The sequence below is a fragment of the Haemorhous mexicanus genome, chromosome 10, assembly GCF_027477595.1.
Source record: "Haemorhous mexicanus isolate bHaeMex1 chromosome 10, bHaeMex1.pri, whole genome shotgun sequence".
In the NCBI taxonomy this organism is placed as follows: Eukaryota; Metazoa; Chordata; class Aves; order Passeriformes; family Fringillidae; genus Haemorhous; species Haemorhous mexicanus.
In genome coordinates, this window is record NC_082350.1 from 17746450 (window position 1) to 18015803 (window position 269354).

General features: G+C 45.3%; 12 protein-coding genes across 29 annotated transcripts; 6 read left to right on the forward strand and 6 right to left on the reverse strand.

The window, feature by feature from the left end:
• Positions 1 to 5635: 5635 nt before the first annotated feature.
• LOC132331802 (cytochrome P450 2J4-like) lies at positions 5636 to 18514 on the reverse strand. 2 transcript variants are annotated; one of them, XM_059855624.1, is made up of 9 exons: positions 18255 to 18514; positions 17090 to 17252; positions 15976 to 16125; positions 13976 to 14136; positions 11384 to 11560; positions 9220 to 9361; positions 7408 to 7451; positions 6950 to 7091; positions 5636 to 6295 (listed from the first exon to the last, which is right to left on the reverse strand). In XM_059855624.1, exons 1-9 carry the CDS (start codon positions 18423 to 18425, stop codon positions 6117 to 6119), a joined length of 1329 nt encoding a protein of 442 aa, XP_059711607.1. In that variant the 5' UTR covers positions 18426 to 18514; the 3' UTR covers positions 5636 to 6116. The 2 variants fall into 2 exon arrangements, with proteins under 2 accessions (XP_059711607.1, XP_059711606.1); XM_059855623.1 differs by having other exon boundaries at positions 7264 to 7451; positions 18255 to 18512.
• Positions 18515 to 21480: 2966 nt separating this feature from the next.
• LOC132331804 (cytochrome P450 2J6-like) lies at positions 21481 to 29956 on the reverse strand. The gene is made up of 9 exons (XM_059855625.1): positions 29611 to 29956; positions 27868 to 28030; positions 27361 to 27510; positions 26358 to 26518; positions 24724 to 24900; positions 24418 to 24559; positions 22897 to 23084; positions 22535 to 22676; positions 21481 to 22022 (listed from the first exon to the last, which is right to left on the reverse strand). The coding sequence occupies exons 1-9, from the start codon at positions 29779 to 29781 to the stop codon at positions 21844 to 21846; spliced, it is 1473 nt and encodes a 490-aa protein (XP_059711608.1). The 5' UTR covers positions 29782 to 29956; the 3' UTR covers positions 21481 to 21843.
• A 2613-nt stretch (positions 29957 to 32569) lies between these two features.
• LOC132331806 (cytochrome P450 2J2-like) lies at positions 32570 to 42327 on the reverse strand. Its single transcript, XM_059855628.1, has 9 exons — positions 42025 to 42327; positions 40478 to 40640; positions 38810 to 38959; positions 38079 to 38239; positions 37165 to 37341; positions 36255 to 36396; positions 34713 to 34900; positions 34163 to 34304; positions 32570 to 32983 (listed from the first exon to the last, which is right to left on the reverse strand). The coding sequence occupies exons 1-9, from the start codon at positions 42190 to 42192 to the stop codon at positions 32805 to 32807; spliced, it is 1470 nt and encodes a 489-aa protein (XP_059711611.1). The 5' UTR covers positions 42193 to 42327; the 3' UTR covers positions 32570 to 32804.
• A 5717-nt stretch (positions 42328 to 48044) lies between these two features.
• LOC132331810 (cytochrome P450 2J2-like) lies at positions 48045 to 57305 on the forward strand. Its single transcript, XM_059855645.1, has 9 exons — positions 48045 to 48383; positions 49398 to 49560; positions 50074 to 50223; positions 51667 to 51827; positions 52693 to 52866; positions 53101 to 53242; positions 53888 to 54075; positions 54190 to 54331; positions 56035 to 57305. The coding sequence occupies exons 1-9, from the start codon at positions 48213 to 48215 to the stop codon at positions 56211 to 56213; spliced, it is 1470 nt and encodes a 489-aa protein (XP_059711628.1). The 5' UTR covers positions 48045 to 48212; the 3' UTR covers positions 56214 to 57305.
• CAPN10 (calpain 10) lies at positions 57289 to 70001 on the reverse strand. 3 transcript variants are annotated; one of them, XM_059855641.1, is made up of 13 exons: positions 69891 to 70001; positions 69319 to 69526; positions 67842 to 67973; positions 67396 to 67592; positions 65921 to 66138; positions 65266 to 65407; positions 63583 to 63749; positions 62750 to 63033; positions 62080 to 62282; positions 61481 to 61736; positions 60238 to 60437; positions 59603 to 59648; positions 57289 to 58267 (listed from the first exon to the last, which is right to left on the reverse strand). In XM_059855641.1, the coding sequence occupies exons 2-13, from the start codon at positions 69460 to 69462 to the stop codon at positions 58238 to 58240; spliced, it is 2019 nt and encodes a 672-aa protein (XP_059711624.1). In that variant the 5' UTR covers positions 69463 to 69526; positions 69891 to 70001; the 3' UTR covers positions 57289 to 58237. The 3 variants fall into 3 exon arrangements, with proteins under 3 accessions (XP_059711624.1, XP_059711626.1, XP_059711627.1); XM_059855643.1 differs by having other exon boundaries at positions 69856 to 69962; XM_059855644.1 differs by lacking the exon at positions 69891 to 70001 and having other exon boundaries at positions 69319 to 69721.
• Positions 70002 to 74323: 4322 nt separating this feature from the next.
• On the reverse strand, positions 74324 to 141828 carry ABCC5 (ATP binding cassette subfamily C member 5). 12 transcript variants are annotated; one of them, XM_059855640.1, is made up of 40 exons: positions 141685 to 141827; positions 140325 to 140499; positions 127545 to 127705; positions 127141 to 127296; positions 126276 to 126423; positions 121377 to 121610; positions 121095 to 121268; positions 120271 to 120418; positions 119671 to 119819; positions 118982 to 119089; positions 116850 to 117200; positions 115328 to 115399; positions 115072 to 115196; positions 114387 to 114459; positions 113654 to 113857; positions 112851 to 112994; positions 111030 to 111135; positions 110185 to 110369; positions 109025 to 109171; positions 108578 to 108707; positions 107881 to 108034; positions 107642 to 107770; positions 107108 to 107294; positions 106086 to 106175; positions 103688 to 103877; positions 102810 to 102969; positions 102322 to 102400; positions 101617 to 101730; positions 100404 to 100568; positions 99628 to 99711; positions 86615 to 86755; positions 85813 to 85964; positions 85256 to 85372; positions 83824 to 84059; positions 81406 to 81519; positions 80258 to 80370; positions 79463 to 79571; positions 77837 to 78064; positions 77425 to 77567; positions 74324 to 76747 (listed from the first exon to the last, which is right to left on the reverse strand). In XM_059855640.1, exons 2-40 carry the CDS (start codon positions 140451 to 140453, stop codon positions 76475 to 76477), a joined length of 5922 nt encoding a protein of 1973 aa, XP_059711623.1. In that variant the 5' UTR covers positions 140454 to 140499; positions 141685 to 141827; the 3' UTR covers positions 74324 to 76474. The 12 variants fall into 12 exon arrangements, with proteins under 12 accessions (XP_059711623.1, XP_059711620.1, XP_059711614.1 ...); XM_059855631.1 differs by lacking the exons at positions 74324 to 76747; positions 77425 to 77567; positions 77837 to 78064; ... (5 more) ...; positions 85813 to 85964; positions 86615 to 86755 and adding an exon at positions 95159 to 97499 and having other exon boundaries at positions 127545 to 127702; positions 141685 to 141828; XM_059855629.1 differs by lacking the exons at positions 74324 to 76747; positions 77425 to 77567; positions 77837 to 78064; ... (5 more) ...; positions 85813 to 85964; positions 86615 to 86755 and adding an exon at positions 95159 to 97499 and having other exon boundaries at positions 141685 to 141828.
• Positions 141829 to 159193: 17365 nt separating this feature from the next.
• EIF2B5 (eukaryotic translation initiation factor 2B subunit epsilon) lies at positions 159194 to 177683 on the forward strand. Its single transcript, XM_059855646.1, has 16 exons — positions 159194 to 159358; positions 160426 to 160550; positions 160926 to 161111; positions 161208 to 161385; positions 162562 to 162642; positions 163717 to 163794; positions 163875 to 164187; positions 164656 to 164801; positions 165095 to 165230; positions 165722 to 165823; positions 166468 to 166575; positions 167469 to 167559; positions 168342 to 168465; positions 173183 to 173308; positions 174795 to 174905; positions 175979 to 177683. Exons 1-16 carry the CDS (start codon positions 159206 to 159208, stop codon positions 176042 to 176044), a joined length of 2124 nt encoding a protein of 707 aa, XP_059711629.1. The 5' UTR covers positions 159194 to 159205; the 3' UTR covers positions 176045 to 177683.
• A 3456-nt stretch (positions 177684 to 181139) lies between these two features.
• DVL3 (dishevelled segment polarity protein 3) lies at positions 181140 to 215020 on the forward strand. 2 transcript variants are annotated; one of them, XM_059855647.1, is made up of 16 exons: positions 181278 to 181496; positions 202841 to 202910; positions 206280 to 206401; positions 206795 to 206901; positions 207478 to 207613; positions 207877 to 207970; positions 208347 to 208416; positions 208711 to 208850; positions 209048 to 209124; positions 209603 to 209670; positions 210033 to 210083; positions 210205 to 210354; positions 211098 to 211229; positions 211457 to 211624; positions 212240 to 212452; positions 212741 to 215020. In XM_059855647.1, the coding sequence occupies exons 1-16, from the start codon at positions 181330 to 181332 to the stop codon at positions 213163 to 213165; spliced, it is 2190 nt and encodes a 729-aa protein (XP_059711630.1). In that variant the 5' UTR covers positions 181278 to 181329; the 3' UTR covers positions 213166 to 215020. The 2 variants fall into 2 exon arrangements, with proteins under 2 accessions (XP_059711631.1, XP_059711630.1); XM_059855648.1 differs by lacking the exon at positions 210033 to 210083 and having other exon boundaries at positions 181140 to 181496.
• A 581-nt stretch (positions 215021 to 215601) lies between these two features.
• Positions 215602 to 243323, forward strand: AP2M1 (adaptor related protein complex 2 subunit mu 1). The gene is made up of 11 exons (XM_059855650.1): positions 215602 to 215682; positions 226088 to 226200; positions 231582 to 231847; positions 233244 to 233326; positions 237415 to 237550; positions 237647 to 237788; positions 240072 to 240191; positions 240706 to 240841; positions 241549 to 241646; positions 241779 to 241890; positions 242200 to 243323. The coding sequence occupies exons 2-11, from the start codon at positions 226127 to 226129 to the stop codon at positions 242332 to 242334; spliced, it is 1302 nt and encodes a 433-aa protein (XP_059711633.1). The 5' UTR covers positions 215602 to 215682; positions 226088 to 226126; the 3' UTR covers positions 242335 to 243323.
• An 807-nt stretch (positions 243324 to 244130) lies between these two features.
• On the forward strand, positions 244131 to 254971 carry ABCF3 (ATP binding cassette subfamily F member 3). The gene is made up of 21 exons (XM_059855649.1): positions 244131 to 244279; positions 244459 to 244606; positions 244683 to 244762; positions 245098 to 245153; positions 246867 to 246964; positions 247080 to 247202; positions 247473 to 247739; positions 247944 to 248024; positions 248573 to 248632; positions 248963 to 249019; positions 249219 to 249241; positions 249807 to 249862; positions 249998 to 250198; positions 250344 to 250420; positions 250665 to 250709; positions 251028 to 251160; positions 251752 to 251840; positions 252042 to 252133; positions 252672 to 252804; positions 253161 to 253248; positions 254044 to 254971. The coding sequence occupies exons 1-21, from the start codon at positions 244207 to 244209 to the stop codon at positions 254200 to 254202; spliced, it is 2139 nt and encodes a 712-aa protein (XP_059711632.1). The 5' UTR covers positions 244131 to 244206; the 3' UTR covers positions 254203 to 254971.
• A 2244-nt stretch (positions 254972 to 257215) lies between these two features.
• On the forward strand, positions 257216 to 261371 carry LOC132331817 (PHD finger protein 13-like). The gene is made up of 5 exons (XM_059855654.1): positions 257216 to 257395; positions 258957 to 259049; positions 259352 to 259964; positions 260277 to 260315; positions 260430 to 261371. The coding sequence occupies exons 1-5, from the start codon at positions 257294 to 257296 to the stop codon at positions 260654 to 260656; spliced, it is 1074 nt and encodes a 357-aa protein (XP_059711637.1). The 5' UTR covers positions 257216 to 257293; the 3' UTR covers positions 260657 to 261371.
• Positions 261372 to 261542: 171 nt separating this feature from the next.
• Positions 261543 to 264410, reverse strand: LOC132331816 (uncharacterized). 3 transcript variants are annotated; one of them, XM_059855651.1, is made up of 2 exons: positions 264225 to 264410; positions 261543 to 263401 (listed from the first exon to the last, which is right to left on the reverse strand). In XM_059855651.1, the coding sequence occupies exon 2, from the start codon at positions 263375 to 263377 to the stop codon at positions 262262 to 262264; it is 1116 nt and encodes a 371-aa protein (XP_059711634.1). In that variant the 5' UTR covers positions 263378 to 263401; positions 264225 to 264410; the 3' UTR covers positions 261543 to 262261. The 3 variants fall into 3 exon arrangements, with proteins under 3 accessions (XP_059711634.1, XP_059711636.1, XP_059711635.1); XM_059855653.1 differs by lacking the exon at positions 264225 to 264410 and adding an exon at positions 263845 to 263866; XM_059855652.1 differs by lacking the exon at positions 264225 to 264410 and adding an exon at positions 263536 to 263799.
• Positions 264411 to 269354: the final 4944 nt, after the last annotated feature.

The following is a 269354-nucleotide window of genomic DNA, read 5'->3' on the forward strand; positions in this document are numbered from 1 at the left end:
AGGCTGCAGAACTTCTTGTACAATTGTCAAGAAAGACATTGAGGTGCTGGACAGTGTCCAGAGAAGGGAAATGGACCTGGTGACCTGTCTGTAGCACAAGACTCAGGAGGAGCAGCTGAGGGAGCTGGGATTATTCAGCCTGGAGAAAAGGAGGGACAGGAGAGACCTCATCCCTCTCTACAACTCCCTGAAAGGAGGGTGTACCTAGGTGGGGATTGGCCTCTTCTCCCAAGTAACAAGCAGCAGGACAGGAGCAAATGGCCTCAGGTTATGCTAGGGATGTTTTAAATTGGACATTAGGAAAAATTCCTGCACTCAAAATGTTGCCAAGTCCTGGCACAGGCTGCCCAGGGAAGTGGTGGAGTCATCATGCCTGGAGATATTTAAAAGATGTGTAGATTTGGCACTTGGCACATGGTTTACTGGTGGACTTGGCAGTGCTCTGGTTGGACTCAATAGTCTATGAGGTCTTTTCCAAGCTAAACAAATCCATAATTCTATAATTAGACAAAAGTTGGGAGACATTTTGTACTGCTCAGATTCATGGAGTACAGGGCTTTCTTTGATTAGAGGATGGCATTGTTCAAGGAGAATGACTTTGGTCAGCTCTGTGTAAAGCATCCTGTCAAACACATCATAAAGATAAAAGGCAATTTTAGTCCTAATTGACTCCCCTACTGCAGAAGCTCAACCTGGACAAAGACCAACAACAAGCTAAAATTGATGGAGAATAGCCATAATTATTTTGTTCAATATTTCCTGATTTGTTTTTGTTTTGTCTTCTTTTTTTTTTTTTTTGGGGGGGGGGGGGGGGAGGAGAGGAAGGGGGAATATTTGGTGTTGGTATGGGGTTAGTTATTTGTTTGTTTTAATTATCTCAAAGTTTTCTCTTGGCAGTACTTAACAGAAAGGAAAGGAGAGAAGCAGAGCAAATTAAATCAGTATTCTGCTTCTAAGCCTTATGAATGCAATTCCCACATTTCAAACTGTAAAATTACTTCGTTTTTCCAATGTCTGGGCCTGGTGAAATGCCACTATCTCACCTGCAGAAAATGAAAGTTAGTGCAAGGCACACAGTAATTTGGGAGCTTCCCTGGTGTACTGCATTCCCTTTCATTGGAGAGATTCTGAGTACAGAGAAAATTATGAACTTTTTGTCTTGATCAGAGAGCAGAAGAGCACGGTCATGATGAATAATATCCATGTAATCAAAAAACCACGCAGACACTGTGCTCTACCAAAAGGTCCAAGAAGACTTTTAAGGCCACTGTATTGTAGCATTTCAATCTCATACTCAACCAGTCCCACGCTGTCGGCAGATAAAGGCACGATGGGCTCCAGCATCCCCTGCTAACCCGGCGGTGGAAGGGCAGCTCCTGTCAGCAGCCGGCAGCCTCTGCTGCCCTCTGCCTGGTGCTGCTGAAATACCACAGGGATCACTTTGTGCTGTGCAATTCCTGCTTGTTCCAAGCTGAATTAGCCAGCATGCTTCCTAACAGCTCCTGGTGCTCTGCATGAGGACAGAGCTTCCCTGAGCTGCAGCAGGACACCCGACTCACAGGGTGTGAGATCCCCAAACCAGGGAGATCCAAAATTGGGGAGATCCCCAAACAGGAGAGATCCCTAACCAGGGAGCTCCCACAGAGCACTGCTCTGTTCTGCCAGGACGGGCCAATGCCACAATGGTGTCAGAGAGTGCAAGCCTGAAATCCCATGTCCCTCTGCCTGCAGGTCCCACAATGGCCTTCATTTCTCTAGGATTTTGATTGCTGTCTGTGAGTGCTGAAACTACTGATACTGTCAATATTAGAAGTGGGTGGTGGCATCTGTCCCTTCCCAAAACTACCCACAAGCAAGCTAAAGGAAGCTGCCTGTCTTACCTGAGAAACCAGAGTCACCCACAGTTTGTAGTTGTCAGTCCAACCTGAATTTACAAGGCAGAGCCAATCCTCATGTGACTGCACTACTGAAATAATAATATTTTTTAAAAGTGCTAAAACAAAGTTATTTTAAAATAATGTCATATAAAACACTCCAATTGTTTTTTTTTTTCATTTTCTCTGTAATGCTCCTTAAAATGCAGCCTTGTAGAATACCATCATATCACCAGCTGACCACAGAATATATTAATATTATTAGCTCATTTCTAGTCTCATTCTGCTGTATCTCATAAACTGCTTGGGAAAAGGGCTGCAGTTTTGTTATTGTTATTCCTTTAGCATTTGAATCTCACTCTGCAGGACAGCAAATAAACGGTTCCTGGGGTGTTTGGCTAAAAATAGTACAGGCTATGATTTCTTTGCAGATATTAGGAGGAGTTTGTAAGCTTTTCACTAAGCAAAATATATCCCAAAATCAGCTGAAATATTACTTCAAATAAATACAGTTCATTGGTATTTTTAGTCTAATTATTTAAATATATTAATACAGTTTAAAATAGCCTGTCTCAGAAATTCCTAATAACATCTTCCTAATTTTTCCACTGAGTCTTTTATTCAAGAATATCCAAAGAAAATATTTTGGTTCAGGACAGCAAACTTGAGTTTGAATTCTATAGCTTTTAGAGGCTTTTTGAGTCACTGCAAAACTAAAATGTATCCTTCTGCAGCACCTTACTGCTCTGTGGAAACCACAATGATCAAGGAAAAAAAAATCCCAGAGAAATTTCCCAGGGAAAATTGTAACTCCAGGAAGAGAGGAAAGAGGGAATGCTGGAGAGAGATGCTGGAGTAGGGTCACTCTCACCTCTTCAGCTATGTGACATTAAAACTACTAAGGAGAAGTATCCATGTAATGGCACCTTCACACTTTCACAAAGGTAATAAATCCAAATAAAACTGTCCTACATTTAAGTTTCTTTGAATTTAGACAAGTTTGGGAATACCTCTTTCTTACTTTGCTGTAGACATCAAGAAATTAGGCCTTACCCAGGTCTTGTGCTTTTACTGACTGCCAAGGTCCTTGATTAAATATTGCACAGTGTTAGATGCAGGACAAATTCCATTCAGTGCATCCTTCCAGTTTGATATGGTACTATTCATATGCATTTCCTGACTTTTCCATCAAGTTTTATCAAGCTTCAGATACCCCACATTTCCATAAAATTTGTGAGATAGTGTCAAAGCCACATTAAAGAGCAGTAAATTACATTAACAGCTTCTCTCTTGAAAACAGACCTCTAGCAATGTCATCAGACAGAACTAAGTAACTTTGACATTATTTGGTGAGTACCAACTCTGCTTTCCTTCCAGTGCTTACAATCTGATTATTTGTAGGATATTCTGAGAAGTGCAATCAGGCTGGCTGATTTATAGCACTGCAACTTCTCTTACCTTCTGAAGACAAGGAAATGTTTGACCTTTTCCCATCCTCCACAAGTTTTCATAGATAATTGCTAATAGCTCTGAGGTTGATACTGTTCCCCTAAGTGCCCTGGGATGAATCAGCTCAGCCAATTTGAAAATATCATGTTTATCTAGCTATTTTCTAACTTCTCCTCCCTAGCCTTGACAGAAATCTTCCCTGAACACCAGTGATGTTGAATGCATTGGCCATTTTCATTGACAATAAAAGCCAAAAAAAAGCCATCAAGTTTCCCGTCTGCCAGAGAGCCTTCCTGATATACTGCAGTTTTGAGAGACTACCAGTTTCTTTTTTCCTTATTATACTACTAGAAATACAAATTTTTTCTTTACCTCTTATATTTGCTTTGTGTATAAACTTAAAGTGAAAAGGGTGTCAGATGAGCATCACAGATTCACAAGTCTCTGAGACTCTCCAAGAGCTACATGAACCCAAAATCTTCAGCTTTGCCTCTGTACATTTTCTGTATTTTCCTTTTTAGCCAGATCTTCCCCTGTATGCTTGAGCAGGTGCAAGCACCACTACAAAAATGGAGCCTGAGGAAAACATGAGAAATAACAGAGAAGCAATGAATAATATAAGAGAGAGGAATGAAGGATATGTGTGTGAGGGGGTGTCTCCAAGACACCCCTTAAAGCTCAGCAGCCTGATTGGAGGTGACATCACACAGCCAAAGCTGAGAGGGTTGGCATTTCATATGTGGGAGCTGGGCTTCTGTCAAATCTGCTGTCAGCTTCATTGGCCTTCTGTGCCAGCATCAGCCAGGCTTTGAAAAGGCTTCCTAAAGCTCAAAAAGACCAGGCTTTATTAGAAGATGAGCTAAAGTGATTTACTTTTTAAAAAGATCAGGCAGGAACAGAAATGCAAAGGCTCTTAGAAGCCCAGCTCTCCCATCTTGGTGCTGTGAGCTTCCCTCTGACATCCTGCTGCTGCCATGGCTCATGTGCTGGGCTCTCATCCCTTGGACATTTCTGCACAATGGAATAGAAACCACTCACAAGCAGTCCCTGTCACAGGCAGGCACCAATAACCTGCCCAATATGAGGTGCAGGGTGCTCTGCTTGTCTCCTCTCACACATCTGCACGAGTGGTGTTCCTGCCCCTGGTTCCGGGTTGTGGCATTCCCTTGGGTTCAGGCAACTCAACCTGCTCCAGCTGCATAAGGCCATAATTCCATTCCAGACTCATTTATGAGCTTCCCTTTTGGAAGGATATCTGGAGAAGCACATGGCCATCAGGGGTGACAGCATCACAAAGCAGAGGTGTTAATGCTTGTAATGCTACTGATGTTTCCAACTTCATTTCTAAGCAGCAATGACAGCTCCAACATGCCCAAATCACAGTGGTTTCAGCTTTGCCTTATCTCCCCATGCACACATGCAAATCCACACAGACTTTGACATCAGTTTCTACCAGGGCACAGTTTTCAGTCACGTAAAATGTCAGGATGTGATCTTCCATATTTCACTAGTGCTATCCTGCCATTTAATTTAATAACAGCTAAATATCAAGTGGTTACTATTTTGATGCTGTGTTCCATCAGCCATTGAATTAGAAATAATGAGACAAATCTAAAACTGTGATTCATGGTGAACTGCCCGAACTAATCCCAATCACACAGTGGATGACATCGAGCGATAACTAATTTAACATGATCATCTGCTCAGCTGTCCTGTCCTCTCTCACAGAAACATTAATGAAGGACAAGTTCTCACTTATGCTGTACAAGACTTTTCCAAACAATATAAATACTTAACTAGGAACTAATTTTTTTCTTTCTACTAATTACAGACTTTTAAATTGCATTTGACTAGTATTTGTGTATATGGCAACCCTTTGTGGCTTCAGGAAGCTGAGCTGCTGAGGGGTTTAAAGAGTATTTTTGGCATTTTCCATGAACATTTTTCAATTTACCATCACCTCAAATCAAAGCAGGTTCCTCACCCAAAGTGTCCCTTGGGAAGTTCCTTGCACCTGGTTTAGCAGCTGCCCATTGCTGATCCTAAAAGGAGTCAGGCATGGGAGTAAACAGTTGCCTTGTTAGAAAAGACTTTCCAAAGATTGACTTGTCAGACATTTAAAATGCTGAAAGTAAGTGCCCCAAAAGAAATCTTCTCACTGTATCTTCACTCTTCACCAGGTTTCAGCTGCGCCTTTTCACTCCTGGACTCAAGTATTCTCTGCCAGGTTTAAAGATGCCTTACACATTCTGCTGCATCAAATCTAGACACTGTCAGTAAGCTGTAAGTCATCTATAAATAAATAAAATCAGTTGTTAATTTTTCCTTCATATCTTTTATTAGTGACCATCAACAAAAAGTTGACTGAAATGTTGCTATTGATGATAGTGACATCAAGAGGTGGAATTTTCCAAGTGAGTTTTCCCAATTTGCTTTTGGAAACAGGATAATGAATTAATTCATTACCAGATAAAATGAATGCATTTTTGAAGTCTGGCAGTCAATTTTGTGCCCCAGATTTATACCTGCCAGGCCAGACAGCAACTGCAAGACACCTTTTTGGCTGAGAATGATGGGGGTTTTACAGATCAAAAGAATTTTTACCACAAAAAAATATCACCTTCATGAGCAGGTAACAGGGTGTAAATAAAATTGCCTACTGTAGACAAAAAGTGGCTTTTGAACTAGAAATTCAAATCCAATATGAAAAGCATTATATGGTCTCAAGAGATACGTTCAGAACAATCAGGAAGATGTTTCATAGCTGGTTCTGTGACACTGCACATGCCCAGCCTAGCGTGGGATGGCACAGAGCCGGTAGGGGTGGGGCTGCAGAGTGCCCCCCATGACGGGCTCCGTGCTGACCTGGGTCACTCCCTCGGGGAGGCGGAAGGTGAACGCCCGCAGCAGGCTGGCAAAGAAAATGAACAGCTCGGTCCTGGCCAAGTGCTCCCCCAAACACACCCGGTGCCCTGCAGAGGAAGGAGAGTGAGTAAATAAACCTGACCTCCAACAACAACAGCTTTCATCCTCACACAGTGCAAAGGTATTTTTACCAAGCCCAGAATTTCTGTTGGACTTAGTGCAATCAATGACACAAAGATTCATGGATGTATTTCTTCCTTCAAAGAATTTTATCTGCAGCTTCAAAGAATTTTATTCATGTAACCCTTCTGCCCCCCTCAATTACCTCAAAAGCCTCATCTTCATTTGAATGACAACTTTAAAGGAATTCATTCCGCCATGTAAATGAAGAATAAGGACCTGCTTTTCCTGGGAGATGTCTTGTTCTAGTGTTGAATGCATAAAGAATCAAGAGGACTGCTTGAAAGTCCTTTCCATACATACATCTGGTATGAAATGAGTGCCCGATATCAATGGCCACCATCATTAGCAGAGAATGTTCTTCCAAAAATAGGGCAAGTTAGATATATATGTCAGGACACCTCTGATTTTCCATGTTATTATTTGTTCAGTAGAACATACGTTACTGAAAATAATCTTGTTGATTTAAGCAGTGTTTTCCACAGAAAGGTTTAGAATAGACAAGCAGTAGGTTTTTAATAGACATCTTCATTCTACAGCCCCACTCCAAACTGTTGATGTTTGTGCTGTAGCCCACTTACCTATTGAGAACGGTAAAAAGGCTTCTTGGGCCACAAAGTTTCCATCCTTATCCAAGAAGTGACCAGGGTTGAACTGTCGAGGTGTTTCCCATTGCTCTGGGTCATACAAAGATGAAGCAATGTTTGGAAGAACTATGGTGCCCTGAAAGGAGAAAAACATTCATTCTGTTCCTTGTTGACATTCAGACCATGACCCAAAGGCATCCAGTCCCCCTTCTATTGAGGAGAATGTCCTGACACAAACAGATTTTAATCCACACCATGCTCTGCTGATGCAGGAAAAGTCTGTAGCAACTGAGAAACTGTGTCTGTACCTTTTTGAGGGGAAAGCCAAGCAAGGTTGTGTTCCTCACACACACCCTGGGCATGCCCACTGAAATAATGTTGCTGAAGCGCTGGATCTCATGAATCACAGCGTTTGTGTAGGGCAGCTCTCTCCGATCCTCATAGCAGATTACCTTGGACGGACCCAGAACAGCATCCAGCTCCTTCTGCACTTTCTCTGTGGAAAATATTCAGTTTTAGGCAGAACAAATAGTAAGTATTTTCAGTCATTTCATTTTCAAAGACATTTTCATCTTAGAACTATGAGAACAACACCACAATTAATTTAGAAAAGTAAGTAACTTCTTCTGAAGAAAAATAAAGTAGCAGGATGTTCCAACAGCATAAATATATGAGAACTCTGCTTCTGGGTCTGAAGTTATTTGATCATAGATTAGGAAAAGACATTTGTTGCTCAAAAATTTAAAACAAAATGCTGCCTTACTACCACAAATCCAAGAAATAACAAATTTATCTTTGGGTTTTCTTTTGTCTAGATGCCTAAAACACCTGCAGCCACTTAGAACATTAAGCTCACAGCTCTCTGAAATTTCTGCCAGGTGAGTCTGAGCCTTAAAAGGTTCATTCCTGTTAAAAGGACATGGTTCTTACACAGGGTGCCTGTTAAGTGAAGCAATGCCAACTAGAACAAGGTCCAAATACTATTTAAAAAAACTGTTCTATTGCTTGGAATCTGCCTTTTAATCAAGAACAGCATGTTTTAAATTTTAATTATTGCATGGGAGTCTTGGGGGCATTAACAAAAATAAAACCTTTGATTTATAAACTTCAAGAGAGGCAGTACACACCTAATAAAAATACCTTAGATTTTTAATAAATGATCCTGTCTTTTTCCAGGCTTTTTGAAGCAACAGTAAGACACAGGGAAGTCCATTCTGCATTGATCAGTCTGTGCCCATTCACATCAAGTGTGCCCTGTGACTGCCAGCAGTCCTTCATTAAACTGACAACAAAGATTTAAGCACCTTACAGAATTTAAAATGTATATTCAAAAATATTTTTAAGTTAACTTCCTTCTAATGAAGAACTATCTTGCAGAAGCACTTGAGAATCCAGGTAGTTTGAAGTAATCAGTCACTGCATCATATAAATGCACTTTTCTATTCCTGATTCAGGGAAGAAGCAAAAGGCCAAACTTCTCCTTATGGTACAGAGTGGAATACTGTCACTGGATGTCAACACCGGAAAAGTATGAATGGGTTCAAAAAGAAGCCACCAATTAATTAAATGAGGACAGACATACTGGTGTTAGTTCATTCTGAGAGTCCTGATGCAATGTATTTCTCAAGAAGCTCAGGAAGAATTGCTCTGCACATGCTCTGCTTTCCCAAATATGTGCAATATTTAGCTAAATAAAATTATACAGGTGAGTCAGTGCTTTCATAACCTTAATTAGAGTAAGTGATAACAAAACGTGATAACATGAGATTAAGCAGAATTTCTTGTCTGACAGCTACAAGTTGAACAAATTTTTCTTGCCTTCATCTCTTTCATCCATTTAAAATCCTATTCTCCTCTGGGTAGTTGCACATATTCTGCAACCCAACAGTGAGATTTCTGTTATCCAGCATAAGACATGTTTCATCCTTTGGTTTTCATTCAGTACTCTATGAAAGGGATTGGTGGTTATTTAAAAACTAGAGTTAAAACCAAATTTCATAAATACACGTAGAGGTAACAGAGGAGCCATCTGTTTCCACTCCTGACTAGAATAATTTCTGTTACAAGAAACTCAAATACATCACAGAGTTAATTTAATCCCTGGATCTACTGATGCTGCCTAGGGCAGACCTACAAGTACAGAAAGGTACATGTGCCACGAGACACATATCAGTATCTAGGAATAATCTCTGACCCAGGAGAATGTTATGGAAATTGTTTTTTCTGTTGCATGGGAGATATCTGTGATGGGCTTATCTATTCACCTTGGATGTCTGGGTTTGCCACCATATAGAGAAGGCCCCAGTTCAAAGTAGTGCTTGATGTCTCTGATCCACCCAAGAAAAGGTCGTTTATAGAATAAACCATGTTGTCTTCATTGTATGTTGACCTGGGTTCATCTTTGGACTGCAAATGATAAGAAAAGTTAGAGGCTTATACATGAAAGTTAGAAAAAACGGAATTGGATTAAATGTGATTCTATAACTGGTTCCAAGCTGCAGTGTCTTTTCCTTATAGGACAATAGAGAAAGACTGCTAAGGAACGTTAGACACCACACAAAAATTAACCTTTCACAGAAAGGCAAGCCATGTTTGTTCCACTCTCCACTCTTAATCATGAAGCTAAATCATGTTCTTTGCAAAAAAAAAAAAAAAAAAAAAAAAAAAAAAAAAAAAAATTTGCTTCTATTGGCTTCATGTAGAGTGTTTCAAGGATAAATCCTGCTTTAAAGATGTGTTCCAGTGTGTCATTCTTCATATCTCAAGTTACAGTCCACCACTCAGTTGTTCTACCAAGCAATACAGTGACCAGGCAGTGAACACTGGGCTGAGTAAAGTTCTTAACCTGTGGCATTCAGGTTTCTTCTACACAAGGGCACAATGACTCATGTACAGCTGAGCTGCTCTGGGGTTTTAGAGTTTTCAATTAGTAGTGTGAGGATGTGTATGTATACACTGAAATTATAAATAAACACGGCTATGGTTTGGGGGGATTCATTGTCTATATTTAGGGATGTTTTACTCAGGGGTGTTGAATATTTCTCTTGCCAGTGGAGCAATTGAAAAGAAGGAGAGATGCTTCTCCCTGCTGTAATATCATCTAATCTTTTTTTATTGCCCCTGTTCACCTATTACAGACAGTTCAATTTTTTTAATAAACAAACTTAGATGATTTCCACCTAGCAGAGTCCCAGAAGAGCTCACTGAAACAATTTCTGGTACACTGATGTTCAAGTCTCATAAATTCCTAGAACAGCAATAAAAAGCTTTAGAAACAGTCAAATGTTTTGGAAGGCCAGGTGTGTTACTGTGCTGATATAAAAAAAAAACTTAAAACAAGAGGATTCAAGGGGCTAGAAGCCATTTAGGCTGATGTCCACACAGTACATAAGAATATAGCAGCTGATGTGGGAATTGATCAATAAATATTTATCAGGGAGAGGTGGGTGAGTGCTGCAGCCCAACAGGCTGTGGCTGCCTCTGTTGCTTCTACCAGCACATGAGAGTGGTGAAAGGGACACTGGCTGTCCCTGCAGGACAGCACTGCCACCAGGAACAACAGTCACTGCCCACTTCCCAGGGCCTTTGGCTCTGTGGGCCACTCTTGCCTTGCCACACCCAAGACCACTCTCATCTTGCCACTTCCTCCTCTTTCTTCCAGTCACCAAGCAGAACAGGAAGAGGAAAATATCCTGCCACAGTGGAGGAGAGGAGAAAGGAAAAGTGATTTAAGTGGAGGTAGGAGTCACAGAAGGGAAGGGCAACTGAGAGTCCAGGGATCAGGGCTGGGAACCAGTACCCAAGAGATTCATACAAAGTGATCCTGGTATGGTCTAGAAAAAGGAGAGATCTTGTGACCTCCTACAGCCCAACGGAATCCCACCGACCTCTACTACGCCTGACAAATATGCCCTTATTTCTCCCAGTTCCTTTGTCTGGTTGACACTTCATTGACTCTGGCACTATCCTCTTCTCCAGTCTTGTCTGAAACACTGCTGACTCCTAGGTTATTTCTCCATAAAATGTTTTCGATATCCAGCTGTCCTCTTGCAAATTCTTTTGGCAAACCTTTACTGGTGAAATATTGTAACCAGAGCATCCCACACACTCTGTCTTCCAAAGGCCTTCCCTGCTCTCTGGTTGCTCCCTTAGTAATTCACGACTCTTTCCTGGAGACCTTCAATCATTTTACAACTTGTGCCAATGAAAAAAAATTGCAGTGTATTAATCTGTCCTTTAATGAAAGGATTGCAAGGTGCTGTGGCATATAAATTATCAGAAAGGATCTAGGAAGATCCTGGTTATTGGACTCACATTACCATATCTAGAAAGGCAAGACATTGTGATGATTCAGACTGGTTGTGAGGATTCAATGGTCCGTGTTGACCTACTCCCCCATGACTGTATCATTGGGCAGAAAAAACTTACTTTTTCAATGTGATCCAGGTAGAAGTCAATGAAATCCTGCGGCTCCTCTGGTGCCCCACGCTCTGTGTGCATTCGGATCTCTCTCCGTGTAAAGTTGCTCAGGACATCGTAACAAGCCAAGGCCTTCTTGTGAGGCCCAGGGAGGCGGCTCATCAGCCAGGGGAAGATTTCATAGAGCTGTGGGAGTGACACACAAGAGGTCCTGCAAAGCTCTATCATGAGAAAATGCACTAGGGAGGCCTGCTACAAAGAGAGGTGATGCTCAACTTAGTTTGGGATTAGGGTCTCATTAGTAAAGTATCCTGACAAAGACTGCTTGGGCTTTCAAGCTGTGAAAAGTAAACTGTATAATTTCTAGTTTTGATGGTAAGATCAGAGTTCCACAGGCTCTCAGCTCAAAAGCCAAATTAGAATTACTGTAACTAGAATGAATGGTATTAATCTATGCAATTATTCATATCTTCAATTGCTATGAACTGCGTTCAGGCATTTTAAAAGTGAGCTCCTGCCCTCCAGTGGAGAATAGGAGGAAGGGAGAAGCAAAAGTTAGAAACTCCTCACCAGGATGCTTGCCAAAGCAAGGACTGGCTCCCTGTGGCTGCTTTACAGTCTGGGTAGCCCCCAAAGTACTCTATACCGATCGACTTCTCAAGGCTCCTCCATGAAATTCCAAACATCTGAAACCCAGAAAAGCTAAGGAACAGCGAAACAATGGAACATGACAATTTTGAGAACTCTCCTCTAGAAAGAAAGACAGGGTTAGCTGGCACAACTAGATTATTTTTTCCTTCTGTTTTACCATTTGGAAAAATCTGGCCTAAGAAATAGCTGATTTCAATCTATTCTGATAGTTAGAAAGTTAATTCTGGTTTCCAGCCTACATTTATGCCTGGGTATTCTGTCTATTCTTGTATCTCCAAGATACAATGTTCTCTTAATAGTTCTTTTTCTGCTCAAAATCTAATTCCATTGTTTATTTAACAGCAGATTTTTTATCCTTTCTCAGCCTTCATTTTTCTGAGCTCTTCTTATACTCTTTTAATCACACTACAGAAAGCACATTATTAGGTGTTCACTGGAATGTGGTTGAATTAGATAGACTGTACTTGTATCTTCTTGGGAAATCAGTTCTTATTGTCAGACATCCAATTATCCATTGCCTCATCACAAAAAAACTTACTTGTCCAGTCCTTGGTAAATTCACTTAGAACTTCATATCCTTTTTTGTTAGCTCCATCTCTGGTATTTTTTTATTTACAAAAATGTGTTCAGAAGCCTTAGACACAACTGACTAATCACATAAAGTTGCCAAGATTACAGGCATTCCTACTCTCAAATGTCTGCCCTCTCTCCCACTATGGCACTCTAACTGTAAATGGAATTTAGCTGTCTGTTCAGGACAGGAACTGTGTCCATCTACTTTCCTGGATTCCTGCCAAAAATCCTCCTCCATTTATGGAGGGGCCCAATCCACAGTGTTCCCTTGTTCAGTGCCTGACAGCATGAAATCCACATAAGAAATGGGGATGTGGATGCAGCAATATCCACTTTTTTGCATAATTCTGTGTAGTCGTCATGTCTGGGAGGTTTAGATAGAGATGGTGGCCATCCCTCTGGAATGGTTTGAACCCCTGTTCTTATTTCCCCAACAGTATCTTATTCACTGCACTAAATCAAATCAAAGCCAGGATAGGAAGCAGAGAAGAAAAGGAGATATGTTCTCTGTCCTAAAAGCAGGTGTCACCTGCCACCACTACACTCAGCTTACAGGACCAAAGCTAAACTGAGCAAAAGGGAACCTGAGCATAACTCAGTGGGAAGAATGTTCCATGGGATATTGGGAGACATCTGCAGTCCAGGAATTGTTAATGTATTCTATATTAAAAAGTTACTCATAAAATGTATGGGACGACTTCAGCAGGGGAATCAGAACTCCCAGGAAATTTTAATTACTTTTGTGCAAAGTAGGCTTCCAGTGTCAGATGGATCATTGACTCCTACACTGTTTGATTGCCAAGCCTGCAGCTATATTTGCTGTCTTAGCATTTCCTGCCTTCTGCAGCCTGTGCCTGGAGCTGCTCCTCACTCAGGGTGAAGGTGTAGAATTTCTCTGGGAAGTCTTCAAGTCTGTGTGTTCCAGAAGAAATGGAGATAAGTAGCCACAGGCAAAACACTTTGGCATTTGACTCATTCCTCTCTCTGTTGACTTTATAAAAAACACTGTCTCAGCGCAGCATGTGAGTCAGACTTTCAGACCTGACATTTAATATTTAGAAATCATGATGTCCAGCACAGGAACCTGCGGCGTGCAGGGGTTCAGAAACCAAGTAACAAACATGACCCAGTCCATGAACCTGGGCCTTATTGCGAAGATTTAGGGGCAAATTACTGCAGTACCAAACACAGGAGAATGAACACAAATGCTCGAGGCTGGCACGTGGAGCTTTACCATCCCACTTTGAGAGAGTTCACTGCCCAGTAAAACTGCGTGGGGCCTCACTCACCCATTCTAGAACTTTGCCTGATAGCTCTCGAATCTGCATTTCTCACTCTCTGTCTTACTCAGAAAAATACAACAGATCATTCACTTACATGATGAATAAAGCTTCCTCCAAACTTGAAGAGATGTTCTGTAGCTTTGATCAGCTCATGAAAGGCTTCATCCTCTCTGGAGAAACGATGTCCAAACACGACAGCACAAATTACATTTGAGACAGAATGGACAAGAGGGAAAGAAGGATTCACAGGTTTCCCTGCAACCATAATAATAAATGAAAAATAATAAATATCACTGATAATGTCTCCTGCTTTAGTGAAATGTGAGAATCCTCTAAGTTACCCACGGAACTTTCAAGAAGGCATCGCATTTCACAGAGAAGCAGCAATATTTTTTCAAAATCGAAGTATCAAACTGATTCCTCACAACCATATTCCAATCCCATAAGCCCAGGAATGTGTGGCACTCTAAAAAAAATGCCAGGTGTGTAAAATATTGCATCATATGATAGAGCAAATTTACAGGTAAAGGAAAAAAAAAAATCTATGCAAATTTGCTTTCTGGCAAAATCAAAATGTGTCTCAAGCGTGAGAATGACTGAGAACACTATGGACAAAGGGAACCTGAGGGTAGAAGGGCAAGAAGAGAGGCAGCTTTTTTCAGCAGGGACACAAAGGCATGCAGGCTACTGTGCTTTGTCTGACCTTGCTAGAGACACACAACCTCCAGTAAGATAAAATGGTATAAAATGTTGTAAACTCCTTTCAACCAATTGTGTCAACAGTATAATAACTAATTTAAAAACAGTTATTTGAAACATAATCCCAAGAAAACTATTTTGTGAATATGGAATATATGGCCATAAAAACCTCTATTTGTATATCTATCGATGCAACTGCCCAACAGCCAAAGCACAATTCTGATTAGTAACTTACTCTTCTGGGTTTTTTTCCTTGCACATGTGGTTACATCTCAATCTCTCCCAGCTGTTAAACCATGGGATTGGGCTCAATCTAACTATTTTTAATTTATACAACACTAGCCATAGCATGTCCTGATTTATTGTGCTTTTGCATAATGCTCAGTATTGGGAAATTCCACTCACATGATCCTAACTGGGTTGATCAGGGTAGAATCTTGTAATGAAGGCAAGATTCTAGTCAGTGCTTTACAGAGTGTGTGCAAATGGCACTACAGGACTTAATTCATCAGCATGGACTTTGCGTCTTTATGCACCAGCACCATAAAAGAGCCAAAAATGTGCCCTTGAGGCAAAGGCCAAGGTCATCCTGGGCTGCATTAGGAAATGAATTGGTGGCAGGCCAAGGGAGGTGATCCTTCTCCTCTGATTAGCACTGGCAAGACCCAGCTGAAGTTCTGGGTCCAGCTGTCGACTCAGTATGAGGGACATCAGTGTATTAGAACAAGTTGAGCAAAGGGCCACAAGGAAAATTAAGGAATTGAAGCATCTGGCATGAGAGAGACTGAGAGAGATGGACTACTTAGTCTGGAGAAGGGAAGACATGGGGAGATATCTAAATATGTACAAATACAGGGTGGAGTGATATAAAGAACATAGAACCAAACTTTTCTCAGTGTTATCAAGTGGGGCAACAGGAAAAAATGTAAATTCATTAAATTCTGCATAAACACAAGAAATGTTTTTACTATAGTGCTCATTGAACAGTGGAACTGGTTACCCAGAGAGGTGCTGAAGTCTCCATTGCTGCAGATATTTCCAACTCAGCCCTAAGAAACCTGCTCAGCTTGACCCTTCTTTGAGTAGGGGTTAGGCTAAACCATCTTCAGAGATCCCTTTCCCTTAGGGTGCTCTATAATGTAAATAATCAATAAGCTCTGGTTTTTCATCTCAATTTTAGTAGTTTTTAAAATAATTTTGAGCAAGAATAGTCTCCTTGAAAACACAAGATGGACTGGTGGCTTTGTATTTTCAGTCCATCCCACAAAGACAGTGTAAGACCCTGGACAATCCCTTGTGGAACAAAAGCTGCCCTCAGTGACAGGACAGAGAAGTTCATACACTAAAGGCATCAGAATAATGGCAAAAATGTATTGATGTTTATTGCAGAAATACCTTTCATACTTGCAAAGAAGTCTACCAGGTAGTGAGCTTCTTCTTGCACTCGGTACTCCAGACCTCTCTTCCCCAGACCAAGGTTGCGTAAAGTCCTCAGAGCAAACCTCCTCTGCTGCTTCCAGGTGTGACCAGTTGCCAACATAATTCCTGCACCCATTAAAGGAAGAGCTCCTTATCATGCTAATATTATTCACAGACAAAGACTACATCAAAGGATTTACTAAGCCACAGAAATAATTAAACTGTTGTCTTGCCTGTGAACACAAAGGCACCAAAGGAACAGCTGTGACCTGTACTCATGTTGGTAGGGCTGAAATGGACAAACTCAGCTGGGTGTAAGATGACTTGCAGGATTAAGTTTGATCCAAGACAATCAGGTACCTCAGGATATCTCAGCTGCTTCTCTAGGTGCTCTTTGCAGTGTTTGTCCCACACTTCCTGCTATGCCTGAAGCGCACCTGAATCAGGGTAATGATTCTCATAAAGGGAAAATGGGAAAGAGTTGTGACTGTCCACTGGGAGAAAAGTTCCTGTCTGCAGGGCAGGAAAGTTCAGTATTTAGGCTTTGTAACAGGCTTTAGGAATTTCTAGTGTGGTTGCTGGTATGAAACATACAGCAAGGTTGAAACAGAAGCACATTGAACTTCTAGGTGCAAATGTGCTAGCAGGAAAATATTCCCAAAAGGAAGGGAATGGGAAGAAGATCCCACTGTCAAACTCACTCTTCATGGAAAATGTCACAGTCGGAGGCAACTTGTCCAGGACAAGGAATTGGGTTGTTTCCTTCTTTTCCTCCATTTCTCTGTGATACAACTTACCATTGCCTCATCTCATCACCTCTGAATCAGCCCCAGTGAGTATTCCATAGAAGATATTATGAATCCTTTTCCTCTTGCTAGTATTTTCCTCCTGCTACTTTCCAAAAGCTGTTTCACCTCTCTGTACCTTGCAGTTCACCTGGCAGTCATTCCTCACAGACAAACCCTGCCTCTGTGCTACCTCTGAAGGTGGTCACAAGCTACAAAAGATAATGCAATTTGTCAAAATGCTCTTTTTATGCACTATTTATGTGCACTATTTATGTGCACTATTTATGCCTGTAAATTCTCACCTTTTCCTTTGGCCATTGCTCTGAAGAAAGGTGACACCAGCCTGCCAGAAACATCTTCAGGGTGTGTGGTCATACCATCCTTCACTGCTTGAAACCCATTCAATATAACCACTGGAGCCCATCCAAACCATAAGGTGAAGATGTTGCCATGAATTTTTGCCAGCTAGAGATGGGAGAGAAGCCAGGAAAGATGAAAGAGATGAAATCCCACACACTGCAAACAGAGGATGAACCTGTTTTTGCACTGATTACAGCACCAACTCTAAGGTGGAGTGATGTTCTCCATCTTTCCTACCAGACTACAATTATCACTGAGAAAGCATGAATCTCTTTTCCAACATTCACTGTAGGAAACACCTGTGTATTCCCACTTCTCAGAGCCACATGCTTATGTCAAGAAACATTAAGTACCTTTTATTACTGTATATAAGCCAAGGCTCATTTCACACTCATTAATGGGCTTAAGGATATTTTCTATTTATTACTTTATTTCAAGAGAGTTTCTATCGTCTGTACAAGTAAAGTAGCACAAAAGAACACAGAACTGTCAGAGGAGTAATTAGCTTAGAGACTGGACTTTCTTTTTTCCTCCCATCAGTTTTTGATCCTGTCAAAACAGACAAGCTGATACACACAGAGTGCAGGGAAGTATCTATTTACTGCTCGAGCTAGAGAGTGCCAGTGCTCAGAAAGCTACAAATCCATGCTGTGAAAGTAATTTTTTTAAAGTATGTTTTTCCCTTAAGCCAATCTGATCTATAATCCCTAAAGATATTTAATCCTAAATTATATCAATTTTCACATGAATTCATAAAATTTAGTGGCAAGGGGTGATAGAAAGATATCAAGTTTCACATGAATGTCAGTGAAAATCAGTCTTAAAAGGGGATAAGTTTAAACACCAGAATGACCTTCACATATTCAGAAATTCCAATACCAGGTTTCTTAGCTTGGCAAACTGCTTTGCACTGCAATATCTTTTTCTTATTTTGCAAACCAAAGCAGCAGTTCTGAACCAAACAAAGCACAATATCACAGTGGCCAGTTAACAGTTACAGTGCTACCAATGTAGTTTTGGGAGAGGATGTTTTCACATAGCAAGCAACATGAGAAAGAAGAAATCGCAAAGACTTCTAGACAATTAGGAGTATCTGAAAATAAGTACCTGCATGAGAAGATCACGATTAAACTGAAAGTTCAGCTGTATCAGTGTCCCAAGGACTGGGAGAGGGACTGGTCCAGGAGGAAACCGTCTCCGCACTTGCTGCAACTTTAAAAACTGTGTGATTAGAAGAAATACAGCCACTGCCACAAGAGCTTCACTTATGCTCAACATTTTAGAGTCTGCCTTTACCAGCTTGCCTTTATTCAAAATTGTCTATTGAAGCTATTAAGACTGGTTGCTAAACCAGTTTTTTCATAAGAGCTTGAATTTCCTTAATAAATATTCCCCGCCTCTAACCCTACCTCTTTATTATCAACCACTCCCTTTTTGTTCCACTCATAACATTCTCATGCTTCAGCATATTAATAGATGCACACCCTTCTTCTTCTTCTTCTCATCCAGATTATACTTACTCAATATGGATCACAGGATTTGTAGGAATGGTATCTTAAAATGCGAGGGACAAGATTTTTCCAGGCAATGGAGATGCACGTAAATTCTCCATCTAGTTTTTCTGAGCCAATTTTGAATGGTACGTGTTCCTACAAATACTCCAGGAATGCTTTTAGAAAAGCAATAGCCATACATACAAATTAAGCAGGCAAATAAGTGGATATTAAATCTTGGAGTTTTTAAATTGGCTTATGTATATTCCATGTGCATGTTATATCTAATAATGGCAAGACTGATAGAAGTTAAAAGACCACATTTATCTTAAGATACCTATACAACTATCTAATGCTTAATACAAAAAGCAAAATTTGTTACACTCTTGAATGTAATTGAAAACATAACTGGATTAATGTATGATCTCACTTTTTTCCTTGTTAGCACTAGGAAAACTCACAGAGGGTTTTGTCTGCTTCTGCATTTCCCTGTTCAGTTTGACATAAGGTTGGTACCTTTATGATTTAAGAAATTACCAGAAAGTATGTGAGAAAAATAATGCATATTCATGGAGAAAGTACATCTAGTGTTAAATATACAGATTTAAAAGAAAAAAAAATTAAAACATGGGAAAAACCTAGTAGGGATCTTGAGCTACCACCAGATCGAAGGGCCTCAGCAAGAACTAGTCATGACATGAGTGTGGATCCTTGGTAACTTGAAAACAGAGTCTGTAGCCAAGGCTCTTTGCCAAGCCTCAACACCAGCAGGAACCACAAACACAACACCAGGGGAGTTCACAGGCTGCAGTCAGACCATGGAAACCTCACAAGAGGGGTTCTGGGCACCACGGGATCATTGCAGTCCTGTATTACAGATCCAGACTGAAATGCTTCCCTCTCAAAATTGCCCATCCCATGAGAGCAAAGCACTTGTAAAAGAAACATGTTTTCTAATCTTCTGAGAAAACTGCCAAGATTTGTGCACCAGCTCACTTCTTGCAAGCTGACTTCGGGACAGAAACTATTTCCAGATTTTGTGGCTCTGGAACACAGAAGACCCTTATCCAGAAAGAACAGCCTGGAATCTGCCAGCACACAGTTTACAAACCTCCAGATCAATTTGCCTTCATTACCACTAATGGATAACTGATTAATGTGTATTAACCAAGGGATGTTTATAGGTTTCCACAAAGGCTTTGTTTGTGAACACTAAAAAGGTGATTTTTCAAGACAATAATTTCTAATTTATCTCTCTCCTTCAACAGGAAAAGTAAAATTCTCTTCAAAAAGGAATTGGTTAAATTTTGCCTTTTCTGGCTCCAGTGTAATCTCACAAAATCTGCTTCAAATTCCTCAATTTATCAGAACTTTCAATTTTGAATCAATATAATACATTCCCTTTTCTTTTAGATATTAGAAAATTTCCCATCTAAATGATTTTTCATCAGAAAATGTAATTTTTGTCCACTGGAATTTAAGCCCCAGTACCTTCACCCCACAAAGGCTGCAGTCTCACACCTTTAACCAATGTTCAGCTGGAGCCAGCCTGGAATACAGCTGTCTGGAATACACTGGAAAAGGAAGATGACTATGGGTCGGTTCAGATCTGAGGCATGGAATTTATCTTACTTTATTTGATGGAAAATGTATTTATGAGATAGCCAAGGCTCCATTTTCTTAATAATTACTAAATGCAGCCAGCAGCAGCCTTTCTTCAGCACTATCTACCAGCTATTCTTTAGGATCAATGATTTTTAACTTGTCAAAGGCAAGCAACTGCCGCCTCCCCTCTCAGATCCAGATGGATACAAATGAGTTGTTCTCTTACCAGTGTGGAGCTATTGTCAGAGGGATGTTTTCAGGTCCAGCTTGAGGAGACCTCATACCAACCACTTACATGCCAGGACATGAGTAGAACAATCCCATAAAGGTAATCCTGTGGGGAAAGAAACTGCCAACCCAGGTTTCATCCTGTATGCATGCACACCCCTGCCTGTTAGACTGGGGTGCTTTAAAACACAAGGTGGGCAGAGGCACCTGAAACAAATACAGCTGTGCTGATGATGTCAGTCCTGGAGATGGCACTGTCAGCTAATCAGGGTATAAAAATAATCCTTCCTGTGTTGGCATCCAGTATCCAATTTGTACCTCATACAAGAAGAATGTATCCCAATGCCATAAAAGAATCTCCCTTGTTAACTGCCAGTAAGCAAACCAGCAAAAAACCTCCACTTCTGCCAAGTCCTTAGGTACCTGGCTCATAAAGGCTTCCAGAATTCTTCAGTAGTGCCAAATCTGCTCCTGGTCATGGCGTGCTAAGTGAAGTCATCTAACTGTTATAAAGAATCCATTTTAAAAAATGAAAGAATAAATTCAGCTGAATAAATTTTTTGGAGGATCTGGAGCAAACATCACAAGTAGACTACCTGGCATGAAGTTCCCATGTCGCTGGCAACCAGTGGGCCCATAAAAAAGGATAAATTATCAGCACTCTGTGACTGCTCACTGTTGTCATTTGTCTTCCAGTCCTTGCTCTTTGCTTGTGATGTGAAAAGCTCTCCACAACTGCCTGATGAAGCCACTCTTCTATTTTCAGCAGAAGGGTTGAAATGCTACCTGGTTTAGTGGCTGAAACCCTGAACTGTCTTCCCAAGTGACAATGATAGAGTTGTATACAACAGGCTTACTCAACAGCAAACCATATCAGTCTAAGGGAATGTGTTATCACAGATCATCTGCCTCTAGAAAGCTTCCTCCAAGAGCTTCTTTAAATTCCTGCACTCACTAATACCCCGAGATAGTCTTAGAGGTCTATCAGTCTATCTCCACAAATGCAATTGTGGCTTATGAGAATCTTTATTCATGAGACTTCCAATTCATAGATCACACTTCAAGATCATTCTCTGGAAAACCTCTTTCCAGTTGGTAATATATAAGTCCCAATTCTAATTCCTCCCTTAATGCCTTTATTTGTTACACATCACAAGAAATTTACCAATATTTTCCAAACAGAAAATTAAAGAAGAACAAAATATCAACCCTGTATAATTATAATGCTCAGGATGCAACTGTCTGTCAAGAATCTTTCAGGGTAGTGATCAACCAAATGAAGAGGAAAGCAAAAATCTTAGGACATGCAAGAAGGAATTCACATACAGAAGCAGTTTTATAGAGTGACTCTTCCCTGAATCTGCCATTTCCTATCGAGGAATGGCACAGAGCTGGTAGGGAGGTGGCTTCATTGTGCTCCCAAAAACAAACTTGGTGTTGACTTCCTTCACTCCTTCTGGCAGGGTGAATGTGAATGCTTGTAGCAAGGTGGAAAAGATAATAAAGAGCTCCATCCTTGCCAACAGCTCCCCCATGCACACACGGTGCCCTGTGAAGAAACAGAAAAGGCACTTCAGCCAAAGGATTTCTATCACACCTCCCTTTCTAAACTGCCTGGGATTTTCTTTGCTTGTTTTCTGCAGATTTTATCCTTTTCTCTTAACTTTGTCATTTAATGATTCATAGCTGAAAGGCTGCTTCTATTTCTCCAAAAAGTTTCGATCTACATTTACAGCAGATAATAAGACATTATAGAAACTGTGACCAGGGTTGCATAGTTCACATTTACAGTCTTCCCAGCACCATGCATTTTTCTGCTACTGCTTTGATAGTTGAATCTCTTCTCAGAGAGAAACTGGATCTGTCTTCCAAGAAAAACTTTGTGTGTCATTCCTTCTTTTCTGATCTTTTCCACAAACAACTGGGCTTCTCTCTTCTTGGAGATATTTAAAACAGTTTGTGTGTGCCCATTTGTAGGTGCCTTTCCAGTTACTTTGAGGAATGAATGGATCTGAAGTTGTTACCACAAGGAGTAAATAAATCCCTGCTCAGTGCACTTACCTATAGCAAATGGTAAGAATGCTTCTCTCTTTACAAAGTTTCCATCTTTATCCAGAAAGTGGCCTGGGTTGAACTGATCAGGTGTCTCCCATTTTCCAGGATCAGCCAGAACAGAGTCAATATTTGCTAAAACTACTGTGTTCTGAAAAAAAAGGAGCAGTGGCTTCAACAAAAACTGTGACTGTGGAGTCTACTGATATCTAGGACAAAGCCTTGTGAAAGGCCATCCAGAGAGATAGTCAAACCTTAGAGGCACTAGAATAAGAGGTCATGTCCCCAGTCAGGAGAAAACTCAGAACCCGTTCTAAAATCATCTAATGGACCAAAGATCAAATTGATTCAAACAGGCAGCACATTTGTACCTTTGGAATGTGATATCCCAGCAGCTCCGTGTCCTTCACACTCAGTCTGGGCAGTGCAATTAAGAGTATGTTACTGTATCGCTGGATCTCGTGGATTACAGCATTTGTGTAGGGCAACCTTTTCCTGTCCTCATAGCAAAACGCATGGGAACAACCCACAACAGCATCCAGCTCCTTCTGGACTTTCTCTAAGGAGGAATACTCAGCTTTAAATCAAACAATCAGCAAACAATCTATAAACTCTATAGTCATAATTTTTCCTGTTGCCTTTGCAGACAGAATGGCATCCAACCAGATGAAAAAGATACTTTATAAAAAATAATGCCTTCAAATTCCCATACAGATGCCCTGAAAAAAATTGGCGTTGAGGTTGTTTATAGGTTGCATATATACTTTTAAAATAGGATAGTGGATGAGGTCATTCTGTAATAATATGTGGGTTCCTGTCACACTTACTGCTCAAAGGTAATTTATAAAAAGACTTTTATTAATATTTATTTCTACAGGCAGGGAGTCAGCTGGAAAAAATATTAATCGTGTTTTAGGGGAACAGTTTAGTAATTGCTCAAGGATTGCTCTTCATTAAGAAGCACATAGATTTTGCTTGTCATCTACAGATTCCTAACTGCTATTCTGTAATTACTTTCCTTGGGAAGCACTTATACAAATTAATTTTTCCCAAGGACTTCTTTTTTTACTTACAATCTGAACTGAAACGGTATTTTCTGATTTTTTTTTTTTTTTTTTTAATACTAGAGACTTTATCATTGCAATTAGAATTACCCCCACAAAACTTAAAAATGTGTTACTATATCCTGAGAAGATAAAAAAATCTTGTGAAAATTCAGTTCGTGAAACCAAGCGTCAAGTCTTTTGAAGTTAACAAAAATGGGACGTTCTTTCTCCTTAACACTTCCACATTTTCTATTTGCCAGGCTTCTGCTGTGACTGCTACTCAGCTTAAACTGTCAGATATGAGGCCTTTAAAGTGAATTTTGTACCTTCTAATCCTTCCTATCCCATACACTCCAGCTCTTTTCTCAGTCATTTTACTCTGCCAACGTGTAACTTTCTTCTGTGAATATCATTATTAAAAGCACACTCACCCCAATATTAGCAACCCCACACTGTATTTAAGTTATTTCTGCTGCAAGAGGCCAAGAGCAAATCAAAGAGTAGGAGTCAGGGATTTAAAAGGATGACCCAAAGACTCCTTAGTGGAAATCTAATCATTACTGTCTGTGGAGGGGTAATGGTGCAATTTATCTCATCTGAGACTAAATTCCTGCAGCTGATTAAATTAATCACACCCTGCATTCTGTTTAGATCTGTTAAAAAAAAAAAAAAACAACCTGGAATGATTAGCGAGTATGTTTAAAAGGATGAAGTAAGAAACAAATTAATGCAGTTCACCTGATTCATACTTCAGTAATTAGTTCACCTACTTTTCTTTGAACAGGCACAACCACTATTTGAACTTGTATCATTGCTAGAGTTGCAGACCTCTTTGGATGTGCTTACCTTGAATGTCAGGATAAATCACCATATAGAGCAATGCCCACAGTAAAGTGGTGGCTGTAGTTTCTGTGCCTGCTATAAAGAGGTCACCAATAGTTTGGATCAAGTTTTCTTCATCATAAGTTGCATCAGCATCTCCTTTAGTCTGCAGATACAAATTGAAAAGAAAGTTATGGCACACAAAAGAAGAAGTAAACCACCTGGAAAAATCATACACTTCTAAATTTATATTAGACTTCATTATAATCAATGAAACACTTAAAATTCCTTGTTGTTAGTGAAGTGTGAGAGAAGTTCAGAAGTACTCACTTTATCTATCTCATCCAAATAGTAATCAATAAAATTTCGATTTTCATCAAGCTTTCTTTTTCCTTTGTGACTCTCAAGTTCCTTTGCTAACAGAGCATTCACAAAATCTATGCAGGACTTCATCTTTTTAACTGATGGCAGAAAGTGACCAGCAAGCCAGGGAGACAACTCATACATCTGTAAAAGAGATATTTTAGATATGTGATATTACATATAACTGTGTGGCATTTATCTGAACCCTAATACAGGCTTCTGGGTAGTGGAAAAAGCAAGTGAAAGGCTGATGATTGAATTAGCATTAGATTGAAGGGATAGTGCCTATTCCATGATTCATTAAAGATTAAAGCCTTTATTAATTCTATTTTTCCCTGGAGCAAAATTTAAATTCTCTCAGTTTGATAGTATAAAGTTATTTATTTTTATATATATATATATATATATAGAGAGAGAGAGAGTTGTTTTAAAAACAACTTATATAAATATCTACCGAGAGAAGTTTGGAAATAGCTGAACCTGTGTCTACCCTGATTAGAAGGGTACCTTAGTAATCATTTCACTGGCATCTTCTGGGATAGTTACTAATAAGGAATTTTATTTTAGCTTATCTAGCCAAAGGATCAAAATAGTCCTTAAATCCTCTAGGACCTTACTTACAGCAGTTTCCAGTTAGTCAGAGATGGTGGAAATCATACAAGACACAGAACTGGATGAGTTCCAACAAGTTCTGCAGAAGCAGCTGCCTCGTGCATGAGTAAATTCACTTTTTGATTATACACAGTACAGTGGTTCCCCCTCATAAATGATTCATAACAAAACTGCCCCAATCTGAGGCCACCTGTTCTGCTGCTTTGGCAGCTGCACTCACAGATGCACAAACAGAAGCAAGAGAGAATTTTTTCTGTCCAATGGACCAGATGTGAAGTTAGGAGTTTGTGCCCTGAACAGAGACAGATACCATCCAGCAGCTAAAGGAGGGGGACTTGCAGTGTCACTGCACTCTTGTAAGGATGTGCAGATGTGGTACAGGGGTTGCTGCCAAAAACTGTAGGGAAAAGCTGCCATTAAGCAATTTCATGCCATGTTACCTTTGCACAAAACTGTTGCTCTACTCCAGTTTCTATGAGGTTGGCTGGCAGTGGAGAAGGAAGCAGTAAAAACCCATTTATTCTTGACATTTTTTGACAGCCATGTCATATAATAGAGTGAAGAAAGCCAGCTTGCCAGACAGAAATTAAGCTTATTTCTGAGCTTTTCAGATAATTTAACCCATATTTTACTACTGATTTCAGATATAGTTTCAAAATCTGGAGTTGTGAAGGTAGCATTTTTAAAAAGAAAGTCCTTTGTACATGTCTCAGCCACATAACAAATCTTTGCATTGTCATCCCTGTCCCCCATACACAGGAAATTTCTGTGCTATGATGAAGCATAAACAATTGAAATAAGTTTTGAACTAGGCCTCTTGAAGAACTGTTCTGAAGTGCTCCCCAGAAATTCCACGTGCTTTGGTTTTTGGTGGGGTTTTTTTGGTTTGGTTTTTTTTTTTAATTACAAGAGTAATAAGCAAGTTGCATTTTTGCACTGTCTACCTATAGAGACCAAGCAAGCAAACAAACAAAATTGATTTTCCTCACAAAAAAGGAGATGCTGTTCAAAAATGCTGCCAGGATGTCAAAGGACTCAATCAGGCGGTGAAAATTCTCATCATCTCTGGAGAAACGATGTCCAAACATGATTGAACTAATGACATTTGAGACCGTATGAATAACAGGCATAGTGGGGTCCAGAGGTTTTCCTGTAAACACAAGGGACTGCATTCACCATTAACACTTACTGCTCCTGCTTTTCCCACTGACAGGAGAGCTGATAAAATTTCATCAACATTTCTGACATTAATTAGATCACTGAATGGCAAATTGTAATTTATCGGTAAAAGGCCTGAGTAAAAAAGTAACTCCAGACATCTGAAAAACATTGTTGGTTAAAAAAAAGGAAAAAATGCTGATAGGAATGGAATTAGTAGTATTAATTATAAAAATACCCAGATTTCATCAAACCTTGGCATTAGCAAATCTCACATTTGGCAGTAACCGGGGTACAAAACCAGCTGAGACATTAAATATACAGATGAGTTGAGAAGAAAACCACCTTCTATTCTTTGTTCATATTATTTTGCATTAGAATATTTCAACCTACTCTGTGCATCCTTGGTCAAAACTTTGCATAGTTTATGCTTTTTCTTTTCTACACAGGAATAGGAGGCACTGTGACACTGATTTTTTTACTATTTGCTGTTACCCTCATGCTGTTGCCATAAGTAACATAGAACTGACTCAGAAGTAGTAACACTGATAGGGACAAGTGTATATATATATATATATATATATATATATATATATATACTGGTATATTATAAAGATATAACTAGACATAACAAGGCAGGAATCTCTAATTCTATGATCTTGCTGTGGGGTTTCACAATTACACAAGTAAGTATCTCATGCAGGTAGCATATACAGACTTTTGAGACTCAGCTCTGCACATACACTTTGAATTAATTTTTGTAATCAAATAGTTTCAAAAGTTCCCAGTGCCCCATTCTCCCACTGCACAGACTGCTCTGCCCACCTCACATACCGTTTGTTTTCTTTAAGTATTCCACCAAGTGAGCAGCCTCCTCCTGCAGTAGATAATCCTGCTCTTTTTTCCCTACTCCCATCTTCCTCATTGTTGCCATTCCAAAACGCCTCTGCTGCTTCCAGAGATGACCATTAGAGAACAAAACACCTAGAATCATAATGAACTAATGCTGTCAGTGCTTTATAAATTGATGGATTGGTAAGGTTGATACATCCAAGAAGCTTCTATTTTCTTCTAATTTTTTCAAATTTTTTTCAGCAGTCTGGTAACATTCCTCTTTTCTTTTTTTTTTGTATTTTAGCCATTTATCTTCTGTATAGAAGCTCTTACATTAACTCTATGCTGCCATTATTGTTCTGACAGAATATAGAATACAATTGTTTTAAAAAACTTGTGAAAATAGAAACTTTTTTCCTGATGTAAATTAACGACTTTGAGGCACTAAATCAGTGTTCAAAACTAGGGATAGAACACATTAAAAGAATTTATGAGAATAAAAATTACCATTTCCTCGTGTCAGAACATGAAAGATTCTGTTTTCAGGCCTTCCAGCAACATCTTCAGCACGGGCAGTCAGACCTTCCTTCACTGCCTGAAACCCTTGCAGGACAACCACAGGAGTGTTTGAAAGCCATAAGGTGAAAATATTGCCATGAATTTTGGCCATCTGTAGAACAAGGCAGAATTAGAGTAACAGGAGTGAGTACTGGTACTTTTAAATCAAACGAAATGAACCAGATCCTCTACCTGGGCAGATGCCCTAAGAGCGACTGACTTTGAGAACAGAGCATCAGGTATGTTCTTACATACAATATAGTTTGAAGTCAGGTTTCTATCTAAAGTCTCATTTATTAAAGATCATGATGTTTCTAAAATGTCAGTCAATATTGCCAAAGTCTGTGGTGTCATTTATTATGTCTTACAATTCAAATTCATTGTAGATGAACTCTTCCATCCTCACCACTTGCTACAAGACCACAATCACTCACGAATTTGATGTGAACCATCCACAGATTCCCCTTTATGTGTCAAGAGTAGCAAAAGCAGTTGAGGAGCTGAGTAATGCAGGAATCACTCTTTCCCTTCCAGCTCAGCAGTGACAGCCTTGTCTTCAGCTGCTGTGCACACAGGCATCCCTGGCAGTGGGCAGGACAACCCTTCTCCTGCTGCTGAATCAGGAACTAGAAAAGTAGCAGAATAGGCTGGAAAGAGTGGTGTGTTGCCAAGACATCCCAAGAAATGCAGGACCAGAGGATTACACAATTTTGCTGCCTGGGAGCAAACAAGAGGGAATACTTATGCACGGTGGGCAAAAATGTATGTGCTTGCACTTGCACATTTGTGTTTAATTTCATTTTTGTAAGGACCAGTTCATGGCTTTTGAAACCTTGGGATGACCAGTACTATTCTTCGTGTCTGGGATGTCAGAAATAGAAGAAAACACAGCAGACAGGCACTAGCTACTATTTTATATTATGGAATAATAACACTTTGCCTTGAAATATACAGCTCAAGAGGACGGAGCTGGCAGGACATGGAAAAGCCAGGGAAAGGGAAGGCTGAGAATGAAGAGGAAGAGTGAGGTGCTATTACTGACATATTTAAATGTTAAATATTTAGTATAGATGTATAAGAACTATAAAACAACAGGATACAAACTTTAGAAGTGCTGCATATTACAATTGGACAAAGAAAAGGGTTTGAGCATACTATGAATTATTTTAGCCATTTAAAATCTCAGTCTTGCCAAGCAAACTGAAATCTGTGAAAATCTGACCAAATGGTATGTCAGAAAATAACAGATTCTAAGATTTTTCAAAAAAGTCCATTGAATAAATATATACTCAAAAAATCATCCTTTCTATACTGGAAACACACATAACCTTGGCAGCTATTTCATGGGATACTTAGAAAATGCCAGTGCAACAACAGTCAAAACACAGAAATCCAAAAGACTGCACAGAATTAGTGAGTCTACTTTAAAATACAGCTTCTTCCTATGTGTAGGACAGGACTATTATCATCATTATGGTTTTGTTCATATGCACATAAGGTTATATATATATATTTCATAGTAAGTGCAAATTTTCACACAAAGAAACAGTTATTTTAATTGTCTCCAACTATTTCCACATTTATGCAATTTAGAAAAAATTCCTCCCTATCATTCAAAATAAAACTATGTTCAACACAGTTACTTTTCAATCAGTTTATGAGTCCATTAATACATTGCCAGAAAATACATACTTTTTTAAGATGCTCATGATGAATTCTGAACTTCATCTGCAGCAGATTTCCAAAGAAGGGATATGGAGTTGGCCCAGGAGGAAATTGTCTTCGCATCCATTGCAATTTCAGAAACTCTATTAACAGCAGAGACAGCACAAAAAATACCAGCACCTCACTCACTGTTAACATTTTACTTCTGATTTATACAGCTCTGTTGTCTTTCTACAACTGCTGTGTAGACAGAGGAGAGATCAGTTTATCTTGCTTTTGGGGTACCTCCCTGAAAAGAGAAAAAACACTTGATGCTCCTGTGACTCATCTCTTTCCCTCTTTATCACTTTTACTTCCCCACCCCAGTGAATTAAGTGTTCTTATTTTTAAGCATATATAACATCATTGTGTTGCAGCTACACATCTGTCAATCATTGCCTCTTCAAGGGACACAAAATGTAGGTTAATTATACACCTCCTTGTGCCATGACTCCTGCTGTGACAAAAATCTCTGCCCACGGTCCTGGTTTCATAAAAAACCTCTTGCAAGAATGAGAAATAAAAAAAATTCCTGAGGGCTGGCTGCACACCTAAGGTCAGTGGGGCTACTGAAAAGTTCAGGCTCATCAATAGCCATCATAAGCACCACCTATGTGCTCTGCCACTTAACTCACACCATACTGTTGATTCTGATGTTCTCTGCTATTCCTTTAATATTTTTCCTCACAGTTTATATTGAAAGGTGGCTGTACCTTTTAATTTTGTGCCTAGGACACACACAGACCACAAAAGACTCCAACTGATCATTAGGTAACAGGAGTTTGTAGTTAATGCCATAACACCCAAGTGTCCTCCCACTCCCTGCCCTGCTGCACAGGGAAGTGGGCCTGCAGTCTCCTTGACCAAGCACAAAGCAAAATTTCTTCATCCCTCCACCTGCCTGTGGCTAATCTCCCCTGGATTGCCTGCAGCAGGAACAAAGATAACACACAGCTGACTCTGAGAACTTCTTTCACAAGTGTTTTCATGCAACTGAGCAACTCCAGCTCTGCAAAGGGTGGCATTTGAATATGATCAACGCAGATTTGGCACTTGCACAAGAACAGCATTAGCTTAGACTTGGCTCTGACTTAGACAGCAGCATCTGGCACTCTGGAAAGTCACCTAGATGTCCTTGCTGCTCACGTACCAAACTTATAGAACTGGCACAGCTAGAAATAAAAGTTGTGAGGCGTGAAGGACATTGGTTTACCCCATAAACAGGGCAGAAAAATAACATTTACCCATCTTGCTGGCCACTGATTGAACAGAGAGCTAGGATCAACATGAAAAACTGGATTATCCATTTTGAGATCACTTTTGGGACTTTTAGTTCCCTCACTGGTGTTACATTTTCTGTATCTCAAACTGCTCCCAACTCTGAGTTTAGTATTTTCCAAACTGTTCCTGGGAGGAGACTTGCAGCCCCAAGGCTCGCCTGCCCTGCTCACTTGCAGCTCCATCTGGCCCCTGCACAGTCCTGGCTGGCTGCTCTGCATCTCCTTTGGCTCTCCAGGCTCACTCTGACTTTTCCACACACATTAGCCACATTCTGGTGATTGCACCTCTCAGCCTAGACATGAACTACCTGCATGTAGGAAGGCAGCTGCCAAACAGCTTTGCCAAGTCTTTGGGAGAGATGTCAAGGGAATACAAATTGCTCTGCTCCTCATACAAGATGGTGCTAGAAGTCTGGGAAGAGAGAAGCCTGATAAGGCTTTGTAAGCTGTATTTGCCACAGCTTCCATGAAGAGAATTGAATGCCCGGGGAAGCAGGAGTTAGAGCTGCCTGACAGCTCAGAAGAACAGAAGGGTATCCCTCTAACAAGAGAATCATCCTCCTCTCACTCTTGCCAGGATAGCTGCTGGCCCCTTCTCTTCTCCCCCTTCCTTTCAGCCCATGACACAATGGATAAACAGGGCAATGCCAACTAGTGATTGAAGCATGCTTGTGATAACAATTGTAAAGTCTTTTATTCAAGAAAGGAAGCTGGTAGAGCAACAGTAACCCTCAGTCTGACCTTGGGTTTTAAATATTATTGGGTGGCTAACAAGGCCAGTCTCACAGTGAGAGTGGCAACTGACACTTGCCATCCACTAGCCCTGCTTGGGCACTGCTCCTGTCAGCTGCACCTTGCACAGCTCTTTCCTCAGTGTGCCTTTGGACTCAGCAGGCTCAGCTCAGCAGTCAGAAGGCTGCTTGTGTGCAGCTGCCCCTCTGCTCGTAGAAAACTCTCAAGAGCTTTGATTCTCTCATAGCTTTTGGGGAACACCACATCAAAGTCTCCTGCCCTGCCCCTCCTTTGCAGGCAACAAGCTTTGCTACACAAGACTGCAAAGACTGCAAGCTGCCCCCTGAACTGTGCTTTGGGCATCTATGAAGAGACATGGCCAACCTAATCTGCTGTACATCACTGTCATTACAAACCCTGGCATGTGAGAGGACTCCCACCTTCACAGAAATGCCTCTCAAATGCACAAGAGTATATGTACAAAAAAAAAAAAATTTCAGGCCAGCCCACTGGTCCTTATCTGTTTCTATCCACTGCATCTCACCAGCAGTGGGGCTTCCCTCTGCAATTTCCAGCAGGCAATAGGAGGGGTTTGTCTTTGCTCTTAGCCTGAGTCACAAGCCTCAAGGCCAAACGAAGAGTTGCACTCCTGTCTCCCTTTTACTTCCAGTCTCAAGTACTCATCTACCCGTGGCTCTTGGCTAAATAGACAAAGCTGCTCCCAGCAAGTTGAGATGCCTCTCCACAGCTTTGAGTTCCCATGCAACGACACCTGGGAGCTCTGGCAATGTCCAGAGCCACCACCTCTGGGAACAGCATACCCACACACCATTCTGGATTTGAGAATGTAGGGGAAGTCTGCTCAGAGCCTGGCTCTGATGTTCCTCCTCCCTCCAGTAAGATTCTGCCGAGTTTCTAGTAAGACTAGACAGAGCAATAATTGTCTACATTTATTTCATTTGTAACACAGCAGGAAAAAAATGAAGTACAGACACTTTCCAGACACAGGAAAACCAGAGTATTTTTTAGGCCTGGCTTTTAACACATATAACACAATAAGGAGAGATTTGCGCTGAATTAGAGGTAAAAATGACAACCATAAAGCTGCATAAATACCAGCACACCACCAAACCTGTGTCTGTGCCTCTTAAATCTCTAATGCTGAACAACCTAGCGCAGAACTGCACAGAGCTTGTATGGATGGGGTTTCATGGTACTCCCAAAGATAAGGTCTGTGTTGATTTCCTTAACTCCTTCTGGTACAGTGAACTTGAATTTCTGCAACAGGCTGCAGAACATGATGAAAAGCTCCATCTTGGCCATTGCCTCTCCCAGACAAACACGGTGACCTGCAAGGGGTGAATGGAAAGAGAAGTCAGTGCCCAGCAAGATCTCTAAGCAGCACCTGTTTCCCAGCTTTTCTCAGGAGCACTGCTCATTAAGGAACAAAGAGCTTTGCTGAATTTTATAATTTCCTCTCAGATTGAACTGGACATACAACTGAGATGTCTGCAATTCATCTTTGCAGGATCTGCCCAGATTAGATAGAAAAGGTACCAGAGATGCTTCTCAGAAGTTTCATTCTTGCTTCCTAATCTACAGGACTCCCTAGTTTTATGAAATGGATTTCAGTCTTTTGATTCCAAATAAAAACAAGAAAGCACCTTAGGTTACCTCACAGCTTCTGCTTTGTACAGGCTGACTTATCTTCCCTAATAACAGTGAAAAATCAGAAGACAGAGGACATACTACACCTGATGAAACATTTTCCTACGCAGTGGTTTCAGTGAAAACAACTTGCTAAAGAAAAATCTCTTCCCAGTTGATCAATTAACTCTGTCCAGGATACAATTCCCAGAGACAGTGACAAACTCCGAAATGCTGTGGTCAGGTCATTCAATTTGGATGTGAGAAAACAATTCCTCTTCTGCCCAATTTAGACCAGAAACCTGAGCCTGACATTTTCCTATCTCAGCTGATAGCTCTGACAACCAGGCTATTTCCTCCTGGCATGATCCCCAAGAGCTTTTGTTTGTTTAACTTCTATAAACACACACTGGTGAAAGAGTGATTTCAGAAGCTCCATAGAAAAGACACAGACTTCTGGATCTATTTGATCCAGCTTCTGGATCTCCCATTCATCTCTCTGCACTGATGAATACTGAATTATTTATACAAAATAAATCAGCTCCAGCACTGCTGCCTGCCATAGAATATCCACTGTAATGGCATAATCCACCATATACAGAGGAGGACCAAGGGCAACAGTGTAAGGACTCAAGTTCTTAAGTGACTGGGAATTCTGGGACCTTACTCCTTTTGTCTTCTCTGCATTTTCACAAAAATCTAGGATCAAGTGTTTATACAATTGCCTAACAACTTATTTTTGCAGTCAAACATTTTTCTGGGCTGGGAAAACAATGTGCTCCTGCAGTTTGGGATTACACTCCCCTCTGGTCTTCTCCACAATGAAAATAACCCAGCTTCATCTAACCCACACACGTGGGATCAGTTCTCTGTGCACTCACCTGCTGAGAAGGCCAAGAAGGCCTCTCGGGTCACAAAATTTCCATCCTCATCCAAGAAATGGCCAGGGTTGAACTGGTGAGGTGTCTCCCAATAGTCAGGGTCAAAAAGAGCTGAGTCTACACTTGCCATGATTAGAGTGCCCTGAAAGGAAGAGGCAGTTCGCACAGTTCTGTCTCTCACACATCAAGAATAAAAGGACACAAACACATTCCAGCTATAATTCTGCACACGGAGAGGCAGCAGAAATGAAAGATTACATAATTAGGGGAAAAACAATAATCTCAAGGGTTCTGAGGGGTTTTTGTAAAAAAAATAAATAAGCAAAGAAACTTCAGTATTTTGGGTTCAGATATTTCCCCTCTGTATTCCTTCATGGTTTTTTTCCAGTCTGTTAGCAAATGCCAAATAATGTGTGGTCTGCAGTTCTTTAGTACCATATCCTAAATCTAGTGAAATGATCATCCTGTCCTGAGCTGGAAGGGAAAGGGTATAACGGTAAACCTTTACTGATGGCCAAAGATCACATTGGAATAGAAGGAATACCTGTACCTTTGGAACATGATACCCCAGAACAGTGGTATCCTTCACAGCTTCTCTGGGAAGTGTGATTAAAACGATGCTGCTGAAGCGGAGGATCTCATGAACCACAGCATTTGTGTACGGCAGCTTCTTGCGATCCTCGTAGCAGATGAGATGGGAGGGACTAAGAACAGTATCCAGCTCTTTCTGGACTTTGTCTAAAAAAATATTTAAATATCCATTATAGATGTACGAACACTGTTTTGGATGAAACAGCTTTCCTTTCCTTTTTGGAGTATAGTAGTGATAGAAAAAAATACAATATATAAATAATTTATACTTACCATATCCCAAAGTGTAAATGCATTTGTATAAATGTATATATGTAATGCATTTATATTAATAGAAATGTATTTATTAGTGTAATCATACATTTATACAAACGCATTTGTATATTTGTATAAATCATAACCAGCTAGTTATGATTTTACTACACTCTGTTTTCTAGTTGATAGGTTTTATGTTTAGACCCTCTTTCCACAAGCCCAGCAGATTTATGAAGCATTATATTTAAAGGAGGGGGAGAAAACTTAAGTATAACAAGACCTTCTTATTAAGAGATCAATTCTATTAAGCTGTTGACTTTATTCCAGGTAAATACAGACTCACAGTACACTAATGAGGGTGTTGCAAGCAAGCCATCACATCAAGCTGACACATGTGCAATGCTGAGAACTGAAATATGATCATATTACTAAACTATTACCAAGTGTTAATCTCTTTGGGCTGCTATCTAAGCTTTACTAACTAACACACCTTATACAGTCTCAGATGGTTTGGGGTCAGATTTCATACTTAGGCTAGTAAGTTAAGAGGAATTTTTTTCTTTATAATTTATCAGAATTTGAAGTGCATGTGTATGCACAGGGCTCTGTTCTTTGAGCATTCTAGCACCACAAGCATGAAAAGAATTTCTAGCCCTCAGCCTGAGTCTAGAACATGTACTTGGCTTAGTAATTCATCACCTCTGAAAACCCTCTACCAAATCACCCAAAAATTTTCAAACTAGTATGCCACTGTGCTCTTGTCCAGAATTTCTGGATTATCTTTTTGTCTTCCTTCTCTGTTTAACATTCCCATGCATTAGAATAAATATATCTATTTTACAGAAACTTGACTGATGTCTCAGTTAATGAACTCAAATAATATAACCTTATTACACATGCTGGATGCCAGAAAAGCATCACTTTGCCCTAACCCAAACTCTTATTCCACCTTGTGTGTTTTCAGCCTGTATCTTCCATTATATGCTTACAGTGCTGAAACAGTCTGACAAAAATCAACAGGACCCAATACAGTGTCAGAAGCTGAATATCCCTGAAATTATTTTGAAATCTCCGTCTGAAAAATTTTTACTACATTGGCTTATTAAATGCAAAGCTCAAAAATTATCTTTTAAAAAAGTAGGCTTGATCTTAAAAAACCCTTGATTTTAGCAAAAAAAAAATATTATATATAAAACAGAAAATTGCTCTACTTTAATCATATTCATGCTTGTTGTGTGCTACTCACCTTGGATGTCAGGGTAAACCAACATATAGAGCAGAGCCCAGCGCAGAGTGGTGGCTGTGGTCTCTGAGCCACCCAGGAAAAGGTCAAAAACAGACTGCACCATGTTGTCTTCATCAAATGTAGAATTGGGGACATTTTTAGTCTACAAGTGTCAGTGAGAAAGGTAAAAACGAGTATAGCTGTGTAATAGCACTGAGACAGACAGTGATCACTGTATCTAAAGGAACAAGATTTCGAGAGGACAAAGAAAACACAGATACTTGAGCAGAACACAGATATAGGTAATGACTTTACTCAAATGAATGCAGTGATACTGTTAAATTAGAGGTGCTGTCAAATGTGTCAGGTGTGTAAGTCCTGTTATGCTACCTTGTAAAGTGGCATGTTGATTTCTGTTAATTTCCACAGCAGAAAAACACATTTCTAGGTAGTTTTATCCCACCCATGCCACTTTCAGCACAGCACATTTGCTGATTTCAGCAATCTGTCTGATATATAATGTTATCCTTTTAAAGATTTATGCTTTTTTTTTTTCAGAGCAGAGACTGACAACATTTTAAGATTGTCATGATACTCATACAGCACTAATGAGCACAAAAATAATACAAGGCAAAAAATAATCAGAATTCAGCAGCCATCTAAATACCTGCACCTTCTCAAGGTCCTCCCTATTGCCCAGCCCTCACTAAGGATTCCAAAATATGCTAACAAGCCAATGTAAATAACTTGTACTTCTAGAACAAGTTCTTGAACTAACTATTCAAAGTTCATATTTTGAGTTTGACATCAGAGTTTTCAAGCTGTGCTTGCAGAGCCCTGCAGTAATGCTGTTGAGGGCAGACAACAGCAGGGAAAGGGCAGGGAACCCATTACGGTTGGATCTGTGTCACGTACAGCATTAATCACTCACTTTCTCTATCTGTTTCAGGTAAAAGTCAATGAAATCTTCTGGTTCATCTATTCTGCCTTTTTCCCTGTGGCTTTTGATCTCCTGCCTTACAAAGGAACGAACAAAATCCCGGGAAAATCTCGCTTTATGTAGAGGTCCTGGGAGGTGCTCTGCAAACCACGGGAGCATTTCACACATCTGGGGAGCAAGAATTCAGCACAGAAGCAGTTAGTGACACTGTAGAGATGCCTTGTGATAGAGATATAGCATGGACATTTTTGGTGCTAAACTGCTGAATTAATTTCTCTGAGAAAAATCCTGTGGCATGAAAAGAAATGTTTAGTACATAAACACACATTAAAATCACAAATTAGGGACAGCACAGTTTCCACCCTAGATTTTTTCCATCCTTATTATATAACTCCACTGTATTTACCCTGTTAATTCACCAACAAAATAATCTACTTTTGCAGATAGATGTATCAATATTAATAAATATTTATGTCCATCACCTTAGCACTGAAAAAAAACCCAAAAAACCCACAGAAAAAACAAAAAACAAAAAAAAAAAAAAATTTAAAAATTAACCAACATTCACTTTCATTCTCACACAGAGTATCATCTTTTCACCTTAACAATACTGGTATTTCCATTACAGAAAAGGTCATTATCCCAGGCATATTACCTTTGCTAAGACATTCTAATAAAGATTATTAATACAGTATTCATACTTGAATCATGTCAAACCCAAACCATTGCAGGTCCAGTTCATATTCACAGTCAGAATATTTATCAGTATTTAATAATGCAATACTTTAATAATATACATACTGATATAATTATATTGCAATAAATAATGAGCCTAATGATCAAATAAGTTGCATGTTAGTAATATTCTAATAAGTAATATATAATCTCATAAATAATATTCTCACATAATAAAAGTGGCTGTTCCCAAAAGCCACTATATAATTGAAGGCTTCAATCAGCTGCTGGAAGGTTTTATCCTCCAGAGAGAAACGATGTCCAAAAACCACAGCACAAATCACATTGGAGACAGCATGGACAATGGGAAAGGAAGGGTCCACAGCTTCTCCTGCAGAGAGAGAAAAACATTCATCTCAAAAGCACTTCCTCTTCCTTTGCTATTTGGGAGAACAAGATTATAGTGACATTTTGGAATAGATGTCCTCTATGATATTTATACTGTTACTCAAAAACACCCAAAATTCACTAGGAAGTGTAACAAAAGATAAACCTCACTTCAAAATGAGGACAGGAAAGCCCCAAATCTTCAGCTCCTGGTCTTGTTTTTTTAATTTGTTTTCCTTTTTGCTTTTTTTTTTAATCTCAATCTTGGTGTTGATCCCAAAATACTGAGGTCAAATAATCTCAAAGGTTCAGAGGAGTTTTTTGTCAAAAAATAAATAAGCAAAGAAATTTTGGGTTCAGAGATGCCCGTGCTGTATTCCTTCATGTTTCTTTTTCCATTCTGTTAGCAAATGCCACTGAATGTGTGGTCTGCAGTTCTTTAGCACCTTATCCTAAATCTGCAAATCTAAGGTGTGCTCCAAATCCATTCTATTCAGTAACAAAAGTAGTGTTAACCCTTAGAGTCAAGCCATCTGTACTGTGTGTTGCCCCAAGCACTGTGTCAATGCCATACCCTCCTTGTCTCTGAAGAACTCCACCAGGTAACGGGCCTCGGTTTGGATCCCACGCTCCATTCCTTTATTCCCCATTCCCAGTTTTCGGAGAGTTCCAATTCCAAAATGCCTCTGTTGTTTCCAGGTGAGACCATTTGAGACCAAGATACCTTTAGCCATCAAGAATGAATTTTATGTCACAATAACGTTCATACAATTGTAGATGATAAACACAGTAAGAGTTGTCTTCTCATCATGTGGCTGCTCAAAGAGGAGGGACACATCAGGGCAGTGTTCTTTGAATTGAATGTTGTTAGAGGCAGAGAAAACACCTTGGGTTAAAACATTACCATCCCTGCAAAAAAAACCCACTTTGACCTCTGGACTCACACACCTACCTTCCAAACCTAGTCCTATTCTTTCTGAAGCATCTCTCTCAGGTCTCTGAGGGATCCTGTTCTACCAGGATCTTTATACCAAATATCAAGTTCTCATCCTGGAAAGGTCCCTTTTGGAAAGACAACGAAGCCAGGGCAAGAACCACCCAGCCAAAATGAGAAGGAAAAATAGGTTTTAGCCAATCTGCAAACAGCTTCTTAAGATCAAGAGTTCCTGTGGGACGGAAAGGAATCCCAGGCTGCTCTGCTGTGAGTCTGTGCTCTAGCAGAGACCACCCAGCATGAACCATTTAATCTGCTTGGTGGGGAAATTCCCTCCCCAAGTGTAGCCTGCACTTCCCCCTGGGAAAGCCAGCTCACTCCCTGAGAGTGAGCTGCTTCACTAGAGACTGGGATAGCTCTCCCCTATTCCTTCTGCTGTCCTGGGAACCAGGGACAGGCAGATGGTATTTGTGCTGCAGCCACAAACTTGCAGCTGAGCTGCAGCTGTTGGTTAAAGCCATCCCTGCTACAAATTACAAGTTTTAGGGCATGTGTCACAACCCAGCTACTTTTCTCCACAGCACCCCGATAAAAAGTGGCAATACAGATCCTTCCAAATGGACTGAAATGGCCTCAGACTTAATCATCTCTATACCTTAAAGTAGTTTTTCTCTACTTATGTTAGCTAGTATTACAAATTAAAGCTTTCCAGACTGTAGTTCACATTAACCAAATCCTGACTGAGGGTAAAGGCATCTGCCATACATTCTCTGGATAAGAGGCTGATGGAAACAAGTTCAATTATTTCTGTTTTAAACATATCAGTATCTTTATTCTCTCTCCACTGTGATTCACCAGTGTTTGTGATAACACAATACAATGCTTTGAACCCCCTGGCTAATAAATTTAAAGCTCCACTGACCTTCCTGTGACTTTGTACTTTGGAGCAAGACTAGATCAAAGTTCTGTATATGCTTTCCTTACAGCAGTCTTTGCTGTAAACAAACAGCCGGGAGGACAAAGATTTATTTTAGTCTCAGCTTGCAAAGGAGGCTGCAGGATCAGGATTATTTCAAATCAGGACATGCAGACAGTGCTAAGAATGTTGCCCATGCTGCTCTGATAAGATGCTGAAATACAAGTGTGACAGTGGGATTTGGATACCACTTAGGATGATGCTTCAGAATGATATGATTCACCTTGAGCAGACAGAAAAAGTCAGTTGGGAACTAAGGGTTTTCCAGTAAGAAAAACATGAGGAAACAAAAAGTCAAGGGTAAAGTCCCTCCAAAGACATGAACATATTACCCTTTCCATCTGCCATTTGGTTGAAAATGTAGGTCTGCAGTCGCCCTGAAACATCCTCCGAGTTGTTGGTGAGACCATTCTTCACAGCTTGGAACCCATAGAGCACCACCATAGGTCTGTGACCCATCCACAGGGTGCAGATGTTGCCATAGGTTTTTGCCAGCTGCAGGTAAAACCAGCACACAAAAAAAACCCATGGGAGAAACATCAACAAACGGGCATACAGGATGGGCTGCTGTCTTCAGCACAACGTTGCTCAGGGGTTCAGCAGGTGAAAAGGGACAGTGGCTGTGTTTTGTGGCAGGGGTGCTTTCCAAAGGAAGGGTATGGGCTCTCTCTGGGAACACACCACCCACAGAAATGTGAGCAATGAAAGAATAAATGGTTCTTTTCTAGAACTTGGCCTGGGTTACCTTTGCAATACCAACCATAGGGTAAATGCCGTTGAGTGTTCATGGATCTCTACAAGGTTTCCTGTGAAATTTCAGCTGCCCATTCTTGGTTACATTTTTCAACTCCATATTTCATTCACTCAGACAACAACCAGAATTTCTTGAAATTATGAATACCGAGTGTAACTCTCCTTCTAGTAATGCAGATTTAATGTTTCAATGGCAAGAACTCTTCCCAGCTTATACTGAAATACTGTCAATTGTGGTATCTAAGCATAGATCCCATCTCTGGGTACTGATGGGACTGCTCTCAGGCAATGCCATGGGCATTCTGCAAGGACAAAGTCCCTGATGCTAGACCAAGAACCAGTACAGATCTGTCATCTCACAGTCATTAACATGTACCCATCAGAAAATTTTAGCATCATGCTCTTTTAAGCTCCCTTCAGCAGCAGCCAGGTACCCTCTGACCTGCAAGTTGCACTTAGCACATAAGGAAAGGCAACAATTTGAAAAATATATTAACACATTGGGTTCTCTTGTGATATTTTGGCTCAGTGGAGGATGTTGAAAACTGAAAGAATCTGTATTAACAGGCTTAGCATGGACCTAATTCTTCCTATCACTTCTTTCCTTTCACCATTATTTACATCTTTAGTTTGTCTGCAAAGAGCACATCCCATATTGGACTTCAGAGAAACAATGGATGAAAGGATTTGGCTACATATGGGATACAATCTTCTTTCCATCCCATGAGAACAGAAGATATTCTGGTGTGCTTTTCACATCCTCTGAATTCAAGACACCCAGTTTAAAATTATTTTCAATATATGCTTATGATGGGAAATCTGAGAATCACTGTTTTCTTTCAAGGCCAAAGTTTCCCTTAAAAATATAAGTCTCTTCTGAGGCAAAATTACTATGTTCAGTTCTGTTTAAGTTGCACACATATAAGAATGAGACTTTCATATGAAATTATTAGGCTTTCAAATGAATTAGATTGTCTGCAGGATTTTTACCTTAACTTGTTTAGGCACCTCATTTCCACAAATCACCTTCTCTCTCCCTGTTTCCACATCAGCCTACCAACAACCATCACCATTTTTTCCAGATTTTGCCTCAATAGCTCTTTAGTTCACATCTGCAAATACATACCTTTTTCAGGCTCCCATGATCAGCTCTAAAGTTTATCCACCAGATACTTCCAATGATGGGAAATGGGGTTGGACCAGGAGGAAATCCACGACTCTTCCATTGCAAATTCAGGAACTGTGCACTCAGAAGAAACAAAACCAGGGATATGAGAATTATACTTATCATCATTTCACACTTCCAAACTCGTATTATAAAATTGCTACAAATCTGTCTGTTGAAATTGTTCTGAACTCTTCCCTGTCACATTGAAGATTTCTGGATTTTCATCTCCCTTCTTTCCTACCACTCTTCCTGATCCAAGAAAATGAGGATTATTTCCATTCTTGAGTGTTATTTAATACATCACTATGCTGCAATATGCTAATTGATACCATTATTTTAAGATCCAGGAGAGGCTGGGTCAGAGAAGGTGGGAACCTCAGCCAGAAACATCCCTTTGAGCAATCAGTTTGAGGAACGTGTCACTCAAAATACTGACTACATGCATGCCAAGAACTCAGGTACAAAGCTGCAGCTGTCAGATGAGGGCAGGAATACTCATCAAGTAGCATTCTTGGGGCAAAAGGAAGCAACCAGTAGCCTTGTATAACAGTGGGTGGAGATGCAGACTTGGGAACCAAGAGCAATGAAGTAATATAACTTGAGTTTTCACAGTAAGCAATACAGATGAACTGTAAATAGCACAGTGAAGAATCAAATATAACTAGTGCTATTGGCAAAAAGTGTAACAGACCTCACAATAAACTCCATTTTGGGGCTGAGTTCTTGTACCCCATGAGGCTTTATGAATTAGTTTCTGCCTTATCTCAGTAGCAGGAGCCCTGTTCAGCAGAATTAATTCCAGAGCCTGTAATTCTTTGCTTTATTTTTAATTCACAGCAGCTGAAGCAGCACATGCAAAGACCTCCTCAACCCAAAAAAAATCCCTACAAAGAGGAGCAGTTCTTAGAAGACAGCTAGTGAAATAGGCTGTTTGGGATGTTGGTACCAAGCTGCCTTATGAAGAACAGCAGACCTCATAGGGATGGGGCAGTGCAGTGCTCCCCAAAGGAGTGCCTTTAATTCCATCAGACAGGGTGAATCTAAACACCTACAAAAGGCTGCAGAAGACAAAGAACTCCATGTGTGCTGACTTCTTGCTCAAAAATATACATAGCCCTGCAGAAAGAACACAAGAAGGCAATTACTGATCTTAATTGCTGTTTCCACTACACCCCCACTGTCCTGCCTGTGCTTTCTCTGAGGCTGTTGCTCCTCTCACAGCAGAAATGTCCCTGCAGGCTGTCCTCAAGATTTGCTGTCTGAAAAAACTCAACTCATCCTCACAACTCCACTTGCATAATCCACTGGTGTCACTTACCAGCGGCCAGAAAGGGCATCAGGCATGTTTTGAAAGCTCTTTTCATGTTTTATTCAACTCATCCAAGTTCTTCAGTAGCATTCAAGGCACCTATCCCAACCACTGCTGACAAGGGCAAGAACATTTCCCTGGAGAAAATAAATCCTTCCTTACACAGTAACTACTCTGGATTGGATTCCAGAAATTTCTTCCAATGCTCAGGAATCAGTTGCAATATATATCAAATATATTTGCAATAACCATGCTGTCCTCCAGGAAAGAGAGAGTTGGTCCTAGGCTGTCTCTAAACCTCTGTCCCTGGCAAATTCATCTGAACAAATCTTAGATCAAATTTTCTGTTCTGTCCACAGCTGGCATTCCAAGTGCATTAGCATCTGGCTAATAGATACTGCTCTGGAAAATTGACAAAAAGAATGCTGAGGCTGCAAATACTCAAACATTAGGAAATGCCAGAAGGAAAACTGTCTGTACAATATTAATTATTTCTTCCTGACACTTCAGTGAGAAAAGGATATATGCTATGGTTAATTTATGAAATTCTTGTCTCTGTTCAGCTCTTCTGCAGCTGACTGCAGAACACTGCCAAGATTACACAGCACTTCACAAACCAGGGAGACTGAAAGGCCACCAGGCCTTGGTAGCTGCCACACCATCAGGACATACAGAACCACAGCACTGGTGCAAGGTCTGCATTGCTTTCACCTAAACAGCACTGCATTACAACACCAAAACAGGCAAAACTGACCAACCAAACAGCCCAAACAGAACAAACAACAAGGAAAACAGTGGGAAAACAAAAAGAGGAATATTTACAGCAGTTGCTTTCCTTCCTAATAGCTAGAGCTCATGCTTTTTCTGGTTCTGCTCTCACTGCATGCCAGTGATGTCAAAAAGTTGGTAAATGTCTATAAGATTAGATATGCCAAGTGGTTTTATTTTGAGATGACTGGGATGACTATGTATTTCTAGCAGGAAGAGAAAGTGATGGATGCTACAATTTATTGTAATGCAGAGTGATAGAACTTAAATGAACTCCATCAGTGAGTGTGAATTGCAGGACTTAAGTGCACAAATTAAGGTTTAAAATACAAATAAAGTAATTGTGAGATCAAGCAGATAGAGACAGGTGTTTACAGAGAAGCTTTCTGCAAGATGTTTTTGGGAAAATCAGTTTTCCTGGTTCCAATATCTTCATTTTTTGTGAACAGCACCTCTCCCTGCAAGCCTTACGCATTATTATCTGACAAATACTGTCAAAAGAGCTCCTTGGCAGAGATGGAAGATGTTTAGACAGCTCAGAAACCCCCATTTTCTAATGAAGGTTTTAAAGCAGAGGAGTAGGAAGAAAATACAGGGAAAGAACAGAACAGAAATGGTCGTACCTGCCATCTACAACTTGACTTTCATTAGTCAACCTTTAAGCTCTTTCAAAAAGTGAACATCAGGGTTGACTAGGCCCAAAGAGATAAAGCAAGTTCATGAGAGTCACAGACAAACTATGAACAAATCTAGGAACAGAATCTGAAGTTCAAGTCCCATTCCAGTACTTTGTCTATGCAAACTAAAACCTCATCAATCTTCAAGTCCCAACAAAACAGATGACAGCAGGAGGCAAAACCCTATAAACTTTATTTATAATGCAAGTCAGCAAAGTTCTCTTTTCCTGAACTGATCACAGAATGGGGATTTCTTTGCTCACATTTCCCAGTCTTGAGTTCACTCCAGCTGTGCTGTAAGCCTCATTCTCCCTCTCTCAGTGTTTGCCTGGACACAGAGTGTCAGTGTAACTCTCCTCTCTCAGAGAAATTCTGATACCTCCAACCAATTAACAGCTCCTGTTATGAAGCTCTTGAAAGATCAGAGAGTGCAGGGGAGGAAGAGACAGCTAAGTTGAGAAATCCAAATTAGTGTCTCCACTGGAAGGTGGTGGAGAAAAAACAATAACAAAAAACAAACCCACAAACAAATCCCAAGACCAGCCTAGTAATACCTGTGCTGTTTAGCTAGAGGCCAGACAAAAGGAACACCAGGCTGTGTTGTCTAATACATCTGTCCCTGCAACAGACAAAAAACGAGCCCTGGTTTTCTGTCAGAGCACATGACACACGCTCTGGGCAGAGGTGTGCCAGGAGCCCTTTCCACCCCCAGTATGCACATTCATCCTTAGCTTCACACCATCCTATTGGAGCTCTTCTTTGCTTCCCACTCCTGCGGCCTGAAACCTTTATTACAAAAGCAGATTTCCTAATCTGCTCAAAACAATCAAACTTAATACCTGTCCTCTAAAGTGGAGATGCAGTTCTTGCAATAGTATTTGTGTCAGAGGAGATCAAACAAGATTTATGTGAACAGCTACTACTCACATGTACTGAAAATATAAAAACACACAGTATTGGAACAGCTTCCTTGCTTTTTCTCTCCTTGTGAACTTCAGCCCAAGCTTTTGTGAAATAACTTTGCCTCAGTGTATTTCAGTTTGCCCACAGCTCTCACCTAGCAGCAGGAAAAACACATTGCCCACAGTGTTCAAAGGGTCAGGCTCAGACTAACACTCTTGGTGGGCCCAGATTTATTCAGCTGCACCCAGATTTCTCTCACATGAAGCCCTTTTCTTTCTTTTTGTTTTCTTTTCTTAAGCTGCATCATAATCACTGCTATTAATAGGCAACTTCATGGCTAAACTCATCTTAATTCTGGTAATTTTAAGTGTATAAATCATACCCTCACTTGATGGGCATGAGATCATCAAGAGATTTCAGAGGTCTTTAACTGTTGCAAAACTTGCAAACCTGACAAGTTATTCTGTACACAAATAAGAAATAGAACACCACTCACTTCCTTTTAACCAAACAGGACCATCTGGATGAATTGGGAAGAAATAAAACAAATGAAGAATTGAAGTCCTGATGCACACAAGCAGCAAGCGAAGTCATTTAGATAGCTCCATCAAGTAACTCATTTTAAAGTCTAAAATAGCAGCAAAATCTGAAAAAAAATGGGTGGATAAATAACTTCTCAATAGCATTACTCAGCAACACTGCAATTTTTTATATACATACAGAACTGTCAGAATTGGCTGAAAAAACCATAAAAGTTATTGAATATCAAATTGCTTCCCTCAGTTTTTTGTCCATTTAACTCTTCAATTGTAAGATTCATAGGACCATGCTGCTAAAAATTTTTCTGTTTCCATTTCTCTGCCCAAAAAACCTAAACAAACAGATGACAGAGGTACACAGGCATGGTTCTTGGCCTCTGATGGCTGCTCCACTTCCACTCTTCTTGTAAAAGCATCTGCACGTGCAGCACACTAAAGCAGAAGTGTTGCATGGAACTGCACAGAGAAGTCAAGAGGCTCAGAAAGGTAAGGCAAAAAACTGCTGCAATGTCACTGCTGCCCTGTGAAACTGCCCCTGCGTTTCCTGTTGGAACCTGAAGTTATTACAATCCACCAAAAAAAAAACAACCCAAATGTCATCTACACATTTTTCAAGACTGAATCACACAAGATTGTATTTACCACATTTTCTTTTACTAACCCCCCCACACAAAAAATACAAGCTCATTAGAAAACTAAGTGAAATGAGTGTCCATGCCTGTAACTCTCAGTTTCTTGAAGCTTAATTCAGTTCTTAAGAAGCCCATGGATAGCACTAAACCTTTATATTTCAGGATCATAACATACATTGATTCCAAACAATAACCTTGATTTTGCAGAAACTTTTTGAGCTGAAAAGTGCAGACTGAAAAATTCAGCAAGCCTGTTCAGAGAAATTATGATAAAATTTTGAAACAGATAACTTGTACAGTTGTATGGCTTTCCTTAATCTCCTATTTAGTCTTGAAGATAACATTAGCTAGGTTCTTGAACAAAGTGTTGAAAAACACTGTGTAATATATCAGTAAGTATGAAAAGTAAGTCTCAAGTTGCTACACACTGGTACAAACCTCTCTGGTAAACTTATGGGATTTACAAATCAGTAAGGATTAAAAGTTTTGCCTGTTTCTTCCATTTATTTGTTCTTTTCCACAGATCTAATAGAACCTGTGCATGGTTTCATCTGCAAAATTTGAACCAGAAGATTTTAAAACTTAGCATAAAATCAAAGAATTTTAAAAAGAAAAGTTAGAAAACATCATATAATCTGATGGATGGAAAAATAATCTCTCACTAGTATTCACATAATATCATAACCTAGGATATGATAAAAGGGGAAAGAAGATACTCTTCAAATTATTAAATTACCTTTTGTTTTTCTTATTAAAGACAATAATTGAGCTCTATGCTGCATGAACTCATTCTTTTTCACCTCAAAGACCTGAGATATTGTGTAGATGTTTCTTCTTCTGTAAAGTAACCACACAATAATTGCAGTATTTCAGAATGACAATAACTAATGCATTTCAATGTTTAGCTACATGAAACTGCCTGAAGTGTTACCATTATGCAAAACTCTTGAAAACCTTAGATAACTATTCAATAATTGGCACTTTGACCCACTATCAAGACTAAGAAGGAAATAAAATTTTAAGTGAAAAAAGAGACAAGTCACAAGTCACAATTACAGATCACAAAAAAAAGAGTGGGTGTGGCTTGGCTAAGCACAAAGCATCACATAGTTTGGTTTTCTAGGGACTTCAGCCTGGGAAAACTGTAGATTGCCAGAGAGAGATGGCTACAGGAGGCATATCCTTAGAAAGAGTTTGAATTCAGTAGAAGAAATATCTCCACAAATCCAAATTTTCAGAAGAAATCATAGACAAAAAAAAAAAAAAAAAAAAAGACCAAAAAAGCCAAAACCCAGTGAGAAGCTAAAATTTTGATAAAATGTTGGGGATTACTGAGATTTTTATTGCTCTAGTAGTGTGTCTCCTGCTTTTGCAGTTCCTCAAGCTGCAGTGGATGCGTACCCAGCTTCCTCCAGGACCAGTTCCCCTCCCCATCATTGGAAATTTGTGGCTGCTGGACTTCAAACTACGCCGAGAAACTCTCAGTAAGGTATTTATTTATCTCTGTGCTTGCAGATCAGTCTGAATCTATTTTAACTTAAATTGTGCATTGCATAGGAACAGCCTAAAATGCTAGTTTTTTAAACCTCAAGCTTGATTACCAGCCAGTTTCAAAGACTCTGAGGAGCCTGCAGTACTAAAAATATTTCTGAGTAATAAACATCACCATTGCTTTAGTCCTTGCTATTTTTCTCTCTTTTGGTTACATTCTCACAAGCACTGTCATAGAATGGTACTTCATTGGCAGTTTCATTCTGTTTCTGTGTTGATATCCAGCCCTGTAAGCCACCTCTAGCAGAGCTCTCCTATCCTGACACCAATGCCACTGGAACATCTCCATTAGAAGACCAAACATGTACCCTAAACAGACACTTTTTTCCCCTATTTTTTCAGCAAAAAGATTTCTTATCTGCTGTAAACAGGTTACTGCTAAAACAAAGCAGGAAAATCTGATTGCTGTCTACAACACAACCAATCACACCAATCAAAGCTATTTCAAAAAGAAAGGAATTTGCTTCCCACTATTACAAGGAAAAATATAAGCATGATGTGAGGAACAACAGAGGAAAATAATAAAAATCCTGGAAGCTAGGAACAGCTATAGAAAAGAAAGCAAGAACATTTCTTTTCTTTCTTCGTAAGCTAGAGACAAGAAAATACCCTCAATTTGGTTCATCAATAAAATAAAGAGAAAAGCTCTGGGATTTTGCCTGTAATAATTTGTTCTTTGATTCAGAGCTAACAAAGTAAGCTACTGGTTTTCTCTCTGTGAAATTAGAGAGGTGTTCTTCTGAGAGATGTCCTTAGAAAGTAAAGAAAAATTATCTTCTGCTCCCAAAGCATGTTAATAACAGAAATAATTTTTTTTTCTAAAACTTGCAATTCAATTTGATGCCAACAAATGGGTTTAGTCACAACTACAGAAAACTCTTAAATAAATTGATATTTTAGTGGATGCTTTCCCTGGTTTATAGTTACAAATTTCCTGTTATCAACTCTTCAGTTAACCAACATCTACGGAAACATCTACACACTATGGATGGGACAGACACCTCTGGTTGTGCTGAATGGATACAAAGCAGTAAAAGATGGCATTGTCACCCACTCAGAAGAAGTTTCTGGAAGACCTCTCACCCCTTTCTACAGGGATATGATGGGCGAGAAAGGTACAAAGTGTTACACAAGAATGAGATAGAACAAGGTGTAAATAAGGAAGAAGTTTTATCGTGCACACATATCAGCTACTGCTGTACCAGGGCATAAGTGGGCTCTCACTGCAAAAATGTTTCATGCAGTGCTAAGCATGTTAAGAAAAAACGAAAAATTTATTGTCTTATAAAGCACATCACTCAGTGTTTTTCCTTCTCAATAGATCCAAAGGAATACTTGCCTGGAGAAGTTGCCCTTCAATTGTATCATTTCTAAACCAGGAGATTGCTCATGTAGAAGACATCTATAGACAAAGCTGTTCAGTCCTCACCAAAACCACTCAGTTTACAAGGGCACATTTAGGACCTGCTGGGTGTCATAAAATCCTCAGAGACCAAAACTCGGCTTCTAAAATCTAGAATCATTGTATCTTGTTAGTGAAATACAACCTCATCTAAATCAAAATTTGCCTCCTGCAGTGAAAGGATTTCCCCTCCCAGCAATGAACTAAATGTTTCTGTGTTTTTCAGGTATTTTCCTGACAAATGGCCACACCTGGAAGCAGCAGAGACGCTTTGGCATAACAGTTTTAAGAAGTCTGGCACTTGGTAAGAACAATTTGGAGCATCAAATTCAAAGAGAGGCCTGTCACCTTGTGGATATCTTCACAAATACAAAAGGTAAATTCACTAGAAGAACAACACTTACAGCTTTTCCTGAAATGTCAGGGCTGGTAAAAGTTTCACAGTAATTTTTACATGTACTATAGATATTGTCGATATCAGTAGAACTTTCACTGGCTTCTTAAGTGCATTCTTTGCAAAAACTGTTTTGTCTGCACAGTGGGCAATATAAAATTGTTTATTTTTAAATAAGGAGAGTTTTAAAAATGTTTATTATCAACACAGCTGGTAATGATTCTTACACTCAAGGAGTATAGAAAAACCCTCCTTAAAATACACAATGTATGACCTGCTGGAAGTCATTCTAGGACAGCAGGCTGTCTTGGTTTGGAATGCAATCTGGAACACAGGCTTTCAGGATTTGGCAGAGAAAGAACCCCAAAACATGGAATGTATCATTCAGTTATCCAAAAAAATCTTCTTTTCAAAATTTGGATGAAATAGAAACCAATAGAATTTTATCAAGCTGCCAAAATAAAGCAATTAAATATAAATATTCTGAGCAGCCAAATCCCTCATCTTGTTCCATGTGAAAACACATGAGAGGTTGCCTGAGGTCTCTCTCCAACTCCCCTTGGACCAGGCCCATCTCTTTTCCGAGAGCAACATTTACACATATTTAAAATGTAGAAGATGAAAAAAATCAACTACCTCAAGTCCCTGAACAGCCCAAAGCTTTACCTACCATGCAATCCCTTCTCAATTTTAAACTCAGTAAACGTATTTAGTCTTTCCAAGAACAACTAAGAGCATTGGACTAAAGTCAGGGATGCATTTTCCATAGAAGTATACTTCAAAGGTTGTCCTTGCCATTGAAATGTGTACTTAATTTTTTTTTTCTGGTTTTAATCCTTTTCATTGGGAGCTGTATTTTATATTTGCCTATTATATTTGCCTTTTCAGTCTGTGGGAAAAAAATACATCTGTGGTTGGATTGTTAAGCTGATACTTGAAAACCAAAAAGAGACAAGTCATTTCAACAGAACTAAGAAATGAAAACGCTAATTCTTTTCCCTGGGTTTTTTGTTTGGTTTGGGTTTTTTGTTTGGTTTGGGTTTTTTTTTTTTTTTTGTGGGGGGGAATGGGGAGAATTGTTTGTTTTGGTTTTTAACTGCAAACTTAGATATCTACCTCCGTATTTGAAGGTATATGCTCTAATTAATTGCTTGTGTTTCCACACACCCCAGACCACAAGTCAAAGAAAGGGAGATTTTATGTTTGTCTACTCAAAACTGATTATCACTGTATTTTACAAGAGTAAAGAGTAGATTGAAAACTACAATTCAGGCAGTTAATATATACTAAACTAGGCTTAACTTAAATGATTTTTTTCTTAAAATAGTCTGATCCCTTGTTGTTTTTACCATTAAAAAATAGCATTCCACATTTTTCTTGCTATAGTCTATTCAGAAGTTCTCACAGTACCTCCCCTATTCACAGGCAAACCTTTTGACCCCCACACTTCCATTGTCCATGCAATCGCAAATATCATTTGTGCTGTGGTTTTTGGTCATTGCTTTTCCAGTGAGGATGAATCTTTCAGCAAACTCATCAAAGCTATTTATTCTGTGATCTACTTTCAAGGCACTATCTGGGGCAGGGTAAGAACCTACTTTTCTTGTTCCTTAAGGTGCATTTGCACTTGACAAGTCAGAAGAAATTAAAAGTCAGAGACAATTATTCACAAACATTTTCGTTTCCAAATATACCATTGTTCTACAAGCCACAGTGAAGTAATAAATCAATATATACTTTGTATATGTAATTATTGACTCCTAATCCTTCTTTATATCTGTAAATCACATCCTAAAATTAAAATTCTAGATCATCACTGCTTTTTACAGATTTCCAATGAACAATCATTTGCAGAATACTGTGTATTAAAGATTCTTAGTTCTTAAAACAAAAGCAGCTTCTAAAATTTCATTTTCATTTAGTCTTGCAAATCTAGAAATGCAATAATAAGAACTAAGTCTTCAAATTCTGAAGCCCTTTTGAAAAGATATCGTGCTTCAATTCATAATTCATATTACCATCAAGATCTGAGTTATTCTGAGCTTCCAATAAAATTCAGGTTACATCTTCATCACACCAAGAATACTTTTTAAGTTCTCAGAACCCTAGCTATTGCTTAACTTGTGCAGATTTTGGCACACTGGTATTCTAAAAGACTATCAGGTTCTTCATAAAGGGATGACTAAAAAAAATTACAGTAAAAAATTTAAGGTTGAGAAAAGTCTCTTTGTGAGTCAGATTAAGCACTCATCCATTTTCAGAACCCCTGTTACATTATTAGGTATTGATCCAAAAAGTAAAATATATTCACGTTCCCAGTATTTAATCTCTCTTACTTGTGTCTGTTGCCTCTCATCCCAGTTTCGTTGCCCACATGTTGTGGTGACTTCACCATTCTCAGGAAATCAGAACTGGGATCTGACACTCTTTGCTTTCTGTTTAACACCACAGCTGTACGATGCTTTCCCATGGCTCATGCACCATCTCCCAGGGCCTCATCAGGAGGTGTTTGCATACAACGACTTCATGCACAGATTAGTCATGGAGGAAGTTCAGGGTCATGAGAGACAGGACACAGGTGATCCACAGGATCTCATTGACTTCTACCTGGCTCAAATAACAAAAGTAAGTATCTGTTTATCACATTCTCCCTTCCTTGGCTTCAATGCTTACTACAAACACTTGCTGTTCCAGCAACTGCCAAAGGATTTTTATATGCACACTCTATTTGTGCAGCACTGAAGGTGTTTGATTTGATGGGCTGCTCACTGTTATCATCAAACAATTACAGTTTCTATGTGACTGGTGAAATATCTGAAATTATCTATTTCATAGTCTTCTTGTGAATATACCCTACAGACCAAGGATGACCCTACTTCTACATTCAATAAAGAAAATATGGTTCAGACTGTGGTTGATCTTTTGCTGGGAGGCACAGAAACAACAAGCACCACCCTTCTCTGGGCACTGCTCTACATGGTACAATACCCAGAAATACAAGGTGAGCAAAAGTTCCATCAGAGAGAGCTGCATTCAACACCACAATGAACATCATTAGTGTAAGAATATAGATCAATCACTTGCAAGGCATCAAAAAACCCCTTAGCTATGCACATGAATGGTGGTACATCAGCAATTAGGATCCAGAAAATGGAAGGTCAATAAATGAAACAAACAGGTGCTTCCCCATCTGGTTCACCAGCAACACTAGCAGAAATTAGTAGTAGCCAGTTTTACCTCACTAGAAGAGGTTGGCAAGACAGAATAACAAGTTAAAGACATTTCATACGCAACCTAGTCTCCTCCCAACCTTTGAAGTAGAAAAGTTTTTAAAAGACATCTGATCTGATACATATTTATAAACAATGTAAGTTATACCTGTAATTTCAAATTTTAATCCATTTTTTGAAACACAAAATTGTACTATTCTCAACACCAAGTAGGTGTCTTAAATGAGACATCATCCTGTGATTCAGGGAGATGCACTTCCTTGATCAACAGAAACCTACACAGCAGTCAAACCACGTGCCAAAGCATTTCATAGCAACATAATTTCTTTTATTTACCTCTGACAGGACATTCTCATACAAAATGAGGGGGCTGGGGGTGCAGAGTGGGAAATGAAAGTATTTTCATTTGTCTGCAGAAAAGGTTCAAAGAGAGATAGAGGCTGTTCTGGAACCCTCGCATGTCATCAGCTATGAAGACCGTAAGCAGCTGCCCTACACAAACGCTGTGATCCACGAGGCTTTGCGCTACAGCAACGTCACCTCTGTGGGGGTCCCTCGACAGTGCCTGAGGAGCACAACTCTGCTGGGTTTTCACATTAAAAAGGTACAGAGGATACTCCCCTCTTTCTTACATCTTTGAGCTGTTTATATTTAGCATTTACATGACACAGAGAGAAGGAAAATCTACGGAAAATAAGATCTCTGCTGCTTCTTGCAGGGCACGCTTGTGCTGCCAAATCTGCACTCTGTGGTGTATGACACTGAGCACTGGGCAACCCCTTGGAAGTTCAACCCAGATCATTTCCTAGATTTGGATGGCAACTTTGTGAACAAAGAGGCATTCTTACCTTTCTCAGCAGGTAACACCCTGACCTTGAATATTCTTGCTTGCTCTGTTTTGCAGCAAGATTTAAAATACTAGGTTCTAAATACACATTTATAAAAATGTATTTGACTAGAATGACTATTTGACTGATTTGAAAGATTTAAAGTCAGGTCTTTTGCTGTAAGAGCCACAAATACTGTGCGTTTTGTATTTTTCATATATTCAAACAGAGGATAAGTATGGCTGGGAGACAAAATGCTCTTTCCTTGGCATACGCACAGTTCCTACCATAAGGATATCTGAGCTTATCTCCTAATGAGTTAAACTGAGGTAATTCCCTGTTAAATCAAGGTAATTACCCTAAGTCAGGAAATTTATTTATTTTCACCTTACAAAAAGGAAGACCAATGACAAAAGGAATATGATTTTTTCAAAACATACAGAGAAAATCTGTGAAGAAGGAGGAAACCAAACCTCAGTCTCCCAAATCCTACGTTAACAGTCTAGCACCCCATTTTCTTGTATCTGTAGAAAACTAGCAAAATCCAGTAGATTTTGTAGGTTTTCAATAGAATATTATTAGGCAATCAAAAAAAATTTTAACTTTTCAAAAGCATATTACAATGTACAACAAATAATTTACAGTGCAAAATGCAGGGATTCAATTATATGGAGGGGGAAAAAAAGAGTGAAAAGCAGTATGCAACAACTCTAGCGAGTTTCTCTAGTCAACCAGTTTCTCCAATAAACTGATTATGAAAAACAGCAGCACAAAAGAGGAAAGTGGTATCATTACTAAAAATTCACAATAAAACCACTGAGAAACAGCTGAGGGGTTTTTTTGTGTTACTGTTACATTATACTACTACACACCTCTTGCAGAGAAATAGAAAAGAGCATACTGAGTGACACATGGTCAGATTAAATATAATAAATCTAGATTTTTTAAAAAATTCTCTAAATTGTCAGTAAATCCTAAAATCATCTTTGCAAAACAGGTATTTATCACCTTACCTCCTTCACTCACCAAATGGCTATGAATCAAGACAACCAGTTTGGGCTCCCATTTCAACTGTGGCATAGGACTATTTCTTTAACTTGCTCTGGTTATTTTCAGTTTATGTAATCTGAGTATTTAGATATTCTGAATATCTATCTTTGGTTTTTTTAGCCTGGAATATGTAGATATCCTGAAATATCCTGTGTAAACAATATGCCAAAATGAGTCACTGAGTCTATATATCACTGCACATTTCACTCTCTTAGCACATCTGCCTCTGACAGTGTCAGGGCTACAAAGACCGAACATACCCTTCTGAATTTCTGTTAAAGAAATCCTGATTACGTTCTTCTCCTTGACTTCAGAACTGCATCCCACAATGCTCCAGCCCTCCCTTCTCAACAACCAAAATAAGACTCTGAAGTATATGAATCTTTTTTAAATCTGGCTTAGCTAAGAAGCAATTAATGGCTCTCACAAAAAGAATCAACAATGGAAAGGGAGAATTGCATACACGCTCCAGGGGTGAAAAAAGTCTAAACAAACCAAATCAAACAGAGGTACACAGTTTCTCAGTTAAATGTTTCCCCACCCTCTTCCTAAAGCATCTTCTGTCTTTACAGAACGAAATAATTATCTTACATTAACAGAATTCAAGGAACTCAGTAGAATTTTCTGCAAAGTTCTTTTACAGAATTTAACTTTACTCAACCAACTCTTTTGATTTTCCTCTGCAGGGCACCGTGTATGTCTGGGGGAACGGATGGCACGAGTTGAACTGTTTATCTTCTTTACCAATCTCCTTCGGGCATTTACATTCCAGCTCCCTGAGGGGGTGAAGGAAATCAGTCTGGAGTACATTTTGGGTGCAATACTGCAGCCACATCCATATAAACTCTGTGCTATTCCACGCTAGTCTGCAACACACTACAATGCTGAGAGACTTCAACCTGTTAGTAAGTGAAGATCCTTAAAAAACATGCTTCACTATCTCAATTCTCATCTACTGAACTTCCTGAAATGAAAGTAAGTCTACTTGCCAAACTCACATAATTGAGTCTTAAGCATACAGAAACACACAATATTTCCAAATAAATGTATTTTCACACTCACAGTAGCAGTGAATTAGTTGTAGGATATTAGAGAAGTGGCCTGTATCAAGTAGTTTCCTGCATGTGTGCTCTGTCAGGTATCACACTCTTAAAATGGGACAACTGTTCAGTAAGGATGCCTGAATAAAATTTTCTTCAGTAAACTGTTACTCTGAGTTCATAGATATTTTCTTAGATCTTCTTGCAGGAGGCAATAGAGTATACACACACTTAGTGGTGATTCCTTTGCCTTTCACTCTCCAACAAGGCATATAGTGTAGCATAAACTTCACACACACAAAAATGATTGTAGTATGGGGCCTCTCATAACCACAGCCCATTTAGAAATCCTTACACCTGCTTTTACTTATTTAGTATCCAATTTCTATTTCATCACAACTCAGGTCCATGGACTTTCACAAACTTTTCCTTCTGTTTAGAAATACTGCTGTATGATCCAATCATTTCCTATTTGAAGAGAAAGGAACAGCTTTTCAAGAAATTAAGAACATAAACAATGATTTCAACAGTTGTTTTAGTAGGTACAGTAGAGATTTATTACTCACAGTGTTATCTTTTGTTCTTTTTCCACACCAACAGATGTGGAAGGTTTTGACCATTTAAAATTCAGCCAAAAGCACCCTAAATCCTTTCCATTTTCGAAATTCAACAGAAGCTAGCAGAAATTATGGCAGAATGTAGTTAAAAGCAAAAGCAGAATACTACATATTTCTGGGATATAAAACTAATGGAAGACTTGATTCTCCTTGCAAGTGTTTCCAATTACTCCCTTCCACTAAGTGAAACCCCAGGGCTCTAACATATGGTAATGTTTGCTACCACAGAACCAACGCACACTTGACATCATTGAAATATTTAACTTTTTAAATAAAAGCCATTTTAAAACTTTCAATGTCACTTTATTTTTATTGAGGAAAATATAACATTTAAAAAATCCTGCTTGAATAAGAAACACTTTCAAACATAAATTAAGAAAAAACCCCTTAAACTGCACATTTCTTGCAGCAAGGGCAGCTCTTCCATAAAACCCATTCTTACAGATTTACAAAAGCAGTCTGACATGATAGTTCAAAAGTTTTCAAGTCTTGTCTTTTTTATTTCTAGCATTCATTAAAGAAAAACTCACCAAAAAAATCTTCCCTTGGAACCCACCATCTGCTTGGCTCCATAGAGGGCCCAAGGTAAAGTGCTCAGCAGCAGGACTGGCAGTGTCAGATACAAGCTTGGACTTTTTCTACTCCAGTATATTTTGATGGTTCTTGAGGTATATCCTACCTGAAAAAAATACTCCAGTTTTTACTCTATGTTCACCACCCCTTTGGTGACATGAAGTTGTTCTGTCAGGTTGAATTTTTTCCCCAATAAAATATTATTTCACAATCATAGAATGGTTATAGCTGGAAGGGACCCTAAAGATCATCGTGTTCCAATCCCCCTGCCATGGGCAGAGACACATTCCATGAGACCAGGGTCATAAGGGCTCCATCCAACCTGGCCTTACATGTAGGTTTTACGGTTTTCTTCCAAAACCGTAGCTTGGGTTAAAACATGCACATACTCTTTGCCTGTATTTTTGAAGAACTGAGGTACATGACCATTTGCTGTACAATGCTCCTTCTGAAAATGTGGGAAGACCAAATACTCAGTGTTCATGATTAAAAGAGGTATTTTTTACAAAGAAGTCGTTACAGGCCTGACAGTTGGTACCAGTGAAAAACAGCTGGGCTAAGAGCATCTTCTTGTTACTCCATTTAAAATTGAGAAGAGCAAGACGAGGCATTCCTCAGCTTCCCAATGTTTCTTCCAATGACAGTGTGAGAATTCCACACTACCTTTTCATCACAGTTGTAAAGGAAACCTGTAAGAAAATGTGCAATACAGAGAAAAAAGCTTTTTCATCAGGCTTTTCTGTCAAGAAGGAATGAAAGTGAATCAGAGAAAAGAAAGATTTAGAAACTGAGGTTAAAATGCAAGGCTTTCATCTGAAGCATCCTTTAAAAATACCAAAAATTTTAAAATTCATAAATTCCATCACTTCAGTAACTAGAGAACACAGTCAAACTTTCAGAAAAATACACTGACATCCAGCTCTGCTCTAGTTACACATCTTTTAGAAATCACTAGCCCAAAGTTAGGTAAACTTGCCAGAACCCTCAGGAGCTAAACTCCTGAAAGTTTAAAGTCCAGTCTTTAGAAATACCCATATTGCTGAAGATTAGATTCAGACATTAATTTCTCCCACTGATAAGAAAAATATAACTGCAATTTCCAGATTCTTGAAGCTGTCCTGAAGAATCTAAATGGTTTCTTTGATTCCGTTTCAATAAATAATACAAAGAAACATAAGTTTGAATAGATTCCTTTTGATATAAAGGCCTTGCAACATTTTGTTCTCAAAACAATGGTAACAAAGGACCTTCACTGCATAGTTCAGCTCCTAAATGTTAAAGTAACAGGAACCATACGGAAAGTACACACAGGTCTGTGCCCACTTTGTGTAGCAAACAAAATTGATACGGTTTATGTGGTTTTAAGAAAAAAATGTAATCACTGGTCAACATGACCCACATTCAGAAAACAAGTAAGTCAATTCTAAACTTGGGTGAAGAGTTTTTCCTACAATTTTTGTTTTGTTCAAACCTCAAAGGGAAAGACTCAAGCATCTAGACGGTCTTGTTCCACCTAATAAGCAGAGTGTTATCAAGGACACGTTTTGATCCACCAACCAAATCATGTACCTTCAAACCACTGTTAAAATAATACTTTATTTTTAAATTAAAAATATTTTAACCGAAGTTCTCCTCTGTACCCAATAAAAACACCATAAGTATTAGTTACTCAGTATTACATCCAATCCTTTTATATTACATGCCTATCTAATCAAGCAAAACAAAACCAAAATCTGAAATAGCTGTCATTAACTTGATGAAAACAACTTGCACTCCAGGAGGCATTATAATGGTGGGATGCTGTATGGGCTGACTGTAGGGAAACAAATAAAAACCTAATCTTCTCATTTTGCTGTGCTTTCTTAGGCCTTTACAACAATAGAACATCATTAGAATTTTAAAATGGCAATACAGAGAATACCAAATATCAAAACCAATCAGATGGAGGAAGGATACAACATATATTTAAAACAAGTAGATCTCTGGTGACACCAAGTACGAATACATCAAAATATATCACTTACCTCTTGTAGTACTTGTCCAAGTGTCTCCTGGCTGTGAATGCGCTTCCTGTTGAAAACCCAAACCACACTTATTTCTGCACAAAGCATTGGGAATCTTGCAAATATCAAGTATTTATCCCACATCAAAAAGAGAAGCTATATCAGGCTTCATTCCATATCCTTTCCCTAAACAAATCCTTCTCCAACTCTGTTGAGTCTTACTGCAGTCTTATGGAATTTACAATTCTGATTCAGAGCTGTTGTTATTCACATCATAGTTAGAACTACCTGGAAGAAGTCTGGATACTCATCACATTTTCTCAAAAACAACCCTGAATTTTAAAAGGCATTGGTAACTTTCAGCAAAAATCCTAACATTGATGATGCAGCTGGTAATTAATTGCTGAAGTGTCATCTCCTGCAGCAAGACACATCTGATATTCAACAAGTGATGCAAGAAGATTTAACAAATACTACCTTTTTTAGTCATTCCTCCAACATAATCAAAGTGGTAAGCAGTGCAGGCAAACTATAGAAATACAAGACTTCACAAAAGTTTCCATCAAGAGAACACATTACTACAGTCATTTCCATGCATCCTGTAATACATGCAGGAAAAAGACTAGAAAAGCAAATAAAAGGCAACATAATTTTACCTGTCTATTTTGGTTGCTATGACCACTGTAAAATTGCCTTCTGTATTGGGCAAGTATGTAGAAGGTATAATGACATAACTTCCTGCAGGAAGCCTGCAAAGTCGGCTGACTTCCTGGGAATAGCAGTGAGGAACACAGCTCACCAGTGGCTCCAAGTGCACAAAAGAAGTAGTTTGTGGTTTCCAGCTGCTGTTAGGTACCTGCAAAAAAGAATGCAAACATGCTTACTGTTTCAGTCTCACACTTCATTTCTAGGATGCCACAGTGTGATATGGTCCATCTTTATTTCAAATACTCATTCTGCTGTACAGAGCTAGAGAGAAGAGGAATGGAAAAGCTTCCAGAAAACCCAGATGGCAGCACTAAGAACAGATGAATCATTCCTAGCCTGTTTGTAGACAAATGTTTAGATCCCACTACTCACATAGCTGTAGAGCTTTCTCTGTTTTCTAACCTCTCTCTTCCTTGCCACAGCCTAAAGCACTTGTTTTCTGCCTCAGGGATCTGCTGAACAGACTATGTCCTTCCTATATCTAGTAGTCTTTCCTGTACTAAAAAGTCATATTAGACTTCATATCAGTCTCCTAAAGGAATATAAAAAAACCACCAATCTTTCTTCACATATTGTGTACTTGAAGTTTTATAATTACTTCTGGTGCCCAACTCCCGACTTTTCACTTAAGCAACACCTTTTTTTGAAGCATGTTTTCCAAAAATAAAGCTACTTTTCTCTGCAAATAGTTGCTTAAGCAGCAGCTTCTCAGGTTACATTTATGCAGTTGAACACTGGCACACACATGTTCAATCTGTATCTACCCATATCAAATAAAATCTTGTTTTGTTTCTGATCACCCGCTCAAGATATCACAGCCCTTTTGATCCAATATAATTTGCCTATAAACATTTAATTATTAGACACAAAGGAAGTAAGTTTTTATGAAGAATTACCAAAAGGTTTGGTCCTCAATCACTAGGGCACCAAGAATTATTTGCAGATCCTCAAAAGAGTTAGTCATTGCTAAAACTAATTTAGAACCTTGTAAGAATTCAATGGAACCAATTATCTGGTAACTATGCTATGTAACTACCTAAGTTATTCCATATCTTTCATGGGCATTACTTCCAGAGTCAGCCTGTGCTTCTCCCAGAAGCAACAGACCCTTGCAAACTGCAAGGAGCCCTGTGCTGCCAGGCTAACCTTCACCCTTGGCAAACAAGCAATCAAACTGACCAGAAGCCTTACCTGGAAAATATGGAAACCTATTGGACAACACTTGCTATCCAGGCAGTGCTGACGGAGGGTGACTTTCACACTGCTTTTCCCTGGTCCTGCAGGAACTGAGAGGGGAAAGCAGGGATTGGTATGGAAGGAGGGGAAGTTCCTGCTGCCTCCAGCATTCAGCCCATTCTTCCAGCATCCATGCAGCTGCACTGTCTCCCATTCACCAGCTGGGAGTTCTTCACAGAGGACAGCATCCATGGGTGGTGGCTTTAGTTCACTATCAAACATAAGAGAGCAAAGAAACAAAAATGTATAAAACACATACTACCAGAATTTAAACAAATCTGACCAGCTTTTAAACAGCTGCCAACACTACATTTTGCCTCTGCATATAGCACTAAGCTGCAGTTTAGAGTCAAGATGCTACTTCTTATTAGTATTTTAACAAGAGGTAGCAGCAGCTTCACAACAAAAACAAGGAGCTGGGAAACTTGCATGAATTCAAAGACAGTGTTAGCACTCTGCACAATTCTTCAAATATTTTAAACATTCCCACTTAGTGCTACACTTGTATTTATGTCAACAATTTTAAGAAACGTTCTGTTTTGTTTTAAAACTACCTGAGAGAGATCCTTCCCGTTGAAAATACACGAAGCAAGAAATTCCCTACTGCATCTTTCAGAAAAGTGCTGGGAACAACAAGATAAAAGCCAGGTGAAAGATCACAGCACACATGGACTTCTCTGTCGTAGGAATGGCAGACGGTACCTACAACTGGAGGAGCAGAGAGGGTCTTTGGAAGGTTAAATCGTTTCTTCTCCACCTAGAATAGATGCATAATGATGTGTGGTGGTTTAGGAAAAATGACTATCTTGTAATAAAATTTAAAATTATCAAATATTGTTTAAAACATTTTTCAACATGCATACATTTACAAATTAAACAAAGACAAGAGCATCAGCAGATGACCTGAACATCAAAGAGAAGTAGGAAGAGTTAATATTCAGGAGTAAATTTAGAAATGGCTTCAAGCAATCAGCCCAAAAGGTCATGCACTAATTTGGAACAATCCCAAGTGCTCAGTGATAAGAAGAAAGTATTAGTCCAGTAATAGTTTGTACAGACAGTAACTGTGAGATACACAGAACCATTCCAGCATAAACCAGAGATAGAAAATTTGTGACCAGTTGAATTGTATCACTGGCATGGGAAATGAATGATCTTACTCAAATGATTCAGCAGTGCTTTTAAACTTCTATTCCCAAGAGAAAAATATCACTTTTGTATTACCTTCCAGACATGCAATCCCACAGCCTGGTAATTCTTTCCCTGTATGCCTTCAGTCAAAGATGGATTTTCCTCTGCTAAGCGATTTGGATTTTGAATCCTTCCAGCCCAGTCAGTACTGTATTTCCTGTGTTTCTGCAGCAGAGCAATGCACACCTCACTCGACTCACAGACCCTCAGCCAGAACTTGGGGTTGGTGGGGAAGCTGCTGTTGTTGCGGCAGCCACCTGCAGACTGGCCTCTCACCCAGGATCCAAAGAGATTCTGAGAGTGATACAGCACTTTCTCTAACAAAATCAGAAAACCACTGTGAGGATTTCAGACAAGAGAAGCTGCTTAATTTTACACAAAAGGCATATGGCAGAGATTGCCCAGCCCAAGAGAACATGCTGTCATAGCCTGACACTTCCCCCAAGCAGAAATTCATTACCAAGATTTTGAGAGGCATGAGAATTAATGCCACAGTTAGTAATGAAAGACTAGTGACATAATTTTTACAAGAAACTATTACTAGAAATCTCAAGTGTATATACCATTAAAAACAAAATATCACAGGACTGTACAGAATAACAGCCTTCTAGACAGATGACACTAATCTTTCAACCAACTAGCAAGTAACTAGATTTCCTAGAAATATCAATGGTTTCTCTAAAGATCTTTAATTCCTCTTGTCCTTCTGTTTTTCAGTAGAGACAGAAAAGGCCAATGGATCTACAGGAGAGGGGGAAACTAAGAAAGAGAAATTATGGTCTAGGTGTACCCATTTGCCATTCAAATCAATTCTTCCCCGTGACATAATGTTATTTGCATGACAAAGATGTCTTCTCAGATCACACCTGTATAGAGGCTCTGAAGTTGTCCTTCCTCATTGACTGGAAAGCCCACAGTAATCTCATCAAATTCCCTGAAAAATTCCTCTTCATCAACCCAGAATTCTCCTTCTTGGATCTGTGAGAGGAGTTCTGAAGCAACTACTGGATCTAGTTGATTCCATCCTTGACCACTGCACATAATACAGAAATTAACATTCAGCTCTTTGCCCAGAAGAGTTCAAGAACAATGTTCTATCAAATATCTTATGGAGCAGGACAGCAAGAAGAGATTTCTTCATTTTATTGAAATGATTGCATTTAATGAAATAACTTCATTGAAAATCTCTCTGCACATTGCTGGTCAGTGAGAGGGATCACAGGAAACACAAGTCATAACTTATCACAGAAAACTTAGACACAGCCTAATACCAGACTGGATGCAGAAGAGACTTCTGGGTGAAATAGGTGCTTTGTTTACAACAGTCTCTACAGTAAGAAGTCTGAGAGCAAAATAAAGGCTTTTAACTGTTGTTTAAAAAAGAGGCAAAAAAGTAAAACAAGCTGTGTTGTCATTGTTCTGAAAAAATTTTAATGCTTTACAACAAAAACTGCTGTTTGTATTAAGCAACTGACTACCCCCATGAATCTGCTTGCCAAGTCTTGATAAACCAAGAATTTAAACGCTTCATTATTTAGGGCTCATTAAAAGCAAGTAGTTTCAACATTTTCCATTGTTTCACTAGCAAAAAAGAACAGTTCTGCACTTGAATAAAACAGGGCTCTAAGGCCATCCAATGAAACCCTATCCTCTTGCAACTATATGGCAACTTACTCTTTGACAAAGAAACTACAAGACACCAAGTGTATAACCAAAACACTACTCTCAAAATAAAAAAATATCAGCTGAAGTCACAATAAATGCAATTAAATTATCTTTATAACTCAGGGAAAAAAAATATTTCTACAAAAATGTTCCTGAACATCACCATATTGTTAACATATTTTAATGCTGAATGCTTGTTGCTTGGGTCAAGAACTGCATGTTCTTTTGTATAGTCAAAACATGCTAATATTTTTCAAAATAAGCAAGTATGGTCTGCCCTTTCATCGTTCTTGTTACTTTTCTATTTGAGCTGCTACACATATTTCTGCAAGTCCTTTAAAACAGTTCTCGTCTTTATTTCTACTTTATATGGACTCAGTTCCAGCTTCTCCTACTTATATCAATCTACAGAAATGAGATAACACAGGCAACAAGCATAAGCATCCTTCCTTCTGCTATAGTTTTATAATTACTCCTTTGCTTGTTTTCTGCAGCTGAGCCAGGAACAAATGAGAAGAGTCAATGAATGACTACAAGAAACAAACACAATCAAGATACTTAGATCAATGGCAGAACAAGAAAAAAGCACAAAAATCAGAAACAAAGTTAGCCAACACCTCAAGTTTGTGTCTATAAAAAAATATGGTTTGATAAATAAAAAAGTTATTAAAAAATTTAGATTGTGAGAACTAGGAGATCAAATTTACTAGACTCGGAACCAATGAGCTGTGTCAACTCCGAGCTCACTAAAGAATTGCAGACACACTGAAGCCACTCTCCTCTGCCAGAGATTATTAGCAGTGTTTGCCTATGTTATACATAGATAAGCTTTGTGCCTCAGAACTTAAACAAATGGTTTTCCAAATGAATATAAAACTGCTCACCCCTCACACCAAGGCCCTTTCCAGCACCGCCTCCCCCATGGATTTCGTATTCGTAGCAGGAAAATTTCCTTGCCTGACACTTCAGAGAGATTCAGTGTGTCTATCACAATAAAGGCATGAAATTCTCCTAGTTCACTTGCACCTGAATAGAAAAAAAAAAACATTTGAAAATAAACAAAAGAATCCGTTCCATATTTTACAATAACATTAGTGAAAGAAGGCAATTTTGCAATAAAATGAAATGGGTTTTACATCTATATTAGAACAGCACAAAGAAACCTCAAACAGTTCATTTTAGTGACTATAAGGAAATAAAGTAACATTGCAAAGCGTATTAACTTGCTCCTTAATCTCAAGTCCCTACAAATTCACTGTGCTAAAATTAATTGAGGTTTTCAAGGTTGTTTTTGAGATGCTTTTTCAAGGGAGTGCATTTTGGGGGGCATGCATTTGTTTTTGAGAATTGACTATATTAGCTTCTAATATAAAAAGCACTTCTCCAAAGCAGCCCCGATCCTGAACTCAGTAACATCCTTAAATCTTCATCTATCCAAACTTTTCAAATTGTACCATGAAACTGGCATGGTACTAGAATCAGCACTTGTATTCGCTGGCTGCCTTGTGCTTTGAAGCCTGTTAATAGAGACACTATCACCTTGTCTGGAGTTGAGGACTGAACAGCTTATTACACACTGTTCCTTCAGATTCATTAATCTTCTAAACACTGCTTTCTCCAAAACCATGCCAGTCTTCTCTTTCTCCACATGTTTTCCAGGGCCTTTCAGGGTCCATCTTTCAGCAATTCCTCCAGTCAGATCAACCAAAGCATCTGCCACCTGTCCTGCCCACAACTGTTCATAAGATCCATGCACTCTAAAAAATTGAAACAAAAAAAATAGAAAAAGTTTGCACACACAGCAGACAAAAGAAACACAGCTGCTACACACTTGCAACCCCACTCTATAACACAATCATGACTGCACCCTACCTCATAACCCAAAGTAGGCAAGAGAAAGCACATACTATCTTATTTATATGGAACACAACATCTAAAGAATATGTAATCCATTGGATATTCCACTGCTTGATGGGAAGTTTCTTACATTCTCTCTATTCTATTCAAAAAACTGCTGTTGTCTTGTACTAGTCATTTGTACCCTATTATCCATGCTCTGCCCTAGTATCCATTATCTTTTGTGATATACTAACTGCATTCTGTATAAATAAAAAAATTTCTTCCTCTTCAATTATTTTTTATTCATTCTGCACAAATAACTAGAGCAGCACTTCCCTCAACAACCTAAGCAAAGCAAGAGGCTGCCCCACCTGATGTAGCAGATGCAAAAATATAGCAAAAGAAGCCAAGACTAAAATCGAATTATAAGATTGAACAATAAGAGCTCTGCAGACAACAAATATTACATTTCAAACCTACAGAGAAGCTTTAACATTATATTGGTGCTTCAGAGCTTCTGCTCAATCTACAGCTGAGTAAGCTACTTTATAATTGAAGTCTGCCTCTGCCCTCTGCTGGCAACCACAAAATCTTCTGCTCAGATTCTTTGGGACATTAGATGTCCTACCAGTGCATTTTGTCTCCAAATTGCTTTGTCTATCTGGACAGCTTTTCTGTTGATGTGACATAAACCCCTAAATAGCTGCATTTTCTTTCTAAAACAGTAAACTAACAAAGTATGCAAAAGAGCAGTGAAACTCACACAACCAGAGCCTCAACTACCACAAACTCACTCAATGTTGTTGTTTTTCATGAAAATATCTGCATGCTTTCTGCTTTTCATTGAGATCTCATCTTCCCTAGTAAAACATCTTCCTTTAACAAATTAGATAACTAATGGACAGAGACTTAACAAACATCATTTGAATCCCGAAAATTCATTGCAGCTTACTTTTCACCAGAATTACCTCCCTAAGACTATCTTACTTCATATGCAACTGGAAGCACACCTTACAGACCTACAGTTTAAAGAGCAACTTCTGCACAAGCCAGGATGGGACCACCAGCAGCTACAATGCTCAGATCTATGCCCAAAGCAGGTGGGTAAAATAGGCAAGCAGAAGAAATATACAAGTATTATAGTTCTATTTCCACCAATAGCAGCGTTCACATACTTTGCATAAGCTTTTTCCAGTAGTGGAAGCCAAAACAAATCCTCTGTCTGACACTGGGAAAAGCAGAGTTTGCCCCCAAGGCAAGGCAGGCGATCATCAATGGTCACTTCCACCCAGTGGCCAAACTGCCAGACCCGGCAGGTGAAGCAGCCTTGGTAGGACTCATCCGTCCAGCTGGGCTGGCCTGGAGGGATTACCTGCAGGGCAAAGGCCAAAATCAAGGCAAACAATGAATTAATGAAGTTTATTTTTTGCAAACAAAACTAGCTTAAAATATACTGAATTTGTATGAGCCATTTGTAACAAACACAGTAAAAAATATGATAACACAACCAGTGAAACTGAACATAATGAAGGCAATACTTGTATGGCAGCTTGGGACTGCAGAACAATACACAAAGTCAAATAGGTGAAGAAAACTTCTCTAGCATGAAACTTCTCTATACCTTGTTCAGTAAGTATTTGCTCTTCTGCAAAGCTACACAGGCACACAGGAACCAACAGTCTCCCAAAATTCCTTGTTTTATTTGCACATCCTGCAGATTGTTTGAAAATAACCGAGGAGAGGAACAAATGTCCTAAAATTAAAGAAGAGGAGTTAAAGCCAAATCCTGCCTGACATTTTAAGGAAGTCTGCGTTTCAGGGACTGGGAGGGCTTCAGAGATCTCTCATAACATAAGAATTGTTACTTCTAGAAAATTTCCTTTCCACACACAGCCTAAGTAAGAAGTAACAAATAAATGGCCTGTGGCAGTATTTTGCAGGTACTTCATGGATGCAAACCTAGTTCACACATGACTTTTAGTACACAACTGTCACTATCAGGTGCAACCTTATCAAAAGCAGTAAGAAGTGAAAGACAACATAATTCATCAGCTCCTTGTTAGACCTATGATCAACTGTGACAGGGCTGATGCTATCCACATTAAACTGAATATCCCAAGTAACAAAATTCTCAAAATTAGAACAAGGGAAAACATTTCCTAGGCACAGAAACATAGATTAATTGGTAGCACAAGAGGAAATTTCAGATGCAAAGTCCTGAACACACTTAATCTGATCTGAAAGTGAGTCTGTGAAATGGTGCTCCTTATATATTAACACGGCAAGAGATGGAAATTAACTCATCAGCCATCAGCAGCAATTAAGGCGTAAAGAAAAAAAGCAGGAAGCTGCACAGTCTACTCCATGGAATCATTTGGTTGCCAATTACACCTGATAACCAACAGCTCTGTCACTATTCTACAGACAGCCCCAGACACAGGGGAAAAAAAATACAACTCAAGACAACATGCTTTTTTCCTCTATTACATTTTTATAGCCTTTTTTTCCCTTCTACACAAAGGCAGTATCATAAATACTTCACCTTAAATGGGCACACTGCAGAAATGCGTTCTAAAGCTTTTAGCTCTAATACAGCTTGCTCTGCAACCCAGCCATAAGTTTAAAAACAATACAAGTACTATGACAAGTTATAAACTTTAAAAGTTTTCTTTCCTGTTATCAAAGAAAGCAACCACAAAAAAAAAGCAAGAGTCTTCTAAAAAATTCTAAAATACAACTACTTACTTTCAAGACCGTTATGCAATATATCAAAAAATTTGGGAATGACATAATGCTGCATTCTAACTTGGTATGCACATAATTTGCATAATGAAACATATTTATAATAAAATATCTGAATTTCTCCTACTGCCATGAAATTTAAAAGCTCTACAAGAGGATTTAAATCAAGCCTACAAACAAGCACCTAGACTAAAAACTGTAACTCATGTATTGTTAACACTGACATACATTGGTTTTATCACTTCTGTATTTACAACCAAAAAAACCAGCCAGAGGCAGGTATTCAACGGTAACTTGCATTTACTACCTAGAAGCCCAATTCTGCTAAAATTAGCCTTTTATACTTTAAAACTCACCTTAGGTCTCAACCAAGATATCTCGCCTCTGAACTGGGCAAGCGGGGTACAATAATTAAAAAATATGGAGGTATCACTGGCCGGAAACGTGGGGTCTGTGTAAAGGTCTCTTGCCACCATTAAATGCTTTTTCTCTCCCAGCATTTTCAACACAGTCCTTAGCAGCTTTGCCGGCTATTCCTACGACTTTAAATCGCCAGGCACCAACCTGCAACAGAAGCGAGTGTTACCGGGGAATTGCAACAGGGAAACAAACAGGCATGGCGGATTTATTTAGGGATGGACAGCCTCTCGCTGTAACACCTGGAACCACCACAGTGGTTCTTTCAGCACCTGAAGCCACCCCACAGCGCTCAGCTGAAAGAGAAGGGGGCCTCTGAGGAGACCTACACCCTCTTAGATCCCATACCCCGCTCTGCGCACACCCTCCACACAAAGCTCCCCCCCCCCCCACCCCTCTCCTCACACCCCGCCCAAACATGGCCTCTCCGCACACGCCTCCTCGTGCCCCCAGCCCCCCATCCCCAGAAGAGGTACCGGCTCGGCCGTCCCCGCTCCCGTTCCCCCCTCACCGCGGGGCGGTCCCGCCGCCATTGCCCGGGGCGGCCGTTACCCGGCAACGCCGGCACGCGCGGCCCCGCCCAGCCCGCGCATGACGGACGGCGGCGTCGACCAATCAGCAGACGATACTTGCATGCGCACCACGCGTTGGCCCCGCCTCCCCGGCTGAGGGGAGCGGAGGGGTCCCCGCGGTGGGCGAGGTTCGCTGGCCGGGAAATGGGAACGTGCTCGTGTGGGGCACGGGCCGTGGGCACCTGACGTACGGGCTCCTAGGGCGGAGGAAAATGAATCCAAAGTGTTTTCATGAAGATTGTGACAGAGAAATTGCTGGCCCTTAGCGAGTCCTCTTCTGACATAATGGCACAGAACACATTTTCAGATAATTTATCACCATAAAGTCATCCACAGGCTGAACCATCAAAGGAGATATGTTAATTTCCATATTCTGATAGCTACCAGTGAAATAGAAAAAGTGCCTTAAAAATACTGCCTAGCTCAGGGACAAAGAACAGAAATGCAGAAATAAGGGCCCCACGAGGCCGTCCTTCAGCACACCAGGGTTTTGGGTTTCAGGGCACAGTGAAGCAGGCTGTTGTCTTTTTCATGTTTGGGCCTTTCACATCAGCGTTTCTCAAGGAGTTCAGGTGTGGCCAATAAAGAAGCTGCTGAGCCACAGTGGAAGGACAATGTGTTTACCAAAAAATCTGCCATCACACTTGTCTGTGATGAGGTGTTTGAGTCTAAGGTCACCTGGTCCTCTGGTAGAGAGGTCATCTGAACGAGAGAGCCACAGAAAACATGGGCCTGACTGGTTTTTATCAGACATTAATGCAGAAATCCTCCTCTCAAGCCAACCTTAGCAGATGGAAATGCTCTCAGGTAACTGCAGCAACTGTCTACCCCCCTGACATTCAGAAATAGGTTCTCTGCCCCTTGGTCATGCCCATTGTACAGACACAAGGCTTCTCTCCTGCCTACTGCAAATTTAATCAACAAACAAGACTTTTCACGTTGGAGTTTTGACCCTTTCAGGAGCAGAGGAAACATTGCTGGCAGTAAGAATAACCCTCTTGTCCACGGCTCATGCAAGGGAGCTGCAGCTGCGCGGCTGCGAGTGAGCAACACAGGAGAGCTCTGTTGGGGGAGGGAAAGGGGAAAAAAAGGCCTCTGTGTCAGGAACAGTGAGGCTCTGATCTGTGTGATTTCACCCCTGCATTCTTTAGGAAACAGCGATCACACAACTGCATAAATTCCATTAGAGGACCAATTCTAGAAAGCAGGATAAATGTTGAGCTCTGACTGTAAATACAGGAGGTCCAGCCTGCAACAATTAATTACTTAAATACCTAACTATTTATTTATGAAGTTATTAGAAGAAGAAAAGAAATAGATATTATCTTAGTCTCTCAGATACCTGACACGCTTTCTCTGCCCCACTGCAAGGTTGGAAAGGGGCGAATAAATACAGTATTCAATTGGTGATTTTTTTTCTGTTAACCTGAAACTCTTTACAACGAGAGCAGCAGAGAACTTTCCCTGTTGCCCCTTGGCAATCCTGCTGGATTAAACTGTTCCTGAAGATAAAACACAGGTCTATTTAGACAAATCTTGAAGATAACATTTTAAGACAAAATTATACTTGCCTTATTGTCTCAGTCCACTTTAGTCCACTTTAACATAGGTGCTACATTTCTCAAAGGAAGAAAGAAAACTGAGAGGGGTTGAGTCCCATTGCTATAGACATTTTAAAGGGATTTGTGTCCAGCTAAATAACCAGCTCATTTCCATGTGAATGAAGATGATCCTTTAGAATAGTGTTTGATAATTTCATGGTTGTTTGCCAGTTTTGGGGTTTCATAAGTCCCATGTTTGCTTTTGTCTCCAACTCCCACTGGTTCAAGGGCAGGGAGAGGAGTAAAAGTAATTGAGCAGCAGTGGCTGGGCCCAATGTGTGTGTTTGTTTCTGCAAATGCTGACACATGGAAGCTGTTTGCAAGGGAGCTCTTCCAATTCTCTGAATCCTGATCCCAGGATTAGGAAGGCACAGCAATACTCAGCTGACAGTGATCGGAGATGTTTCAAAGGAACAGCACAGAGTATCTTTTTGCTTAAGGGAGATTTTGGAGTGGGTATTTGGGGTTATAGACCTCTCTCATTGCTTCAGGCAAACACAGAGGTAAAGCACAGCTCCAAATTTTCAGCCTGGCTACCACAGCACACAAGATGCTGCATCTCAGTAAATATGATTTTGGAAAAGGGTCTAGTGCTCTGCAAACCCCCCTAATGCCATTCCATTTTTAGAGAAATACTTGTCTCTAGCATATTAGAACATCTTCCTTGTTGGACACAGAGCATATGATGTTCAACATAATCATCATTCTCTGGACAAGAAATCAGAGGTTTAAGACTTGAGTTTTCCAGTCCAGAAGGTACATGCAGGAAGAGGACTAAAGGGAAGTGTTCACACAGGCTTAATCATTTATTGCAACTAGCTAGTATCCCTCTGTATAGAGTGAAAAGTCACCTCCAAAATATGGAATAGCTTTTCTCTACCCTCCTTTATCTTTAAAAGGTTCTCATGTCCAGGTAAGACATATGCTAACAGATGCCCAAATTACTACTGTTATTAATGGAAAAAACAGGATGAACGGACAATATTAGTAAAAACTTCTTTTAAAGTTGATGTGGAATATACAGCAGCAATTGAGGTAATTTTTGAGAAACAATGTGCAATTTCCACTCTAAAAGGATATTGAAACATCATGCTCCACCCAAGCAAAATCAATACAAGAAGTTGTGGAAGACAGCTTGCAGTAACAGACTAATCAATCTGTTTTCTTTAAGAATTAAAAAGTACTTACATGAGAAAGAGGTAAGTAGTTTATATGTCAGTAAGTAGTTTAACTTTCACAAACAAAGCAGTAGTTTCCAGAGCTGGAAGATAAAAGTAGACAAATCCAAACTAGACATTAGGTATGCATTTTAGGAATGCATGTAATCAACAACTAAACGAATTTTCTTGGGGCTTCAACAAAATCAGTGTCAAACTGTGTCCTCACAACTGACAATAATTCTGTGTCTCAGAGGACAGTGGCTTGATAAATCTCACACAGTGATTTCTAGCATGGTTTCTCTTGTATACCAAGTCTGATACTGTGGTCAAAGTGGCTTTCAGTTTTTATCAATCTATAGTAAAAAGTGTGGAAAGAAGTGTGACGTGATTTTAGTGTGTTCACAGTACTGTGTCATTCTATCTTTGGACAAACAGGGAGAGCAGACTGAAGAAGTGTACTTGACCTAAGTGAATTGTGCAGCACATGAGCTTAGATGTACGGAAGGTCCTGTATTATCCAAAAAAGGTAATGGCCAAGGTCACGGCAGTGCAAGAACATTAAAGAGTTTTGGTTGAAGAGGAATGTTTGGGATACTTGATAGAATTGTTCTTGGTTGATAGAGTTTGCGGTGAAAATGTTGCAATGTAACATGACACCAAAATTACTGATACAAGTTTAACACAGTATATTGTAGCTAGCAAGAATATATTGAATGTATCAACCAACGTGGCTATGAAATACTAAAAAATTAAGTCAGAAATATTCCATTCTATTAAATGGTTTGGCTCTTCAGATCTTTCCCTCAAGTGGTATTTCTACATCCTCTGTTGTCCTGCTCAAAGCTGCAATGAAATAAAGTAATAGTTTTCGGTTTCAAAATAAAAAAAGATAACCCAATCTCTTGGCATCTGTTTGAATAAAACCAATTTGATGTCTAATCTGACTTAAATGGATCAGAAATGAATGTACCAAAGATAAGGCAAATAGTTTCTATTTAATCACAGTCTAATTTGCCTGTCAATGTGAAGTCTACTAGAAATCAAGACAGCAAGTAGCCTGAAGCACCAATTTATTTTCTGTCAACAAAAGGAAGGCTTATCTTCACAAACTTGCTGCCAGTTTTTTGTCTCTACAAAATAAAAAATGCACTCCTCACTCACAGGAGAAACAGAAGTACCTGGAGGTGGATGCATGGAATACGTTCAAAAAATCTTGCTCTGCTTCAGTGTCTCAGAAAACAAGTCCTAGGTCAAAAGGATCCCATTTGATGGGATCTCACAGAGATGAGAGCAGAAACACTAACATACATCTTGTGTTCTTTAACCAGGAAACAGTCTGTTCAGTTCAGCCAGCATTTCCTTGCTCTGATGGTTGTCTATGCAAACACAGAGCTGATCTGATGTATTTCAGTCAGTTCTAGTAAGAATAAATATTTATTTTTGATTGCTTGTTTTGCCACCTCTCCAGCACCTTCCTGTGTGGCTTTGAAAGAGCTTCCAAACTCCCTCTATGCTGCACCCCAGAAAAGAACAAAACAAAGACAATGTACCGAGTTAGCTCTTCCACAGAGCTAGAGCAGGGACACCAAAAAACTGTCCAAAAGGCTGAACTTGTCACAAAGCTTTGTTTAATTTGACAATCATCATAAGGCATCCATGTAAATGAAAAATTCCCACCAGGGTCACAAACATTCTCCCACTAAATAAAATATGTTAGAACAGAGGCCCTTGATTCCAAAAAATGCTAGTGGTTCCTGGTCTCGACCAGGCTGCCACTGCTGGCAGTGGGGTCCAGGAGACGCAGCACCAACAGCGGCAGCTCTGGAAGTGTAAAGTCAGCTTGTACAAATCTCTTTCATTAGAAAAACAAATGAAAATGAAAGAGATTTGTGTAGAAAACATCATTCTCCATCCTTTCTGGGAAAACAAAACAGAATTTAAAAGATAATCCCATTCAAGGAGCAGAGCTTGGAGTTCTGAAGCCCAAAAATGCTGATGGCCCATTTTTAAAACTAATGAAGCACTACAGAGGCCTGAGTTTATTATTGCTTTATCCCAGTTCAGCCCAGGCTAAGGCTATGGTGAAGTCCAAATTAATTTAAAGCCAGAAAATGCAGATCCAGTAACAGCACCTAAGTCCCCATCCACACATGGGTGTAAACAGATACTTTTGGTGAAGAAAACAAAGCCCTCCCGAATTTCCTCCTCTTCCTGTCTATGCAGATCCCCATAGCAGGGCTAAAATTTGCCCTGAAGTATCAAACAATTTCTCTCTCACATCTCTGTTAGCCGAGTCTTTTCCAAATGTTTTGCCTTTTGTTTATACTATCCTGGTGATGCATCAGCTCAGAGATACCTTGTGGGAGCTCACAGAGAGCACACAGGTACCCACATGTTAAAAAGCTTGTGGCACAGTCTAAGAACCATCGCCTGTACTCTGCATACCCCAGGACACTTTGCCCTTGGTTTCCTGAGACCAAACAGCACAGAGGGAAGACAGTGTCTTCCCATCCTGCATGGCTGGCCACTGATCCAGAGAAACAGCATGCCAGGGAAATGAAATGGCACCTTACTCCCACAATAAGTCAGAAAACAGACTTGGGTAAAGCGGGACTTGAAAAGTTTCACATCAAGAAAGATGGTGCTTCCCTCAGATTATTGTATGACAGGGCCACTGTTATTCAGGCAAACCTTATTCACGGCGGTAAAATCTTAGCATGGATATTTTCACAACTGACCTACAGGCCAAGATATGCTGGGGATCTTAAAAAAACTACAGGTATTGGTAATTCCCCAAAAGGACAGAATAGAAGACACACAGAGTGCATCTGATGCATATTCCACACATCCTGACACACTAGCAAAGGTTGCAGCTAGACTTGTCGAAACAGTTAAAAAGATTTAGGCATCCAGCTAGTACCAGAATTGATGGCATTTGGGAACCTAATTATAACTTTGAAAATTCAAGCCTACACATTTCTTTATTGCTTGTCCCATTGAGTGCAAAGGGGAAACTGAGGGTAGGGTTAGCAGAAGGATTTCAAATCCATCATAATGTTTCCCTGTTCTTTTTTATATATATTTTTAATATATATAAAGATCATCATTATTATTATTATTATTATTTAGCCACCTATGGGCAGGGGGGAACAAGAGCTATTTAAAATTAGTTTCTCATTTAAGCATTAGTCCCCTTCCTCCCAAATCACAATACCTCTGTCACAGGAAGGAGCATAACATGAAAGCATGTTTGCTGCCACTAACAATTCCTGAGTCTCTCCTTTGCAGAACTTTAGCCCAAATATTAGCACAATGACAGCCTGACACATACGCACTCCCCAGCAACATACACACAGCAAGTAGGACATACTCCACAGCCTCAGTGGCCCCAGACAAAAAAAAAAAAAAAAAAAAAGTAAGAAGAAAAAGAGCACCCTCCCACCAAACAACAAATCTGAAGAGACCATCCAGAAGAGCCTCAGGAAAGGGAACTATCCACTTTCCATGGAGAAGCAACAGCCCAGGAGTCCCTGCCCAGTAAAAACTGAATCAAAATATTCGTCACACAGCTGGTGGAGAACTCTGAAACCTGGCAGTATTACACACTGGATACTTGAAGGCACATTTGCTTTGTGTTTTGGGAGAGAAATCCAGTTACAACACACTGCAGCTGCAAGGCTGAGGGAAAGGAGGCAATGCTTGGTATCTTTCCTCTGTTCCTGTCCCCATTTTCAAGCTTCGTGGCTGGCATGAACTGGTGATCTAAGCAGACACGTTGACATCCCTGAGTGAAATGGCACCATTTGTGGCCTCTGAGACTTTGTCCTCAAGCACCATTGCTGGTGTGTCTGTAGTGACTGCTGTAGTGTCTATGGCAGGAAGTGGATTCAAGCCCTGGGATAAGATCTGTTGGATCGTTTTCCGCAAATTGGGGTGCAGCTGGTTTTGGGTCTGGTAAAAAATTTCTAAGGCAAAAGACTTGAGAGTGCCAGTGCAAAGGTCCTCGTAAAGTGGAATTGTGTACATCCGAGACATCTACAAAAAAAGGAAAACAAGATAAAAACATTTCAATAAAAGTCAAGAAGTTCAGCTCTTCTACAGCTACACTCCAACAGCCCTGAGTAACTTCAGACGGGAGACAAGCAACACATTTCTTCAAAAGACAGATGAGTCTATTCTAAGCCTGATGCAAGGATTTTTATGAATGGTAATAAAAAAAAAAATCTGCTCTCTGAGACTGAGCTACTTCCACAAATAACACAACTATTTTTAAAGGTCAAATAGAAGAGGCCACACTGAACACATGCATTAACCTTTTGCTCCAGCACTATAACAACTACTGAAAATAACTTGATGAGCCCTAGCCTTGCTTGAAGTGTAAATATTCAAATAATCACATGATTCAGTAGTGCAAAAACTTGTGCTCTGGAAAAGCCAGGACTGCTGCAAAGCAATACATAAAATGCATGGGGCAGAGCTGGGACAAGGGTATTGAGTCAGGCTAGAAAAGAAGAGATTATCTGTAGGCATTTGAAATTACATCTGCCCATTCCTCCCCACCACTAGCAGGTGAGCAATGCTCAGCCCCTTCACAACACACCTGGGCTACACTTGGCCAGGAAGTAGAAGTTCCAAGGTCTTTCACGTCGCATGTCTCATGCACATGTCTCATGCACTGAGAGGTGCAGTGAGTTTAATCCAGCAGTTAGTACCTGGTTTTCCAAGAAGCGACGGACTTTGTAAAGGTCTGGGTAATAGTCATTTCGGACTACAATCTGCAACCAGCGGATACGGATTTCTGCGTTCATGGAGTCCAGCTGAGAGGAGTAACATTCCGAGAGCTTTTTTATCACCTCTGAAGAGAGCACATACACAGAGAAAGAACTATGACCTATTTGGTCAATTTTGAGGGTCATCAGATAATAAAAACTCAAACACAGAATCATAGAATCTGTTGGGCTGGGAAAGACTTTTGAAGATCTCCTATTCCAATCCCTCTGTGACATCCCCTGGGACATCAACCTGACTTTACGTGAATTATAATGTCAACCAGAGGCAGAGATCTTTAGAATTCAATCAATTATTCCAGGGATAATTTTCTACTATCCTGGAGAGAGTACTCACCATGTGGCAGTGGTGATCCATCCAGCAATCTGTCCAGGAAAAGCACAGTTTGGAACGTTCTCCATTTCGTGAGGTCAACACTGCTGGCAGCAGCAACAGAGTCCAGAGGCTCTGTGGTCCAGAGTTTGAAGAGTGTCTCCACTGGTCTGGTCAGACTGGATCCCTGAGATAAGTCTGGCTCAGCTAACGGAGGTCCTGTAGCATTGAGCCAACGTTCAAACTCCAGTCCTAGAATGAGGAGCACCAAAAATGTGGAGCACAGATCTCTGCAGGTGGCTTGGCTGCCTCAAAGCTCAGGACTGCTTCTAATATAGTTAAGGGAGGTTGTAACAACAGCAACCAATAGTTCTAGTGACACAACAGTCTTAGCAGCCTCATTGGGATAGCCTATGGAACACCTGGAAGAGTGCCAGCCAAACTGCTCCAAACCTCACTTTGAGTTTTCTAGAGCTCAGCAGTACAGTAAGTAAAAGAAACACGCATGCTCTTAAAACAGCTCTTAAGGCTGACAAGTACCTATGTTCAAATTATGCTCTAATATTTGTGTGCCTGCATTTCTCTCTCAGAATTTTGAGGAAGACTGACAAATATGGAGAAAACCCATTTTAGAAAAACAAAAAAAGAGGTGAAAGGGATGACTAAACTCCTCTTACCCACCAGTAAACCCAAGCAATTTATATTTATTTATGCAACTATTTTTTTTAAAAAAAGTTTCTTCACAAGCAGCAGAGCCTGCTTTGAAGCAGAGCTGCTCCTCTTGACCTTTTACCACCTCTGTACTTTTCTAACCCATGGCAATACTTCCTGTTCCACACCATCTACACTAAAACCCCTACCTTCTGCATCCCCAGAATATTAGCCAGGCAAAAATTAGCAACTTCTGTGGTTAACTCACTAGCCTACTAGTGGGCCAAATAAAACACAGAACTGCTGAGCTCATGCTGCAGCTTTTCCCACAGTAAACTCTCTCACCTCCACAGGCACTTTCCTCTCCACAAAGCCTGCAGGCACCCAGGATCCTTAAGAGCTGTACTCTGCTGGTCTGCTTTAAACTGTCCAATGGGTTCAATAGCTATTCACAGGGATGGACACATGGCAGGATAACACGAGTCTCATTTCTTTAAGAAAGTGAGATAATAAGCACCTGGTAGGCCACAGACCTTCCAGAAATCCACCAACAGCTATAAATAGGGGATATAAGGGAAAGTGAAACATTCTAGAAGAGATTTTATATGTATGGGTAGGATCTTAGGAAAGTTACAGTTCTCAAAGCATGTTTTCTGTTATTAAAATAGACGAAATTTCAAAGTGTGTTCACCTTTTCCCTGCATTTAAGCGTGTGTAAATCTCACAAGCACTGATCATTCTGTCTGCAGAGTGAAAGGTGAGTTAATGAGAAAGTTAACCAAGGGACACTCAGCTGATTAATGCCAAAATCGTCAGCAATTTCAGAGGTTCTCATTCCCCAGTGTAGAAGCAGTAGCCACAAATTCTGTCAAGAACATCTGGCTCTTGCTGAACTATTTTGTTTGCCTTAGCATTTCCCTGTGCATCCTCCAAGCCAAGCTCAAAATTCATCATCCAGGTTTTCTACAGTGCTTACAGTTAACTTAGTAAATCTCCTACCTGCTTTGCTCTCAACACATTGCTCTTTCAGCTCTGGAAAAAAATTCAGGAAGGAATCCAGAAGATCTTGAGCCACAACGCTGGTAAATTTATATTTCTCAATGTAGGCCTAAAATAGTAAAATGTTCAAATTGTGATTAGGAGCAAGACAGTTTCCTTTTCATGTAGAATCACTGCATGCCACAACAATAACGACAACAACAAAAAAATACAAGCATAAGAGTAGGAACAATTAAAAAAATGAAGAAAAATATTCTCCCTCCTCACCCAGTTAAATAAAGAAAATAGAAAAAAAAGAGTAGTTGCAAATACATTGACAGCTCAGTATCATTTCATTTTCCTTTTCCAAAACAAAGCAGTAGCTGACAATTTTCTATAGGTTTTGCAAGTGTGCTTCCAGGCACAAACCTGCCCCAATACAGTAACCCATACCCTTTGTCACCCTGGGTAAAAAATCCAAGTTAACACTTCTTAGTAGTGAATCAAGTCACATCTTTCCAGTCACACACAATCTGTGCTGGAACAGCTTTCTAATTACTCGGAGCACAGAACAAGAGATAACAAATATATACTACTACTCTGTATCTAGCACCTCATGAGCTCAGAATCTCAGAAATCTTGTACAAAGACTCACATAAGTTGACAGGCCCACAACTTTCCTCCATCTCTGACATACTTGTATTCAACTTTACCCTTAACAATTAGCCACAGTTAAAGAATCTGGGAAAAAAAAACCCAAACTACAACAACAAAAAATCAGCTCTAAGTCTCAGGAAAACACATATTTACACTCACTCTTAGGAAGGAGTCAAAGTGTCTGGGGTCACCACAGAGCTGGGACAGGTAGTAAACAAAGCAGTAGCCTTTCTCATAGGTGAAGAGGTTCATTAAATTACTGGGATTTACACCTGAAAGAAGACATGATAAGAAACTAATGAGGAGAGTGATTTCCAGCCCTTCTGAGTTATACAGACTCCTTAGAGATCACCAAGCTGAGACATAGTGACTTAAAAAAAACTAAACTTGTTGTCAGTACATTTAAGTTACTGCAGTAAATAAATAGATGCAGTCCAAAGACACAGCCTGAATTTTTTTTTTTTTTTTAATCAGTCATTGTAAGGTAAGTAGTAACTCCCAATGGAATAAGTCACTTCAAACTAGAGGTCACTGAAAACAGATCTGGAAATTGAAGACAAATTCTTTTTCCTTTTTTCAGTGCCAGGTTCTGGGAATCACCATACCACAAATTTTCAAAGATTTCAATAAAAGGTAATCACCACTTGCTCCTTTCTTCAGGCTTTCACACATACTTTTCCATTCCATTTGACTCCAGTATCATCTCCACTTGCATTTTAGGTTGTTTTAAACATCATCTAGATAGAAGACAGCTTCACCCACCCAACTGTGACCACAGAACTAGAGAACTACCAGTGAAGGAGATAGGTAAATCTAGAGTGCAGTCATGCATCTGGCTCAGGGAATAACCAAACAGCCTCAGCACAGCTCAACTTAAAGCGAGTACCTGTTTATCTGCATGCTAAATACATAGTTCTTACATGAACACATAAAGAGAGGAAAATTGAATAGCAGAGGATTTTATATTATGTTTCCAAATATTTCCATTTAAAATACTTTATTTTACATATCCAGAATTGTAAACCCACACAGCTTTCAAGGCAGTTTTTCACATTCTTTCTACTCAGTAAGTCTGTTCTTATACAGAACAATAACTATAAAAATGAGTTATCCAACCTTGAAAAAGCTTAAAAGCAAAACTTCCTTACTTGTTTTTAGACCGGCTTACCAGCCAATATTTCTTTTTTTTTTTTTTTTTTTTTCCCAAAAGAGATATGTAAATATTAGTCATTTTTTTGTCAATATTCCACCATGGATATACAGAGGTGTATAATTTTGTGTAGAGCAGCCTCAGCCAAAAGCAATACCTGGCTCCAGTTTAACCTGAAGCTTGCTGACCGGGTTGTCTTCTCCAAGGAGCTTCATCTGTCTGTGGAGAGCATCAAGGCGGAATGCAGTCTCCAAACATGTGAAGGCAGCTCCTATCCCAGAAAGTAACTTGTTAGTTGTGGGAAAATGATCAGCAAAAGCTGATCTGTGCAGGACTGGCACAGGGACAAACTAAAAGCTGCTGCAAGTGCAAAGACAGAACAGTCAGACAGAATCACAGTAATGTAATGGCAGAGAAACTTGAGTGCAGAACATCCTTGTAATTAGTAATGGAAGTCAGAGCCTAACCCAATGTATTTGCTCACTCTGATTGTGCATCAGGCTTCACTGGACACCAAAACAGCATGAAAACTATGCTGAAGTTTACATCCTTGACATCATCTCATCAGTTCTTGCAAGATAAGGAGAGCAGCACTGAAAAAAGTACTGTACAGGTAACTTTCAGGGAGCAATCAAGTGCTACAAAAACATACTGTCACTGGTAGAATAGTAAACACAATTCCATACTCGGTGCCAAGGATATTACTAAGCAAATGTCACCTCTTGAGTAGAAAGAGAAAAGAATTGAATTTGGTTATTGTATTACAGATCCTGTGTATATTTTTTAAGCTTTAGCTATCATCCTACCTGGTTTTTGCCCTAAGTATTTCACCTTCCTCTCATTAGGACTTTTTACAGCTGTGATTGGGTAAGCTCTTCCTTCTCCCTAACTGCAATGTAGGGCATTCCATGCTTTCAAACCAAACTAGCTGTATTATACTGCCAAGTCAAGAGATCTTTCCTATGCCCTTGCAGACATTAGAAGCTGCAGAAAATGAATTTTCAGATTCAGAAGATACTTAACACCCATAACTATTAAAATTTTAGCCTTCTTTGCTGAGTTTTTAACCTGAAGTTAGGGTTTGTTACATAGGTACAACCTCAGTGTCTCAATGTAACACCTGAATCCTACATAGCCAAACGTGAATTGAAAACCAGGATGTATCTGGAAAACAGGAGAACCTGAATGAGCAGAGAAAGAAGTGGACGCGCTTCCCAGGGGAAAGCAAGAACTAGGGTAACTAGTGTTAAGGGCAATTACTTCAGGCTACAGAGAGAAGAATTAAGCAAGATCCAAGAGGAGTGGTAGTCAGTGAACTCAAATTTCCCTAAACAATATCATTGCAAAGATGCCTATTTACTATCAACAGAAGATACTCCAGAAATTATGTCAGTAATGGTAAGATTGAGATCAAAGGTTTGTCTTGGAAACAAAACAGAATGGAGAAAGAGCTTACTAAAGAATTGCACAGGGAAAGACATATTTTAGTTTCCCAGCAAATGTTTCTTGAAACAACCAGTTCTACAGAACAGACCAAAATCAGCAAGGATTTTGTTCTATGTTGGATGGAACAGACTAAGATGATGAACAGGTTGATATCTGCTGACCTACCCACCTTCCTGCCATGCATAATGTGACTTAGGACACTACTACTCACTGAGAATTACTCAACATAAAACAGCTTTCAAAGATATATAATATGCATTGTAACATCTCCATAGATGCTCAGAGCACTTCTTTGCCTAAACTTGTCATCATGTCCAAAAACAACATACATGAATAAAAACAAATGCTTTCTTCTAAACATTTTTGCTATCAAGATTTCTAGGAACTTTTCTAAGATTGTTTACATTGGATGAGAAAACACATGGAACTGGCTTTTAAGAATATAACAGGACAAACTAGAAAAGCATACATTCCCATTATTCACTTCAATAACAAGCCAATTAAACTTAAAAGAAAGAGAAATAATTTACTACTTATATATTCTAAAGACAGCACCATAAAACTGACCTGTGAAATTCACTGACACAAGCAAAGGCAGGGTTTACAATCCTGCAGGAAGCCTCCAGCACACAAACAGCTACATAAACCTGCACTTTTTTTTTAATGCTACTGCCATCATTCTTTTTAACAGTAGGTAGCTACTAACTGATCAGAATTAAAAGGACACTTGTTCAGAGGACAGCTATTTCACAATGTAACTTTTATAAGATTCTTACATATTTCTCTGAAGCATCCTCTGCTGACCTTGCTCTGACATATCAGCACCTGCCTGGTACCCAACAGTAGTTCCAAATCCCCACAGCATTGTGCTAACACACCTCACTCAAAGCCCCTGGTACCATATCTGGTATTGAGCCCACTAAAGCCAAGACATCAAAGTCTAAGTATGCAAGATGTTCAACACAAAGTTTGGGGCTGTGTGTGGGTGTGTGTTCCAGAAATAAAACAAAACCTAACTGAAAACCAGCTCCCTACAGACTTCTGAGCTTCCAAGGCAAATACTCCAAGCAGGCAGCTCTGAGTTGAAGAAGGTAAGAAGGAGCACAAGGAGAAGTTTCTGCAGCTGTACCGTAGGTCTCGGTGGTGATCCGGCGCTGTGCGTAGGTGGCCAGGCCCTCGCTCAGCCACATCTCCTCCCATGTGGCGTTGGTGACCGCGTTCCCAAACCAGCTGTGGGCAACTTCATGAATGACGTCAATGATCAAAAACTCATCGCTCTCCAGAATGGAAGAGATGATGAAGGTCAGGCATGGGTTTTCCATGGCAACAATAGGGAAGGAAGGAGGAAGAAAAACAATGTCATATCTAAAATTAGGGAGAGAAGAAAGAAGAAAGGAGATGAGTAAATTGCAGCTAGAAGACAACCAGTAACATTTTCTGTTTTCAGAAGACACGGTAACATTTTTCTTTCTTTAGGGAAGGCTCTTGTGAGACCTTCTTTGGACTTCAGAAACAAACTTTCTGTACCAGTGGTGCCTAATTCTGATCAAAGGATCACAATTTATTTTGTTGGCCAAGGACCTGCTTATGTTTGGATGTAAAGACCTGACAGTTTTTTGATGTCATCAAAAGAAGCATTGTGCTCCCTTCACACACACAAACTCATCACAAGTTGTATATCTGGGAGCCACAAAAACTGTTTACACTATAAACAGTGGTGTAACACAATGCTGAGTCCCCAGAGGCTCCCAGGAAAGAGAGAGGCTAGGAAGCTGTTAATGAAGGAATTTATTTCCTACACATGCAGTGTCAGCAAAATAACTTTAATCATCTGCTTCGGAACACAACAGTAATATTTGTCTTGTTTTCTAAACTTCTTTACCAGTGATCAGCACTGGCACACTGGGCCATGTTCTCGGATTATTTCAAGCAATACTTGTTAAGGCAACAACAAGCAATCTTCCTGCTTACCTTCAGCAAAGAAATATAGGAAACATTTGTAAACATTTTCTCCCATCCAAAGAGGCAAGTATTCTCTCAAAACCACTCTTTTTTAATACACAGTCAAGCTATTCAAGAGCTATTAATATTGGCTTGGGGGACTTGGACTCTTAATGAGTCTGTACTGAGATTTTCAGTATTCTCAGGCATGCCACAATAAATGCAGAAATAAATGAGATAAATAAAACAACCTAAATGAGATAAATAAAACGACCATACATTTTAAATGGTGTCTGGCCCAGTGCTGGACTTCCATCACAAAACACGGTAGTATGAAAACCCTCATTCCTCAGGAAAGATCCGCTGTTTAGAAACCTCCAGTTCAAACTGCAGGTTCCTAAACAGTGATCTTTCCACTGCAAACCAGCTAAAACACCTCCATGCCTCCACGGTCCTTCCTGCCACTTGTGGAAACAAAACTCCAGAGTCTGTTTTCATCTACTACAATGCTGCCAGTTGAAATGCTAGTCTGCCCTGCTATAGGGAGAAAGCATGATCATTTCTCAATACTGTTTTATTTTGTTCCCATTGCACATTCTCAGAAGACTGATAAAACTCACCTTCCCCATATATAGGGGCCATACAGACTCTCTGCAGCAGTCAACCAGCGTTCAACAATGCCAGAAAGCTTGCTGATGGCTGTTGGCAGCAGGCAAGGCTCTGCCCACACTCTGCTCCTGTCAGGAAACAGAAAACATCAGGTGATACTTCAGCAAACTGAATTATCTCTTAGGAAAAAAAAAAAAAATAGCCTGACTGCTTACCACACTTCCATGTATGGTAATAGAGCAAGGAGACCTCCCATCAGACCTGGCCATCCTAGACTAATGCTCCATGGAACATGGCAAGATGTAACCCAAAATCCCTTCAACAAGGCAATGAGAAAGCAGCTGTAATGACTTCAGGGAACAGTGGGCAACATTTATGAAAGAAATATATCTTTGCCAGTGCAGTGCCATGAATTTCTTTATACCCAACTACACTTCAGACTCTTTCTGTGCTGAGAACTCATGAACCCAACTGTTCCCTTATCAATGACTCAACATCCTTGCTACTTTACAGTATGAAGCACTGTACAGAGACATAAAATGCAGAATGAACTCACTGCAAATCTTACCTTGGACCTATGTCTGCATGTATGAGGTCTCCAGCCACCAGGGCCACTAGGTAAGCAGGAACTGGATATTCCATGTAAAATTGATATACACCTTCCTCTTCTAGGTAGGAACTTTGGGTGGCACTCATCAACACCTGTATGCCTGCTGGAGCCTGGAAGACCATCATCATACACATCAACTCACCAGATAATCACAGCTGAATTACTGAACCACAGATCTCTGGTTCATTTTCATCTATGCCTGATGATGTACATTAAAAAAAATCATTTACATAACACAAAATGTAATATTTCTGTGAGGTTTTATACTACAATCTGCCCAATACATGAAAACATATCAACCAAAGATATTACTCCTCCTATATGCCAGCTGCCCCAAAAGCATCCACATATTAAATTATTTCATCTATACAAAATGCAACATTATTTGATGCTGATTTCAAAAGACTTTAGTTTTTTTCTTTCAAAAATTGGTACAATCATCATCATCAAGAACCACTATTGGAAGGGGCCAGGCAAATTCTCTCTCATATTTTTATTTCACAATTACTTCTTCAGCAATGAGTATTGGAAGGCAAGACCCAAGCACAGTAGGCAACAGTTACCTTTGTGGCACTACCCTGATTCTGGCCCAAGAACCAGAATTAGACCAAAAAAAATCAGTATTCTTTATAACACTGAATCACAATATTTTTAGCAGATGTAAACTGCTAAAAATACACGATGTAACTATACTTTCACAAGTTATACAGAGCTCAACAGCAACTAAGAGCTCTGTGAACTATCCACAGGCATCCCTTACCTTGACAGTAGCTGAGTAGGTGCATTTCACTGCAGGGGTGTCGAAGCAGGGGAAGAAGGAACGGTTACACACTGAGTGTCCCTGTGTGAAGACAAAGGGCTTGGCATTGCCATATGTCAGCTCTGGATCCAGCCACCAGATCTGTTGAAACACGGCAGGAAGAAGAGATGAGGGAAACAGACAACGTGACAAGGATGAACTGCCAAAAACGAAATGTGAAATCAAGAGGATTGTGGGAGAGAAGCACCACCTCAGCTGTTCAGCTCCCCAGATGAACACCTGGCACAGTGCACATTTCCATCTCTAACAATACATATTTCCACTCCGGTTTATTTGCCGGGAATGCTCAGAAAAATTTCTTACTGTCTGAACACTGAATGGTGACATGTAACATAGTGACTTTCAGCTACTCACTATTTCTGTTATATCAATTTGCTTGGTTAATAACAAGTCCCTTACAAACATCCACACAACCTTCTTCTCAAAGGGAGTACTCTGGCTATCTCCACGTTTATAACTCAATATGAACAGGAATAGAAGGGGTCAGGTAACATAAGCTGAAAAGAAAAAAAAAACCACAACCCAAAACAAATCCAAATCCACAAACCAAAACTCCCTGAAGCTGAACAGTGTACACAATATTATCTGTGACCCTGACACTGCCCTCCTGGCTGAAGCATCAAACATTTTGACACTATGCAAAAAAGTCGGTATATGTAAGAAACATCTGGTCAAGGACAATGGAGACCTCTTTTTACAGAATGGATAAGGAGATTCTGGGTGGTCACAAAAGAAAAGCCAACAAAACACACCACCGAGCACATCAATTTTCAGTACCAAACAGCAAATAAATCACAAGTCAGATCCTCTGCAAATAATTAGAACAGATTAAGAATAATAAGAAAAAGTCCAATTATTTGCCTTTTGGTCTTTCTGTTTCAAATGTTTGTGCTTTCACGTGCTCCCTGCCTCCAACTTTGAAGTGTAGGAGCAATTTAAAATAAGGATTTCCTTGTAATCCTAGAACTCTGAAGCTGAACTCTGATGGAAAATATCAAATATTGTGAAATTTGCAATAAAATTTGAACCACTGGAAATCTTGGAAACAGTCAAGCACAAGGAATAAAACTTCTGAGTCTGCTGAATTCTTAGATCAAAGCAACCAATAAAGCTGAGATGAGGGAACAGCAGTTAGTGCAAATACTAGTTCAGTTTTAGTCCTCCAGGGAAAGCAACGAAACACAGAAGAGAAGCCTGGGTACTAAGTCTGCTCACGTTTTAACAACATATTACAACTCTGTCTCCTAGTTAACTTTTTTAAGTTAAAGTTTTCTCTGTCTCCCTCTGTCCTATAAGGTTACTTTTTGATATCCTCTTCCCTTGCCTTTAGACCTTTTTCCTCAGATGCCAGTGTGCTCCCAAATCATCCACTGCAGCAGCATCCCCGGGAATCAGTGAAAGGTGAGGACAGGAAACAGAGTCAGCAGCTTTCAGTTATTCCCTTGGAGTCTCATACTTCTGCTGGCAAATGTTTGGGGCTTTTTAGGAGGGAGGCATTACAAAATTAAAAACCTTTATCTAAAAGTAAAATTAATCTCTTGAAATTTGTTTTAAGATTACCCTCTTCTATTTCAAGCCTGTAGGGCTAGAAACAAGCCTAAAGCAGGACTTCTGAGGAGCCCTGTCTGTTCACATCCATGTGCTGCATTTCAGCATAGCACTGCCCACAACCCTGAGTCACAGCCCAGGGGCACCTACATAGCTACAGATTTCCACTACACTTGTCATGGATACCTGTTTTTCACAGCAATGAATATAATTTCTGCAAAGCCACATTATGGAACTAGAGACAGCTGTTCCAGAAGGCATTTGGGGACACATGTCTCATTACACACCAATAACTAGGAACTTCCACCCAGAACACACATTTACAAAAAGATGAAAGTGCTGTATTTAATACAGGGTAGTGGTTTTCTAATGATACAGGGAAGAGGCTCAGAAATTAAATTTCAATTTCTGCCCCAATGCCTTTTAAAAACACCCATCTGATCAGTGGCTTTGTGCTTGTATCACAAAGTCTGACTTCCAATCTTATTGCTGGCCCTGCTGAAGAGACTCATCTTCAAAACATTGTTCCCTTTGCTTTTTGAGAGACAGAAGAGGCTAACAAAGAAAACAGAGAGATAAGGCACCACCACACCTAAGTTGCAACACTTGAGTAGGAAGGAAAAAGGGCTGAGAGACAATGTCTTTACAGCAGAGAGACAAGGGGAAGTTCTCCCTCAGCAGTGCAGGAGGAAAACATAAGCAGGAAGGGAAGGGGAACCAAGAGTTGATTCTTGTTTACAAGAAACTCCATAAATTAAGGACAACTTCTTTTCAAGCAGTCCTGCTTTATTTGACATTTGGTTGAAGTTAAGTGAAACACCAGCCCCACAAGCCAAGAGGGAAAACATTTGCAGAGGATGAAGTATTTCTTTCCCCTGTTTTCTAATGTCTGCAGCTACATGGCAAGCCTCTGTCTCTCTTTCCAGACACACTTGGAACAATGATGAAAGTTATCCTGAAACAATATAAATAGATCTGTAATATAAATAGACGAGGCTATGCTGCTGGACAGAGGCAGGGCTGTGGGCTGGGGAAAATGAGTATAAGCAGCATCCCAGAAAGGAGTGCAAGACACAGGGTGCTGCTGGGGCAGGTGGTGGAGCATAGGGACAGAGCAGTATTTGGGGCTGTATCATCTACTCCACATGCAAATCCCTCCTGCACTTCCCCTTGGGAAATACACATGACATCATCATCATGCTCTTCATTTTTGTCTAGTTTTTCATGTATACAGGAAAGCTGTTTCACACATTAAAGCTGTTCTGTGGTGCATTTCAATTAAAAAGACCTGCTGCATGATTCCTCTGCTGAACAAAGGCTTTTGGCAGCCCAGGCTTTCCCCTGCCAACATACTGCAAAGAAGTCCACACTTTATAAGACACCTGCCAAGAGTATAATTTTTTTATTGACTTAGATCATAATCTTTTGCCCAAATCTGGCAAATGACAAAGGCAATTATCTAAGCCTCTTTTAATTTTAAACCTCTCCATGTTTCTACATGCATTATTGATGAAGGTGGCAGGAAGAGCTGCAAAGCCATAGCTTCTGTTCTAGGCAAACAAGCTGCTCTATCTGATGACAAAGTAAACAAAACACCTGAGATGCAGAGCACGTGACAGAAGCAAGGCACACCTGGGCAGCAAGTCATTGTGTGGAAACTGAGGAATCACGACAAATCCAAGGAATTACAGGGAAGTTTCAAGCACTACAAAGAGAGCTGTCCTTTCTGCTAAATCCTGAAGATGAGGAAATGTTATCATTTTTTGTACCAGAACCCAGAGGAGAATTTGCATTTAAGGAAAGAAAATAGCACTGTCGTTAAGATGTGCACTGCCAAATCAGAGAAATGACACAGTGGGCAAGAGATAAGTGCAGATTTATCTCTCTAGGGAAGGAAAAAAGAAAATATCACACAAGAGTATTACCACAAAGTAAGGGATGGGGGAGAAGGAGAGGAAGAACAGGACTATTGTCCCTGATATATTTGATCACTGTGGTCCCTGATATATCTGATCACTGTGTGCCTTCAGCCCACACCAGGAGAGATACACAATGATTGTGACAGTCTTGCCTCTGATGGAAACTGGTGATGTACTGAGCATATGGTTTCCTAACAGCACAGGGAGCTGGAATGCTCTGTGAAAGGCAGATTTAATCTCTCAGCTGTCTCTCAATGTCCATCAAACAACCAAAGATCTTGGCTTCTTCCTCCACACGAGAAATAATGGGACAGTCAAATAACATGTCCAGATGGCTCAAAGCAAGTCTATCAAGACAACAGGTTTCCAATTTTAAACACTACTATCTCTGCTGCTGATCTTACTGCCAACACATTCACACTGCACTGTAACATGTATTTACTGCTTTATAGGTCCCACAAGTATGATAAAGGTCCCACAGAAAATAAACCCTGACCTAAAGAGAATACATTCCTAGAATGGCCAAAGAAAATAGAACTTTTATAAGAGAGGGTTCTGACATTGTAAATCTGTGCCTCACTGACAGAGAAAAGGGACTGCCAGGATATTTACAAGACATGAGTATAAACCATTTGACCCTTATAAGCATATGGGTTACTCATCCCTGTTAAAGTGCGGGGCTGGGCCAAAAAACAGCAATGACAGAGAGCACTACAATAGCACCAAATCACTTTGGATCCAAACAAAACAGCTCAGCATGCTGAACATGAAGGGCTACAACAGGTGCTACTCGAGGACAAATATTTTACCAGCCAAAACCTACAACAGAGCGTGAACAAACATGGTAGGATTTATGTCAGTGAGCATGCCTGCTACTGCCTTCCAGTATCACTTGGGAAGGGCAGTGCACGTCTCCAATGCTGTGACCATCAATAATCTTGACATGAGCCTTGCAGCTTCATTTCAGCTGAAGCAGGACACGCTGTTAAAGGTACAATAAAGACTTCAAAAAACAGTGTAAAGAACAGGCAGTTCACCTCTGATCCATGGGGAGCAAGACAACAATAGAGGGAATAGAAGAAATGTCCTCCAGCATCCACACAGGACTGCATGTGGGGCCAAGGAGACAACACATAAATACAAGGTGAGACTAAATGAACATCACGTCAATCAGTGCCCCTGAACCTTCCAGTGGTTTTCACATTCCCAAAGCCGGATCACTATTCCAGTCATACTGAGATCACTTCTCCATAGACTCAGCAGGACAGGCTGCCCCTTTGGCAACAGGGCTGGCAAAACGCAGGGGAAAGCACAGGCTGGCCTAAAATAAAACAATTTGTTCAAGAGGAGGAAGGCACGTTATCATGTACTTTGGGAGGTGTGGCTCAGCGAGACTGAGAACGATTTCAGAGCACAAAGCAATGCCAAATTAGCTTTAAAGCCTTCTCACCATAAACAAGGCAGAGACTGGACAAAAGAAAAAGGTTTCTTCACAAACCCGGGAAAAAAATAATGAATGGAATCTTCTGAACACACTGTGAGCTACATGGCAGAGTATTGTACAAGGAAATACTAAAGCCAGGAATTCCAGAGGTGAAAAGGAACAATATCCAAGTGGATCTGGACTTTAAAAGTGACAGAACCTTCCTTCATTTTTGCACTTTTAGGGAAAGACTAGAACATTAAAAAGTTGCCATATGACTACAGGAAACTTCTGTCAATAAAAGTCTTCATGTGGAACTCACTATTCCGAGTGAGCCAATGTATTAAGACTACCCAGATCATTCCAAGGATGAAATTACTTTTGTGATCTTCCATGTAGTATTAAAATGACAGAGAAACACCCAGAAAACACATTCTAATCAGCAAGACTTTCCTATCAGGAGGAAAGGCCTACTATTTACTTCCTGTGGGTTGTGTTGCAAGAAGCTTTTATTATTCAATTTCTGCTCTTGTTAAATACATTGTAAAAGTCAAATAGATCCACACATTTACTGGTTTTGACCAGCGCAACAGGAACACCAAATCAAGAGTACTGAGAGACAATTCCTCTATGTTGCATCTAGGCAACATAGATGTAACAAAGTTGCAAGACTCTTATAAAAATCCATCTCTTTTGTAAACAGATTCAAGAACCACATGATGAAAATCACCGCAGTTTAATTTCCAACCTGAACAGATTGTACAGCAGTAAACAGAACTGATGTTCCAGTGAGAACTTCATATTTTCACTGTTATAACTTAAAAACACAAGATCTCATATGCAGCACCTAAAAGGCTGGGAATAAAATTGCTTCTAAATAGCAGGGGTTTAAAGGAAACGACAGAATTTACAAAGCATTTCACTGCTGAAGAAAGGTAATCCACAGACATGGAAGCACCTCCATGGCTACATCCAAAGACGTGTTCTGGGCCATTTCTCATCCTTTTTTCAGCAGATAACTTGTAGGAACCTGTGGAGTCACCCCAGTTCTTCTCAAAGCTCCTGACCATGGCTCATTGGAACACCAGCCTCGCTGTGCAAGGCCTGGTTTTGTAAGCAGTTGGCAAAACCCCCAGGGAAAATCCTACATTGTGCATGACATAATTTATCCTGAAGGACTGAGTCGAGGCAGGAGTTTGCAAATTTTTACTCTCCCGGCCAACAACTGCAATGTCCTTAACCAAAACTTTCAAATTACTAGAGTGAGGGGGAATGAATAGCCTTGGGGTCCACGCGATGAAGGAAGACAGGAGGGAGAGAGTCTGGGTCGGTGAGAGCACCGCTGCTGAGTGCGGCGGGGGACCGCGGGGCTGGCAGTGCTGAGAGCCCCTGCGGGCAGAGAACAGATGCTGCTGCCCGGCGGGCTGGCGCTGCCAGGCCAGGGACAGGACAGGAGAGGCTGGCAGTGAGACACCTCCCGCCGCCTTTGCTGAGGAGCCGGGGCGCTGCCCCGACGGTCACTTAGAACAGAAGCAAAGATGTGCGACAGGGGCGGGCGGCACGGGAGGGCTCTGCCAGCCGCCCCGGGACCCGGTTTCCTACGTTAACAACCCCCGCCCGGTACTCACGGCGGGGCCGTCGGCCGTGGTGTAGCGGACGATGATCTGGAAGGGCTGGTGCGGCTGGAGGGCGGCGGGCAAGGAGACGGTGAGGGACGAGCCGTAGTCGGTGAAGGGGTCCACCCTGAAGCCGAGCGGGCAGGCGGAGCAGGGCGGCTGGGCGAAGAGGGGCAGCGGCGGCGGCGGCTCGGCGGCGGCGGGCGGGGGGCCGGCGGGCGGGTCCCCCGGGGGGGCGGCGGGGGGCAGCGGTCCGGCGGCGATGCAGGGCGCCGAGAGGAAGGTGGCGGTGGCGGGCGGGCTGGCCGCGCAGGGCGGCGCGCAGGGCGGCGGCGGCGGCGGGCAGGGCGGCGGGGGCGGCGGGGCCGGAGCGGCGGCAGCCTCGGCGGGCGAGAAGGCGAAGGCGCAGGGCGCTTCCCCGGCCGCGGCACGGCGGAAAGCGGCCGAGAGGACGCGCAGCGCCGGGTGCACGTCCAGCACCAGGGCGCGGGGCTGCGGGCGCAGCGCGCAGAGCTCCAGCACCAGGCAGCCCGCCAGCGCTCGCGTCTCGGGCCGCAGCTCCAGCCCTAGGTGCAGGTGCCTCAGGCTGAAGAGCTGCGAGCTGGACGCCGACGCCACGTCCGGCGGCGGCTCGGGAGGCGGCGGCGGGGCCGGCGGCGCCTCCGGCCCGGCCGCGGAGCCCTTGCGGCAGCAGCACAGGCCGGGCGGCCGCGGAGCCGGAGCCGCCATGGAGCGGCAGCGGCGGAGGAGGAGGAGGAGGAGGAGGAGGCGGCGGCGGAGGCGGCGGCTGCTATGTGAAATCCATGGGCGGGCGGGGAGGAGGGAGGCCCCGGCGGCCGGAGCGGCCGGGGCGGGGAGGGGGAGGCGGAAAGGACCGGCCGAGGGAGCGCAGGGCCCGGGCCCGGACAGCAGCGGCGGGCGCGGCCGCCGGGGGGCGCCGCGGGGGCGCCGAGGGGCGCTCGAGGGCGGCCCCGCTGCGCGCGCACCCGCCCCGCCCCGGGGCGCCTTAGCCCGGCCCGGGCACGGCCGGACACAGCGGCGGGTACCGGGACAGCCCCGGACACGGGCACTGCACCCGGGAGAGCAGCGGTCACTCGTTCATTCCCTCATTTCCTCATAAGGCGTGGGTGTCCGCGCGTGCCGCCCACCCTGCGCGCCAGCGGCTCCGTCCAGCCGTGCCCCTTTCACAGGGCAGCTTTAAGCGGCCCACGCAGAGCTTCCCTCCTCTCCCATAGCCCAGCCCCGGGGCCTGGCCCGGACACACCGATCCCAGCGCTCCTGCTCTGGGCACGGCTATTGGCCACCACAACCCGCTCGGATCACTCCTGTGCCCTCACAGCCCGCTCTGTCCGCCTGAGTGCCTCACTTTCACCGTCCCCAGCTCCACCACAAACACCCCCAAAGCCTCCACCCCACGGCTCCCAGCAGGGCTGATTCTTACACCCTTATCCCACCGGTCACTAGTTTGGCTTCCTCACTCTTCCTGGTCACACCCCCACACCGAGCTCACAGCTAACCCTAAATAGCCTCCCTTCTCCCTGCATCCCCCCATACCCGTTTTCTTAATCCCTTCTCTCCCCGCTGCGCTGCCCGTAGTTTCCTGCCTCCAACTGCAAACTGGCCCCAGAGCCTAGCTCAAACATTATGTACTTTATCTTCCCCAGAACTCGAGGTAATCAATCACACACCCTCTACTGCTGCCTTCCTAAATGGGAAAGGGCAGAAATCACAAAGTTATCAGCTTTGTACAAGCACTTGTTTCTCTGCGTGGCAACAGCAGGAGTCAGCAAGCTGGAAGGAAGGAGGTGTGTGCAAGTAACTGTGATTTGCACTCCCACCAGCCCAAGAGAAGTGCAGTCTCTGCCCCATGTAATGACACTTCTGTAAGTTATTTTCACTCTAATTTTCACTGTTCTGCTTAGCCTACCTCACTGCCTCATGAGGCTTCAAGGCACATATTTTGGACAAGACAGGAACATTTCTCACATGGTTGTGGGTTTAATGAATCCACAGTGGTACATTCTGAAAGCCTCCCAAGCCTTACACTAACAACTGCAGCTTCTGCACCAAATTCCAGCTCAGTTTCCACTGTATCATCACACCAGAGGCACAAATTGTGGCCTCAGCACATTGTAGCTGCAGTTACTGGCTCAGCCAAGGGTTAAACAAATCACAGTATCACCCTCCACCAACCTGAAGCTAAAGAAAACCTTTGTGTAATCACATATATATAGTAAAGCATATGCTACAGTTGCAGTAAAAAATAACAAGATAGATAGCACTCAGGCTCTTTGGTTGCTGCGTACAGCACCCTGCACTTTCTTAGCGTTCTTTTTAAGCACCTTCAAAAAGAAATTTTGCCTTTACAATAAATCCCCTTGTAACTAAGAAAAACATTTTTTCCTGCCATTTTTGCTGTCTACATCCTCCTTTAATAAATCAAATGTCCTGCTTTTATCCTTCTGACACCTTCTCACACTCATACCAGTTGCCTTTTGAAAAAAATTGGCTCCCTCCAGTTTTGTTTCGAGTGATGCACTAAGCCTGTTTGACATGGCTTTCATCTACAGGTGGTGGGCAAAGCACAGCCCCAGCAGCCTCAGGGTCTGACCCTGCACAACCTTCACCACAGATAAGGGTGAAATGTCCTCAAGTGTTCAAGCCAGGACAACTTTAGGGCCTGATTACACCAATCTAACTGCACTTTAACTCCACAGTTCTTTTAGAAGAATCCTACCTGTGCTTTGGTTGAAGTCCCAAGCAAGTACAGTGTGTCCACTCATCAGACAGATAAGATGAGTAATCAGCGGCACTGACAGTGTTTGGACAGAATAAGCAAAACTGATGTAATGAATATTCCAGAGAACAATACAGTAACCAGTTATCCCAGGCAAATCTCTCTCCTTTTGCACACCTGCTGGTCTTGGGCCACAGCCTTTGCTGTAAGATGTGCTGGTTTTGGCTGGGCTAGAGTAAATTTTCTTCACAGAAAATTTAGCTGGTATCAGGCTGTGTTTGGGGTTGGTGCTGAAAACAGTGTTGATAATTCAGGGATGTTGTATAGCTGTTTCTGAGCAGGGCTTGCAAAGAGCCAAGGACAGTTCTGTTCCCCATCTGACCAGCAAGGAGGCTGAGGGTGCTCAAGGAGATGGGAGTGGACACAGCAGGGACAGCTGACCCAACTGACCACAGAGATATTCCAGACCATATGGCATTAAAAAAGCTGGAGAGAAAGGAGGGGGAATTTAAAATTATGGTGCTTGTTTTCCCAAGTCACCATTACACAAAATGGAGCCCTGCTTTCGTGGAGATAGTTGCTCATGGGAAGTGGGGAATTAATACCTTGTTTTGCTTTGCTTTTGTAGCTTCTGCTTCCTCTATTAAACTGTCTTGATCTCAACTCTCAAGTTTTCTCGCTTTCATCCTTTCAATTCTCTCCCACATCCCACAGGAATGTGTGGGGCTTAGTTGCCAGCTGATATTAAACCAGAACAGAAGCATCTGCTATCTCCATGCTATTTTGGGTAGGATCTCATTAAAGAAAGCCTCTGTCCCAATCCCTGTGTCTTATTCTATTCCTCATAGGATGAAGTCTTCTCTGGATATCATACTATAAATTCTAAAGCAGAATCCAACTCCTGAACATTCCAATCATCAACATCTTGCAGAATGCTTCAACAATACAGATATTTCAGTCAGATTTGTAAATATTAATGTTTCTTCCTTCCACTTCAATGACAGGGCCCTTGGCCAGGCCTCAGCTTGCTCCTGTGGTTCAGGATGAAAGTCAGTTCAAAAATTACAGCTCCCCCTGTGAGCAGCAACACTTGAGTACACCTGTGAGACAAGTGCCAAATGAAGAGCAGAAGTGATCACAACAGAAAGAACATTTCCTTCTGTCAATCTCTGTCTTTAATTCCAAAGTAACAGTGCTGCAGCCAAAGTTAAACAAAATGGTTGAGCTAATCCCTGCTATTCACAAGTGACTGTTCACCTGCTCCATCGCAGACCCTTGTCTGACACCTCGCTGAGCTGTTTCAGCTGGCCAAAGCTGCAGCAAAGATTCAGCTCTTTAGGAAAGTGTAACTGGGAAGCAGCAGTTTGGGGCAGTGAACACTGAGCAGTTCCCTCTCACACCTATGCTACTGTTACAGCCAGCACCTACTGAAAAGAGCAGCCTCACTTCACCTCCCTTCCTGTGGGTGGTGCCTTCCTGTCTCCTCCTTTGTACAGCATTCCTGCTTTCAGCAACTTAGCTTTCTGAACGGGACCACACAAGAGCCACTGCTGGCATCGGGAAGGGAAGAGGAAGTCCCAGCCTGGAAGAAGAAGGAGGATAAGATCAGGATGTCTCCCCTTTTGCCTAGACTGCCATTAGCTCAGCCTTAGCTGCAAAGTGAAGCCACACACTGACCCCAGCAGCACACATAACCAGGTACATTAGCCCATTTCCTTCAAGGGAAATATTGCAGTTCATGGGGTAAACTCCAGGCCTGTGAGCAGGGCAAGGTCTGTTCTAGTTAATTCTTGCTTTGGACAAGAGTTAAGAACAACCACAACAATGCTTTTTGTGCTACTTCAAGCTACAGTGCAAGCTCTGTTAATGCCACAATTTGCCTGTGGTACTGGTAGGTAGAAATGCTTCTGTGACTTTGCAAGTCATGTCACTCTATATACAGCAGTGCTTTCAGGTAAAGAAAATGGAAAATCTGAGCCTAAGAAGGTCTTCCACCTGACCTCAGCCCTTCTACTTGGTTTGAATACTTGCACTATAAATTATTACTCCCTGTACTACTCAACATATATGTATTGCAAGCTACCCCCATGCTGGAGGGCACAAAAATCACTCACTACACTTTTAAAGAAACACCTTTACTCTAAAGGAAGAAAGATCAGACCATGATGCATGACAAGAGGAAAAAAAAAAGCCTGCAAACATGCTCCCCGAGGCTCAAAAAGGTGCAAAGTTCTTTATGTGCCCAAAACAAACCACTTAAGCCAATAAAATTTACAAAACCCAAAATAGTTTTATTTACTTTTCAGATTTCTGCCTCAATGAGACATTTTGCAAACATGCTAAGGCTACAAAATGTCCAAGTTGACAAAGACATGCAACGCTGACCATTCAATAAGTCACGGCTATCACAGGAACGACTGTGTCCCCCGGGCCACAGGTCCCAAAAAACAGGGATGGCGTACAGTGATCATGGCAACGCACTACGCAGGACCCAGTAACCTGAGGTAGGTCATTTACAGTAAGAAAACCATGTCCTACACCAGTGTTACATCCTGATCAACAGGAACCTCTCTAAGGTTCCAGAAGACGTGGGGTCGAGGACTGCTTCCTTAACAAGTGTGCAAGAAAGAATCAGGAAATATCCATGTTGATTAATCTTAGTTTAAGTGAGCAGAACAAAGAGTTAGTGTTACCCATGCCAGTGAAAGCCAACCTAAACCTCTGAGGAGTGTTAGCAGCTTCAAGATTAAGAGTCAGTCAGCTGAAGCAACTCTGAAAAGGCTTTCCTGCCAGCATACAGGGTACAATTTGAACCTTATGATTAATTTGTTACAGATCATTCCACAAACAGTAAGATTTTGGTTGTGTTAGATCAGCGAAGCAGGAAGAGCTGGGGCTTGCTTGCATTAAAATAAACTCTGCTGATACAGTAAGAAATACTGTGTCAGGACACTGAGAAAATGCAAGGCCTTAATGTGACCCAGGAGTGGCTCTCCATTCAGATCACTAAAAACGCTGCTTTGGAAAAGCATCATGGGAAGCAGCAGCCGCTGCTGTGGTGAACGTTAGCTATGGCCCAACTAGCTCTGATAAATTACAATACAATAGTTACACCACAGAGCTCTTCTCTGCTGCGCTAGACAAAGATGTGACAATAAAGGACACTATTGCAAAGCTTCACTTCCACTCAGACACGCAGAAAATCCGGCACTAGGAAAAGACGAACTGTAAAAGACAAAACATTGTCTGATACAGTCCAATAAAGCCAGATCTCTGGTACCATAAACTGTACAAAAATGATAGAAAAGAATATGCACTGTTATTAATACAGTGCTTATTTTAATATAAAATAAACAGCTTACATTTCCACTGTAAATATAGGCTATATACAGAATTATGTATAGATATAGCTACATGTATAAAGCTTCATTATAGGCCTCTGATACATTTATAACTATGGCTCCCTGAGCCATTTGTAGAGTGCATTTAATAACAAAAAATTAGTAGTATGGAATAAATACAATAATAAAAACATGAGTTCTTCTGACATGGTTTTAAAAACTCTCTGGCTTGACACATTGTGCTAAAAATTAAAAGATGAAAAGACAATAATCTGCGAGGAGGAGGAAGAGCTGGCCTGCCACAGGCAGGGAGTGTAGCTCTCCAAAATTAAAGTGACTTTGCCCTGAATTTCAGCCCTTGACAGCAACCTTGTTCTCCGCAGCAGCAAACATAGCATAGAAGCGCGAGTTCTCGTTGGCCAGAAGGGCAGTCGGGGTGTCAAATTCCACTACCTGAAACCAAACAAGGCAGGTAAAGTATGTCAGTAAAATTCAACAGAGAATTGACTTCCACCCCTTGGACTTGATGTGATAGTAAAGAATGGAAAACACAACATTCATCTTTAGGTGAGACACCAGGCAGTGAAAGTATCTGCATTTAAGGATGCTGTAACCTGGAATGCTTCAAACTGGCTCAAAAACTGGAACTAGCCCAACAGGAAGCAACCTCTGGTGGCTCTGGCAGAGGCAGATGCTATAGGCTTCTGCCTTCTCTACCTTTAAGAGCCTTGCCCAATGTACTTGCATTTCACTGTTCATGGCTCCCAAATGGAAGCCTGAAAAACAGGTAAAGTATCTACCATAGGTCTGCTTGATGGCACAGGGCTTTATGAAAGTAATGTAATGGGAAGCTGCCACTGAGCCCCAGCAGAGATGTTTATGTTATTACCCATCTCAGAACTGATCTACAAAGGAAGCCTCAAAGAGATTATTAAAGACAGAACTTATTCTATAGTACTTTCTTGGTGTGAAAAACATTTTTGCCATCTTTGATCTTGTCACAGGCAGCAATTGATTCTATTGGACTATTATTACCAAGGATATGAATGAACAGAGGATTTTCTGCTCTGCAGTGCAGCTGTTCCCTCAGTTCAGTCTGCACACATGGCACCAGCAGACCAGGGCAGAGACACCTCCCTGCTCACCTGTCCCTGCGTTAGCACCATGATCCGGTCACAGCCCAGGACCGTGTGCAGGCGATGAGCGATTGTTAACATAGTGCAGTCTGCAAATGCCTCTCTGATGGTCTCCTGGATCAGTAAGTCTGTCTCTGTGTCCATAGCAGCTGTTGCTTCATCCAGGATCAGTATCTGAAAGCAGCACAGAATCCTGGCTGTTACCCATGGTCACACCTTCCCTCTCTGAATATAAAAATACATTAGGAGTGGGCAGAATGGCCACAGCAAAGCATTGTCACAACTGGCAATCCTTACAGAGTTGTGGGCAGAAATGCAGGTTTTACAAGTACCCTTTCAGTTTCCTCTATGTAATTGCCTTCAACAAAGCCTATGGATGACACATTTTATTGTCACATCCTAGAGCTACATTTGGATTATGACCCAGGTCTCTGGTCTCCACTACTTTCAATTTTATATTCCATAGATGAATCTCCAACAGAATTTTTACCAGTAAATTGATTTGGCACATCCCTGGTGGTAACATTCCTCCTGGAATGGGTCAATACTGACTAGGCTTAATAGCTTTCTTGCACTGGGTAAAAAGTTTCTTCCCTGTAGACATACTGATTTGGACTGATTTCTTGTCAAAGCTGAACTTGACATGCTTTGTGCAGGTACTGCAGAGACAGCAGTAACTTCTGCTGAGTAGTCTGACTTTAAAAACAGATGCAGAACTTTAAAATATTATGATATGTCACATTTCAGAGAAAAGGCTGTTAAAACCAGAATCCTGATCAATCTCAATCCAAAAGTCCTTATTCACTGTAATTGTTTGTTTTTCATTCCTGCAAAATCTTTCACTTGGTTGGCATAGCATGGTCCCAAACTCCACTTGGAGACCACATTTTAGTGGAGCACCATGTAGAAGAAAAACACTTGGCTCATATTCACAAAAAGGTGGAAGGGAAGAATCTGATGCTTCCCAGTAACAGGGCACTGAAGAAATGATTGTCTGACACACTACTCTTAGTACTTACAAGCAATGCCTTTTCAATGGCAGGACATTGCAGGAGCTGGCTGCAGATACCTTCCTGTTTGTTTTAACCTTGCACCTTTCTGGGTTGCAATAATCATTGGTATGATTCCTCTGACAGACAAAGATTCCAGCACAAAAAAAAGAAGTCTTGTTCCATCCTATAATTCTGGTATCTCTAGCTATTTCTCTCCCTGCTGCGCTCACCTTGCAACGCCGCAGCAGAGCTCTAGCTATACACAGTAACTGTCTCTCTCCAACAGAAAAGTTCTCCCCATTTTCCATCACTTCTGAATCAAGTTTCATAGGCAGCTGTGCAACCTGTGTGGGAAAGAAGAGGCAAATCTCAGAGCACTGCACAAAATCTTATAAACACAAACAGATCTCCAGACAATCTTTGTCACCAGCAGAAGAGTGAACCTAGTCCCTGCAGGAATTCCTGCAGCCATGCCTGCCACCTGGCTTACATGAAAAACAACTGGAAATGTCATGGCAGCAAGATTTACTGCAGAGGGCCTTGCAAAGGGCAGGTTTTAAGTTCAGTATAAATTTGCACATGTGACATGTACAGTCACAAATGGAAATGTAGAATGCACACCTCAGGCACATACAGAAAAATATAATTTGAAATGTTTTAACACCCTAAGAATCCCTTGATGAAGCAGCACTCTGCCATTCTATATACTAAAAAAACCCCACAGAATATGGCATGTCCCTAAAAAACCAAAAGTAGCAGTCTGATAAAATCATGGGAAAAAAGAAAAAAAAAATTGGTCAAATAAAGCACAGAGAACAAGGGGGGGAAATGTAGAGAGAAAGCTTAGAAAAAGACCTCTAAAGTAACTACTAACAGATTATGTTGCTTTGGAAGTCAAATGCAAGCCTCCATCTCCCAGGGCACGTAATACTTACACACTCCTTCATGTGAGTCCTTTCCAAAGCAGCCCAGATTTGTTCCTCACTGTACTGATTGAAAGGATCCAAGTTTGATCTGGAAGGGGAAGCAGAAAACAAGGAGAATTTTAACTCAGCAATGAATGGCAAAGCAACAGTGTGCTAATTTATCCAGACAGGTGATTCCCATCTGGCCTTCCACTAACAGTTTCCTTGCCAGGGAAATCAGATGTTCCCAGCACACTGAGGTTAGAAGAGCCAAAAAACAAGAGTAGAGATGGAAGACAAATATACTAAAACTTCAACCGCATATAAAGGGAAGCAAGACTTCCATACAGGATGATCACAGCCAGTGCTGCACTGGGCCAGCTAAAATCATTCAACTGTGGTTTTTTGTTTCAAAACTAGAATAGAAGCTAGGATGCCTGAGAGCCACCATCTCACCAGACACCTACTGCATTTCAGGTATAAGCAGTCCCTTCTTGCCTTCTTATGGCCTCACTAACCTCACAGTGCCACTGAACAGCACAGGTTCCTGAGGGATTATGGAGAGTTTGCTCCGAAGATCTGCCAAGCCAATGTCATTTATTTTCACTCCATCAATTTTAATGCAGCCTCCAGACAGTTCAACGAGACGAAAGAGTGCCATTCCAAGGGAAGACTTCCCTAAAAATGAGACAGGAAAAACATGACTAGTGTTTCTACAGAATCATAATGGTTTTCAGATGAGAAAGCATTTTAAAAGCTGTCCACATCTATGAAAAGTTTCAAAATACCAAAAAGTCCTGGCAAACAATGCTCTGGTAAGTTCTGAGGTTCAGCATTTAAACTTCTGATCAATTGTGGGGGCAGCTCCTAATCTCTCCTCAATAAAGCCATGCCTGGAGTACTGCCCCAACCCCACTGCCAAAACCCTGCCATGAAAACCGAATACAGCAATATAAATTACTTATTTAGAAACTCATTTTGAGGTTGATTTAAGTCATCTCACAAACAGGGGTTTGGATTCTTCACATTACAGAGTTCTGAGATGGCTCAGAGCCAAACCTGCTTGCAGCATCAGTACAGAATCTTTCAAGAGTCAGACAAGCTGCAATGAGCACACTGCAGGCACCGATCTATGCTGGTCAGTGGTTTGGGGAATTAAATACAATCAACATACTGGCTCAAGCATAGTAGGATATCCCTGTGCTTTAAATGGAAACTTGTTTTCACTATTCTTTACAGGGATCTTCCTTATGTACAGACATGAATGGAAACCTCCACTGACAGAGTGCTAAGCCCCTCCCGTACAACCAACTTGCTCCAACACAGGAGAACCAATGACTGCCCCAATCCATTCTGTACAAGTAATAATTTAACTCTGCTTAGTGTTTTTCCTTACCTGAGCCTGTCCTCCCCACAATGCCAATCTTTTCCTTCGGTTTGATGGTAAAGGACACTTTTTTAAGTACTAGAGGGAGGTTCTCTCGGTACCGCATCTCTGCATTTTCAAAAACAACTTCACCTTCCTGTGGCCAGTCCAGAGGAGGAGCTTTGTTCTTAATTCGAGCAGGAGCTTCCAGGGAAAGTGTCTTTTAAGAAAAACACAGAAGTTCAGTTTCCAGTAAACAAAGCACCAAAGGAAAATTATCAGCTGCAGCTTTCAGCAGTTCTTCCCTGCAGACTCAGCCCAGATCATTTATGGCAGTTTCATGATGAGCTGCTTGGCTGGATGTGGGCCCAGTGGTCCAGAAGTTTGCTGTATTACACTGACCACACTGTTAATTCCCTTCCTGTTGCCTCAGTAATGACATCAGTCCTTCTATACAACAGTGGTTTTCATCAATGGAATTCAAAACGTATTTTAGGCCTATTATTCATCAGCACAATCCTATTGAGTTTCATGGCACTCCAAAGACTGGATGCAAAATCTGGTGCATTTCTATGCCTCATTTTCTATGCCATACCAGGGTCACCACTGTTGATTTTGACACAGAAGAGAATGTCCAAGTAACACATTAAATGCCACCCTCTATCTTCTCCTCCTCATGTTCCCCTGTCCTACTGAATCACTGAGTCAGTCCCTTCCAGCCTGCTCACTTTAGCTATTTCACTCTGTCCCTTATGGAGAAGTTCACAGATTAAACAGAAAAGCAGAACCTCTGAAAGCGAAACACAAGGCTTTATAGCATGTTTACAGTGAAGTCAAGGTCACTTTCCCGTACTTGGCACAAGCACCCTCAAAGAATGGCAGCAATCCTATCATGGGATTCACCTCATGTAACTGAACCAGGCCATGACAACTTCTTTATAGTCTCTAGAAAGAGAGATCTCTACAAATGCTATAAAACAGCATTTCTGGAGTGTGATTTGTCTCATTCTAATATAAATACTTCAAACAGGTAATAAATTGCCCTCTAGAGACACCCATTTCCTACACTGACCATTGAGAGATCCCACAGGGATGGCAGCTGTGGACATCTGCAACATCTAGTTAGAGGCAGATTAATTGTACGCCAAGGGTTTGAGAGAAAAACAGCCATCTGCTATGACAGTGCTCCCATTCTTTGAGCTTGGTGCTCAAAACAGCAACCTTGAGCCCCCACTGAAAAAAGCCAAGCCTGGGCCTTGGTAAGACCTGGGACCTGAATGGTGTTTCACTGGCCACCCACCCTTCATTTCAGCATCAAACTACTTTTACAGTTCCATAAGTGGCTGTCTAGAGATCAAATTTTTTTTAAAAATCCCAGATAGTGTTGCTTGATAGTGATATAGAATGAGTGACATAACTTTTAAAAAACCCCAAACAACAGCCTACAACTGTAGGTTTTGCCACTAAGGGCCTGACTGTGATAAACCCATCTCAGCCCGGTGAGAGACACAATAGTTGTCAACTTGTGTGACCACCAAGTCTTCTATATGCAGAAATTTTCTACTTAGATGCCTGCAGAGGATTTATTTAACCGGGGGAGTGAGCAGGTTTGGGGCTTTTGTCTTCTGTTTTTTAACCTGTAGATTGAATCCACACACTTTAAAAAAACTACAAATATCAACTACTAAATAACCCAGATTTACCAAATAAATAAATCTATCTCCCTCTGAGTCAGGAAACATTAAATGGAAAAGCCTTTCACCTCACACACCAGACCCAGTAGGAGGCTTTCTCCTGGCTACACTTTCCCCACTGACCTATTCCCAGTTCTGCACACACAAACCCCAGTTACAAATAAAGGGTTACAGATAATCAGAGCAGCTTGTTAAGCATTTAGCCTGGCACATTTCTCATGTTTGCAGAAAGAGCATTCCCTTGACTTTTCAAGCATACAGAAATATGTTACATAAGACAGCTGTGATAAAGTAGGTTTATTAGGTTGAAGTGGAATTACTTGTAGATAAAGTAGCAAACAGTTATCTGTGTTTAAATGAAGGAATTCCACTAGGTTTGGAATGAAGGATGCCAGAACACCATCCTTTTGCTGTAAAATAATGTTTTGAATCCCTAGGTTACCCCTTTCACACACCCCACTCTTTACTGTGAGTGTCAGCAAACTTCCAAATAGCTTATGTAAACCTAGCAATGCCTCTAAGTTTAGTTATCTACCAGCTCTGGGGCCATTCAGCCCCCCAGTGCTGATACATGTGCTTCACAAAACAAACTCACTCTGCAGTGTTACAGCACAGGCTTTAGTGCCTTTCCAAGATCAGGAATGTACATTCTGTACTAGGGCAGCCTATGGCTGAGGCCAGCAACGTAACAAACAACACAAAATGTCACAACAGGCAGTTGAATGCAGTCCTACCTTGATATAGTGGTCAATCCTCTCCACTGAGGTGAAACGAGCTTCTGTCTCTGAAGCCAGTCTGACTGTAAACTGGAATAACCCTGTTAACTGAAGAGATGAAAGAAAAGATTTTTAGAGCTGTGACTTGTTATTGAATTAAGAGATGAATGTGGCCAGCAGGATCAGGGCAGTGACTGCACTTGGGACTGGTGAGGTCGCACTTCGAACCCTGTGGTCAGTTTTGGACTCCTCACTACAACACAGAGGGGCTGGAGCATGTCCAGAGAAGGGCAACAGAGCTGGGGAAGGGTCTGGAGTCCTGTGAGGAGCAGCTGAGGGAGGCAGAGGGGCTCAGCCTGGAGAAGAGGAGGCTCAGGGGGATCTTATCACTCTCTACAACTCCCTGAAATGAGCATGTAGCCAGGTGGGGTTTGCTCTCTTCTCCCACTTAACAAGCAATAGGATAAGAGGAAGCAACTTCAAGTCGTGCCAAGTTTAGATTGGATGTTAGGAACATTTCTTCACAAAAAGAGTTGCCAAGCACTGAGACTACCCAGGGGAGTGGTGGAGTCACCATCCCTGGAGGTATTTAAAAGTTGAGCAGATGTGGTACATGAGGACATGGTTTAGTGGTGAGTTTGGCATTGCTGAGGTAATAGTTGGATTCAATGACCTTATTGCTGTTTTCCAACCTAAAGAAGTCTATGATATTTGATATTCTTGACATCAGGCACCATATAACTAAAGTCTTCAAGGCAAGTTAATTAAATAGTTCATTTTAAAATCACCATAATTTATGAATCCCTTGAGAAACCAGCAGCTTAGAAACTTTTCCCAAGAGCAAGAGCTTTAAGTATGAGGTATCAAAGCTCTTTAATTTCCTCTCGGCGCCACAAGGAGGCAGAAGAGACCAAACAGCAGCTCCAACAAAGTGCTCAGAGCCCTGCAGCTCCTCTAAGCCAGCGCTGGACACTGTTCGCTCATTAGCAATATCTACATTAAAAGAGAAATGAAGTATTACAGTATGTGGTCACACTCACCTGCACAGCATAGGAGATGGCCAGCCCAGCATAGGCAGGAGGGATCTGGCCATGCATCAGGACAATCATAAGGCCAGTGGTTGTGATCAGAGCAATGCTGATGATGTCCAGGCGCACGGCCAGCCAGCGCATCGCGCAGCTGAACAGGTAAAACGGGGCCTGGTTGTCATCCAGCAGCTCCTGGTACCTGAAACAAACATGGCAACATAGTAGACTCCACAAGCCTGATGTTTTACAAATATCAGACCTACTTAAACTCCTGTTCCAGTATCAGGATTCAGGATGGGAATACTCATCACCGACCAAATTTCAAACCAAAACACAATGGCAGGGTTTGCAAACTTTCCCCACCACTGCTCTTCCCAGTTTTCCCTCACCCTTCCTTCTGTTCTCCCAATTTTTTTCCCCAAAAAAGTAATTTTCAGTCATAGAACCAGTGATCCATCAGACCCCAGTGATAAATCCTTCTGAATGCCAGAAGCTGTTGCATTCAGCTTTGTGCTCCACCATTCCCCAATGGATATCTAGACTGACCTGTGCAGAAATTCCTGTCCTTTGTGGTAGGCATGGATTGTGGAGAGACCCTGGATGCTAGATGTAATGTGAGACAAGAATGGAGACTGTGTGATGTTGTCCAGACGCTTGAGCTCTCGAATAAAGACTCTGGAAGGAAAGAAGCACTTTGTGTTTCATGCAGAACCACCATATGCCAACCACTATGTCGTACTTGAAGGTGAAAGTACCTTTTCAGCTAAAGCAGCTGGTGCACTTACCTAGACACAACATGCAGAACTGTGAACAGGACAATGAGGGGCCCCACTGCCACCAGGAACCAGGGGAAAACCCCAGAAATCACCCCCACACAGAAGAACACAAGGATGACGTTCTGGATGAACATTTCCGCTTGAAACGGCAACCGAACGTCAACTGGGGAAATGGAAGGAGAAGAGGAAGATCTTGAGTACAGAAAACTAAAACAACCCATAGAAATCAACTCAGTCCACCTGTATCTCAGTAGTAATCACAGGAATTTCTCTTAGGTTATTCAGATTAAAAATGTACATTTTCATTGGGATGTTTTTACCTTCTGAGTTACTGGCACTCTAATTATTCCCGTTTGCAGAAATAGCACTGATGGAACTGACCTAATTACCACCTCTGCTGCACATCAGCTTCACTCTAATGTTTTAAGTTGCTCCTGCATGAACTGCTGAGAGCCCATGTGCAGCCTGGAGGTACAAAAGCAGCAGCGCATTCCCTTCTTCATAAGTGGATGCTCTGACCTGAGCTATCAGCTGCCTTCTAGAATCATAACCCAGGTATATCCCAGTTGCTGCTTTGTTTATTCCAAGAGCACATTTGGCAACAGACACAGGGTACAATCACCACAACAGCAACAGACTGGAGAGTTTTCAGGCCTTAACTGGGAGGTCTGAGTGTGGGATATACAGGGCATAGAGTGAGAGATACCTTCATCCATGTCTTTGGAAAACCTGTTGAGGATCCTCCCAGTGGGTGTAGTGTCAAAGAACTTCATGGGGCTACGCAGAATCCGTCGGAAGAGCTCATCATGGAGCCTTGAGGATGCTCTGAGAGTACCCTGACAACACAGAAAACATTGCAGGGTTATAAAGCAGTGCTTGCCTTCCTGCCACCCAAATATTCTACTCTGTTTCTCTCTTCAGCCATAAGAGGTTTTCTACTGCATTCTGTGCTTCCAACCCGTGGAGGAAGCTATCAATTTGGGCAGAAGTTTAGCAGAAACATGGTGCAGCCTCAAGAGCTGGCTAAGGGAACATTTCAATCCATGACTGACTTTGGTTCCAAAGTCTCTTAGGAGATGACAAAAGAACCACAGTGACAGAAATTTGCAGAAGCAGGAGTAGGGGGGAGACAAATACCAGCACTGGCACCTACCTTTACAAAGACCACACCACGAACAGCTTTCAGGATCAACATAACTGCCATAGACAGTGCATAGATGCCAGCATAGTAATGCATGTGAGGGTTATCTTTCATACTGTTGCTTATGACAGTCTCATTTCCCACAGTCACCGAGGTGTTCTGCAGAAAATTCAAGGTTTCAGAGGTTGGTTAAGGCGAGGATGAAGTATGATGTATACATTACATGTGGTAGAATTTAACTGCCTTGTGTCTTCTCCCACTATATTTGATATTTCTTCTTTAAACTACTTCAGTGACCACTGAATACCTCAAACTTTTCCCTGGCAGAGATGCTTGACTTGTTGATCTGTAGCCCTTGATCTTTTTCCTACAATAGCTTCCAAAATACTACCACAATCCCCATTTCATTTGATTCTTGACCTCTCATTTCATGCTTATTTCTTGTGTTCTTCTGAACAATGTCAGATACTTGGATACCATCACACAGCCATATTCACCTTGGATAGATCTTTATCAAACACTTATTTCTGCCACTATGCAAAAAATTCTTTACTGTCACACTGTTATACATTCTCAATCTCTTTTATTTTTGCTCTTTAAGTATGTTTAAGGACTTCATTGCTGATTCTAATATTGATGTCCATCTGCACTTTATTATTTCATCTCTGAGATTAGTACCTTGCTCTCTGTGCCCATACAAAAACTCTTGCAGTTATATTTGGATTTTTAAATGCAACAAGACTTGCAAGCAAAGCCCTGAAAGTAGGAAAAAGCCCAAACCATCCCAAGTCATCAGAATCTCCAAAGCAATCTCCAAAAGTCATCTGACTCAATTTTTACATATTTTAACAAAAATTATCCTGTTAGATATAAGAACACATTTAAATCAAAACCAACCGCTTGTTGGCCCCTTTCATATTTTCACTTCCTTTTCTTAGACTAACCAAAAAAATGAAGAGGGCAGCATTAAACCACTTAAGTTATTATATCTCTCATTACTGGAGCTCTCTTATTCTTGGAGATGAATTCCCTAGTGAGACCACCTCCTGGGGAGCCTTACAACTTTTTTAAATTAGAAAGCACCATTTGGTCTCACAGGACTGCTTGGGATTAGTCTAGCAGAACACCCACCAGCCCATTAGACACAAGAGCAGAAAAGCTATTGAACTTACTCCACTGCCTTGCTTGATCCAGAAACTCAGCCACCAGTTGCTAAAGGCTGTGCTGCCCACATTCAGCACAAACAGTGCCATGATGATGAGGAATGCAAAGGGGCCTCCAGCTGCCTGAATGTAGACACCATAAACAGACCAGGGGACAGAGCCTTTGCCTTTCTCTTCCAACTGGACCAACTGGCCTGTGAAACAGCAGAAGATGATGGAATGAGGAAAGCTCATTCCTTCCATGAAACTCCTATAAATTTGTGAACACTCACAAAATTAGTCTTTCAAACTGTGCAGAGTACTTTCAGAAACACACACTTTACTTCACGCTTAGAACTCAGCAGTTCAAACAGTTTTTCAAGAAGTCACATTTCTGCAGAATCATTTAAGTCATGGTACAGCTGAAATGTTGTACCATGTCAGCACAGACTTAAATGTTAGGCTGGGATCAGCCTCACTACTGCTTTTTAAACCCTGGAGTTCAAAGCTAATATTAAACAGAGGTCAGTCCTTCCCTTCATCCATAAATGCCATGTCCTGCCCAGGACGGAGTGCCAAGCTGCACACATGGCCCTCTTAGGAGAGGAGGGAGAGGTGGTGTGGGAGACAAGGCAGTGCCAGCTCCTTTGTGCTAATGGCATCTGAGACTGAACTTAAACCCTGCACAGGCATCCATACTTAAGGAATTAATGAATGTTCTTTGCCCACTGCCTATGTCCTACAAACCACACTAAGTGATTAGGATTGAGACAGCTTCCAAACCTGAGAGGTACATTAACAATATACTTTGAAGCATGTTCTGAGCTAATTGGAGTACAAAATAGATACAGCCAGAAATTTGATTACATAGTTACCCTCTTCTTCCTTCTTTACAACTTTCTCCTTCTTCACAGACCCTGTTTTGGTACTTTTATCCTGGGGCCTTTTCAATGAATTGTTTGTGTTCTTCTTTATATTAATCTGCAGGGAAACAATGACACTAAACATAGGAGTTGGCTTTGACATTTTCATATCTAAACATAAACTTTTATTTATCCGCCACCTAAGGACAAAGGCTTTCAATAGCTCAATATCCTCCTTGATGTGAACGCTAGCTTCACAGTTATTACAGATGATTGCCAACTCTGACGGATTAAATTCTCCTCCTCTATTAATCTAAACTACTACCAACCTGTACAGGTTGTACAGTGCGAGGGTAATTTCCAGGATCAGTGAAATTATGAGTGTACATGGTAGAGGAATGATATTCCCACTACTGCAAGAAAGATATAATCTCCCTATCCCTTGTAAAAATAACTCACATTTTTTTAAAGAGGCTTTTTTCCCCAAGCACCCTAGCACTTAGAGACATTTCATGAGAGCTTTCTTAAGAAAAGTCAGATTAACTTGATCTTCCAGAAATCCAATATCCAAACACTAAAGTGACACACAAGCACTGCTCTAAACCCAGCCATCCTTCCATAACTGGGAGTTACTGCCTGTTCAGCCTACATGGACTGAAACCCCTTACACACCATGTTCAGGGTTGCCTCCCCACACTTTACACGAGATTAAACCACAGAGAACCCAACTGATCATCCATTTATTCTTATCCCATAGGGAATGCAATTTAATGGTCTTTCCATGAGCTAATGTTTACAGCGACATTGAGGGTCAGCCAAGCATGAAGACTGGAGAATCTCTTGTTCACTATCATTATATTAGTCTTAAAATGGCAGAACTATTATCTTCATGCCTCAAAGGATATGCAGAGCAATGCATTATATCCTTTTGCTTCTTTCACAAATATCTCCCAGGAGAATGTGTCACCAAACTCCTTCTATATCTGTAATTCTTATGATGCTTCCTTCTCAGAAATGTTTTGTTTTGAATGTCTCATGAGTAAGGAGCCTCTCATCTCTTAAAAAATAAACTGTTGATGTACTTTTAATCTTTTCTAAGAGAAAATGCACATAAAATTTAGACAAGTTATTACAAATCAAAATGCCAAGATCCTTACTCTAGAGATTAACTTCAGGAAACAAAGAGCAGAAGGGTGGGGAAAAATTAAATTGCTGAAAATTTACATGTTGTACTGAATGTTTCTAGTTACTTTCTAGATTCACAATTTTTGCACCAACTGAAATACTACAGCACATATTCAAATTTGCATTTACAGACTTTTTTCACAACAGAATTGGTGTCAAGGCAAAACATTTTATTCTCAAACTCCCCCAAAACACAGCATTTTCAGTTATGCCTCCAAAATACTGTCACATCTAACTTTTGACAAGTTGTGTCACACCTGCTGTGCCTCAGTCACACTCCATTGAAAACATTGTACCAAGCCAGTAAGAAATTTTTCACACAAAGGTTGTTGAAGATCTGTGCTAATTCAGAGGTAAATTAAGGGGTGTACAGTAAGAGAAGAACTTCCTGCTCTGAGCATCACCAGGGGAGACACTACAATATTTTCATTATTAACTCATGAGCTCATTGGCAGAGTCCTCTCTAGCACACATTCCCTAAAAACTAACCGTGACAAAGTGCTAATGAAGCAGAGATTATTCTATAGGAAATCTATTGGTCAGATCAACACAAGAAAATGTGTGAAGCCATTTCCCACATTTCCAACAACATCACCTGGTTGACCTCAGAACAGTCAAGATTCAGAGCACTTTCAAATAAGCAAGTACCTCAATATGTGGTGTTTCTCCCAGCTGTAGGCTATTAAATATAGTTGCATAATCCCCATTTAAATTCATCAGTTCCTCATGACTGCCTCGCTCGGTAATGCAGCCTTCTTTCATGAAGATCACTTCATCACAGTCAACAAGATACTGGAGAAAGTGGCAGCAAGAACAAGTCTCTATCACGATGTTCAATAACCAAACACTCCCACACAACCCATCTCAGGAGCTTGTAGGCACTGGCACACAGCACACCTATGCCCACACAACAGACAGCTGATTTTCAGAGGTCCTCCTCTGACTAGAGCACCATGATTACTCACACTACACAAATAAAGGGTTTTGTGTCCTATCAAAACCAATCTCTTCTGGAAGACATGACTCAGGATACTTAAACACTGCAAATACTGATAGACTAAGCACTAATATTTCTATGCACAGAAGACAGCAAAAAATCTCAGGTACATCAGTTATATTTGTCGTCAATAAATCAGAACTGTTTTCTGCTGTGATGAAATAGCTTTATAGCATGTTAGCAAAAGTATTTTTGAACAGGTATTTATTTCCCTGGTAAATTTTCTTTAGCCAAGTGTTAGACACCAATCAGACACCAAGCAGCACTGGTATCAATTAATTAAATTGTGCTCAGTGCACCTTTGTAAACCTAGTTTATAAATGTAAACCACACACTCTATAGACAGACAGGGCTGTCCTGTCACAGGTCAGGGCACAGAAATTTCCAGTATGAAGACACTGATTAACAAACCATTTCAATAAGTCCAAGAAAGAAAGCATGGGGGATTCAGTACCTGAAGCTGATGTGTGATGAAAAGGACAGTCTTTGACTTCAGGTGCTTCCTTATTGCACTGTTAAAAATGTGATTTCCAACGTGAGCATCTAAGGCACTAAGGGGGTCATCGAGGATGTAAATGTCCCTGTCACTGTACAGGGCTCGAGCCAGACTGATTCTCTGGCGCTGTCCCCCACTCAGGTTAGCCCCTCGTTCACCAATCTGCACAGAGACACACGCCCATCATTTTACTTCTTCAGCACCATGCAACGTAGATGACCAGAGTAAAGCAGACCATAATATTCCTTTTTATATATTTCCATAGATATATTCCCCCATAACGTTTTATATTAATACATATACGTATTCAAGTTTAATTGTCCATTTTGTGACATGTTATACATTCAAACTCAAGGTTAATACGCTGAAATGTGGCAGTACTTTGCTTATTTTACCTTTTATGAATTAACCTAGCCATTTTTTTTCTTAGCTCTTTTAAATCAAGTTCAATTAGGTCCTGTTAAGGAAGCTAAAGTTACAACACAAAAAAAAAAAAATCCCAAACATCTGAGTAAAAAATAGGGTACAATTCTTAACAGTCCAGGGCCCACCAAGGTCAGCTCAAGAGAATGTATTCAGCAGCTTGGCTCATATGCACCCCAGACTGAGGTACCCTCATTCCAGTTTATCCTGCTCTTATCCAAAACTCTTTCCTTCATCTATTAATTATTTTAGTATAAGCAAGACATACCTCTGTCAGGTCCCCATTTGGAAGGATGGCCAGGTCAGGCCTTAGACAGCAACCATTCAGCACAGTATTGTATCTGAAAAACAAGTAGATAAATAGTTAAGAACACTGATTTTCTCCACAATTATTTAACTAGTACAGCATTAGATCATTTTCTACACTATAGCAGATATTTCATCAGCCTAAAACAAGTCATATGTCTTGGAGTCTCAGGAGAAAACTGAGGGTAATAATTCATCATCTACTTCAAAAGCATTGTGAGGATAAAGACAATTTGTTTTCAGGGATAGTTGGCTAAGGGCCACAGGAAAGTCCTCAAGGGGAGGGGGGCCATGGAAAATGTCAGCACATCGCACACAGCAGTTGTTGTGTTTGAAGAGGGCAAGGCCGGGACAGCAAGAGCAAACACCGCTTTAGTGCTGCTCACAGCAGCTGCTGGTTTTAACCAGAGATCCAGGATGAGGCCCAGCCTCACTGCAAGGAGCAGGGCCAGGCACACTGACAGCCAGCAGCCACAGGGCCACATGCAAGAGGGGGAGGATCCTAAATGGGACTCAGAGGAGACTTAAAGACAAACTCCAGAAGGACACAGAGGCTTTATCAGCAGTGTACTCTGCCTTAAATTCCTCCCACACTTGAGCCAAGAATTAGTGAGCTTTCGTGAAAATCAGCAAGCAGTCTGACAGACCTTTCTTCATCATAGTCCTTGCCAAAGAGGATGTTGTCCCGCAGAGTGGCGTTGAGGATCCAGGCCTGCTGGGCCACGTACGCGAAGGTGCCGCTCACTGCGATGCTGCCCTCCAACAGCGTCATCTGCAGCGACACACCAGCTGTGAGACCATGCTACCCCATGCTCACAACACACTGCATTCTACAGAGTACAAATAAGTGAAACAGGAGATGGGAAAGAGCAGAGCAGAAATACTCAAAACAGGATTTCTCACCTGTCCTAAAATTGCTGAGATAAGTGAAGTTTTTCCGCTCCCCACACTGCCACAAATTCCAACAAGCTTTCCCTATACAGAAAGGAAAAAAATTATGGTACTTATTTCTTATATTCATCATCCATTTCAGAATTCAGACTACCTTTAGTTCCTCTGAGAGGACAGTTGAATATAAATGACAGCTCTGAAGTGACGCAACAGACAAAAAAAAAGCAAGAGTCAGCATCTTAATGCTCAAATTGTATACAGTGAACACAATCCCACAGTGAAATAAAACTGAAATCAACTCTACAGGTAAAAATAAAGGTGTTTGAAGATCAGCTTCCTTCTTACTAGGGTTACAGGCCCAGAGGATCAATAAACCAAAAGCACCAAGGCCTGGCTGAACAGAAAGCACCAAGATGCTTTTGAGAGTGATAAGGAAAGAGAAAAAGTCTGAAAGAAAAGAGAATTTGGCATATATGGATCCAGTCAAACTCCTTGCCAATTAGATCCAATTTTCTAGAGAACACATACCAAGAAAATATTAGAATTCAGTCACTTCAAAGAATTTATCTGCAATAGAATGAGTAGGTTAATATCCATATTAAACAATTTATTAAAACTATTTTTATTCATTTTTTTAAAATGTAAAGTGATCAAGAAAGGTATATAGACACCAGCTTTTCTTTGACTTCTGAGACAAAACCAGCCTTTACATTTTCAAGCAACTCTACTCCTATTTGAGGCAATTTTTTAAACTATAGGCATTCTCCCCCAGAGTTTAAAATATAGGTATTTTTACTGTTTAAAATAGCCTAAACTATCCCTCTATTTGTATAACTACATAAGACAATTTAACCATGAATATCTTCATAAATATATGGATCCCATTATTACAAGATCCAACTGCCAGACTGCAAAGCTTTTGTATGTGTAGATAATGTCATGCATTAAGTTCAATGCTTTTTCTTTGACGTCTTACATGCCTTTTACCACCTTGTAGCAATAGCTCCAAATGCTTCTACAATTCTTGAAAACCTGCATCCACCTGTACAAAAATTCTCAAGGAAGAAAATTGCACATTCTTCAATGAAAAGCACTATTATGCTCCATTGGAACACCTAATCACCTAAAATGCTCACCCAGAACACAGATGAAACTGCAAAATTATCAAACCACTGCAGGAACACATTGTTCACCAGCAGCCCACTGGTACCTGGTGCCCTGCAGATTCTCTGAGCTCAGTGGCTCACACGCTGTCCTAGGAGCTGCAAACCCCTCAGCTGGATGTGGAAGCGATACAGCCTGCCCTTGTTTCACAGGCTGTTTGCAAAGATGGAGTTGCTAAAATGGCACAGCTGTTTACAGCAAGATCAGACACTGCATCCTGGATACTGCAGTTGCCATGGATATCACAGGAGTGCACAAAAGCAATATGCTCCATTTCATGCAAAATGAAACAGCACACAGCTCTGTTCCAGAGGGCAGCTATAATGAGGCCTTTGAAAAGCTCAGATTTCCTCCATTCATTTCTTCTTACCTTTTCTATCTCCAAGTCAATGTTGTACAGAGTCCTCTGAAGCCGAAGGCTAACCAGGTGGATGATTTTGTGCTCCTCTTCGGGGCTGTGATGGTCATCACTGTCCACTAGAAGATGGCCCTTCTGCTCTGCCAGCACAGCTTGCTGTCCCTCATTCTGTAGCTTCATTTTCTCTTTCTTGCTCTTGGTGACTTTCTTGTCTTTTTTCACTTTGGGGGTCAACTTTGGTGAGCTCTGGACGCTGGCGTGGGAGAAGTCCCAAGCCAAGGTAGCATTTTTCACCTCTATCGCGGTGTGAGGATTGGCTGGTTTTTTCTTTATCATATGAACCTCTTCCATTAGAAATAAACTCTGATAGGAGTTGTGAGAGAGGTGTAAAGATGAGACACCTGATCAAGACTGGGAGACAAGCCTACGGCACACTCACGCAGCAAAACACATCAGGCTATAAAGTAGGAGGAAGCTGAAGAGCAAAAGGTGGCTCATTAGTGTAAACTAACTCCAGGTCTGCTAAGTGGCTGGGGCATTCCTGGATGTGGTGGAAGCACTTGGATACACTCGACTTTCACAGAACTGCAATACTCTGGATGTGATGTGACAGGCACTTCTTCCTCTGACACTGTTTGCAACTGCAGCTCTGTGTGTTCCAGATTAAAAACACGTGAGCAGAACACACAGGTTGGAGAGAAGAGGTCACTTGGGACAAAGTGACTGACTTGTCCTGCACACCAACTCATTATGGAAGGAGACAGAATAGCTTTTAACTTGAGCCTTTATCCATCAACTTTTCTGCTGGGAAAAAGTCATCTTGCACAAGTGTAGCTGATCTATCTCAGGCTGCTTGGCAAGACCTCAGTCAACTGTATCATGTTTTCCACCACATCCATCAGTATTTACAATCAACAGATTAGGAAGACATTTTTTCACACAGTTTAATTACAAGATAAAATGTTTGCCACTTACACAATTTGTTTTGAACCAAGTAGTTTTTTTGTGACTAAAACTTTTCAATTCCCAGCCTTATTTATTCTTGCAATTGCTATGTCTGAATCACACATTCATAAGAAAACTCATACTCATTTACAGAGCCAACAAGTCAATTAAATTTTTACTGTGATGTCAGAGTATCCTCACCTTATGTTACATTTCCTACACAATTTATAGGCAAACTGGGAGAAATTCAATTTCCATTTCCTTCTCATCCCTCCCACAAAACTCCCTTTAGTGCACTTAGATTTAAGCAAGGCTGATTTTAGGCTGACTCAGAAGATGAAGCAAAATTGTTCAAAAGCAATGAAATCTCAAAATCACTCTACAGATCCTGGTTTTCTTAAAAGGTTTGTTTCATGAATGCATTACATGGAATCCATGTATCTGTCAATGCTTGTTAAAGTTTCTATTTGGAAAGTGCTGTTTTCCATTCTGGAAATTTCCACAATGTGCAATGCATGTTCTCCTCAAGAGACAAGACAAAGTAAAGGTCTCCCCTCTGAGTTCATAAAGTAGACACAGTGTATTCATCCTCCAATCCCCATGATGGGAGATAAGATTGTTCATTATCAGGGCTCTACATTTTCTGCCATAGACCTGTTTTGCCAGATCACAACTCCATTTTACTTATATAGAGAAATTTCAGTCACTTAATCTGGTCTGGAAATATAAAACCTCAGGGCTCTATGACCACAGATAAAACCCCACTGTTTTTTATTGACCTGCTTACCTAACACCTGATATTTTCAAAAAGCTTTATTAGCAAAGCATAAAATTTCATTGTACACATGTTGCAGTCTTTTCATATAGATGTTCTTAAAATGGAGTTAAAAATCATTGTACAGCGAGCCACTGAGTCCTTCACTCTATCTCTTCCTGTGGCCAACTTCAAAATCATTCAATCTTCAAATCAGACTATTTTGCTTGTCACACTGGTATTATTTTATTCTTGAACTGCTAATATTCCTTCACTACATTTGTATCTCTTGCAAAATCAAATAATCTAGAATGCTAAGTGTAAAGAAATACAGCTTCTCTGCCATTAAAATCATATTACCTTCCAAGTGTTCCCTTTGCATCTACTGAACACATACAACACTCCACACTTACAGAGAAAACTATGAGGCCAAATGACTGCTTACCTTAAATCGGTCAACAGAAACAGACGCCTCAGACAGAGACTTCACTGAGAATGGAGTTACTTTGAGAGCAAAAGTCATTGAGTTAAAGACAGTGACCACTGTGAATGCCTAAAAATGAGACAAGGTAAATAATCACACTTGGATGCAACATTCTAACAGCTCCAGTCTTCTAAAAGCTGTAATGGCACAGCAGCAAGTCAAAATCATAGAAAAAGCCCAGTCCAAGAACAACCATTTAGATATTCAACATATTCTCAAACAGCAAATCTACCCAACTCCTCCTCTAGTGCTTTTAACAGACCATGACAACTTGTTCTGTTTGTAGGTCAAATTCCACATTAACCTACTAGTGAAGGCACAAATTCAAATCCTATTTTTAGACATTTGTGCTGTTTGCATCCAAGCACACTGCAAAACAAAAATATCCAGTAATCCCCAATGCCCCATCCAAACAGGAGGACTTCTTATTTATATTCAGCCCAAAACCTGTTCGGAGGAAGGTCAGGACAAAAGAGCACCAAGAGCTTTCTGTGCAAAATATAAGACTGATGGCTGTGACAGCAGCAGGTGGAGATATTCACTTCTGTGAGCCAGGATACAGCCTGGCCACATGGGCACAGCCACACAAGGAATGGCTCAGCAGAAAAGCTACAGGAGCAAAAGCATAAAGAATATTTCCAACAGCCTACCTGAGCTGCTGTAAGGTCATAGCCAAGGATCATATGGACAGAAAAGGTCACCACACTGGCAATGACAACAACAATGGGTGCCACTCCCACAGTGATGCTCTGGAAGTAGCCTGCACGCTCCAAGATTTTGCGTTCCTCCTCACGAATTTCTAGAAATACAAAGGGGGCACCATGTTTGAACTGTGATTCAGGGGGTACACACACAAAACAGCACCACAGCATTATAAACAGTGAGTAAGAGACCTAACTCTGCACCTTAGCATTTATCACATTATAAACATACTCATAAGGAAAGCAATTATAGAGGAGGAAACTATAATGGTCTGATCTCCACACAAATTTATTAATTGATAAAAGAGGAACAAAATTGAAAAACTTAAGATTAGTGTCATGCCATAAACATCATTACACTAGAGGGTGAAATTTTAGAAGCAGGTCTGTTTGTCCAACCCACTGTGCATAACACAGAGGAGCCTGAAGGATGACAGTTCTTCCACTGCTCATACAGCAGCAGCTGCAGCACAAAGTCAGGGTGCACCAGGCTACAAAGCAGTGGGGCATCTGCAGCAAAGGAGACATTTACAGACTGCGGGAACTCACTTTGAACATTCTGAGAAAATGGTTTGACCCAGGCATACATTTTAATGAATTTAATGTAATTAAGAACTTCATTCATCTTTTGCACACGTTCATCTGTTGTTGCTACGCATTTTCTTCTGAAATAAGCTGTGAGGCGCGACACAAACATCTGAAACAAAAAACACCATGAAACATTAATGGCAACTCAGGAAAAGCAAGTGCCTTCAATTCTTCATTACTAGAGAAAACTAATTTTTAATCTGAAAAGGGGATTCAGGGATAGGGCCAGGCAACTGCTGCTCTAACATAAAACTCAGGCTGGAAACATCATTTCCTCCTACACTAAGCACCAGACATATGAGAGCAAATTTCAACAAAAATTTGAGAGAATAACGGTGTGCACTTTAGCCAATATTGAATAGTACTAGTTCAGTTAAAGTTTTTGAAGCACAAAGTTAACCTAAAGACAAATGAAGCTGACCCCCACTTCAGCCAGTATTTTAACCTGATTCTATAAGGCAAATCAGGACTTTGGCCAGTCAGATCAATTTCTAGTCCATGCCAATGCTATGAAGGTAGTAAAACAGTTTTTAACTTTTTTTTTTTTTTGCTATGAATATTAATCTCAGCCAAATCTATCAGCTTTCCTATTCCCATTTTCTAATTTTATCACTTTGATCTTCCTGATTCCATATTTCTGCTTCATACGCTATCTTGTAAATGCCTTCAATAAAGCGCAATGCCATAAACTGGCTAAATCCAGGAAATTCAACACCTTTTATTCAGAACTATACATTTATCTGACCTAAGAAAAATGAAGCAAGTCTTAACTCTTTCCAACTCACCATTGCTGGGTAGAAGAGGATGAAGACAGCAGATCCCAAGAAGCCTGTTGGACCCAGAATAATCACATTATAAACCATTCCCAAGATGGCCACAATAGGGCCCCCAGCCAATAAACTGCCAACTGCTGCAGCTTCAAACATCCTCTGACCATCATTGGAACAAACATTAATGAGCTGAAAAAAAGAACAGATAATTTAGATTTAAGGCACAGCTCGTTCTCAAAGGAATATATTACACATCCCTTTTCACATTGCCATTTCCAAAACAAGGCTGCAGCTTACCTCTCCAAGAGACTTCTCCTTGATGTTCTTCAGCTTAAGGATTTTCTTAAAGGCCATAGTCAGGACAGCCCCACGCAGTCTGACCCCCGTGCGATAGTTCAGCGCCCAGGTTAGTGCCAGGGACCACGATCGCACCACTTCAGTCATAAAGATGCCAAAAACTAAAAACAAGCTGTACTGCAGGTTGGACTCACTCTGCTGGGTATACTCCAAGAGGTGTTTCACAACGAATGCCTACAGGAAGAAATGCAAGCTTGCATGAACACCCCATCACCCCAGAAGACCATACAACAACTTTATGTTAAGTTAGAAATAAGTAGGCTACTTTGCTTTTAAAAGAGCCGTTTGAAATAGAAAGCATCTTCTTTCCAGAAGTAAAAGGTGTCAATACAAGAAGTACTGTAACACAAGCCCTGCTGAGAGCCAAGCACTGAGTCAAATTTAGTAAGTAAAGAGAGTTTAATTTGGAACCATATTCCTCGCAGCACGCTCCTAATCCTCCGTGTCTTCTAACTTAACATAAATGTGTCAGTTAGCTGAAAGCAATGCATTATCATATAGAAGAGTTTTAAAATATAGTCACTACTTATACATCTGCACACATTAAGAAACATTCCTTTACGTGACATTAGGACCTTTTTTATTTTATCTTTGGTTTGCTTCAAACGTGCTTATTTGATAAAAAGGAACAATGTACCTACAGTTGTAGAGGGGAAGAGTGAGAAGGACATTTGCAAAACATTCCTGGAAATAAACATCAGCAGTTTAATAGTAAAGAAAAAAACAAGCAGAAAGCACAAGGTACGCAATACCACAAATCATTGGGGATGGGGAGGAAAAAAGAAAAAAAAAAAAAGACAAAAAAATTAACCATTCAATCCCTCCCCATACCCTCTTCCCCCAAGAACATAAACACTTTACCTCAGGAATCACATTTCAAACATCACCTGCAGAAAGAGGACAGCCCCCAGAACCACCAATTCCCAACTCCAGCTCTTTGTGGTCCAAAGGCACAATATAACATCATACAATTCACAACCACCAGCATTAAATATTATTAACTGCAAAACAATAGGCTTTTATTTGAAATGAAGAGTCATCTTAAATGGTAACATCTCAAAAACTATACAACAGGTAGACCATCAAATAAACATACAATCTGCACATACAGGATAATGGGCTAATATCTAACAGTCAGTCTTAGCTTCTAGCAAATTAGACTTAAATCTATACACAAATTTATAAAGATACAAAAACAGAATGGTATTTGTTCACGGAGTCCAAAAGAAGTCAAACTTGAAGGTACCAACAGAGGAGGCTTCAGAGGCTGCACAAATTCTGAAATCTGGTATCAAAAGTATTCTACAGTAAGGCTTCACAGACAGCAAGAGACTTCCTAGAGAGCTTTTCAACAAATGATGTTTAAAGATACTGGCGCTTTCAATATACTAGTACAGAATAGAGAATTACCTTTGCCCACAAGAAAAATCAAAAAATCTGAGACCAAAGAAAATATTTGAGAAGCCTTTCACATCATAGTCCGTTGAAGTCCTCTTGGCTAAATCATGTTTTGCAAGTAGGAGTTCTGTATAGTTTGAAGAGAGGAAAAAAACAAAACCCCACAGCTCCAAAGGTTTTGATAGCTACAGCCCAGCACCAAATAAAATAAAAAGTGGAGATCAAATTCATCTGTTCAGAGGAAAATAATTCTGCACATCAGAACCAAGGAAACATGCTGTAAATAATTTTGTTCTTTTTCACAGGTGTGAATTAAAGCCAGATGTCCATCAGATTCTAGAATGGCCACTGAGAAAATTTTCATACCGATCACTGAACAAATGTGAAGAGCTCACATTCACAGATCTAGTGCATTCCAACTTTCTCCTGATTGGATTTAATTTTACATCGACTGTTTGGATCACAACTGCATACAGTTGGTCTGCAGTTACTGTGGAGATTACTGACTTCTTTTTCCAGTATTCATTCCAACATATGCAACTGAGTCACTGAGCAATTGGGGTGAAAATACCCCTTTTTCCTCACGAGCTGTAACTCAGCATGGTCGCAGACTGCAAGCAGTTTCTCACACACCACAGCATTGCTGAAAGTCTCCAAGAGAGGATGTATAAAGATAGCAGATGTTTCCTGGGGTCTCATTCCTCCCAAAACTTTAGTGCAATTTTGCAGCACTATTTTATAGATTCAGCATCTCCCATGATGAAATAGAGACCAGCTTATATTATACCCCAATTTATTTTTGTTCCGGAAGAAAGAAAAGAGGAAACAGCAGATTAAAGAATTTTGAAAAGGGAGGGGGGAAAAAAAGTCACAGAAAATTAACATTTACATCTGAACAAGTACTATTCAAATTCGTATTAGTTTAATGAAAAGAATCCAGCATAAAGTTATTTACAAAACAAAAACATTACAGCACATAAACTAAGCTAAGGGGAGGAAAGAGCTCCTGTGGCTATTACCGTAGTGGTTGGTACAAGCTGCTGGGCTGTCTTAAGCATTCCCATGGAATAAACATTACCTTACCTTTGCTCTTGGCGGTGGCTCTGGCCAGCAGGAATGCCTCATCCTGACGCAGAAAACAGCCATCCTGAAAATGCTGAAGAACAGCTTCTGTCACTGGTCCCACTGCAGTGCCGGCGTCCCTGCTGCAGCCAGCGCGCCACAGCACGGGGCAGGCTGCAGCTGGAGCCAACGGGGAAACTGGAAAACTTACCTCCCAGAGCTTACCACTCCCCCCTCCAGTAACTGACCAAACTGTCAAGCTGTGCTCCACTAAAATAGCAAGTTTCCCCATCTCCCAAATGGGAAGAATAGCTCTGAACAGTAGCAAACAGGTACATTGTTCAGACCTGGAGTTAAACCAATTATGTTTAGTAATCAAGAAACCTCTTTGCTCCTCCACCAGAAGTTGGAAGTTTTGGTAGCTGATCAAATAGTAGCAAGTATTTATTGGAGATAAATAATATACCACCTATACTAGTACATTTCGATGGTAATTACAAGGCAGTCTGACACATGCAGCTGACTCACCAGGTTATAAGTTTAGATTCTGTGCCAGATGCAAAATGTATCAAAATAAAAAAAGGGGAAGACCCTTGAAGGATCTGATACCAAAAAAAAAAAAAACCCCAACCAAAGCAAGAGAGTCCACACAGGAAGTCTGGAACAACTCCTTTCCAGTTATAACAATCACAATGCTCATTAGCAAAGCCACAGCCATTTGCTGGCATTTCAAGATCATAGACATTCAATTAAAATTTTGAAGTTGAATATAGTGTTTAACTCCACTTTTATCATTTCCCTCCAATACATGAGATTAAGTCAAGTGCTTTTCCTGATCTCCCTTCTCATCTTCAGGTGACTGAAAGGGTGCAACAATACAAGAAAGCACTGATACTTCTGAGGAGACAGCATAGGCATATCCCTGAGGCATGCCATTTTTAAAAACAGGGAGGAGGGATGGTAAAGACTTATTTTCATGCCAAATGGTAGAGCTAAAAATGAATTTGGCCTTATTCAGAAAAATGAATAAGGTTGTCTGTAAATGGGCAACTGTCTATAGATAATTTTAAGTTACCCATATCAAGCATCAATTGCAGCAGCAGCCCCCAACATAATCAAGCTGGTTTGTTTTCTCCTTTCCCCTCTGGCTCTCTCTCATTCAGCAGTTTGGCTGAGAAATTGAGACCATTACACTACAGAAATTAGGGGTATCCCTGCTGCAAGTTTTTGCTAAAAATAAAAGCAGCTCCTCAAGCCCTGTAGTGAAACAATGACAGAAGCTCTTCTTGGGAAAAGCTAGTGCTGTTAAAACCTTAATCATAATTTATTGTTAATTACCAAAGTATGTTCATGTATTTTATAATAAAGACAACTATAAAATATTACAAAGAAAACAATACCACGGAAACATTCATTGTTATTCATATTACATGAAACAAGGCAAACTTTAAGAAGACTTAAAAAACAGAACATCGTTTTTTGATAAGACATTTAAAAGCAGGAAAACATTTTAAAAAGACATTTCACCTAACAGTGCACCCAAGCGTACTTACCCAAGAAATGAACCTCCAGCTTACCAGCACACTGAAACGTGTACTACTAGCAGTAATACTGCTCCTACTCCTCAAGGGAAATGTGTAGAGAATAAATTTAGTCAAAATTTCAACTTTAAATCTGCACAGAATGTGCAACAAACAGGTGACAAAAAATGGTGTGAATGTCAAGTCCCATGTTGTTATCTTCAATACGACCCTTAGCAACAAACAGCAGCCGTACCTAGAGGCAACAACGTTTTTTAACACTTCTACCTGAAACCTGTCTGGCCATTCTCTGTACGATCAGTAAAGACTATGCCCACAGGCTTCTTGAGACCTGCTCACATTAGTTTTTAAGCAGTGTTCTCAGAATTGTTTCGGTCCGCCTCTCGAAGACTGCTATTAATGCCAATAATTTAAGATAAGGGTTTTATCAAACTGAATTTTATTCCAAGATAAATTTACAGAATTTCAAAGAGAAAAACAATTAGAAGACCTGCACATAAGAATCTTACAAAAAAAGCAAGTTATGCAGTTAAGCTTATGCAGTTAGGGAAGAACTTTAAACTATACTCAAAGCCAAAGAGAAAAAACAAAAATTCCATTTCCTCCAGGACACCTAAACTCCCCCTCCCTTCCCCAAGAACTTGCCTGGGTATTCAGCAACTGATCCATCAGCTGTAGGAATCCTATCTTGGATTATTGAATTGGTCTTGAATTTTACCCCAAAATTTCTAGCTAGTCAAAACATTTAAGTGATTCTGCAATGAAACCTTAAGATTTTACAGTTGGCCATGAGATGGAGCCCTCTGGGGTTGTTAAAAAAAGGATGGATATTACTTACTGGTCCACTGAAACCCGCGAGCTGAGTGATCATCAGACACACTATGGAAAGGATGAGCCTGGTGCGGCAGAAAATCCACACAACCCTCCGGAGAGAAGCATCATCAGGCCCATTTTCTTTTAGTTCTTCCTGCCACAGTCTTTCCAGCCTAATACCAACAAAAGATTTATGACATTTATTCATGTCAGAAATTTTTCACTGTGAGAGAAGGTACAGTCTCATACATACTTTTTTGTTAAAACTGAGCGCTTCCTAGTGCAGAACAACAAAAAAATATTAAGAGAAATAAATATACTCTGTGAGGTAAAGAGAAATATCTATGTAGTGTTACTTCCATAGGACAGAGTGATGAAAAACACTGCTTTTTCTTTGCCTGGAGTCTCTTTGGCAATCTTAATATACTAACAGTCTTTCTCTGCTGAACTGACAGAAGACTGCAGAGTCAAAAACTGAAGAAATTCTCAGTAACCACAGACAGTAAGCCTGATCAGAAGATCTGATCCACGTTCAAATCACCTTGCTTCTAACAGTATTATTTCTCATTTTTGCTCAAGAATTTTTCACTGTAGCCTTGAGAAAAAAATTTGTTTTCATAAAAAGCCAGATTAAAGACATGCAAAATCAGAATAATCGTAAGACACTCCTAAAGATATAATCCCCTAATTTTACTGAAATCAACAAGGCTACAGAAACTGTGCTGAATGAGAAAGCTGTCTCTGAGAAATGAAAGTGAATTCCACCATTCTGAGAAAGGCAAAACAAAATGCCAGTGCTGTTCTTCTAGGGCAACACTATACCATTGCCTGCATGTAATAACATATAATAAATGGAAACAAGAAAATAATAATGAACTATATGTCTTTACCTTCTGCAGTTGACATCTGAAGACTCATGCCTTGATAAAGACCATACATCATCCATAAACAATTCCCCTTTCTTGTATGCTCTGTGGGCCAAAGGAGTGAGCCAGGAGAAGGTCATGGAGGAAAAGAGCCCAGCATTATCAACCGGGTGCTGGTGTCTAAAAGAATTAAAAAAAAAAAATCACAAACAAATGAAAAAGGAAACAGGAAATGTCAATCTTCAAGAAAAACAAAGCCTCCTCTCATTGAAAGCACTCAGAGTACCAAATGGTCCATGCCAGCCACACTTGCTAAACAAATTCTGATGTTTCCAGTACCAGTCAGCAGACCTACATCTGCAATTCTGCTTTGTCACTGGTTTGAAAAGCAAATGCTGTATGAGTTCTGTGGTAGCCTAAAGACGTACTTGGAAGTGGTCCGTATGGGTTTCAGTGCATTCAGACCATGGTGGTATTTGCCCTTGTGATGCTCTTCATCCAGCATTCTCAGCTGGGAATGCACAGAGATGTCCAGTGGCAGGCCCTCTGCCCGAGCTGCTGCTTCCAAGGCATCCTGGCATTCAATCTGCTTTTACAAGAAAGACAACAGATTCAGACTTCAAAACTACATTTGAAGTCCATGACTCCCATCTCCAGAAATTTTGCACCTCTTTCTTCTGCAAATTATTGTGCAACAATCACAGTCATTTCAATGTCTTAGACCACTGTCTTAGGCTTCATCCTGGCAGCAAAGCCATGGAAGGCACAGGTTCTATATCTGTGTTAGACTGCTGCATTTGTAAAACTAATTAGTACCAGTATTGCACCTGTGCATTCAAAGGATAAATGGATAGACCAGACTAATCCTGACACAGGAAATATGATAGAGAAAAATTACAACATCAAGTACCTATGACGTGAGTTCAGGAAGTCAATGACTGGCTTATGCAGTGAAATTAAGACATTTTCTTGATGAATTTACACCCTCTTAGTATAATTTAGATTTTCTTATCCACAGAAAATACAAAGTATTTTCAGAACTCTACTAAAGTCCCTTCCTTCAAAAACACTTTAGATTAACTTAAAAAATCCAAATATGCACTAAGCAGAATTGTACTTACTTTTATCATGTTTCCTGCTTTTTCTCTTTTTCCCTAATCTAAATGGAACAAAGATGTCAATTTTCTCTGCTCCCAGGCAGGCTTTCTCAATGGCTCAGCAACTTTGGTAACAGCCACTTACTTTCAAGGCAAACCTTATCTCTGAGAGGGTTTCCACAGCCCCAGTGGAAGGCAGATTTAAATGCAAATCCAAGGGGAGGAACAGCAATGATACAGGATAGTCACAATGTTGCAGAGTTCAAACAAATCTTTTGATGAGCAACCAGATACGGCAAAAGTACATGAGGAGATGAGCCTGCTATAGGGACTGGCAGAGGGCCCTTGACTGGTTCTGCTAACTTGATGTGCCATTTATTGCAGGACCACATTATCTGCTTGTATTCTAGTTTATTGCAACTGAGCTACTTGGTAGGAAAAAAAATTCTGAGGTAAAAATCTTCCTGAAGGTCTTACAAAGATACTATGATTCTACCTTTATTAGTTGACTTATCAGAGCCACGTTAGCTTGTTTCCTTGAAAAGAAACAACTGTAATGCATTGTAGCCTCCAACAAACACTAAAAGCGAGCACTTGGTTCCTGACTTCCCACTCATGTAATCATTTTTGGAAATGTCACCATTTATCATGGTCTTTGTACTCTGTTAGCATGTAATAGTATAGCACACTAAGCCACTGTTTCCACCCATGAGAAGGATGAGAACAGGAAACTGAAAATGTCATTAATCTGTCCCTTATTTACTTAACCAAAGTACTTAAATGGTGCCTAAGCATGTTGTCAATAATCCATGGTTCTAGCTCAAAAAAATTATTTGCTAAGCTATCACCTAAAGCTATGGTAACAAAAGATAGCCAAATAACACAAAAACAAAAGAACATTAAAACCTTATGACACATGGAGTGACTCAAAAATACACAGTACTTGAAATCTGAATTAAAAGACTTCTCACTCAATTTATATTAAATTACTGACTCACTAAGACAACACTGCCTTACTAAACCTATGCAAACCAGCATTAATAAGGGACCTGCCATAAACATCCCAAAGGAGTCAGTAGCAGGGAAGAGTTCTGCACCACGTCTTTTCTGCATACAGCAGAGGAATTTTTAACTGGTTTGTTGCATTACCCCCACAAGAGGCCCAGGGCAGATCTGCCCAAACATCTTGTTGCTGATAACACATTTGTTTCTAAGTGATGCCATAAACTAGTTGTATAAACATTGCATTTCAGAGCACACCAAAAAAGTGCCTATAAGCAAAAAAATCTTCCAAAACAGAAAACACTATGTTGATGAGCATAAAAATAGATTCACTCACTTAAAAACAAGAATAGCTTTTTAATAAGTAAGCACAATTACAAGGGGTTTAGGCAGTCCAAATATAATATCCATAAACAATCACTGTGAAAAATAAACTCTCCAGAGCTGCTCAAGAGTTCTTTCAGCAAATGTGGAAAAGCTGCATTGATAAAGATGAGGACACTGCCTTTGAAAGGCCTTTATAATGTGTTGCCTTAGAGACAAATACAAGCATACACCCCTCACTGAGAGCACTGCTCATCTCCATCTTGGTGAGATGGTCAAAATCCCACATGTAAGACTATCAAGAAACAAATGCATCACACCACTGAACAACTAAGATTTAAGAACAACTCTACAGCTCTGTGTAGTTCTCTGAAGATTAAAAAAATCTTCAAAGCAGAGTTTATCAGGAAGAAGTGAGGCTCCTAAGTTGTTCTACAATGTACTTCAGGAACAAAAGACTGAAGTAAAAAAAACAAAACAACCCCAACACTTAAGTTTCTGATAAGGTTTTCTGATTGCCTGCATGTGTGCACAGTTTTCTTGGAAACCAATGCCTTGAGTCGTTACTAATGTGCTACAACAGGCTCCAGCTCTGCTCTTGAATTAAATGTCAAATAAAAAATAAGTTAGAATACACTTTTTCTAATTCATCAATTTATTAATATGCCAAAACAAGCCATGAAATGAGTGATGCAACATGGCACTGATAACTCCAAAGAAATGCTCACAGAAACAAACAAAGTCTAAATCAGATATTGCTAACAGGAAGAAGATTCAATCAGACATTTATTGAGAAATAGCAGATGACTACTCAACACCAACAAAAGGTCAAAAAAAAGGAAGAATTGTTACAAAAGACACAAAGGATAAAGCAGAAAACATTACCACAACACTTAAAAAACCCTAGGGTTTGCATCCTTTTTGAACAGCCGACTATGCCCCTTGTCACCTCAGTTCAAAAAGGGTATTAGACTTAAACTTACTTTCCTTGAGCATTAATAACAATGGGGCTTGGTGTAGCATAAACTGAAGATTTTTCAGCTGGATAGATAAAAGAAGTAAAGGTACAGGTATTTGAGGGGTACAAGCCCAAAGAAAGAGAACTAGAGAGTGACCACCAACTGTTCTTACAACAAAAGAATGAGGCACACAAATTTAGAAGTCTATCATATGATACTGTAAGGTTCAAATGCATAAATGGACTAAACACTGGAGAAATAAACTCACACAGGATAAGCATATCATGGCTTACTAAACACATGACAGAGGGCAAGAAGAGTAATTGATCCAGCATCTTATTAATAGCTGGTGGATGCCAAACAAATTTTCTGCAGCCATAGCCATCTCCTAACAGAGCATAATAGTTCTGCACTCCACATGCCATGAAGCTCTGACACACCTGAGTACAGGTTGATACAATTCAATAGATCACCATAAGAATTAACAGATTAAGGAAACAGTTAAATTTTTGATCTTGGGGCAATTCCCATGAGTGGGGCAAGCACCAAGGAAGCATCACTGCACACATAATCTTCCTTCACAGGTGGGTCACAGAGGGGCAGAGAAAGAGAAGCAGAGTTGGTGCTGCCACCACAGAGCACACCTGCCCCATCTGACTTTTCTACAACTCAGGAAAACAACAAAACCATACAAGCACCTGTTAGCATGAATTCCTTGTTAAGAAATTGGTCACAGCAATGGAAAGCACACTGGTAATGAGAGTCAGTAAGATTACATGGTTGGCTCAAGACATATGACAGAAAGCCTGAGTGAGGTGAGGAAAATGAGTGGTTTAGGGGAAAGGGGAAACTATTTCCTCATTAAATTAGAGACAGACATCCCAAATCCACAATCCAAGGTCATGAAAATGCAGGAAATTTAGGAGCCAAGCTACAAAGCTGTCATATACACATGATGTCAGAAGTTCCATAGGAAGCAAGAATGCCTGCCTTACTGAGTAAGTTTCCTCAGGCCAAACTCAAATATGTGAACTTGCACGCTTCTGAAAATGTGCTAAGCAGGCAACATGGGCATCTGAGGATGGGAACAGGTAAAGAAAAAAAGAAGCAGCTGTCATGTAGGTGGGAAGGAAAAAGCCATCCAGGTAGATTCTAGCCTTTCACACAGTCCTATAACAATCTCCTATTTAAGAGAATGCAGCAATTACTGCTTTGACAACTGTAACATCACACAACTGCAAAGCCAGACAAGACTGGAGGCAAAGCAAAACAGATTTTTCCATCCCTTAGTCATCTTGCAGAGGAAGAATCTGATGTGTGCATACAACCCAAACCCCATCAAACAGCTTTGTCCCTTCTTCTCTAAGGCAGAACATCTTCCAGGGCTCAAATCACAGCAGGGAAGAAGCTGAATCTCTTCTGGTCCTACCAGCAGCTGACAGGAAACTAGAACAGACCTGTAACTACTTTTTTACTAATCCCTGCAGCTGACATAGCTACTAAAGCTACTGTAGTTGACTTATTATTACAAAGTTAAAATTGTTTGATTTAAGTTGTAAAGGTCTCTGAGCTGGCAACACTGCAGAACAGAACTCCTACCTCTTGCATTTAGCAGCCAGAGCTCAGCAGGCTTCCTCATGCCTTTAAAGATCCCCGCAAGGAAAGGCAAATGGGAAACCTAGAGACCAGAACAGCAGAGCTCAGAACTAGGTGGGCATGTGATGAGAAATAATTCTATCATCACCAGCTCTGCTCAGAGCTTAAAGCATTTGCCATATTACAACTCCAGGATGAAGAGCAATTTAAAAATATTTAAGACTTCATTAAAAGATTGGTGTCACAAAACAAGATTAGTGATTAGCTTGTACAGGCTGGGGAAGAACCACTGTTCCATCTAGCTTAAGCACAACTAAAAATGAGAGTCTAGGAAAAGATTCCCTGAAGTTGTAATTACATTATTCTTCCCAGAAATTCCTCTGAGTCTAAGAATACTCCCACTAGAAAGGAGTAAGGGGTATAGACACTGCTTCTGCAGGTAGCACAGGCAACCCCTAAAGCATTGTCCAGATTGCAAGTCATCAAACCCCAGAGCATCTGAAAATCAAATAGGTTTGCAGGTCCAAACATTGTCGAGTCTGCAGCTGCTTGGTGAAGCAGCAAGTGCACTATGAACTTTATGGTCTACTAAGATAATTCTCTTCTGCTTTTACTGGATTTGATGCCATACACAATCTATAAAAATATTAACAAGGGGATTTGCAGCATTAGGCTCCCAGCCTTCTCTGTAGCTAGGATACTTTATAATACCCTGCCTGATTAAAACATGAGCCTATTTAAGACTAGTTTGGTGTATCATCCACCCATACCAGCTGTCTCCCTGACGCTGGGGCAACAAGGAGCAGGCACTGGGCTAGATCAGAGACAGTGGGTGTCAGGAAGGAGGCACTGATCCTTTAGGCACCTGCACACATTGATTGCAAAGTACAGACAGCACAGCTGCATTCACACAGCACCAAGGTGAGACCATCAGACAGTGTCAGATGCTTAGAAATTATGGTTACAATTTCCATAAAAGAATCAGATCCAGAAGTCAAAGACTCCATTTTCTTCAGCCTCCTGAAAAGGGGAGTATAAACAAAACTTCATGTCTCTGCTGCCTTCCCAGCTTCTGCTACCTGGAAGAACAGCTCTTCACAGCACCAAACACATAGCCAAATGCTGGCGTAAGTGCAGCCCTGCCACATTTCTCTTAAAAGATACAAATTTACTGTCCAGAAACATGCTCTGATTTACTGCAACAGTTCAGAGATAGAAAAGCTTGGAGTCCACTTTAACAGTTACAAGTGACTTGATTACCCGAGATCCATTGTTACTTTTCTGGGCCAGGATTAGCAGAAATTGTATTAACATTGGAGTCACGGTTTCAAAGCTAGCCTGAGTTTATGCATCCTCAGATTAAAGCAGAAGTTTCCCAATAGTGCTTGGTACTGATATCAAGGCTCTGTAGCCAAACAAGGTCAGGGTATGTACATTTGGTAAGCCTGAGTATTTTAGTCACATATATTGAGCACTTTCACTTGAGGCACAGGAAGTCCTTGGTGAGGAGAGATATATTAGCCTTCTACAGGAATATTTCTTATTTTACCTTGCCCTTGAATTCTGGCCAGCATCAGCTTTGAGGTGAGATGTTCTCAACTGTTTCCTAGCAAATCCATTTATTCCTGCAATCCAAGAAATACAGAGTTTGGCATGAAGTGTTTGTTTTAGGATTTTGCAACTGTAGCTGCTATGAATGCACCTGACAAGCAGCTGTGCATGTGCTTAGGCTTGTGGTATCCATGAATTCCTGTCTTTTCTTTTGCATTAAAACCAGTATTCATGATCTTGTAAGCAAAGGTTCTAGGATTCATTCAAAGCTAAGGCTGTACATTGATCATCCAGCACTGGAGCTACACAGCTCATAGACAGTGACAGCAGACTCCAGTGGAATTGTTAATAAGCAGCTTTAGAATTGGCACCCCACATGTCTCTGCCTACAAAGATGGGAAACCAACTCCTCACTAAGCAGATCAACCTAGCACAGCACAGGCTGAGAATTTGGCTCCTGCCTTGCTCGGGTAAGCTCTGCTCTCCTGAACCACCCCAACACCCTGCCATATGCTGGGGGTGTTCTTCAGTAACAATCTTCATTCAGGCCATGCCTAAGCCAGGTCACAATAGAAGCTACACAGCTGAATTTTGTACAACACTTGGAGCACCCAGGGAGGCTTTGAACTTCAACTCCTATTGAGTGGAATCACCAACAAGTGACAGCAGAAGCCTTGACAGCCTGACCACAGCATTTATCAAGCCTTATACAACAATCTTGTATTGAACTCACCTTCTTGCACCCACACATGTTTCCAAAAGCAAACAGTAAACTAGGAGACTCAAGCTAAACATCTCAGGGCTCTAAGCATGTTGACTTTGAAATTCATTAACCTTCATCCTCAAAAACAACTGAAACACAGATTTTGTTTGTGGAACAGCTTGTTTGCCGTCTGTGGTTCAGAGCACAACTGACTGACTATCCCTTATCACTAGGATACAAATTTTCAAAAACTAATAACCATCTCAGTATCCCAAGACATGAGAACCCCCCACCATATATGTGAGTTATAAGTTGCTCCAAGCTGAGTTCACCAATAGCTTGGGACAGATGCAGTGAATATTTCTGGAAAAGCTTTATAGCTGTACACAGTTTCTGAAGCAGCCGTAGAGCAGAATGTCTGCAGCACTAATATAGAACACCACAATGGGAAAAATACTGCAAGATTTCCTTCACTAGCTAATCTACTTGATAGTTTATTAGATTAGATTAGCTTTCCTTGATAGCTAATCTACTCCTTACACACTTCTGGTCATGAGAGGCTGATTTAGAAATCTGCTCTGAACAAAGGAACAGCAACCCACAGTAGTCAAAGACAATACCAGCATGGGGTCAGAGCTGAGGTTTTATAATGTAGCTAAGACTTGGAAAGAAGATAGCTGTGCACTAAGGAAGACAGTCAAGTTCCAATGGAAGCTGTGAATTACCCAGAATATCAAAGCTCCTCTAGAAAATGTCTCTGCCCAGTCACAGACCTCACCTTTTTGATCCTCCTGTTAAGTGGAAGCCTTCTCTGATACCATAAGCCCCCCTCCAAGCGTCAGATAAACTTTTGATACATGACAGGAGCATATCCAAAGCCATTGTCACAAGGTCATACGAGCATCTAGGCATGGAGGACGAGGCAGAGATACCCCTTCTACAGTGTGGTTAGAGGGTCATCCTAAAGCACACTCCAAACAATTCTAGGATCTTCCATCAAGTGATCCTTGACAGAATCACTTGATTCTGTGATTACTGTGTCAGTGACTGCTTTACTTGCAGAAGTTCAATGGTAAAACAACAAAACATGATTGTAACCAATATGTTCAGGTCTTTGGGGATATCATGGAATTAATGCATCTTTAGAAATTACCACCAAAGTTGGCTTCTGCACCTAGTCTGATTGTGTTCAAAGTTCTCAAAGATAACAGAACTACTGCAAAAAAAAAAAAAAAAATCAGATTTTAAAACTTGGCTTTCATTTGACTTGGAAAAGTAAAAAAGTGTTTACTTGGTTATGAAAATATGCAATCATCTGGAAAAATGACACATCCAGCAGCTTCAGCTACAAGTAACAGTTTATAGTTAAGCTCTCTAGGACTGCTCTAAGCATGGAATGCACAGGCAGAAGTACCCAGGCTACACTCACACCCCTATTTTTAACCTGTTGTTCAGTGGACTCAGACACTCAGATGCTTCAGAGAGGTTGAGGCAGAATTGATCTATTTAAATACTCAGTGATAAATCACTTCAAAGCTATCAGTGCTTGAAGGATTTACATCAATTCCAGCAAGTTCTGATCACATTCCCTGCTGCCTTGGACAAAAGATATCAGAAACAAACCTGAAAAACAAGAGATCAAGGAAAGGACAGGAATATTAGTAGGGCTTTTGATAGCTAAAGTTAGCAACACGTTTCCTGCATGTTTGAAGTGATCTCTACAGTTCCCCTGGCTGGTGCCTTGAAATGCAGCAATTTGCACTTGAGATTCATCACAGATGCAGTCTTTATCCCTCAGCAGCAAGAACTTAATCCTGAACAGTACATTCCAACCAGAACCAACTACAGCTTGGAGTACAATTTGTAAATAAGTGCTGTAGCATCGTTAACGTGGGAAGTTGAATTCCAAGAACTGAGTTCTCATAAGCTCTGCATATTGCAGAAGCAGCTTGTTCTCATATCCTCCTCTATTGTAACTGTAATGGGGTAGGAAAGCTAAATTCATTGCCTGCTATTCCATCAAATAAACAAAATCTACATTTGAGACAAGCCTATTCCAAAAGCATTTCAAAAATAAATTACTTCTCTTTCTCATCTGTAATTTTATAGCATATTTCATGGACAGTGGGGTCTGTCCTCCCCAGAATACACTGCTTCCACGAGAAAAACTACATACAATTACTTCAGCTGCAAGTTGAAGGGCACAGGCACCTTCTGAGAACAGCAAGTCCTAAAGGTGTAAGTACAAATCAATATTTCAAAACATACCTTAATTATAACTCACTGGTCATGTAACAGCTTTTACAGATGAAGACCACTCACTGTAGTGCTAGGCAGCAAGTGCACCTACAAGTTCTCTGGCAGAGGCATGCCCCCACAAACAATAAACCCAATTAGTATGGTACTATGCAGGGAGAACACGTAGTTAACACTCTTTTGTAAGCTACATTAAGGTCTCCAAAGACTTAAAAATCAATTGTTATCAGAACATACTGCAGACACTTACTCATGAGGTGAATATATGTATTCACAAGCTGAATAAATTTTTTCTTGAATTTCAGTCCCCAAGTGCCTATTTCAAAGGTCCATATTTCTATAGCAACATTCCCATTAAGTACCAGGAACTGTTGGATTAGTCCTACTTATATTGCAGAATTATTTCAATTATGATTCCAGGAAGCCTATTTGAAAAGCTCCTGTCTTTCAGAGATGTGATCTTTCAAGCTGTGACCAAGCAGCATTTAAGCTTCCAAGGAAAGAATACAAGTTCTTTTTCACTATTGTCATGAACACACTTGTGGTAGTTTGAAACAGCATCCTTTCAGCTGGAAATAAACACAAGAATGGAGGTTTCAGCACAGAAAATGGAAAGCTGAATATAACCTTTATACAACGCAAAAAAGAGACATACAAAAAAGCTCTGGGACCTTGGCTCAATGGTAAAACAGGTCTTTCACCTATAAAGATCATGATCAGAAAATCAACTAGACTTGTCTGCTTCAAGTTAAGAAGAATGCAGAAAATGCAGCAATATAGGCAACCAAAAACCCCAATGAGTCATATTATTGATCAGCCAAATGTACTTGTAGCCCTGCCAGAAGCAGTCATCACCACTGGCCATGAACCTGTGGCCCTTGACTACTGTCCCCAGAGCACAGAGGACTCTACCTCACCTTATAAGGGTGCACCATGTTACCAAGAAGGCTACCTCATGCAGTGAAAGTCTGCTGCAAAACAGCCTTAAACTTGCATTCCACAAAGATCTGAAGTTAGTGGTGAAATAACAGCCTACATCTGCTTGCAGATTGTTCCTGGCAATACAGGTCATGCTTCAGCTTAGTCATTTTCTGGTCAACCTAATTCAAATCCTGAGCCAGATTTTCTACAAGAAATTTGAGATTTTCTACTGATGGTATACTGGACTCTGTTGTCCAAGTGAAGAGCTCCACTACAGCTTATCCCTCTATCTGAACTGCTGTGCTCCTACTCTTCCTCATCACATCAGCCCTCCCTTGTGTTCTGTCACCAGCTGTGCCAAGTCAGTTTAGGCATCTAACCCCATCCAGGTTCCATAAAAGATACAGTAGCAAAGGACAGAGTTCCTTCTCTTCCCTTGAAACATCATTTTCTTCGCAGCTTCTACCACTTCCTTACATGCAGAGGGAAAGTGCTTAACCAAACAGAAAGCTCAGCCTTTTGAAAGGGAAGTCTTTGCTCTTCCCTAAGCCAAGTATGCTGCTGAAAGCAGAGCTTGTTTCAACTAGAAAGGGAAAAACTTGGTACACAAACATGAATGCCTAAGTTAGATAAGGTGTTATGAATATTTCTCCTTTTACTTAACCTTAACATTCTGCAAGCAAGCAGGATTTAATCTCACTGACATGTAGCAACAAATTCAGAGCTGTTTGTGTCTGTGGACTATATATACCCCAGCTGCAAGGCTAGCAAAACAAAACTGGTACCAAAGTCTGAGCTAGAAATTAACACAACCTTGGCATACTGAACAAGATAACAACCAAGTAAAATGGGCATTCTATCAGAACCAGAAGATGCCATTAGCAAAACAAGCTAAGTTCATTCTTCTACTCAAAGAGAACAAACAAGATAAAGTTCTATGTAAGAGCTTGGGTAAGCCCTTCTCTTACATCAGTAATCACAAGTTTACAGAACCCCTGCTTTGCAATTATCTGCGTGCACTAACCTGTAGTCATAGGCAGCATATCAAATGGTAAGGGTAGAAGCATAAAAAAGACCAGCAACAGAGTTAAGCTGACCTGAAGCTGCCTCAGAGTTAGATTTTCATGACAGGCTGTACAGACATGCAGGATTTGGCTTACTTTCAGCCTCCACAAAAGAAAAAAAAAAGAATAAAAAATTAAAAGTACCCACAAATACGCTGGTTTCATGATTCAATTTAATTAAAAATTTACAGGTAAGATACGGATTGTTTCCTTTAAAAGTTAAATCCTGATTAGATGATGCAGACCAAAAGGGAGAGATAATATGCAATGATTACTGCTGAACTCCACTGCCACTGGTCAGGAAACAGAGCTGCCCACCAATGGCATCACTGTTGTCACCAGTAATTTGACAGAGCAGATTTGCTACTGGACAGGGTAAGGTCGGTGGCAAGCCCACGGCATCAACACGACAAAAGCCGCTCAAAACCTGCACGGTGCTCGAGGGCTGTGCATCAGTGCCTGCTGTAATGCAATCAGACACCACCTTGCTGAACACCGTCAGCAGCACTTGCTGACTCATAGAGCCTGTGGGGACACCAGAGCTGCAGGGCCTGCGAGCTGCACTCAGCTGCTGCAGAGCTGAGCTCTCCAATCCCAACTCAGCAGCGCAGCCCTGAGAAACCCTCAAACCCACTGAAACGAGGGAAGCTGAAATACAGAGTATCTCAGCAGCTACTGTAACACAGCAAAGATTAAGCCTCTTTAGAGATCTTTACCATTCCTCCATACAAATACAGCAAGTTCCCCTATTTCCAACCCTCTCACAGGCAATCTATGTGGAATGACCAGCAGCATATCTGCAAGGAACTCATCTTTGTAAAAATCAGACAGAAGCACTATTAACTTTATTTGTTTGTCTTCAGAAAAATCTACAGTGTGCATATGTACATATCAGTCCTTGGAGTATTTCAGAAAAGGTCAAGAATAGGATATGCAAGAAAATATTAGCTTCTCTGAATGCTAGCACTGGAATATCTTTAACCTTCTTCAGCTGGCAGAAGTTATTAGTTTCTGACCATATCTTTCATCAGTGTGGGTGTTTCCATTTCTCTGAGCCTTTCTTCCTTATAGCAGTTGGTAGTATATGCACCCTTCCCAGTGAAAACAAGTTCTAAAATTTAGAAGCTCTGAACAATGACAGGCTAGGTCTAAGCCAGTGGTTATTTTAAGACCCAGCTCTCAAAATAAACTAGAATTATGATGGTACCTCACCACGTTAAATACACAGATGTTCAAGAAAGTGTTCAATAATAATTACTTTCATCTGAGGGGAAAAGTAAAGTCATGCTACTAGAGCAAGCTAGACATCTGGTTTAGAAAATTAATCCTTAAAACAACCATGGCATGATTAAGAGTTTTTTCAGCTGCCAACACTGAATGGTGCATGATTTGTGCCGAGTGCTTCAGTGCTCTTGCTTGGTTGTAATGATTCTCTAAAACACAAAGGTTTAAAATATTTCCTTGATTAACATCAATAGCTGAATACTAGAAAAAAGTTTTGTTCAAATGTTACTAAAAAGTCATATTTAAAAGTGAAAAATGCTTAATAGGTGCTAAGACCTGTCATCAAAATAGCTACAGCACCCTTTGGAATGACCTCTTCCACACAATAGGCAATACTCATTATTGACCTTCAATGCAGCAAATCTATATACAGCTGGCACAGTAAAAAGGCTGCTGCATGCAATTTAATAAGCATAAAGACTGCAAAATAAACAATGAAAAAGAAACTGACCTTAAGTTTAGAATGCTGAAAATTGGACTCTTCCTGCTCTTCATGCTGCACCGAGTCAGCTCTCTCCCTCACACTTCTATACCCAGGACTGGGTATAATGTACTCTTTTCCTATGTCGATGTCTTTCATCTTCTGTAAACGCCAGGGTTTACAAGTGTTCTTTCACCTCAAGTATCTGAAAAATAATTAAATTCCTCTTCATTATGTGCTGTGCCCAATACACCAGTTACTTTTAATCACCTATTTTTAAAGTTAATTTTCAGAATCAAAATCAATAAGCAATAGTAAATGAGTTATATTACAACAGTGCTATAATAACATGGCTTTCAAAGTCCATGCAAAACTAACCTCTCATGAACTAGTTTAAACATACCCTGAGGTAATCAAATAGTACAATGATCCTCAAAGCACTGGAGTGCTGTCATAGTTCCTCCCTTAGATCTCTGAAATACAATTATGCAATCTGACAGATTAAAGCAATAGCTACAGCATTTAGCTGAAACCGTGAGAAACTTGCCTGGGAAGACCAAATCCCCAAAATCTTCTGTAAAAGTTTGAAACTGCATATATACATTAATTTATTGGTACCATGTTTTGCAAAACCAATCTCTCTGGAGAGATCACTTGATAATATTAGTCAGTAGAAGCACTCTGGAGAAAACTATGTCCCTTCTTTATAACACTGTTCACTTACTCCATAGGCTTGAGCTATAATTAAATGCAGAAATGCACAGGAATGAGTCTCACCTTCAGTGCTGCAGGTTTCCACCCAGTCTATCAAACTGCACTGAAAGGTCAGAAGGAGAACTAGAGTCTGGAAGACAAAAATCACTCCCCTCTGCGAGACTCTGTTTTATAACTCAGTTTTATCGCATTCTGCCACCCGCCTGCAAGGCGATGGGAGACGCCCGGCTGCGCTAGGCTGGTCAGACTGCACCAGCAGCTCTGCCGGGCTGCGCGGGGCTGCCAGGGCTCCGCCGCTGCAGCATCGCCGCCGAGAGCACCGCGGAGTGGGGATGCTGCACCCGCGGGCTCCGCGCCCCTCCCGGCGGGGATGCGGGACAGCCTCCCCGGCCGGACATCCCCCAGCAGCCCGGGGAGAGACCCCCTCCGCTCTTCCCCGGCCCTCCCGTGTCTCCGCCGCACTGCCGTAAACACGGGAGCCGCCCCGCCCAGGGACAGGTGTGCCCGGCTGCAGGTGAGGCGGGATAGAGCGCGGCGGGAGAGGGCACCGCACAGCCCCTTCACTGGGGGTGAGGTGAGGGGGCTGCTCGGCCGGGCTCCTGACAGGAGAGGGGACAGCAAAGTCGCCTCCTCACCACACCAAGGCTCGCCCGTGCCCCGTACCAGCCGCACTCACCTCCGCCCGCCGACGACCCCACCGCAGCTTCTCCGCTCCGCGGCCGCGAACCCAAACAACGCCGCTTATAGCGGTTCCGGCGTCCCCACTGCGCCTGCGGGCGGGCGCTGCGGCGGCCGCTCCTTCCTGGTGCCCCACGGGAGATGTAGTCCACTCCTCAGACCTGGGCACTCACTGATTGCCGACAGTGAACTACATTTCCCTCAAGGAACCGCGCGGGCCAGCTGCGTTTGGCCGCGCCCCCGTCCCGCCGCGCCCCGCCCAGCCCCGTCCCGCCGCCGCTGCCGCAGCGTGGGGGGTCTGGAACGTTCGCCGCCCGCCGGGGCGGCCCTGCGGCGGGGCGGGCGCACCGGGGCACAGCACCTCTCTGCTCCTCGCCGCTCGGGAGGGCGGCAGCGCAATGCAATGCAGTGCAGTGCAGTGCAAAGCAGCACAACGCAAAGCAGCACAACGCAGTACTGTGCTGAGCCGTGCTGTACCGTACCGGGCGGTACTGTGCAGTGCGGGAAGGACGGGTCCTTCCACCGAGCTAGTGCCGGTGGGAAGAATCGGGGTCCGCTCCGTTCGGACACCGCACGCAGAGCCGAAGGGCTGGCTCGTGCTGGCTCGGTGCTGGAGAGAGCGAGGGGTGTCTCGGTTTCCTCCCCGCAGCGGGGGTGCCGCAGGGCGCTGCCCGGTGTGGCGGACAGAGCAGCGGGGGCGGCCTCGGTGTCCGCCCCTCCCGAGCCTGTCACTCACTGCCGGTTATCTACAGCCCCTCGGCGGGGAAAGTGCGCCGTGCCTTCATCTGGGGCTTAACCTTGGCCGGGGCCGCGGTCAGTAGCGGCTCCTGTGCGCAGCGGCCGTGCCCCGGCAGCCGCTGCCGCAGGCCTGCAACGCACTTCCCAAGGAGCCGGGCACGATTCCCTTGCCAAGCCCCAGCTGTGCCCTTCCAGCTCCCTCAGACCACCTAAAGGGACGGGGAACTTGTCCCAGGGCTTTCGCGGCCAAGCTTTGGCGACTGAAAGGGATGGAAGCTGCGGCTGTGTGTCCCTGTGTTTTGGTGGCTGAGGACCAGCAAGCCTGCTTGCCCAAAAGAGTGACACAGGGTGTCCAGCCCCCTCCTCCGGGGAGTCACTGAAGGAGATGGACACAGCTGCGTTTCCTCTCACAAAGAGCTGTAAATATCCTTAACAAACCCTGAGCTGTAGCTTCTCCCCTGCTGCGTTTAAATACCCTGTCCTCAGCTGACATCCTCCTTCCACCAGCCAGATTTGGCTGATGTCTCATTTAAGTGGTTTATGTAACGAGTGCCTGTTTGCACCGCAGTCCTTGCTCTCCTGTCAGGAATGTTTGTGAGAGTCAATTTGATAGAAATGCTGAAATGAACTCAGGTAAACGAGGGAGATGGGAATCTGGAAGTAAAAGTGGACCAGAATATTCCCTCCAAGCCCACAAGCTAGAGGTAAAAGTAAAAGGTGTCACCGTGCAAGTAACAAGGGCACCCTTAAGGAGGTACCAGAGAATCCCTATAGAGCTCCCTGACATATATGGTCACACACCCTGCAGATCTCACTCTATTTCTAGAAAAAAATGAGAATCAGCGCTATTGCAAGTGCTCTTAACATTTTGGGACCAGGGAACTGACAGACAGACATACCTTGCCCAGATAGAGGAGCCAAGAACAAATGTAACTGCTGCATTTTTCTGCAATCTCTTCCCCAGATAGGGGAATCATGCACAATCACAATCATGCAGTTTCAGGTTGGACTGGCATTTTGTTGCGGAAGACACTCAAGGTGCACTTCATGCCTTATAAATGCTATGTCCCAGCAAAATTTGGATTTTAGGAAAGAAGCCAGGAGGCAATTTATAGTAAATCCCTGAACAGTCATTAAACTGACGTTTGTTTGCACCAAACACTCTGGAATGAGATGTCCAGATACTGAGCTGTGTAGTTAAACAGCATAAACAGAAAGGACAAAGAATGAATGATGGAGAAAATTAAGCTGTGTCAAATCCTTAAGGTGAATCATGAGTATTTTTGGATGTTGATCTGAAATTGTTCTGAGTGTGAGCATGTCTTGGGCCCTGGGCTGTGGAGGCAAACAGAGGTGCTTTTTGGAGGTGGCTGGCTGTTTTTTGAGCTGCTGACATGTTGAAGCCCAAAGACTCTGCATCACATGCCTGTAAAGGAAGAAGAATATAAACTTCCAAAGTCATTACAAAATCAGTTCAGAAAGACGAGCAGAGACTGTTGTTTAAGCCTAGGGAGCCAAAGTCCTGCCTACACTTGTTCTGTCCTCAATTTCTCCAGTTTTGGAGGAGGTCTGAGAGTAATAGGGAGGACAGGAGTGCTAGTAGAACACTGCTGGTAAGTAATGGTAGGTACACTCTACTCAGACTAGCTCTGGGCAATGGGCTGGCAGCAGCATCAGGAGTGTTTTCGCACCTGTGGTCCTACGAGTACATTCTCCCTGAGTATGGTGGTGGGATGAAATGCTTAAGTAGGCATAACCCACTTTTTAGTGTGTCACAAGTCTCCTCCAGCGTTTTTTCTAAAGCCTATAAATGCACTGGTGCTACCAGCCAGAGGAGTTACATCTTTAGCTCCAGTGGCAGCAGCTAATGCTTTTAGTGCTGCGAGTCCTGGATTCATCCCTGAGGGATGGGAGCTGTTATATAAACAAGGCCTGTACAGTATTAAAACTTGCCCTGATTCAAGATCTGGGATTTGCTGTAATCAGACCTGACTGTGAAAGAAAAGCAGAGCCAGACCAAAGAGCCAGCAGCAGCTTCAAAGCCAAGGCCTGCAGACCAGGGTGAGGAGGCAACACCTGACAATTCGGTTTCTTAAAGGTGTCCAGGAGCTGCTCCCCTCCACCCCAAAATAACCATCAGCAACAAACCTAAAGCAATGCTTGAAGAAAATTGATTTGAGCCATTGGAGCAGAAAATGGAGCATCTCCAGATTGATCAGGAAAACCAAGGTTCAGTTTGCGGGAGTGCTGGTCTTTGTTCATCTGTCTCTCCTATTACATCTTCCCTGTAGGACCTGAGGATCTGCTTCTGCCTTTTGGGGAACTGGAGCAGGTACTGCCCAGGTGAATAAACCGAGCTGAACCCTGGATGAAAACAGACTTCTCAGGACATCTGAGCTTGAGGAGCATGGCTGCACTCAGTGCTCAGTGTTTGGGTTCATAGCATTGCAATTAAGACTAGCCATGAAAAACCCTGCTACACACAGGACTAGGAAGCAGAGAATTTCTTATGTGCTGAAGGGATGCCAATCCCTGGTGAGCCAAGAAGACTCTGGCTGCAAAGGCTGGGTGAGTGACTAATGGGATGGGTGCAGTCAGTGTTTTACTACTGGTTAAATATTGCAATGAGGCACTGAGATAAAACAGCTTTTCTCTTTGCCCTGAAAGAAAAGCAGTTCCCCAAAGAAGCAGCATGATGTGATTGGACTGATGTCCATGGAATTATAGAGAGTATCCAGGAGGGTTAACAGAAGTGGAGAACTGTCATTCCAGACTTGCTTCCCACCCATTGCTTCCTTTTAGGTCTGTGGGCTCTGTGAGCTGTCTGGGGAACACAATATGCTTTGGTCAGTGTGGAGGGTCCTTGAGGAGGTGTCTTCCTTTGACACAAATCTGGACACTGGGAAAAGCAGTTCTTCCCCCTCTCCCAAATCCCCTTTCCCATGTACCTCATATGCAGAGGACATCATCTTCTTGCCCTTCCCCACTGGGATGCTTGGTGCAGGGTGCTGACACTTGCATTTTCAGCATGAGTTTCCTGAGTGTGTCCCTCCTGATGAGCATGCTGACAGTGGTTATGCTTGCTAGCGGTTTTCTACTCTCTTGCTGATCAGAGCTCTTAGCCATGAAGTGCAGAACTCACAGATTAATTGGACAGCTCAAGTAGAAGTCCCATTACCAAATTTAGCCTGTAGCACTGCAAACTGTAACAAGCTCAGAAGTAGGGAGGTCTGAAGAGACTGCATTATTAGCTTGTTCATGATTCTCTGTTCCTGTGCAGTGGCCAATCTTTTATTGTCCATCATGTCCAAGTCTCCCTCCCACACACAGACTGTTCAGGATTTTGAGCTCCCAGAACAGTCCGAAAATTTTCCCATCACACTGCAACTACTTCACATCACTCTTCTGGAAAGTAGTAACTTATCCTTAGCTGGGCCACATGAGCCACCAATCCATGTGGGCAGCTTGGCAGATTGAAACATATGTTGCCAACAACTGCAGGGCAAAGAGACATTGCTATTCATTTTCCTTTGTATCTTGTATCCATTTCCTTTGTGTCTTGTATCCACTTTCACAGTTCCAAAGGAAAGAAAATTTTTGTAGCAAAAGCATCAACAGGATCACTGAGGGTAGTCATTCTTAATCCATCATACTTAGGCTACAGAGTTAACATCCCATTGTGGAGACAGGGAGGGGGGCAGAAGTCAAGCAGGGCTGTCACAGACTGCTGTGGCTTGCTCAATCATTCCCCTCTTCAATCTCACTAGAAAATAAACAATTTGGGGACATCAGTGGGCTGGGTTTGTCACGTGAAAACCACAGTCCAGTTTCCTGCAAACAATGACGTTAATAATCATCAATAACATTGCACAACAGGTCATTATTGTCACAGCAAGAATTGGATACAATTGCTTTTAATTCAAGTAAAGTTATGATATCTAATGGATTTGATCATGGCTTGCAATTGAAGGACTAGAGGCACAAATACTTCCTGCACATATTTAGTGCTTCTAGCATCAGTCTTCCTAAATATCCTTCTGCACTTGTCTAAAGAGGGTCATGAGCACTGCTCTCCAAGCTGCCTGTAGCAACACCTGGATAGACACACACTGTCCATGCTGTGCCAGGCATCTCCCTGTCTGCTGTGGATACTTGTCCAGAAGACAATGCACACACCAACCATACACCATTCGCACCTACCTGGTTCCATCCAAACACACAGCATGGGGCCGATAACCTCCCTACATGGATGTGGTACCAAAACTTTCCCCCATCCCAGTCACAGCTGCCCAGAGGGGTTAGCACACTTGCAGCACTAAAGACCCAGTGCCACGATCCAAACATTTCCTGGAACTCAGCATTTTCCATGCAGCTGCTCTGATTGTCGGGGCAAATGAGGCACAGGAACTTGTGGGATGCTCAAGACCTAATCAACACCACAGGCATCCCTCACTTCATAGAATGGGCACTCTCTGAGCTCTCACTTTTTCATTACTGCAGTTTCATTGTGCTTACAGCTCTGCAAATGACTCATCCAGGCATTCAAGTTCATGTGCTTTCTGTTGGTTCAGTGCTGAACAATCTGTGTTGCTGATCAGAAACTGGTGAGAGTGAGGGCCAGCTCACACAGCACAGTGGAGAGCTATTATTTCCCCACCCTTTCCCCAGAAAAATTCTCAAGAGGGATATGATGTATTTGGAACTAGAGAAACAGGAATCTTTCTCTTCCCTCCTAACCTGTTTTAGCAGAAGGCGTTCATTAATATCTTAATATACCTGTGCATTTGGCTTTCCTGGAAACAAACTGTACTTGCTTGATATTTGTGCAAAGCTGTTGGTAGTGTGGGTGTTCACATTGTGATTATGTTTCAGAGGATGAGGCTCCTAAGCTGATCCAGGCAGAGATACCACTCCAGGCTACAGCAGTACCACCCATGGCCTTCCCATCAGTTCACGTGGGAGGATGAACCTTCCTAGCCAAGCTAACGCTGTTTTACTCTTGTTCTCAATAGCTTCTACAAATAGCCACTCTTTTGCAACAAATATCTCTTGGTGTTATTTTTCTTTTTTCAGGTTTTGATCATCCTGCCCTCTTTCTGCAGCATTTATGCTTGTGAAAGTGCAGAAGTAAAAGATGCAATGCTGTGCTGTATCACACGGATTAAATTAGTTTGTAATTCATCATTCAGGTCGGGAGGAGAAAGCACTGAAAAAGTATCTTATTTCATATGCTATTTTCTTTGGGTTTTGGAAGAGTGGGATACAAAAAACCCCTTCCAACACAATTAGCAGCTACTTATTCAGAATTGGGTTTTTTTTACAGGGAAAAGCAAGAAGGTTTCAAAGCTGTTGCAATGTCTGAAGTGTAATCCAGTGCAGAAAACCAGCTCAAGGCAGTACATACCTGGACTGATTGTACAGTTTTTCTTCTATAAACCTGATAATTCAAAGGACAAGATCAATTCAAGGGCAAAGCACTGCCCAGGGACCAGAAGCTGGTGCAGACCTACACGGGTAGCAAGTTTTGTGATTCCTCCGCCTCACACCACACCCACGGCTAATGAGTAACCGATAGAAGTCAGCAGCTTGGGTCAGGCTGGAGCCTGCCTGCTCTCACTGGCACAGCAGACTGTTGTATGGCTGGTTATTTGATGAAATTAGTGGAAAGGACAAACAGTGCTGTGATAAAAAAGCTGGAGATGTGTCTAGATGAGCATTAACGGGCTGGGATGCATTCTAACTATACCAGTCTGGCTCTGGGAGTTAGGTCCTTTCAGCTGGACCCCTGGTTCATTTCCCATAGTCTGCAGATGTGCAGCAGTGGCTTTGGTTAGCCTGAGGCATGCAAGGAAAAACTCCTCTAACCCCTTAACCCCTCTCCAAAAGCAGCCCAGGACTGTCCCCAAGCCAGGGCATGGAAAAGGGAAACAGCCACATCAGAATGCTATGTTCAGTTCAGTTTGCTTTTCTGAAACAGTTTTTGGGTTGGCCAAGCAGCCGTGGCTGGGGCCATACGTAGGCTGTGGCAGGGGGAACTGGTTTAAACAGCACAAAACCCAGAGATGGTGGCCAGAGCATGATGCAGCACGACCTTCCCTCTGGCTCCCAGGGACACGGTCACAGTCTGCTGCCAGGGCAAAACACCCTCTGTCCACTCCTCATCTGCCTCTGTGAAAACAAAGCTATGGGTCCATGGAGGTGGAAGTGTCACTGCTTCCAGCTGCGTGCAAAGAGCAGGGCCAGGCACAGCAGCAAGGTCACTTGGCTGGCTGGTGTTGGGATGTGGGTTTCTTTTGGTTGGCTGCTTACTTGGCTGTGCATAGCCCGCTGGATGGGCACCATCGGGATGTACCGTGGAAAAGTGATATGTGAATGCAGCAGTGACAGCCCTGTGTAAAAGTGCGAAGTGCTGCCTCCTGCTGCTCTCTTTGCCAGCACCCACAACACTGCAGGTCCTCTGAGCAGCTCCTGGTTCATGAGCTACAAATCAGACGTGGACAGACACCACCTCTTTCACCTTCCTACAGATGATGAGCTTGCCACTAGCCATATCTTCACTCCCATTACCCCAAATCCTTCCCATTTCCTATTTGTTGTCATGTGACCCTGCCAGCAAAGGGTCTTGGGGATGCTGCATAGCAGTGACATCCAACACCTTCCTCTGTTGCTCTCTCCTCTCCCAGGACACGGTTCACAGGTGCCATCAGCTCTCTCACCACCTGTTCTCATCCTCTGCTTGTAGATGACAGCTCAGCTGGTCATTGCATATGGGGGGGAAGGTACTGCAGGGACTGCCACTACTGATGGAGTCAAGGTCTCTGTTTCCTCATGTGTCCTAAAACCCCAGGGCTTTTCCATAGTGGAAATACAGCCAGCTTGTATTTGCCTCCATGCCATCAGGTGTCCCTCTGAGATGCATGGGAAGGATGAGCCAGCCTGAGCAAGCACACAGCAAACAGCCTGTAGGGAGAGGGCCACCCTGTCCCACTGGGAACAGCACAAAGAGCATGAACAAAAAAGGCTTCAAAAATAGGAGAAAAATAATTAAAACTGCTGGGAGCCCCTGGCAGTGCCTGGAATCCCACGTGGTGGAGAAAAGGCTGTCTGGGATGCCAATTTTGGAGCTCGCCAGTGTGATCAGCCAGTTTTAGAAGCAAATGAGGACAGCCAAGGTCAGAGAGCATTGGGCCTCTGGGACTGTCGCTGTGCGGCTGAAAACTGGGAAAAAAGGGGAAGCTGCAGGTCAAACACAGCTCTGTCCTTGCTGCTGCAGCTGGGGCTGGGCTCTCCCAGGGTAGCCAAGCCCCAGGGGCTGGCCTGGCTGCACACAGGGATAATGGGGGCAAGAAGCTGGGGTTTTTGGAGACTCCTGCTTGGGGTTGCAGGGGAAGTCAGGCAGTTCTGTGTTCATAAAGCAAGGTAATGGGAACTCTAGGGAGCAGTGAGTAATTGTTTGGGAGACTTGTTCTGTTCTGCTGCTGGGGGAGAAAGAAGAGACAGTTGTCTCTTGCTTTCCCCTCGCAGAAAGACTACAAGGTTTCTTGGGGGTTCCTCAGACAATCCCCCTGAGTACATCTTGTTTTGCTGAGCTAATTGCTTTTGCTTCCTCAGGAAATGCTGCCTGAGCCCCAGCAGCCACCCTGCACTGCCACCACAGCCCCCAGGCTCCTCAGGAGCCCCATGCTCCCCTCTGTGCATTGCTAACCCCAGCCCCTGCAGGAGTTGTGTGGGACTGGCACAGTAAGGGGTGGATGAGTGTATGTGTCCTGGCGGACTCTTGGCCCCTGAACTGTGAATTAGAGCCACAGTGCAAGGAGGCTGGGTCACAGTCTGGGTGGCCATGGCACTTGTTCAAACCTCCTCTCATTGCTTCACAGTGGGACCATGAGGATGGCCACTGTGGGACAAAGCCTAGGCAACAGCCTGGATTAGCCATGGTGGAGCCTGCAATGAAGATACCCCAAAAAGAAATACCGGTCAGTCTGAAACTTAGAGGCTGTTGATGCTGCAGAAATCCCTGAAAAGGAAGCCATATGTCTGGTGTAGGTTTGTTTTGCCACACAGAGCTGTGTCATGTGCCTGTCCCATGTGCTGCAGGCGGGGACAATCCCCCAGCTGTTCTGAGCTACAAATAGGAAAAGCCCCCTGTGTAATCATGGTTTAGGTCAACTGGAAACAAAGCACTCCAGCTGCTGTGTGCTGCTCTCCATCACGACTTGGGAGGACAGGAACCCACCCAGCTGTAGCTGCAGGGATGAGAACAGTGCTCGAGGAGTAGGAAGCAGCTCAAGGGTCTGAAGCCTGGTTAATTCAAAGCACAGCCCCACAACCCCACAACACTTAGAATAACAAACAGCCTAATACTGACAACCAGAAAATAGCCCAGCCTCCAGACTCCCCCTGCCCTCTCCCCAGGACTGGGACAGCAGCACATGGGAGCTGAGGGATGTAAAGCCCTTGAAGCATCAGGACTTCCTCCAGAATGCAATTACAGGGTGAGAGCAGGGAGACAGTCGTGAATCCTTGGGGTGGTCAGCAGCTTGTTGTGTGACCACAACTGTACCACATCTCCAAACTGTGGCTCAGTTCCTTCTCCTAAGAAATGTGTGACTGCTGAAAACCATGTGATGGAGGCAAAGGAAAATCACTGTGTGAAAAGCAGAGCAAGGTCTCAAACCACTGCTGGGCAGAAGATCCTCCCCATGAGGGAGCAGCCTCTGGCTTCTTAAATACAAAAGATTAAACAGTTTGAACTAAAGAAACATACACTATTCAGACCCAGCTCCTTGTTGAAGTGAGGCACACATACCATCAATCACCAGCTGCTCCTGACTTGAAAATACAGCAGCTCCTCATGTGGGTGGGAAAAATGAGCTCCAGAACTGTACAGCTTTTGTGAATCCTGCTGCTGCCTCCTCTGTCTTTGAAAGAGCCAGGGTCTGCACTCTGCAGTGCACTTACTGTGGCTACAGTCTGGTCTAAATTAAGTTCAACTCTCAGTGTTCATTTGTCACCTTTTTGTTTCCTCAATGTGTTTGCAGTGACGCACAGAGATAGTTTGAAACAGATTTTACTGCAGGCATTTATCAGATCAATCAGATAACATCCTGATGTCCTGGTTGCAGGCAGAGATGGGATTTAGATAAATTTCTGGCTGAACACCTGTGTCTCCTGTAGGTAAGAGCAAGCCTGGTAATGTCTCTGCAGGGAGAATCCCTGCACCATCCAGCTGTGGGGGGAAGAGCTGGCCCTGCCTGTTCACTTAGAGCTCTGGGCTCTTGTCTTACATCAGCACGGATAAGTTACTGCAGTCATTGTAACTTGGGCTTACCTTTGGGATTACCTTTGCCCTGTTTTGCACTTATGTCATTGCAAACACCCTTTCAAAGTCCAAGCCAGGTTTTTACAGATGCCCCTACCCAAGAGGTTGTGACTTCCTGAACTGCAGGGGTCAGAGCTGTTGTTATCTCTAAGGACCAGGGATCAAAGCTGAGTATTACCATCCTGCTAAGCGTGTTTATTCCCATATATAGTATTGGTGCTGCAGTCGTATCTGGAGTTCCTCCTTGGAAGCAGAGGCCCTCTGGTTGGGACAGACAGCCCCAGAGGCAATCCAGACTGGCTCTGACAGCATTCATCAAGTCTGGCTGGGTCAGGAGCCATCTGAATTTTGAGAAGGGGGTGTATTCCTACCTGGTGGAGATAATAATTTCATTTCATCTCAGGTTTGTGACAAGAAACAGTTTAGATAACTATAAGGCAGCAGGTGTCAAAGCTTGTGATTGGTGGTATCACCAGTGCTTCAGATTGTGGTTGATTGCAAAAGGGTGAAAAGAAATAGAAATAATACATCTGTTTAGGGCACCCAAGCCAGCACTGAAACGAGAGAGCTGCAGACAAGTGGAGACTGGGAAGCTGTTCCCAGAGAAAAAACATCCCAGCAGCCTGCGCCTAATACTCCCACTGATGTGACAGAAAAGTGATGGGAGCACTGAGATGAATTCTTCCGTGTATCTTAGGTACAGACTCCCGTCACATGGCTGAGCACATTGTGTTATAGCATTATTAATTGCTTTGACTTGGAAGAAACAGAAAAAAATAATCTTTAATCTAAGATACTTTATCTTTTCCAGTGTATTACCTTTTCCTTGGTATCTACTACAGCTGGAACAACCACATCTACACTACCAGGAAAAAGGTCATTAATCAGCAACTTCCTTCAACTTTTCTGCAACCATGTGCATGTTGCACTTTGAAATATATCCCTGACAAATTAAAAGAAGTGTTGGAATGAGTCCATGGGAAACATAAGTTCAGTAACCAGATCTGTAGTATACAACATCTGTCAAGATAATGTGATCTCTCAGCAGCTTTGATGTGGTGGAAGGGGGCCACTGAGGTCCCCTGAGAAAGTTTGCCTCCATTCTCTCTATTAATTAGATCCGTAGGCAGCCTCAGCACAAAGATTTTCTAAACCAAAACCCTGGGTGCATGAACAACTGAATGGATCCTTGAAAAGGCACAGTTACTGAACATCACTCAGTTCCCAGATTCCCTAGAAGTGTGAAGCCCTTTGGGCTGAAAGTTCTAATAAATGTGCCTTTCTTGTGGAGCTCCAGGCTCACAGGGAGAGAAGAGTTAAAGGAAATGTGCCCTCTCCTCTGAACAGGGCCTTGCAGGAAAGGCAGCGATCAGAGCACCGATAGTTGTGCCTTGATCAAAGCTCCCCCTCACTTCTGGCAGACCAGGCAGTGGGAAGCAGAGCTGTCTCCTTCCTGAAATGATGCATCTGGGGCCAGCAGCAGGGAGAAGGCAGAGGGCTGGACTCCTCCTCACTCAGCATCTTCTCTAGGCAAAGCTGGGGCAGCTTTGAAAAGAATGCTGCAAGAGCCCTTTTCGTCTTCTGGACAAGTTGAGGGATGAGGAATAACCCTGCCCTTGCACAGGGAAGGAGCAGCCCCATCTCAGAGCAAGGGAGCAGGAACAGAGCAACAATTCTGGCTGGACAAGTTGAGGGATGAGGAATAACCCTGCCCTTGTACAGGGAAGGAGCAGCCCCATCTCAGAGCAAGGGAGCAGGAACAGAGCAACAATTCTGGCTGGTGCCAGAATTCTTGTCTCTGTTGGTGACATAATGCCCCAGGTCGGAAGAAGTGGAGGGATGGGCTGGAGTCAGATAAATTGCTCTGGAAATGAGGGCCTGGGCCAGACAGTGGCCAGCCAAACTTCTCTTTGGTATTTGTCCTGGCTGTTTAGTAACAAGGAGTTGCCTCCTTGCCCCTGGCAGCCCTGACTTGACATCATGGGCTCCCTTCTCATGATGCAGGTGATACTAGGCCCTGTCCCTGTACTGCTGTGCAATATGGCATTTCTCTGCCCATCTCCACAGTCCCAAGGTTGTGGTTATCCAGCCCCACACCTTTTTTCCTCTGGCTCAGCCCACGGATCTCTTCCTAGGAGAGATTATTGAAGTGCGAGCCTGTCTGGGCTACCCTGCTATACCTCCTTGGGGAGGGCTCTTCCCAGTTTCCCTTGCTACACATATCCACACATATCAGAGCTGGAAATGGGTTAGCTGGGAAAACGGGGCAGCTCTGCTACCTACCACCTTATGCACCACTGAACTGGGAAAAAGAATCTGCTCAGAGGCTGCCACCCCATTTCACATGGCTCAGTGCAGAGACAAACAGGAGCACAAAGCAGGGGGTAAACCCTGGACTAAGGTAGGGTTTGAAGGCCAGAGACTCCAGGGAAGGAGGTGTTGCTGTTGCAGCAGCAGTACAAAACATTGTATGTGAATAAGGAATTTAGAAAGGGCAGGGGAGCTCTGCAGACTGAGGAGCCTTGCTTCAGGGTGTTCATGCTCAGGCAGTTCACATGTGACTGGGAGTGCCTGTCCCTGTGACTGCTCCAGTACTGTCCCCCACGGGAAATGTGCTTTGCTCTTCAGGCTTAAGCAGCTTCTGGGGTCATACAGGGTGGCTGCCTCCAGGGACTGCTGTCCCTGTGGCTGGAGCACATGCCATGCTCAGATGGCCGCTGACTCATTTTCCACCCCTGGACAGGGTGTCCTCATTGAGCTCACTGAGGAGCCTGTGCCTGCCATGGCCAAAGCCTCCCCAGTCTCTGAGAGTGACCAGAGGGATGAGTCAGTAGAGGATGGAGCCAGAGGATGAGCAGTGCTAGTAGAAGGGCAGCACACAGATGCTCCTGCATCTGCACCATGGTTACCCGGGCAAGACTATGTCTGTTAGTTGGACATGAGCATCATCATGTCTCATCACTCTGGGGCTGGTGTTTCTCCTCAGGAGAGCTGCTGGTGAGGAATAATGGAAGCAGCATCCTGAAGGATGAATCCCATCACACAGAATTCATCCATGAGCTACCTAAGAATTCTGGAAGGAGCTATTGCTTGCTGAGACCATGTGAAGGAAGAAAAACCATTGCAAGCAGAGAAGCTGGAGCAAGGCTTGGAATGGAAACTCAGCTAAAATATCCAAGGCAGTATATCCTACTGCTCAGCCTGTATCTATGAGGGCAGAACCTGGGACCAGGAAAAGTCCTAAGGAGAAGTAAATTAGAGAGAAGTTTAGCCTGGGACCTTGCTGTGCTTTGCCTCTCATTTCAGGTTCCTGAGCTCCAGGCAGGGACGGTAGTGGCAGACAGACTGTCACATTGATGTCCCTTCTCTTAAGTAAGCAGAGGGACACTTCTGCTGTCCCCTGTCCCTCCAAGGAGACCTGTGCCACCTGTGGGGAACCTGCTTATTTTAACATACCTGTGTGGTATCCAGAGACAGCAGATGAACATCCACCAGCAGCACCTCTGTGCTGTGAATGCTTTGCTCCTTGCAAATGGACCCCTCCCGCCCTGTCTCCATATTCTGGCAGCTGGGGAAGTGCTGATGCAGCTCCTGTCTCATTGCATGTCCCAGCTGGTACAGCAGCAGCTGAGTACAGGGAGCTGTGGTAGCCCAGAGCTGTGGCAGCAGGAATGCATTCTCCCTGTTAGCAGGTGAGGGATGCTGGGCACATGTGGTGGAAAGGAATACCAGGGAGTTCTGCAAGCACTACCCCAGAGGAACTGGAAACACACGGGGATGCCGAAAGGGTGGCCTCATGTCTGGTTCACCTTCTCAAGTCTGTCAACCCAGGAGCCAAGAGCGGACAAGGCCCATCAGTTCTTCTGGCAGAAATCCTCGTCTGAGAAGCACAGGAGAAGCCCAAATGAGCAAAGAGTAGATGAATAGCCTGTGAGTCAGTATCCCTGCTGTCCCATCTTGGCCAGCGCCCAGGGCGTGGGAGGGAGGGAGGCAGAAGGGTTAGGGTGTAGAATCTGTCTGGCTTTCATGCTTACTGACTTACTTGTGGTCTGCAGTTTTATTTTTCCTTGCAGGACTTGGTTCAGTGCTCAGGTAATTCTTGTGTCAGGCACAGAGTCATTCAGATGTATAAAAGGACTGGACAATGTCCATGTCCTGGCCATTGCCTACCCCTTCTCTCAGGGGCAGGAGCTCCTCCAAGGGTGCTTGGGGCAGGCAGACCCCTCTCTAGAACTGCCAAATGAGCGTCAGCTGTCCAGGGTAAGTCCAGGACACTGCCCTGAGTGCCCAGGGTTCTGTGTGCCAGGGTTCATGGCCTGCGCCTGTCACCTCTGCCACAGTGTGGGAATAGCCCCAAGCAAACCAGGCTCCCTGCCAGCATGCAGTAGGCCAAGAAGAGCTGAGTTTGGGCACTAATTGCATCCCTTACCTGGAGCTGAGATGACAGAAGTCTCAAGCTTTGCTGTAGGCACTGAAGGATGCTCTAAGGGCATCAGAGCTGCTGGCCACCAGTCAGGACATGTAGGGGGGAAATGAGCCTCGTGTTAGGCACATGGTTCTTCCATGCAGATTTCCTGTGATCCTTCTCATTGCAAGTCTCACCACTCTGGGGACCCCCTGATTCCACTCAGCCCCTGTGGGGCCCCAAAGCTATCTAAGACAGGACCAGACCCAGAGCTACCTGCCAAGGCTTGGAGATGGCTCATGGGCCATTGTGTCTGCAGAGGGAAAAGCCAGGAAAGAACCAAATGCTCAGAACCAAATGAAAAGGGAAAAGGGTTTAAAATGCAGGAACAGGGACCAGAAAGATGTCCCAGAAAACAGAGCAACCCCACCAGGCTCATCATTCCCAGAGTTGGTGTATGCTGCCCTGTCCAGGGCGTGTGCTCTGTCCTAGGATATCCAAGGATGAGGTAGCAAGGAAAAGTCCCACAGTCTCTGTGTCTTCCCACCACCCTAACCAGCCACTGTGGGACACTGGGATTGACAGACCTCCAGTCAAACCCAGTTCCATCTTATTTAAATTTTCATGAGGTAATTTCCGTTTTAAAAGCACCCCTGGAATTACATTTCTTTCAGAAAAATGTTTGGCCTTGGTGCTGCTGGCCTGCAAGTTCCTGGTGAGACCAAAGGAAAATGTGTCTGCAAAGCCTGAGGAATATTTATCAAGCTGATTTTGAGTTTAGTTCATTAGCAATTACCTTGATTTGTCTTCCCCGTTCTTGCCAATTTACCAGGGCAACATCTTGGAAACTCACCTCATTTGGAGAGAACAGGATGTAATTAGCCAGATAATCTGCTGATTCCCCTGTCAACCTCTCTGTGCCCGGTCCCAACACACGCAGTGGCTGTGCAGGCTGGATCAGACCTGATTTCTGGTGCTGTTTATGCACTTAGTGCCACACAGGCAGGAATTAAGATGCTGTCCTGCCCTCAGGCAATGGCAAATCCACCTCTTGGATCACTCCTCAGGCTGTAACCCCCGGACTGAAACCATCTGGGAGCTTTTATTCTGGGGTTAGTTCCTCTGCCAGGGCAACAGAATTCCCAAGGGTATGCAGATACCTATTTTTGAAAAGGATGAGGATGATTTACTTCCCATGGGCAGCTCATTTCTATTTTCTTGCTGTGTCCATCCTTGCTGCTTTTTTCCAGACCACTAGCTAAGGTCAAGCAACTCTGCCGCAAGTTGCGGCACAGCAAGGGCTCAGTCACAAGTCACCGGGCACAGATGGCACCACCTAAGTGATGCCTGAACATTTTAACTGCTCAGGGAAATTTCAGGGAATACCCAATGCTGCAGAGTCCTTCAGGAGACAGAGGAGACTGTTTTCTACATCAGTCCTGGATCTGCAATTCAATCGGTGGAGAGGAATACTGCATGTTGCCTGTTACAGCTTTCTTCCCTTTATTGAAGACCTCTCAGCAATGTCACAGGGGCTGTACAGCACTGCCCTTGATATTGGGGCAGTGCTCTAGGTCTGTGGTTAAGAGGTGCCTCCCTTAATTTCCCTCCCTCTGCATATACTGTGTGCCTTGGACAGATAAGCACCAAGTGCCACCTTCCGCCCTTGGGAGAGGCCCTGCCACAGAGGTGGGGGTGCAAATGCCCTGTGTTTCTCTCAGACCACAACTGAATTTGAGACTTTGAGTCTTCGGCTTGTCACCCAGTAGCAGATGACAGCAGCGAGGACTAGAGCAGGGTGTCACAGTGGGTCAATTTGTGGGACTGAGGGACAGCAAGAGAGGCTGGTGAGGTGGCAGAGCAGGCACTGTGAATGCCTGTCCCATGTGGAGAAGAGCAGCAGCGTGACAACGGGGCAAGGCAGTGAGCACCAGCTCCTGCAGCAGCCAGCACTGGAAAGGGCTGTCCTGCTGCCAGGCTCAGGGCTCTGCATAGCCCTTCTGCTGCCATCCAGTTAGGAGCTCCCTAGGGAGGTCTTTCAGCCTGTTTCCCTGGTTTTGAATGCAGGGTTATCACACAGCTTTTCCTCGGTGACAATTGAGCAGGTGACAGTGCTGTGTGAACTGTGCCAGGCAAGTCCTGCAGCCCTGGGACGGGCGGCAGGGAAAGGCAGCAGAGGAACCCAGCGGAGGGCAGGTTTTCTGTGCTGAGGGCTGTACCTGGCCTCTACCCTTCTGAGGACCAGGACAGTACTGAAACACAATCAAAGCTGAGCGAGGACGGAGCCTGGGCTGGGGCAGGAATGGCTGGAGGGGATCAGGACCCGTGGAAGTGACAGTGTCCGAGCAGGGGGACAGCCAGACACCAGCACTGCAGCATCCCAACTGCTCCACCAAGCTGAGGGGAAGAAAAATGCCACCCCCACCCTCAGAAACCACTTCTCCTTTCATCCCATCCACTGTGGAAGGGTCTCTGAGTGGGCTCCAAGGGGTCCCTCAGGGGCTGAGGGTTTTGGGGACAGCTTTTTGATGGCAGGTGTGAGCTGTGCTCTGACGGGCTGCTTCACATCTAGGCTGTCCTTTGCAGGAGGAGCGTCTGGACATTTGGGAACGCAGCACAAACACGTCGCTGCTAGGAAGTGTATCAGAAAACATCACTGCTCCCAAAACCAGACACCACCAGGGTGACACCAAAGCACTACACACACCACAAGGCCACCTGGGGCTGTCTGTGGGGACATTCAGGCCTCCCCCAGGCCCGGTCCCGGCCATGGCAGGGAACTGCGCTGCTCTACCTCCCCTCCTTCCTCGGGGGATAGCGATGAAACGCCTCTCCCCGCACCTCAGGCCGTCCAACGGCGGACCTTCGCCACGGAGGTGATGCCGGGAGGAAGGAGGTGATGGGGAGGCAAAGAGCAGCCCTCGCCCCGCTCCCGCCCCATTCCCGCCCCGCTCCCGCCGGGACGCGCCGCCCCGCGCTGTTGTGTCCCCGCCGGGCGCCCGTTGCCGCTCCCGTCGCGAGCGGAAGCGGAAGCGGCGGCGGCCGCGTGCGGCGATGGCGGCCCGCGGTACCGCGCGGCGCGGAGCGGGCGGGGGGTCCGCCCGCGGCCCCGACCCGCAGGAGGAGCCGCCGCCGCCGCTCCAGGCCGTGCTGGTCGCCGACAGCTTCAACCGCCGCTTTTTCCCGATCTCCAAGGACCGGCCGCGGGTGAGACATCCCCTCTGGGTGCTGCTGCTTGCGCCGCGCCGGTGCCTCCGGGGCCGCCTGTCCGGTGTGCACTGTCCCCGGGAGGCCGGGGTGCGCAGGGAGCTGGCGAGAGGCCGGGCTGGGTCGGGAGGGGACGAGGCTTCTCCCGCCCTCCTGCGCTCCGGCAGTTCTCGCCCGCAGGAGTTTGTATCCCCCGCTGGAGAGGCGGCGAGGATCGATCGCTGTGTCGGGGCTCTCCGCTTTTCCATGTGGCGTGGCGAGCTGCGCTATCGGCTCCTCGTCTGCGGCTGGTGCAGGACTGGCAGCGGGTTTGGACAGGCTTGTTTCTGATAAAGAAACGAAATCTTGGCCCTTGCCAGCTGTAATGCGTGAAAGAATATGGCCAGAAAATGGATGGGCATAGTACTTTAATTATCCATCTCAAAAGGCTGTGTGTTAAAAAAGCTTCTGGAGACTTTAGGTCTGAATAATTATTTCACCTCGTTTGCTGATTAAGTGTTGGTGGTGCTTGTAATTATATACGCGAGCTCAGGCCTGAAATGAAACAGCACCAAAAATGAATTAAGGGATGGTATGCCATCACTCAGGTGTGACTCAGTAACTCAGTTTAATAAGTGTGAGTTGAATCTCAAGTCAAGAGAGTACTTACTTCACTTTAGATTGGGGTTTTATTCCCCTTTTTTAATTCTGGACACTCATATCCCTGTGGCTTCATCATTCACGTCTGACAGGTTTTTCTTGAAGCAGTTAAAGCCTGAGTCAGGGAATCAGCACTTTTCCAGTCTCTGTCATTTATCTGAGTCTTCTTGAACAGTTTTCAGTGATAACTTCACTTGTTTGTGCCTTCTTGTCTGAACTGAGAATCTGTCCCTAGAAGATCATAAATTAGCTATTACTGTTTAGATCAAGTCTAAAAGAATTTTATAAAACCTGATGGAGCAGTTGCTTGTGTTGTGTTTCTGGTACTATTGATGTCATTATATCCCCAAGTTGGAAGGGGCTCTTGCTGATGTTGGGGTACTGAGTGTTTGTTCAGCTGTCTCTATGGTGTTTTGGGTTTTTTTCAGGCTCTTTTACCTATGGCAAATGTGGCTATGATTGATTATACCTTGGAGTTCTTAACAGCAACAGGAGTGGAAGAAACCTTTGTTTTCTGCTGTTGGAAGTCAGCTGAGATAAAAGAGCATTTGCAGTAAGAATCTCTTCTTCTCTTTAGTTTTATCTTGGAAAGTATTTGTCTGCCCTCCAACAAGCCTCAAAGGTCTCACTGATTTGTATGAAAACTGTAAGAGACACCCTTTCAGCAGTGGTCTCCCAGCATATTTCAGAAAGGACCGTCCGTGCTGTGTAGGAGGGTGGTTGTGCAGTGTTAGAAGGGTTGGGTGTTGTGGGATTGCTCCTTAGTTCCCCTTCTGAATGTACCTGAGCCTGGCAACAGCGGGCTCACTGTCACAGGATGCTCCTCATACCCCCTTACAGGTGTGGCACGCACTGGGACACTGTGTCCTAGTGTGTTTGTGGGAACAGCCTCTTTATGCCTTCCTGATGGTTTTTTTCCTTCTTCCAGGAAATCCAAGTGGTGCCGGCACACATCTCCCAACACAGTGCGCTTTGTCACCTCGGACCTGTACCGCTCCCTTGGGGATGTGCTGCGTGACGTGGATGCCAAGTCCCTTGTTCGTTCTGACTTCATCCTGGTCACTGGCGACGTGGTGTCCAACTTCAATATATCCAAAGCCCTGGAAGAGCACAAGTAGGTGCTGGAAGAGTGGATGCTTGCCTGGTGTGCTGAGTCTGTGGTCTGTAGCTCTCTGAGGAGTGTTCTCATAGTTCTGCTCTCCTTTTTCAGGTTGCGTCGTAAGATGGAAAAGAATGTGTCCGTGATGACAATGATATTCAAGGAGTCCTCGCCTGGCCACCATGCCAGGTGCAAGGAGGATGACATTGTTATTGCTATGGACAGTGCCACAAACCGTGTCCTTCACTACCAGAGAACGCAGGGGCTGAAACGATTCCGCTTTCCTATGGTGCGTCTGGAGCCTGGCAGGTGGAAAAGGGCTGTGGTTGTGAGGCAGCCCACACAAGGAGATCCTCCATGAATGAGGGCTGGGGAACTGTCCTAGCTGCTCCTCTTGGAAGAGCAGATGATAGGAAGTAACTTGGGGTAAATGGCTTTTTCCCCCCTTGATCTTTATTTGAGGCTTGGTGAAATCATGCTGGGACATGCATGTTTGTGCCTCATTCCAGTTTGAGCATGAGGCAGATGATTCCTCAGAGCTCAGGTTTTGACCTTTATTTCCTTTCCATGCTGTAAAATGAGGGAGGGAGATTATTTGTGATATCACAGGGGCTCCCAATTTGGGGTGCATATACCACTACCATACATAGACCATTTTTACCAAATCATTTAGGCTGGAAAAGAGCTCTGAGATCAGAGTCCAGCCTTTGATCACCACCTTATCAACTAGACCATGGCACGTCCAGTCATTTCTCAAACACCTCCAGGGGTGGGACACCAGCACTTCCTTGGGCAGTCCATTCCAGTGTTTAACAACCCTTTCCTTTTTGAAGTGTTGTTGAACCTGACATGGGGTGGAATTACAAGTCCTTTTACCTGTTTGTTCACCTAATAACGTAGTAAATGCTAAATGTCTGTGAAGGCACTTTCTCCATGAGGTAGATGGACCAGTTTCTTTCTTCAACTCATAACTAAGGCTGTGATTGTTTATTTTCATCCCCAAATCAGTAATCAGGAGGTTATTTCATGTATTCAAATGGAAGTACAAACCACCATAGGAAACAAAAAGGGAAAAACCAAAAGAAACAAAATGCAGCAATACAAAACTGACCCCCAGCTGTAAAAATTATATTTGGATTTATCAGTGGTTTTCTGTACAGTTGTAGTTCCCAGAGTCTGAGGTAAGGAGCCTCCTGGAGGAAAAGTGATTGTTGGAAGTACAAGGTGTTTCTGGGAGACCTGCACTGTGTAGGGGCAGGGGCAGTCTCTGCTGGCTGACTCTCAGCTCTTTGTGTGGCCAGTCTGTGCCTGCTAGATTGGGTCTAGTGTAGATTGTAGATTTCTCTGATCCTCAGTTTCAGGTAGTTTAATAATTCAGTCAGTACTGCCCCTGGCTTATAGAAGGCTTTTGGGGTTCGATACTGCATGAGGCACTCAGGTCACCTGAATTTTTTTCTTCTTTCAGAGTCTGTTCCAGAACTCTATTGAGAACGTCGAGGTGCGCCATGACTTGCTGGATTGTCATATCAGCATCTGCTCTCCACAGGTGAGCTCTGCTTTTCAAAAGGTCCAAAATTCAGTCGCACTGCTCCCTTGGTAGTGCTGGTGTGCAGGGTGTGTTGCATTGTTCACAGGGGTCTTAGGATGAGGGAAGAGACGAGAATCTTGACTCCATGTTCAGAAGGCTTGGTTTATTATTTTTTGATATATAGTATATTAAAACTATACTAAAAGAATAGAAGAAAGGATTTCATCAGAAGGCTAAGCTAAGAATAGAAAAGGAATGAATAACAAAGGCTTGTGTCTGACTGAGACAGTCTGGACACGTGGACTGTGATTGCCCATTAATTAGAAACAACCAGATAAGACCAATCACAGATCCACCTGTTGCATTCCACAGCAGCAGATAAGAATTGTTTACAGTTTGTTCTTGAGGCCTCTCAGCTTCTCAGGAGGGAAAAATCCTAAGGAAAGGATTTTTCATAGAACATGTCGGTGACACAGGGTATGTGTGGCCTGAGTACCAGGTTTGGGAAACAGAACAGGCTGAGCGGAGGGCCTGGGTGATCATGTGGTGCTGCTGTGTGGAACACATGGGGGCTCAGTCTGTTTCTGGCATCCACTGCTCAAGCCCAGGCAGAACTGCATGGTGAATGCATCCAGAGACTTGCTGATTTGGTACAGAATGAAACTGTTTCAGGAAATAAGTTATTTCCCTTTGCATATAATAACATCTGTGGAGCAGAGGTGGTGGCTGTGCTGTGGAGAAGTGTCAGTACTTTTAAGCTGGTACCAGGTTAGGGTAACATTCAGGGTTATTCCAGCTAAGGCTTGCTAACATATATTCCAGATCTGATAAAGTTTGTCTGCAGCCTTCCTTTAGAGGTGAAACTACAAAGTAAGGCTGGGAAATTGCTTGGAAATGCTAAAGCAATGTCTTGCCCCTTTTGAAAATCAGAATCTGTTCATGGGTTCTGGAGGAATAGTAGGGTGAGGAGATGGGAGTGTCAATATTCCTAGCAGAAGGAGTCAGAGCTTTGTTCAAGGCAAGACCATCACTTTCCTATATTGTATAACTTGGTTCTAACTATAGTATTTCCATGTACTTTATTCCTGGCAGGTGGCTGAACTGTTCACAGACAACTTTGACTACCAGACACGGGATGACTTTGTGCGTGGCCTCTTGGTGAATGAGGAGGTAAGGAGAGGGTTGTTACAAGGGAGATCCTGTTACTTTGCCTTAGAGAACCCTCTGATGTGCTCCTGCCTGTCTGCCAGGTCCTGGGGAACCAGATCCATATGCATGTAACAACAGAAGAATATGGTGCTCATATATGCAACCTGCTGATGTACGAAGCTGTGTGCTCTGACATCATCCGGCGCTGGGTTTATCCTCTCACTCCAGAGATGAACTTCACTGATGACAAGAACCAGAATTACACCCACTCTAAACACAACATTTACCGAGGGGTGGATGTGAGCCTCGGCCACGGCAGCGTGCTGGAAGAGAACGTGCTCATCGGGCAGGGAACGGTCATTGGCAGCAACTGCTCCATCACCAACAGTGTTATTGGGCAGAACTGTAGGATAGGTGAGTGCAGGAGTGGGGAGTGTGCCAGCCATGCCAGACCAGGGCGCACATTTGCTGGAATTCAGTTTTTAAAGCTTTGCACCAATAGCGGATGATAGATGGGCACTGATTGATTGCTAATGGTGAGAAAGGAGAAAAGCTTGGTTTTCCAGCAGAGGAAATAGATTAAAGTTTCCAGGGTACCATAATGAAGCTGGAGAGTACTTCATGAAAATGAGTTGTTTCAGCAGCAGAGAATGCATGACCTTTACTGATGTAGAGTTATCAACCACCACAATCCTGCAAATGAGGGACATCTGTCCCCATTTTCATGAGCTGTTTCTTCCCCTGTCGTCTAACATCCATCATGCATCAAGGGGATTGGGAGTCAGTAAGACGTAAGACTTAAGTAAGCTAGTAAGACTCAGCAGTGTCAGAGAGCACCAGACAGCCTTCCTCAACATATTTGTACTTGGTGGTGTATAACAGGTGATGAAGTCACTTTGGATGGAGCTGTTCTGTGGGACCGAGTGCACATAGCAGATAACGTGGAGATCCACCATTCTGTTATCTGTGATGAGGCTGAAGTGAAGGAGAAAGTAAAGCTAAAGCCCCGCTGTGTCCTCTCTTCTCAGGTGAGCTGATTTTTGTCTGTTCTGCTTTCTGCCTCTCCTGGCAGGTTACTTATCTTACACTGTACTATTCCATAACACAGGACTTCCCCAAGCCGTTTTGCAGAGGTGGAGACTGTGCTACTGCTCCCACCCTTTTCTTCTCTTTGCTTGGCTGGGGCAGTATAATGTGGAAAGTGGCAGTGCTGGTGTCTTCAGTTACACTTATTAGTGACAGCTTGTCTGCAGCTGCTGGTGGAGATACAGGGGGGGCAGTCAGAGTGTTTGTCATTAAGATGTGTTTCACATATTTTCAGGTAGTAGTAGGGCCTGGCATCACTCTCTCTGAGGGCACAGTGATCTCTCTGCACCCCCCAGATGAGGAGGAAGAGGATGATGACCAGTTCAGTGATGATTCTGGTGTGAACAAGGAGAGCAAAGTGAAACTGAAAGGTATGAGAGTCTCTGTCTCCATGCACTAAAGCTATGCAGAAAGTTTTGTCTTCCATGATCTTTTGGGGTCTTTACCAGTGCTCCATGATCTTTTGGGGTCTTTACCAACGCTGTTCCAGACACTACAGTGCCAGGGTGGAGCTTAGAGCTGCATTCAGCCTGGAACCTATGGGTTTTCATCAGGGCAAGCAAGGATACTCAGCTGAGTCCAAGGGCTTTGTCCTTGTGAAGTACTGTTGCTACAGTGTGGGTTTGTCAACGGATCTAAACATGGTCTGCCAAATGTTGCTGCTGTAAGAAGGAGTAAGTCACTTGTCAAGGCATGTGAGAAAATGAAAGCTGAAATCCATGTGCATCTGCAGGAATCCCAGCTCCCTCTTCATGAAGCCTCTTTAGGGGCAGTAGCAGTAACATGCAGGTTATACAGTCTATTTCAGATTTGCCTGTAAGCAGATCTGCTACATCCACACTGATTGCTCATTCTTTTTCAGGTTACAATAAAAAGGATGTAGGCTCAGAGGGCAGAGGCTATCTCTGGAAAGCAGATGACAAGAATGAAGATGATGAAGAAGAGCAGAGGCAAAGCCTATGGGGTGAGGAAAAGTTTAGTGTGATCACCTGGGGCTGAGCAGACAGGTGTGTGTTGGGGAAACCAGCCAAGTGGGATGCTGGTGATTGTGTCTAGAGGAAGACCTGGGCTTTGTGAAGCAGACTGGCTCCAGATAACAGCTATGTGTGAAGGGAGTGTGAGAGTTAAAAGCAGATCATGGACCAGATTCTCTCTACCTGTGCTCCGTGGAAGGTGTTTGTTAGATAATTGCTTTGCACTAACACACAGAGCTGTCTGTGCTGGGAATGCTGCACTATGGGACACCAGGCCCTCCCTCAGATGGGAATATGCTTTGGCTATTTCAGGTGCTGCTGGCTTTCTTCCTGCCAGTGGCAGTGTCTGCTGACACTGCTCCATTGTGACTCAGCAGTTTGCACAAAATGCAGTTACTTCTGTCCGTGTCCTTTGTTGTCTGCCTGCAGACTCCCAAAAAATCCCATTATCCTTGTGCCAGCTCTAGTGTTCCCTCTGTAGCAAATCTAATCATCTGGACCTGTAAATAGAAGCTTCCTTTCAAGGACAGATAGTTGCTGACTTGGTTGGGAAGTCCCTGGTACACCTGGTTCCTCATGGCATATGATGGTTGCAGCTTTTGAGTGCTGAATGCTGCATCTTGTCCTTCCTCAGGCCCAGCTATGCATTCAGAGGAAGAGAGTGAATCTGACAGCGACCTGAGCATGGGCTCTGAGGAGCCAGACAGTCGGGCAGCTTCCCCTCAGCTGGATGACATCAAAGGTAAGAGGGGCTCTGAAGTACAGTGATTCTGTAGATACTGCAGTGAGTGAGGTTTGTGCTGCATTCTCTGGATTTATTGGAAAATTTGTGCACCTCTGTGATATGTTGTTTCCTGGTCTCACTTCCTGCATTTTCTACAGAGTTCTTTAATATTCCCTCTATCACTGCTGGGTTAACCCAAGGCAGTCAAGGATGAGAAACTAGCAAAGAGTCTCCATCTTTCTCATTCCTCATCACTGGACCTTCATAAAAGAGACCTCCCTGAGTTGTCTGTTTAAATGGCAGTGTTGTTGCCTAATTTTAGAGACTATGGGAAGGTCCACTAGAGTTTCTCTGTATGGACAGCTTAGTGCTGTAGTCATTCTGGAGAAATAAATGTTCTTGTAGGAGTTTCCTCTTTTGGCAGAGATGTTTTGGTTTTCTGTTTTGTTGTGTTAAGCTTACCTGGATTTGAAAGAGGTTCAGGCCAAATTGGAAAAACCCAAAAACTTTCTCATATTGGAATATCGCCTCAAAGAAAATTAAACCAATAAATAAATTTTAGATTTTAATGAATACTTTCAGTTATGGGAAGATGAGGTTTTTCTGAGTAGGAAAGGCTAGATTGTGAAAGTGTAACAGAAACTCTGCTCTAGAAGGCTGCAGAGGTAAATAGCTTTGTACTGGTTTCTGTGGATAGATCAATGACATGTAGTAGGTGGTTTCCTTTGTTTGAATTATATCCCACTATTTATAAGTATAGTGGCTATGGGTTTGTGTCAGCATACAGAGAACAAATAAACATCTGTGTCAGAATGCTTTTTTTGTGAAGGGCATCAGTCCTTCAGTAATGAGCAGTTTGGAGAATCTGTGCTTTTCCCTCGTGTCTAACTGCCTGTCCTTTCTTTCATTAGTTTTCCAGAATGAGGTTCTGGGTACGTTACAAAGGGGTGAAGAAGAAAACATTTCCTGTGACAACCTGGTCCTTGAAATCAACTCCCTCAAGTGAGTTGGGGATGTCCTTAGGGATCCTTGGGGTGTCCTTAGGGATATTGTCCCTTATACTGAACAGCTGGGATTGACAGCAGGCATGTCAAAAGAGGAGAAACCATATGAATGCCCATTGTTAGACATTTTGTCAGTATGGAACACGAGAAATGCAGCTTAGACATCATGACTGAATGACAGCAGGAATTGATGGAGAGCACCAGCTGCACCTCTAGCATCCTTGGTGGTTAGGCTTTTCCTGCCCCCTCTCTAACAAGAGATTGAATTGCTGCTAAATAACTGTGGACTGAAGAGAAAAGGCCAGTTCTTGGCACGTCTGTCTGGAAGTTCATGCAGGGTCTGTTGCTCTGGGCATTGCAGCATTCAGCCAGCTGCCTGCAGCTGGGGCTGTGCTGTGGTGTGACTTGTGCACAGTATTTTTACAGCAGCAAGTCTAGAACACATAATCAGAGTGCCTTTTATCTTGTGTTTCTCAAATCCAAACCTGTGTGCCTTCTTTTGTGCAAGAGCATTCCTACAGCACTCTGGTAAATGTGAGGGTGCTGTCCCTGCAGCAGCTTGTTCCAATTGTGAAAACAGATTTTCAGGAGTTACAGCCTTATGCAGGGTCTGATGCAATGCAAATGATTTTATTATCTGAATATTTGGAAAGCAAAATAAATAAGAAATATATTGGGAATATGAAAATCAGATTTTCTACTCTATCTCTGTGAATAGCCACAGTCTGCAGAGATCAGACTGTGTGAAATGTTGAGGGGTTTTTGCCTTTTTCCCTGTAGGTATGCATATAACATTAGCCTGAAGGAGATGATGCAGGTGCTCAGTAAAGTGATCCTGGAGTTCCCACTGCAGCAGCTGGATGCAAACCTGGACTCCCAGAACTATTTCTCAGCATTACTTCCTGTGAGTCCTGCTCCATTTGACTCTTCTTTGGGCTTGTCTCCTAGTGTGTAACAGTCTTTCTGTGTGCCCTAGGTAGTTCCTGCCTGAGAAATCTCTTTTGTTTAAGCCTGGAGCCACTTGAACTCCTTGAGTTCATGAGCCTCTTTGTCTTCTATAGAAATAAAAATGAACTGAAACTGTTGTTCCTGTTTGACAGAGCTCAGCTGAGACTGTAGGTGTGGGAGCTCTACTTCAGTACCTGTGGTTGTTTCTGTTGCCTGTGTGACACAGTAGAAGAGCATAATTTGTAAAAGAGAAAGGAGGAGGTCTGTTAGAGATGTCTTTACAGGCTTGCATTCCAGCAACCCTGTTCCAGTCAATCTCAAGTCCTGTCCCTGGGGCAATGGGGAGCACTCCTCTCCCAATGGGATCCTTTCCAAGGTCTTGTTTTACTGCATAACATAATCGGTGCCAATTTTTTTTTTCAGCCAAGTGCAAAGGCATTATATTGTTGTCTTTGTGCAAAGATAAGTTCTGCTTTGTTGCTGGGGACATGGGTTGTATAGTTGGGTGTACCAATTTCAATTTCCTGCCGTATGGCAGACAAAATAGGGTAGGATCAATAGGTTTTAAAAAGCAGGCAGTCTTCTCTTAATGGTTTTGTTCACCCAAGCTGAAGTCATTGTAGTATCTTTGTCTCCTTGTTACAGTCCATTTATGTGTTTGACTTTGCAAACTACAGATTCTGAAAATGCTCTTTCAGAATGAATAGGTCTGACACATGTTTGGGACAGACTACTTCTTTTTTATTAGGACTTCTTTTTTTTTTTTAAGAGATTGAGAGGAACACTAGACTTCCTCATAATCCTTTCTCTGAGGAAGTATGTGCTTTCAATTGATGGAAAAGGGTGGAAAACTAATTCTCCTTTGTGTAGGTGTAAGCATGCTACTTAATTCACCTCTTGGACATGTGGAGATGCCTTCTGCAGAAGACATCCATGGAAACTGATCTGTTCTTCAGATGGCTTAGTGAGATTTTGCTGCTCACTCTGTTTAAATTCTGCTTGCTTTTGTTCATTTTCCCAGACTGTTTTCTTGAATAGCATGTCCTGTCCTAGAAAAAGAGAATTGAAGGAGGAGGACCAAAGAAAATGTTGGAGCAGGTGTTAGATTCTGAGTGGAAAGCATTACATCTAGACAACAGCTTGTGTGGAATTGGTAGCTATATAGGATGGGGGTTTTTTAATCCCAGCTGGGATATGGCATCTCTTGGTCTCCCAGATTAGGCTCTTAACTGTAGCACGAGTGGGAAAGGAGAATTTCACTGCAGCACCCAGTCAGATGTTCTAGTCTGGGATGAAGCATTTAAATGCATGAAGTTTTGTGCAATTGCCCCAAACCCCTAGAAGCTAAAGACTGTGGTAGTAGGTGAAGAATTTCTCTGGGTAACTTTGTCCATATCTTTTTCATCAAAGGAAAGCTAATGCTCATGTTTAGCAGCATAGAGAGCAACTCAGCTCACCTTTAGTGAGAAGTAGTAATAATCAAAATGTGATGTTTAGAGTGGCCATGTGTCATGCCATGTGGCATTTGTCTAGGCAGGGAATTGTGTTCATTTATGAAATAAAAATTACCCTTAGATTTATCAAATAAAGCCAGGTGTCAAACCAATTGACCATCATGGCAGCCAGTTTCTCCAGATTCTCCCTTGTAAAGAACAGCCAGGAAGTTTCTTAGAGAATCCTTCACTCTGTTCAGGATTGCTGTGCTGGCTTTCTGCACTGCATTCAGCAGGAGCACAGTGTCCTGGTGTGGTACAGGTGTGTTCACTGTGTTCACTTGCACTCGTGGTGTCTGTCACTGTTACAATAACCCAATATTTGGGGTGAGATATACTCTAATAGATGTAATGACCCAACCTTCAAAGGCTTATTAAACACATATCACTGTTCTTCTGAGGCAGCAGCTTTGTGTAGTTACCAGCAGTGTTCTGCAAAGGTCAGTTCTTCAGGCAGAAGTTGTACAGCATCTGGAACAGTGGCTTCTCTGCAGGTTGCAGTTCCCTGGTTAGTAAAAAATATACTCCATTAATTTACTAATTCTTATTTACGCTCTGCAAATCCCAAGCACAGGCTTGGTATAGGTTAGTACATAATAAAAGTAGTTTCTGCTGAAGTTTGCAGCTAAAACTGCCTCAGGCAATAGCAGTTTTGGGCTGACAGCTGTTCGTGTTGGAGTAGTTATGGAAAAGTGTTATTTTGTGTGAGATGGGGCTACCTGCATTCTGAGAGTGATGGGTATCAGAAGGCCACTGAACCTTACAGACCTGTTTTATGTTTCTCACTCTCTTTGTAGCTCAACTCTGACCAAGAGATGCTGAAATAAGATGGGTTGCTTATGTAAAACCTATGGTAGAGCAGTCCCAGGCAGCTCAGGAGGGGAAATTGTGGGAATGCCATAGCTGTGATGTATGGTTTGACTTGAAACCACACTATGTGGTCTGAAGTGCTGGCCCCCGAGCATGAAGCTCTGAAGAGTTCCAGCAGTTTTAGGAAACAAGCATCTGGTAAAGGATATGCCCATGGGTATTTTTTTCAGATGAAACATGGAGGCTTGACAAATAGAAGTATCCAGTTTGATGTGTGTCAGGCATCTTGTTTAGCTCTTGTGCAAGTTGTAAAGCAGAGAAGGTGCAGGAACAGACCTTTCCTAGAACTATAGACCTTTCCCAGAACTAGGATTCTGTAATGGAGTGCATGTGAACACACCATGGGATTGCTTATTTGGAGACCAAATGGATTTCTGCTGTCTCTGAAGCCATTTATGGTGATCAGCACAGATGCTGTTGTGGTCTAACTACCCCCACTAGCACCAGTTACAGTGCAGTGCATGTTCTCAACTTGACATGGTATATTTTTTCTTCTTTCCCTTTTCCATCAGCAGGCACACTGAATTGGGCCTTGGGGTTGTGAGTATTTTCTGTATAAATAACCTGCTTTCAGAAACTCACTAGCTTCTGGTTAGGTTTGTGCCTGCTTATTATTTAAAGGTGTTAATAGAAAGGTATTACAAAGTGTTTCTTAACCTGGAAAGAACATTCCAGTAGCTTTACTGCAATTGAGGTGAAGATCCCAAAGAATAAGAAGAATGGGGAGATGTTTGTAGAGGAGAGAAGAGTGTTTAGCATTAAGCACTTTGCTAAAGTACCTCCTGAAATATGCCACAGAACCCTCTGTTGTTTTATTGTCATACCATGATGATCAGGATCATTCTGTGCTGTTACTGTTGTCCCTTAAACCAGTCAGTGTACCACTGTACAGATGAGTTTGCTTGGACTAATCCCCTTCTTTGTTTCTGCTTGAGGCATGCAAATTCCAGCAGGGTTGCATAGCAGATGTGTCTGAAGAGGTGATGGGGTGCAGTACTACAGAGGAGATGAGCACTGTTTCCTAGCTGAGGCTACCTTTGGTAGTCCACACCAGCCTGGACTATCTCCATAGCCTGGGTTGTAGATCTGCTGTGTGTCCTGGAGCTCTCCCTCTCTCAGGTCTGCTGCCTGTTAACAGTTACCCTGGACAGTATGATGCTGATTAATGTCAAATGTAGGTGACTCAAAGCTTCTTCATCACACCCCAAGCCCCTCTGAATTGCCAGTTTCCCTTCAAAACAGATCAGATTTGTTCTGTAAGGAGACACTGATTAAGGCACAGCAGACATGTATATCTGTGCAGGCATGCCAGGGGTGTAGTTTCAGGATCACCTGCTGTTGAATTACTCAATTTAAAAAGATTTGGAACTCTGATTTAATTTCCTACAATGCTTTTGTAGGATGGTCAGGTCATGATGTGGCCAATGAAGAATTTTTGTATTTTATCCAAGTTCTGATACCTTTTAAAATTTTTATGGACAGGGATCTAAGTATTATCTCCTATCCCAGATTCAGGTCAGTCTGTGCTGCTTTGCAGAGCTCCCTGCTGCATATTTCCCAGATATGTACAACAAGGGAAAGAGCTGTGGGGGACTCAGAAAAATTGTTTGAAGAGGTACCACTAAAATCATTAAACTTAAGACTTCAAGAAAAATGAGCCTTGGAGGAGAGAGAACAGCTAATAGTGTAACAACTTCTTGCCGTTCATTCTTCCCACTCATTCCCTGCAGCAGGCTTCAGGATCCAAACAAGCCTCTAGGAACACAGCAAATGTGTGATTTGCACTTAGGGGCTGCTCTGACACGTTCCTGTTTTAGGGGTGGTTGTTTTTCACTGTTCGCTTCTACTCAGCTGGTAATTAACCTGGCATTATCTTTTTCTACGTTTCCTTATTTGTCCTTCTGCTTTGAAGGAAAATTCCACTGAAATGTCAGCTGCTCTGTGGGGGGAGGCTCTGAATAGCATGTAGGTATCTCTCCTTATCAGCAGTGAGAGAAGAGATTTTGTTTGAATACCAGACTCCATTGAACAACATTCATTGTAATGATCTGGTATTCCATCCAGAGAGGCAAAAACAAGAAAGCAAATATATATTCTGAAAGCTTAGTAAAACCAGGTTCTGTCCTCACATGTGAGACTCAATATTATCTGTTTCATGGACAGAGAGGGTCAAATACTTGAAGTAATCAGCTGAATAGTTTCATAAAATGCTTCCCTGGGTGACTTACTTGGTGTAACACAGCTGAGACACAGGGCTGAGTGCACCCATCCATCTCAGCTCTGGAACTCTTCTGTGTTTTCTCCCTGCAGCTATTGAAGAACTGGACCCCGTTGTTTAAGAACTACATAAAACGAGCATCAGATCACTTGAATGCCTTATGTGCCATTGAGGAATTCTTCTTGGAACATGACAGTCTCTGCACATCAATAGCTAAAGTGAGTATCCTCTCCCAAATCTATTTTTGCTAGATTCACAGTGGAATGCATCCTATTTACATCATCTCCTCTCTGCTTTAAGGGAGAGAATTTTGGAGTCTCAGTGGAGAGGGTGTGTAGAAAATCCATTTATAATAATTTCTTTAAAAAAAAAAAATAGTTCTGTGTCTGCCTGTGCCTCTGAGGGAGCACAGCTGAGGGTGAGTATTAGTTACCAGCCTGCAGCCTGTGGGGAGCTATTATTTTGCAGCTTCCAACATAGATGCCCTTGTTGTGTGATGCTGGAAGAGGTGAGGCCAGAGACTCACTCTAGGAAGAGCTTCTCTTAATTTATCTCTCCAAGGTCCCTGGGATCTTACTGCTAAATGGTTTTCCTACTTTGGAGTGCAAAACACAAGAGCTGGGAATAAAAGTGGAATTTTATTCAGGCTGAGCTAGTTATGAAATAGGGAGTAAAGGAAAGCTGTCATGTGGCTTATTATCTGTCTCCCTGCTTCTGAGAATTTTCATATATTCCTCCTCACCATCCTTCACAAATATTTTGTCCCTACATTCTGTCTGCCTTATCACATGGAGAGCATTTGACTTGGATTACAAGGCTCCTTTAGCAGCAACTCAGGAAGCCCCTATCTGTTTTGGAAGAGCTCTCCTAGAGCCTGCTTAACTCTTGATTCCTCAAGAAAGAGTAATGCTAACTTCTGCTACCAGTGCTTCTGGCTGATGGCAAAGCACTTAGGACTGGAGCCAAAAGCCTTCAGTTTGGTGAGCCAAAATGTCCTTGAATTACAGCAATTGTTTGGCATGTATCCATTGTTCTAGGGGCCTGGGTTTCCCTGGAGGCTGGGAATTGAAGTGACACTTTATATTTGGAGTTGGCAGCCAGCTTTGTTAGCGCTCTGCTGCAAGGAGACTGATGCGAAGTGCCTGCTCTGCCTGAGCGCAAAGGCACCCTGAGAAAGCCTGATTGCCTCTCCCCCTCACTCACGGGGCAGGGGCTTGAGCTGAGGAATGACCAATTGCTTTGACACCTGCCATAAGGCACTGCAGCGAGAGAGCTGGCAGGAGGAGGGGCACTGCTGGATAGGTTCACGTGTCACTGTTGAATGTGAGCCAGCATCAGTTGCTTGTTGGATCTGCTTTGGGGATGGCGTTTGGGTTGCTTTTAAAAGAGAACTTATGTCTTGACCTGATGTCCTCTGTGACCCCTCATTGCCCACTGCTCTCAGTCATACCCAGCATCCTCAGAGCTGAAGCTGATGGGACTTGAACTTTGACTCATTATGTGTCACAGCATCTGTCAGGAACATAAGGCTTGGTAGGAGAATCACAGTTATTTTTAACAGTAGAAGGAAAATGAAGCAGGCTGAGTGCCTTCTGGTGAAGATGGAGCTGAGAGACACAGATTACGTGCAAACTTTGTACTTGGACATGAGCTACTCCCAAAAGAGTTTATAGAAAGCCTGTTGCTCTTTTCTAATTGATGCAGGTGTTGATGACATTTTACCAGCTGGAAATTCTGGAAGAAGATGTAATTCTCAATTGGTTTTCTTTGCGGGACACGTCTGACAAAGGAAAGCAGCTTCGTAAAAACCAACGGGTGAGTCCCAAAGGTGTTGGGAGAGGCTGGGGTGGGGGAAGAGAGACAGACAACAGCTGCTGAAAGAAACTTTGAGTAAAGTTTGGTGTCACTGTCACCTTCTGTGGAGCAGCTGCCATCACATGGTAGGCCAAGAAACACACCAGTGTGCAACACTAAGCAACACAGATTTGTTCTCCAGAACAGTTTCTGTGCATTCTGCCATAATCATCCTGTTTGGATAAGGAATGGAGGTAGTATGAGGATTGTTTCTAGTGGGCTCTCTATAGCACGAGGCCAGCGCTTTCTGGAGTAGCAGCACGGCTTCTCTAAGCCAACACCCATTTGAAATGGGCTTTAGGCCAATGCCCTGTGTGCTGGCCCCATGCAATTCCTTTGAAGTTTTCATTCCTGGCTCAGCAGTCCCTTCACATATATTTCTAAGCATTTGCTGTACTGAGCAGTTTCATTTGGCTTCTTTTGCAAGGAGCATATAAACTTCCCTCCTCCATCAGGCAGAACTTTGTGCTGCAGTTTGGCTGAGCCCTGTTCAAGTCCTCCTCCCTGGATCTGGAAGAGAAGTAGAGGGAAAAAAAGCCATCTAAAGAAAAACTTTTTTCAAGACCTTTGCAAAGTCAGCTATTAGTATAGGTCAGCAGTGCTTTCAGCTGCTTGTTCAAGCCCAGTTAAAATGTAAGATGAGCTGCCTTTTTAATAGCAGTTTCTGAGGGACGAGTTTTTTTCCCAGCAGAGTTTTCCAAACATGTCAGCTAAGGTGCAGCTGCCATCTCTTTGCCCTGAAGCTCTGAAAACCTCTCAAGCTTTTGTCTTTTTGCTGAGTGTTGGAGGGTTTGTCTGACTGGAGGAATCTCCTTTAGGAGTTTAATCAATCTACATTTGTCTGTGGCATCCCAGTTGTTTTTCACCTAATTGTCTCTTGCTCCCTCAAACTGCCTTCATTTCTGTTTCTTCTGGAAACACTTTGTCTTTCTTGTGCATGACAGTGATGCTCACTCACACAGTGTATTTGTCGAGCATTTCCAGCATCTCCTAGGTGTCAGTTGTTACCCAATTATGTTCCATTCTCTCTGCAGCTCCAGAAGTTTATCCAGTGGCTGGAGGAGGCAGAGGAGGAGTCGTCTGATGGCGACCAAGACTGACATGGTGGCTCAGCATGAGAAGAGGCTCTCACTGCCTTTCTGGGCCAAGTGGGCAGGGCAAGATCAATGCCAGTGCATGGTGTATAGATGTGGGGCCTGACATCTAAGTGACTGACAATCCCATCATTAATTCAGTTGTGTGTTCCCAACTTTGCCACTTCCCTCCCTCCCTCATTTGCACCTTATGTTGCAACCCAGTATAAAAACTATAAGGGAAAAGCAGGAGACGGTGATACCTAAAATCCCTCTGGAGCCTGGATATGATGTACTATAAGCTATCTTTTGGGAGGTCCTTGTTACTAATACAAAGGGAGAGAGTAGATGCAAATGCATATGATGCCCCTGTAGATCTAACCATCAGGGTTGTGGAAGAATGGTCGTACAGCTGAGGTATTTGGAGTCATTGTTGCTTCTGGAGCTAAGGGAGCTCCTGCTGAAGAGACACTGGCAAGGTTGGTGAGTAAGAGCATGAGGATTAGGATCTGGAGTGCAGGACTAGAATTCAGGAGTTCTTGTGCCTAAAGAAGATGCAGCTGTCTGAGGACGCCCAAGGCATTTTGCAGCCTAGAAGGCACTTCTGTGATCTTTCCAAAAGGGAAAATCTCTTGCCATCTGCCATGCTAGAATCTAACACAAATTGCACAGTGGAGTTGGTAAAACCATGTGTTTCCTGTGCTGTAGAACTGGGGGTGATGTGTGCTCACCTTCCCCACAGGGTTGGTTGATGGCTGTACGGATCACCATATCCTGCATGTGGTCATTCTTCTGTGCCCCCAGCTTAGCAGACATAGTTTAGAGAAGTGTCTGTTTCTTATTTTTTTTGTGAAAAGGGAGCAGAGGTGCCTGGCTCCTCCTGCTGCACCAACTACACTTGTATTTTGCCCTGGGGGCACTGACTGCACCCGTTGCTTTGAGGAGAATGCAAGTTACTAAGTTCTGCTCCAGTGTGAAAAGGAGTGAATGGTATTTCCTTCAGCAGCACACAGTCTGTGTATCCACATGATTTCAGTTATATAAGCTTGCTTACTTCATGGCCATTTATTTATTTGAAACTTCCCTCAGACAGCAGGGAAAGTACTGCAGACCCACTGTGAGGCTCTGCAGCTGCAGAGCAGCTCGGCGGGCAGCAGGGAGTGAGTGTGCCTCTGGCTCAGACAATGTGTGGCAGCAGCAAGGCTGTTAAGAACAGCTTACTTGGAAGTGTCACTGTGCTGCATTCTCCCCTGTTCTCAGCAGAGTACTGCAACCATCAGCTTGTGTTCATAGGTGGGTTATTTGTTGGATGTGCTGACCTAGCCTCTGCCCCTTCAGGAGGAGCATGGAATAAATCCTTTGCGGGGGGAAATGCACTGGAGCTGCCCACTCAGGATATTTACTTGGCCGTTCCGTGGTGCCACAATTGTCAGTGAGGGGACAGCATGGATGATGGAGACCAGGGATACTGCCTCTAAAAAGCTGATGTTCAGGCAGGGCCATCTTGTGCACTCACACTATCAATTGCCAGGATTGTGCATAAATGTCCTTGTTTTCTGACATTGCAAACTCAGTCTTGTAAATGTTGGGGAAATAGTCGGTATCTGAATTTTCTGTATCTGCCAATATTGAATTCAGGGAGCAAATAAAAACTATCCTGGTGTTACCAGCTTGTTTGGTTTTTTTTTGACTTGAAATTGTATGTCTGCAGTTTTACATGCCTGATCAGGGCTTCATGTGTAAGTTAAATAACTCATCACTGCTTTTTTCCTCAGATTTTAAGCACACAATAGCCATGTAGGAAATCAGCACAGCATTGAATTGGTGAAAGTGTTTGATGGTAACTCATGAGCCCTGTTTGCAACTAGAGAACAATTCATTAAAACTTCCAAACTTGGAATCCTGAAGTGGGTGAGGTTTGGTTTTGTACAGAATTATGTTGAAAAGATGAACCTTAAATCCGAAGAAATCTGTTATCATCTGTCATTATGGGAATTGATGGGAATGTTGGCTGATACGTCATGCATTGTGTCCTCCTGATACTGGGAATAAGAACTGGCAGAGGCAGCTACAGAAAAACCATTTACAAACCAGCTGCAAGACCTGGTAATTTTAAAATCTCCTTGGACATCTCAAATATTTTTTTTTCCTTTTACAGGGTAAAGATGGCTTAAGAATAAATTTAACATGTAGTGCTGTAAATGGTTCAGTTTTGCCAGAAGTTCTTGATTATTTCTGCCAAGTAACAATTCCACTTTTGTTTTTTCCACATTCCTTCCTCCTTTGCTCCAACTTTGTGGTACGAGCTGCTTTTTACCTGAGAGTTAAAATCCAAAGGGAGAATGTTGCTCTACGGCCACATCCTTCAGGCGTTGGTGTTGTTTGTGGTGGTGTTACAGATGCCAAGAATAGAGTAGCAAAAAGAAAACAAATTAGAACACTTGATACTCTCCAAGGTGGAGTTCTGGCATGGTGCAGCATCCTTATGTACTGATACGTGTTGTACTTTTTAAAAGAGCATTTATTCCATTGCTGAAGTGTAGGGTGGGCTTGGTGCTTTGTTGTTGCTTCAGTCAAGATGGTTTTTTGTTTGGAAGACTAGAAATGCCTTTGAGAGCGATCTTGAATGTGGAATCATTGCTACCATCTCTGAGCAATGTAAGCAGTTAAGTACTTTATTTTCCTAAGGCTATAATAATCAACTTGTCTGCCTTCCCATCTGACAGGGAGGGAGGGATGGATGGATAGATGGATGGGTGGGTGGGTGGAAGGAACCTGGTGTTCCTGTATCAAAGCTACAACTTCAGTTAACAATAGTAACACTTTTAAAAGAAGATAATAATTTGTTTTTCCTTAAAGGTGTAAGTGATAGAACTCAACTACATCCACCTCTGCTTTGGGCTGTTCCATGATGCACTAAAATGTCTGAAGCCTGTGTACTCTAAGGAGAAGCAATGTTATCAATGCTGCAATTTTTAAGTTGCCATAATTGCAAAAATAAGCCAACAGGCAGCTCAGAAACTTTTCCTTGTGGACCTTGGAGTGCACAGCACAATCTCCTCCTGCTAATTTCTTTGGCACTGTGTTCTTAACTTCCATTCAGTGAGTCATACAGCACAAGGCCTCTGTGAGCAGTGAAACTGATCTATCATTGAGTCTATTCAGTCACTTGGCTTGTTTTGAAAGAGAAGGCAGCTGTAGCAATGAGATTTCATCTACTACCACCCTGGGGGTGTGGTACCCCTCCCCTGAGCTGCATGTGTTCCCTTGGGAGCTCAGCATTACCGAAAATTGCTCTTCTGGTAACAAAAGTGTCTAATGTGTACAATACAGGCTCCGAGGTGCATCCACGGCTGTGCTGGGAGGTGGGTGAGACAGTGGCCCTGCCAGGGACACACTAGGATTCTTTCACATGTGCCTGCTTTTGGGGCAGAGGGGTGTTGCAAAAGGACTTTAAGATTAGCTCTTTTAGGGTTGACATAGGAAGAAGCAACTTAAACTAAACTTTTCCATTCCTGACCTGGATTCTTCATTCCAGGTACACCAGCTTTTACCACAGAGCTCCGAGCATAAGGAAATTACAATCTTCCTTGTGGAAACATGGGAGAGTCTCAGACCTCTTACAGTTTCTGCTTACCTGAGGACCTCCCTGGAATTTTTATTATTTCTTCAGTTTAATGTCAGGTTCTTCCCCCAGTCTAGCAGTGCTGCCCAGGTAATTACTAGCAATGCCTGCAGGACTCTTTAATGCATTAGAGGGCTTATTTAGCTCAGCCTGCCTGCCTGAGGAACTTGGCTTTGTTCCCTGTAGGATCTCTCTGGCTCCTTTTCCTACGGCAGGACAGTCTAGTCTGAGGGCTGATCTAGTCTCTTGCCCTGTGCAGGCCCATGATGTGGTGCTTCCTCTGCATTTGTTGCTTCTAATCCAGGATGGTGCAAGGCAGTTCTTGCCCTTCCTGTTGGTGGGTGTTCCCAAAACTCCATCCACCCCAGCTTTGCTCTCAGCCACAACTCTGGGAAACTGCTGATGGAGATGGTTCCTTGGTGCCTGCTGGGTGCTGGCAAGGTGTGCAGAGGGGAAACCAGACAGCCTGACACTGCTGTGGAACAGAGGCAAGTCCTAGGGGCTGGGGTCACAATGCTGATGACTGTAGGTAAGATTGTGCTGGGGTCTGGGGAGATAGAGGATGGAAGAAGCCACACAGCCAAAGAGTGCCCAGTTGAAGAAGCCATGGTATATGGAGCAGAGGATTCTCATAAAGAGCAGAGGAGAGAGTCTGCTTGGTGAGGAAAAGGTCTGAGCACTGGGTTAATTGTTGAATGGTGACAAGAGGTTCAGAGGGAGGCCTTAGCTGGGGAGGAGCTGGGGTGGATGGTAGTCCCTGTGTGTGGTGGCCATCTGAGACAGTATGGGGAGCTCAAAGGGGTCTGTACATGGGAGGATAGGGTAGAGATGGATATGCCTCATGTTTTGTAAGCTGTACTCATGGGGCACATAGCTGGAGCTGAGGAGCATGGGGAAGGCTGGGACATGTGTGATAAAGGACTAGGTCTGCAGAGATAGAAGGGGAGGCCTGGGGTGTGGACAAAAGTGGTGGTCGTGGGACACAGGAATGACCCTGTGTGTGAAGCAGCATCAGAGCGTGTAAAGGGGGTGTGAAAGCTGAATAGGGGTGGGGAGCCTGGGAGGGGTATATTTCCAGCTGGCCCTGGGAATGCGGGTGCACGGGGAGTACCAGGCTGTGGACAGGAGGATGTGGATGTAAAGTATAAATCCCAAGGCACCCGCGGGCGATGGGGCTGGGGGCGGGCAGTCCCAGGGGCCATGCACCCACATGGACACAGCAGTAGAGGCGTGGATGGCTGTATGGGGGGGTCCGTTCCAAATGAGAGGGTCAGTGCCAGCCAAGGGGGGTCTCCTATCCATGCGGGATCTGGCTGGGGGCAGGGTGCGGGCCAGTATCGTGGCGGGATCTGGGCCCAAACTCCCGCGCTGCCCGCCGAGCCCGGTCCCGGCCCATGGCGGGTCCCGGGGCTCCCGCGCCGCGGCCCCACGGGGCGCCGGTTCCGGTTCCGGCGGGGCCGGGACGGCGGGCGGGGCGGGGCCGGCCGAGGCCGAGCCTGCGCCGTGCAGCCGGGCGGCGCTGGGACCCGGAGAACAAGGGGCGCGGGGGGACCGGGCGTGCGGAGGCCGCAGCCGGGCCGGGGCGCGGGCGCGGGCGAGGGCCGGGCCGGGACTGGGGGTCCGAGCCGGGGCGGAGGAGGAGGCGGCGGAGGCAGAGGCGGGGGCCTGGCGGCCGGGCAGGGGCGCCATGGCGGCGGCCGAGACGAAGATCATTTACCACCTGGACGAGCAGGAGACGCCGTACCTGGTGAAGCTGCCGATCCCGGCCGAGCGCGTCACCCTCGGCGACTTCAAGGGGCTCCTCAACCGCCCCAACTACAAGTTCTACTTCAAGTCCATGGACGACGACTTCGGGTGAGCGCGGGCCCGGGCCCGGTCCCCCGGGGCCACGCGTGGAGCCCGGGCCCCGTGGGCCTCCCCGGGGAGCAGTGGGGGGTGGCTGGGGAACTCCGCCCTCACGGGGCCGGGGCTGGCTGCCCCCTCGGCCTCGGGAGCTCCCCCGGGACGGCGGGGCCGGGACCCCCAGGGTGGGGAGGTGCCCCTCTGTGCCCGGCGCGGGGAAGGGGACCCCGATCCATGATCCATCCCCATTGCCTTTCCTTGGCGAAGATGGGGATGGTGACCCCCTTGGGTTCTCTCTGGGGGGGACACACCCTCCGTGCCCCCCAGGACCTCACCTCTGGGAGGCTGGTGGTGATACCCCCCCGTGCACATTCTCAGGGATTCGTTGCTCCTGGGTGCTGCCTCCGGGAACAGCCGCACATCCTCGGATCCCGCCTCAGCTCTGGGGAAGCTGCGCCGTGCTAACTCCTCAGTGAGGGAGCTGGTGATACCCTGCTTCAGGTGCCAGAGGCACCTTAGAGGAGACCATTATCCTCATCTGAGGGTCACATCCTCCCCGTACTCAGGATGTTTGGCCAACAGCTTGCCTGAGGTGGTATCTCCCATGCAGCCCACTTTGGGGTGTCTAGGGTGGCACCCCCAGGTTGTATTCTACTCAGGACTCTCATTCCTCATCAAAAGGGCCTGGGCATCTCCCACTGTGCCTACCTGGGGAAAGTGCCTCTTTCTCCCTCCTCCAAAAGGGTGTGAAGGTAGTGCCACCTCCATCACCCTTTCCATGGAATGGATTTGGGGACAGTTTTGTTCTCCAACCATCCATTTTGGGGAGGGACATCCATTTTGTCAACGTTGTCCTCTGCATCTCATTTTTTGGAAGAATGTGTAGAGAAGACCAGCTTTCTCCTCCCCTCCCTCCATGAAGAAGGAGTGAGAGCTCTCCATATGCTGCCCATCTCTGAGCAAGGGGTGTGTGCAAGACCCACTGTACCGATGTACATGTCTCATCCTCAAAGATGTCCCATGCACAGTCTCTGGTATGGAAGAGGGATGCAGCCCTGCCTCATATTCCATCTCCTGCAGGGCAGCTCTCTTCCAACACTGGTGTTTCCATCACTTCTTTTGTGATGCCCTTTGGTTCCTCCCATCACAGGTGACTCTTTGGAGGTGAGGAGCTGTGTTGTGTCCCTTGTTTGGATGTTGTTCTCACCAGTATTCTGGGCAGCCCCTGCTGTCTCCTACTTGCATAAAGTTGGTTACTGTTCTGGGGAGCAAGTACCATGTGAAGCCAGCTCCCTGTAAGACCCTTTGTCCAGATTTCCTCCAGCTAACTTTCCTTTAGCCTTTTTGAGGACCTCTTTTTCCATCCTGGGGCCCTTCTGGTTTCTATAATATGTGATCCTTTACCATTCCTAGGACTTTGGTGTTTGAAGGAGTTGTGTGATCCTTCCTCTGAAGATTTAGAGTTTACAGTAGGCCTTGCGTATGGAGCTGGGATTGCAAAGTGTTTTCAGTTTTATAGTCTTCTCAGTGTCTTCTCACTGCACCAAAAACCTCTCTAGGCTGTGATTTTGGCTTGTACCCCATGTTGAACAGGGCTGGGCCTGTTTGGGGCTTGGATGAGATCTGTGTGGCTGCCTCAGCAGGGGGTGCTCTCCCCTCCTTGGCCAAATTATCCCAGTGCCCAGGTTCCCGTTACTTTGGGAGGTGCCAGCTTTCAGATGAGGCTTGAAATTTGGAGTCAGTCCTTTGACCGCAGTCTGGGGCGCTTTGCCTCCCTAAATTCCTCCTGACCCAGTGGAGAGCTTTAATCCTCAGAAGCTTCCCCATTCCCTCCTGGCAAATACAGATCTCCAGCCCTCATTTTCCATAAATTTCCTCAGCAATATCAGTTGTCTGTGGATCGTTTCCTGTCCCTCAGCTGTTGAGTAGTGTTGGGTGCTATGAAACAGCTGCCTCTCCCTGTCTCGGAGGGGACCATGCTTATTGGTGGGAGAAGTGAATTCTCCATGCATGCTGTTTGTAAACAAATGCTTTGGGATCCTTTGAAATGTTGTTCTTGAAGTGAATTCAAACTTGTCGTGAATGAAACATTGCCATGTGGGTGGGAGAGTGCGCAACTATAAACAAAGTTTAGTAATAAATAGCATCTTGCATTGGGAAGAGGGCTCTGGTGGCAGTGAGATTTTGTGCTGTGCCTTTTCATTCTCTATCTCTTTAAGGTTCTACAAGAGGATAGATTAATAAAACTCAACCATAAAGCAGCATAGGGAGTTATAGTGGGTGATAGAGAGAGGGGAAAGTCACTCAGGAAGACACCACAAGATTAGTTGTGTCAGGAATGCATAGGATGATATTTTTGTTGTGACCAGTTCAGCTAATTTATTTGGGAAGCATAAACTGCTCTGGAAGGAAAGGTGCAGCTGAGAGGGGGTCAGAGGCTGTGTGTGGGCAGCCTGTTCCTTGGAGAAGTCCTGGGCAATGAGTTGTGCAGTTGGAGCAGCATGTGCAAGGCTTGGGGTTTGAGAAACAGAGCAAGACTCTGTTGCCATGGATGCTTCATCAGGAAAGCTGTCTCTGCTGCTTTCCAGAGAGCTGAAGAATGTGCTGGTGGTTGTCTGGAACATGGTGGGAACAACCAGAGCAGTCCAGCTGCAGCCTTGTCTCTGAGAAGCCCTGAAGCCCCAGGCAGCACACAAAATTTCATGATCCCTGGTAAATGATGTCCAGAGAAAGCAAGCCATTGGCCTGCAGGGAGAATCAGAGACAGAAGGGCAGGAGGCACCTTGGCTGCTTGACTGCAAATGCATGGGCAATTAATGAAAACTAGACTGGAGGTTAACAATGGTGGCATTCAGGAGCTGTGTGACAGGGAAAAGCATTTCTCTCTCACACATGTATTCCTCTCAGCTCCTTTCCTGAGGGGATTCCCTCAGGGTGCCTTCTGTCTGGCTTGTGCTGAGCTGCTGTCTCTCAGCTGGGCAGTGTCCAGGAGTGGGACCCAGGTTAAAGCCCCCTCAATGAGAGAAGTTGTATATGGCCTTAGGGCAGCTGATCAATGAGGAGGAGGCCTGCAGGTCCCATGGTTCTGCTGGATCCCTGTGGCATAAACCAAACTTTTCCTCTCATCTTATTAGGAACAGAGACATCTCACCTTCCAGAGCCAGCTGGAGCAGAATCTCCAATGTTTCCTCTCACCTCTGTAGCCCAGTCTGACTCTTTCTCGCTTTTTCTCCTTTTTTCTAGTCTGGTATTCCCTTCAGCTAACCCCATCCCCAAGGCAGTATTACAGCCTCAGTCTTGGTGTGTGGGATTTTTCATTCTTTTGTTTATCTTGTTAATATTTGTTTGCTCTGAGAATCAGAGTAGTGATGGAGCAGCTTCAGTGTTTACATCTCCTTGGAAATGTGAACTGAGGTTCCCCTGGGTGGCTGTGGAGTTGTCAGGCTATGGCAGGAGTTAGTGCTCAGCTTCAAATAATTAAGACCCCTGAGTGGTGTCACTTCTGGGTGGCAAGGAGGAGAAATGAGAGGAATTCCTGCACCTGGTCCTGGGGAGAGGAGTTGTGAGCAGCAGGAAGGCTGCAGGGTTTTGCTCCTGATGCAGTGGGCTACAGCTGTACATAACAGGGTGCAGATATTTGTGCCCTTGTTGGCTTTGTGTTCTGCTGATCCCAGAAGTGGAGGCGCATGAAGGTCAGCTGATGGATGGTGTGAGTGTGGCAGTACACAGATGTGGTTCTGTGGTCTTGGACCTGAGACCTGGACCTGAGATGCTTTGTGTGGATGTTTCTCACCATGGAGTGTGGAACTACCCTTGACTGTTAACTTTGCACTCATTAGAGAGGGAAAGTTTCTTCCTGCAGCTTGAATCTTTTCATTCTGTGTTTCACAGGTAGGAGCTGTGTGTTGATCAGCAGGACAGCACCTTAGATCAGTGCAGTGCTGTGACTGCTTTTGAGATCCATGTTCTCCATCAGACTTCCCCCATGTTTTTCAGGATTTTGAGCAGACTTTTTAATTTCTTTTTTTTTTCCTTAGTCCATAAAATGGAATCTCCAACTGTGCTTTGTCTTGTCCACTTGACACTGGGAGCTTCTTGGGCATACATTTGTGTGTCTCTTAGCATGACAGAGCTCTCAGTTCTGTAGAGGTGCTGCAAGAACAAGACTGTAAATTCTTCTGGGCACCCGCGCAGCTGGGAGGGGAACAACCGTGCTGATGGTCTGTGGTTTGTAGTTTGCTGGGACATGGGCTGCAGTCATGTGTAAAGTGTTGTCTCCTACCCAAGTCCATCATGAGAAATGTACCTGTGCAGTGTGGACTAATCACCAGCCAGGTATTGTGCCCAGTTGCCTCAGCTGAACTACAGATTTGTCTTCTTATTTGGTACAACTCTGAGAATATTCTTATATCAACTGAAATGTGATTACTTTTGCTTAATTTTCTGTGTTTTGTTGATACTGCTCATTTTCTCTTGATCAAAATGTGTTCCCACAGGGGCATGCTAAAGTTTAGGCTAAACTTTTCAGAGCATTTTAGTGAGTGTAATTTGTGTGTCCAGGTAAATCCTTAGCACCTGGCCTGAAGTTCTGCCTTGTGTTTCCATAAATTGTGGAGTGCTGGAAGTTTGAATTTCTTTTGCCTGTGAAGAAATCACTTTGGTGATCATTTTGCTTATCTTCACTTGGTCAACTCTCTTCTTCTGGACTGGAGAGCAGAAGGGCCTCATTTTTCTGCAAGGGGACCACTCCTCCCTCCCCATCCTATTGGTTCTGCATTGCTGGTAGAGCACCAGTGATCTGAGGTACAGTGGTGGGATGGTGCTGCTCCTCCTGCCGCCGCTGGTTTCTCCCTCTTGCGGGTCTCCATTCCAATTTTAGTTTCATAGCTGCGGTGATTCCTTGGTCTCAGCTGTTAAGTGAAAATTGGTATCCAGCTAATCACTGGCCCAGTATCTCCTCCAGACCTGCTTAATTATCACCTGCTCTCCAAAGCCGGGTACGAGGCAGTGATTAGGACAAGGCTCTGGAGGCAGAACAAAGCGGGCACTGCGGGAATTCCCAGTGTAGGGGTCAGATGCCATTGGTATTTGGCAGCCTCCTCTCTGCACATGTGCATGAGGAAACGCGTTGATGCTCTCTGAAAGGCTGAGTGATTTATTTTTATTGCAAGGTCTTTTTGAAATTGATACCAGCGGTGACTGTCCTTCTGGCTGGAAGTGCTGGGAGCTGGGGAAGGGATCCTAAACTTAATAAGCAGTGTCAGTTTCTAAGCAGTGGTGAGCCCTGGCATTGTGCCCCTGCCTTTCCTGCCAGCTCTTTGTAGCATGTGTTGGGGGAGTTGTTTTATTTTGATTTTAGGAACTTTTTAAAATTTATTTTTAATTGGAAACTTTTGCTGTCTCCAGAAGACCTTTGCCTGTTCCATACCCCTGATGGAGACTGCTTCCATGTCAGCATGAATTTCATACTGGGAGAGGTTGGCAAGAAGTCTGTGAGTGAAAGGGCCTACAAAACTCCTTTGCGTGCTCACGTCCTTTGTGGTGGTCTAAATGACAGCGCTGGCCCTACTGGAAGGTGGCCATCACTTTTTTCCAGTTTCTAGTCAGTCCGTGTCCATTCCATGTGGAGAGGAGCACTTTACACATGAAAGGCTGCAGTAACCCATCTGTTGTGCTCCAGAAGATGTGTTTCCATGCCTGCTATGAGGTGAGCTGCCCTGGTTAGCAAGGGCCCACCAGCAGTTACTTCAGACATTTTGCATGTAGGTTAGTGCAACCTGTGCCTCTGTCTCCTGAGCTGCTGAGGATTTGGCAGAGAGCTGTAACTACTGTCTGCATTTGTGGTGGGGAGTTCCTGTAATGTTGCCTGTGCTTGGGATGGCCCGTGGACGCTGGAGCTGATTCTGGCTGGAGCTGCTGCTGGAGGCCGTTTCCAAGTGTTGTGGTGGTGGGGGCTACAGCAGTGCCAGGGTTGAGGTGGAGATGGTTAGTTGACAGTATTCCCTGATTCCCTGGATTGTATTGTCTGTGCCTGGCCCTGTGTGTCCTGCTGTTCAGACCCAGCTATTACTGTCTCTGTAGGTGTATGGCATTCTCAGTTGTGGTTGGAGCTGTGCTCTGAAGGCCACATTGGATGGCAGTCACAGCCTGGTTTCTTTGCCCAGGGGTGGTGTTCGAAAAGCCAAGTTAGCCAAATCAGGCTGCAGACCAATTTCCCTAAGGCCTTGTATGTCCTATGCAAACAATGAAGCTTTACAACAGCTATTGAACTAGTTTGCAGACAGAACTGGTCAGAATTTTTTTTTGACTGAACGTATTTTCTCCCAAAATATGGTGTCATGTTGAAGCCAGCATTTTTCTTGGAGAGGCATTGTTTTCAGTTATGTGTTTGATGGGAATGTTTCTTAATTTTAAGCCTCTTTTGTAATTTCTGAAAAAAAGAAAGAAAGGTCAAGAAATCTTTACTCAGCCATGTGAATGCAGCTGTTTTGGTGCAGTTCAGTGTTCTGAAATCATCTGGAGGACTCTGGTCCTCCAAATTCTGGTACAGAGCAAAAACCTACCTTGATGTCTCAGAAATTGCTGCAAAGTGAATCGGTGTGCCCCCGCTGTGGTATGGCTGTGCTCCAGTGTGGTTCGGACTTGGAGGTCAAGGAAAGATGCCATAAAAGAATGGCTCATAAACCACCATAATTTGGGTCACAACCTGAGCATTTTTTGTTGTTATGATATGATAGTTGTGGCCCCACTGCTCAGTTTTCTGGTTCCTACTGAGATACATCTTTTTTCTAAAGTGAACTCTAGAATTTCATCTAGAATTTTGCTGTTCCAAAATCCCAGACATTGGCTCACCCACAAGGTGGGTGCTGGGTCTTCTGGATGGTAGTGTAAGCAGTGATGTTCCTTCCTACATGGCTGCAGTGAGAGCATGATGTTGCTGGGGAGGCTGAATTTCATAATGGACTCTGAGAAGGGAGATGCTGGCGTGCAGGGGTGTGGAGGTAGATGGTCCATGAGCCCAAGGTCATTGTGCGTGGAGGACTGAGCGTTCAGTAAGTTCTTTTTCTCCATCATGCTCCTGGCTTCTTTCTCCAGTGATCTCTTCACCTGGTCTCCTAGCAGGTGTGAATTCTTCGAGGTGGAGGCTGTCACCCATTGCTATGCACATGGGGATGCTCAGGAAAGGGTCTGTGAGTATAAGCAAAGAAAATCTGGTTTCCCCTGCAGCTTTTCGGCTGCACACATGGGTTTGGCTTCAGTCCTCTGTCACGGTGGGCATCAGGCTCTTCATCTAGACTTGAAAGCTGTATATGTAGAGGTGTAGGGAGCATAGCTGAAATTCCTGAAGTCCTCTTTGAGCTCAGTGTACTTAAAGGGATGGGAAGCCTCTTCCATGTCTGCGTGGCAGTTGCTGAATTGTTCTGAGCTGAGGGTACCTGCTGTAATGAATCGCTACTCCTCCACCCTTGACTGCATCCAAATAGATAGAACAGTGTTGTGGTTTAAGATATTTGGTCTGTGAAAAAGCCCATGAAGAGGAGCTGGGCTTGCAAAGCACAGCAGATACTGAGTCTGCAGGAAATTGCCTTTATGTTGCACCAGCTTTGCATCGTGTTGCACATCTGATGAAGCAGCAGTAGGGGCTGTGTGGTTTTGGTGTTTCCTATTGATTTCCTCCTCTCTCCATCCCTTGTTTGTTATTCAGAGCCTGCCCTTCTGACCTGTGCTGGATGGATTGTTGTTTTCCAGAAGGGGGATGTGGCACCACGTGGCTTTGTTACTGTTTGTCCCGCTGGTGCTGGCTTGTTAGGCAGCAGCTGGCAAGTTAAGTAAAACTTAATCCCGCTGGTGGCTGCCGTTGGAAATTTTTGGACCAAATCCTTTTGTAAAGGCTTTTTGGAAGGTGTTTCAATAAGGTACAAATAGGGGAATTAGTCTAATCTCTGTGACTTTGTCTGCTTTGTCCATGTGTTTATCTGTGTAATGCCATGGTGGCCTTAGGAGAGAGTGTGAGCTTTTGGGCTGTGGTCTCTGAGGACTGAATTAGCTTGCAGAGCTGAAGCATTAGTGTTTCCCTGAGCTCCAAAGCTCTTGGTTTCACTTGTTTCCATTGCTTTGTTGTTACTACTGTAGCACTAATATTAAACCCATCCAGGAATGGGCTGGAACTCTCGAGAGGGTTTGGCAGGCAGAGATGCCTGGCGCTGACCTTCCTGTGCTGTGTAATTCTGTATCACAAGTGGAGGGTTGGGACTGTTGTGGTTGTTGTATCAGTTGTTTATTAAAGGAGACATACCAGAGGTGTTGTTTTCTCAGTCACAGCTAGCTATGGAAGGCAGCAGAAGCAGCATTTGGGTATCCTGCTCCACTAAATCCTTTGTGGTGATTATCTCCTCACTGGGGTATTTGTCCTTGTGTCTTGTTGGCTAAAATTTGTTAGGATGTTAGAACTGGGGAAAAGAGGGAGCAGTGACTGAGTTGCTGCAGTGGGAGTCTGTCCTTCTGGTCCTGACTGAAGACAGAAGCTGAAGTGGGAAAGGCTTCCTCACATGACTTGGAGCAAAGCTCTGTTTCTGGGAGAGCTGTCACTGGCTGCTGTGTGGGAAGGTCTTTCCTCTGCTGGTTTTTGACCTGCCCCTAGGGTTTGGAGAGGAATTTATTTGCTACGTGGCCCCTCTGATTGCTGGCAGCTGTCTCTGTGATAGGCTGGGAGTTCTGGGTCTGGGTAGCAGAGTTTGTGGAGTTTTCCTTGTTTGCTGGTGGCTACAGGCTGGTTTTGGGGACACTGAGAGTCTACCAGAGGGGTCTGTGTTTCAGGAGCTTTGGCTCTGCATGGATTATTATAGCAGGGAAGCTGGTGTTAGCGCAGTAACCTGCCCCTGCCTGAGCTTCAACTCTTTCCCTCAGCATTACTTTGGCTACCTACTCATGGTGGTTTTGTGTCTCATGACCTGCAAGCAAATAGGTTCTTCCCCGTACACTGCATTGTGCTGTGCTGCTGTTGTTGACAGCCAGAGCAATGTCAGCAGCAGGTGACAACCTTGGCTTGATGGCCTGATGCCATCAGGGCAGGGAGAAAGTTGCTGCAGTGATGATGGCTGTTGCCTGGTTGGCCCCAGGGAGCAGCAGCTTCTCAAGCTGAAGCTTTTTCCAGAAGCTGTGATGGATATGCAAACTCCATACTTGTGTTTGCATACAGCTAACCAGCTGTCCCAGTTCATTCAGCCCTGCCTAGCTCAACCAGTATGTTAGTGCCATTCACACAGAGACTTGCCTGTGGGCCCAGATGGGGCTATGCCATACTGGAAATCCATATAGGGGCTCAATGCATGAAGTCTTGCTCTTGCACTGTGTTCATTTGAGGCTTTTTACTGTTTTTTGTCGCTCCTAGAAGGGTGGATTTTCGTGGTTCTGGTTGCAGAGCTAAGTCCCTTATGGCAAACCTGCCTTAGACCTAGAGCTGGTAAATGCATCTTTAGGTCCCGAAGGGCATCCTGGGAGGTGGATTTTTCTTCTAGATTAAAAATGTGTTGTTTCAGCAGGGGCCAAAAGGTTAGACTTGGAGAAACTCTTTAAGACTATTCCTTGTCTAGTCATCCCAGATGTGTCAGGGGACTTTGAAGATGTCAACATCTTCATCAGTTATGGGTAAGCTCTGGTTTTCTTTGGGGCAGTTCCAAACTAACACAGGGTGTGTAACATCTCTGCCAGTGTGCATGATGTTGGAGCTGGATCTGACTTAGCTCTGCCATGTAGAAGGGTTTGTAGATGTGAGGTGGGGACTGTCTGGCCATCCTGACTGTAGGGTGCAGCTGTGCTCCTGGTTAATCAACATGTGGTGTAGGTACTAAGTGTTTGTGGTCACTCTACATATAACTTACAGGAGAAATGCTTCAAGGGAACTTGGTGTCAGTATTGCAGATAATTAGGAAGCTCAAAATCATGGTGGTCTTGTAACGTGACTTACCAGCAGATCCACAGACACAGGATGGCCCTATTGCAGTAACAACATGTGATGAGTATTTCTGGACTGCCTTTGGGAATAGCTAATGTGTAGCATGACCAGTTCAATACAGTTACCGAGCTCATGGGATATTTGCAGACTTGTAGACAGGTTGTGCACCCTTCCCCTGCACTCTTCCATCCTTGAAGGACTTAGGAGTTGGCAGTTGTGGCTTTGAGACCCTCCACAAGAGAAACATTCCATGTCCTGTGATGGTGATTTCTGGAGGTCAGTGGCCATTACCCAGCCTTTGGTGCAGTTGTCAGAGACAGCAGATGGAAGGTTTTGCATGGTATGTGACAGGGTCAGGTCCAGGAGTTCACAGTGTCAAAGAAAAGCAGCAGTTGGACCTGGTGCTACAGTGATCCAAAACACTGTCCTCTTATAAACTGAGGGGAGGCTTGCCCTCTTGTTGAAAAGGAGGATGATTCCTGCTGTATAGGTGAGGCCTGGTAGGACCTGAACTGAATTCTGTACGTGGCAACTGTGAAGACTATATTTACAGTAATGTATTGGGTCCTACTGTATGGCTTTCATCTGCTTTCTGGACCTTTAGTTGAGAAAGTTGTGCGCCAGCACATGATTGGTTTGGTTGGGACTGGAGCATTTCTTGTTTCTTTCTTCCAGCAGTTGAACAGTATTTTCATGCTTGCTGGGTTGTTGGCTGGAGGGCAAGCCTGGATGCTTGGTAGGTTACTTGTTGTATTGTTGTCCTATGTCTTGAATGGAATTTGGTGAATAAGACTGGTATTAGTAAAATTGATGAAGTATATTAAAGGCTACTAAAATGTGCTTTATTCACTGGCTTTTTTATACAGGGAATTTTTTGTACTAGCTGCAGGACACGGTCAAAAGCAGATGAGGAAGAAAAACAATTAAGTGTCCCTGGCTTAGCAATGGTCAGAAAAGTTTCTTATGAGTGTTCAGATCCCTTGTGCTCTCTTCTGCTTCCTGCATTTTAGGACCAGAGGGATGTGTTTTCCCATTTTTCAGAGTACTGCAATAATAGCTTGCAATCTGGGACAGAGTTCTGTCTTTGCCACCATGCAGCTGTTGTGACACTGAAAGGCTCTTCTTTGCGTGAGTCCTTTTCATTGTCTTTGGCACATGTTTTGTGGTGAAAGTTTGTTGTGAGCTTTATTAACAGCCTGTTGGTTTTATGGGGGTTCTCTGTATGTCTTACAGACCCAGTTAGCAGAGTTGTTGCTGATGGCAGCCCAGATGGATGTGCAGAGTAGGTGCAGCCATCTACAGCCTGTCGTGCTTCAAGACCCCTTCCCATCGGGTAGGAGGTTGAGTCGGTTTCCTAGGGAGGCTCTTGCAAAATTGTTTATGCAAGGAGAGAGTAATGTGAGCTGGTCAGTATCTTGAGGACAGAACACATGTGGAGGCTGCTTTGTCATTTCCTCATGGAGATCTGTCATTAAATTAATTATTAACATGATGGGGGAAAATGAACCTCTTCCCCACAGATGTCTGCCTTGGTCCCAGATCTGCTCTGGAGGTATCTGGCTGGCGGAAGGGTCCTCCTAGAGCATAGGGCTGGTGCTGGGCAGAGCTGTTGTGCTGGCAGCCCGTGACGAGGAGGTGCTGGTGAGCAGACTGCTCTGTGCTTCCCCAGGTGTGGAAGTCCAAGCTTTCAGACTTTGTTTCCCACCCTCCCCCTCTCCCCAATTTCCCCCTGTTCTCCTCTCCTTGGTCTCCCGCTGAGTTGATGCTTTTCCAGGAATGAGCTGTACTGCTGGCCCAGCACATTCCACAGCAGCAGCGCTTTCTTGGCAGGAGCCTCGCTTGCTGTTAGAAAAAGCAGGACTGACTTGGTGTCCCTCAGCTGAGGGCCAGAAAAGGAAGGCCTGGTCTTGTGTTCCTCACGGTGCATGCAGAGCCTTCACAGGCATCACAGCCTTCTCCCTTGGTTGTGGTGTATGTGCAAACCTCACGCTGTCCCCCCAGCAGCCCTTGGGGCTATTTACAGCTCCTTACAGTCATCTTAACCAGTGTGAAGTCCCTGGACGTTGCAGGGAAGGCTGTTGCTTTTCTAGCCAGCCTAGAAAGGGGGAGTGACTTCTCACTCATGGGGAGTTGCAAGGAGCTCCCTGTGGGGTGCAAACACCTCATTCACAAGCTTCTTGATAAGCTGGTGTTGTCCTTTGCGTTTTTTAACCAGCAGTAGCCAGATAAACCCTTTGTCCACCTCTGCACTATTTTCACCTCTCTCCCTTTCCCTCTGTCAGCAGGAGCTGGTGTTTTGCAGCTCTGCCTTGTGGGCTCTTCCTGTGAGTGCTGTCTGTGTCCAGATGGAGCTGAGTGTCACAGCAGACCAAGCCTCCTTCCTCCGGTGTGCTTGCTGTCTCACATTAGTGTGAACCACAGCAACCACATCAGGATTTTACCCTGTCTCATACACATCTCTGGCTGGGGCCTCTTTGGGCCTGTTTCCTCTCCCACCCTGAATACAAGCCCAGCTTTTGGCCACTGTTACTATGTCTGTGGAATTGTCTCCATTCCCTAAAGGTCATTTCTGCAGATGTTTAAACTCAAATCTTTTTTTCTCACAGTGAGTCCCTGCACTTGTCTTGTATCTTTGTGTTGTGTTGTATGTTTATGCAAGCTTTTAGTTACTGAGGAGCTGAAATTGAGCTAGCAGCGTGAAGAACCTGACTTGGCTTCTGCTGGAAGTTCCCGTTTGTCCTGATTTCCAATTCAAAGAGACTGAAAGTGTCACTGAACCTTCCGGGGCCTGCAGAATGCTTTCTTTGATGATGTCTGTAAATGTCCTTCCGGAGGTTGGAAGCATCGCTTGGGCAGGGCAGGATTAATTAGCGTGGAGGTGCCTCCTGCAGTCCCTGTGCAGCTTCCTGCTGCCAGTAGGTTGGTGGAGGACAGGTCTGTCGGGCTTGTTTGCAGAGCAGAGCTGCAGCCAGATGGTCACTCTGGGATCAAGGTGGGAGGGGCTGCCAGGGCTCTGCACTCACCGTGAAATCAGTCTGTAGCTTTGCTTTGATAAGTGCTACTCCTGGGCAGGCCTCTGAGCCTGGGTGGCTCCTACCTAAATGCCATTCCTTTTCCAGTCTTTGGACTGGGTGAGCAGGAGGTCTGATCTCTGTCATCTGCCACACAGTGATACCTGTAGGACTGAGCACAGGTCCAGCTGGAGCTAAGCATCGCCCAGACTTCGGGGCTTTGCTTGTCCTGGTGTCTGTCTAGTGGAGTGATTACAAATGTGTTGATGAGGGCTTCTCAGGGAAAACAGTTGGCATCTTGGATGTCTGACTGACCGTGGGGGGAAGGCACGGAAAGCTGAGGATGGTGCATGAGGAGGCTGTGGGGCAGCAGAAGTAAACATGGTTGAGGGAGGCTCTAGGCCTCTAGTAGGGGGACTGGGACTAAATGATCTGTAAGATCCTTTCCAACTCAAACCATTCTCTGAAAACGAAAGAGCCTGTTCTTGAGGAGTGCGCATAGTAGCTTGAAATGGGATGACCTTTGAGGAGTCCTTGTGATGCTCCCTGGACTTCTTAGGAAGGCAGGAGTGCCCATTCCTGCACAAGTGCAGAGGTGTGTTACTGTTTTGGTAGTAGGACAACTGCTGATGATTTGTGCTTCTTGATTCTTGAAAAGCACACCAGGTAAAGACATGCTGCAAAGGAGTTCATGTTCACATGGGGTGCAGGGACAGACAGGACAGCACATCTGAGAATGAAACCATCTACAGATACGTGTTTCCCCTTTTACCTTGCTGCAGCAGAGAGGAGCAGTGCAGAACACCCTGTCTGGGGGCTTGGAAAGGGAATTAAATGGGAGAGTGACAGTCTGTTTATGGTCAGAGAGCCCTTTTCACCCCAGTGTAATGCAATTTGTACTCCTCTTCTTTGCACAGGAGGTGAAAATACAGTGAAGGAGACACAGAGTGTGTTGGCTTACAGAGACAGCTCAAATCCTCTAATCCTGTTTGATTCATCTTGTTTGCCTGCAAAGCCCAAGGTCTCACCAATACACGTGTGATCACTGCCATGTGTATTCTTTGTTTGGGTCTGTACTCTTGGGTGAATTGTATCCCCTTGGGAAATACACACATCATATCTGGGCTTAATCTAACAGGCACATATTTCCCAACTGAAATCCCAACACTCGTAGAGAATTGCCCTCTCCTGTTTTCTAATCTGGTGAAATGGCTGTAGAGCTCATCCCTGTGGCTTCAGCACTATCTTACAGAAGAGATAACGATTTTGCTCTAGAGCCAGGAGCTGCTCATATTTGGGTAGTAAAACATGAAGGTGCTTCCTTTATCCTTTAGCTATGTAGCATTATTAATCTATACAATCAATTGGAAACAAGACATCCCTACCCTAAGGGGAGTGTACTAGAGGTCTTGAAAATGACATCACATTTCTAGTGTGTAAATCCCTGAAGCTTGTGCTGTTGGGTAGAAGTGTTTCCTGGTTTCCTGATGGTTTTTTGTTCGGTTGATTTTTTTTTTTTTTTCTTCCTTTGTGAGCTGTAGGAGAATGGGGGCTGTTAAGGTTAAAGGAATGACCAACCTAATTGTGCACTTCTGGAATGTTGTAAGAGAAGATTGTTTATAATTTAATTTCTGGGCTTTGCACTGTTGGAGAGAACGTTGCTGCTCTGTAAAGGTTTTTCCTCTTAACGCTTGAGGAGACATCTTACTTCTTTAAACTGCTCTACTAACTTTGCATCTTTTCAGTGTGAAATTGTCATTGCTCAGTTGTCTTCTCAATCTTTGCACGTCCCCTGTTTTTCATTCTGGCCATCAAGCTGTCCAGCATGCTCGAGAGGTCCCCAACCCTACCTCCCTTCTTGGAACTGAGCCCTCTGATGCCAGATCTGGCTTTTGTATTTGCCACCATGTCTGTGATTTCTTCTCTCTGTGTATCCTCTCCACGACAAGCCCTTAGATAGGCAAGGTGGGGGACAGGATTGTCAGAAACAAGCAGTAATTGCTGCTGAGCTCCAAGCCTGCCTCCAAATCTGAGGTTCAAATCCTGTGGAAGCCTTTGTCTGTGCCTGTTGGATTTCTTCTTTCACTGGGCTTGTATTACTCCATCAGAGTTCTTCTCAGGGACCTCGCTGTGGCTAGTGGATGCTGCTCAGGAGAGACCAGAGCTGGCTGAAGCTAGAAACTCGCTTGTATCCACAGCCTCAGCCAGCCTGGAGGCCACCAAGGGGAAACGAGGAGGCTGGAGCAGAGCAGCTGTGCTGGCGATGTGTGCACAGCCGGGGTCTGACATGGTGCAGCCGTCTCCGCGGCTTGAGGTTTATGGCCTCCTTTCTCTCCTGTGCACACTCTCTTGTTCCCCACCTTCCCTTCGTTCCTAGGACATGACTCTGTGATATAAAATACCCTCTAATTTCCTGAGCCAGCCTGGAACTCCCCGGAGAAGGCAGCGTCTGCCTGCCTGTCCCTCACCCGCCTCTGCATCCATGTTCCAGGCTGTCAGCTGCTCCCGCTGGCAAGGCAGCGTGAGGGAAACTGGGAGCATGGCACCTTCCCAGCCTGTGGGGAGAGGGTCTGCTGGCTCCAAAGGAAGAGCTGGGGGGAGGGTGGGATGGAGCCAGGGTTGGAGCTGGGTTTCCTTTGCTTGCCTCCCTGCTGCTGGGGTTGTCCCTTCCCCTCCCCCAGCTGCATGGGAGCAGATGTGCTGCTTGTGTCAGCCCTGGCAGCCCCCTACGCACACCCCAGCCGGGCTTCTGCACAGCCAGAGCCTTGTCCCCTCCTCCTCTTCTTCCTCCTCCTCCTCCCCCCCGGCTTGGCCCCGTGTCACTGGGGATGGCGGTGGAATCATCCGCCCACTCGGCCTGCCTCCCCTGTAACCCTCCCTCCTTCCTCCCTCCTGCAGGTCTCTTTGTTGGGAAATTCAAGGCAGATGAGTGCCGGGGCGCGCTGGGCCTGCGTGCCAGGCGCTGAGCTACAGCTTGGCCTCGGCTTGTCTGCTGGCCCCAGGATGAGAAGGGGGCCGGTGAGTGCCCGGCTGCAGGGCAGTTCTCTGGGCAGGGCAGCAGCACCGAGGGTCCTGGACTCGCACTCTCCTGGGCAAGGCTCGGGTTGCTTCCACATGAAAGGGTTTTTTCCTGACCACCATTCTTAGCCATGTTCTACCCAGCCCCCAGCAGGACATAGGAACATTCAAAACCTGACAGTAAACTCAAAGCAGTCCCTCTGAAATCAACCTTAGGCAGATGTTTTCCCTGGGCTCTGGGAAAAGGAAAGGCTTGGTGAGAACCAGAGTGCCTGAACTCCTTCTGGGTCTGCTCTTTCAGGAATCCCGGGCTCAGACCCCATCAGGTGGGGGCTGTTCCCAGCACATTCAGAGGATAGCTTTTCCTGCCAGCACTTCCGCGGGACAGTTTCATCTCATGGCTGCCTCCCCATTCAAGCGCGGAGCAGAAACGTGGCACTGCTCACAGCTCCCCCAGAGGCTGCTCGCTCGGTGGCTTCTGACGTGTGAACCTGCGGTCGTGTCCGTGCGAGAAGTGTGACTGGAAGAGTGGTGAGAGGTGGGAGGAGGAAGGCTGCAGCTAGGGCTGAGGCTGGAAAGGAATGGAGGAGGAAGGCTGCAGCTAGGGCTGAGGCTGGAAAGGAATGCAGGGCACGAATAGCTGGGATGGTGTGAGGGGTGACAGATGTGAGTAGCGCTGCAGAGATATTCCTGCTCGGCATGTGCCTGACTCCAGCACTATCAGTTTTTGCTCTGTAGAGTCTAAATATATAATCCATTGTGCTCTGGCATCTGGGTGATAAATAGTGATAAATAATGTAGTGGCTGGAGAAGGAGGCAGAAAACTGCTCCGGGGTGGAGCTGACCCCTGGGATGTCTGGGGCAGCCGCAGGGTAATAAGAGTGAGGAGGGACCAGTTCTCAGGACAGAGGGAGCTTGTTCTCCATCAGGCATTGCAGCTGAGGCTGAATGGGCGGGTCTTGGGGTTGGTTTCCTCTGTCCCCACTGAAAGTGGAATAGTTTACTTGTGCTGAGCAGTTGGTCACCTTGACCCAGCAAATATATCACCCTGTCCCTTCAACCACAGGCAGGGCTCTGTGTCCCTAAGCAGGCACCATGTAGCACTGAGAGTTGGCTCTGCCTGAAGTTCTCTCTAGGAATTGGATGCAGTCCAGGCTGCTGGCGACAGTATGAATGGATGCTAGTGCAGCCAGGGCAGGGTGCATGTGTGTGTGCACTTGGAAGTGAGAAGACGACAACTTGCCTGTGTTGGAAAGGGCTGGTGTGGGCATGAAAGAGGGTGGGTCCCAAGGGGTCTGCCTGTATTTGACATTCATCTGGGCTATAGGGGCTTTGGGCAGAGGCTGGCTCAGAATATGCTGAAGAAGCGTTAAGCTATCAGGGTTTTAAATCCATCGTCACTGCTCCTTTCCTGCTTTTCCTGCTTCTCGATCTGTGCAAGAGGAATTAACACACATCCTGGGAATGGATTAGACTGCTCAAACCATGACCTCCTCATCTGTGCCTCCTGGGGAAGGGTAGCCTTTGTGCAGTCCCTTTGCTGGCTCTCCAGTTTTGTCAGGGATTGTGAGTGCCAGCTGCCAGCAAAGGCCTGGTGACGTGTTGTGGGACAGCCCTTTGCTGAGTGTGTGTGACACCGGTGCAACCAGTGGGGCTGGCAGGGTGGAGCAGGCCTGCTCCCCACGTCTAGGCTTCCAGCACTGTTCATTTGCCTTTTGCTGATGCCTTGTGAGTGTTGGCAGGCCTTGTGCCCTGTTTTTGGGGCCAGCTGGGACAGCTGTTAGCACACCAGGGAGCACCGCCAGGAGCCCAGAGCGCCGGTTTCTCCAAGCCCCAGCGTGCTGCGACTTGATGGCACTGGGGCAATGGGTCACAGCTCCATGTCCCACCTTTGCATCCTCTTCAATTCCCCGTGAGTTGAGGACTGGCTTGGGGACCTTTCAGATCTGTTGTTAGGATTCCACTTCTGAGTAGTGTTAGATACTTATAATCTACCGAATACATAATTTCTCTTGGTTTCACATTCTTTACTTTTGTTCTTTTTTTCTTTTCTGTTGGACTTTCTCCCTACCCCCATAATTTATTCACTATCTAGTTACCTCATGTTTAAGCATAATATGTGTCAAGCTACCTTAAATATAGGTTGTAAGGGGGAACATAGTATCACAAGCTAATTGTAATATATCTTTGTATTAAATAAGAGTGCTTAAAATGTTGTCATTGGATAGAAAAGGAAATGAACTTGTTAAAGCCTATTTTGGTATTAGATTTATCAAAGATAGTAGTAATTGAATCTTCTGAATTTGCAAGTTGTTTTGATTGCAGATTCTGTGTGGAAAAAGTATTTAGGGGTCCAGTGATATTTAAAATAAAAAAAATAAACTTTTTTTTTTCCCCCATGAGTAAAAAAAAAAAAAATAAAAGAAATCAATTTTTTTTGGAGAAAGAAAGTTAGTGCTTCTTTCACTGTGAAGGCTGATAATAATGTAGCTGTTTGTGTAATGCAGGGATGTGACATTATGGCACAACTATAAAGCTTGAAATGATGTTGAAATATTATGCATGTAATTAAAAAGCAACAGTGTCATTTAGTAGGCAGCGTGTTTAATGTATTTCGCTTTCATCTATTAGAAATCTCTGGCATAGTTTGTGATTCTTTCAGATCATTATAAAGAGGCTTAAATTATGTATTTCTTTTAGAAATAAGCAAACTGGTGGAAATATGTCTGCTGGAAATAGAGTACAGCAGGAGCAGTCTGGGAGGTTGCTGGAGTGTGTGGAAGAACTTTCTGATACAGCAGGCAAGGGAGCCAGCTGGGGAGGGCACGCACTGGAGAGAACAATTGGGGGGTGATCTGATGGCTGGAGGCTGCCTTGTGCACACCAGCCACAATGTGATAAGAGTTTTTGATTCTCAGAGGAGTAAGGAAGAGGATGAGCAGAACTACTACCTTGGACTTGCAGAGGGCAGAGTTTGGCCTGATTAGGGACTTGGTTGACAGAGTCCCTTGAGAGGCAGTCCTGAAGGGCAGAAGAGCCCAAGAAGACTAATATTCTTCAGGGAGGAAATCTAAAAGATGCAGGAGCAGGCTGTCCCTATGTGCTTGAAAGACAAGCCAGTGGGGAAGAAGAATGGCCTAGCTGAGCAGGGACTTTGGCTCAAACTCAGGAAAAAATAAAATATTTTATCTTTGGAAGAAGGGGGAGGCAACTCAGGAGTGCTATGAGGATGTTGTGAGGTTAGGCAGGAAGAGCTAGAAGGGCCAAAGCCCAACTGTAACTTACCTGGCTACTCCTGTTAAAGACAATTAAAATGTTTTTACAAATAATGTCAGCAACAGAAGGAGGGCTAAGGAGAATGTCCATCCTTCATTGGATGTGGGGGGAAACAGTGACAAAGGGTGAGGAAATGGCTGAGGTACTTATTGTCTTCTTTGCCTCAGTCTTTAATAGCAAGATCAACTGTTCTCAGGGTGCCCAGCCCTCTGAGCTGGGAGACAGGGACAGGGAGCAGAATGAAGCCCATGTAATCCAAGAGGAAATGGTCAGCAACCTGCTTAAACACACAAAAGTCTATAGGGTCAGATGGGATCCACCAAGGATAGTGAGGAAGCTGGTGGAAGTGCTGACTGAGTCACTCTGTCATTAACCAGCAGTCCTGGTCAACCAGGGAGGTCCCAGGTGAGTGGAAGTCAGCAAATGTGATGCCCATCTACAAGGAGGGCCAGAAAGAGAATCCAAGGGAATTACATGCCTGTTGGCCTGACCTCAGTGCCAGGGAAGGTCATGGGGCAGATTATCTTGAGTGCCACCATGGGGAATGTACAGAACAGCCAGGCAATCAGACCCAGCTGGCATGGGTTTTGGTAAGGCAGGTCCTGCTTGACCAGCCTGTCACAGCCTGATCTCCTGTATCAGTGTGGCGCAGTTAGTGGATGAAGGAAAGGCTGTGGTTGTTACCTACCTGGGCTTTAGTAAAGCCTTTGACACTATTTCCCCCAGCATTCTCCAGGAGAAACTGGCCACTCATGGCTTGGACAAGTGCGCTGTTCCCTGTGTAGAAAACTGGCTGGGTGGGCTCAGGAGGGTGTCAGGAATGGAGCTACATCCATTGGCTGCTCACAGTGGTGTTCCCCAGGGCTCAGTACTAGGGCCAGTCCTGTCTAATATCTTTATCAATGATCTGGTCATGAGGATTGAGGGCACACTGAGTTCACAGATGACTAAGTTGGGTGGGAGTGTTGATGTGCTGGAGGGTAGGACAGCTCTGCAGAGAGATCTGGACAGTCTGGATTGACGGGCCAAGGCCAGTTGTATGAGGTTTGACAAAGCCAAGTGCTCGGTCCTGCACCTGGGTCACAACCCCACAGAGCTCTGCAGGGTGGGGGAAGGCAGCCTGGAAAGCTGCCTGGTAGGAAAGCAGTTGGGGGTGGTGGTTGACAGTGGCTGAACATGAGGTAGCTTGTGCTCAGGTGGCCAAGAGAGTCAATGGTATTGTGGGTTGTGTCAGCAGTAGTGTGCCCAGCAGGACCAGGGCAGGGACTGTCCCCTGTACTTGGGACTGGTGAGGTCACACCTTGAACCCTGTGTCCAGTTTTTGGGCCTCTCACAACAAGACAGACACTGAGGTGCTGGAGCCATGTCCAGAAAAGGGCAACAGAACTGGGGAAGGGTCTGGAGCACAAGTCCTGTGTGAAGCAGCTGAGGGAGCTGGTGGTGTTTAGTCTGGAGAAAAGGAGGCTCAGGGTGGACCTTATCACTCTCTACAATTCCCTGAAAGAAGGCTGTATCCAGGTGGGGATTGGTCTCTTCTCCCAAATAGGAAGCAACAGGACAGGAAATTGCCTCAAGTTGTACCAGGGGAGGTTTAGATTGGACATTAGGAACATTTCTTCATCAAAAGGGTCGAGCACTGAAACAGGCTGCCCAGGGGAGTGGTGGAGTCATCATCCCTGAAGGTATTTAAAAGTTGTGTAGATGTGGCACCTGGGGACATGGTTTGGTGGTGGCCTTGGCAGTGCTTGGGTAATGGTTGGACTTGATGATCTTAAAGATCTTCTCCAACTTTAACAGTTCTATGATATGCACCTGAATTTTGGCTTTACTGATTAAAATGTGATCTGGGGGATGAAACAGCTATATGCACATAGAAAGGCTATTCTGTCTTTGGCTCCTCTTCAGGCTGCCAGTCATGGCTGTGGGCATAGCAACCTGTGGCCTAGCAGCAGGAGAGAGCTGCCAGTCCTCTCCTGCTCCATCCCCAAGCCTGGGCTGCCTGGTGTTGTATGCAAATACCCATCTGGGAGTCTCCTTTTCCTTTGAAGTCCTGAACCCAGAAACCCAGCTCTGACTGCCTCCTCTCCCCTCTGCAGGGTGGTGAAAGAAGAGATCTCGGATGACAATGCCAAGCTTCCCTGCTTCAACGGCCGGGTGGTGTCGTGGGTAAGAAAGCCCCTTGCTTCGGTGTTTCTCAGCCTGTTTGTGCCCTCTGAAAAACAACGTTTGGATGTGGAGTGCCAAGTAAAGCACAGGGGCTGCTCAGTTGGTGTGCTGGCTGCTCACAAAGCTGATGAGCTGGATCCCCACACTCCAGTCCCCCCCTCAGCTGGGGAGGGGGCTCTCTGCCAGGGAAGATGTGGGATATCTCTATGAAGAGCTCATGGTGACTGAGGCCTGGCAGAGATCATGATCGTGGCCTGTCCACAGCATAACCCCTGTGCCCCTATGGCAGGGTCAGCTTCCCAAGGAAAGTCCTGCTCCAATGACTGGTACAAAGGGCTTGTGTGACTTTAGTGCTGGTGAAGTGGACTGGATTTGACTGCCCTGAAGACTAAAGGTACTGCCTGGGCAGCTGCAGGACAAGCTTTTCCCACAGTACCGTGCCATGCACACGCTCTGCTCCCTGCTCGCATGCTTCCCTCTGTCCCCACAGGGACTCTCTGTTAGTGGGGGGAGAGTCTCCACAGCACATCATCCAGTTTTCCCTCTGCTGAGCTGCAGTTTGTGCTGATGAGGGTGTGTGGGTCTACACCAAGACTCAAGTGCCTTTTTCTAGAGGCCTCTGAACAATATAAATCCTCAGCAAATCAAGCCAGGTTACCCCTAATTCTGCTTCTATCCCTGCACCAAACAGTGACGGAGCAGGCAGGTACCTCCCTGCCGACACAGCTGCCGCTGGGATTCCAGCCAGGGGCACAGGGTGCAGGCTGGAGCAGGGAGGAAAGGCTGTGCTGGGCTCCCGCACAAAGAGCCGGGGGCGGACGCCTGCCGTCCTCCCTCTAGCGGTTATCCAGGCCCTTCGGAAATCATCTGTGTCCCGCTCTTGGCCACCACACATTCCTCTGCATCCATCCCGCTGCTGCTGCATCTGCTCCAAGATGTCCCACCACCCCACCCTTTCCAGCTGCTCTTTGCTTTCACCTGCCCTATGGGGTGTCCCAGAGTCTCTAAATCCATTCCAGTGCTCCTTTTTTATCTGGTGTGCTTTTCCTTGTGATCCATGTGTCCATGTAGCTGCTGGCTTTCCTTGCAGGAGCTCTTTGGTTGTTCAGTGTGTGAGTTGCCCAGATCTGGTGTGAGTCTGTCTGGTGTGACCACCATGCTGCTGCTGCTCTGCTGGGCTGGATCCTTACAGGGAACTTGTGCCCAGAGTGAGCATCACTACCAGGTCTTGTGCATGAAGGGTAATGGCCTTTGTGTGATGATCCCTTTTTCTACCTCTGCTGAGAATCTCCTAGTCCATGGGTAGTTTGGGGGCTGAGAGGAGGGCACTTGCTTTGCTGCTTCTGATAGACAGGCTGGGATGATGCTATTTTAGGAACTCAGTACTAATTTTAGTAGCAGGGAAAGACAGGGGCTTGGATCCAAGTATTTCCTGACAGTGTAAGAGGCAGGAAAAGTGCAGGATCGTTATCAAAACCTTCCTGGGAGGAAATCCCAGCCTTGGGAGTGTTAGAGGAAGATAGCATCAATCCTGCCTGCTTGGGAACCCCCCTCCACTCTCTTCACTGCTGTTTGACAGCTGCCTGTGGCTGGTTCCCTCTGTCCAGATCTATTTCCTTGATGTTGCCTTGAGATTTTCAAGCATAAAGTGTTATAAGACTTTTCCCTAGGCAATGCTGGCCACTTTCAGTGTCTTTTCTACCCTGTGCTCTCAGGCAGTGGCTACGAGAATAGGGATATGGCCCTTAGGGAGGGGGATCTATCCTGGGAAGACAAGTCACCAGGAAGGTGCCAGGAGCAGAGCCAGGCGTGTGCCTGGGGCTTGCTGGAGGAAGAGAAGCTGACCTGAGTGTGAGATGAGCTGGTTAGACAGTTGTGAGAGCAGGAGCCGTTGGGCTTGTCCTGGGGCTTGTGGGACGGGCTCTGCAGCTTTTGACACCTGAGGCTGCTCTCTGCCCTGTCTGCTGCCTTGGCTCCAGCTTTTTCAACGCTGCCCTGTCTTCCTTGCCCCAGCTACATACATCCCTCTCTTTGTTTCCAATATCTCTGGCAGTAGACCTCTCGTCTGCTATGCTAATGATGATCTGTGGGGTTCATACCCCCGTTATGAGGGTTTCTCCAGTTCCTGAAGGTGGGCAGGGCACAGCTCTTTTCTCAGTGATGCTGGAAGCACTCAAGACCTGTATAAATGGGCTGTGCTTCTATCATCTGAGTTGGGATTTGCTCTTGGCTCCATGCAGATGTGGTTCCCTCACCAGCAAGCAGTAGTGCTGTCTCTGAATTTATACTGGGTATTATGGTTTGGACAGCAGCTATCAGCTTTTTTCCAGCCTATGTTTCATATTTTGTCTGTCCTGAGCACAATGGGTATCCCTCACCTCTGTTAGATCCTTTCTGGGCCCTGTCACCTCTGCTCTGGAGGTCCTGAATGCTTCTGTCAAGGAAGAGGCTTTTTGTTGCTTTCTTGCTTCACCCTATTGGGATTAGCCCAGTTCATTACAGCTTGAAAGTAAGGGAGAGTGCAAATCTGGACAGGGAGCAATATTGGGGAGCAGCTCATTTGGGCTGTCCTCTGTTTCATTCCACTGGTGAGCCCATGGCCCCTGGGAGTCTCCAGCTCATTCCCTGAGCCCTGAAGTTGATGGTTTATTATAGAGCCATGATGAGGGTGTGTTGGTGTGCCTGGGCTGCCCCACAGCATGGCTGGCATAAAGAGTCTCTAGGGTTTAACCCTTTCTTGAGTTTCTGCACTGGGCAATCCACTGAGCATCCCAGAGACTGGCTGAAGGTTGTGCTCAAGCCAATAAGGTGAACACAGCATGAAAGTTTGTGAAGTAGATATGGAAGCCAGAAAAAGCCTGTTTCAAGAGTCTGTTTCAAAGCCAGCCTTGGCCCTGAGCTCTGTTACCCCCAGCTTCTGAGGGTTGTGAAGGTGAAAGTCCTGCTGGGTCCCACAGCTTGAAGGCAGAAGTGTAGAGGCTGCTAGAGCTGAGGAAAGGAATGACTTGTAACTGCCTTTCCCAGTGTGAGAACTGGGGGAATCCGGTTCCTGCTGCAGGATGTGTGCTAAAGGTTACCTGAGTGTGTGGTGTGGGTGTGCAGGTGATGTCAGAGTGTCCAAGCTCAGCTGTCACCCACCCGGGCTTCACTGCTGGGTCAGGAGTTCCTGAGCCACAAATAGCCAGTGTCTGGGAAGGCCTTGGGGGGAAATGTTGCTACATGCTTGGCCTGTTCCGTACCTGCTCCTGGGCATCTGCTGTTGTCGACTGCCAGAAATGAGATCCTGGGCCAGGCAGGCTTTTGGCCAGCTCCTTTGGCCACTCTTATAAATGTTTTCTCAGCTTCCTTTTCTGTCTCTCATCCCTCCAGCTGGTGTCTGCAGAGGGTTCCCATTCAGATGCTGGCTCAGTCTGTGCCGATAACCAGACAGAGCTGCCGCCCTCCATGGAGCGCACAGGAGGAATTGGAGACTCCAGACCCCCCTCTTTCCAGTAAGTTACATGGACATCTGTTCTGGTTTCCAAGGGCCACATGGTGCATTTGCTGTAATCTAGACCGGTATCCCAGACCAGGCTGGGACAGTCTTACCCAAATTGCCAGGGATGACAGCCAGCAAGAGGGGAGGAGAGTGGGGCTGGGAGCTGATTTGAAGTGGAGTTGCATTATTCAACAAACAAGGGCATGCTGAAAATAATACAGGGAAAGAGCCAGCGCAGCATCCCCAGTCCTTTGACCTGCACTTGTAGATGTGCTGTGGTTGTTCCCATCCCTCAAGAAGGAGACAGCTGATGGCTGGAACCTTGTGTTGGTCATGACAGAGGTAGAGAGAGCCTTGTCAAGTTGTTCCCTGTTGAACATATTTGTTTGCTTTTATCTCATCACAGCCCTAACACTGGGGGGAGTCGAGAAAACTTGGACAATGAGACAGAGACAGACTCGGTGGTGTCATCACAGAGGGAACGACCTCGTCGAACAGATGGGCCTGAGCATGGTGAGTGTTGGTAACATGGTGAGAGCTCTGCAAGGGCATGGCTGGGGCATGGTGGGAGCACCAGCTCCAGACTTGGGGCAGCTTTCTCTCCTCTGCAGAACCTTTCCAGCTTAAAAGGGCTAATTCTGTAGCTTTTAGAAGGGCCATAGCCTCATGTTGGAGGTAAGAGCTAACACCTGTGTTACATCAGAGCTTGGTGTTGAACTCTTTGCGGTCAAGGGAGATATCTCCTGTAGAAGCCCCAAGAGCAGGAGACAGTTGTGCCTCTGTCTTCTTAGCTGAGAAGCAGAGTGAGCTTTAGCTTTGCCACTTGTGCTGCTCCTTGCTCTACCAAGGAAACAGCTGCAAGTCTTCCACAAGTTTAGCAGCATTGTTCCTACTGAGTCATCAGCCTCTTCCCATCCTAGTGATAAAAGAGGTATCCCATAGGAGATGGATCTGGTCCCAGGGTAGACTAGGAGTTACTTGGCACTAGATGGGATTGACTGATGGCCAGGTTTGTTCTGAGGAGGTTGCCATGAGCCCTGCATAGGGGAAGGGTTTCTCTGAAGCCCACTGACTCTTGTCTTTACACAGCACCCAGGGTGAATGGGACGGTGAAAGGAGAGCGGCGCCGAGACCTGGGTGGCTACGAGAGCTCCTCCACACTCATGAGCAGTGAGCTGGAGACCACCAGCTTCTTCGATTCAGATGAAGATGACTCCACCAGCAGGTAGGAGAGCTTGGGTCTTGGGGAAACACTAATTTCCCCCTGACTCTCAGAACACCGAGGTGCCTTTGCAGGGCACTGTAGTCCTGGGCTCAGACCTGCTTCTGTCTCACTCAGCAGACCCCTTTGCCATTGTCTGTCACCCATGTGCATGTTCTCCCCTCTGCCCCTGCAGTTCTCTATTCCCTCTGCCATTTCCACAGCTCTCTTGCTGCCAGAACCACCACTATGGCAGCAGAAGAGCTGACTCTTGCTTTGACCTGCAGGTTTAGCAGTTCAACAGAGCAAAGCAGTGCTTCCCGTCTAATGAGGAGGCACAAGCGACGCCGGAGGAAACAGAAGGCTCCACGCATTGAACGGGTACCCAGGGAGGGGCTGGGTATCCTGGGGAGGCCAGTGCAGGTCAGGGTGGGCTCACAGGGATTCAGCTGTTTTTGGTGTGGGCATGGCTTTGGACAAGTGTCCAAATGCTGAGACTTCAAAAAGTGCTGTGAACCTTTTCCAAGTCAATGTAGCCTCAAGAGCTGGGACCACAGGCCTTGTCTCAGCTGTAGAGAGGTCACAAGGACCGTGGCTGTTCTCTGGCTCTGCAAAGCTCCCAGCATAAGACTGGAGTTGTGGGTGGTGGCTGTGGTGCCACAAGGAGGGGCAGGAAGGAAAGGACAAGTGGAGGAAGCTAGGGCTGGGAATGTTACTGAGGCACAGGAGAACATCTTATGTTTTGCTTACGTTGCAGTCCTCGTCCTTCAGCAGCATCACAGACTCCACCATGTCCCTGAACATCATCACGGTCACGCTGAACATGGGTGAGTGGGAGATGTGCATGGAGCCTGCAGTCCTTCCAGGGCGAGATTGGGGGTCATGGAGGGGGAACTGGGGAGGGGGCAAAGAGAACACATGGGGGAGGAGTGAAAAGATGGATTCTGTAGGGGATTGGCTTCTCTTGTAGAAATTGTCTCTCAAGACTTTGTGTGTTTCAGGACATCTCTCTGGGACAGGGGTGCAAATCGCCACCATTAGGATGTAGTTTTACTGAGGTTAGGTCTGCTTGTGCTTGATGCTTTGAGGTGACTTAGTTCTTTCTCTTTCCATCTCTGCAGAGAAATACAACTTTCTGGGCATTTCTATTGTGGGACAGAGCAATGAGCGTGGGGATGGAGGCATTTATATTGGCTCGATCATGAAGGGAGGCGCTGTGGCAGCTGATGGCAGGATTGAGCCAGGAGACATGCTCTTGCAGGTACTTCACACCCACATATCTCCATCTTTGGGCCTGGGACAGCAGTAAGGAAAGACCCAGAAGCCTCCCTGAGAAGTTTGGCAGGCTAAACCCAGGAAGTCATGCTTGGAAGAGGGAAGCTGAGTCACTGCTGAGCTGAGTGGGGAGCTCAGCCTCTGGTCATATCTCTGGGACTCACCTCTTTGTGTTGTTTGTAGGTAAATGACATCAACTTTGAGAACATGAGCAATGATGATGCTGTGCGGGTGCTGAGGGAGATCGTGCATAAGCCGGGGTGAGTACTTGGGTTGTTCCTTCCATGCAGGGACATCTGCCCAGTTTGTGCTTGGAGTGTGTGAGTTGTATCTTCCGGCCACCTCTGCCAGTGCCTCTGTAGAAGCTCAGAACTTCGGGGTTTGGTTTTGTTTTGATTCCTGTTTTCATGTCCGGTGCAAGAATTGCAGTCTGTGCCCCTTTTTTTGTGGGGATGCTGTGCTGCTGCTCATTGCAGGGCAATTGGACTAGATGACCTTTAAAGATCCTTTCCAAAACAAATTTTGCTGTGATTCACTGATTCTGTTTGGGTCATCAGCAACCCTCAACAGGGTCACATCATTTTGTTCATGTCACTAGGGAAACCCATAGCTGGAGGAGAACAAAGTCACTATACTAGCAGCTTCTCCCTGTCTCCCAGGATGGCACACAGCATCCACTCATCATGCAGGGGTTTGTGTTACTCTGCTCTGGTTCTAACTCTCACCTTTTTGTTGCAGGCCCATCACCCTGACAGTGGCCAAGTGCTGGGACCCCAGTCCGCGGGGCTGCTTCTCGTTACCCAGGAGTAAGTGGATAGCTGACCCACCCTTAGCGCTGGTGCCCAGCTCATGTGAGAGCCCTGCCTTAAGCACTTACTTGGTTGTTGTCTTATTCCTCCCCTGTGTGTGTGACTCCATGGGGCACTGAATTGGGGTTTGATGGGGTTTCAGCTCTCCTTTTTTTGGAGGCTGTTATGTTATATTCCCAAACCAAAATGCCCATAAGCCCAGCCCTTCTTCCCACATCACGCTGGGGACGCGTTTCACTGGGGCAGGGAGGTCACTTGCTCGGGGCGCCAGAGGAAAGAGAAACCCCCCCTAAAGCCATAGGGGGATCTCTCCCTCTGCACCTCTCCTGCTGACCCTCCCTCTCTTCTTTCTCTCCCAGTTGCTCCCCAGCGGATCTGGGCTGGGCCAGACTCTCCATGCTCCGATCCGGGTGAGTCCCGGCAAATACTGGGGATGGAATGGGCTGTGCTGCGTCCCTGTCCCTCCCCAGAGGTTGTTTTGATGAGCTGATAATTTCTTACAGCTTCTGACTGACTCTTTTTTCATTGCAGGTGAGCCTATCCGGCCCATTGACCCGGCAGCCTGGGTGTCTCACACGGCAGCGATGACTGGCACCTACCCAGCGTACGGTATGAGTCCATCCATGAGCACAATCACTTCCACCAGCTCCTCCATCACCAGCTCCATCCCAGAGACCGAACGTAAGTCCTTGTGCCTCCGTGCTGCACCCGCTGCACGGCCTCCTCACCTTCACTATGCTGTGAAGGGAGCAATACATCTGCCTGGGGACAGCTGGGGTGGGCCTGATCTGCTTTGCCAAGGGAATGGGAGGGAGGCAGCTCTTGCTGGGCCGGCACTTTGATCAGTGGGAGTTCTGCCTGGGAGAATTAACATGTTTTTAAGCCTTCTGTGTGAGGAGAGTAGAGGAGCCTGGCTGCAATCAGGAGCTGTGGCAGGTGTAGAGGAAAGGCTGAGACTAGTCAGGGGTTGGCTGCTGAGAATGTGGAGCCAGATGGATTCAGCATGTCCCTGGAGCAATTGAGAGCTCCTCCCAGACAGCAGATAGAAGAGGCAGCTGAGAGCAAGGAGTCTTGTGGTGGGGCAGGGTCCTGCTGAGCACAGGCCTCTTGGTTGCTTTCTGAAGGTTTGGGATGATTTGGTATATAGAGCCCTGAAGCAAGGGTCTGGAGAGCTTGGGTGAGGCAACAAGCCAAGAGTTTGTTTTAAGTTTGTGACTCTTGCCTGGGCTTTCCCCAAGAGGAAACTGCTGACATGTGAAGGATAACACAGGAAGGCTTGAAGGGGGGTACCAGAGCATGTACCCCAAGGCTGTCTGCGATGTATTGTTCCCTGGCCCATTCCTCCCGTGTGTGATGCTTCCATGTGGCCCTCTTGTCTCTTCTGCTCTCTCACCTCTGCCTGCCTTCCTTCATCCACACCACAGGCCTCGATGACTTTCACCTGTCCATCCACAGTGACATGGCCACCATTGTCAAAGCCATGGCCTCACCAGAGTCAGGCCTCGAAGTGCGTGACCGCATGTGGCTGAAGATCACCATCCCCAATGCCTTCATTGGTAAGAGACTCTGCTTGCAGCAGAGGCAGGGACTGGGAAATGGGTGGCCCATTTTCAGACAGATGCCCAAGGGAGCATCTTTGTCACCATAAACAAACTGTTGACTAAGCAGGAGTCAGAAATTGAACCTTTTGACCCTCTTTGTCTTTGCTCCAGTGTGTCTCACTGCCTCAAGGGGCCACCATCTTCCTCTCTCTTGCCAAATTTAACTCTATATTTGGTGGCAGGTTCGGATGTGGTAGATTGGCTCTATCACCATGTGGAGGGCTTTACAGACCGCCGTGAATCCCGCAAATACGCCAGCAACCTGCTGAAGGCTGGCTACATCCGACACACCGTGAACAAGATCACCTTCTCGGAGCAGTGCTATTACATCTTCGGGGACCTCTGTGGAAGTATGGCTCTTGGTGTGGGTGGGAGGGAGAGGATGGAGGGATAGTGGTCCTGCAGAGCCCTGCTGACACCCTGGAGATACACATACAGCCATTGCCATCAGGCTGGGCCTCTTGTTCTACAGACTCTGTTAAGGGAATAATGAAGAATATCCCAGCTCCCTTGTCGTGCTGCTGAGGTAGTGAAGTTGGAAGCAGCATTGACAGTGTCACCTACTATGTGATCTTTTCTCCTGGACAGTCATAGCAGAGTCTTAATCTTTACTGACTGTCTCCAGGCTCTGAATTTCAGTGCTGGCAAGGGGTTGGTGCTCAGGCAACTGGGTTCTGCTCAGATAAGATGGGGGAAGGAATTGGCAGGGTGAGCTGTAGTTCTGATGTGGTGCTTTCCCACCAAGCTGGTCTCTGTATTAGAATGGTGGCTTGGACTCCCACAGCCTGGCAGTTGTTCAGCCAGGAAGCCCAAATAGTGGCATTGACTAACAGAGAGAGTGCCAAATTCTTGTGCCTCTTTGCGTATCCTGTCCTTGTCCATCAGCAAGAATGGACAGAAAGCTGCTTCACCACACATGGTTGTTTTTCTGCTTGGATTAACCTCTGTTCTCTGCTTTTTTGCAGACATGGCTAATCTGTCTCTTCATGATCATGATGGTTCCAGTGGTGCCTCTGATCAGGACACTTTGGCTCCGCTCCCCCACCCAGGAGCCGCACCCTGGCCTATGGCCTTCCCATATCAGTATCCACCACCTCATCCATACAACCCCCATCCCGGCTTCCCTGACCCAGGCTACAGCTACGGAGGGGGCAGTGCAGGCAGCCAGCACAGTGAAGGTGAGTGAAAAGGACTAAATATGACTCTAGGTGGGCAGATGTCCTGTTCAGTACAGGGCAGCAGCAGGAAAGGGCTGCTTAGGCAAGGCCTACTGTGGGGGATGCCAGGATAGAAGCCATCTCGGAAGGGTTGTGGGACTCACTGCTGAAGGGAGATAGAGAGCACAGACTGTACTGGGGCCTGGCTGTGCTGGAGCGTGCTGCAGTCCTCCCTTGGCTAGAGCAGATCCATCTGTTCTTCCTGACTTATCCGAGCTGGCACCTAACCTTGCCTCACGTGCTTCGCAGGGAGCCGGAGCAGCGGTTCCAATCGCAGTGGCAGCGAGAGGAGGAAGGAGAGAGAGAAGACGGGGGAGTCGAAGTCAGGCGGCAGTGGGAGCGAGTCGGACCACACCACGAGGAGCAGCATGCGACGCGAGCGTGCGGCCAGCGAGCGCTCGGTGCCAGCCAGCCAGCACAGCCAGCGCAGCCAGCATTCCCTGGCTCACAGCATCCGCAGCCACCACAGCCAGCAGTCGTACGGGCCGCCCGGCCTCCCCCCTCTCTTCAGCCCCCCCATGTTGCTGATGCCTCCACCACCGTCAGCCATGGGGCCCCCCGGGGCGCCGCCGGGCCGTGACCTGGCCTCTGTGCCCCCCGAACTGACAGCCAGTAGACAGTCCTTCCGAATGGCCATGGGCAACCCCAGTGAGTTCTTTGTGGATGTAATGTGAAGCGCCCGTCCCCTGTCTGTCTGCTGTCCCTCCTTCCCCCTTCTATCCCTATCGTTTGTTTCCTAGGACCAGCCCTGGCTTCACCCCTTGTTTTTTGGGGTTTTTTTTTGTTTAATTTTTTTTGGTCTTGATAACGAAAAGAAAAAAAAGGGAAAAAAATAATAAATGGAACTAAACCTTGATTCTAATCCCTCCTCGAGCGGGGTGGACAGGCCTGGCAGGCCTGCTGGGTGCTGTCAGCCCATCCTGCCCCCAGACTTGTGTATTTCTGATGGTAATTCCCTCCTGCCATCCTCTCTAACCCCATTAATCCGCATCCGTCCCAGCACCCTGTGCTGCTTGCCCGTGTGTCACTGCTGCCTCAGTCCTTTCACCCTAAACATCTCTTCTTTCTTTTCACCCTTTTGTGTTTCTTCTGTCAAGCAGCAAAGAATTACGGGGTGTTTGACTTTCTCTGAGCCTGCCGCCTGTGGGGGGGAGAGCTGGAGCATGGCGTGGCCCGACAGCAGGACACAGAGCTCCAGGGGCGCTGGGCACGCATGGCGCTGAAGATGGCTTCTTTCCTCCCCCTCGTGGAAGATGGCCTGCCCTTCCCACAGCCCTGAGAGGGGAGCAGGGACCAGCCTTACATGTGTATTTTAAATCCCGTTGTAGTTGCCTTTTGGCTAATGCATGAATGTTCCAGGGCTTCAGTGCCTCCAGGGAGTGGAGAGATGCTGCCACTTCCCTCTTGCCTCCCTTCTCTTGCCCACACATTGGGCCAGGTCCAAGCCTGATACTGACCCATGGCAGGACCCTCCTTCACCTTGGCCAGGTCTCAGGGCTGGGGCTGTACCTCAGCCCAGAGAGGCAGTGATTGCCTGTGCACAGTCTCGTGCGTGACTCAGTGCCCTACACCTGCCCTGGGGTTCTTTGGGGGGATTTAAGGGCAGAGCTCTGCTCCTTTCATCCTGCTCTTTGCCCTCCTGCCTGCAATGTGCTGCTGCCTGTCCTGTTTGTAGGGGCTGTCCCGTGCCTGGGGCTGGCGGTGGCAGCTGTGGCCTTCTCGCTCCTGCTGTCGTGCTGCTGCTCGGCTGTGTGGTACCTTCAGGGGCCTGGACTAAGATAGAAGGCAAGGGCGAGGCACAGCTGGTTCACTTTCGTGCTTTGGAGAAACATGGAGGTCCCCTTTATTTGCCCTCTGAAGGGCCTGAGTCTGTCTTCTCCTCTGCCCAGTGCTGCTGGCCTGGCTGCTGGGAGGGACTAACCTCTGGGACAGCCCCACTCCCTCTGGTCTGTGAGCAACATGAGCTCTCCAGGGATGAGACTGCAGCCTGAATCATGGCCTCTGGGCTCAGTGCCTGCAGGTGTGCTGGGACAGTTGAGTCTGTTTGCTCCAGTGCTCCCTGCCTTTTTTCCTTCCACTTCTGGGTACGCAGAGACGTGCCTGGGGCTGGGGCAGCGGCAGCTCTTTCCCCATGCCCAGGGCCAAGCACGGTACAGTATGGACATGTCGACCCTGCCGCTGTTGGTGCTGGCGCCCCGGCGCCCTCTCCTCCTGCCATGCCGTGGCTTTCTCCACAAGCGTTGCCTCCTTTGGTCTTTCTTGTGTTCACAATTTTTATATGATGGAGTTGAATTGTATTTTGCTCCCTGGGAGTCTGCATTGCCCCTGCAGCCCCCCTGCCAGCTCTCACGCGCCATCAGTTCATCTCCCTGACTCCCTAAAGCCTCTCCTTCCCTCAACCCGCTGGAGTCAGACTGTCCCCAGTAGCCTCCCTGGCCACTGCACACCCCTTGCCCTACCCTACCCACTGGGTTTTATAAAAACAACACCAATCTTCTTGTTTTTATTTATAAACATAGTTTTATTGGACTCCTGCCTCCTGTCGTTCGTTTATTCTTTTTCCCCCAGCCTCCTCCATCCTCCTGCCTTTCACTCTACAGCGAGATCCTAGCAGGGTGAAGGCACCCTGTGTCAGTGTGCCGGCTGTCATTTCCCGGGATGCCGAGGGCAGCTGCGGGTTGAGTTTCTCCGGAGCAGGGCCTGGGCGGGAGCTCTCGGCGTTCCCTGGGTCCCCGTTTCCAGCGGCAGCACTGCGGGGAGAACCACGGGCCAGTCCGAGCGCGGGCGCTGGCCCTTGGCGCAGCAGTGCGGGGTGGGGGAGCGGGGATGCCTGGGAGCGAGGCCAGCGGGAGCTAGCGGCCCTCTGGAAGGGCGCGGCGATCTCAGGTCCTTGCAGGGCGAGCGCGGCCTCCTGCCCGGGCGCGCCCCCGGCCCAGCCCCTCGCTGAGCGCAGCTGCCGTGCTGTCCCCGCCCAGCCATAGACTACACTTCCCAGTACGCCCTGCGCGAAATAGTAATTCCCGCCGCACGGCCACCCCTCCCCCCGCAGAGGCGCATGCGCAGTGGCAGAGCGTGGGCGGGGCGCGCGCGCGGCGTCTCTGCAGTGCGCGGGGGGGGGCGCGGGGCGAGGGGGGGCGGCGCCGCCATCTTGGGCGCGGGGCGGCGAGCGGCGGCGGTGGTGGCAGTGGCAGGTGAGGCGCTCTGCTCCCCGCCTGGCTGGACGGCCCCAGTCCCTCCTCCGGGCCGCTTCCTGCGGTTGGGCTCGCTCTGCGGCCGCGCCCGGGCGGTGGCCGAGCTGCTGCGGGTGACGGCTCCCTGGGCGCTGGTTGGGGGTTGGGGTCTGCAGGCCCAGGGGCGGGGAGGTGGCTCCAGGGTGAGGTGTCCCCCGGCTGCCCTTGGGAGGGACGCGTGAGTGCCCCCGGAGCCGGGAGGGAGGGAGAGAAGCGAGGCCGCCGGGAGGGCTTTTCCTCAGCTTCCTCTGAGGGGGTGCTGAGAGACCCCATCATTCGTTCGCACTTTGCTCGTGGCTCAGAGGGGTTATTAACAGCTGTTAATTAGCTCTCTGGCTGGAATACCTGTGTGGTAGCCCTACGGTGCTGCGCCGGGGAGGGTGGGGACAGGGTCGGGTGTGTGTGGCACAGGAAGGCCGGCACAGATGCGTCAGGTCAGCCTGAGCAAAGGTTTTTTTCAATCGGATCGGGCTGGAACTTCACCGAAAATTATTTGTCTGTACTGCTGATCCAAACTTGAATTAGCTGGGTCATGGCTTGCACTCTGCTTCCTCCCCGGAAAACCTGCTGAGGCAGAACGCAGCGCTGCTGATGCCGAACTGCTTATTCTGAGGCTTAACGCAGACTCGTATCCAACGGCTCCTCTGGATGCATTTCCACATCCATTTTTCCCAGGATTAGGTTTTTGGATTCTGTAAAACTGCAGGAAGCACAGCCTGTGTTTATCAGCCAGTGCAGTTGACTTCTCTCCCCCCTGGGAAATGACTTGCTTTTGGTCTAGTGTTCTCTCCATAAGCTGTGTGAGCGCACGATCTGTTTTCTGCTTGCTTTAGTATGACAAAGCTGCTATCAAGTTTTAGCCTCAGGCTGCCAAAATCTGAGCCTGGAACTTGCCCAGATAGGTGAGTCTGGACGGCTTCTGTGGCTTGGAAGTCTCAGTATTGCAGGCTTCTAACTGTACATGGGCTCATGGTAGTGTTTGGTTGGGCAACATTTACTTGCAGCAGAGCTGTAGCTATTGTTTTTTCCCATAGTAAAAGCTCTGTGTGTCCCTGTGAGTTTTGCTTGGAGGGACAATCTCAAATCTGAAGAGATGCTGCCAAACTGTCTACTTCCATATTTTTCCTGTCAGAAGGGAGGCATCACTCCTCTTCTGTAGAAAATGCCATGTTACTGACATCTAGTGACAAAGATACCTGGTGTTCTTTGGGCTGCAGAGTGGCCATGTTCCAGGGAGAGCATTGGGGTGTCTTTGAAGGGTATCATGGCCAGCTGCTTCCTCCTCCCAAAAGAGCCCAGTCCTGGCTTTTGGAGAATTGACTCTTGAGGCTGTGAAGGGTTACATCTTGAGTTCTTTGAAAAACAGGGCATTCTTGTTTTCTTGTTTGATAGAATCTCTTTTTTTTTTTTTTTTTTTTTTTTTTTTTTAGCAGCAACAGTTTCCAAACATAACAGGCTTTATAAAAAAAAACTTCCTGTAACCCTAGTTAAACTTTTCTTGCCTCATTTCTGCATCAAAAAAGGCAAAGTCAAGTCTGTCTTTTGCAGCTCAATGTCTTGCACTGGTTTTCTAAGCTTATTCTACTGAAGACCATTAGAGTATTTAAAGGCTGTTCCTGGGGCCAACTGGAGGATGGCCTGTGGTGCCAAAATATAATTGGTTTGTGAGACAGAGTCTGCTTCTCTCCTTTAGTGAGTGACCTACTGAGTCAAAAGTTACTGGCAAGTCATGTATTATTTTGATCTTGGCAGGAGGTCGGCAGCTCAGCTAAAAGCTTGTAGGCAGAGGCACAGAACGTGAAATGCAGTTATGTGCTCTCCAGTAAGAGTAGTGAGAGAAAAGCTGACACATCAGGGCACCTAGACCATTAGAGGTCTGTAGAATACAAGCTCGTACTCAAACTCCACTCTGCGCCTCTAACCTCTTCTGTTAGAAGATGCATAGGAAGCAAATCACTGTTCAGGTTTCTAGCTCAAGAGTGAAAAGCAAGTAGTTCAAACTGACTTTCAAAATGCTTTGGTAGAATGGGTAGAAGTAGAAAAAGGCATTGGGGCTGTTCACATCAGGTTGGGCTCAAAATATTGCTGAGAGGTGTGTTAAATGCTGTGTCTGTAATGTTTCCCTGTGTCAGTATTTATCTCTTGTTACTCTTCAGACTGGCTGCGTGCAGTATGGCATGCAGAAGTGGGCTTTAGGAGGAGAGCCTGGTAAGAGAACAACATGCTTCTCTTCCTGCCCACTGGTTATGAGGATTTATGGGATTGTGTTTAAAATAGGAACAGTTTCTCTGAAACTGATGGGTTTAGCTCAGGAGCTCTTTAGCTCAGGGTATGCCCCTTAAGTAAATTATGCAGCCTCTCTTCCCCAGGATGAAGTGATTGCAGTTACTCTTGTTTAAAACCAAGTGCAGCCCATGGCCTCCTGGAAAGTGGCTAATGCAGCCAACTAAGCAAAGCTTAGGTGCTCAGATTAGCTGGTGGGGTAATGGCATTGTTTTGAGCCTTAAGTCTTGGGTTGATAATGGCTAGTGCTAGCTAAATGAATGGGTTTTCTCAACAACTTCAGTTTGACAGAGCAGCCTGACTAATCCCTCTCCTGCTTCAACTACTGTCGCTTGTCCAAGATCATACTGCTTTCTGGAATGCAGAAATGGCTGCAGTTGGTGATTTGCCTTCAATACCTCTCCTGATTTCTTCCTGGATGAAAACTCAGCAGCTAATGTACCTTGAACTGCTTAGTTAGATAAGCTCATTAATGCACAGAAGTCTTACTTACTGTTAAGTCAGAACCCAAACTGTCTTTTAATAGACTACTAAAGGGGTTGGTTGCTTTACACCAGCTTATTAACTGACTTGTGATTGCTGTTTCCTGGATGTGCTCTGTAGATTACAGAAATCAGCATTCCTGTTTGCATTTAGGCTAAGTGATGTCTGTGCTGTAGGAAACTTTCAGCCCCTTAATGGGAGTGACAAAGTCCAAGTAGCTGGGTCTTGGGCTCACTACTGATCAACTTGTGTTTATTTGTACCCTGTACTGGATGGTACAGGATGAAGCTCATGGCCTGTCTCACAGTGGGGTTGTGGCCAAAAGGGCTCTGCAGGTTAGCAGCAGTCCTGACATCTCATCCAGCCTTGGTCAATGGCTGGCTGAAGGCTTTATTTTCCCCACCGGTAGTGCCAGACTCTTTTCTGAACAGGTATCTCTATGGTTAAGAGTATCACCCACGCAGCAGGCTTGGGAAAATACAGCCAATCCCAAAGTTGCCTCCTAAAATGAGTGGAGAGATGTGCTCACTGGTGATGCTACTGGTGCTCATCAAATCCAGGCACAGCTAGGGCAATAATGTGAAACTGTAGTTATATTGTTACAGGCAGCCTAAGAACTGCTGCAGTCACATTGCTCCTGAGCAGTTATTCTTGAGCTGCTGTGTCACCACTGCACCTCTGAAGAGAGGGCACAGAGGATTTGCCAAGTAGATGCCATGAGAGCAAAGAGGCCTGGCTCAAGAGTTCCTCAACTTTGGCCTACACTGAAGATAGAGAAGCTGGCGCAGAAGGATACAAACAACTGTATTTGTCTATTTCCTTAGGCAGAAATACCAATATACACCAACAATTTATGGTGACTCTGGTACAATTGGGCTGTAGGCACATTACATTGCTAGTGACACATTTCTTTCAGACAGTTCCTAATTCTTTTGGAGCTAGAACAAGTACTTCTTGCCTTGCATGTGAAACTGGAGTTACTGCAGCCATGTTCCTTTTACCACTGAAGAAAACTGACTAAAAATTCACTGTTTTTCCTAAGCAACAAATTCGAGCAGATCAGCTTGTTTGTTTGTTTTACTTGTGCAAATACAGCTACGAAAGGTTTTCGGTGTAAGCTGAAGCTACCACTGTCTGCTGGTGCAGGGAATGGTTAATGGTCTGTGTGGTGTTATGTGAAAGACCTCAGGTAATGGGACAAAGGTATTGGAGAAAATCACTCATTTGAATATCTGTGTATCTGGGATTTAGGCTACAATTCAGCTTAGTCTTTCATAGGCTAATGAAAAAATGACTGATACTGCAGTTGTGTCTTACTGCTGATGTCATGCTTTGGCTTCTCAGAGAAACCATGGAGGGATGCACTGAACAGAAACTTCAGCGTTGGTACTGTGTGCAGTGGTGGTTCTGAAAGAGTTGCTGCAGATAAGCAGCTGCAGAGGGAGTGAACTGTCCTGGTTAGTTGATTCCTTATGTGTGCCTTGTTTACTTTAAGAAAGCTCCATGCTGCATGTTGTTAATTTTTCTGCAGCTATTATAAATCAGAGTTGATGAAGAGGAAATGGAAGAGGAAGGCTGGACTCTCACATGCTGCAGGAGGGAGCAGCTGTATCTCCACTTGATAAATGCAGGATTATTGCCTCATCTCACTAGGTAGCTCCCAGTCCAGCCACTTGTTGCACCCCACAATATGTGAAACTGACAGTCCAGCAGCAGGATCCTGCTACCTGAGCTTGTGCTCCTGACTTCACCCATGCATTTCAAGTGGGTGGCACACTGAAAGGATGAAGTCTGACTTTTAGAGAGCAACCTGGTTTTAGACTTAATAAACAGAGCATTTTCCATCTCTGATAGAATCGGTGGACAAAGGCAGTTTTTTCAGATACTGTGCTTTATTGTGTTTCTATCTTTTGCTGGACTCTTTTAGTTATGGTCTGCAGCTTACCTGCTGCAGACTGACTTTGGGGGCTTCCAGCATCTCCTAGTTGGTTGAGAGAGGGATGCTTATTGCACATCCCCTGCCCAGTGGGAGCACTGAGACATGATTTGAGGCAAGTATGTGTGATTCTTAGGAAAGTGTATGTAACCATGTCAGTCACTGTAGGCCCAGCTAATCCTGCTGCTTTTCTCTTATGTAACTACTGAAATGCATTAAAATCTTTTTCCCAGCCTGTGTTATACATGATTTTTTTGGTTTGGTGGGGTTTTTTGTTGTTGTTGTTGTTGTTGTTTTTTTTCCCCAGTTGGTGTCTTAATGCTGTAACTTTGCCACAATTGCTCTAAAGGTATATTTTAATGCTCTCATCTTCGCTTGAGTAAAAAGGCATTCTGAAAAGTCATTTCCCTGTAATCTTAACTCCTGGTGGGTTTATAAGCATGTTTATAAGTGTGGTCTGTCTGTGATGTTCTTTACTCTCCTTTTCTGTTTATGGGTTGAAATGAAAGTGTATAGGAATGTGAGCACTTGGCAGGAGGGTAGGAAGCCTACTGGCCTTAGGTATTTGTAGGAGCTGCATTCAGATGTTACATCTACCCTAGTAGCTGCTTGATGAATGCAGAGTGTATTGGGAGAGGGCTGTTGTTCCTAAATTAAGGTGATTAGTCACCAACTGGTGTGAATTCAGCATACATGTGGATTATCCCTGCACCTTAACTAGAATAAATCCATCCACACTGTAAGTAGAAAACAGGGCTGTAGCTACCAGTGTGGAGCAGGTTGCCATATGTTCAAGCTAGTGAAACAGAAGGAGTGAAGCTGCAAAGCCCTGAAAATGCAGCTGATGGATCATTAACCCAAACGTTTCAGCTAGAGTCATCTTGGTTTCCAGGCACTTCGTGGTAAACAGTTGAAGAAATGGTGGGCTTTGCTCTTAAGCTGTGTCTGACAGTGAGATATTAGGCTGAGAAAACCCAGAAGGAGTGTAGAGCAAGCTCCCTAGGAAAGGCTGACTGGAGAGGAGCAGAATGAGTCATTGAAAGCTGATTGAGCAATGCTTTCTGAGTCATGTTGCTAATGCACAAGAAGCAGATGAACCCATCTCCAGTGCTGGAGTTTTTATTCTGAGGCCTTCTGATTCCAGCAGCCATGAGTCACACTGAATGTCAGTCTCAAATTAATTTCAACTCTGTTCCCTGCAGTTCTTAACCACTGCAAGCACTAGGATCTTTAACTTCCACAGCTGATCTGTGAAGAAAACTATTAATTATTTTTAAATATGTGGAAGATTGTGCTATGTCTGAACTGTACCACTAAAATCCTCATTCTAGTTAGAATGTAACCTTGAAATACTTGAAAGGAGTATCTGTGAAACTTGAAGCACAAAGGAGGATCAAAACAAAGCAGGCTTATTTTCACTGCAGCGACTTCAAGGAGAGGCATTGTCATCTTGAAGAGCCATTCTTCTTGCTGAGCTTTAAGCAATTTTCTTTTGCATTCTGCCCTTTGTATAGCTTTCTGCTCTGTTCATCGATCTCTGGGCTACTTACTCCACTCTTGAGTTTCCAGCTGTGTGGACATGCTTCCATTAGCTGATGGAAGTAATTCTGTCTGGAGAGGGAGTGTAGTCACTCTGATCTTGTGTCTTGGAGGGATGGAATGCAAGTTGTGAACAGAAGACTGGAATGTTGTCCGTGTTTCCTGAACTCCCATCACGGACAAGCTTGGTGAAGGCTGACAGAGAGCAGCCCTGCACCAAACTGAACTTGCTGGAAGTTGTGCTGATGCTATTGTGCTGTCTATGCTTGTGATGCCTGGAACTCTTCAAGATGCTGAACTGCAGAAGTTGAGTAGATGAAGGGAGATCTGATTATAATTGTGTTAAATACCTTGCGTAGTTGAGATCTCCTTGTTCTCTGATGCTGTTAGAGGAGAGTGCAGCCAGAGATTTATCCTGCTTGTGTCCTTCAGCTACTCCTAAGAACTGATTGGTAGCTGGTACAGTTGGGTAGATCATCTAAAACCCTTTCCTTATAGTCACCATTTTTAGCCCATGTGATATTGTTGGTACCTGGAAACACTTTACCAATTGTCTGACACAAATCATTAGATAAATTGTACTTAAATGTGAATTTAGGTTTCATTTTTAGAGCTGTAGAATTGTGGGTTCTTTCAGACTTGAGGTGAACGCTAACTCATATGGAGGCATTCTGCTGCTACACGTGAAATAATGCTCGTGCATATCTCAGTATGGTTGGCTGCCCTTTTAAAACAAACTGTCAGAATGGTCCTGATCCTGTGGCCAAATCTGTAGTAGTAAGGAAAAGTAGAAGCTCAGGTGTTAACCAGGGCCTCACATATCACAGAGCAGCCCCTTTCTGACTTTGAGCAAGTTCATTATTGAGTTGTTTTGCCAGTGTAGTACAGCAAGCACACATCAGCTGGTTGGTGGCAGATATCTGCATGCTTCTGTTTTGTACCACAGAAGAATTTGCAATAAGAGCACTCCTGGTGAGTAGTCATGGGAGTGGGATGTGTGTAGATATGAGGGTATTCAGAGTAGTGAGGGCAAAGTGGATCCAAGTAGACCAAAGAGGTGCAGATGGGTCTACAGAATGGCACCCTAAATCCCAGATACCCAATTGTACAACGGTGCATGTAGGAGGCATGTGGAATTGCCAGAAAAGGCAATTTTGGCTTCACCTGTAGCTCTGAATATGAACCAATGCAGCTCTTAAACATGCCAATGAAGGTGGAACCAGGAGCTAACTGGGCAGTCTGTAGCTTGAACTCATCTCCTGGGATATTTTGTATAAGGAAGAAGCCTAGCATTTCATTGCATTGATGAAGAATTTTTGAAGACTAAAAGCCTTTGAGTCATAATCTATCTACCCTATCAAACATGCTTTTACTGTCATGTAAGATGAGGAAGCAGCTGACTCTGCTGCCTGGTACTGTGATACAATTAAAAATCCTGATTTTTTTGCCTGTAATTTCAGCAAAGCTTTTACAAATATGTTCTAAACTAACATGAGGAAGCATCACATCATTATTTCAGACAACATTTAAAGTTTGTAGACCTTTCTAAGAGAAAGCTTTTAATTTCCAATGCAAAGCTTCATCAGCAATCTTCTACATGTTTTAAAGTAATGCAGTAAATATTCAAATCAAGGCTTTTTCAAAATTGATTTGATTGTCATGCTGGCAAAGAGCTTTGTCTTGTTTATGCTGCATGTCTGATCCTGTTGCTTATCAAAGCAGACATTTCCTTTATACTAAAAATAGTGAAACAAATAACTTAAGCAGCATTAAATCCCAGAGGGAGATTATTTTTTTTTTAAGACTAGGATGTGCTTTCTAGGATTCTTCTGGAAAGGGTTTGTAGGATTCTTATGATCCAGCTTTGACCAGTTGCATAAGCTTCCAGGAAGCTGCTCTATACAATGCAAGTCTTAAAAAGAATGCAAGAACTCTTCATCTTTGATTGGAATAGTCCATATCTGAATGTGGAAGCCAGCACTGTAGAATTCTGAATATACATGCTTGTTTCTTATCTAGAGTGAAAAAACTAGTAAATAGGAAAGAATTTTCTGGAGTGGGTAATAAGTTGCTTTCACTGTTATAATGTTTCTCATTTTTTTCATTGTTTGACCAGTGTGAATGACCTTGCAAATGTTTCAGCTTGTGCCTGTCTTGTTGGGCAGCTGTGTTCAATTCTCCATGTTTTGGATTTCAGCACTGCACGTTACCTCCCTGTGGCCTTTTCATGCCTGTTAGGGCTGTGTGTTCTTTGTGTAAATAGTTGTGAATTTGTGGTACAGCTACTTCCTTTAGTCTGAGAAATTTGGGTTGTTTGGTTGTCCAGTGGGATTGTCTTCTGCTGTGAGGATGCTGACATTGCTGCCCCTGCAGTTTGTAGCCTTGGTCACGAAAGAGTGCCACAAAAGGCTTTTCCCACTCGTAACTACTTGGGGATCTTGGAGCTGCCTATGTCTTAATAGATTTGGTTACAGAGACTTAGAAGTAAATGAAATACTTGTATCCCAAAGTTATAAAGTGTTACAGTTGGGAATGGAAGAAAAACATATTTGGAAAGCTCTTCTGTGCCAATTGGAGTCTCAGACATGAAAGTATGTTGGTGACAGCAGCACAAGAAGCCACTGAAAAGTGGCAGGAGGCAGCCCATTAGTAGCCAGGGATACTTGACCAGAATAAAAGCCAGAAAGCTTACTCCTGAGCTTTGGGAAAACCGCTTGTGTCTTTCTATTTCGCCTTAACTGAGTTTTGCGCTCTTTTTTTTCTATTAATAAGCAGAAGCACCCATCTGGAAGCTGAAGATCTGTAGCAGAGAAGTTTGAGTAGTGTTATGCTTTGAGGACTCACTAGATGTAGCTAAAAATGTTAGTGTAAAGGCTTAGGAAATTTAAAGTTTCTTTTTTGTCTTACTGAAATTAAAAGTAGTGGCTGCACTGTAAACTGTGGTTTAGCACAGAACTCACATCTGCAGTACTTCCTTCAGATGGGCAGTTGCTGTAGTTTATTTGGTGTAACTTCTAGAGAATACATTAGTTTTGATAATCCAGAAGTCCTTTAGTCCCTCTGATGTGTGCATTGTTTTCTTATTCTTTTTTCCCTGACATTTGAAGTGATCCAAGGCTGGGTCACTTCAACTTTGTCATTGCAGTGTTCCTGAGCAGACACGTATCGGTTCAGTGTCAGCGTCTGTCTCTAGGCTGGCCTCTCCCTATCCTTTTCACCCAGCCCGTACTAATGGGTGTAGGCTAACCCACCCAAAGAGCAGTGTGGAGATGGTTGTTATCTAATGCTCTGCAGTGCCCAAGCTAAGCAGTGCCTGTGGGATCACCCCAAGGCCTGCCCTGTCAGGGTTGCAGTTCTCTTCTTGGGACTAAGCCAACCAAGCAATTGCTGCTTGTGGGTGTTATGACTTTGACCTAAATGAATAGGAGTGCATAAGACTCCAGGAATGGAATCTGGTGAAGTAGCTGTATATTTTAAAAAGTCTTCTCTGTCAATAATATCTATGTCTTTGGAGAGAGCTTTGTAGCTTTCTCCAAAGCAATCTTCCTTTGAAGAAAGACAAAATGAGCAGTTTAGGAGGGTAACTTCTAGGGGACTATCTCCCTGTTCAAATGGGTCACAATTGTGACCACTCCAGTGGTACCTTCTAGCCAAATGGCTCCCAGTTTGAATTCTGAAGTGTGACTTGATATGGCTGCTAGGGATTATCAAAGGCTCTTACTCTGATGTGTAAAAACTATGTAAAAATGGTAATGAACGGAGATGTACTTGCTGCGAGGAACCCCGGGTCATGTGGTGATAGATTTGGTGACATGTCAGACATTTGTGTGAACTGCATGTAAAAAGACTTAGGAATTGTGTCTGATTTGTATCTCAGTCTTTAGGGAGATAGATACTTTATAGTAGAAGTAAGGGGTCTTTGATTTTCTTGTAGTTCCAGGCCTGTGTTTTTTCTCACATTCAAGAGGTATGTTTTGGATACTTGTCCTTGAGGCTTAATCTGTCTGTGCTGGTTTTTGGAATGAGAAGTAAGGCAGCTTCTATTTCATTGCCAACTTTAAGCTTTAGTCCTGTCAACAAATTGTTTCTGTACAGCCTACTTAAATATGCTCTTTTCTGCTTCAGGTATTAAGCAACATGGGAAGTGAAGACTAAAGTTCCATCATGATCGGAGGCTTGTTCATCTATAATCACAAAGGAGAGGTTTTAATCTCTCGTGTCTACCGGGATGACATCGGGTAAGTGCTTCTGTTGCATCCCCAGTTTTTGCATTTTTGTTTCATTTTGGTGCAGTAAACAACCCAGAGCTGCTTTGTTCTGCATTAGCTGTGCATGCATGTGAGACTGCAACTCAACTTGCTGCTCTAGGCTTAGCTTAGAATAAAGAAGTTTAAGGCCTGGGCACCTACAGTGAAGGATGGCCTGCAGCTAAACCTCGGACTTTATTTTGGATGGTGGGGATCTGGCCATTATTCCAAATGCTTCAGCAGCTTGGACTGCCACAGCTTGGACTGCCACTGTGGGAGCCTACCTCACTGTAATTGCTAAAACTTTACAGGAGCAGTAATGTGAGAGCTGTCTGCCACACACTATAGCCAGGGTTCTGAATTAGTTTTAGGCACTGATGTTTAACATCAAGTACAGGCATACAGGAGACTGTGGTCTTGGAAAGTTTTATCTGCAAGCAGTCTCATGACTGTACTGCTACAGCTGGCTTTCTGTCCCCCAGCTTTGTATGGCAGCCTAGTGTGAAAAGCTAACATTCATTGGGTAACTAAAGTTGTGGGAAGCCTTGAAAACCTTCAGTAGATTGTAGGTGTCTTGTTGCACTTCCCTGAAGTGTTATGATGCTCACTTAGACTTCATCTATGCAACCCTTAGGCTGCTGGTTTCCAGAAGGCATCTTTCTAAAAATGTGGTGTCGTGTAGGCAGTGGATAGTGCTGTAGGGAACCATAAGTGATGGTGCTGCTTGGGCTGAAAACCTTAAATTCAAGGGGTTTGTTCACAACAGTACTCTTTCTAGTGGGTTTTCATTGGTGTCAGGCATTATGTGAAAGTTAGTAATTAAGTTGGCAGAGTTAAGACAGAGCTATCAGAGGCAGAGCTGTGGTAGGTGCTAATTCAAAGTTTGGTGAGAGAGAGCCTTCAGGCCAATTTAGGAAAAAGTAGTTTGTACCAGGTTTCCACAATGACTAGTGGTAGGATGTGCTGCGAAATAACTTGTTGCCATAAATTACAAAAAACAGTCAAGCCAGTCTGCCTTCAGACTGCTCTGGTCTGAAGAGTATGTCCCTTCTGGTTATGGATTGTCTAGTGGAGGTTAAAAGTTGAGGTAGAACTAGTAGCTAGTCAAGGCTTGTACTGTTTCATTCAGGGAGTAGTCAACACAGTGTCTGTAATGAGGCTTCACCTAATGAGCTTTTAAGTCTCTTGGCTTGTTCTAGGTCAGCTAAGGTGAAGTAGCTGTTCTAAGGCTGACTGAGTTATTCCAGGACTTCCATACATAGCTGAGCCAAGGAAGCATTGTATTTCTCAAGCAGAAAGCCAGTGGCTGTGATGCTTTGTCTCTTTTCTACTGTACAAACTCTTATCAGTCTTCAATACTTGTTAGCTGAAGCTCTTCAGAGCAACTCATATGACAGGACTGACTTCGTAAAGCTGGTATCACAGTGGCTGAGCCAAGCCAGTCTGGATTATAGGTAACTTTGGTGAATATTTCAGGTGGGGGCTAGGGACACTTTCACTGCAGTTTCTGGCAAAAATATTTTGTTGTTTGCAAACTTGAAACACGTACAAGATTGCTCTCAAACTGATGTTTATTCAAGAAGGCCTTTTGATTTAAATGGCATTATGGATGTGGAGATGCAAACTGGGGAGCAAAGTAGGTATTTTTAATATGCTCTTCTACTGCTTTTTATCTTGGCTCATTTCTCTTACAGAGTGAGCGTCTTGTATTCAGTACGTGATAAAATACTTCCTGCTGGCTGGCCAGACAAAGCTAGAAAATGGGATTTCCTTCCTGATCCTATCTTAACTTTTTCATTTGGCAGAGTGCCAAAATATTCCAGTGTTTTCTCTAGTACTTGAGGAGTTGGTGTTCCTTTCAGTGAAATCATCCGTTCAGTTCTTGTGAAAGTGTCAGTCTTGTGACTTAGATGGAGCTGGTGTTGGCTGTTGACAGAACTTGCTCCCAAGGTGCTGGATTTTTTCTCAAACAGGCCTTCAGTTTTTGGATTTTTTTAAAACATGTAGCCTTACACAAAAAGTTTTTATGAAATGGTTATGTCTCGTGTAATCAAGAAACTGAGAGTCTTTCCATTTCCTAGTCTGAACATTAGCTTTAATGCCAAATCTATTTAAAATTTTTAATATCCTAACCCTCAGTGGGAGGTAAGGAAAGGAATAGCTATGATACTGTAGCTTGTACTCAACTTTATAGGAATTCTGTCTCTAACCAAACAGCTGAGTGATGGACTTCTGGTGTACCATACAGTTCTTAGATCCTAAGAAGTAGTTCTGAAGTGCTGAGGGCTGAACCCGCGCTGCATGTTGGGAGGTAGTTGAATAGGAAAAGAGCATAACTGCTTCATGCTCCCTGTCTTCGTGAGTGATTGACCCATAGGACTCCTTAGTCTTGGCCGTTGCCTTTAGCATTCTGAAGCCTCAGTTTCTGAGCTGGGAGATAAAGGTCATCTGTGGTTATGAGAACACCTCCCCTTGCAGTTTAAGGGCCTTAAAAAGCATATAGCTCAGATATAATGACCAAAGTGACAAACAATGAGGATATCCTTCTTATGACTTTGTTAAATGCAGAAGTACCACAAAACTTGAACTTTCTTTGCTTGCAACTTAGAATGGCTTTGGTGCATGTAGCGCATCTGTCCATACAGCAGCTAGCTGCATGTATAAGCAGCCTTATTAAAAAAAAAAAAAAAAGGCAAAACAACATGCATATAATTCAGGATACCATGGAGGGTTCTGCTGTAATTTTTGAGTGCCATGTTCTTCAGTGACTTAGTCGTTGGGGAACCTACCTGCATTTAAGAATGCAGCTCTGTAATAAAACTTCAGCTATTTGAAACTGAGCAGCTTACATGACAAACTGCATGCACTTTAAATGTAATAGATATTTGGTTTCTGAGCTTCTAATACATCACGTCAGCTTCGTGGCTCTTGATCCTTAAGGAAAAAGTGCAAGCTGGATAGAGCAGTGTCTGAATCTGCAGGATGTGCCCTATCTCTCCAGATGTGCTCCAGCTCTATCAAACTTGCTGTATTTCCTGTTGGCTGGACCAAATCAGAAAGCATCGACCCAAACACCTTCAAATGAGAAGTACTGTCACAGAAATTCCCACCCAGACTTGTAGCCCTGTCCTGAGGCAGACTGGGAAGAAGATACTTGATACTCTGCGGTCCCCAGGTGATGCCTCTGATTGAGGCTTTGGAGTTTTTCCAAACTTGTGTGCAGGCCACACCAAGGCCTTCTACCGATATTAGCAGAGCAGACTGGGTATCACTGTTGTGAAACAGGTGCAGTTCACCTGGACTAAATGCCCAGTTATCCCTAAAGTTCAGCCAAACACAAATCTGTCCATGCTGACAGCCTGACCATGGCATGTCAGTGTTGTATCTTGTGAGGGCTTCATTGCTGCTGTAGCTTGTTACTGTCCATCCAATACTACCTTGGCCTTTTGTGCCAAGGAGCTGGGGGAGGGGGTGCTGTTTGGTCTCTTCTTATCTCTTTGGATTCATTGTGCCTTGTGTGTGTGTTTCTAACCCTTTCTCTTGTTGCTGTCACTCCTCCTTTCTCCGCTGGCGCCATTTCTGTCCATCCCATCTCATTGGCTGCTGTAGCAATAGGTAAGAGACGCGTGGTAGGCCATGACTGGCACTGCACAGTGGGCACCTGGTGTGCTAGCAAAGCCTCCCTGACCTGAGGCTTCTCCTCTAGTGTGCACCAGTCTGGTGACTGGTTCTGGTGCTACTTTTAGCGGGTTAGAACTTGAGGCTGGGAGGGCTAATGCTCCAGAACAAGCTGAACTTTCCTTGCAAGGCCTACTGGAGGGGAGGATTTGGGCTTTTAGAGATTATTTTATAGTAGATTAAATTACTTTCTTATGGAAAAATTAAAGTAGAAATGAAATATTAATTTAACTCGAGCTTGCAAACTTTCTGGAGCAATAAAACCTGGGAAGTATTCAAATGCCAGAATTTTGCTTATGGGGGAGCGTGTTTACTGATGAAACTTCTACATATGTCCCCCGACCTTCAAGGAGCAAACACCTGCTGTGGTAGCATATGTTCCTTGGAATATCCTTTGTTTTCTAACTTGGAGCTGTGTGTTGGATTGTTGACAACCCTCAGTGCCTACAAGCATTTGTATGCCTGTATCCTTGCTTGCAAGGATGATTTTACTGTCTGCTCTCAAATGTGTTTCTGCATAATCAGTACCATGGCCTTGATGCTGCAGTCAAACTCCCTGTTCTACAGAGTGTCTGAGAGTATGAGTAATAAAGCACGACTAAATAAGTCTTGGCTTTGTGTGTAGACTGTTGCTTTAAGTTTTGGTCTTGTCATATAAAGCACTTGGGCTTCCTTCCTGTATTGTCAGGATTGGTGGAGTTAATTAGGGAAGTTTATTCTGACTTGTAGTTACAGGATAAGGAGACCATTGTGCAAGAGCTGGCATCCAGAATGTCACTTGGACTCTTTGGGTAACAAGGAGGGCTTTTTCCCTTGTTGCTGGTGTATCGACAGTTTGGATCAAAGAGGGCAGCACCTATGGGCAGCTTGTACAGCAGTTTTTCAGCACTGGGGCAGAACCCTTGACTGTAAATGGTCCTGGACCATACAGCACTACTGACATGTTGCACTGTGGGGACTCTGAGTCTGGATGCAAGACACCTGTTCTGAAACAGAGCAGTCTTGAGGTGCCATGTAACTGGAAATCAAAGGGTGATTCTAATCCTCCTGCTGCTTTGAGCCTGACATCCAAGGTGTGTAGGGTATGGAGGAGAGCTGGGTCTGAGAACTAAAGCTCCCTTCTGGAGTGTACCTGGGCACTGACATCTCTTGGGTGGCCCGGGCAAATTTTGCTGTTTTTTCCTTGGTTGTATGTCTGGGAGCAACTGCCATTGACACATATCTTGGGAGACTACAGCTTGCTTTGGGGCGAGAGTGTGAAGGCCTGGGCATGCAGAATAGACAATAATTAGGTGTTTGGTCAAAATTGGACTCTCTGAGCCATACGTTGTTAATGTGTTTGTTTCCAGCTATGACAATCAATTGGGAGTGCTGTCAAAATTAATTGAAGGGAAGGTTTCTTTGCCATTTTACTCCAGATGGAGGTTTGCTTCTCCTTCTGACTACAGTTACACTGTAGTCCAAAGCTCCCTAGAGACCAGTAGCTCTCTCTCTCTCCTTGAACTTGTGCAGAATTTAGTGTCTAACTCTGCTCAGAGCCTTCACTTGCCATCTTAGAGACATCCCCAGGCACCCTCCCTAGGTGAGCTTGGTGTGTGTAGTTCAGTGTCTGACCGTAATGGCAGAAGCAGAGCTGTGCAGCCAGCTGGTGTCACATTCGCTGTGCTGACTTGTCTTTGGTGGTGCTTTCGTAGGCGCAATGCCGTGGACGCCTTCCGCGTCAATGTCATCCATGCACGGCAGCAGGTGCGCTCGCCCGTCACCAACATCGCCCGCACAAGTTTCTTCCATGTCAAGCGCTCCAACATCTGGCTGGCTGCTGTCACCAAGCAGAATGTCAATGCTGCCATGGTATTCGAGTTTCTTTACAAGATGTGTGACGTGATGACTGCCTACTTCGGGAAGATCAGTGAGGAGAACATAAAGAACAACTTCGTGCTGATCTATGAGCTGCTGGATGGTGAGATGTTTCCCTTATATACTGTGGCCTATTGCACTTGGTCATTCTGAAATCTTTAGCTTAGTATGATGTAGTAATAATCCTTGAAGTATTTTTAACATGTGTGGCAGAGTTCAAAATTACTTGTTCGGCTTTCTAATGCCACCTGTACTGCAAATGTGAATGTCCAAGTCCATAGCCTTGTGCAGATTTCCTTCCCTGAAATGTTGGGAGCTGTGAACTTGTACGACTGAGACAGCTGGTACTGGAGCTCAGCTTCTGAGGGGATCCTGTGTAGATGTCAGGCTTTCCTTACTCCAAGGTATATCAAGAGGACTGTCAGTAGCACCTCTAAGGCCAGCTGGTGCCCAGGTGGCTCCAGCAGTGGATGGAAAAGCAGCCACCCCAGGATTGAGTTGATTGCCCCCAGAAAGTTGCCTTTTGGGCTCAATTCTGAACAGAAGAAAGTCAATAAAACAATGTGCTCTGTCCTAGCCCTACCTCTCCCACTGATAAAGCTACAAATTTCGCCACAGATTAATAATAGTGTCCCTTCAGCTGCTTGTGATATCAGCCTGCTTGTGTAGGTTGCCCTTGAGCTGCCCCTGTTTCACATATCATGAAGACTTTGTTTTAGTTATGTTTCAATTTGTTTTCCAGACAACACACCATACCTGTGTGTCCTGGGATTCTTAGCCAAGGATCACAGTGACTGATGTTTTCCCTGTTTCCTCAGGGCAGACCAAGAGACTGCCTGTTCTCTGCTTTGGTCAGTCACTGCTGCCTCCTTGCAGGCACAGTGAGATCAAACCTGCCAGTTTGGTGTTGCTCAGTATCATGTTAGTGGTCTTCTTTCCCCTCTAAATCTTTTGTGGGTTGTTCCCTTTCTCTTTCAGGGGAGTAGGTGTGTACTGTTCCCCGTGTGTAGTTAACATCGGTTTCCCTCCTACACTCATCCTGCAGTGCCACTACTCAGCTGTTGGTTTAGGTTTTGGTTTCATTACATCTTCATAAGACCAAAACTTGAAAAAGAAAAGCTGCAAAGATAAAATTGCTGTGGTGTTTTTAAAACTCTCTATTGTCCCTTGGATGTTTTTGGAAAAACTCCTCAGTGTGCCCTGTGCAGATAGCTAGGTTAGTTGATATTTAGTCCTGAGGTCTGGTTGTGTTTAAAAACTGGCAAATTCATCACTTACACAGCTTTCCATCACCCCTAGTCTCTGAAGTATTGCTCTGGGAGCTCAGTGTAGCAAGAATGATCCTTTTCCCTTGGTAAGGAATGCTACAGCAACTTACCCAGAAATTCAATGTGTAAGCAGTATCTGTGCACTGATTGCCTCTCTCCATATAGTAGCTGTTAGCCTAGTTGATGTGTTTATTCCTTATAGCTCTAAACTAACCTTTTACCCTTCTGTAGAAATCCTGGACTTTGGCTATCCTCAGAACTCTGAAACAGGGGCCCTGAAGACTTTCATCACTCAGCAAGGCATCAAGAGTCAGGTAATCAGAGGAATTTGGTGTACAGCACTGATCTGCTGGTTAATTTTTGCTAAACCTGTTCGAGAGAGTATGGTCTTAATTACCATCTAACCATTTGACCCCTATGGAAGGAAGGTGCCTGAACAGGTTGAGAACACCCTGGCAGGGGTGTATCTCAGTGGCACCTCGTTCTAGGTGTCCCTGCACTATGCTACCTCATGTTCCCTGGCACATGATAAGATGCAGGAGGAAGAGCCCAGAGCTAGGATAAAGTCAGTCCCTTGCATATAAATATGGTTGCTGGCTTCAGGCTCTGCTCTGTGTCAGCTTCTAAGAGAATAAACAAATCTACCTGCTGAACCAGAAGTAGCTTTTTTGCATGTGAATCTCACTGAGCAAGTCTGTTCTCCAGCAGAGCTGTCAGGATTTCATGCCTGCCTTATAATGAAGTATTCTTCAGCCTTGTGAATCTTGCTGTGAAGTCAGGAAGCTCATGTTGCTCTGTCTCTGCCTGTAACATCCTTTCAGGTCAGCGTCAGTACAGCCTGAGCTTTCTTAGGTTAGAGATGAGAATCTCTGCCCTTGCAACAAAGTTTACATAGAGTTAGAAGATAAAGGATGTGTTGGGAAAAAGATGGTTAATTGGACTGGTTTGGAGAATGTGTTTAAACTAGTTCTAATCCTACTCTAAGTACAGCCCTCAAAACTAGGCTTCCAGTCTCATAAGCTCATGCTTAACCTCTGAATTCAAAGGAAACTCATAGTCTGTTTCTCATGTCCCCAAGGAATCTTGTCCACCTTGTCCATCTGACACAGCTGTGCAAGTCAATAATAAGGACTTAGCCTTAAAGTTATTCCTCTCCTCTGCACAGCAATGAGTCAGGAAAAAAAAGCTGGGAGTCCATAGTGAGTGTCCATAGTCTGTGGAAGAGTAAAGCTTCAGCCTCAGCCACAAACAGAAGCAAAGGGCTAAACAAGAGCCTGCATAGTGACTGTTCATGTTTAGGTTAGCAGAGGTCAGTGTCTGGAGGCTCTGTTTCAACTCAGTTCATCAGCACTGATTTCCTGAGAATTCCTTTTTAAACTTTTAATCTAGTAGTAAGACTAACTGCATTTCAAGAGGGGGTGAGAGAGAGAAGCTGCCCCTGAGCAACGTATTTCCCGCTAGAACAGCAAACTGTTTTGCAACATGGCCAGATGTGAATGCATCCGGTCTCGGTCCCCATCACGAGTCCTAGTGTGAATCTCTGGCCTTCTGCAGTCTGACAGTTTGGGCAGTCAGCATTGAAGATAGCTGAATCAGCTCCTGTTCCTAGGAAAACTCAAAACTAACCACCCTTCACACTTCCTTCCCTTTTGCTCTTTTTTTTTTGCTTTTGTTGGTTTTAACAAACTTTTGTGCTTGTTTGTGTGCGAACCACTGTCGCAACATCATGCTTAATTCAACAGCAGGTTTAGTCCTTTCCTTACAGAGAGAAGTATGGCTTTCAGCTTTACACAAGTAAGCAGTTCTCCTGTTCAGTATTGGAATTTTGTGCAGCCCAGTTCAAAAACCAGAATTAATCTATTGCAGGCACATGATGGCAAGGGCACCAGTTGAAACAGTACCTGCCATGTTTCCTTATCTGCTCTCTACTCTAGTACTTCTAGCCTTCAGCTCCTCATTGACTTAGAGCCAGTTCACACAGGTACCCAGGACCAAAATCTGGGTCTGAATCATCTGGCCTATCATCTGTGTTTCCTGTCTTCATGTAGTTTCTGGTGATGCTTTCCTTGGGCTTGTGTCCTGAGGAATTTAAGGAGCAAAATCTACTTATGGCAGACTTTCCAAACTCAACTTTTTGACTTTATTCTCAGTGAAAGATTGGAGGTGTACTGAATTGCAGTGCTCTGAGTGCCCTCCTTGTATGGCTACAGTGATCTTTCCAGTGCAGGTGATCTTGAAATGCAAGATCTATTTTATTCTTTTTGAAAACATGTCTGAAACTGCTGCACTGCTTGCCAAGGAAAATAGCTGTGTGCTCTGGGAATGAAGTGATGTGCCACACAGGTTTTTAAAGGTCTTGGTATGCAACGTAGTTTTACTTCTAGTCCCTATACTTGAAGTAGCCCACTACTCAGATGGCAGGACGGCAGGCTGTGCTGTAGCAGAACTGATGAAGCAATTGGCTTGAATATCTTCCTCCAACAGAGGCTAAACCTTGCTCTTACAGCTTGAGGTAGCTGTGCTTCATGTGCTGTTCTCACTCTTAAGATGCTATCTGCATTTGTCCAGACTTTGCTAACTAGATGTACACTGAAATCTCATTCCCTTCCAAGTGATTTCTGGGCTTTTGAGTTGGTCAGCTCTTAGTTACAGTGTTTCCCCAAACCATATATATTCTTTAGTGCTAAAATGCTGTTGTTACTTTTTAAAGTGGGCAGAGGACCACCACCAGCTGGAAGATGCCAGGAAACATGCTGGTAGCTAGCTGTCTTTAACCTAGTCAGCATGCTGGCAACTCAGCATAAGGTAGGTATTCTTGGGCCATTTTAGCTGATTTGTCCAGCTCTGAGAAGCACCCACTCCTGAGAAATTCCAGACCCAGGTGTCTCCAGTGCCTCCCTTAGGGAATACTCATGCTGCTGGGTGGTCTCAACTTCAGCAGCTGCTTCCAGATCCATCCAGTCACTTTACAGAGTAAATGTCAAGTCAGGGTAGTGGTGCTGTTACAGGAGATGAGAATGTCATCACATGATCAATGTCCCTTTGGAAGACAGAGCACTGGGTATTAAATCTATGTATTCTTCTAAAACCTGAACAAAGCATTGAACAAGACAGTGGGGTTTTTTGGTGGGACAGACAAAAGAGGTACTCTGTGTACTGTACTGAGCACTTACCTAGGCAGTTCTCAGGGGAATATAAAACTCTGTCTCTTAGATGATGAGACAGTGCTTGTGATTGCTCAGGAACTGACCCTGTCTGTGGCAAGAGCATGTGTGAAGCTGAGATGTACTGCCACCCTGTGGGCCTTCTGCAGGGCTGCTGTGGGAGAACCCCTTTGTGTCCCTTGCAGTTGATGTGTGGAAGAGCAGAATTAACAAGGATATCACTTTATACAGGACCCAAAGTGCCTGTTATTTCCCATAGTCTGGGCATCTGTGACATGGTAGACATCCAGGATTTGCATTAGGAACGCCAGCACGAGTCTGTTCTGCAGAGAAACATCATTGGGAGTGGTATTTTGCCTGTCTCTCCCTCTGCTCCACCTTGCGTTTGGATTGTCAATAACAGGCCAAGTCTGAAAATTAATTTCACTGCTTGGAGTGCTGGGTTTCCTGCAGGGAGCTAAAGGTCAAACCCCCTCATCTTGTTTGTGCTAATTAGCTCCCTAATTAACAAAGAGCTGACCTGCTTTTTTCCTGTCCTCAGGTAGCCTTAAGCCTAACCTGCCTCTTTCTCCCTTCCTCCCTTCTCTTGCTATTGACCTGCTTGCCTGTTAACCCTGTCTACACTGCACTTGCTACTATACACCTACTTCTTGACTTTCTGCGTGTGACTGGACCCCACCTCTAGCATCAGGTAGGAAATCTCTCTGTGCCTCTCAGCACAGCCCTTGGTACTTTTCAGAGGCTTAGAGCCTGGGTACTGTTAGATGCCTTTCGGGTTTGTGTTGGCATGTAACTTTTATGACTGTAGTTATTCAGAAACAGGCCTTGGGGATTAGCTCTCCTGTGGCCCTGGGGTTTCATGTTGGATAAGGGTGTGAACTGCTACATCAATCCATGTTAAGCTTCTCTGCTTAATATGGATTGATGTGACAGTCTGAGATATGATTTGAATGCCGATGGTGGACCCTGTGCCTCCCTGCACTAAGAGGTAGCCTAATGGACTTGCTAGCAGAACAGAACAACATTCTCTGCTGTTGCTATGGCCAATTCTTGGTTAGGCATAGAATTTGATGTTCTGAGGAGGGAATCACCAAATCATGTGAGGTGTCACAGCACCCGTATCTAAGTGACAAAAACTTTTATGTGTAGTAAATGGTAAGTGTTTGCTCTTAGATTCAGAGCAAGGTTTCTTAGTATTTGAATTTATTTATGTCTAAGATGCCATTTCTTCTCTTCAGACCAAGGAAGAGCAGTCCCAGATCACCAGCCAGGTGACTGGACAGATTGGATGGAGACGTGAAGGAATCAAATACCGTCGCAACGAACTCTTTCTTGATGTGCTGGAGAGTGTGAATCTCTTAATGTCCCCACAGGGTAAGTAGGTGGTGTTGAGCTGGCATCCTTCTCCTGCTCAGGGTTTGTGAGTGGTGACTCTTATAAGTGTTCTGAACTGTGGTCTTCTCTAACCAGGTCAGGTTTTGAGTGCCCATGTCTCTGGCAGAGTGGTGATGAAGAGTTATCTGAGTGGAATGCCAGAATGCAAGTTTGGCATGAATGACAAGATTGTCATTGAAAAACAGGGCAAAGGGACTGCGGATGAAACGGGGAAAAGGTAAGAGATTTGGACCTCGTGACCACTTGCCACCAGGGACTCTGATGAAAGGGCAGCCCTTAATAGCTTTTCTGATCTGACAGACTAAAAGCTGGGTTTTTTCTTCTCTTCAGATGGTACTGCTATCTTAGGGTAGATCAGTTGTCATGCAAGCTACCATCCTGAGGGCCTCAATACAGAGGGCTTCTCTACAGCTCTTTAAGTATTAAGATTCAAACATAGTTTTAAGTGTAGAGTTCTTGCACCTGGAAACACTTCCCCAAGATGGATTTTCCTATAATCTTTATCTCCAGCAGTTTTGCTCAGTGTTCTTAATCATAAAAGCAGTAGCAGTGCTCCCAAGAAATAGTGAAAGAATCCCTCTGCCTGTTTTACCTGGACTGTTCCCACAACATAGAACAAAGACTGGGGAAGCCCCTCCTGCTTACAGGTGATAAGTGGTTGTGTGAGTAGGAGGCACATCCTTTCTGAGAGCCCAGCTACCCTCTCTCCCAGCTGCACCTCAGTCAGTACCCACCTTGAAGCTGAAAACAGCTCTTAACAGCTTCCCCAGCTTTCCTGCTTGGGGTGAAGAGATAAAAGCAACGGGACTGCCACTTTCGTCTCACTAACCATTTGCAACTCATCTGTATTTCTCTTGGTTGTCTTTTTTTTTTTTTTTTTGCTGACCCCCAGTGAATTGGGAAGGTAGATAATCTGCTTCAGCTTTGTGTGCACTCTGCTCTCCCTCTGTCTCTTGCTTTGTGTGACTTGTGCATGTAACTTGGATCTCAGACACTTTCCATGATGGTTCCTGTAAATGGAGCTGAGCTGCTATTTGCCTTTTCTCTCAGAACCAAGCCAAGAGCTATCGCTTCACTGTCACCTTTAAGCCATCTTCCCTGTGCCTGAATTGAGCTAGTGAAATTGCAGGATGAGCCTGAGATGGCTGATGGGCCCAGTGAGGATTTACTCTAGCGAAAATATCAACTGCACAGGCCTTGAAGAGTCAGTACACTGTCCCAAAGCTCCTGTGCCAACTGCCTTTGCCAGTAAATACGCTTTTTTTTGAGTTACAGCAGTAAGATGAACAGGGATTCTTGGTAGGTGGTTCTGTGGTTTTCCAGTGGGCATGTCCGGCTTGGAGACATTACTCTCCAGAAGCATTTTGTTATGAGGTGACCAAAAGGGACAGCTGCTATCAGTTGCTTTTTGGGATCTAGGTTGTGGCAAGGCCAGCCCTGAGTAATGTACCTGAGACCTGGAGCAATCCTAAGCAGAGCGATTTCTCAGCTGTTTTACAAAGAAATAGAAATCAGTTGACTAAGATTGGTTGTCATCTGGGCAGCAGATTAGGAAATACTAACTCCTCCTTTTGCACCACAAACCAGACCACTGGTGGTTGTGTAACTAGACAGCCAGTTAGCCTGGGATCTAGTCTGCTTCCCCTTGGTGTAGGTAGTGGTGGTTCCTAGGAGAGCTAAAGCTGCTGTCATTCTCAAACTAACTTGGCATATTGGCATGGTTGTCCTGTTGCTTCCAGCGATTGAGGCAGCCTCGATACCATAGTGATACACTGCTGCACCTTCTCTACACTGCTGCCTCTTCTGTTGCTCCTGCCTTCTGGTCCCTCTCAGTAGCTGAGGGGTTTTGGCTGGCCTAGGACCTGTATTTTCAGGAAGTAGTACCTGGCACAAGTTCAGTGCTGGAAGGTTAGGCTGGTGCACATACATGGACAGGTGGTAGCTCATCAGATTTTTAGGAGAGATACAGACTTGTATGTCACAATATCGTGGTTTCGGCAGTTTGGTTCAGAATCAAACCACCTGCTGGCAGTGTGGAAATGAAGAGCTGTGAAGAGATTTCTGAGCAGGAGGACTCTGAATCTGGCATTTCCTGGCTGTGTGGCAGTGGGATAGCTTTGTGGACAGGAAAGTGTTTTCTGTCCTTTGAACTGCGCTGTGGGAAGACTTGAGCTGGCAGAGTTGCCTTTGCAGTACTGAGTGCTGCTGACAGGCAGACCCATGACAGAAGGGTTCTCTTCTAAGCTCTCTCCTCTTTGGGGAGAGGAGGGAGAAAATTCTTTCAAACAAGCTTCCTGAAATAAGATTTTTGTGGTTGTGAAACAAGGAAAGTCTGAGCCAAGAGGCTTTTGTCCCCTAAATCTGTCCCTGCCTCCCCATTTCCTGGACACCTGCGATGGCAACATGCTCTGTAGAGTAGTTTCTGCCTGGACAGATTTTGACTGCACCAAGATACCAGAGCTGCAGCTTGTGCTTCTCTAACTGTGTTTTGTGTTTTTAGCGGCAAACAGTCAATTGCCATTGATGACTGCACTTTCCACCAGTGTGTGAGACTCAGCAAGTTTGATTCCGAGAGGAGCATCAGCTTCATTCCACCAGATGGAGAATTTGAGCTCATGAGGTACTGTGGGTGGAAGATGAACAGGCTGGTGTTGGCATCTGCTTGCTGCTACAGTAGTGTTGCTGCTCCCAGGCAGACTTGCAGTCCTTGAGTACTTAAGAAATACACACCACCCCCTTTTCAGAGTGGAATCTGTAGGGTGTCCCACAAATCCATCTGTTACAAATGTGGAAGCCCAGCTGTGTTTAGTTTTCTTTGCCATAACCATGGTGTTGGATTGGGTTTTCTTGCTTTTGAGATTCTTATATCTGTTGTTTTTAGTGTTTAACACTGGTGTCCTTGAACAAGGCTGTTGGCAGCAACCAGATACAAAACTTGAGACACAAGAAACCATTGCTGCCCTACAGCAGCACGGATCTTAACTGCTATTTCCTTCTGGCATGTTTCCCTTTCTGTCTGATGTTTCCAAGCTGTTTGGCGTATTTAGAGGCTATCTCTTTAGGAGGGTGATACAGTTTGAGGCGTAAGGGAGTTAACTCCTCCTCAGAGTTCACTGTAGCTTCTGTCCCTGCAGATACCGAACCACAAAGGACATTATCCTTCCCTTCCGTGTGATCCCACTGGTGCGGGAGGTGGGCCGGACCAAGCTGGAAGTGAAGGTGGTGATTAAATCAAATTTCAAACCTTCCTTGCTGGCCCAGAAGATAGAGGTAAGGGAAAAAAAACCAACTGTGGTATCTTGTGCCTGGAAGTCATGCTTCTAGTTTATGTCTGCTGCAGTAGAGTTGTCACAGATGAGTCTTCAGGCTTGAACAGGGCTAAAAAAGTGAACTGATTTATCTCTTACATGTGTGGTACTGCTGTTTTGTGGGAAGGAGGTGCTGTAGAGTAGGGAGGTGGAAGCTGTTTTCATTTGCACAGCTGCCTTGGCAGGGGCCTCATTCCATCCCTGCAGCAATTGTTCACTTAATTCCTCAGCCACTGTGAAAATTTCATGTTCTTCTATCTGCATGATCTGATGGTATGTCAGACAGGCAGCAGATTGTGAGCTGTAGGGGTAGCTTTGCAGCTTAGTCCCCATCTGGAAGGCTTAGTGCTGCAAGGCTGGGCTGTCCAGAGCCTGCTGCAATGCCTGGCATCCTTACTGAGCTCATCTTCCCAATATTTCCCAGGATTCCTGCAGCATGGCGATCTCTGCCCTGTTCCTTACCAACTTTGTGTATTATGGAACTGTGAATGTGTACTTCAGAGCAAGAAACTGGAGAGCTAGCCTAGGATGCCTTGTGATAGCTGATGTTCTCTGGGCCCTGAGCTGGGCGAGAGAAGGCCCAAGGGGTGCAGGACAGACTGTCTGAGACTGCCCAGAGTGCCCAGGCTGCAATCTCCTTGCCCCCGCTTACCAGACTGTGCCTTCCAGGTCCGGATCCCAACGCCCCTCAATACCAGTGGAGTGCAAGTCATCTGCATGAAAGGGAAGGCGAAGTACAAGGCCAGTGAGAATGCCATTGTCTGGAAGTAAGTGAGCTTCTTGGGGCTGGCCTGCAGTGGCAGGCCTCTGGGAGGCAGTGCTCCTGTCCGCCCTGAGATTATGTAGTGATGGGGAGCATCAACCCTGGCACTTTCTCACTTCTGAGCTTTCTCCAATAGGATAAAACGCATGGCTGGAATGAAGGAATCCCAGATCAGTGCGGAGATTGAACTGCTGCCCACCAACGACAAGAAGAAGTGGGCTCGGCCTCCCATCTCCATGAACTTTGAGGTGAGTACCTGTCTGCCTTTCAGGATGCACCCAACCTTGGAGAAGTTTTGTCAGTTCCTGTTGGGAGTTAGGCAGGTTTGAGCATCCCCTGTGACAAGCTGCCAGGTGAGGTCAGCAAGATGGTAAAGCTAATGGAAGAAAATTGCCCTTAGAGCCACAGGAGTCTGTGCATGCAGGGAGCAGGGAAGAGAACCGTGACTCTTGGTGTCCATTTCTAGATGCGTTGCCCCGGGGTCCTCTGGTGTTTGTGTACGGAGAGCATCTTACCCCCATTCCAATGCTCTCTGTTGCCTTTCCCTCTCTCAATAGGTCCCATTTGCACCCTCTGGGCTGAAGGTGCGCTACCTGAAAGTCTTTGAGCCAAAGCTGAACTACAGTGACCACGATGTGATAAAATGGGTGAGGTACATCGGCAGGAGTGGGATCTATGAGACCAGATGCTAGCCCCAGCAGGCTAGCAGGCTCCCTCTTCTCCAAGCCATGCTCTGCCTCTCCTCGGTCTTCAACTACATTCAGAGATGTCTGCCTGGCCCCTCGACGCAGATTGAAAGACCCTGTGGCTCACCCCGGGAGTGGACTCGCCTGCCTGTGTTCTGTTACCACCCACGCTGCAGATGAAGTTCAGAACCCAGTCGTGTGCAGGGGTGCAGTCAGCCTCCTGCTCCCCGTCCCAGGGTGGGCAAGGGCTAGTCTAACTCCCATCTTCTCGTGATCTTTCTAGGGAACGTCCACCATTAAACTCCTCTTCTGTTGGTGTCTCACTACTTGCATCATATCCTAGTATTTTTGAAGTTCTTGTGCATATGTACTCGTAGAATAGACCTAAACATAGACTGGACAAATCTGAGCTGAAGTTACCCTGGCTTCTGTACTAGCTATTGCTGTTGTGGTAGATGTTGCTGGCCAGTCTGAGATGTCTGGGGTGGTGAGTTTGTTGGGCTCCCACCACAGGAAGATAGGGGGCTCACCAGATCTCACCACCACCTTATTTCTTGCAAAGTTTTCAGTATAGAGTCCTGCTGTGGGAAGGTTTGTGACCAAAAAGGATGATGAGGGTTTAGGCTCTTGCTGGTGTGTATGTGGGTGGCACAGCATTTCAGGTCCTTGGAGCATTTACCCTTACCCACTGCTGGCTTGAGCCAGTCTGTCCTTTCCAAACAAATTGGAGACGTGGCCCCACTGTCCCAGGGAGTTTGGGCCAGGTGAACTCTGTCAGGATGTGAACAGGGTGATCTGTCCTTGGGGAATCTCAAATGCAGTTGGCAGTGAGAGCACCCTGACCCAGCCTGCCCTCTCCACTCTTCTACCAAATGCTTTTGGGCCATAGGAATGCTGCTGCAACCCACAATCCTGCTTCTGGTAGTGTGGTCTCCATTTTGTACACTTTGTGATTTGTCCAGCTCTGAATCTAATAAAGTATGTAGAATGGAGAAGGCTGCCTGTGCTGCTGTTTGGGACTGCTGCTGCAAGAGCCTGGGCTGTGCCCTGGGCCTGTGCCACAGTGTCTGGGGGCTTGCTTGTGCTGCTTCTCCAGCCCTGAGCTGCTTGGGGGTTAGTAGGTGAAAAGGACAAGCAATGCTTTTATTTCCAGCTGTGCCAGTGCTGCAGCTCCCTGGAGAAATGAGAATGCTCTGGGCTTTCCTTGGGGCTGCAGCTGGGATGAACTGAACTCAGTGGAATGTGTCCCAGTCCCCTATAAGTCAAGCTCCCATGCCCCAGCCAGGCTTAAGAGAATCTTGGTCATCTTTCCTTGCACTCACCTGAAAAAACTCAAAAGACAGTTACTCTTTTAAACTTGGCATTTGGTGGGCAGGGACCAAGGTGGGGGCTGTATGGGGTAGCTGAGGGCGTCAGTAATTGCTGAGCAGCTGGAGCTGGCCCTTGGCTCAGCCCCCCTGCCTTCAGTCTGTGAGCAGGTGAGGATGTCCAAATGGTCATTTCCCATCGGCGGATGAAAAAATCCAAAACCAAACCCCAACCTGAAGTGTCTTGATTGTTTAAAAGCAGAAGCTTTTTAAAAGAGGGAAGAAAAGAATTCCAGGCCCTCCCACAACCTCTTTCACTGGGCGACAGGACAGGTACGGGGGCTGAGTGGGCTTTGGGCCCGCCCCGATCGCTCCCGGGTGCCGCTGGGCCGGCACGTGGCGTCGGGAGTCTCACGCCTGGCCCCGTATTGCGCAGGCGCAATCGGACCCGGACTACATCTCCCGGCGGCCCCCGCGCCATGGCGGCCGTCCACCTCCTTCCCGGCAGCGCCCGCCGTCCTTTCCGGCTTCGAGCGGCGGCGGCGGCTCCGCGGGGCGGGCCCGCCCCGCCATGGCGTCCTGCGCCGACATCCTCCGCTCCGAGTTCCCCGACTTGGACGGCGAGCTCTTCGCTTACGTGACGGGTGAGCGGCTCCCTCTTGCCCGCTGTGGCTCGGGCTCCCGTGGCGCCGCATGTCGCGACACGTCCCCGCTGTGCCGAATCGCGACAAGCGGCCGGGGAGGGGTGCGGTGGGGGGACCGGGAGGGTGCCACCTGTCGCCACAGCGGCGGGGTGTGCAGCGCCGGCGCCGTGTGCCCGCAGGGATCCTGCACGGCAGCGGGGCGGACTTCGAGTCGGTGGACGAGCTGGAGGAGGCGGTGGGCGAACTGCTGCGGGAGGTGTCGCAGGACACCAAGGACGACGGCGCCATCAGGGAGATCTGCCAGCGCCTCTTCAACACCCTGCAGCTGTAAGGGTACCCGGCGTCCCCTCGCACCTCCTCACCCCTCTCACGCACCTCACTCTCCTCCTCCTCCTCTCCGTAGGGACGAGGGCCAAGCCCAGCGTTGCAGCCAGGTGTTGCTGGATGCCCCCATCCAGCTTTCCCAGATCACTGATGGATACGGTGAGTGATGCCCTCGGCTCACGTCCTGCCATCGGGGTGCTGGAGCTCGGAAGGGCTCGGGGCGCTGGGTGTGCTCTCCTGACCTTGGGGAGGGGAGCCTCAGGCTCTCCCTTACAGGCACACATCTGTTTCTCGTTCTGCTGCTGAGCTCTGGGCAGCAGTGCCCACGGGGTGAGCTAGGGTGAAGGTGGAGGTGGGGAGATGCCCTTTGGTCCCCTCATCCTGTCCGGGGAGGGATCAGTTGTGTCTGGGCATGGGTGGTCATTAAGGCAGGGCTTTGCAGAGCCTCCCTGCCGCACGTGCTTACCAAGCCCAACCCCACGGTCTCCTTGCAGGCGATGCCAGCGCGGATCTGCTGCCGGGGCTGCTGCTGAAGAGAGGCCAGACCTCGGTAAGTGAGTGCTGTGCCCTTCCTTGTGGGAGCAGCTGACATGTGGTGCTGCAGGTGCCCTGCCCTGCTCCAGTCCAGGTTGCCCTTGGAGAGCAGCCAAGGCAGGCAGCAGCCTGGTTAGGAGAATAGCTGCAGGGGTTACTGCTCCTCCTTGTCAAGCTCTCTATAATTTGGGAAACTCTTGACCTTGGTCTGGTGAAGAGGCTCCAGATGAGTTAGCAGCTTATTAATCTGACAAGATCTATTTTGCTGTGATTTCTTAGTGAACTCTGACTTTTGCAAAGACCTTTGGCTCCTACGGCAAGGCCTTTGATTGAGAAAATAGGATGTCCCTGAATGACATCTTGAATATTCAGTGAAGGGTGAAGCCCTGGGTAATTGCAGGAGAGGAGGGTGTTATAGGTGGGAAGTTAGCAGAGAGCTGCTGCAGGGACATTTTAAGCTCTAGATCCAGCTGTAGATTGTTGTGGTTTGGGAAATGAGATCAAGAGCAGAGAAGTTTGGAAGTAGTTCCACTCCATGACCTGAGGAAATCAGGATGTCTGTATTGATAGAATGTGTAGCTGCTCAGGAACAGCCTTGGCTTGCCAACTGTGTTGGATGTGCCAAAATCTGGGCATGGGTGAGGTGTAGTTGTACATCCACCAAGCAAGGATGGCAGTAGCTGCACAGTGTGGGCAGTGTCATTGCAGGCTGGTCCCTCACAGAGCTCCCTTTCCATGGGTTAATGTGTTGAGGATGAGAACCCTTCACTTGGAGGCTGAGACCTAACACGATTCCCACGTGTCTGAACGGGAGTCTTAAACAAAAACTGGCAGCTCTGGCTGGGTTTGGCACCAGAGTTGTTGCAGCTGGATTCACTTTCCAGTTCTTGTGTCTGCACTTCGAAAAAGGATCTTCAGAAAAATTGGAGACGATTCCGAGCAGGCCTGGGGAGGCCTGTCAAGCTTTGGAGGACATGTCTTACTAGGAGATTCAAAAAGCTGGGTATAGTTTACAGAGTGACTCTGTCTGTCAATGTGGAGTCACAGCTCTAGTAACAAGACTCTCTTCAGTCTGGCATGCAGGTCTGTAACGTGCTCCATTGCCTGCAGAGTTGCCTAGAAATACCTAGGAGTGTTCTTGGTCAGCCACAAATATTTGACTCTATGCAGGAATAAGCTGGAGTGGGCTGAAAGCCTGGCCAAGACCAGAAGCCAGGTTTAAACACTTGGCGCCTTCTTGCCTTCAGGGTTAATTAATTTTGTCTCTGATCCACTGCTCAAGAAGAGTTTGTTCCAAACTGGCTAACGTTTAACGTGTTGGGAAGGGAAACACCTCATGGTGCACTTCAAGGGTGGGTGCAGGGTATACCAGAAGATATACCCTGGGATATCTTCTGGGATGGCAGGTTGCTGCTGTTGAAGTGACTTGGCTGATCCAGGTCCCTGGAACTACAGAAACTGACTGTAAGAAAGGGTCAGCCAAAACCTCTGCCTTGCTGAGGCAAAACTCGTATATGAGCTGCTGATTTAGGACTTCATTCCTGAGGTAGCTTCCTGGCCTGATTAGCCTCCTCAAAATATGCTTGAATCTGTCCCAGTTTCCCTGTCCTTCCTCCCTCCCTTTCTTCCAGGCTTGAGAGGTTGATTGATCTTTTTTCTCCCAGAGCTGGGCTTTTGGGGGTTTTGCTGAAGATGCTCTCTCTTCTTCAAACTCTGTTCTGTGTCCCAGATGGTGAATGCCAAGAAACTGGAGAAGGCGGAAGCCAGGCTGAAAGCCAAGCAGGACAAGAGGCTGGAGAGGGACTCCCTGAAGTCATCTGGCCCTGTGTGAGTGTGCAGGGCACTTTGAACAGCCCCATCCTGCTCTGCTGAGCATGGCTGGAATCTGGCTGTACCAGAGCTTTCCTGTTGAGCCCTCTCTCTGTGTTCTGTCTGTCCTCAGAGTCCTTGAGGAGGCATCTGCCAGCCAAGCTTCCAGCAAGAAGGAGACTCGCATGGAGTCATCAGGCAAGAACAAGTCGTACGATGTGCGCATCGAGAACTTCGATGTGTCCTTCGGTGAGCGGTGAGTGCAGTGGGGACTGGGACAGGCCCTGCCTGGGATTTTGGACCATGGGGGATTGAGACTGGATTGGAGAGCAGTTGAGAAGTTACAGAGGGTGTGGCAAAGATCAGGAAGCTAGGTGGGCACTGACCCTATTGGCTTTGGGCAAGAGAAGCCTGTGATTTTTGCTTGGCCCAGCACAGCCTGAAACACAGCCGGGGCAGGTGGCTGTCCATTATACCCTCTTCATGGGACAGTCTGACCAGGGAGCTGCCTGTTCCCTTGCTTCAGTGTCCTGCTGACGGGAGCAGACCTGAACCTGGCCTTCGGACGGCGCTACGGGCTGGTGGGCAGGAACGGGCTGGGGAAGACCACGCTGCTGAAGATGATCGCCAGCCAGAGCCTGCGCATCCCCTCACACATCAGCATCCTGCACGTGGAGCAGGAGGTGGCAGGGGATGACACACCAGCGCTGCAGAGTGTGCTGGAGTGTGACACCACTCGTGAGAGCCTGCTGCGGGAGGAGAGGGACCTGACAGCCAAGATCAGTTCTGGCCGGTGAGGCGATCCCCTGGATTTCCAGCCCTTCTGTGGCCTCTTGACCACAGGGTCTCATTATGAGGTCTGTCCCTTCCAAAGCCAGGCTCTGGCAGGGGTGAGCTGTATCTTGCCCACCTTAGTCCTACCTGGGGAGATCAGCCTCTCCCAGCACTCAAACCCTGACTTGGTGAGTCCCACACACTCCTCCTTTTTCTGCCCTAGGGGAGAAGGGACAGAAGGTGCCAGACTGTCAGAGATCTATGCTAAGCTGGAGGAGATTGAGGCAGACAAGGCCCCAGCAAGGTGAGACAGCCCTGTGAGCACTGCTCTGTGTTGGCATGGCCAGGGCTGAGCAGTGGTTTGGGGTATGGAAGGGCCATGCTGTGGCCCTGGGATCCAGCATATGGGGATGGGCTTTTCCCTGCTTTTCTTCTTGTCTCTTCTCTGTCACAGCTCTGCTGGTTTAGGAGTAGTTGAGCTTTCTGCTGAAGCTGGAGGGAATTTTTTTGCCCCAAATGGCTTGTATTGTTGCTGCTGCTGCTGTCTGACCTTCCTAGGTTCCTGGTGCCTGGGGAGCATTTTTGGGATGGTAGTGGTGGTGTGACTCTCTTCCTGGCCAAAGAGATGAAAACTCTTTGCAAATCTCCTGGGATTCGTGTGGATGCCGTGCCCTGCTGGGCTGCATTTCCTAACCAAGTGCTTCTCTCGGGTGTGCAGGGAAGTTTTCCTGCACCAGAATGTCTTTAAAATATGTAGCAGAGTTCCCTTTTTGGTTGTGGGTCTGAGACCTTCGACTGTGCCCTGCCACTGGATGCTGTAGCTGGATTCCAGTTCTCTCCCCTTTTCCCCAGGGCGTCCGTCATTCTTGCTGGTCTGGGCTTTAATGCAAAGATGCAACAACAGACAACCAAGTAAGTTTCCAAACTTTGGGCACTGAGACAGTGATGAGGCTGGGAAAATGTTCCAGTTCAGCCCCCAGGCACTGCTGTGGTTGTAAGGAAGAGCAAGGGGTTGTTCTTGCCCATGCAATGTGGTCTCCTGCCCTGGGGGTGCCTGTGATCTCCTGCCACCTTCCTGCTGGACCTCAGATCTTGTGCTGTGCCTGAAATCTCTGCAGGGACAAGTTGCCTCTGAGCGACAGCAGAGCCAAAAGAGCCATGGGGGAGCAGGGATCCTGCAGGCAGGCAAACACAGTGTTTCTGTGTTGAACAGTAACCTCTCTCTGCAACTTCTCTCCTCAGAGAGTTTTCTGGAGGCTGGAGAATGAGACTGGCCTTAGCCAGAGCCCTGTTTGCCAGGTTGGTGTCCAGGCTTTCATGCTCTGGGGTTAAGCCTCCTTGTTGTCCATGGTTCAGAGGTGCTGCCTGGGGGCCCTCTCAACTCAGGCTCTTGAGGTGGGGGGTGTTGGAGGCACTGCAGCTCTGTGTGTGTGATGAGACACTCTGCACTGACCCTGTGCTCCTTCTGCTTCTGATACCCATGTCTTGTTTTCCCCAGGCCAGATCTCCTTCTGCTGGATGGTAAGTTGATACTGTGATTCCCCCTCTGACACTGCTGTGCCTGCCTGTACCCTTGCTGGGGTTGAGAACATGCCATGGCCTTTATCTGCCTGCTCAAAATAGCCCTGTGTGATGGGCTGGCCTGGCAGCATCGTTGGCAGCAGCGGCACAGGGAAATCTGCCTGGGCAGCAGCTCTCACTGTGCTCAGCAGAGCCTTGCCCTGTGCTCCAGCCAGGTGGTCTGCATGCCATCCTGCCCCAAGTTTTGTTCCCTTTCCCTTGCTAGTCCCTGAAATGCACCTTGGCTGCCAGTCTTTGCTGGGGGAAGTCCCTTCACTGCAGAGCATGCCCAGGCTGAGTAGGGAGTCTGGGTAAGATGCTGCTGTGAGGAGCATCCCTGCCTGAGCCTCAGCCCCCCTGCACACATGGTATTACACCCTACACAAGTCCCCAGAGCTGGGCAGGGAAGGTCTCCAAGCAGGCTCTTTCCTCCCCAATGCAGATCACTAGCCTTTCCTATGGGAAAAAAATATAATCCAGCCATCCCCATCCCTCCTAACCTCAGTGCCTTTTCCCCTTCCCTCAGAGCCAACGAACATGCTGGATGTGAGGGCAATTCTGTGGCTGGAGAGCTACCTACAGGTACGGGGGGAGAAGAAGACCTTGATACAAAGAAAGGGTGAGGGAGGGAGATGTCCTCACCTCCCTGGGTGATGGAACCAACCCCAGTGCTCTGGCTTGATGGTGCTCAGGCCTCCCTCTTGCTGTCTCCTCCAGACCTGGCAGTCGACCATCCTCGTGGTGTCCCACGACAGGAACTTCCTGAACGCGGTGGCCACGGACATCATCCACCTGCACTCGCAGCGGCTGGACATGTACCGTGGGGACTTTGAGAACTTCATCAAGATCAAGGAGGAGAGGCTCAAGAACCAGCAGCGAGAGTATGAAGCCCAGCAGCAGTACCGTGAGCACATCCAGGTACTGGGAGAAGCCAGTAGAGCTGGAGCATTCTTCTCCCAGCCTTGTGCCTTTCTCTCTGCCTTACTGCTGTAGGTTTGGCAGTGAGCAGGGTGGCTGGTGCTGAAGGGGACTTGGGCCTCTCTGATGCTTTTCTCTCTCGCAGGTTTTCATTGACCGCTTTCGCTACAACGCCAACCGGGCGTCCCAGGTCCAGAGCAAGCTCAAGCTGTTGGAGAAGCTGTGAGTGCTTGTCCTGCTCTTCTCTGGAGGTGGGAAAGGGGCAGCGCTCATGGGAAGAAATGGAGGTTCCCAGGGTACCTGGCAGTTACAGTTGTGGTTTGGGCTTTTTGGGTGCCCGTCTCTGGTCCAGAGGCTTTGGTTAGGATGAGGTGTCACAGAGCTAAAGCTATGGCACACCTGGGCTTCTGGTGTGGGAGCAGACCCACAGTGCAGAGCACCTTGGTTATGTTTCCTCTTCTTGCAGGCCAGCGCTGAAACCTGTGGACAAGGAATCTGAGGTGATCATCAGGTAAGTGTCCCCTGAGCCATTGTTTGGAGGGCACCTGGCTCCATTTCTGACATTAACTGTCCCAGCTGGGACAACCACCCCTTCATATGGGCCCGTTTTACTCTGATGGGGGGACCAGACAGGTCTTCTCATTCAGGCTGGGTTCCCTCTTGGGGACAGGGTTGCAGGTCTTTGTTGCTTTCTCCTGACCATCCTTCCGTAAGGCCCTGCATGGTAGGGAGTCCTCCTTGTCACCTGGGGGGGGTTACAGAGGTTGTTCTGGGTGGTTGGGAGTCTCTGAAGTTCCTGGCCATCTCTCTCCTCTTCCTGCCTCCTCAGGTTCCCCGATGGCTTTGAGAAGTTCTCCCCCCCAATCCTGCAGCTGGATGAAGTAGACTTTTATTATGAGCCAAGTCACTACATCTTTCATTCCCTCTCTGTCTCTGCCGACTTGGAGTCCCGCATCTGTGTGGTATGTGGGATTGCAGAATAATGGAGGCTGTGAGGGACCTTGGGAGGACCCTGCTCAAAGCAGGGATAGCTTTGATTATAGGTCAGCTTGCTCAGGTCCTTGTCCAGTTGAATTTTGGATGTTTCCAGGGAGGACCATTTCTTCCATTCCACTGGGTCCCATCAGAGCATTTGATCATCCTCATTTTGAGGATGGGACACTAGGACATTTTTCCTAGTGCTGTTAAGAACTTGTGATTTTAGCCTTTCACTGGATACCTCTGGGAAGAGACTGGATCCATATACAACTCCTGTTAGATGACAGCAGCATGTGGTGGGGGCCCTGCTGTGTTGGATGGGGCAGCAGACACTGTGCTTTGCAGAGGAGGCTGGGACTGGGTGATCCTTAGACTTGAGAGTTGGGGAGGAAACATCTGGCACTGCTGCCAGTGCTGCTTGTCAGTGATAGAAATGCAGCTTTCTGGTACACCATTTGTGCTCTGTCCTGCTCCCCCTCATCATCTGCAAGGACTGAAATTCCCTGATTATTGCCCCCTGCTCGAAAGTGCCTTCATGGATTTCACATTCTCCAATGCTGCTGCTGCTTCTCTAGGTTGGGGAAAATGGAGCTGGCAAGTCAACCATGCTAAAGATCTTAATGGGGGAGCTGGCACCAGTCAGAGGAATCAGACATGCTCACAGGTACCTGGTTGGAAGGGCTGGAGGACTGGGAGGAATGGGGCAGCTGTGGTGCTCCTGGGCTGTGCTTTGGAGCAGTGTCTGCTTGAGTGACCGGGATGGGTCCGGCGCACGCACACGTGTGACCCCTTATGGCGCTGCAGCTATGAATGCTGTGGTTGTAGTGTCTGGTACCAGCTCCCAATCGTTCTTCTCATTCTGCAGAAACCTAAAGATTGGTTATTTCAGCCAGCACCATGTGGATCAGCTAGACTTGAATATCAGTGCTGTGGAGTTACTGGCAAGAAAGTTCCCAGGTGAGTTTTTGTTGATCCCAGAGGTCTCCTTTGCTGTGCATGGGGGAACATTGATTTGTCCATACTCCTGGGCAGAAGACTCTGTCCCATCAGTGCTTAAGGGTCATTGCCAACACTGGGACAACTCCCCTCGTCCAGCCAAGTTCAGGTCATCAGCCATGAGAAGAAGGGATAGCTGGTAGTCTGCAGATCTCAGGCTGGTGCCAAGTTTTGGGGACAGATGAGCTGCTTTCCTGCTCATAGGATGAGCACTGGATGGCCCTTTCCCAGTTGCCAAAACCTCTGGTTCCTTTCTGGTTCCTTTCTCCATTACTTGACGCCGTGACAGGGACTTGGGAGCAGTATCACTTGGTGTCAGTCACCAGCCCTACAGCCCCTGTCCTGATTGTGTCAGGTTTTCCCTGCAAACCCCTTGCACAGGAGGGAAATGCCTTGAAGTGCTGCTGATCTCCCATTTGCTGGTCTGGCAGAGGCTGTCCAGCTGTGACCATGTGTCACACCAGGTGTGCCATAGCTGTGTTGTGACATGATCCTGCAGGGAAGACGGAGGAGGAGTACCGGCATCAGCTGGGGAGCTACGGCATCTCCGGAGAGCTGGCTGTGCGTCCTGTGGCCAGCCTGTCTGGGGGCCAGAAGAGTCGGGTGGCCTTTGCCCAGATGACTATGCCCTGGTAATGTTCTCCCAAATGCTGTTAATTTTTGCATGGCTTCATCCCTGGAGCTTGCTTCACCAGGAGGAAGGCAGGCATCCACGGCCTTTCTGCTACCCCACAGAAGCCTTGTCCTTGGGGGTTTTTATGGAGAGGGAGGTGTCACCCTGGGGAGACTGTGTGGAAGGAGGCAGGTGGTTTTCTCCCACTGCTTTGGGCTCAGAGGGATAAGAGGTGTCCCTGGGACTGGGCAGTGCCAATCCTGGGGCCACGCACATGCCAATGGCTGTGGCTCTAAGCAGCTAAAGCAGCAGTCAAGGGTGCAGACCCAGCCTGAGTCTATTTCAATGCAGCCTCAGAGCTGTCTTCTCTTCTAGTCCAAACTTCTACATCCTGGATGAGCCAACAAATCACCTGGACATGGAGACGATTGAGGCACTGGCAAAGGCACTGAATAAGTTCCGGGTAAGGTTCTCTCAGCAACATTGCTTGTTTTTTTAACACCTCCTGCAGCTCAAGTTACTTGGTGTGTCAGCCAGACGTGGATGGTGAAATACCAGCAGTGACTTCAAGTCTGGGACAGTTTGGGAAATAAGTCACATTCTGCCTTAACCATCCATCCTGGTGGTTGTTTTCATGATGGCTTTGGCTAGGAGTGGCTGAGAGAGGCAGTAGCAGCCCAGAGAGCACCTTGTCCCATCCTCACCTACACTCTGGCTTCTCACATGCTGTGTGCAGCTCCCAGCCTTGCCTTGAGGCCACTCAGATCTTCCTTAGGCACGTTTTATGCCTGATCTCCAAAGACTCAGCCTCCAGATACCACTGTGATCAACCTGGATCTCACTGGTTGTTGCTCAGGTTGGGGCAGTTTTCCTATGACAGAAAAGTTTAGCTGAGGCTGCTCAGGGCCCTTCCCAGACACCTTTTCACTGTTATTGACTTTGTGTGGATTCTCCATCCTTGAAGTTGTTGGAGGCCTGGAGAGCCAGTAACAAACTTCGCACTTCTCTTCTGAGAGAGGAGATTAGCTATGTTACTGCACATGGCTCCCCTCTAGGTGATCTGTTTGTCCCCCTGAAGGGAGGAAAAGCTGGGATGAGCTCCCTGCCAGTAAAATACTGTTAAGTTTTCCCTGGAGCTGATGGAAACCGGAAGTGCTGGGCACAGGCTAGACAGAGGCACAAGATCTCCATGCCAGCAGTCCTGGGCCCTGGGTTATGCTCCACTGAGTTCCCAATTTTCCCAATTGTGTATTGACAGGGTGGCATAATCCTGGTGTCCCATGACGAACGCTTCATCCGCCTGGTGTGCCAGGAGCTGTGGGTGTGTGAGAACGCCACCGTCACACGCATCGAGGGTGGCTTTGACCAGTACAGAGACATCCTGAAGGAGCAGTTCCGGAAGGAGGGTTTCCTATAAGGGAGGTGGGAGCCGGACTGCACCAGGGGCTGGAGGGCAAAGCTCAGCCACCTCGGCTTCCATCCCAACTGTGCCTGGCAGAGCGCGGAGGTCGCTGCTGCCCACATGGACCGTCAGCCATGCCATCAAACTGCCACCTGACCTGCTCTCCCCTCCCGGGGCCAGGTGGAAGGACAGTGCGGGAGCAGGAGCCTGGTGTGCGTGGCCAGGGGCACGCCAGGGGCTCTGTCACTGGCCAGGGCTGTGCCTGGCACCGGGCACACTGGGAAGGCTGTGCCTGGAGCTGCTGCTGTGCCGAGAGGAGGGAAGGCAGAGCGTCCTGACCCTCGGTTTAACTCTGTGCTCTGCAGGGCGGAAGAGCTGTTCTCCGTGTTTCTTCGCTTCACCCTCTGCCTTTTTCTTTCTTTGGTTTGTTTTTTTTTTTTTTTTGTTTAACTGCCTGAGCACTAGTGTGGCTCCATCACATGCCACTGTCCTCCCTGCTGCCTTGGAGGGAAATGAGGCATTTGCTGCTAAAAGTGACCCCTGCCTCTTCCCCAGCCCCCCGATCCTGGGGCTTGCTTATGTCTGTAGTGCCAAGGGAGCCAGAGCCTGGTTCCCCTGGGCGTGCTCCCTGCTCCTTTCCCTGTGCTGCTGCCGGTACCGCCTCGCTGCCTGCCTTGCCTTTGAGCCGGCTCGGGGGTGGACTGCCCTGGGGTGGGCTGCCCAGCATCCCTCTCTGCCCACCCACACAGAGGTTGTGGTGTAAATAAACCCGGGACGCAGTGGGTGCAACGCTCTCCTTTCCTTTGGGGGCTGTGCGGCTTGATTTTGGAGGGAGGAGTGGATTGTCCTGCTCTTGCCTCAAGCACTAGGCTGGTGAGGGGGACATGCTTTCCAGATTATTCTCTCTGAGTTAAATGGCAGCTCTGTGGTGCAGGTGAGGCTGTGACCTCCTGGATGGAGCGTGCCAGTGTCCCACTGGGCAGTGGGAGGCCACTAGCCACCTTTCAGGGCACGGAGCTGGTGTGAGGCAGGGTTGGATGTCAGCTCTGGAAGGTACCAGATCCAGTTGTGGTTTGAGGGGGAAATGGGGCCAGGGTGGGTAGGAGGAAGGGGCAGAGCTTTAAATTACATTGAGCAGGGAATGGGGATGTATTTCTGGGTGTCAGAGAGGAACCAGGAAACATCAACACCTTAGGAAGCAACAGGGTAATACCCATAAATTGTCTCAAAGGAATTATTAAGCAGGGCTTTTCCCAAATGGCAAAAAGGCCCCCAGCTAAAGTGTCTCCACACCAAAGCACGCAGCACAGGTAACAAGCAAGAGGAGTTGGGAACCATGGTGCAATTAAAAATCTATTACATAATTGCTATCAAAGAAACAGATGTGCCACACAGCTGGAATACTGCAATGGGGGGCTACAAGATTTCAGAAGAGAGGATGGGAAGGAGGGGCAGGGGTGTTGTACTCTTAAGGAAGGGACAGGTAATGAAGAGCTGCCTCTGGGTAACAGCCATGAGCAGGCTGAGAGCCTGTGGGTAAAAATCAAGAACAGGACCAGCAAAAGACATCCTGTGTTTGGCATCTACTACAGGCTGCCTGATCCGGGGGGCTGCTGATACAGCTGCCTTGCTTCAAATATGTTGGCAAACTCGGTGTATCTTCAAGTCCTGCATCCAAGTTGTTTATGAAGATTTGCCTTAAAACTGAGCTCTGCAGAACCCCACTAGTGACTGGTCACCAGTCTGATGCCACCCCATTCACTATAACCTGACCCATGAGCCTACTGCTCACCCATCCCATGACATATTTATCCATCTGTGTGCTGGACATTCTGTCTAGAAGTATCCTGGGAGAGACCATATTGAAAGCTTTACTGAACTCCACTTTTTGTATCAAGGCTTCCCTAGATCGACTACTTGAGTCACCTTGTCCTTAAAGGAAGTTAAGTTTCTCAAGCAGAACTTTCCCCTCATGAACTTGTGCTGGCTGTGACTGATGCCTGTGTTGTCCTTCAGGTATTTTTCCATAACTCAGAATAATCTTCTCCATAATTTTACTAGGCTCTGAAATGTGACTGACAGGCCTATAGTGCCCAGGATCATCCCTCTAGCCCTTTCAGGGAAAATGTTTGCCAGTTTCCAGTCGAGTGGGATCTCTCCAGATTCCCATGGCAGTTAAAAAATCACTGAGAGGTCTCACGATGACATCCACCAGCTCTTTTGAGTACTCCTGGATGAATTCCTATAAAGGGATTCAGCTGGAGCAGCAGATCCTGCACAAGTTTGGGATCGACTGGGAGTTAATCAGTCTCACAGCCATGGTCCTCCAGCTCAGGGGCCCCTAGAGCCCATCACTGGTGTTGAAAGTTGAAGTGAAGATGGCATTAAACATCTTTGCCTTGTCTATGTACCTACTTGTGGGGTGCCCATCCTCATCTAGTAACGAGAAAATGTGAATTCTGGGATGGCTTTTGCTGTTGACATATTTTAAAAAGAGGGAGTGACTTTTTTACACAGGCGGATAGGGATGAGAGGAGGGGGGATGGCTTTAAAGTGAAAGAGGGTACACTTTGGATATTAGGATGAAGTTCTTCCCTGGGAGCGTGCGGAGGCAGGGGCGCAGGTTTCAGAAGAGAGGATGGGAAGGAGGGGCTGAGCAGCTGTGGATGCCCCAGCCCTGGAGCTGTTCCAGGCCATGTCGAACGGAGCACCCCGGTGGGGTGGGGTGGGTGCCGGCCCGGCCCCGGCGCGCGGGGACCGTTCGAACGCGGTGTTCCCCCCGAGCCCCAACATTCCATGAGCCGCGACCCCGCGCGGGCGGTGGGCGGTGCCGCGGCGTTGCCGTTGACGGCGGCGGCGGGTCCGGGCGAGTCCAGCCCGGCTGCGCTCCCGTACTCGGTACCGGGAGGGGCGGACACTCACCGGCACCCCCCCGCACCGGGACGGCCGGCGCGAGGCCCCGCCCCCGCCTTCCCCGCCACCAGGTGGTCCCGCCCCTGCGGCCGGGGCGGCGCTCGAGCCTCGCTCCCACCGGCGGCGGGCACCGCACCGCACCGGGACTGCTACCGGCACCGGGACTGCTACCGGCACCGCCACCGGCACCGGCATGAGCGCCGGCGGGCAGCCGGCGGAGCCCTGCCCCCGCGGCGGGCCGTGCTCGGCGGGGAGCAGCCCCGTGCCCAGCCCCGCGTCCCCGGCGCCCGAGGAGGTGAGCGGGGCGGCGGGGAGCGGATGGTGGTGGGGGGCGGCTGCGTGCTGGGCATCGGGGGTGCGGGGGTGCCCTCCGGAGCGGGAGGGGGGGGTCGTCTGTGTGTGCGCGGAGGGGGGTGGGCTCGTGTGGCTGTGTGTGTGCGGGGGGGTCCCCCCTGTGTGTGTGCGGGGGGGGGGGAGTCCCTTCTGTGTGTGTGTGTGCTGGGGGGGGGTCCCCTCCGTGTGTGTGTGAAAGGGGGAGGAGGTCCTCTGTGTGTCTGTGTGTCCGGGCGGGTCCGCTCTCTGTGGCTGTGTGTGTGTACGGGGGGGTTCACTCTGTGTCTGTGTGTGTAGGGAGAGGGGTGCCCTCTGTGTGGCTGTGTGTGTGTACGGGGGGGTCCTTCGGTGTGGCTGTACGGGGGGGTCCCCTCTGTGCGGCCATGTGTGCGCGGGGGGGTTGTGGGTCCCTCCGTGTGTGTCTGTGTGTGCTGGGGGGGGGGGTCGTGTGTCGCGGAGGGCCTCGTGGGGGAGCGCTGTGCGCGGGGGGGTGAAGCTTGGTGTGGAGGGCTGGGGGGGCTCTGTGTGTGTGTGTGAGTGTGTGTGTGAGTGTCTGTGTGTGCGCGGGGGGGGCGGCTCCGTGTGTGCCCGCGGGCGCTGTGCGTGGGAGAGGAGCCCTCGGGGGGCGGCTGTGGGCACGGGCGGGGGATGCCGCCCCGGGGGGGGTGGTGGCGGCACTCGGGGTCCCCATGAGGGGGCTCGGGCTGCTCGGGTGGGCTGCGGGCTGCGGGGCTGCCGGGGTGCCCGTGTGTGTGCAGGGGAGCGGGGGTGCTGCGCGCCGGTCCGGGGGGAGCGGGGGGTCCCGTGCCGGCGCGGTTGCCGCGGGCGCGGGGGTGTCGGTTTGGGGGGCGGGGTCCCCCCCGGCCGGTCGGCCGGGGCAGGACCGGCAGCGCGGCGCCATCTTGGGAGCCATCAGGTGCCCGGCGCGGGGACGGGTGGTGCGGGGGGGCCGCCACCGACACCCCCTCCCATCCCCGGCCGCCGCCGCGGGGGGAGCGCTGCGGCCCGGCCCCGGTACCCCCTCGATCGGCCGCGGGGTGCGGGGCTACCCCGGTGGGGCGCTGGTGCTGCCGGCGGCGCCCGGCCCTCCCACCGCTCCCCCCGCGGGACCGAGCCCCGAGCGCGCCGGGCGCTGCCCCGGGAGCCTCCCCTGTCCCGGAGTCACTGCCCGTGGGTGGACATCCCGGCACCGGGCCCCCGAGCCGCTGATTCAGGCTCCGCCAGCGGCTGCCCGGCTCTGGGTGTCCCGGCATGTCGTCACGGTGTCGTCGCGTGTGTCCGGCCCTCCCTCCCCCCCCGCCCAGCCCCGCCACCACCCCGCCCGGGATCTGGGTTTAAAGGGAAGGGCTGCGTTTTCCTCGGCAGATGAGGAAGACTTACGGGAAGGATGGGTGTTTGGGTGACCTCGATATTCTGTGCTTGTAAAACTGCCGGGTGGTCGAGTGCTGCCGCCAGAGCCGGCTGTGATATCGGCTTGGTTGGGGTATCCCGGGAGTTTAATCCATTCGTGGTGTTCGTTGCAGCCACTTCAGAAACGGCGGAGAACCGTGGAGGATTTCAACCAGTTCTGCACCTTCGTTCTGGCCTATGCAGGCTACATCCCCTACCCTGAAGAGGTAAGTGGGCTTGCACAGTGTTCCTCTTCAAAGGCACTGTTTCTCCTGGTCTCCCTGCATGTGCAGACTCAGCTCCTAATCATAGAATCATGGATTGGTTTGGGCTGGAAGGACCTTAGAGCTCATCTAGAGTTTCAACCCCCCTACCATGGGTGCCACCCACTAGATCAGGTTGTTCAGGGCCCATCCAGTCTGGCCTTGAAGTTTGGATAGACACTGCTGGAGAGTCGTTCTCTCCTTACCCCAAATATCTGTGCTCTGGTCTCCCCTGCTAATCCTTCATCTTCCCCTCTTGCCACTAGTATGTGCCCTGGACCCACGGAGGCAGCATGAGCCCCCAGAACAGCACAGGGAGCACTCAGGACAGCGACAGCTCAACCTCATCTCACTCCTCTGATGGCCACATCCCCATGGACAATAGAAAGAGCAGGAATGCTGTGGCCAGGGGGGCTGTGGGCAGTGGCCTGCTAATGAACAGCCCTGCCTTTTCCACCGCCTTCTACAATGTCCGGCCCCAGCAGATCAAACGGAAGAAACCACCAGCAAAGAAACGCATTTTGGAGCAGGAGGTAAAGAAGAGGGTGCCTCTGAGTGCTTGGAAAGACTTTGGGGCAGAGCAGGACGGGGTGAAGCAGCTGGCTGCACTGGCAGGACAGCTGTCTCCTGTGAAAGAGGAGCTATTGGAGCCTTCCCTCAACCCGCCTGGGGACCCCCAGCCCAACTCCCTCCTGGAGGAGCCAGTGACGGAGGAGAAGGACTTGATGTACGGAGCACAGGGAACTGAGAAGCCAGAAGATGATCCTCAGCTTAAGGAGCATGACTCCTTCTCTGGAGAGAGGAAAAGCCCTAGTCCCTGTAGTACCTTGGACCAAAGCACAGGGGAAGATACAAGCAGAGAGACCTCCCAGCTCAGTGGTAAGTTTCTGGGGGACTGCAGAGCACTGTTGTGCTGCAGCCAGTGCCAAACATTGTCCCTCCCTCAGCTGGAGCCACCCTTGCTGGCCACAGGGAGGGCATGTCTGTAGCCCAAGCTTTTCCCAGCAAGAGGAATACTTTTGGGACCTGGGGGACTGAAGAGCAGAGGGCAGGAAGCTGGCCAGCCCTTTGGTAGCTCTGTTCTGCAGAGCAAGCGGTGCAGACCTGAAACAGATCTGAACTGGGGTGTAGGGCTGCCTTACTCATCTGATTATGTGTTTTTTTTTCTTTTTCCCCCTTTTGCAACTTTAGCAGTCGAGTTTGCAGAAGTTCCCAACACCAAAGCAGAAGGTGAGTGGGGGGGCTGTCACATTTAACAGCAATAGAACTGGCTGGTCTGGCCACAGCCAGACCTGCAGCTGGTAAGGTGGTGTCTGAGCCGTGTCTCTCTCTCTCCCTGAGCAGATGACGATGCCTGGGATCTGATCACTTGCTTCTGCATGAAGCCCTTCGCAGGGAGGCCCATGATCGAATGTAACGAATGCGCTACCTGGATCCACCTCTCCTGTGCCAAGATCCGCAAATCCAACGTGCCTGACATTTTCATCTGCCAGCGGTGCCGGGATGCCAAGCAGGAGATTCGCCGCTCCAACCGAGCTCGGACAGTGCCCCGCAAGCGCCTCGTTGACTGATGCTCCTGCAGAGCAGGAAGGCCGGGGGTCCCTTTTTAACCTGAAGACTTAGACAATCAATGCACTGGCAGGGGAGGGGCTGGGACACAGGGCCGGACTGTCCCCCTCACACCTCTGGCCCCTGAAAGCTGCCCTGCGTGTCCTCCCCAAGGATCGTATCGGCCACAGAGCTCGGTTATCCCAGAAGTGTGCAGGGGGTAGGAGGGTGGTCCAGATGCCTATCCCTGTGGGTGGTGTGTTAGTGTTTGTGATCTCCTGGGGCCCCACATGCACTAACTGTTGGATCCCACCTCCTCCTCACAGCCCCTCCAAAGAGCCCTGCCCATGTGCCTTCTGCACTTTCCCTGGGGGATGCAGGCCCCGCTCCTGTCCTGGTGACACTCAGCCCCTACCTGCCAGTCCCCATGACTATAATTCTTAACTGGGTTCTTTCCTACTTGCACATCTGGTTACTGTGGGACCACAGCTGGGGGCACGGTGTGGGACAGGCCCCTGTCACACAGCAGCCCCCAGGCTTGTCCCTGTGCCTCTCTCGTCCTGTGGAAAGCCTGGGCCCCAAAAGTGCTTTATGTTTTTATAGTTAATTTGTATCATAGTTAATTTGTATTATAGTTACTTTGTATTATAGTTAATTTGTATTATAGCAAATTCTGGTCCTTGCCCTGTGGAGTGTGACTGGAGTCTTATGTATATAATAAATACTTTTGCCATAATAGTGGTGGCTTTGGCATAGGTCAGTGACCTTGATTCTCACGTCCCTTGGGGACCCAAGTGCTCCTTGCTTCCCTTCTGCTGTGCCTGGGAGGGGACCCAGTGTAGGGATACCTCTCAGCCCTGCTATTCCCCCATGTAAATCCCAAGCTGCAAAAACAACAGGAAACGAGCAGACCAGTGCATCTATATTTAATTTGGCAATGACCACCTCCACACACTACTGCAGTTTACAGGGATGCTCCATGGGTAGATCCTCAGGAGGTGCCTGGCCTGGGGGACAACCTCCTCAATGGGAATCGTGTTCCAGAGCCTGCTGCCATCTCACGGGGAATGTCATGGGTTATTCCACAGGAGCAGCAGGTCCTTCCTAAGGGAGGAAGGGTGTCCATGTGCCTTTGCTCTGATGCTTAAGACACATCACTGGCTCACAAGAAGAGTTTTGCTCTTGGGCTCTGACAAACCTTCCTTGTCTCTGTCTCCTCTCTGGAGTGCAATTAGAAAATAGTCCCAACAGTAACTGAGGTGCCAAAGATTCCAGTTTTCACCACAAAATAAGCCTCTAATTCCAGCACAGAGATCTCATTAGTTTCATTTGCAGATCCAGATGTGTGCCAGCTTCCATCAGGCATGCTGTTGGGGCAGGTGGGGGATGCAGTGAGGGTGACAGGACAAGAAGGCTCTGGGATCTGAGTGCTGACCTGGCTGGGGCAGCAAGAAGGCACTGTTTGTGGGAACCCTTACCAAGCAGGGTCCTGCTGGTACAACTTTTCAGTTCCAAGGCTGTGAACGGTTCAGGAACAGCAACTAACTTGGGTATAACTTCTATGCTAGGGAATAAAGCTGGAGTTATGCAGCCAAACAAGTATCCAGTTGAGGTAGGCAGGCAGTGGTCTATTCCTCCTTGGCCCAGACAGAGCTGCCTGCCTTCTGCTCCAGGTGGGGAATCACTGCCTCCGTGTAAAACTTCTCCAGCTTGGGCACTGTCTTCCCCCAGAACTCCCTGTCAAACTCCACAGGGACCACAGCCGTCTCCTTGTTGGTGTGCACCACGAAGTCGGCCCTCTGCAAGCCAGTGGTTCCCAGCTGGCACTGGACCTGGGTAAAGTAGGGATGATTCTTCTTCAGGGCATAGGAATCCCCATCCACCTCCAGGCAGAAGTCCTTGTCCTTGCAGGCCTCACGCACCGTCCTGTTCCTATGCTTGTAGGGACACTTCACCTCCAGCAGCCCTAGGTCCCTCCCTGTGGCTGGATCCTTGATGATCCCATCCGGGCTGGCAGCAAGCCAATTCTTCTCCGGGTGAATGAAGAGGCCACAGTCCTCCACTTGCACTGGCTTGCCCCCCTTCTGTGACTTCTGCTTGTAGGCCTCCACAGCCACCTTCTCATTGCGGATCCCCCAGGACATGGCTGGGGTCTGCACCTTGGAGCCAGAGCTCACCACCTCTTTGAGGTAGGACTTGGGCACCTCGTCGGTCTTGCTGTTGGCGAACCTGCTGTTGGCAATCTTGGGGGCCACGGAGGCAGTGATGCGGTTTTCCCGCCACTCGTACCACTTGGGGTTCTCCCGCTGGCCCCGGGTCTCCTTCTCCACCCTTGGGATGTCCTGGCTCTTCACAGGGGGCAGGAACTGGTCACAGGCCTTGCTCAGGTCAGCCCCAGGCTGCTTCTTCTGTGGATACAGATCAGTTCTAGCAGGACCAGTGGCTCCCTTAGCATCAGGCACCTTCTGGGTTGTAGAACTCCTGCTGGGTGCTCTGCTCTTGTCCCCAGCATTTCCGCGGGATGCTGTGGATCTTGGCTGAGCAGAGTCTGCCTTTGTCCCCCGGCCCTGCGTGGGGGTGGTAGCCTTGGCAGCCGAAGTGCTTCGGGATTGGCTCCCCGCAGCTGCGGCCTTGGCCCGGGCAGCAGAAGTGGAAGGTGGGGGCGCAGCGGGAGCAGTTTTGGAGGCAGTTGTGGCCGGTCGGGGGGATGATGTGCCAGCAGACTCCTTCCTGGGTCTCCCCATTGCTACAAGTCAGAGGATCTTGTACTGTGGACATGGAATAAAGTTTAATGCAAATCTTCACAACACTTATTTCCCTTTTCTTAGCCCTCCCTGCGCCTGCTCCAGGGCACACTGTGTCCCTGCCAGAACTGCTACTCCCACACCTTCCCTCGGCTCACGTGTCTCGGTGGAATGGCAGCCGGCCCAGCTGGGGTGCTTGTTCTCACCCCCCTTCCCCGCATCCCAGCCCGGACCTCCCCGAGAATAGGGCGGGGGCACAGCGGAGCCATCTCCGCCGGGACGCGGCAGCGGTGCCCGCAGGAGCCACTTCTGGCCGCGGCCCAGGCGCGCTCCCCCGGGTCCATCTGCTCGGCCACCGGGGGTGCCGGGCAGGCGGGGGGGAGGGAACCCCCAGCACCAGCCCGGGCATCCCGGGCTCGCTCCGGGACCGCGGTGCGGAGCTCCCCGCCCGGTGCCGCCGCTCTCACCGCTCTCACCGCCGCCGCTCCGGAAGCGTGTCCCGCCTTCCCCACGTGCCGCAGGGGCGGCGGCCCGAGGCTGCGGGAGGGAGGGAAGGAGGGCGGTGCGGGGCCGGGCCGGGCGCAGCCGTCGGCCAAGTCCCCGGTCCCCGCTAGAGGGAAGCAGCCGCTCGGCCATCGGCGCCGCGGGATCTGCCCGGGCATGCCTGCTCCGCTCCTGCCCGACATCCCTCTGCCTTCACGCCCCCCGGACATTTTACGCCGGGCTGGGGATAAACCCCGCAGCCCCGCCCGTGGGCAAGGGTCCGAGCCCAGCCCTTGCGTAGCCCATCCGCGCCCGCGGGCAGAGGGCTGAGCCTCTCGAGCTCCACTGTGAAGGGACAGCTGACCTGACGCGACCCCGTCGAGTCCCGGTGGCCCAAGCTGATCTGAACCTGCACGTCCCACGGCGAGCAGGCGTTCGGGAGAAGGGCGGGAAGCTGGAGCGCCGATACCACCGTGGAGCGCCCGCTGTGCTGCCTGTGAGCAGGTCCCGGCGCAGGGATGGCACAGCCCCACCCCGAGCCTCGCAGAGGGCTGGGCCCCGTGCGGGAAGCAGAGACAGGCGTCACGGCACGGGAGTTTCGGGTTCCTCAAATCCAGGCGGTTTCGGTTTCTCCGGAGAGGCTGGCGCCTCCGAGCGAGCCCCGGAGGGGAGGCTGCTGAGAGATTCCCCCCCGGGCCCGCCCCACGGCTGGGAGCCCCTGTTGTTTTCGCCTGCCGAAAGCAAATCCAGCAGCCCCCAGTGTGTGGCCTGGGTCTGTGTCAGAGCCAGCTCCACAGGGGCTTCCATCCCCTCCATCTACCTTTGCCAGCATCCTCGGAAGATTTCAGTTAGGCAGGCTGAAGTGCTGGCAGCATTCCCAGCCCCGCTCCCCAAGGATCCCAGATGTCTCCACCAGCCATCTCTAGCTCTGCTGATGTGTCGTTTCATTTCCTCCCTCCAGGCCCTGTGTAACTCCCTACAGCTGGGCAGACCAGTATTACCTAGGTTAAGCCAAAGTGTGCCTGATTTTTACCAGAAACACCACTGGCACCTTTCTCCTCCCTGGCTGCCCATCCTCAGGATTTGGTTTAGTTCTTGCTTATTATGGAGCAGCTAAACAGGACACTCCTGCCCCTCTCCCTGCAGGCAAGCCTGTGCAATCTTCAGCGGGGTCGGAGGAGCTGCAGCTGCATTGAGCACAGTTCCTGCCAGCCTGGGTTTTGGGTTATTTCCCAAAATAACTCCACTCACGCTAAATTCACAGGGCTTGTCAGCTACTCAGGACCTGAGAGCATCTGTAAAATCTCTGTGGCCTGTGCCCCCTCCGGCAAGCCCTATCAGTGGATGATAATTCGGCTCCAGGAAGAGGTGATTTGGGGATAAATACCCAGATCCTGATTGGTCCCTTGGGTTTTGCTGCAGCTGCAGCTGCTGGTGAGGTGTTACTGGGGTGTGAAGGAACTGAATGGAGCCATTAGGCTGAGCTGGGCCTCTGTTTGCAGAGTTTAACAGGTCTTAGCTCAGCACTCTGCTGAAGAGCAATGCCAAGCTCTCCAGGTCTGTTTGTGTCTGAGAAGAACTGCTGTAGGGAAGCTGTGACAGTGCAGAGCAGGGACACAAACGCCTGATGCTGCTGGGAGCAGATTGGGATGGAGCCCTTCTGTGCCTTCTGCTGAAGCTGCCAGCACGCTGGGGAGACTCAGCTGTGTCCCCAGTGCTGCACAGGCCGTTGTCACTCACCTGCTGTCACACCGGGGCCGACGTCTGACGCTGGGGGCTGGCCAAGCTCCAGCACCCCGGCTGGTGGCACTGAACCAGTGCTCACATTTGGATGCTTTTCTTTGCCTCAGCTTGGCCTAGAAATGATATCTCAGAGAAAAATCAAAGCTTGTGGGTTTTTTTTCTGGGGCTGGAGTGGCTGTGGCACTTGCTGTGATGATGGGAGCGGGAGTCCCATGCACGTTGCAGGCTGTGAGGATGTGTTGTGGCGTGTGAGGGGCCTCCAGCAGCTCCCGGAGCTGGTGGCTGTCACGGTGGGATGACACATGGATTAGCATCCTTCTCCTGTGGCCTAAAGGAGAGGGAAGGGGAGCAGCTGCACGCTTCAGCTCTCCTCTGTGCACCGGGAGGGGAAGTGATGTGCCATGGGGCATCTCTCATGGGGGAGGGAATGGCTCGGAGTGCTCTAGCAAGGGCCCTAGGGATGCACAGAGTGCCTCTTGGCCAGATAATTGTTGACTAAAGCTCGGGGTGAGAGGTCAGGAAGGGGGAGTGTGCCTCACACTACCATGTGCAGCCAAGGGCATCTTCCACTGAGATTTCTCTGCATTGCTCCTGCTGTCACCTGTGAAACCCGTGTCAAGGAGCTGAAGCTACAGTGGCATATGGGTCAGCTCAGAGGTGAGATCTAAAAATACCTGCTGAGGACTGGGGACTGCTCCCCTTGCAGTGCTGCTGGATTTTCTGCCCCAGTTTGTGCCTGGGCTGGCTCCAGGTTTGGTGTGGCTGTGGCGGTGGGTTCTGTGGTACAGGAGGTGGGGGGGACTCCTCTCTGTGTCTCTATAAAAAGAGCTGCAGCAGCACAGTCCTATCTATAGCACAGGGAGCTGCCTGGGAAAGGCAGGGCAGGGATTAGCCCAAATCTGATGGATTTCTCTGGTCCTGCTTAGAAACGTGGGGCTGTCAGTGGCTGAGGGATTCCCAGTGCACCCCGGGCTGTGAGATCTCCCTGCCAGCAGACATGTCCTGACTTTGCTGGGATTTCCTGACTGTCTGCACCTTCCCCAGGGGGGCTTGTTGTCACACTTGTCTCCCAAAAGCTTCGCTGTCCCTGAATCCCCCCTCGTTCCTGCTCCTCAGGGCTGTGATTTCACTGCAGCACACGGAGGCTGATGAGAAAAGCCCAGTGGTACCCCAGGGCATCTGGGTTTGGGGTGGATATTGAGCATCTACCCACTCCCAGTCATTTTGTTATGGTTTCAGGGTAGCTGAGACCTTTCCTAGTGAAGCTGTTTGTGACACTTGTGGACAATGTGATTTGTGCTGGAGAGTTCAGCTGGTTGATGGGGGCTATTTTGCCTCATGATCTGTTGGGGGGCACATAGGGGGTGGTTACATGTCCCAGTCAGACAAACCCTATGGTTTTTCTTGCTGCAGCATCACCAGGGGTCTCACCAGTACCCCAGTTTGCCTGGACACTGCTATTCTGTGGGTACAGAGCAGCCCAGAGCCATGTGCTCTGCTCTTGACTGGTGCCTGTCACTCTGTGAGGGTGTTGGCTGTCCCCTGAGACCCCCAGTGTTCCCTGTGAGAGCATCCCCCCACCCCCCCAGGGTGCCGGTATAGGGAGTGTGTCTCTTTAATGAGGCTGGGCTTGGAGCAGCTCTGCTGCTGGCACAGGGAGTGAGGGATGGAGCGAGGGCGGTGAAGGAGCCAGTGCCAGAGAGGGAGCCTGCAGCAGGGAGAGGCGGGGAAGGACCGCTCATCCCCCGGGTACCGCAGCCACCCAGACAGAGCGGCAGGGAAACCCATCCCCAGGGAAGAGGGCTCTGCAGAAGGCAGGGACCCAGCGGGTGCTGAAAGGAGCCTGCAGCCTCTGTGTCATCCTCATCCTCCTCCTCCAGGTAAGGGCCAGGGCCAGGGGCAGGCTGGGCAGGGACCATGGTGGCTTGGGACCCCGAGGGTGTCCCGCAATTCCTCGGTGTCCCAGGATTGCGCATCCGCTGTCAGGGCAGCTCTGGGTCATAGGAGGGGTGAGAGGTGGAGATGAGACAGCAGGGCCACAAAAGTGCTGAAATCACCATCTGGCAGGGACCAGACAGGGCTGGCTCCAGCAACTGCTGGGAACACGCTCCAGGTTATCAGAAACCAGTCCCTGGCCCACGACACAGCTGTCCCATGGTGGGGGACGCTGGGACCCTCTGTGGGGCTGCCCTGCCAGGATTTGCCCTTGTCAGGGGAAATCCATGGGGCTGAGACTTTTCTTTTGGTGGATGCCTGTTTTAGGGTGCATTGAGGACAAGCAACTCCTGTTCCCTGACACAAGGATGGGTTTTTCCAGGGGTTTTAGTGGCTCTGGGGAGGTGAAAGCAGCAGCTCAGGTCCTGGAGGTGGTGGTCCTGGATGCGGTGTCGGAGTCAGGTGTGAGTGCCAGCTTGCACGCACGTGTGCAGTGGGCTTTGCTCTCTGTTCCCACTCCCCAGCAGACAAAGCAGGAGGCACCACAGGCTGGAGACAGTCCTTTGCCCCACCCAGCAGTTCCTTTCCCCTTCATTCCTCTTTTGGGCTCTGCAAAGTGATGTGTGATGTGTCCCATGGTTATAGGGCAACAGCACCATCACCTCCTGGCTCCATGGCCTTCTCCATGCTCCCGGAGTTGCGATGGATCCTGCTCTCCTGCCTTTGTGCCCCATGGGATGACTCGCCAGGAGGGGGGCCAGGGAAGCAGGGGGTAACGCAGCTGAGCAGCAGGGGCAGCAATGGCTCCTCGCTCAGGCACTCTTGCAGAAGTTGGGCTCCTCTCCTTCCATCCTTTCTGTTGAACCTGTCTGTGTGTCTGTCACCAATGGAAATTTCCGCTGGGTTTGCCTGTGTCGGTTTGGCCTCTTCCTTCCCCCGGACCGTGCTGACCCCCGGCTTGGGCGGCTGTTGCTGCAGCAGGTGAAACTCTGGCAACTCCCCAGGCAGCTAGGGAGGGTCTGCTGGGCTCAGGCGCCTGCCTCCCTTTCCAGCCTTGCTGGAAAACTCAGCCTGCCCACAGGCGAGAAGAGAAACATTGATCTATTCTGACCCAGGGAAGAGTCAGCTCTGTCTTGCCTTCAGAGACAGTTTTAGCTGCCAGCACAGAGAGCTACCCCCAGCCTGCTGTAGCCCTTTTATATTGGAGGTGTTGCTGGTTAAACCCGCTCCTGCAGGCAGTAGGTGGAGAGGAGGAAGAAGAGAGGGCTGTGAAAGTACTGGAAATAATGCTGGGAATGGGGAGAGGGCTGGGGACCTGTTGGTGATGCCACATTGGACTCTGGGGAAGTTGCTGCCCCAGGGAAAGAGGATGAAGAGGCTGAGGTGAGGACCATCAGGTCTGGTTTTATTCATTACCACGGGGCTTAGAGCAGCCAGCACAAAGCGTGGAAGGCCAGATGGGGGCTGTTTACTCTGTGAGGTAAATGTAAAGAGAAGTGATAAAACACAGCCGGGACAGCTTCTCCAGCAGTCCCTGGTAAACATGCTGGCAGTGACCCGGCCGGCAGGCGGCACGGCAAACACGGGCACGTTGCTGAGCATTCAGCTGGGTGCCTTGGGAACAAATTAAACATCTTTGGGGAGAAATACATCTTTAATGCTCAGTGTGGCTGGGTTGGTCTCCAGATCCCATCTGGGTGCTGTGGTCAGTGCAGGAACCAGCTGTTGATGTTCCCAACTGTGGAACTGCAAGTGTGGAGGAACAGCAGGCTGTGCAGGGACCCTGTGCCACCTCGTGTGCTGGGAGCACGTTTTT

Coding starts and splice junctions, on each gene's coding strand:
- LOC132331802 (XM_059855623.1), bottom strand. CDS start 18,425: ATGTTGAGCATAAGTGAAGCTCTTGTGGCAGTGGCTGTATTTCTTCTA. Junction 7,452..9,219: donor GGCAAACCCAGACATCCAAG/GTGAATAGATAA, acceptor TATTTTCCACAG/AGAAAGTGCAGAAGGAGCTG. Junction 7,092..7,263: donor TTGGCTTTCCCCTCAAAAAG/GTACAGACACAG, acceptor TTCTCCTTTCAG/GGCACCATAGTTCTTCCAAA.
- LOC132331804 (XM_059855625.1), bottom strand. CDS start 29,781: ATGTTAACAGTGAGTGAGGTGCTGGTATTTTTTGTGCTGTCTCTGCTG. Junction 28,031..29,610: donor ATCATGAGCATCTTAAAAAA/GTATGTATTTTC, acceptor CTTGTTCTACAG/ATGGCCAAAATTCATGGCAA. Junction 22,023..22,534: donor ATTCTTACCATTTGCTATAG/GTAAGTGCACTG, acceptor GTTTCTTCACAG/GGCACCGTGTGTGCATGGGG.
- LOC132331806 (XM_059855628.1), bottom strand. CDS start 42,192: ATGATGATAAGTATAATTCTCATATCCCTGGTTTTGTTTCTTCTGAGT. Junction 38,960..40,477: donor CCAAATGGCAGATGGAAAGG/GTAATATGTTCA, acceptor TGATGGCTAAAG/GTATCTTGGTCTCAAATGGT. Junction 36,397..37,164: donor ACCTGAAACAGATAGAGAAA/GTGAGTGATTAA, acceptor TGACACTTGTAG/ACTAAAAATGTCCCCAATTC.
- LOC132331810 (XM_059855645.1), top strand. CDS start 48,213: ATGTTGGGGATTACTGAGATTTTTATTGCTCTAGTAGTGTGTCTCCTG. Junction 52,867..53,100: donor ACCTGGCTCAAATAACAAAA/GTAAGTATCTGT, acceptor TATACCCTACAG/ACCAAGGATGACCCTACTTC. Junction 54,332..56,034: donor ATTCTTACCTTTCTCAGCAG/GTAACACCCTGA, acceptor TTTCCTCTGCAG/GGCACCGTGTATGTCTGGGG.
- CAPN10 (XM_059855641.1), bottom strand. CDS start 69,462: ATGCTGGGAGAGAAAAAGCATTTAATGGTGGCAAGAGACCTTTACACA. Junction 66,139..67,395: donor CTGGAAAAAGCTTATGCAAA/GTATGTGAACGC, acceptor TCAATTTTTTAG/AGTGCATGGATCTTATGAAC. Junction 58,268..59,602: donor TTGGACAAGTACTACAAGAG/GTAAGTGATATA, acceptor ATTTTCTTACAG/GTTTCCTTTACAACTGTGAT.
- ABCC5 (XM_059855640.1), bottom strand. CDS start 140,453: ATGAAAGACATCGACATAGGAAAAGAGTACATTATACCCAGTCCTGGG. Junction 121,611..126,275: donor TCGCGGGTTTCAGTGGACCA/GTAAGTAATATC, acceptor TTCTTCCTGTAG/GCATTCGTTGTGAAACACCT. Junction 102,401..102,809: donor CTGTTCAGTGGCACTGTGAG/GTTAGTGAGGCC, acceptor TTCCCCTTCCAG/ATCAAACTTGGATCCTTTCA.
- EIF2B5 (XM_059855646.1), top strand. CDS start 159,206: ATGGCGGCCCGCGGTACCGCGCGGCGCGGAGCGGGCGGGGGGTCCGCC. Junction 161,112..161,207: donor AAAGCCCTGGAAGAGCACAA/GTAGGTGCTGGA, acceptor CTCCTTTTTCAG/GTTGCGTCGTAAGATGGAAA. Junction 162,643..163,716: donor TCAGCATCTGCTCTCCACAG/GTGAGCTCTGCT, acceptor TATTCCTGGCAG/GTGGCTGAACTGTTCACAGA.
- DVL3 (XM_059855647.1), top strand. CDS start 181,330: ATGGCGGCGGCCGAGACGAAGATCATTTACCACCTGGACGAGCAGGAG. Junction 202,911..206,279: donor ACGGCCGGGTGGTGTCGTGG/GTAAGAAAGCCC, acceptor TCATCCCTCCAG/CTGGTGTCTGCAGAGGGTTC. Junction 206,402..206,794: donor TCCAGACCCCCCTCTTTCCA/GTAAGTTACATG, acceptor ATCTCATCACAG/CCCTAACACTGGGGGGAGTC.
- AP2M1 (XM_059855650.1), top strand. CDS start 226,127: ATGATCGGAGGCTTGTTCATCTATAATCACAAAGGAGAGGTTTTAATC. Junction 241,647..241,778: donor GAGAATGCCATTGTCTGGAA/GTAAGTGAGCTT, acceptor TTTCTCCAATAG/GATAAAACGCATGGCTGGAA. Junction 241,891..242,199: donor CCATCTCCATGAACTTTGAG/GTGAGTACCTGT, acceptor CTCTCTCAATAG/GTCCCATTTGCACCCTCTGG.
- ABCF3 (XM_059855649.1), top strand. CDS start 244,207: ATGGCGTCCTGCGCCGACATCCTCCGCTCCGAGTTCCCCGACTTGGAC. Junction 245,154..246,866: donor TGAAGAGAGGCCAGACCTCG/GTAAGTGAGTGC, acceptor TCTGTGTCCCAG/ATGGTGAATGCCAAGAAACT. Junction 248,025..248,572: donor GCAGACAAGGCCCCAGCAAG/GTGAGACAGCCC, acceptor CCTTTTCCCCAG/GGCGTCCGTCATTCTTGCTG.
- LOC132331817 (XM_059855654.1), top strand. CDS start 257,294: ATGAGCGCCGGCGGGCAGCCGGCGGAGCCCTGCCCCCGCGGCGGGCCG. Junction 259,050..259,351: donor ACATCCCCTACCCTGAAGAG/GTAAGTGGGCTT, acceptor TCTTGCCACTAG/TATGTGCCCTGGACCCACGG. Junction 259,965..260,276: donor AGAGACCTCCCAGCTCAGTG/GTAAGTTTCTGG, acceptor TTGCAACTTTAG/CAGTCGAGTTTGCAGAAGTT.
- LOC132331816 (XM_059855651.1), bottom strand. CDS start 263,377: ATGGGGAGACCCAGGAAGGAGTCTGCTGGCACATCATCCCCCCGACCG.